General features: G+C 44.4%; 1 protein-coding gene across 5 annotated transcripts; it reads left to right on the top strand.

Moving 5' to 3' along the window:
• The first annotated feature begins 10,472 nt into the window (after positions 1 to 10,472).
• UHRF1 (ubiquitin like with PHD and ring finger domains 1) lies at positions 10,473 to 237,463 on the top strand. 5 transcript variants are annotated; one of them, XM_033957184.1, is made up of 18 exons: positions 10,553 to 10,622; positions 10,706 to 10,783; positions 13,041 to 13,202; positions 17,881 to 18,135; positions 45,389 to 45,558; positions 49,808 to 50,023; positions 84,902 to 85,011; positions 94,416 to 94,602; positions 132,727 to 132,850; positions 132,934 to 133,041; positions 143,298 to 143,402; positions 143,561 to 143,667; positions 144,990 to 145,152; positions 164,168 to 164,305; positions 179,986 to 180,091; positions 211,353 to 211,510; positions 226,404 to 226,502; positions 235,873 to 237,463. In XM_033957184.1, exons 3-18 carry the CDS (start codon positions 13,050 to 13,052, stop codon positions 236,017 to 236,019), a joined length of 2,346 nt encoding a protein of 781 aa, XP_033813075.1. In that variant the 5' UTR covers positions 10,553 to 10,622; positions 10,706 to 10,783; positions 13,041 to 13,049; the 3' UTR covers positions 236,020 to 237,463. The 5 variants fall into 5 exon arrangements, with proteins under 5 accessions (XP_033813073.1, XP_033813077.1, XP_033813075.1 ...); XM_033957182.1 differs by lacking the exon at positions 10,706 to 10,783 and having other exon boundaries at positions 10,473 to 10,622; XM_033957183.1 differs by lacking the exons at positions 10,553 to 10,622; positions 10,706 to 10,783 and adding an exon at positions 11,042 to 11,303.
• The last annotated feature ends 418 nt before the right edge of the window (positions 237,464 to 237,881 follow it).

The following is a 237,881-nucleotide window of genomic DNA, read 5'->3' as shown; positions in this document are numbered from 1 at the left end:
ACCTAAACCTAATTTCCACCATTCCTAGCCCTCCAAACCCTGAATCCAACTGGCACAACTGGATCACCCTCTCTGAGATCACCTACCACTCTCTCGCACCACTATCCACTAAAACTGTCTCCTACTCCCGCAAGGCCCCTTGGTACCTCCCATATCACAGAGAACTGAAACAGAAATGTCGAATACTGGAATGCAAATGGAAAAAAAATCTAAATCCCCCACTGACAGACAGTCCTGGAGGGTTAATATTAAGTCCTACAATACCGAACTAAAAAAAGCAAGGAAGAACTACTACGGTAACAAAATCTCCAGATCCAGTAACCAAAGTAATACACTGTTTAACATCTGGCGCTCCATATCCTCTAAACATGAATCCACCACACTCCCCTCCTATCCATTCTGCTGACGATCTAGCAAAATTCTTCAATGAGAAAGTCACTACCTTACGATGCTCGTTCCCACCAGCACCCTCTTACAACTCTCTAGTGTCTACCGACTCTAACCAATGCCAACCATATTCCAGTCGACAGATCCTGGACCGCCTTCGAGCTCGTATCCGATTCCCAGGTCGCTAAACTCTGCCTCAAGTTGAAATCCTGCAACTGTACCTTGGACCCTTTCCCCTCCTACCTATATGAGAAAATTCCCACACAAGCCATCTCATCTCTCACCAAACTTATAAATTCTGCCCTACTTTCGGGTCTATATTCTGCAGAAATGGGACACATTGCCTTATCCCCACTTCTGAAAAAAGCAGATCTAGACCCCTCCACATCAGCCAGCTATCGCCCAATAGCAAATATTCCTCTTCTGACCAAGATGCTGGAGTCCATCATATCCACCCAACTCTCATCCTATCTTGAGAGATTTTCCATCCTCCTACCCTTCCAACACGGCTTCAGACCCAACTTTAGCACCGAATCCCTACTGGCCTCATTAATCTCAAAGGTCCAACAACTTCACTCTTGCAATAAGTTTGCTGTTCTTCTTCAATTCGACCTTTCTGCGGCTTTCGATATTGTCCAACTAATTCTTCAACTTTCTGAAATTGGCATAAACTCAACAGTCCTAGATTGGTTCTCAAAATTCTTATGTTCCCACTCCTACTTCGTTAACATGAATGGCTCCTCATCCCTCCCTTGGAAACCGATTTGTGGAGTTCCCCAGGGTTCACCTCTATCTCCAATTCTTTTCAATGTTTATATGTCCTCCCTGAAACTCCTCCAACTCTCCCCCTTGGAAACACTTTACACTTATGCCGATGACATCCTTGTCCTCCTCGAGACCGATTCTAACCTCACCAATCTCTCTGAGAACATCTCTTCATGTATATCAAATCTCCAATCCTGGGCCCTCACCGTACAAATGAAACTAAACGAGACCAAAACAAAACTACTATGGCTCGGCCCAAAATTAGATCAGCTACCCACCCTCATCCCACTTTCCTCTGGCACCACTTTGCAGCTTGAACACTCAAGCAAAGTTCTGGGCATCATCATTGATTCTACACTGTCCTTTAATGACCACCTTAACTCCCTAGTAAAAAAATGCTTTTTCAATCTTCACATGTTAAGGAAAGTGAGATCCTGCTTCCATCAACAACACTTTGCTGTCCTCGTTCAATCCATCATTCTTTCCAGACTGGATTACTGTAACTCCATCTACCTAAGCCTAACAAAGAAAAGCCTTCATAGACTCCAGCGGATTCAGAACACCGCGGCGAAACTATTCTTCGCAAAAAGCAAATTCGACCACGTCTCCCCGCTTCTGTCTAAACTTCACTGGCTCCCAGTAATCCTTAGAGTTCACTACAAATGCGCCTGCCTAACCTTCAAGTCTCTACACGGCATCCTTCCTCCCCTTTTTCCATTATCTTGGAACTCCTCAAATCCCAACACCATCAGATCTACTAAAAAATTCAAACTATCCTTCCCCTCTTTAAAGGGCATATCCCATGCAGGAAAATTAGGGACATTCCTCTTCTTCAGGATCACCGAACTCTGGAACAGCTTTACTATTTCGCTTCGGAATCTGACCTCCCTCCAATTCTTCCGAAAACATATAAAAACATGGCTTTTCTCTAAAATGTAACAACCTCTCCCTCTTCGATATACTAAATCTCTCTAAACTTCTCTGTACCAAGTTCTCCTACTTTTCTTTGGAGTTCCTTTCTATATCAATTCCTGTAAATGGTGCCGAGCTCCACTTCTGTGGAGATGATGCAGTATACAAACTTAAGGTTTAGTTTAGTTTAGTCTGTCTTGTTTAGACTGTAAGCTCACTCAAGCAGGGATTGTCTCTTTTGTGACTCTGTACAGCACTACGTACATCTGGTAGCACTTTATAAATGATAGCAGTAGTAGTTCCTGTGCTTCAAGGAAAAAAAGATCCATGTTCAACCTGGAAGCTTCCCTGTACCAGTCAATGGGCTAGATTCACTAAGCAAACTGATCATGTACTGATCAGTATGTGAGCCTTTTGCAACACGATTCACTAGCCTGTGTATCGACCCGATCCTGATCCGTGCATGCAAATGAGGGGAATTGGCATGCAAAGAAGGAAGGACACGATTCACAAAACTTCTGGCACACCGACTGGCTGGCCGATCAAAAAACTAGCGACTGGTGAGGACCAGTTGCTTGTGCTAAAACCCTGCTCTCTGCCCTGATTCTCCTGCTCTTGCAGCCCTGCTCCTTGCTCCAATTCTCCTGCTCTGGCTGCCCTGCTCTCTTCTCTGCACTGATTCTTCTGCTCTGGCAGCCCTGTTCCCTGCTCAGCCCTAACTTGCCTGCCCTTCCCCACAGTGCAAGCCCAAAGTTTTAACCCACAGGCTTAAAGCATATTAAAACCAAGGGCTTGCAAAAAAAAAAAAAAAAAAGAGTTTCCTGCTGAGAGCATGCACAGACCATCTACAGGCAAGGAAGATGGTCTGCGCATGCTTAAGGATCGCTCTAGCGATCCGTGCAGTTGGTGGGGGTGTGCCAACAAATGCCCCCATTTGCATGCAGGCCTTTAGTGAATTTGTCGGTCTGCATGCAAATGGCACGGATCGGACATGGATAGAAGGTTAGTAAATCTAGCCCATTGTGTACTTGGGAGTAGAGAGTTGCATGGGGACAGAAATCCCACCCGTCCCCGCGAATTACCTCTGTCCCCACCCGTCCCCGCGAGGAATCCCCTACGTCCCCGCCCGTCCCTATAGACTTCAGAAATAGTTATTTCAGTTAATTATGCTACTGAATTAAAGGCTCTGATAGAAACTCATTTAAAAATAAGCAAAAAGACTTTATTAATTTAGAAATATTAATTGGGAAGAATACATACTTTGTAAATGGGTTTCTACCAGAGCCTCTAATGTTTATAAATTTTTATCAACACAACTAATATACTACTTTATCTTGAAGCAAAAAAAAAAAAAAAAAAGAATTTTTTTCCTACCTTTGTTGCCTGGTTTCTGCTTTCCTCATGTTCTCATTCAATTCCTTCCATCCACTGTCTCTCTTCTCTCTGCGTCTTCCATTTTCTCTGTTACTGTGCCTCTCCCGTTCTCACCCCTTCCAAATTGGTCTGGCACCCATCTTCTTCCCTCCGCTCCCTCCATAGTCTGGCATATCTGTCTTCTTCCCTGCCAGCATCTTCTCCCCACTCTCTCTTCCCCATTTCCTTTCAGTGTCCTTCTCCCCCCCATCTTCCCCATGTCCTGTCAGCATCCTTCTCCCCCCTCTGTCTTCCACATGTGCTTTCAGTGTCCTTCTCCCCCCTGTCTTCCCCATGTCCTTTCAGCGTCCTTCTCCCCCTCTGTCTTCCCCATGTCCTTTCAGCGTCCTTCTCCCCCCTCTGTCTTCCCCATGTCCTTTCAGCGTCCTTCTCCCTCCCCCCGTCTTCCCCAGGTCCTTTCAGCGTCCTTCACCCCTTTGTCTTCCCCAGTGCTTTCAGTGGCCTTCTCCTCCCTCAGTTTTACCCATTTCCCTTAAGCGTCTTTTCTTCTCCACTCCACCTTTCCTCCCTTCCTGCCCCTTACCCTTGTGGCGCTTCCCCACCCGACCGAAAACAGAACAGGCCCGGTCCGACAAACCTCCCTGCCCTGTAGTCGTGAATCTAAATTACCTTCTTACAGCAGCTGGAGTATTGAAGCTGCTGTAAGAAGGTAATTTAGATTCGCGGCTACAGGGCAGGGAGGTTTGTCGGCCAGATTCTGAAATGGAAGGAAAACTTGTCTATGAAGCTGAAACCTAAATAAACTTTTTGTTTATAATTTATTTATTTACAGGATTTGATAGCCTGGCCTTCAACATCAGAAAACTGGGGCAGTGTATGGAAACAGGAGATATACAGTCATAAGTAGTACATACAACTGTGTAATTGAGCAAACAAACAACAGAATGAAGGGGAATGCTAGCTTCTGCAGACTCCTACCCTACACAAGAATTTAGGAGGCTGTAAATAATTTGCAAAAGCTTGTGTAAAAAGCCAAACTTTGTGATGTTTATACAGCCACAGAAATCAAAAGTTAAAACATGATTAGGTTTAGTCTCCTCAAAGGGCTTTTTCCTCTTTTTTTAAAAATCTACAAATGCAGCTATGTGTGTGTGGGGGGGGGGGGGGGAGGGGGGAAAACAGAACAATCACAACTAAGCATGATCTCCAAGAAGCAGAAAGGTTTTATACCAACACAAGGTCTGATATACACAGAATGCAGTGCTGTGACTTCAATCTGCAGGCAACATGGATGAAAAATCACAAACTGAAACTGAACCCAGACAAGACAAAATTAATTCTCCTCAAAAATAATAAAATCCCCAACCATAACAAATCTAGTAATAAACTCAGTCACATACCCCATACCAGTGATTCCCAACCCTGTCCTGGAGGACCACCAGGCCAATCGGATTTTCAGGCTAGCCCTAATGAATATGCATGAGAGAGATTTGCATATGATGGAAGTGATAGGCATGCAAATTTGCTTCATGCATATTCATTAGGGCTAGCCTGAAAACCCAATTGGCCTGGTGTTCCTCCAGGACAGGGTTGGGAACCACTGCCCCATACAACCCACTCTAAAACTTCTAGGAATGACAATAGACAGATGCTGTACTATGCGACCACAAATCAACAAAATAATACAAAAATCATTCGCAGACATGAGAAACTTGAGGCAAATTTGAAAATTCTTCGACAGAACACAATTCCAGTTCTTGGTCCAGTCCCTATTCCTAGATCTTCTAGACTATTGCAACATACTCTATCTCCCCTGCCCCACAACCATGATAAAACAACTACAAACAGTTCAAAACTCAGCGCTAAGACTTATCTATTCACTGAGGAAGCACGACCACATCACGGTGGCATACTTCGACCCACACTGGCTCCCAATACAAGCAAGAGTACAATTCAAATTCTACTACCTACTATTTAAAACCATAAATGGAGACAGCCCAGCCTACCTAAAAAACCGCCTAATCCAAACTACCTCAACCAGACAGAGGAGAACCGAAAAACCGTTCACGCATGCCCCCATCAGAGACGTCAAACGAAAAAAACTGTATGATGGCCTTCTAGCCACAGAAGCAGAAAAACTGGACTATCAACGACCCCAGACTACAAATCTTTCAGAAAAGAAATAAAAAACATGCTATTCAAGAAATCCTTGAATACAAACTAACACTGTAAGACTCTTCCCAATTCTCTGAAACAACTCACTCTTCTCTTCAATTCCTCTGGAAATGGCCAGATAACTTCTTCTGTAATCCACCTCGAACTGCAAGGTATTGGCGGAATAGAAATCACTAATGTAATGTAATTTAAACTAACTCCATATGTTCTATGCTGGGGCATGTATGGCTCACAGTATTGAATATTTGGGTATGTCCACTAACCTAGAAGTTTATTGGGCATCAGCCAATATTCATGCTAGTGTCTGGTTAACTTGTCCCATAAAGTAAGGACAGCTATTTTATTTACTAATTTAATTCAGTTATTTAGTGGACTACAAATCACCGCTAACCAGCCAAGTGGACGCTTTGCCCTAATTCTGTCCCTAACCTGGCCTGGATGGATGGGTAATTAGTAAACATATTTGGCGGCACTTGCAAATGTTTATGAATATCAGATGTCAGCTCACTCAATTGGGTTTAACCAGCCTGAAACCTCTCCTGGCCAGCTAAACCCTTTGGAATATTGACCACCTAGTAAATGATGGCAAAGACTGCCCAGTGATACAGTCAAGACTGCTAAGGATACAATCCACAGAGTGAGTATCTTCAGATTTCTGCTTATCTGGGATAGTCTTTTTTTAGCTTTTGTATTTCAACCTCTTTGTTAGAAAATCATTACAAGATCTCTCAACCTAGTTTCCTCCAGTACCCACTTTTCTCAGTTACTTGTGAAAAGGGACATATACTGCCAAGGGATAAGATTGCAGAACAGTCCTCCTTGCACACACCATGAAGAGCACTGAAACCTGCCTTTCTGGTCGGCAGGACCTTTCCTGTGCACATTCTGTCTACAGGAAGTTGCATCAGAGAGACAGGACATGCACAAGAAAGGCTCCATCATCCAAACAGGCAGATCTCAGCACTTTTTCTGCCACATGTGGAGGATTGGGGTGTGGGGAGCTGGAGCGATGCAAGACCCATGCAGGCGCAGGAAGGGAGGGGGGACAGGAAGGTGAATATGCTGGACCTGAGCATGGTGGATGAACAGCGGCAATGGCTGAACTGGCCGGTGGGAATCGGGGGCAAAGATGCTGGGTTTGAGAGATAGAGTAGAGGGAAAAGACAGAGATCTAGAGCAAAGGGGAGATGGAAGAGAGTAAACTAAACTAAACCTTAAGTTTGTATACCGCATCATCTCCATAAAGATAGAGCTCGACACGGTTTACAGTTAATTTAATAAATGAGGGAAGGACATAATAAGAAATTAGAGGTTATGAAGAGGATAGCTAGCTTTACATTTACACAGAGTACACTGACTATGGGGGTGGGGGGCAGAGAGAGAAAGATGGCAGACCATGGAGGATTGGGGGTGCAGGATGAAGGGAAGAGAGATGCTGGACATGGGGAGGAACATAGAAGAGGTGTTAGCCTTGGAGAGAACATAGGGGACATGGAGGAGCAATACTGGATATAAGGAGAGGAATAGGGACACAGAGAAGAGGTACTGAACATGGATGGATGGTATGGGGAGACACAGAAAAAATAAATGCTGCACATAGAAAGAAGAAATATCAAAGGACAGGAGACCCTGAAGAAAAACTTAAGAGAGACATTAGGACAATGCTGAGATAAAGGTAGAAATTTATTTTCTGTACTTATTCATTTTAATATGTCCAGCTTTGGAAAATTTGCATCATTCCCTATTCTCTCCCCCCTCCACAGGGTTCCCACTACCTTTGGAGCATTGCTATTTTAGGGGGCCCATTAAGTCCTAGCTAGGTTGCTGCCAACCAATGTAAATTAAAAGTTTGCTCAGCTACATAAGTCGACCATCAGTACCAGAAAAGAGGAGAGGTTATATGCTGGCTTCTACTAAACTGTGGTAGAGCTTTTCTACCACGGGCCTGTGAGGTAAATGCTCCCATGCTCATAGGAATTGAATGAGCATGGGAGAATTTACTTCACCGGCCTGTGGTAAAATGCTCTACAGTGGTTTAGTAAAAGGAGCCCATATTTAGATAATGTGGTGTAAGAAAACACCATGTAAAAACAATGCACATCCTTTATTCCAGTGTTCTTCAACCTTTTTACACCTATGGACCGGCAGAAATAAAATAATTATTTTGGGGGCCAGCATCGATCCGTGGACCGGCGGTTGAAGAACACTGGGCTAAGTCGTAGGCCAGACCCTGCCCATCTCTACCCAATCTCCACCCCCGACCCTGCCCCCATAATAGTACTAATTGTAACACTATTTTTTCCATTCATTTTTCACAGATATGCAATATAATCTTATTAACAACACGTCAGAGAGAAGGCTTCTGGTTCAGGCGCAGGACACGCATATGAGCCACTGCCTGTGGCTTTGTGCACTGAATCAGTGAGGAAGAGGCAGCTGGCTCAAAGATAATACCGCATCGATCGCACTGTGGACTGGCGGTTGAAGAACACTGTTTTGGGCCTGATGCATGTGCTGGCCCTGTGGACTGGCACTGGTCCACGGACCGGTGGTTGAAGAACACTGCTTTATTCTACCCCCTTTATAACCACTAATTCTTATTATGTTCTTCCCTGTAAACCGTGCTGAGCTCTATCTTTATGGAGAAGATGCGATATATAAACTTAAGGTTTAGTTTAGTTTATTCCAAATCAGGGGTCTCCAAACTTTTTGCCACAAGGGCCACATTGGGTACTTCAGCACTTTTCAGCAGGCCCTAGTAATAAAATAAAAATATAAATAACTCTAGACATATGAGTTTTATTGAAAGCAAAAATTTTTATAAACTAATTACAGAGTATGTAAAATTAAATTATCGTATATAAATGATGACGAACACTACCAGCAAATGCTCATATTTTCATAACAAATTATAATAAAGCCATTAATGTGAATGATGGAACTGTCTTTCTTTTTCCTATCCATGTTAAAACTGTAAAAGATAATAAATTTATAAATAATTATGAAATTATTAAAATCACAAGAACTCCGTACAAGCAAATATGTGAATAAGTGAATTAGCACCTTTAAATATAAATTTATGCAATTATAAATTGAGTATTACACTGCACCACGGCAAGTATTATTATGGACAATTAACTGTAATGACTAGTAACGAACTTCCAGATTCAATTTAGAGATTAGTCACAATGCCTGAGCTATCTACAATGCCACGAATTGACACTGTTGATTGAGGACGAACAAATACTGCGAAGTATACAATTACGATTCAGTATTAAATAATGATGTGAATAATATTAATATTAACATAATATGGAATATCAATATATTTTGAACACAATTTTAATTAATGCATTTGAAATCTATCAACACCCCATATATATATACATATATATATATATATATTTTTTTTTTTTTTTGGGGGGGGGTGGGATTCTCATTGTAAAGTTAGTCCAATTGGTGCATTTCCACACAATTCTTCCGCAGGCCAGATAAAATCATATCTCAGGCCGAATGTGGCCCGCAGACCATACTTTGGAGACTCCTATTCCAAATTAATAAAAAAATATACCCTCCTCTTTTACAGAGCTGCACTAGCGGCTGCCATGTGGCAAAAGATCCGAAGCCCTTTAAACCCCTATGGGCTTCGGGGCAACTACTGTAGCAGCCGCTAGCACAGCTTTGTAAAAAAGGGGGGATAGTAAGTTATTAAAACAAAGGACTCCTTTTACAAAGGTGCACTAGGGCCTTAATGCGCGCGTTTAAATTCCCATGCGTGCTAGCCACTACTGCCTCCTTTTTAGGAGACGGTAGATTTTCGGCAGCGTGCGGTAATTTTGTGCGTGTGCTAAAAACCCTAGCGCACTTTTGTAAAAGGAGCCCAAAGTAAGAAGAAATGCAAAGGATAAACTTAAAACAAAGAATTTACAGTAACAAGTTTATGTATAAGTTCTCTAGCCTGTATTACTCTCTTGGGAAGAGAAAACCAAGGAGCAAAAGCTAGGGCTTTATTTGGGCAATTTAATTTTAATGCTATGTCTTTCTAAACTTTTGCTTCCTGGCTTCTCTAAATACAAAAATTTCACAAAGAAGTAATGACCCTATCTATACATTGTCTATCCCGTCATGCGCAAAAAATACCACAGGATTCTCTTCAACCTCCAACCTATGTTGAAAACCTACCGTGGAGACTGGTGAGGATACCAGAACCAATCGCTATTGAGAGAATATATGGAAACGAAACAACAAAATGCAAATACTGTAGCACCACAGGGTTTTGCAACAGAAATTAAACAGAAAAACAAACAAACAAAAAATTGTGGAACAGGATCGGATATACCACTTGTAGTTTAATAAGCGTCCACAAAACATAAAAGCAATCCAGAAAGAATACAAAGTCACAAAAGACCCACAGTAAAAAAAAACCCCCCACACAAAAACAACCAACCAAAATAATATATAAAATTACAAAAGTGATCCGACACAGGCCATGCTTTGACATTTCTAGTTTTGCTGAAACAGTCCACCCTTTGTGGATCGCTTTTATGTTTTTGGACACTTATTAAACTACAACTGGTACATCCGATCCTATTTCAGATTTTTTGCTGTTTTTCGGACACAAAATACAACAGTTATTAGTAAAATGGAAAATAAGCTCTCCTAATACAGCTTCACTTCCTTCGGAATCTAGGCTAAAACATATAGTCGAAGGTTATTCAGAAATAATAATATGAACACTAGAAGGTCCTAAGCAATAAATCACTGGACAGCGAAAACTTCCAACACTATTCACAAAGCTTTAGCTACAACACGGCACAACCCAGCCAAAGTAGCTATCACGTGACTGTGACAAGGCTGCGCAAATTCCGGTGGGCCACGCCACCCCCAGCCCTCCCCTTTCCCGCGAAACCTAACCAATGAGAATGCACTAGTTGGTGTTCGGCTTTTCGGCGCCAAGCTCCAAACCGCGCTTCAGAGTGCAGCGAGCGGAGTGCTGGCAGAGACCGACGGTCAGTTGGATTCTTAATTTTGTTTTAATTGCGAAACTTGTATTTTTTTAAATGTAATTTTATTTTTATTTTTTGGAAGAAAGGTTATCAAGTGTTAACTTATCTGTGGGAGGTGAATCTACACAACGTTGGGGTTATACTTTTTGTTGCGCGAACCCCCGGTAAGTAAGTGGCCTGTCAAGATGGTGGTGGGTAGGAAAGGCTGGTCAGGCTTATTGGGGTCAAGTTACCAAAGTTAATATTGTAGGAGGAGATGATATTTGAGCAGTGTATGGCGACTATTGATACTTTTCTTTTTCTGAGGTCGTGGCGGGATAATCAATTCGCGCGCGTACTCTGTAGGAGGAGGAGCTATGTAGTGTTTCAGAGGACAGGCAGTTCCAGCTATCCAATAAGAAGCCCAGCTAAGGGAGGCTAACCTCACCTCTTACCACTTATTCGCAATGGCCGGTAGAAAAGGGCGGGTGTGGTCATGAGTGCTAATGGTTTGGCTGTAATTGAAGGCGTGGGTTGTCCGCGCGCCTTGTGGTTTTTATCACTTTCACGGCTCGTTGTCGCCCTTGGGCCAAGAAAAGCTGACTGGGCGCCGTTCGTTTGCCAGACTGTAACCGACGGCTTCGGCGTCCTCATCTCGGTTTTGATCTCTGGCTGGCAACTTGTGAACTTTTTCATACAATATATGTGCGTGTCTGTATATGCTATGGTTCTATCTCCCCTTTAAAAAAAAACAACAAAAAACCTTGGCGCCACAACTGGCTCCTAATTTGGCTGGCTGGGTCGATGATGTCGATCCAGTCCTGCTTCTAACTCGTAGTCTTTTCTTGGAGTATGTAACTAGTAAATCAGAACTACAAGTTTATACATGCGGTGTGAGTAAACCTGGTACTAGATAATCTAGTTGAGTGAATGTGAAACCGGTGGCAATCAGGTACAGCCGGCCTGTTCATGTTGGATGTTGAAGTGGAGAGGTCTCTAACCCGTATCCCTACTACTACGTATCATATAACGTACGCAGCACAGTACATCTAAGCATTCAAAAGACAGCCCTCAAACAGTAAACTGAAATGCTCTTCAAATCCTGTAAATGCGTTAATTTCAATCTTGCCCTCTTGATACAGTAATTGGAAACAATCTCTTATCATTTATGGAAGTTGCTACTGTTTGACAATCCAAAATAAAGTGAGTTTAAAAATATTCTTGAAGTGTGTAGTCAGCATTGGTATTAAAATTTGTAATATTTAATACCTAGTCTGAACAAGAAGGTGAAGGTGTTTACAAAGCTTGAAAACTTTTGGTGGCCCTCGGAGCTTTCTGGTATTCACAGTGTTGCCCTTTACATTAAAAAAGGTTGGAGACTGCTGCTGTAGTATATCTAGTGGGGAGGAGTGGTGGTAGTGTGGGAGCTTGACCCTACAAGGGATATTTATTTCTGTTCAGATAATTTTATGGACAGTCTTACATGTGTTGCTGATGTACTACTATGCATAAAAGAACTTATAAAATGATAGTAAACGAACCACCCCTCCATTTTTACAAAACTGTGCAAGAGGTTTTTAGTGCTGGCCGGTGCACGCTAAATGCTCTGTGTTGCTCAGATGGCCATAGAGTTCCTATGAGCATTGGAGCAGCGCAGAGCATTGTGTGCTGGCTGGAGCTAAAAACCTCTTGTTTAAAAAAAAAAAAAAAAAAAGGGACTAAAATGGTAAAGGGGCTAGAGAAGTTGCCGTACAGTGAGAGATTAGAGAAACTGGGCCTCCCTTGAAAAGAGGAGACAGAGAGCAGACATGATAGAAACATTCAAGATACTGAAGGGAATAGACTTAGTAGATAAAGACAGGTTGTTCACCCTCTCCAAGGTAGGGAGAACGAGAGGGCACTCTAAAGTTAAAAGGGGATAGATTCCGTACAAACGTAAGGAACTTCTTCACCTAGAGAGTAGTGGAAAACTGGAACGCTCTTCTGGAGGCTGTTATAGGGGAAAACACCCTCCAGGGATTTAAGCCAACGTTGGACAGGTTCCTGTTGAACCAGAATGTATGCAAGGCACTGGTCTTTGACCTGGGAGCCACCACGGGAGTGGACTGCTGGGCACGATGGACCACTGGTCTGACCCAGCAGCGGCAAATTCTTATGTTCTTATTAAGAGTGGTTTTACATTAAATTAAGGCTGTTTACAGTCAAATAGCAGAGACTTGTATTCTGCTGTCATGAAAAGTGTATTTTGTTGCTAAAACTCATTTCTACTATTTCCACAAGTATTAGGTACAGTGTGTGTGCTTTCCTGGGAAGTATGGTATTATTATATATTTTTTCCTTTCAACTAGATATTAAATACCACAGTTTTTCCTTTCCCAGACATAAGTGAGAAGAAAAATCACTAATCACCACCCTTCTTCCCCTATCATTTTTATCTTGCAGCTAGACAATATGTGGATCCAGGTGCGCACCATGGATGGCAAAGTGACCCATCGCATTGACGACCTCTCTAAGCTCACCAAAGTGGAGGATCTGCGTGTCAAGATCCGCAAAGCCTTTGGGGTGGGATCAGACAGGCAGAGGCTATTCTACCGGGGCAAGCAGGTACTGGGGACATGGGGTAGAAATCACTGGCTATGAACTATTTTTCACGCATTTCTAAGATGCTAAGCCAACCAATAGACTATACAGTATATCTATAATACCTTGTTTAATAAGGAAATAGTCAAATCTCGGTTTACGAGTGCCGCGGTTTGCGAGTGTTTTGCAAGATGAGGAAAATATTCTCGCAAACCGAGCATTGACTTAATTTGCGAGTCCCCCGCCTGTGAACCGGCATTGCCCCCCCTCGCGAACGCTCATCCCCCCGCCCGCACTGAATGCTTACCCCCAATGTGGCACCGGCACGCAGCACTAACCCACAGGAGGTGCCAGTGCCCGAAGATCATGCTTCTCCCCCGACTGGGCCTTGAGCATCTGCGCATGCTCAAGGCCTTCTGGCTCCCGCCTCTCTCCGAGATTCTCGGAGAGAATGAGAACCAGAAGGCCTTGAGTGTCTGCAGGCCTGAATGCACATTGTGGCAGACCAGTGGGTCTTGGAATTTCTTCGGTCAGACTACAAGCTGGAATTTGCCCAACCCCTGTTAGATTGGTTTGTGGCTTCTCCTGGCAGGAGACCGGAAGCAGCGCGCATAGTCCTGGCTACTGTTCAGCACTTCCTGGATATTAGAGCAATAGAGCCAGTGCCAAACGTCCTTTCAAATTACTATTTGGCTTGGCTCCAATTTATCTCTCCTCTCGTTTTGAGTTACATCAGTCCAAGTCCACTCGATGCTCACACTTATTTGCCTATCCAACATTAAAATCTTGTCGTTATAAGAGATTTTTGGACAGAACACTTGCATATCAAGCAGACAAAATGAATACCTGGGTAAGTGAAATTATTTCATATGCCCCGTCCTATGATTCCTTTAGAAAACCGGTGAAGACCCATCTGTTTGATAAATGTGCCACTTGATATTTTTTTTTTCTATTGCCTGTATTTCTCCAACACTTGTATTTTCACTGATTGCTTAGTTCTCTTTTTTTTGTGAACCGCCTAGAACTTTGTGGTGTGGCAATATACAAGAATAAAGTTGTTATTATTATTATCTTACTAAAGTATACTACATAAGTAGATTGGAGACCTCTTCTGGATCTATTATAACTGTAGGTGGCTCTCTAGCTTCCTTAGTTCCGAATGGAGACCGTGAAATCGGTCTTTGCAGCAGTGCCTCTTGGGGAGTTTTTGGATTCCCTGGATTTTACAGAGGTATATTTACAGATTCCCATTCTTTCCAGCTCACTGCTACTTTCTGAGGTTTCATGTGCAGGATCAGCATTCAGCTCTGCCATATGGTCTTACAACAGTGCCCCGGACCTTCACCACTGTGCTGGTGGTTGGGACGGCTCTTTGGAGAAGGATGAGGTTGCAAGTTCATCCATATCTGGACGACATTTTGCTCAGAGCGCCCTCATTGGAAGTGTGGCACGCCATGGTGGAACAGTTATTCTGTGTTCTAGAGGACAAGGGCTAGATTGTCAGCTTCATCTTTAGCAAAAGCTACCTGTCGCCCACACAGTCGCTGGATTTCTGGGGGGGTGCTGTTCGATATGGTAGCGGACCCCGTGTATACCTGTCTGAGGTTTGGAGACAGCTGTGTGCAGATTTCAGAGTTTTAAAAAAACAAAACAAGCCCGCAAGTTGGTGCCTTTGGCTCATGACTACCTACAGGTTCTAGGCTCTGTGGTGGCCCGCTGGAGTTGGTTCCTTGGGTGAGGGAGCTCATGCGTCCTCTTTAGTGGGCCTGGCTCTCTCGCTGGATGCCCCATCGAGATGTATTAGCCATGAAGCTACCATGGGCTTTGGAGGCTTCACTCTTAGTCACTCTGGTGGGGCATTCCGTTGGACATTTCCTCCTGGATGGTGGTAACCAAGGATGCCAACCTTTGGGGCTGGTGGAGCTCACTGTCCCCCGTCTCCTTCAGGACAACTGGACTCCGTTGCAGAGGAAGTGGTCCATCATTTGGCTGGTGCTCCGGACCATTCATCTAGCCCTAAAAGACTTGTTGAGGTCTCTGGAGGAACTGGCAGAGTCCCACCTTCTTTTCCTTTAGACAGAATGTCATCTCCCGACACTGCCGGCAGTGCATGTGGATGGAGTGGGTTATATTCAAGCGGACTCATCAGCCGTCAGACCCTAGACATCGGAGAGTAGACCCTGTTGCCTCAGGCACTTCGGGCGATTGTGAGGTGCTGAGGTGAGCTCTGTATTGACTTCATGACCATGGGAGGGGTGAGCGCCACGCCATGCCAGCTGCAGATTCAAGCCCAGAAGTGAGGGGCTTGAAGCTCGCGTACAACCGTGGGCTATAGACGTTCTTTCTTACGTCTTTCTGCCCGGGCCAAGGTCCTTCAGTGGATTGAAAGTCATTCAGACCTCATCCTTCTAGTGGCTCCAGACTGCCTCAAATACTGTGGAGCACGGCTCTATGTTTGCATGTTTGGCACGGTTTGTATACCTGGGCCTTCTCGCTCAGGCCTGGTTGTCGTGGAAGTTCCGGGTCGCTCTGCTCTTCCAGCTTGGCTCTTGAGCACACGGCCCCTAAATATATAACTGACCTTTTTGTCTTCTCAACCAACAGACACAAGAGAAGCTCACATTCCAACTTCGTTTCCCCCCCAATGAGAGGTTGTAAACTGAAAAAACACCATGAACATCTTCTCTCGCACCAAGCAGCATCATGGGGTAAAAACCTAGAACAATTGCTTTCGCCCACTACTTATGAGGAATTTAGGAAACGTCTGAAAACACACCTGTTCCTAAAGTATCTAGACAACTGATCCTCTTTTCTCCCTCCCCTCTAGCGATTAACTTGTTCTATTGATCACTCTCCTCAAAAATGGATTTCCTGTCCTATTAACCCTCTTTCTTCCTCCCCTCTTAAAGTCAATCAATTTGTACCTTTGCTTAATCTTTGTAAACCGTATAGAACTTCACGGTATTGCGGTATATAAGCTGTTATTATTATTATTATTTTTATTATCATACAGGCTATTCGGACCTTATGTTTGATCCACTGCTCTAAGCTCAGAAGTCATCCAAGGTGTCTGTCTGCATTAAGATGTGGGAAACATTTCTCCTTTTGAGGTGACCAGGATCACAGGTCCTTCCCTTTCTCCGAGCTTATCTGGATAAAGTCCTCACAGTGGCATCTCTGTGTGCTTTGGGGATTGGTCTGTCCTGTTTTCCATCTCGGGATAGTTTATATAGTTAACGTCGCATCCGGTTATTGCTCATTTTTGAAAGGGGCTCTTCGGTCTGGTTGCCCGTTAAGCATCTGCTCCCGGTCTGGGACCTTGACATGGTGCTGTCGGGCTTGCCAGAGCTTCTTTTGAGCCTCTTCAGTGTAAATAGTGGTCAGTGATGTAAGAATTGTGGTGTTTGCCTTGTTCCCAACAGTATCGGAGAAGGAATAGGAATCTTTTCTTTTCTCTTTTTCCCAGGTAACAAGCTAGTTCAGGATTTCAGGTAATCATCTTACTATGATGAGAAAATACTGGCATATGTGGGCTGCCCAAAGCTCTTATAGGTCATATTCATCAATATCTCAGTTTCCATCTCCTGATAGGGCATAAACATAAGCATTTGGATTGATCTAGATTGGTGGTCTCAAACTCGCAGCCCGCCAGGTACTATTTTGAGGCTCTCATTGTCCACGCCATAAGTGTCTGGCGGTTGCTGTAATCTCACTCAAGCGCTTTCCTACATCTGTATGCAATTGAGGTGAAGTCCAATCGCGTGCAGATGCAGGAAAACGCTTGCGTGAGGTTACTGGAATGAGACGTTCCAGAACGTGCAGCTTGGAGCAATAGTTGGAGGTAGTGCAGCTTGGGCGTATGTCTGGTGCTGGATACTTTTTCACTTTCTGCATGTTGCACTGCTTCGGTTAATCCACATTTTGAATTTGTAGGTACTTGGAGGGCCGCAGAAAAAAATAGTTAGGGGTCCTTTTACTAATGTATGCTAGCCGATCTAGATGGACTAAAGGAAAGAAAATTAGGCGCGATCTAGGGGTCCTTTTACTAAGGTGTGCAAGCTGTTTTAGCGCATGCTAAATATTAGCGCGTCCATTATAGTCTATGGACACGTTAGCATATAGTATGTGCACCTTAGTAAAAGAGCACCAGAGCGCACCTTAATAAAAGGAACCCTAATGTTGACTTTTTAATGAGGTATAGAGAAGTGTTTCAAGAACTAGTGTAACCAATGCAAAATTCATCCATTGTAGTATGCAAGATACTAACAATGCTATATATAAAGCAGTTTAAATTTACACACTCTTCTAAACAATGAGTAATTAATATGTGTATGAGATTTAAAGGACACACACTATCAAAAAGCTAGTGAGGAGGGAAAAGCCTCTGATCCCTCCCTTTCCCCTACAGAGATTGAGCGAAAGGTTAATAGGGTAGCAAACGTCATCGGCATAAAATTTACTTATCTTATACAGAGGATCATTACACCAACAGTGGCCAGCGTTTCTTACTTCTTGCTGCCTCAGGGTGTAGAACTGCCAATCAGTCCTTTGTTGATATAAAACTTTGTTATAAACAATATTTTCACATCACATATGCTGTAATTGTATTCCTAAGGAAATGTCTTATGGATAAGATTATGGTGTGTGTAGTTGTCATAAACTAACTTGACTCTCTCTTTTTTTTTTTCTTTTTCCCACCAAGATGGAAGATGGTCACTCACTTTTTGACTACTGTGTTGGATTGAATGACATAGTTCAGCTGTTAGTGCGACAGACCCATTCCCTTTCTAGTAAAGAGAAGGATTCTGAACTGTCAGACACAGATTCTGGCTGTGGCTCAGGTCAGAGCGAGTCGGATAAGAACTCTAACAACGGAGAGGGAGTGATGGAGTTGGATGTACAGCCAAGCACTGCAGCTCAAACTGAGCTGATTGATCCAGGATTTGGACTCTATAAGGTAAGGGGGGTCTTCTAAGATTCTTTCAGGGCAGTCAAAAATTAACCATTATCCCAGGACAAGCAGGCAACATATTCTCAACAGGTGGGTGACGTTACCGGAGCCCCGCAGCGGACAGCCTCGCAAGCAGACTTGCTTGAAGATCTTTGTAAGAGCTTACGAGTGCTGCATTGCGCATGCGTGAGTGCCTTCCCGCCCGAGTTAGGGCGCGCGTCTCCTGTAAGGTACCTCAGTTCAATGTTTTCCGCGGAGCCAAGAAGTCCTGTTCACTTCAGCTCTGCAGATTTTCGTTGCCTTCTCGCACCGCAGCTTTGTTATTTTTTCTTAGTTGCTGTGCTCGTGTGTTCTTTATCTTTTCTTTCAAAAAAAAAAAAATTAAGTTTTATTGTTTCTTTTTCGGCCGGCGGCCTTTTGGCCTAGGCCTGGCCGCTGAACCTCATTCTTTCGTTGGTCTTCTTTTTTTCTATGTCCCGGCCTCTTACCGGGTTCAAAAAGTGTAGCCAGTGCGGCAGGGTAATTTCAGTCACCGACCCTCATCGTTGGTGTATTGTTTGCCTCGGTCCCGAACATTGCCCCGACACTTGTTCGTGCTATGCTACCCTTCAACCTCGAGTCCTTCGCAGACGCCGTGCTAAAATTCTTCAACTATGTGGCACTATGGAGCAGTTTGCTGAAAGGGCCTCGACTTCTAAGACCTCAACCCCGACACCTGTGGTTGCCTCGACCAAGGCCTCGACCACTGTGGCCTCGAAGGCCTCGGCTACTGTCCCTTCAAAGTCTTCATCTGTGGGTAAGTCTCCTGTTTCTCATTCAGGTACCCTTCCTAAGAAGCCTCCAGAGTCTCAGGCATCCCAGGCCGTGCCTACTGTCCTGCCAGCCACTTCGAGACCTTCAGCTAAGCGTGCCTCCAAACATAGGGAATACTCATCCTCGAGGTCGCCCTCTTTGGAGCGCACTGCTGCACCTTCGAGACCTGATCCTTTTGTCTCGGTGCCTATGTTTGAGGACATGTTGAAAGCCATTCTGACCACTCAGATTTCCTCGGTCATGGCTCAACGTCTCCAAGCCTCGACCCTGCTTCCTACGAGCCAGCCCGATCCTCCTGTTGAAGCACCTCGAGGCAAGCCTCGGAAGTCTCGTCGCTTATCATCCAATGACTCTTCGCCTCCTCCTGGGACAGACTCTCCTGAGCCTCGATCAAGGCATCGCTTGAGGCATTCGAGGCATCTTGCTTCCAAGCGAGGTCCTGAGTCTTCTCTCGAGCAAAAGACCTCTCCTCTTCTGGATACTGAGTCTTCTATGCCTCGTTTTTCAATGGCCGTCGAGACTTCTTCAAAACCTAAACATAAGTCTCAGTCTCACAAGGCTTTTCCACCGGCTGCTTCTCCTCGAAGTCCATCCAGGTCGAAGACTCCTCCATCGAGACAGCTTCCGAGGGAGCCTTCTACTCCTGCCTCGATCCACTCTGTTCCTCGGACCCCGGGGAATTCACCATTGAGGCTTCTTACGCGCAAGCACTCTTGACTCCTCCTGTCACAGGTAGTGGAGCTTCTTCGGTGACTATGCTGCTGGATTCTGAGGTTCCTTCTCAGTATTCCAGAGAGGCCTCTCCTTCCTATTATGTGGCTCCTAAGTCTCGCTCTCCTTCTCCTGAGGGTCCATCTACCTCAAAGTCTGCCTCATTTGCGAGATTTGTCTTTGACATGGGGAAAGCTCTTCAGCTGGATCTCCACTCTGATTCCAAGTACACTCCTGAGTACTTGGCCGACATGGAGTTACCTCAATCACCCAAGGAGACCTTGAGGCTTGCTATGACTCCTGTCTTAAAGCAAACTTTCCTCAGGAATATGGAAACCCCTTATTCTATTACGGCCATACCATCTAAGTTGGAATCCAGGTATCGCACCGTACCTTGTAAGGGATTTGAGAAATCCCAATTATATCACCAGTCCTTGGTTGTGGAATCTTCATTAAAGAAAGCTCAACCATCTAAGCTTTTTACTGCGGTCCCTCCAGGCAGGGAGGGCCGTACCATGGACAAGTTTGGCTGTAGGCTATATCAGAATTCCATGATGGCAAATAGAATTCTCAATTACAATTACATTTTCACTGCTTATTTTAATCACTTCCTCAAAATAATGCCTAAGTTTTATCCGGCTCTTGAAGAACAGTATCTTCAGAATTCAAACAAATTATTCAAACTCTGTCACAACTTCGACTCTTCATGCTGCAAGCTACATATGCTTTTGAGCTCGCTTCCAGAGTCTCTGCTTTTGCAGTAGCCATGCGTCGCCTCACTTGGCTCTACATTGTTGACATGGATCCCAATTTGCAGGACCATCTAGCGAACTTGCCTTGCCAGGGAAATGAACTTTTTGATGATTCCATTGAAGCTGCTACAAAGCGCCTCTCTGAACATGAGCGCTCTCTTTGCTTCCTTGATTGGGCCGAACCCTAAAACTCCTCCTGCTCGGCCATACAAACATCCACCATGTCGTTATCTTCAAAAAATGACACCGGCTTTCTCCAGGCCTCCGCCTAGATGACCGCCACAGCAACAACGACAGCAAAAAGCTCAGACTCCTGCTGCGGCTAAACCAGCTCAATCTTTTTGACATTCCCAGTCTGAGCATGCCAACCTCCCTCCATCAGACTTCTCTTCTGCCCATCGGAGGTCGTCTTCACCATTTTTATCATCAGTGGGAGATGATCGCCTCAGATCTCTGGGTTCTCACCTCCTTCGGGAGGGATACTCACTTCACTTTCTTCAAGTGCCTCCAGATCTCCCTCCAAGAGAGTGTCCTTCCAATTTGTCACAACTTGCCCTTCTTCAGGAAGCTCAGGCTCTTCTTCGCTTTCAAGCTGTCGAGGAGGTTCCCTTGAATCATCGGGACACGGGCTTTTATTCCTGTTATTTTCTAGTCCCAAAGAAGACGGGTTATTTGCGACCCATTCTGGACCTCGGCGCTCTCAACAAAATCCTAGTCAAAGAGAAGTTTCGGATGCTTTCTTTACCAACTTTGTATTCTCTGATGAATCAGGGGGATTGGCTATGCTCTCTGGATCTCAAAGAGGCTTACACTCGTATCCCAATTCATCCAGCCTCTTGCAAATATTTAAGATTTTGGGTGGGAATCTTCATCTACAATACAGAGTTCTTCCTTTCGGACTCGCCTCATCCCCCAGAGTCTTCACAAAGTGTCTGGTGGTGGTGGCTGCAGCCCTCCGTACCCAGGGTCTTCAAGTTTTTCCATTCCTGGATGACTGGCTCATCAAAGCCTCCTCTCAACAAGGGGTTATTGCAGCGACCCGACAGACTATTATGTTCCTCCAATGTCTGGGGTTCGAAGTCAACTTTCCAAAATTCAAGTTGCACCTTTCACAGTCTCTTCAGTTCATAGGGGCCATTCTGGACACTGTCAGGTTCAGAGCGTTCCTGCCTTCACCACATCAAGATGCTCTCATTAGCCTTTGCCATCAGGTGTCTCATCTCACATCAATTTCAGCGAGACAAATGATGATTCTACTTGGTCACATGGCTTCTACAGTTTACGTGACTTCTTTTGCCAGACTTCACCTCTGCATACCTCAGTGGACCCTGGCATCTCAGTGGCAACAAGCTACAGACCCGCTTTCTCAACACATTACAGTAACTCCTTTGTTGAGACAGTCTCTCCACTGGTGGATGCTCTCTTCCAATCTTTCCAGAGGTTTGCTGTTCCACACTCTCCCTCATCAAAAGGTTCTCACAACAGACTCGTCAACCTAAGCATGGGGAGCCCATCTAGACGGTCTCCTTGCCCAAGGCCATTGGTCTCCCGCAGACCGTCTTTGTCACATCAATCTGTTGGAACTCAGAGTGATTTTCAATGCTCTCAAAGCTTTTCAACACCTTCACAACAAAGTAGTCCTGGTCCAGACAGACAGACAACCAAGTCGCCATGTACTATGTCATCAAACAGGGAAGTACGGGATCTCATTCCCTTTGTCAAGAAGCTCTGAAGCTGTGGGGTTGGGCAATCCATCAAAACATCTTTCTCAGAGCTGTATACATTCAAGGTCAGCACAACTGTCTGGCGGACAAATTGAGTCCTCTTCTGCAACCTCTTCTCCCCTCAACAACAAGCTGCCTCAGTTCTGCTCCCGGATATTCTCTCCCCAGTGCCTCGAGTCAGATGCTTTCCTCTTGGACTGGACAGGTCAATTTCTCCATGCCTTCCCTCCATTCCCTCTGTTTCTCAAGACTCTTGTCAAGCTCAAGTCACAACCTGCCACCATGATTCTGATAGCTCCTCGGTGGCCTAGACAACCATGGTAATGTAATGTAATTTATTTCTTATATACCGCTAATCCGTTAGGTTCTAAGCGGTTTACAGAAAAATACATTAGGGTGCATTAAAATTATAAGTTAATAGGTACTTAGAAATTCCCTTACTGTCCCAAAGGCTCACAATCTAACTAAAAGTACCTGGAAAAATAACAATTAGTTGAGTAATAAAAGTAAGAAATAGTACTCCTTTCTACTTCAACTCAGCACCAGGGAGCCTCTGCTTCTACCTGTTTTTCCCTCTCTGCTTACTCAGAGTCAAAGGTCCTTACTTTATCCCAAACTGCAGTCTCTACACTTAACAGCTTGGTATCTTTCAACCTAACTGACTCTCTACAGCTTTCTCAATCTGTACAGGACATTTTGGTGGCTTCCAGAAATCCGTCCACTAGGCAGTGTTGCGGCCACAAATGGATTAGATTTTCTGCTTTGTGTTCTACTCACCAAAAAGAGCCAAAGTCTACCTCCTTGGCTTCTGTTTTGGATTATTTACTTCACTTATCACAATCTGGCCTCCAGTCTACATATATCTGAGTCCATCTCAGTGCGATTGCTGCTTTCCATCAGCCTCTTGATGGGAAACCCCTGTCTGCACATCCTGTGGTTTCCCGCTTCATGAATGGACTTTTCAATGTTAATCCACTGCTCAAACCGCCTCCAGTAGTTTGGGATCTCAATGTCGTCCTGGCTCAATTGATGAAACCTCCATTTGAATCAATTGATAAGACTCATCTCAAGTATCTTACTTGGAAAGTGGTGTTTCTGATTGCCCTCACGTCTGCTTGAAGAGTCAGTAAGTTACAAGCCTTAGTTGCGGATCCACCTTTCACAGTTTTCCACCATGACAAGGTGGTCCTCTGTACTCATCCAAAATTCTTGCCTAAAGTTGTCTCAAAATTTCACATTAATCAATCTATTGTTCTTCCAGTATTTTTTCCAAAACCTCATTCTCACCATGGAGAAGTGGCGCTCCATACTTTGGTCTGTAAACGTGCCTTGGCTTTCTACTTGCAACGCACTCAACCACACAGAATAGCCCCACAACTTTTCATCTCCTTCGATCCAAATAAGTTGGGGCATCCTGTCTCGAAGCGCACCATATCCAACTGAATTGCTGCTTGCATTTCTTTCTGCTACGCTCAGGCTGGTCTCCCTCTGCATGGTCGAGTCACGGGCCACAGAGTTAGAGCAATGGCGGCGTCTGTAGCTTTCCTCAGATCAACTCCTATTGAGGAAATCTGCAAGGCTGCCACTTGGTCCTCGGTTCATACATTCACCTCTTATGTCTGGATACTTTATCCAGAAGGGATGGCCATTTTGGCCAGTCTGTTTTACAACATCTTTTTTTCTTATGTTACCACCAACTCTTCCTCCATCCCATTATGCTTAGCTTGGATGTCACCCAACTGTTAAATATGCTGCCTGCGTGTCCTGGGATAAAGCACAGTTACTAATCGTAACAGTTGTTATCCAGGGACAGCAGGTAGATATTCTCACAACCCACCCTCCTCCTCTGGTTGGCTTCTTAGCTAGGTATCTGAACTGAGGTACCTCACAGGAGACATGCGCCCTAACTTGGGTGGGAAGGCACTCACGCATGCGCAATGCAGCACTCGTAAACTCTTACAAAGATCTTCAAGCAAGTCTGCTTGCGAGGCTGTTCGCTGCGGGGCTCTGTCGGTGATGTCACCCACCTGTTGGGAATATCTGCCTGCTGTCCCTGGATAACAACTGTTACGGTAAATAACTGCTATTCAGCAACAAGTAAAGTCTTGGGTCCTCCATTCATGTTTTCTTGGAAAAAAGGGATGACGAAGAGCTTGCTTCCAGATTAAATGTATTAGGTTTGCTGCTTAAAGGAGGAGCCAAAAATCAGTAAATCCAGCAAGTAGAATTGCTGTCCTTGAAATATTTATTTTAAGGCAGTGGTTCAACCCAGCTGTTGGGGCACACTCAGCCAATTTGGGTTTTCGGGAAATCCACCAAGCTTATGAGAGATTTGCATGTACTGCCTCCTTAGTATGCAAATTTATCTCATAAATATGCATGTATTCCTGAACAAGTGGGTTATGCATCCTATTTTGTGAAACTGCTGTTAGGAAGCCTCATTTACATAATTTTTCTAAACCCCCCTTTACCTCAGGACTGCTTTATGGTTTCCAAGTGTTTTCCTACAAGCGAGACAGTAGGAGCCAGTTGTGGTTTTTTTTTTCCTTTTATTAAGTTTTTATGGCATTTGTGTCATGCTGCAGAGGTTCCCCATGGGGACAACTCTGGCTGCAGGAGATTGCAGACTTTCTGGGTGAGAAAGCTTCTAGGAGGTTGGCTGCTTGGCAGTGCTCCTCTTGGACAGCCTGCACTTTCAAATCGGGGCTCGGGGACAATTCCCTTGAGAGCTGACTCGCCAAGGTTTGTCTGCTGGTGGTTTGAGCACAGGCTGTGTGGCTTCGTGAAGATGTAACTAAGATCAGAGTTGACTAAGTTCTATTGCCAGGTCGTGAGTGTGGCATGTCTGAGGGTGGTGGAGTTTTTTGGCTGTGGTGTCAGGCTGGAGAGGCAGTCAGAAGACCAGCAGTCCAAATTACAAGGCTTGTTGAGGCAGATGATCTTCCTGTAAGCTGCACGCCGAAAGCCACTCTCAACCACCGAGGGACCGCAGGAGCAAAGAGAAGGATATGGAGGCTACAGGAACCCAGCAGAGCTACCCAGTTTACTGTGTCAAGTGTCATATGTATGACTACCTCCCCTCCAGGAGGCGGGCATACATATGCGGTCGGTGTCAGGAACTGGAAAGCCTGAGGATGGAGGTCGGCAGATTGAGGGTCAAGGTCCAGGAACTGGAGGGACTGGAGGGACTGCGCGACACAGAGGAGACGAGCTGGTCAACCAAGGACACAGACGGAGCTGGCCTCATTGTGGACCAGGTGAGGGACCTCGAGAGATTCATCGAAGAGGCCTATAGGAAGGCGGGAGGACAGGACCAGCAGCTGCACAGACGGATGTCGGCAGACGAGACCCAGGATCCACAAGGCGACACCGAGGAAGGTCCTAGGGGAGGAACCACGCAAGAGGAGGAGACCGTGACTCACCGAGACCCCGAGGGTGAGACACCACACTACACCGAGGACACGGACCTGAGACAGAGGAGGTTGCTGAGGAAAGGGAAGTCTGCTATTGTGGTGGGAGACTCGATCTTGAGAGAGGTAGATAGTCACGTAGCTGGAGGAAGGGAGGACCGGCTAGTGACTTGTCTCCCAGGGGCCAAGACACGAGACGTCACTGATAGGATCGAGAGGATCCTGGACGGAGCAGAGGCAGAGGAGACTGTGGTGATAATCCACGTCGGAACAAATGATGTGAGCCGGAGGAACTTCAGCATGGCCACGCTGACTGACCAGTTCAGGGTCCTGGGACGAAAACTGAAGCGGAGTACCCGGAGGATAGCGTTCTCAGAGATCCTGCCTGTACCGAGAGCAGATGCAAAGAGGCAGGCAGACATCCAGGCTGTGAATGCATGGTTGAGGAGATGGTGCCAGGAGGAGGGCTTCCACTTTGTGAGGAACTGGACGTCCTTCTGGGGAAAGAGTAAGCTCTACCGGCGGGACGGCCTGCACCTGAGCACAGAGGGAACTAGACTACTGGCTGCCAATGTGAAGAAGGAGATCGAGAGGGCTTTAAACTGAGGAGAGGGGGAAAGCCGACAGCTGATCTGATGTTGACCCTTCGGACAACAGTATCCAGAACAGATGCTGAACGGGCTGACTGCACGGAGGAAGTAGAGAGACCAGTGGATCTTATGATCAGACAGCGAGGGAAACAACAGGTAAAGGGAGCTTGCTGGGAAGAGACTAAAGGGCATGGAGACACAGGGGGACTGGGTGGCGCGAGGGCGAAAGCTGAGGGTATCATAGGGGCTACACAAGGCGAGGGGGATCGAACAGAGGCAGGGGCCCAGGAGGGGGCAAGAAAACCCAGAGGAAAAGCGGGGAAGTGGGGTGGCGGAAATGTGGGGAAGCTGAAAGCTACGAGGGTAAAGGCTGAGGGCAAAGCAGAAGTACAGGGAACAGGAGAGGCGGCCCAGGTGAATGCAGAGGTGGAGAAAAAACAACGGGACCTGCAGTGCTTATACGCAAATGCAAGAAGCCTCATGGCCAAGATGGGTGAACTAGAGGTCGTGGCCAAGGGGGAAGACCTAGATATAATTGGAATTACAGAAACATGGTGGACAGAGCAGAATCAATGGGATGTGGCGCTACCGGGGTACAAGCTCTACAGGAGAGACAGGACCCACAAGAAGGGGGGAGGCATAGCACTATATATAAAAGACTATCTACTCGGTCGGGATGGATATGGCAACGAAGGCAGAAGGGCTGGAATCGCTATGGGTCAAATTGCCGGGAAACAAGGGTGCAGACATAAAACTGGGGCTGTATTATCGCCCACCTGGTGCGCCGGAAGGAGTCGGACACGACTTGGAAGCTGAACTGAGACAGGAGTGCAGGACTGGAAGTGTAACAGTGATGGGGGACTTCAACTACCCGGGGATAGACTGGAGTACGGGTCACTCCAACTGCACTAGGGAAACAGGATTTGTAGAAGCTGTGAGGGACTGCTTTATGGAGCAACTGATCAGGAAACCGACGCGGGGGAGTGCTACTCTTGACCTCATCCTGAACGGATTAGGAGGGCCTGCAAGAGGGGTAGAAGTGGGAGGACCACTAGGCAACAGTGACCACAATGCGATCAGATTCACTTTAGAAAGGGGGACACCCATAGTAAGGAGGACCGCAACAACTGCGCTCAACTTCAAGAAGGGGAACTATGTTGCTATGAGGGAAATGGTGGGGAGGAAGCTCAGAAACATCTTTAGGATGGAGACTGTGGAAAGCGCTTGGACCCTATTCAGGGACACCCTGCAGGAAGCACAAAAAATGTACGTCCCCAGTTTCAGGAAAGGCTGCAAGAACAAGCGGTCAAAGGACCCGATTTGGATCTCAGCAGAAGTAAAGAGGGCAATAAACGACAAAAAAGTATCCTTCCGGAGATGGAAAAAGGATCCAATGGAGGAAAATCACCAGGCGCACAGGAAATGCCAAAAAGAATGCCACCGAGAGGTTAGAAAAGCAAAAGGGAAATACGAAGAGGGGCTGGCCAGGGAGGCGAAAAACTTCAAGGCATTCTTCAGTTACGTAAAGGGGAAACGACCAGCGAGAGAGGAGGTGGGGCCGTTGGACGATGGGGATAGGAGGGGAGTGATTAAAGAGGATAAAGAGGTAGCTGAGAGGCTGAACACGTTCTTCTCGTCGGTTTTCACGAGAGAAGACACATCTAATATACCGGACTCAGAGGAGCTCATGAGTGGGGAACAGGCTGAGAAATTGGAGCACATAGAGGTAAGTAAGGAGGATGTCCTCAAACAGATAGACAGGTTAAAATGCGGCAAATCACCGGGTCCGGACGGGATCCACCCGAGGGTTCTGAAGGAGCTAAGACAAGAAATAGCGGGCACAATCCAGCATGTTTGTAACCTATTCTTGAAAACTGGAGAGGTACCAGAGGACTGGAAATTGGCGAATGTCACACCTATCTTCAAAAAGGGATCGAGGGGTGACCCCGGGAACTACAGGCCGGTGAGCCTGACTTCAATTATAGGGAAGATGGTGGAAGCTATGATAAAGGACGGCATTTGCGAGCACATTGAGAGAAATGGCCTACTGAGAACAAGCCAGCACGGATTCTGTAAGGGAAGGTCATGCTTAACGAACCTTCTGTACTTCTTTGAGGGAATAAGCAGTCGGGTGGACAATGGGGAACCCATCGACATCATTTACCTCGATTTTCAAAAGGCTTTCGACAAGGTGCCACATGAAAGGCTGCTTAGGAAGCTGTGGAACCATGGGGTGGGAGGGGATGTGCACCGATGGATAGAGCACTGGTTGTCGGGTAGACTGCAGAGGGTCGGAGTAAAGGGCCAATATTCTGACTGGCGGGGAGTCACGAGCGGTGTGCCGCAGGGATCGGTGCTGGGGCCGTTACTCTTCAACATATTTATCAATGACCTGGAAAAGGAGGCAAAGTGCGAGGTTATAAAATTTGCAGACGATACCAAACTGTGCGGCAGAATAAGCTCCAGGGAGGAGTGTGAGGACCTGCAAAGGGACCTAGACAAGCTGGAAGACTGGGCGAACAAATGGCAAATGCGCTTTAACGTGGAAAAATGCAAGGTCATGCATATAGGGGAAAAAAACCCGTTGTTCAACTACAAATTGGGGGGGGCATTGTTGGGAGAAAGCAGTCTTGAGAGAGACTTGGGAGTGCTGGTGGATGCATCACTGAAGCCATCTGCACAGTGCGCAGCGGCCTCAAAAAAAGCCAACAGGATGCTGGGCATCATAAAAAGGGGCATAACAACCAGGACGAGGGAAGTCATCTTGCCACTGTATCGAGCGATGGTGCGTCCGCATCTGGAATATTGCGTTCAATATTGGTCGCCGTACCTCAAGAAGGACATGGCGGTACTCGAGAGAGTCCAAAGGAGAGCAACGAAACTGGTAAGAGGGCTGGAACACTGCCCATATGCCGAGAGGTTGGATAGGCTGGGGCTCTTCTCTCTGGAAAAGAGGAGGCTCAGGGGTGATATGATAGAGACCTTCAAGATCATGAGGGGCATAGAGAGGGTGGATAGGGACAGATTCTTCAGGCTGAAGGGGACAACGGGTACGAGGGGGCATTCGGAGAAACTGAAGGGAGATAGGTTCAAAACGAATGCAAGGAAGTTTTTTTTCACCCAAAGGGTCGTGGACACTTGGAATGCGCTACCGGAGGACGTGATTGGGCAGAGTACGGTACAAGGATTCAAACAGAGACTGGACGGATTCCTGAGGGATAAAGGGATCGTGGGATACTGAGAAAGCTAACCAGAAAATAAGTATAGAAACCCGACCAGGTCGTGCATGTGCAAGACCGGAGGGCTAGGACTTTGATGGGAAGATAGGATTCAATAGGAAACCAAGGTGGCATGGGGGCCCCTTCTGGTGATTTGGACAGGTCGTGACCTGTTTGGGCCGCCGCGGGAGCGGACTGCTGGGCAGGATGGACCTATGGTCTGACCCGGCGGAGGCACTGCTTATGTTCTTATGTTCTTTACTGTACTCACTATGCCGTGCTGGGAGCTGCAGAACTGACAGCCTGTCCCAGCGATTTTGGTGGGGTCTCCAAAAGTAGTTTTTTGGGCATTTTGAGAGCCCTAGGTTCCCCCCTACTCTTAAAATCCAAAAATTGCTGCGTTTTGGGAGCTCTTGTGTTTTTCGCAAGCTATTTTCTCTTGAAAATTGCTCTAGCGGCAGCCATCTTCGATTTTCCTGATTTTAATTTAAAGTTAGTTATCCCAGAACAAGCAGGCAGCATATTCTCACACATGGGTGACGTCACCGATGGAGCCCCGCAGCGGACAGCTTCGAAAGCAGACTTGCTTGAAGATCTTTCTAAGAGCTTCCGAGTGCTGCACCGTGCATGCGCACGTGCCTTCCTGCCCGAACTAGGCGCATCTCCTGTGAGGATCCTCAGTTCAAAGTTTTCCGCGGAGCCGAGAAGACCTGTTCTTTTCAGCTCTGCAGCACTTAGCCTTCTCTTCATCGCGGCTGTTTCTTATTCTTTCGTAGTTCGGTCGCTATGTTATTTTCTATCTTGCTTCTTTTTTAAAAAAACAAAACAAAAAAACATTTTAATTACATTTTTTTCATCGTCTCCTTTTCGTCCAGTCGGCGGGCCTTGGGCCTAGGCCCAACCGCTCGTATCGTTTGACACGGACTTTATTTTTTCTATGTCCCGGCCTCTTACCGGATTTAAACGCCGCCGCCAGTGTTGTCTCTTTTGTCTGGGCCCGAGCCATTCGCCTGAAGATTGTCACCGTTGTTGGACTCTTCAGACTCAGGCTTTTTGTCGACGGTGTGACCAATTTCATCAACTTTTTGGTGGTATGGAGCAGTCTTCTGACAAGACCTCGGCCCCGGTCTCGAAGGTCTCGACCCCCACTTCGATGGCAGCCCCGGTCTCGAAGACCTCGACTCCGGCTTCCATTCCTGCGAAGCCTTTGACCTCGTCAGCTTCGATCTTGAAGGCTTCAACAATACCTCCTGTGAAGACAGCCTTGCTGGGTAAGTCTCCTGTCTCTCCTTCAGGTACCGTTACTAAAAAGCCTCCAGAGTCCTCACGACCTACTTCTAAGCGTGCCTCCAAGAAAAGGGAATACTCATCTTCGAGGTCGCCCTCTTTGGAGCACACTGCTACACCTACGAGACCAGATCCGTGTGTCTCGGTGCCCACGCTCGAGGACATGTTGAAGTCCATTTTGACCACTCATCGTGGCTCAACTGGTTCCGTTCTCGACTCTGCCTCGGGTAGACCAGTCTGGAAGCCAACCTGATCCTCCAGTCCTCGTGTCTCGAGGCAGGTCTCGTACTTCGAAGCGGCTCTCCTCCAGTGATTCTTCACCTGAGCCTCCAGTGTTGCCTCGCTCGAAGCATCGTTCTAAGCATTCGAGGCATCTTGCTTCCAAGCTTCGACGAGAGTCCTCTGCAGTACAATCCACTTCCATGGAGATGCGCCTAGTTCGGGCAGGAAGGCACATGCGCATGCACGGTGCAGCACTCGGAAGCTCTTAGAAAGATCTTCAAGCAAGTCTGCTTTCGAAGCTGTCCGCTGCGGGGCTCCGTCGGTGACGTCACCCATGTGTGAGAATATGCTGCCTGCTTGTTCTGGGATAACTAACTTTAAATTAAAATCAGGAAAATCAAAGATGGCTGCCGCTAGAGCAATTTTCAAGAGAAAATAGCTTGCGAAAAACACAAGAGCTCCCAAAAGCTTCTCTGCCTCGCTCTTCCAAATCCAAGCACAAGTCTCGTCTACTGACTGCCTCGACTCAAAGTTCATCCAGATCAAGGATTCCTCCTTCGAAGTCAGTTATCTGAGACTCTTCTCCGCCTGCCTTGACCCATTCTCTGCCTCGGACACCGAGAACTTCACCATTGCGGAGTCTGAAACGTAGACATTCCTTTACTCCACCTCATGTTTACAGTGCAGCTTCTTCAGTTACCATGCGTCTTGAATCTGAACCATTGTCTCAATACTCTCGGGAAGCTTCCATTTCCTATTCTGTGACTCCCCAGTTTCGTAGTCCATCTCCAGATGAGACCTCCTCATCCAAGTCTACTTCATTTGCTAAGTTCATTTTTGATATGGGAGAAGCTCTCAAACTGGATCTTCATTCGGACTCCAAATATACTCCTGAATATTTAGCGGATATGGAACTTTCTCATCCACCTAAAGAGTCTTTGAGATTGCCTCTCACTCCAGTACTTAAACAGACTTTCATTCGGAATATGGAAACTCCCTATTCTGTAACTGCTATTCCATCCAAACTGGAATCACGTTATCGTACTGTCCTCTGTAAAGGGTTTGAAAAATCTCAACTCTCTCATCAGTCCTTGGTGGTGGAGTAATCTTTGAAAAAGGCCCATCCTTCAAAGATCTATGCTGCAGTCCCTCCAGGCAGGGAGGGTCGTACCATGGACAAATTTGGTCGTCGTTTATACCAAAACTCTATGATAACCAACAGAGTTCTCAATTATAACTACACTTTCACCAACTATTTCAATCATTTTCTGAAACTGTTGCCTTCCTTTTATCCTGACATTTCCAAATCACGTCTTCCTGAGTTTAAGCAAATCCTCAAGACTCTTTCTCAATTGAGACTCTTTATGCTCCAAGCCTCCTATGATGCTTTTGAATTATCTTCTCGTGTCTCTGCTTTTGCTTTAGCAATGAGTAGATTAGCCTGATTGCGCATTGTTGACATAGACCCCAATCTTCAATATCGTTTGGCAAACTTACCTTGTCAGGGGAATGAGCTATTTGATGACTCCATTGAAGCAGCTACTAAGCGCCTCTCTGAACATGAGCGCTCTTTTGCTTCTCTGCTTCGACCAAAGCCTAAGACTACACCAGCTAGGGCATATAAACAAACTCCACGTCGTTACCTTCAGAAAACGACTCCTGTTTTTTCCAGGCCTCCACCTCGCCGTCCTCAGCAGTAGCCACGTCAACAGAAGTCACAAACTCCTGCTGCCACCAAGCCAGCTCAGTCTTTTTGACGTTCTCAGCTTGAGCATCCCAATCTCCCTATTTCAGATTGCTCCTCTGCTCATAGGGGGTCGCCTGTCCACTTTTTATCACCAGTGGGAGCTCATCACCTCAGATCTTTGGGTTCTTACCATTCTGCGAGAGAGATACTCTCTTCGCTTGCTTCAGGTACCTCCAGATCACCCTCCAAGAGAGTGTCCTTCCAATCAGTTGCAACTTCCCCTTCTTCTTCACGAAGCTCGGGCTCTCCTTCGCCTTTGAGCTGTCGAGGAGATTCCTCTGTCTCAGTGGAACTTGGGGTTCTATTCCCGTTACTTTCTAGTTCCCAAGAATTCGGGGGATTTGCGACCCATTCTGGACCTCAGAGCTCTCAACAAATTCTTGGTCAAGGAGAAGTTTTGCATGCTCTCTTTGCCGATCTTGTACTCCCTGATGTCTCAGGGAGATTGGATGTGCTCGCTGGACCTCAAGGAAGCTTATACTCGTATCCCTATTCATCCAGCCTTTCGCAAGTACCTCAGATTCAAGGTGGGGGATCTTCATCTCCAATACAGAGTCCTTCCTTTCGGCTTAGCCTCCTCCCCCAGAGTATTTACAAAATGTCTGGAGGTGGTAGCTGCAGCTCTTTGCACCCAAGGTCTTCAAGTATTTCCATACCTAGACGACTGGCTCATCAAGGCCCCCTCTCTTCCAGGGGTTATTGCAACGACCCAACAGACTATTAATTCCTTCAAAGTCTGGGGTTCCAAGTCAACTTTTCCAAGTCTCAGTTGACCCCCATCTCAGTCTCTCCAATTCTTTGGCATGACTCTGGATACTGTCAGCCTGAGAGCATATCTTCCTCTATCACGTCAAGATACCCTCATTCGGCTTTGTCAGCAGGTGTCTCGACTTCCATCCATTTCAGCAAGGCAAATGATGATTATACTTGGTCACATGGCTTCTACGGTTCATGTGACTCCTTTTGCCAGACTTCACCTTCACATTCCTCAGTGGACCCTGGCATCTCAATGGAAACAGGCCATAGATCCGCCTTCTCAGTAAATTATAATAACTCCTTTGTTGAGGAACTCTCTCCGCTGGTGAATGCTCTCTTCCAATCTTTCCAGAGGTTTGCTGTTTCACAATCTTCCTCATCAGAAAGTTCTCACAACCGATTCGTCCACTTACGCACGGGGAGCCAACGTAGATGGTCTCCGTACTCAAGGGCTGTGGACTTCAACAGATCGTCGGTGTCACATCAATCTGTTGGAACTCAGAGCGATTTTCAATGCTCTCAAAGCTTTTCAACATCTTCTTCACGACAGAGTGGTTCTTGTCCGGACGGACAACCAAGTGGCCATGTATTATGTCAACAAACAGGGAGGGACAGGTTCTTACTTCCTTTGTCAGGAAGTTCTGAGGATGTGGCATTGGGCAATTCATCACAACATCTTTCTCAGAGCTGTCTACATTCAGGGTCAACACAACTGTCTGGCGGACAAATTGAGTCGTCTTCTGCAACCTCACGAATGGACACTCAGTTCTCCCACACTTCATCAGGTGTTTGCTCGTTAGAGGACCCTCAAATAGACCTTTTTGCATCCCCCCTCAATTTCAAACTGCCTCAGTTTTGCTCCCGCATCTACTCTCCTCAACGTCTCGAGGCGAATGCTTTTCTCCTGGACTGGAGGAATCGGTTTCTTTATGCCTTCCCTCCATTTCTACTGATTCTCAGGACTTTTGTCAAGCTCAAGAGGGAATGCGCCACTATGATTCTGATAGCTCCTCGGTGGCCCAGACAACCTGGTACTCCCTTCTACTTCAACAGCACCAGGGATCCTCTACTTCTGCCAGTTTTTCCTTCTCTGCTCACTCAGAGTCAAGGGTCCTTGCTTCATCCCAATCTGCAGTCTCTACACTTGACAGCTTGGTACCTTTCTGCATAACAGACTCTCCTCAATTTTCTCAGTCTGTTCAAGATATTTTACTTGCTTCCAGAAAGCCGTCCACTCAACAGTGTTACGGCCAGAAATGGATTAGATTTTTTGCTTATGGTGTTCCATACGTCAGCTGCAGCTAATGTCTTCCTCCTTGACATCTGTGCTGGTACTATTTGTTTCACTTGTCACAATCTGGACTTCAGTCTACATATATTTGAGTCCATCTCAGTGCTATTGCTGCTTTTCATCAGCCTCTTGATGGGAAACCTCTCTCTGCACATCCCGTGGTTTCCCGCTTTATGAAAGGACTTTTTAATCTTCATCCAAGACTGCGACCCAAAAAACTTCATCTCCCACTGGAAAAAAGTGTCCACCAACATCCTTGATGATCTGGCCCCCCTACAAACCAAAACCAGAACCAGCAGGAAATCAGACCAATGGTTTGATAATGAATTGCTCCAACTCAAAAGACAGTGTAGAAGATTAGAAAGAAAATGGAGAAAAAAGAACCAAGATCAAACAAAAATCGACTGGAAAAAAATCAACAAACAATACAAAAATCTACTAAGGGATAAGAGGAAAAGCTACTATACTAATCTCATAGGCACGGAAACCCAAGATTCCAAAAAAATATTCCAAATCCTGAAAGAACTAACAGACACCAAACCATACACAACCACCACGAACACCCCTCCACCATCACCCACCCTCTTAGCAGAACACTTCAAGAACAAAATTACAAACGCCAGAGCCACTCTCATCACTAACCCATCCCATCAAAACACAATCACAATCCACCATTCAGGAAAAGAGGCAACTGCTGCAGACAGAATTTGGACTCAATTCCCCAACATACAATGGTCAGAATTCAACAAATTATACAAAAAATACAGTCATGCCTCCTGTGACCTCAACCACTGCCCCTCATATCTCCTTACCACCTCTAGTGTAAAATTCCGCACCATAATTCTACAATGGATTCAATTCACGCTCACAGAAGGCACATTCCCTGCTGACCTCAGGGAAATCATCATCACCCCAATCCAAAAAGACCCAAAAGCACCACAAAACCATCCATCTAACTTTAGACCTATAGCCTCAATTCCGCTATATGTCAAAATTATAGAAGGCCTAGTAGCCAAACTCCTCACCAATTACATTGATGACCACAACCTACTCCACCCCATGCAATCAGGATTCAGAACAAACTTCAGTACAGAGACACTACTAGGCTCCCTTATGGATACCGTCAGACAACACCTTAGTACAGGGAAAAAAATGCTGCTCATACAACTGGACCTAACTGCGGCATTCGACTTAGTGGATCACAACATCCTTCTACAGATCTTAGACGCAATAGGCATCTCAGATAAAGTATACTCTTGGTTTGAAGGATTCCTAAAACTCAGAACCTACAGTGTAAAATCTAACAAAGAAAAGTCAGAACCCTGGTCAAACCCCTGCGGCGTACCACAAGGATCTCCACTATCCCCTACCCTCTTCAACCTCTACACTGCTTCTCTAGGAACGCATCTGGACAATCTAGGCATAACCACCTATAGTTATGCCGATGACATCACCATCCTCATCCCATACGATCATTCTAAACCTACCATGACAGACAAACTTCACCAAACACGTGAAACAGTCACAACCTGGATGAAAAACCACAAACTTAAACTCAACCAAGACAAAACCAAATTCATCCTTCTCGAAAATGACAAGGTCCAAACCACAATCAACCTAGATATAAACGCAATCAAATACCCCATCCAAACCACCATAAAACTGCTTGGCATGACCATAGACAGACGCGGCACTATGCAACCGCAAATAAATAAAACAATTCAGAAATCATTCGCAATCATGAGAAATCTGAGACAAGTCCGAAAATTCTTTGAAAGAACACAATTCCAACTTATAGTGCAATCCCTAATACTAGGTATATTGGACTACTGCAACATCCTCTTCCTTCCTTGCCCTGCAACGACGATTAGACAACTCCAAACAATCCAAAATACAGCTTTGAGACTCATCTATTCATTGAGAAAACATGATCACATCACGGAAGCCTTCATCAACTCACATTGGCTTCCAATCCAAGAAAGAATCCAATTCAAATTCTACTGCATATTATTTAAAACCCTACACGGAGACAGCCCATCATACTTGAACAATCGCCTCATCCAAGCACCCACTACCAGACACAGAAAAACGCACTCCCCATTCATACCCCCCCCAATCAAGGAAGTCAAAAGAACAAAACTACACGACGGCCTCCTAGCCACTCGAGCCGCAAGACTGGACAACCAGATCTCCAACCTTCTGATGACCACCCCAGACTATAGGACGTTCAGAAAGGAAATAAAAACCATACTTTTCAAGAAATTCCTGAAGCAGCAATAACATCACGACCTCTTAGCAACTCTAAAACTGACATTAGACCTACCCATTACCGCACTAATAATAACAAAAGAACCTCCACTGCGACCACCTATTAATTCTTTTACAAACCACCTCACCCACAACAACATGTTAAATGTTTATAAGATCTACAACTTACCTCTCTAGCTAATCATTGTAACTCTACTTTTTTAATTAACCTTTTGTAATCCGCCTTGAACCACAAGGTAATGGCGGAATAGAAATCCCTAATGTAATGTAATGTAATGTAATGTAATCCACCACTTAAACCGCCTTCAGTGGTTTGTAATCTTAATGTTGTTTTGGCTCAATTGATGAAGCCTCCTTTTGAACCACTTGACAAAGCTCACCTCAAGTATCTCACTTGGAAAGCTGTATTCCTGATTACCCTCACATCTGCTCGAAGATCAGTGAGTTACAAGCTTTGGTTGCGGACCCACCTTTCACAGTTTTTCACCATGACAAGGTGGTCCTCCGTACTCATCCTAAATTCTTACCTAAAGTTGTTTCAGAATTTCACATCAATCAATCTATTGTTCTGCCAGTATTTTTTCCAAAGCCTCATTCTCATCCTGGAGAAGCGGCACTTCATACTTTGGACTGCAAACGTGCCTTGGCTTTCTACCTCCAACGCACTCAACCTCACAGAACATCTCCTCAACTTTTCATCTCATTTGATCCGAATAAGTTGGGACGTCCTATCTTGAAGCGTACCATCTCCAACTGGATGGCTGCTTGCATCTCTTTCTGCTATGCTCAGGATTGTCTTCCTCTGCAGAGTCGAGTGACGGGCCACAAAGTTCTGTAGCTTTCCTCAGATCAACTCCTATTGAGGAAATCTGCAAGGCTGCCACTTGGTCTTCGGTTCATACTTTCACTTCTCATTACTGTCTGGATACTTTATCCAGGAGGGATGGCCATTTTGGCCAATCTGTTTTGCAAAATCTTTTTTCTTAAATTGCCAACTCTCCCTCCATCCCATTTTGCTTAGCTTGGAGGTCACCCATGTGTGAGAATATGCTGCATGCGTGTCCTGGGATAAAGCACAGTTACTTACCGTAACAGTTGTTATCCAGGGACAGCAGGCAGATATTCTCACAACCAATCCACCTCCCCTGGTTGGCTTCTTAGTTAGGTATCTGAACTGAGGATCCTCACAGGAGACACACCCCCTAGTTCGGGCGGAAAGGCACGCGCGCATGCGCGGTGCAGCACTCGGAAGCTCTTAGAAAGATTTTCAAGCAAGTCTGCTTTCGAGGCTGTCCCCTGCGGGGCTCCGTTGGTGATGTCACCCATGTGTGAGAATATCTGCCTGCTGTCCCTGAATAACAACTGTTACGGTAAGTAACTGTGCTTTTCTGCCTCTACAAGCTTTGTTTTTGCAAGAAAGCTACTCGGATGGATTCCTCGGGGCAGGATGCTTCGGATTCGTGCCCCATTTGTGGTGGATGGCTGTCCGGCAAGCAGCCATGTGACACATGAGGGGAGGGGAGGGGCGAGGTTTAGTCAGCCCTGGTTCCTTCGACCCAAGGCCGGTCCAAGAAATCAGAATTGACCCCCAAGGAAGTCTTACTCACGGCCCTGGCGAAACGCAGCTGTGGTTTGGTGTCAAAGGCGAGCAAATCTTCTAAGAGTGCCAAAAAGTTCCCAGGAGGCTGCTACTCCAGATGAGGGTTCCTCCTCCCCCTCAAATTTATTAACATGCTTTTCCAGGATTATCTAGCCAAGAAAAAAAAGGCACCAAATAATGCCTCCTTTGATGTCCTTGCTGGCATCTGGGGTCCCTGAAAGTGGATTCCTTGGTGGCACAGATCACCAAGCATTCTTCTCTCCCTAGTGAAGGAGAGGTTATGCTGAAAGATGCACAGGACCATAGGATTAACTTTTGTCCTCAACGTACAGGCAGATTATCTCAGCTGTCACTCTCTGGATCTGAAGGAGTGGTCCCTGACCCAGAGAGCCTTCAGCTGCTTAATGGAGCAGTGGGGTCATCCAGTGTTTGAACTTAAGGCATCGGCTGTGAACAAGAAGGTGGATTGGTTCTTCAGCCGTTGTAGCAAGCCAGGAAGTGAAGGCTAGCATACGCTGGTGTAGCCCTGGCCATTGGAAGGGCTTCTTTATATCTTCCCTCAGTGGGCCACGATAGGCCATCTGTTGATATGGTGCAAGGTGCACAGAGGTCAGGTTATTCTCATGGAGCCCAACTGGCCAAGATGGCTGTGGTATGCCAACCTTGTTCATTTACAGTTGGATCAGGGTCTCAGTCTTCCCTGTCATTCTTGTCTCCTTACACTGGGCCAGATTGCTCTCCAGGATCTGAACTGCTTTGGTCTTACGTCGTGGCTCTTGAGCACGCAGCCTTAGTCCACTTAAGCTACTCTTCGGGAGCGAAAGCTACTCTCTTGCGCAGCAAAGAGAACTCAACTGTGGAGGCCTATGTGAAGGCTTAGAGATGTTATCAATCTTGGTGCATCAAGAAGAACAAGGATATGACCTTCCCATAGGTACCACAGATTTTTGCGTTCCTTCAAGACGGACTGGAAAAGGGTCTGGTTGTCGGCTCAAGAGTTCAAATTGCCTATCTTTCTTGTTTTGGCCCTAAGCCTCTGAGTGGCTCTTTGACCGCTCATCCGAGCGTTGTCAGGTTCCTTAGGGGCACATTGTGGCTTCATCCCTGTTGCGGCTATCATGTCCTACTTGGAATCTCAATCTGGTCCTCCGGTTGCTTGCTGGTCTGCCTTATGAGCCTCTGGAACAGGCGTCTTTAACGGATCTCACTGTTAAGATAATTTTTCTGGTGGCTATAACTCCTGCAGAGATCCTTTTCAAGATGGATCCATACGGCTATTCCATCTGCCTATATTGCTGCTGGAAAGAAGTCCTCACTTTCTGTAAGGGCTCATTCTACTAGAGGCGTTTCCTCCTTGTGGGCAGAGTTGTCGGCAATTTCTCTTGAGATTTTGCCAAGTTTCTGGTTCTGCTTGCATACTTTAGAGCAGTGTATTGTGGTACACGGGGGAAGAGGAAAAATGCCGGTGCCATCTGACTGTCTACAGGACGTGCCTTTTGCGAAGAGAGGTACATCCTATAAGCAATCTCCCGACTCTGGCACCTCTTCTCTCTGCTGGCCCTTCTCTTCAGTGCAGGTCTCTCTCTCTCAGCGCAAGGTCCGTTTGAAGGGCCTTTGCGCATGTACTGATGTAGGTAGATGCATGGAACAGTCTCCTGGGAGAGGTGGTGAAGAGACTGTGTCTGAATTCAAGAAAGCATAGGATAGGAACGTGGAATCTCTTAGAGAGAGGAAGAAATGATGGGCAGACTGGATGTGTCGTTTGGCCTTTATCTGCTATCATGTTTCTATGTTTCTATAATTGAGAAGAACTCTCCTAATATCAAACAATGCCAATATTTTGTTGTCCTTTCTCCCTTTTTTTTTTTTTTTTTTTCTAACCCATGGGGTGAAATGTGGGTAGTCAGACACTTTTGGCAGAAAGGGAAGAGGCTGTGTGGAGGGAAACCTCTGCCTCCATAAACCTAAGGAAAGTCTCTCTGCATGACAGAGCTTGTAGCTCCGAACCCTCTTCTGAAGTGATCACTACAAGAAAAAGCATATCTTAACAGTAGGATCCATCAGAGTGTCCTCTCGCAAAGGTTCGTACATAGCTTTACTGAGGGCCTGCAAAACCAAGTTAGGATTCCACATCGGGAAAGGGTTTGCAGAGAATGAAGCCACAAAGCTCCTTTGAAAAATCTGGCTACATCTAGATGAGACCAAATAAACCTCTTCTACTCAAGTCTTAAAATACGAGAGTCCTGCCACTTGTTCGAGGGAGCCAGCAGCCAAACCCTTCTCGAGACCATCCTGAAGAAACGTTAGGAGAACAGGCATTCGAGCCTTTATTGTCTCCACATTCTCCTTAACACACCAGTGCTAAAACATCTTCCAAGCCTTAGCTTAGGTCGCAACAGTTGCCAGTTTTGTAGATCTGAGGAGGGTAGCTATAACCACCTCAGAGTAGCCATTTCGTGCTAAGTCCAGATCATTCAGGGCAACTGGACCCTGCGAGAGAAGAGTCAGATGGGGTGGCAGTTTGAGATGCTTGTCTTTCTGTAGACAACAGATCACAGACAATCTGGGGCAACTAGGATTACGAACCCTGGATGGTTTGCTATTCTTCAAATGACCTGGCCCACCATGGGCAATAGGGGAAAAATGCACAACAGCCTTTTTTCTGGGCACTCTGTACTAGAGCATCCAAACTGGTGCTTCCAGGCTGAAATCTTTGGCTGAAGTCAACTGTTTTGTTGTTGACGATGCCATCAAATTGAATGTCAGATGCCACCTATTGACGCACAATGCTGTTGAAGGCCTGTTGAATGGAGCTAGCAACCATTTCTCCGTGTCGAAGGTCTGCTGACTGATATAGCTGGCCTGCACATTGTCCCCTCCTGATACATGTGCTGCTGATAGCTTGCAGATGGGCTACTGATCAGCAAAACAATAATTGGGTCTCCAGTTTCAATGGAGTGCACTTGGTGCTTCCTTGCCTGTTCATGTATGCCACCACTGTGATGACATCAAAGACAACTCTGACCACTCTGCCTCCAATGTCTGTAGAACCAGACGAATTGCGCAAAACTCCAAGCAGTTGAAAGATCACGTCCTCCTGTGAGGGTGGCTGTCAGCCCTGAAGTGGGTGACCCTTGCAATATTCTCCCCGGCCATAAAGGCCTGTCATTGGGATCACCCAAGAGGATATGCGTAGTGGCAAGCCTTTATCCAATGACTCCAACTAGAGCCACTGATGCAAACTTTGATGTGCTGCCACCTCCAATTCAGATCATCAATTTCTGCAGAGAATCTGCCTGTGAAGGCCATCTGGACAAAAGTGCATTTGGACATAGATGAGGTTTTGCCCATGGAATATCTTCTATGGTGCATGTCTGTCAGAAAAGCATGGCCTTCCACCGTGTTGAAGCAAATTCCCAAGTATTCTAAGGATTGTGTGAGCTCCAAGTGACTCTTCTGAAAGTTGATTATCCAATCTACATCCTGCTTCAGTTGGATAACTTGTGCCACTGCTGTCACTCCCAAGTGCTTTGAAGGAAGTCTGATCAGCCAGTTGTCCAATTACGGATACACCTGAATCCATGCTTTGTGCGGTTGCACTGCAAAAACGACCACCACCTTGGTAAAGGTGCAAGGCACCGTTGTCAGACCAAATTGGGAGTGCTGAGAGCTGGACTTGTCCTTCCAGTATATGAAACGTTAGGAATTTCCTGTGAGCCAGAAATATAGGAATATATAAGTAAGCCTTTGTCAAATCTAGAGGGGCCAGAAATTCTCCTGGTGCCACAGAAGATATGATAAACACCTAGTCTCCATTTGGAATCGGGGCATTTTCAGTGCTGCATTGACAGACTTCAGTTCAAAGATTGGTCTCCAGTCATCTGAGTCCTTCTGGGTATGATAAAATATATGGAGTATCTTCCCAAACCAGATTCTTCAGCTGATATGAGTTCAATGACCTGCTTATCCAGAAGACATTCCACCATTGCTTGGACTCTGATCTCTTTCTCTGGCCTGCCAGCCAGAGAGTTCACAAATAGTTCAGTAGAAGATGAAAATTTGAGCAAATCTGTGCCCAAGCCTCTCCAATCAGAGGGAGTTAGGCTATCGACCTGGTATCATTGGGATGACTTGGAGACTTCTGCGGGGTATGCACTAGAGGTCTGAGCTCTCTTGGAGCCTCCAAACTTCTTCTAAGATCCTTGAAACAATCTCTAGGCATAGGACTCTGCTGAGAAATGATAGGATCATTGGAAACGCTGAAAGGAACTACAACCTGACCTCCTAGGGGACCACAGTCTATCTGGCAAGGCCTTTGGGCGGCGATATGCCACATTAGCCATAAGATCATCTAGTCCTTTTCCAAAGAGCATTTGACCCTTGAACGGAAGCCTGCCCAAAGTAGCCTTGGACTCAATTTCCTGTCCATTGTTTGAGCCAGCTATATAATCCACTCCTGATTATTAGGAACTGGGAATTATGCCTTTTCCTCCATTAACATAGCTTGATAAAATCTGGTATGGCAGGTATGTGCAACAAAAGAAAACACAGCTGCTACCTTTGGAGCTAAGGCCAGGGCCTGAAATTGCCTTTTGAAGACTAAATCCACTGTTTGGTTTTGCGCATCTTTTTAAAATTATTCTGCCTTCACTAGGCAGCGAAGTACATTTAGACACTTGACCACCAGTGAAGCCACTTTAGGCAGGACAGACAGTTGCTGAAAATCCAGAATCATCGAGTACAGCTTTGTCATAGTCCTGGCAATCCGCAAGGGGCCTTCAGGAGTTTCTCAGTGCTCTTTCAACATCTTGGTAATATCTAGATGTGAAGATAAAAATGTGGTCTGAGCCTTGGAGTAGAGAATGACATAGGGGACAAATTTTTCCTGTCTCTGCAGAAACTCATCCCCATCCCATCCCCACGAGTTTTGTCCCTGTCCCATTCCTGTAAGCTCTGCCTTAACCACACAAGCCTCAAACACTTATGATTTTAAAGTGTGTTGTTTGTGCAGATAAGGACAGTGCTGGAAGGAATGGAGCAGGGACAGGAAAAGAACCCCCATGGTTCTCATGCATCTTCGGGGGGAGAGGAAGAAAAACACAGCTGGCACCTGCTAAATTCCTTAGGACTGACAAGGGGGCCACACAGCCTGCACTTGAGTTCTAGTAAAAACCAGGAGTGAGATGTGTTGCCTGGGGAATAGTCCCCGAGCCACCAAAGTATTAGGGTAGGCTGGCCAGGCAGGTTACCTCTGAGAGAGTTGCCCTACTGACTACAGAGTTCTGACTACAGAATCTGTCTTCTCCCAGGCAAGAATTGCCCCATTCGAACTGGGAACTTTTGGAGCATTGAAAGCTTCACAGTTTGGATGAAGACTCAAAAATAAAAAATCTAAATCAGAACAATTGGAAAGAAACCCTCCAATTTGCTTGTAGAAGGAAAAACAGAGGAGAGAGCACAGCCCAGATATGTCAGAGGTGGAGTTGAGAGAAAAAGGTAGATGATGCCTTCTACAAACTCGTGAATAAAGGAGAATAATCTACTGGTTCAAGACCAGTATGCCTTTTGCACTAGAAACACCCTTTTATCCTTGGAAAACATGTTGAAAAATTGCTTTTTTTTTTTTTTTTTTTAAAAATATCTTTATTCGTTTTTACATTATGCAAACAAGTGTACAATAATTCAAGTCATACTATACATTCTTCACTTGAAACTCTACATTCATTTTATACCATAAACTATCTCCCCTCCCTCCCTTTCCATATATTACCCCTCATAATGTCATAAAACCCACCCATCCCTCCTCCCCCCTACATATATTTAATGGGGATAAATATAATTATTTATTTATTATAATACTCAATTAATGGTCTCCACACCTCTTTAAATTTCTTATAATAACCTGTCTTGATTGCCAATGTTTTTTCCATTTCATACACCTGACAAACCGAACTCCACCAGAAACAATAATTCAATCCTCTATAGTCTTTCCAGTTATGTGTTATATGTTGGATGGCAACTCCTGTTAAAATCATTAACAGTTTGTTATTATTCGATGAAATTTGACTTTTGGCCCTCATAGACATTCCAAACAAAACTGTGTCATATGATAGGGCCACAGGATTCTCTAACATACAATTTATTTGACCCCAGATTAATTTCCAAAAATTATTAATAAAAGGACAATAAAATAATAAATGATCTAGAGTTCCAGCCTCAAGATGACAATGCCAACATCTATTAGACTTAGAGCAATCCAATTTTTGTAAGCGAACAGGGGTCCAGAGTGCTCTATGCAACAGGAAAAACCATGTTTGCCTCATAGACGCAGACATTGTACATCTTATCCTCCAAGACCAAATACGTGGCCATTGAGATGCATTAATTTGATGCTTAATCTCAATGCTCCAAATATCTCTAAGTACAGTCCTTGGTTTTTTATTTAAATATCCAGATAATGTTTTATACCACTGTGCGGCCTGGTGACCCATAAAATCTGCCTGGAAGCATAAGAATTCTAGAGTAAAATGAGTATTTAAAGACTTCCATTCAGGGAACCCTGCCTGAATAGCCTGCTTCAATTGCAACCACTTATAACTTTGTTTTTTATTAAGTCCAAATTTATGTTGCAATTGTGAAAACTCCAGCAGCTTACCATCATTAATAACATCATCTAAAGTACGTATTCCTGCTTCAATCCAATCCTTCCAGACAATCATAAAACCGCCTATTTGTATCTTGGAGTTCAGCCATATATTTTGACAAGTAGATTTTTGAATAGTAATAGGAGTTAAGTTGTTTACATACTTTAATGTTGTCCATGTGTCCATTAATATCCTATTGCTTTCTTTTTATCTGTTCTGCCTTCAGATCAATGAATGTGTGGATGCTCGGGATATGAACATGGGAGCATGGTTTGAAGCTCAGGTTGTAAATGTCACAAGGAAAGAACGGGCCAGTGATGATTCGGAGCCTGAGCAGCAGTTGGCAGCTGCTACTACTACCGAAGAGGAAATAGTATACCACGTGAAGTATGAAGAGTAAGTTGCCTAACACTAAATGTCTTTTTGATTAAATCAAGGATCATAAGAGAAGCATGCATAATGGCTACTAATTGTTGCTGTTCGGTTGAGCTTTTGCTTAGTTTGAGATTCAAATAAGACAATATTCTTAATACCCTGGGTGTGAATTTTGATAGCACAAGTGCTATATTCTTAATCTAGAAAGGAAGAGTAGATTCATCCTGTTGAGAAACTGGTACAGAACTGTAGATAAACGATGCTAGTAAATGAAGCGCTGTATATCACGTTGTGTATAGATGGATTGCTCATGTAAGCCATATAATAATATTACATTAGTGATTTTTATTCCGCCATTACCTTGCGGTAATAATAATAATTTATTCTTGTATACAGCCAAAGCCATAATAGTTCGAGGCGGTTTATAATGAGAAGTACTGGACAATCGGTGAAAAAAATACAATACAAATCATCAGAAATACATACAAGATAAAAGGATAATAAATCATTAGGTTACAAATCGATCAAACTGTTTTACTAATTTTCTAAAAATAAAATAAGATGGAGCACGCGTAATATTACCCAGCCAGTCATTCCTTTTATCTGCCTGAAATGCAAGAGTTCTATCCAGAAATCTTTAAAGCGACAAGCATTTACTGTTGGGTAAGCAAACATATGGATTCTGCGTGTAGGCCTATTAAAACGGTCTAGAAAAAAGTGAGAGACCAAGTAAGTCATAGCATATTTTATTTATCCCAGGACAAGCAGGCAGCATATTCTCACATTTGGATGATGTCATCCATGGAGCCCTGGTACAGACAGCTTTTATGAGTGCATCTTCACTTTAATTTTTTAGAAAGTTTGCGATTGCCTGCACCATGCTTGTTTGAGTGCCTTCACGCCTGACGTAGGCTTGTGGTACCTCAGTTCTTCTTTTTTCTGACTTTGCCTTCCTGTTCTCTCTCTGCTTTTTTAAGCAATTTTTTTTCTTTGAGTTTCTTTAAGTTCTTTAAAAAAAAAAGAAAAAAACCCCAATATTTCTTTTATTTTTAGTCTTTCCTCGTGTTTTGCGACAGGTTTTTTCTATTTTCAGTGATCATCTTTATTTAATCACTAGTCTTTAAGCCCGTTACATTAACGGGTGCTAGAATAGATGTCTGTCTTTGTTTCTTCATCTCTCTATCCTTGGCCGCTGTCTGTGTCCTTCTGTCTTCCCCCCGAGCAAAGCTGTCTGCGCCCAGCACACACCTCCACCCAAAGCAGCCCCCTATCCCTCTCCCTAACTATCTCTCCATGGCCCTCTTCTGTCTTCTCCAGCACACCTCCCCCCAAAGCAGCCCCCTTTCCCTCTCCCTATCCATGGCCCCTTCTGTCTCCCCCAGCACACCCCTCCCCCCCCAAAGCAGCCCCCTTTCCTTCTCCCTGTCTCTCCATGGCCCCTTCTGTTTTCTCCCCCAGAGCAAAGCTGTTTGCCCCAAGCACACCCCTCCGCCCAAAGCAGCCCCCTTTCCATCTCCCTGTCACTCCATGGCCCCTTCTGTCTTCCCCCCAGAGCAAAGCTGTCTGTCCCCAGCACACCTCCCTCCCAAAGCAGCCCCATTTCCTTCTCCCTATCTCTCCATGGCCCCTTCTGTCTCCCCTCAAAGCAGCCCCCTTTCCCTCTCCCCCTGGCCCCCTGTATTGATCCCCTTCTTACCCTCCCTCTATCCCAACGTCTTCTGGCCTGCTCCTCTTCAAAGAAGCCTGCGATTGTGGTGGCCGGCTTTAATGAACCTCGCAGGCCGCTCTCCAATTCGGTAGCATGTTCCCTCTGACGCGATCCTGTGCGTCAGAGAGAACGTGTTACTGAGGTTGGAGAGCAGCCTGCGAGGTTCTTTAAAGCCAGCCACGATCGCAGGTTGCTCTGAAGAGGAGGATCAGCGGCGGCAGCAGTGAGCAAGGGTGGGAGGTGTGTTCCCTGCCGAGGATGCGGGCAGGGAGAGAGCTTGCTTCCGGTTGGTGAGTGAGGGCGGGAGGAGGGGAGTGGCCAGAATGTTCCCTGCCGATGGGTTCTAAAATGGAACATGGCCACGGATCACACACCACAGCGGCAGGGATCACGCTGTTTTAACAGCGCATGCGCCGGTAAGCTTTTATTATATAGGATTGAGTTTAATCTAGCCAAACAAGTTTCCCCATGTCGAAGCCTATGATGAGGTTTAAGTGCTGCTGGTGTCAGACCTATTTCCATCAAGGACCCTCGCAGCTGGTGCCTTCAGTGTTTGGGGCCTGATCATCGGATTGAGTCTTGCACCAGATGTTATATTCTTCAAAAGCGCTCTCTTAAGGCCCAAGAAAAGCTGTTTGATTAGCCTATGGACCAGCTGTCTTCAGAGACGGTGCCAACAAGACCATCGACCTCGAACCTCTTCCAGTATCGGGAAAGTCAGCTACCACCTCATTTTCCCAGCATGTGTCGCTAGTTTCTACAGCATTGAGTCTCTCAAAGCAGACCTCTCAGCGACGCCATCAATCCTTGGTCCTTAGGCATCCGCGGTCAAGTCTGTACAAATGCAGATATCCCTTTCTCAAGTTCAAGTTTATTAAAAATTTGATAAAACGCTAATCCTAAATTCTAAGCGTTTTACAATAAAAAATTTAAAAGGGGTCCAGTTAACAAACTATTAATAGCTATATTCATATCACAATATTACTCAATTACATATTAAATAATTAATTTAAATAGTGCTCAAATTAATTATTAAATTATTTAATATTTAATTGAGTAATATTTTGATATGAATATAGCTATTTATTTATCACAGTTGGATATTATATAGATCCCTATATTTATTTATTTATTTAAAACAAACTATTAATTACATAACATTACTTACATGAAACAATAGGATAGTAGGGAGAAATACAATTTGAAAGAAAGAGAGAATAATTAAGGATAATAACATAGGGAAAGGGAAAAAAATAAATTTTGTATAGAAAATGAATTTATATATTCTCGACCAATGCATGATCACAGGCACCAGAGAAAGAACCGGCTCTCAGCCAATCGGGCTAGGTGCGTATGTACACTGGCCAAAGAGAGTAAGTGCCACTCCATATGCCATGAGCAGAGCATGATGTAGCCCAACTGCCCTTGCCAGGACTGCAACAAATGAAAAGTAATAATCCAGTGCCAGGGATTCCTTCTTGGCTCATAAGGAATTCTGGGATAACAAACATCAAAGGCCCAGAAATCCCCACATGTCCAGTAACATGAGAAATAAATGAGTGAAAAACCGTGAAAGTCTGAATCGGGCGTATCCATACTCACTCCGCCCGTAGAGAACTGTGCCTGTCCCAACACAGAATCGAGAAACTGCTGTGCGGCCCCCTTATCCTTAAGCAACTGCACCTTACCCTATCTCCACACTTGCAAGCTAGCCGGATAGACCAGGGCAAAGCGCATGCCTTTCTTATGTAGGGAAGTGCATATGGGTGCCATTTCCCGCTGCAGCAAAGCAGCTCGGACAGAATAATCATTGAAGAGTAGTATTCTATGTCCGTCATAGTCCAAGCGCTCCAAATTCCTATACGTTTTCAGAAGCTGTTCTTTCACCTGCCAGTTGACAAAACGGGCTATCGCTGCTTTGGGTCACACCGGGGCCCTGGTCTTTGAACCCAGTCTGTATGCCCTCTTGCAGATGAAGGCTGTAGCAGACGCCATCCAGCCCAGGTGCTCCGAAAGTCAGGTATGGAAGAATTTATAAAGATCGGTCTCCAGGACATTTTCTGGGAGGCCCACAACCCTAAGGTTGTTCCACCATTGCCGGTTTTCCTGTTCCTCCACTTTTTCCATCAGGGTCGTCACCTGGGCCTGCGAGCTCTCTACGTGGGGAGCTCTCTTCTTCCCTCTCTGAAATGCGCCGCTCAGCCTCTGATATAAGCTGAGATAGCGCCTCAAAAGTTTTCATTAATCCTGTCTACAGCTGACTGTAGTTTATTAAAGCGATCTTCCACCTCCCCTAGTTGGCTTTTTAGCTTGCTTATGGAACTGAAGCCTATGTCAGGCAGGAAAGCACTCGTGCATGCGCTGTTTGGGTATTCAAAATTTTTTTTTAAAAATTGAAGTGACAATGCATTCTTAAAGCTATCTGTACCGGGACTCTGGATGATGTCACCCACATGTGAGAATATCTACCTGTTGTCCCTGGTATAACACTTGTTACGGTAATATGTGTTGTCTACAAAGCAGTAAATCTAATGCAGTTCATTTCTCTGCTTTTTCTAAAAGCTATCCAGAGAATGGAGTTGTGTTGTTTAGCAGTAAAGATGTGCGTGCTCGTGCACGCACAGTGCTAAAGTGGGACCAGTTGGAGGTTGGACAAGTGGTAATGGTGAACTACAATCCTGATGAGCCTAAACAACGTGGCTTCTGGTATGATGCAGAAATCCTGAGGAAGAGGGAGACTAGGACCATAAAGGAAATTTATGCAAACATCCTACTTGGGTAAGCTGCTGTTAAGTTTCTTCCTACTGATAGCACATTTTAGGAAGAGACAAAATTAATTTATAACCTCTACATTTCTGACCATTTTTAGATCAGATTGTGTCTTGGTGGTATACACATGCTCATCAAATCTAATTCTAATTGATACACTGTCTCTGTTATATTGTCTTCCTTCCGCCATTGATATGCATGAGGATGTTTTTGGAATCCAGTGGATTACATGCTCTGAGGCAACATGGATTCACTAGAGGCAGGTCTTATCAGTCAAATATGATAAATCTCTTTGGCTGGATGACTAGAGAGTTGGATGAGGGACAGCACTAGATGTAGTATATTTAGATTTAGCAAAACATTTGATACTATTCCACATAGATGAGACAAATAAACTAAGTGCTCTTGGTATGAGTCCTAAAGTGACTGACTAGGTTGGGAACTGGTTGACTGGAAGGTGACAAGAGGATAGAGGTAAATGGAACTTACTCTGAGGAAAAGGATGTTACCAGTGGTGTGCTACAGGGGTTGGGTTCTTGGGTAAGCAATATTGCTGGAGGACTGTCTGGTAAAGTTTGCCTCTTTGTGGATGATAGCAAAATCTAAAATAGGGTAGATACCCCTGATGGTTTGGATAACATGAGGAAGGACCTAGTAAAGCATTAAGAATGGTCTAGAATTTGTAGCTAAGATATAATACTGAAAAAGGGTCTTTCATTTGGGCTGCAAAAACTCAAGGAAACAGTACAGTTTAGGAGTGAAGAACTCTTGTGCATAAAAGAGGAGTGGAAATATCAGAGTAAGGTTTATATGATACTTAATGAAATAAATATCTTACTCATATTATTGAAACAGATTAATTTATACCTGAATTATTTTGAGAACAACTTTAACTATATTATTGCATACTTTCTAAATTCATGATTTCATGGAATCTAAGAGAATGATGCCCAGAGAGAGCTGTTGATTGCTTAGTCTTATGAATGCTTTCAGGTATTTGTTTTATTTAAATGGGAGGGGGGAGGGAAAGGGGGGATTATTGGGAAGGGAGGGTTCTAGATTATGTATAAGTTGTAATATCAGTTTTTAAAGGATATGTTTTATGTTACTTGTAATAGATAATTTTATTTAAATTTAAGTATGTATTTTAAATTATATATATTAAACGTCAATGGACTTAACCACCCCATAAAAAGGAAAAAAAATACTCAATTTCCTCAAAAAACAAAGTTCAATTTGTACCTTTGCTTAATCTTTTGTAAACCGCATAGAACTTCACGGTATTGCGGTATATAAGCTGTTATTATTATTATTATTATATACAAGAGACCCACTTATCTGATATAGAATTGAAAAATCTAGAAGGAGATTGGGTTAAACATTGTTTTTATGCTCTTGCAGTAGGGAAGAAAGTGGAAGTGGCTATATTAGTGAATAAAAAATGTACTGCAACTTAACTTGGTCTCTGCTGATCCTATGGGTAGATGGGTACATGTAAATATGAGTTTAGGTAAAGATACTCTGTTAGTAAATATTTATGGTCCTAATTCAAATCAAATTGAATATTTCAAAACACTTCAACAGATTCTTCTACCTCTGGCTACAGCTAATTTAATTGTGGTGGGGGATTTTAATGCTGTCATGGATCCCTTATTAGATAAAAAAAAATCCTAGTAGAGTGATTAAATCATTAGGATTAGACAATTTGGCTCAAGCATGTGGATTAAAAGATACCTGGAAGATTTTACTTTTTGATGCTCAGGAATTTTTCTGTTCACATGTTCATAAGTTATACTCTAGAATTGATTATATTTTTGTTTCAGATATTATCCCAGGACAAGCAGGCAGCATATTCTTAACTGATGGGTGACGGCACCGACGGAGCCCCGGTACGGACAATTTTAGAGTGATTGCACTCTAAGAACTTAGAAAGTTCTAGCTAGGCCGCACCGCGCGTGCGCGAGTGCCTTCCCGCCTGACGGAGGTGTGCGTTCCCCAGTTTCTTAGTTTCCGCGGAGCTAAGAAGACGCGTGTTTTTCAACGGCCGTTGAAATCCCTGTGCTTGCCTTCCCGCTCGCGTTTTTTTCTTCGGAATATTTTTCTTTTTATTTCTACTTCTTTTTTATTAAAAAACAAACAAACAAAAAACATAACAAAACTTTCGTTTTTTCGGGTTCGCCCCGGTGGGGCCTGTTGTAATCATCGAGCCCTCCGCTTTCGATTTAGCGGAGGCCGTGTTCACCTTCATGCCCCCTCAGCCCGGGTTCAAGAAGTGCCAGCGGTGTGCGCGGCCCATCTCCTTGACCGACCCACACAATTGGTGTTTGCAGTGCTTGGGTCCGGATCACACGGCTTCCACCTGCACCCATTGTGCTACTTTAAAGAAGCGCACTTTAAAAAACAGGCAGCTTCAACAAAAAATCCTTTTCGGTGCCGCGATGACTGATCCATCGGCATCGGCACCGTCTTCGACACCTTCTCAGCCGGTGCCCTCTTCGTCGACACCGCGTGACACCGCTCCGGCGTCGCACCCTACAGGTAAGCAGGCTAAGAAGCCTTCCTCCCTGGAGTGTCCTCCGGTCGCTGTGGCAGAGAGTCCAGTCCTGCTGACCTCGAGGCGCCCCCGTAAACGCTCCGCCCCTATAGAGGTGAGTGCATCCTCCTCGGCATCCTCATCCTCTGGGCTTCAAGCGGCACCGCAGGTACTGCAGAAAAAGAAAGCGATACTGGTACCTTCTTTGGATGACCGCATTGCGGCTGTCCTTCAAGTCCAACTTAAAGAGCAGTTGTAGCAACTCCTTCCTGCTCTGTTGGCACCGAACCTTCCAGTCCCGGTCCGGTCTGAGCCACCGGTACCGACCGTGGAACAACCCCTATTGTCGGCTTCCACTCTGTCGGTACCGGTCCATTCGGCTTCCTCGGCTTCCATGCCAGTACTTGCCCCGGAACCGAGAGGTCTGCATAGGGCTGTCCAGACTTCTGAACCATTGCTTATGTCCGCTCAGTCCCGACATCAGCAGTCTTTAACTTCTCGTGGAGGACAAAGGGATTGAGGGGTACAGATAGGAGTAGAGGTAAGGTTATAGGGAAAGGATTAGAGGTAAATTACAAAATTAGTCAGAGACCACTGTTCAGGCAGTGGGCCTGATGGGCCGCCGCGGGAGCGGACCGCTGGGCACGATGGACCTCTGGTCTGCCCCAGCGGAGGCAACTTCTTATGTTCTTATGTTCTCCCGGTACCGCTTCCTTGTGGTCCGGGAAATCGGCACGTAAGACCTGACATGTTGACCCCTCGACACCGGACTCTCGGGGTCGAGGTTCTCAGATAAGAGATCCTGATCTCTGGGATGACTCTGAAGAGCCCTTACTTTCTGAGGATGAGGTTTCTTCGGGGGAGGAGGATCCCTCTCTACAAGATCCTTCCTCTAAACCGGACCATTCCTCCTTTACATCCTTTCTAAAGGAGATGTGCAACTCTCTTTCCATTCTTTTGGAGGCTGAATCCAAAAAATCTAAGGCATTCCTAGAGGCTTTGGACTTCGATCAGCCTCCAAAGGAATTTCTTAAATTACCCCTCCATGATATTTTGAGGGAGACCTTCTATAAAAATCTCGAAACTCCTTTGACTATCTCTGGAGCCCCTCGCAAATTGGATTCTTTATACAAAGTTATCCCAATTCCAGGATTTGACAAACCCCAACTCCCGCATGAATCTTTATTGGTTGAGTCTACTCTCAAAAAGTCTGCGGGCGCTAGTGTCTATGCCTCTGTCCCTCCTGGCAGAGAGGGGAAGGCCATGGATAAATTTGGCAAGCGATTATACCAGAACGCCATGCTTGCCAATAGATCCGGCAATTATGCCTTTCATTTCTCATTTTATTTGAAACACCTCATTCAGCAACTGACTTCCTTCGAAAAATACTTACCTGACCGAAAACTTTCTGCTTTTCGCCATTGTTCTTCCAGTCTCTTGCAGCTCAGAAAATTAATGGTTCGTTCAATATATGACACTTTTGAACTCACCTCGAGAGCTACGGCGATGGCTGAGGGTCTCTGAACTTTATATTAACCATCAGGATCGCCTCGCCAATGCTCCGTGCCTTGGAGATGAATTATTTGGTGATTCTCTCGATTCCACCACACAAAAATTTGTCAGCACACGAGACTCGCTGAGACACTCTTCTTAAAAACAAGAAGAAGCCTCCGCCTGTCCGGCCATTTCGACAACAATCTGCCTACCAGTGCCGCTATTCGGCTAGACCCTTACCGTCGGCTCCTCAACAGCCTAGGCGCCCACGTCAACAACAGCGCCAACAACCTCGTGCACAGCAGCAACAACCAGTAAAGCCTCCTGCACAACCAAAATCCACTCAACCCTTTTGACTCCATTCTCCAGGGCCTAGCCAGTCTTCTGCCATCAACCCTTCTGCCTCAACCCATAGGAGGACGTCTTACTCTTTTCATCAGACGTTGGGAGATCATCAATTCAGACTAGTGGGTTCTCAACATCATTCGCCACGGCTATTCTCTCAACTTTCAGACTCTTCCCATCCAAAGTCCTCCAAAAGAGTCTGCTTTGATCACTCCTCAGTCCTCCCTCCTCCTTCAGGAGGTCCAATCCCTTCTTCTTCTGAATGCCATAGAGGAAGTTCCTCTAGATCAGAAGGGGACATTAAGGTCCAATGAGCAAAATTTACTAACCATTCCTTCACTCAAGATCATTAATACAAGACGGCAATTCATTTTTTCAGTAACTGCTCCACAGATTTGGAACGTTCTCCCAATCTATCTACGAAATGAGCATGATCTGGGAAAATTTAAAAGTAATCTAAAAACATTTCTTTTTAAAGATGCATTTGGCATTTGATTTATTAATTTTTAAACTGTTGTTTTAAATCTTAAATTTTACTGTTACATACCTTCCCAATGTTTTTTTCCTTTGTTTGTTCTACTTTTCTATCATGAATTGTATTTCACTTCCCCTTTTTACCTTTTGTTACGAATATGTTGAACTATCTCTAATATTATGTTATTATTCAAGTTTGATTTGTATTATATGTTTAATCTTTTTTAAAGTTTGTATTGTATTGTTTCCCTCTGAATGTATTTAAAATTGTACATCGCTTTGAATTATGATTAAGCGATTAATCAAAAAATCATTAAACTTGAAACTTGAAAACTTGAATGGGCAGGGATTCTACTCCCACTATTTTCTGGTTCCCAAAAAAACCGGAGAAAAGTTCAAAATGCTTTCTCTGGCCACTCTTTATCCTCTTCTCACTCAGGGCGACTGTCTATGCTCCCTCGATCTCAAGGAGGCCTACACTCACATCCCCGTCAATCTAGCCTCCAGACAATATCTCCGCTTCATGATCAATCGCTGTCATTACCAGTACAAGGTGTTACCCTTCGGTCTTGCCTCTTCTCCAAGAGTATTCACAAAATGTCTCATTGTGGTGGCCGCTTTTCTCCGCTCCCACCACCTTCAAGTCTTTCCTTACCTAGACGACTGGTTAATCAAGGCTCCTTCCTCTCAGGCAACGTTTCTTGCCACCCACCAGACCATTCTATTTTTACAACTTCTGGGTTTCGAGATAAATCTACCCAAGTCGCATCTCATCCCCACTCAATGACTTCAGTTTATTGGAGCGATTCTGGACACTGTTCTCATGAGGGCGTTTCTTCCGCCCAACCGCCTTCACACCCTTCTTCATCTCTGTCAAAAGGTGCTTCCGCTACTTTCCATTTCTGCGAAGCAAATGATGATTCTCTTGGGTCACATGGCCTCGACAGTTCATGTCACCCCCTTCGCACGTCTTCACCTGCGTGTCCCTTAATGGACCCTAGCTACCCAATGGTCCCAAGCGACGGATCCTTGTTCGCGACACATATCTGTGACATCGTCTCTTCGACAGTCTCTGCAATGGTGGTTGACATCTTCAAATCTCTCCAGGGGTCTTCCATCTGCCTCCTCATCAACTAGTCATCACCACAGATGCATCCCCTTATGCTTGGGGTGCTCACTTGAACGAATTCCAAACTCAAGGTCTTTGGACGGTTCAGGAAAAGAAACATCACATCAATTTCCTGGAACTCAGAGCGATGTTTTATGCCCTCGAGGCTTTTCAGCCTTTCCTCAAGTTCTCTTTCCTCAAGTTCTCTTTCCTCAAGTTCTCTTTCCTCAAGTTCCTCAAGTTCTCTTTCCTCAAGTTCTACTCATTTGCACAGACAATCAAGTTGCAATATATTACATCAACAAACAAGGGGGGAACAGGCTCTCGCCTGTTGTGTCAGGAGGCCCAAAAGATTTGGTCTTGGATGACAGCTCGCCAATTATTCCTGAAAGCTGTCTATATTCAGGGAGAACAGAATTCCTTGGCAGACAATCTCAGCAGAATTCTCCAACCACATGAATGGACTCTCGATCCCCCGACTCTCCTCTCCATTTTCGCTCAATGGGGCACTCCTCAGGTGGACCTGTTTGTAGCTCCTCACAATCATCAGCTGCCCCAATTTTGCTCCAGACTCTACTCCCCTCATTGTCTGGTAGCAGATGCGTTTCTTCTAGATTGGACCAATCTATTCCTTTATGCATTTCCTCCTCTGCCTCTCATGTTACGAACCTTGTTTAAGCTCAAGAGGGAACAAGCCACCATGATTCTCATCGCTCCACGGTGGCCCAGACAACATTGGTTCTCCCTTCTGCTTCAACTCAATTCCAGGGAGCTCATTCTTCTTCCACTGTTTCCTTCTCTGCTTACTCAGCATCAACAGTCCCTTCTACATCCCAACCTGCAGTCTCTACACCTGACAGCTTGGTTTCTCTCGGGCTGACTTCGGATCTTTCACTTCTTTCTCAGCCTGTTCGTTCTATTCTTGATGCTTCCAGGAAGCCGGCCACTCTTCAATGCTATCAACAGAAGTGGACCCGGTTTTCTTCCTGGTGCCTTCTGCATCATCATAATCCCACTTCGCTAGCAGTAGAATTAGTGTTAGATTATCTCCTTTCTTTGTCTAACTCTGGTCTCAAGTCTACTTCCATCAGAGTCCACCTCAGTGCCATTACTGCTTTTCATGAGCCAATTCATGGGAAACCTCTTACTGCTCATTCTTTGGTTTCCAGATTCATGCGGGGACTTTTCAATCTGAAACCACCTCTCAAACCCCCTCATAGAAACATAGAAGATGACGGCAGAAAAGGGCTACAGCCCATCAAGTCTGCCCACTCTGCTTACCCACCCCCTGTCTATGCCCTAATGACCCAATTTCCTTATCTTGACTCTCATAGGGATCCCACATGGGTATCCCATTTATTCTTAAAGTCTGGCACGCTGTCTGCCTCGATCACCTGCACTGGAAGCTTGTTCCAATGATCAACCACTCTCTCTGTGAAGAAATACTTTCTGGTGTCGCCATGAAATTTTCCGCCCCTGAGTTTGAGCGGGTGCCCTCTTGTGGCCAAGGTTCCCTTGAGAAAGAAAATATCATCTTCCAATTCGACACGTCCTGTGAGGTACTTAAATGTTTCGATCATGTCTCCCCTCTTCCTACGTTCCTCAAGAGTGTAGAGCTGCAATTTGTTCAGTCTCTCTTCGTACGATCTGGGATCTTAATGTGGTTCTCTCCACCTTAATGAAGCCTCCTTTTGAACCTTTGGCCACAGCTCATTTCAAATTTCTCACTTGGAAAGTGGTCTTCCTTATTGCTCTCACCTCTGCCAGGAGGGTCAGTGAGTTGCATGCACTAGTTGCAGATCCACCTTTCTCAGTCTTTCACCTTGACAAGGTGGTTCTCCGTACACATCCAAAGTTTCTCCCTAAGGTTGTATCTGACTTTCATCTTAACCAATCCATTGTCCTGCCTGTATTCTTTCCGAAACCTCATTCTCATCCTGGAGAACAGGCTTTGCATACTTTGGACTGTAAGCGTGCTTTGGCTTACTATCTAGAGCGCACTAAGCCTCACAGATCGTCTCCCCAACTTTTTCTATCTTTGATCCAAATAAGTTGGGACATCCTGTTTCTAAACGTACGATATCCAGTTGGCTTGCTGCTTTTATCTCGTTCTGTTATGCTCAGACCGGACTGCCACTGGAAGGTTCCGTCACGGCCCATAAGGTTAGATCGACTCCTATTGAGGAAATCTGCAAGGCTGCTACTTGGTCCTCAGTTCATACTTTCACATCTCATTATTGTCTGGATACTTCGGCCAATCTGTTTTACAAAATTTATTTTCCTAATGACCAACTTTCCCTCCATCCCTCTTTTTGTTAGCTTGGAGGTCACCCATCAGTTAAGAATATGCTGCCTGCTTGTCCTGGGATAAAGCACAGTTACTTACCATAACAGGTGTTATCCAGGGACAGCAGGCACATATTCTTATGTCCCACCCTCCTCCCCGGGTTGGCTTCTTAGCTGGCTTATCCTAACTGGGAACCGCGTGCCTCTGTCGGGCGGGAAGGCATTCACGCACGCGCAGTGCGGCCCAGCTGGAACTTTCTAAGTTCTTAGAGTGCAATCACTCTAAAATTGTCTGTACTGGGGCTCCACCGGTGCCGTCACCCATCAGTTCAGAATATGTGCCTGCTGTCCCTGGATAACACCTGTTACGGTAAGTAACTGTGCTGTTTGGTGCAACAGGTCAGGAAAGCTACCATAGATCCATTCATTTTAACAGATCATGATGGAGTATGGATAGAATTTGAAGTGATGGAACAAAATTGTAACAGACCTGTTTGGAGATTCAATAATACATTGCTTGGAGATGCAAAATTTATTGAAGAATTTCAATTAAAAATAGATGAATATTTTCAAATTAATACATCAGAAGAAATGTCATTAGTAACTTTGTGGGACGCTTTTTTTTTTTTTTTGTAAATAATGTTTCTTTATTGAGCAAACCAGCATACACAAAACAGAACAGTGTGCAGGAACAGACAGCAATTCCAGCAAAAAGCACTCTATCGGGTACATACAGAGCAGAAGACAAAAGCTCAAGGAAGATCAGAATGTTCCAACACAGGATGTGCTCAATATAGTTTTACATGTAACACCCGCTAAAACCCCCCAAAACAGAGCAACACACCCCAATACCAATACACACATCAAGCTGCACCAGAAACTACGGGTGCAAACCCCCCCCTCCAATCCCCCCCCACCCGCCCCACTCCCGACCTGCAGTAGACATAAAGGAAGTGTACAAAATAGACAACAAATATACAAAAATTGGCAAAACAGGAACCAAAGAGAGACCTGAAGTAGATACATAAGAATGAGGAGGACTAGGTCTAGAGAGAAGAAGAAGAGAAAAAGAAAGAAAGAGAAAGGAATCCCTAAATAGAATCCCCGGAAAAAGGCGCCTGAAGAGAGAGAGCATTGAAGAGGACAGAAGACCTCAACACAAGCTAACAGTTCAATAGCAGACCGCTCACGGTGAGGAAGGGTCAACCAATAAGCCTCCCAGATGTCCTGAAAGCGAGACCACTTGCGTTCATCTCGAGTGCCCGCAGCCCGTCTTTCCAAGAGGGCTAAATCATACAGGGACCCCAGCCATCGAGAGAAAGAGGGAGCATGCGGCTCTCTCCAAAAAGTCAAAATGGCTTTCTTAGCCAACAGGAGGGCCTTAGAAATCAGCTGCCGCTGCCCAACAGTGCACCCAGGAAGCTCCGCCACTTGATAAAATAATGCTCCAGAGGGAGTACATTTTGGGATCCCAGGAACCCAGGAGGACACGTAAGTCCAGACACGCTGCCAAAAGGATCCCACAAGGGGGCACTCCCAAAACATATGCCCCAGGGAAGCAGGGGTGACAGGACATTTGGGACACCCCGCATGATCTGCAATACCAGCCCGGTGTGCTCTGTGAGGGGAAATAAAAGCTCTGTGGAGGAATTTATATTCTTGCTCCCTATGTAACATGTTACATGAGATGGTGCGTATATGGACAAAGCAGCGAGAAATCAGTTCAGACGGGACTAAGCAACCCAAGTCAGCACTCCACGCCCCTGCCAACCAATCAGCTCTTTCGGTCTGTAAAGGGGGGCCCAGAGCAGCAACATAATACCGGAGACGTGGTGCCGCTTCCTCCCCCAACGCCAAACACCTCCCAAGATCCCGTGCCACCGATCCGCTCAATCGCTCCCCAGAGAAGCTAAGAACATAGTGTCGGAGCTGGAGATATCCGAAAGCATCCACCCTATCTAGCCCATACAGCGACCCCAGTTCGGCAGAGGAAAGAAGATCGCCCCTATCGGAAAGAACATCCCCCAGTCTACGAATTCCATGTGCGTGCCAAATCCGAAATACCTTGCTATCATTGCCCGGTTTAAAATGCAAGTTACCCACCAGCGGGAGCAGAGGGGTGATATTAGAGTGGATGCCCAGATGCTTACACAGTAATTTCCAAATATGTCTCATATAAGCCCACACAATATGTCCCCTGTAGACAGAATCCAACTGGGCAGCAGGAGCATGCAGCAGAAACAACCCAGAGATAGGGTGTAAAAAATCCCTGTCCACGGGATACATTAAGAAAGAGGAGCTCTCCATACACCAGTCCCGAATCAATCTTGTCCCACATGCCAGATTATAGGTGCGAACATCCAGCAAGCCAAATCCCCCCTGTGACTCAGGCAACATCAAAATACGAAGAGAAAGCCTAGGCCGGCGCCCACGCCACAAGAAAGTCCTCAAAGCCCTGTACAACTGAGCCAAGTCCCCGGTTCGTAACCACAGCGGAAGAGTTTGAAACAGATAAAGCCACCGAGGCACTATCATCATATTGTATAAAAATATGCGCCCCGCAAGAGATACCGGCAAATCACCCCACAAACGTAGGAGCTCCACCGTGGTCCGGAGTAGGGGCTTTACATTGATCTCATAAAGTCGTGTAAAGGAAGATGGTATCAGAACCCCCAGATATTTTACCTGCTGTGGTGCTTCCCGGAGCAGGAAATCCGCCCACACATGCGAGATATCAATATGGATAGGAAGCGCCTCCGATTTGGACACATTGAGCTTGAGGCCTGAGATCACCCCGAACTGGTGAAACAGTTCTAACAGACTGTGGAGATTTGAAACAGGGTCAGTCAATATTACCATAATGTCATCGGCGAAAGCCATACAGCGCAGAGATGATTTCCCCAGCTCCACTCCAGCTATCTGGGGGTGGCTTCGAAGGGAAATCAACAAAGGCTCCAAAAACAAGATATAAAGCAGAGGGGACAAGGGGCAGCCCTGGCGAGTGCCACGCTGTGGGACGCTTTTAAAGCTACTATGAGAGGTTATATAATTTCATATTCGGCTTATATTAATAAGCAATCAAAAAAGGAATTCTCAGAACTGGAGGGAAAAATTAAAGAATTAGAATCAAAATTAACTGTAAAATGGGAACAAGAGATACTCCAGGAACTTTTGAAAGCTAAATATATTGAGATTTCTTCTAAATGGGCTAGGAAAGAATTGTTCATTCAATAGGCTTTGTATTATGGAAATCCAAATAAGGCGGGAAGATTACTAGCTAATTATTTAGAAGCAAAAAAAAGAAAGTAAAAATTGTGGCTATTACAGATGAAAATGGTATTACTCACTCTAAAATTGATAACATTAAAACAGTTTAAGAATTATTATAAGGCTTTATATTCTTCCGAGCATTATTCAAACAAAGAACTTGATAGTTTAAAATTTTTGAATTCAATAGAAGGACCTAAAATTCCCGAGCATATGAAAGGATCTCTTAATGCAATTATTATACTGAAGGAGATTCAGGCAGCATTGAAATCCCTTAGAGTTGGATCCGCTCCAGGAGGTGATGGTTATACTGTTGAGTTCTATAAATCATTTCAAAATACATTAATGCCTTACTTATTAAATTTATATCAGGCTCAATTGAGTAAAGGCAATATTTCAGGTACTAAGGCAGAAGCTTTGACTATAGTTTTGCCTAAGCCAAATAAGGATCCTTTATTGGTGTCAAATTACTGGCCAATTTCTTTAATTAATGTTGATGGAAAACTCTTGGCTAAGAGATTGGCTTTACGTTTGGCAAAGGTTCTCCCTCATATTATAGGTATGTACCAAACTGGGTTTGTTGCTCATAGATGTTCTTCACATAACACTAGGTTAGCTCTTCACATGTTGACCTTAACAAAGTCCATGGAAGAGCCGGCCTTCTCTGTATCGTCTCCCGGTACAGTGTCTGAGGTCAGGTAAGTCGGCACGCAAATCCCAACACCTGGAACCCTCCACACCGGAGTCTCGAGACCGTAGCTCCCACATTAGGGATCCTGATCTGTGGGGTGACTCCGAAGAGCCTTTTCTTTCTGAGGGTGAGTGTTCATCGGCTGATGGTGATCCTGCTGTGCCTGATCCATCCTCCAGACCAGATTCTACATCTTTCACTTCCTTTCTGAAAGATATGTGTGAATCTCTTTCTATTCCTTTGGAGGCTGAGTCTAAAAAATCCAAAGCCTTCCTTGATGCACTGGATTTTGACCAGCCTCCAAAGGAATTTCTCAAATTACCCCTCCATGATATCTTGAGGGAAATCTTTTATAAGAATCTGGAGACTCCTTTGACCATTCCAGGAGCCCCTCGTAAATTGGATTCTTTGTACAAAGTGATACCTATCCCTGGATTTGATAAGCCGCAGCTTCCACATGAATCTCTTCTAGTGGAATCTACGCTTAAAAAGTCTGCCGGAGCTAGTGTGTACGCTTCTGTCCCTCCTGGCAAAGAGGGTAAAGCCAAGGATAAGTTTGGTAAAAGGTTATACCAGAATGCCATGCTGGCTAACAGATCTGGTAATTATGCTTTCCATTTCTCCTTTTATCTCAAGCATCTTCTCATCACCATGGCTTCCTTTGAAAAGTACCTTCCTGATAGCAAACGACAGGCTTTTCACCAGTGCTCATCCTCTCTCTTCCAGCTACGCAAGTTTCTGGTTCGATCAATTTATGACACGTTCGAACTTACCACCAGAGCAACAGCCATGTCTGAGGCCTTGCTTGGCTCAGAGTGTCGGAGCTTGATGTCAACCATCAAGATCGACTGGCTAATGCTCCATGCCTAAGGGATGAACTCTTTGGTGAATCCATGGACTCTACCACCCAAAAGCTCTCCGCCCATGAGACTCGATGGGATATTCTTCTGAAAACAAAGAAGAAGACTCCACCTGCCCGGCCTTTTAGACAGCAATCGGCCTATCAACGCCGTTATGTGGCTCGCCCCTTGCCATCAGCTCCCCAGCAACCTAGGCGTCAACGTTAGCAACAACGACAAACCCCTAGACCACCACAGCAGCAACCTGCGAAGCCACCTCCACAGCAAAAATCTACTCAGCCCTTTTGACTTAGTTCTCCAGGGCATAGCCAGTTTTCTGCCATCTGCCCACCTGCCTCAACCTATAGGTGGCCGTCTTACTTTTTTCCTCAGCCGTTGGGAGATCATCACCTCGGATCAATGGGTCCTCAACATCATCCGCCACGGCTACTCTCTCAACTTTCAGACACTTCCTGCCCAAAGTCTGCCAAGAGAGTCTGCTTTGAACACTCCTCAGTCTTCCCTCCTCCTTCAGGAGGTTCAATCCCTCCTCCTTCTGAATGCCATAGAGGAAGTTCCTCTAGATCAAAAGGGGCAGGGATTCTACTCCCGTTATTTTTTGGTCCCCCAAAAAACAGGAGATCTCAGACCCATTCTAGATCTTCGCGATCTCAACCAATGCTTGGTCAAAGAAAAATTCAGAATGCTCTCTTTGGCCACTCTTTACCCTCTTCTCACTCACGGCGACTGGCTATGCTCCCTAGATCTCAAAGAGGCATACACTCACATACCGGTCAATCTGGCCTCCAGACAGTACCTCCGCTTCATGATCAATCACCATCATTACCAATACAAGGTGCTACCCTTCGGTCTTGCCTCCTCTCCAAGAGTGTTCACCAAATGTCTGATTGTGGTGGCTGCTTTTCTACGCTCTCACCACCTTCAAGTCTTTCCTTACCTGGACGACTGGTTAATCAAGGCCATTTCATCTCAGACAGTACTCCTGGCCACCAACCAGATCATCCTGTTTCTGCAGCTTCTGGGGTTCGAGATCAATCTACCCAAATCTCATCTCATCCCCACTCAGAGACTTCAATTCATTGGAGCGGTGCTGGACACAGTCCTCATGAGAGCGTTCCTGCCGTCCAACCGTCTTCAAACTCTTCAATCTCTATGTCAGCAGGTGCTTCCACAACGCTCCATCTCTGCCAAGCAAATGATGATACTCTTGGGTCACATGGCCTCGACAGTTCATGTCACCCTCTTCGCACATCTTCACCTGCGCACTCCTCAATGGACCCTTGCTACCCAGTGGTCCCAAGCGATGGATCCTTGCTCATGACACGTATTTGTGACATCATCTCTTCGTCGGTCTCTTCAATGGTGGTTGATATCCTCCAATCTCTCCAGAGGTCTTCTGTTCCATCTACCTCCTCATCAACTAGTCATCACCACCGACGCCTCCCCTTATGCCTGGGGAGCTCATTTGAACGACTTCCAAACTCAAGGCCTTTGGACAGCCTAGGAAAAGAAGCATCATATCAATTTCCTGGAACTCAGAGCGATGTTTTACGCCCTCAAGGCTTTCCAACATCTTCTCTTTCCTCAAGTTCTCTTGCTGTGCACAGACAATCAAGTTGCGATGTACTACATCAACAAACAGGGTGGGACAGGCTCTCGCCTCTTGTGCCAGGAAGCCCAGAAGATTTGGGCTTGGGCGACAGATCACCAATTGTTCCTAAAGGCTGTCTACATTCAGGGAGAGCAGAATTCCTTGGCGGACCACCTCAGCAGAATTCTCCGACCCCACGAATGGACTCTCGATCCTTTGACTCTCCAGTCCATTTTCGCTCAATGGGGCACTCCTCAGATAGACCTCTTTGCAGCTCCTCACAATCATCAGCTGCCCCACTTCTGCTCCAGACCCTACTCTCCTCACCGTCTGGCAGCAGATGCGTTTCTTCTGGATTGGTCCAATCTGTTCCTGTACGCTTTCCCCCCTCTGCCTCTCATGTTACGAACCTTGTTCAAGCTCAAGAGGGAACAAGCCACCATGATTCTCATTGCTCCACGGTGGCCCAGGCAACATTGGTTCTCCCTTCTCCTTCAACTCAGCTCCAGGGAACCTATTCTACTTCCTCTGTTTCCTTCTCTGCTTACACAGCATCAGGAGACCTTTCTGCATCCCAACCTCCAGTCTCTGCACCCGACAGCTTGGTATCTCTCAGGCTGAATTCAACTGCTCCTCTTCTGTCTCAGCCCGTTCGTTCTATTCTGGATGCTTCCAGGAAACCAGCCACTCTGCAATGTTACCATCAGAAGTGGACATGGTTTTCTTCTTGGTGTCTTCTTCATCATCTTGATCCCACTTCCCTTGCAGTGGAGACCTTGTTAGACTATCTTCTTTCTTTGTCTGACTCTGGTCTCAAGTCTACTTCCATCAGAGTCCACCTCAGTGCTATTGCTGCTTTTCATGAGCCAGTTCATGGAAAACTTCTCTCAGCTCATCCTTTGGTTTCCAGATTCATGCGGGGTCTTTTCAATGTCAAACCACCTCTTAAGGCTCCTCCTGTAGTCTGGGATCTCAATGTGGTTCTCCACCTTGATGAAGCCTCCATTTGAACCTTTGGCTACAGTTCCTTTCAAGTTCCTCACTTGGAAGGTGCTCTTCCTTATTGCTCTTACCTCTGCCAGGAGGGTCAGTGAACTACATGCACTAGTTGCGGATCCACCTTTTACAGTCTTTCATCATGACAAGGTGGTTCTGCGTACACATCCAAAGTTTCTCCCTAAGGTTGTGTCTGAATTCCATCTCAACCAATCCATTGTTTTGCCTGTCTTCTTTCCGAAACCTCACTCTCATTCTGGAGAACAGGCTCTCCATACTTTGGACTGTAAGCGGGCTTTAGCTTACTATTTAGACCGTACTAAGCCCCACAGATCATCTCCACAACTCTTTTTGTCCTTTGATCCGAATAAATTGGGACGTCCTGTTTCTAAACATACGCTGTCTAATTGGCTTGCAGCGTGCATTTCATTCTGTTATGCTCAGTCTGGACTAACACTGGAAGGTTCTGTCACGGCCCATAGAGTTAGAGCTATGGCAGCATCTGTAGCTTTCCTCCGTTCCACTCCTATTGAGGAAATCTGCAAGGCTGCTACTTGGTCCTCAGTTCATACTTTTACATCTCATTATTGTCTGGATGCTTTCTCCAGACGGGATGGACATTTTGGCCAATCTGTTTTACAAAATTTGTTTTCCTAATGGCCAACCTTCCCTCCATCCCTCTTTTTGTTAGCTTGGAGGTCACCCATCAGTCAAGAATATGCTGCCTGCTTGTCCTGGGATAAAGCACAGTTACTTACCGTAATAGGTGTTATCCAGGGACAGCAGGCAGATATTCTTGCGTCCCACCCACCTCCCCGGGTTGGCTTCTTAGCTGGCTTATCTTAACTGGGGACCGCGCGCCTCCGTCGGGCGGGAAGGCACTCGCACGTGCGCGGTGCGGCCTACTAGAACTTTCCAAGTTCTTAGAGTGCAATCACTCTAAAATTGTCCGTACCGGGGCTCCGTCGGTGCCGTCACCCATCAGTCAAGAATATCTGCCTGCTGTCCCTGGATAACACCTGTTAACGGTAAGTAACTGTGCTTTATTGCTTGATGAAATTTGACTTTTTATTCTCATTGACGTCCTGAATAGAATTCTATCATATGATAGAGCTACATGGTTCTTTAATAGACAGTTAATTTGAGACCAAATTGATTTCCAAAAGGCCATAATACAGGGACAATAGAATATTAAATGATCCAGAGTCCCTGCTTCCAGATTACAATGCCAGCATCTATTAGACTTAGAGCTATCCAACTTTTGCAATTGAACTGAGGTCCAAAATGCTCTATGTAACAAAAAAAACCCAACCAAGTTTGTCTCATAGATGCAGACATTGTACATCTCATTCTCCAAGACCAAATTCGTGGCCATTGAGATGCAGAAATTTGGTGCTTAATCTCAATGCTCCAAATGTCTCTTAAGACCCGTCTTTGGTTTTTTTATTCATAAACCCAGATATCAATTTATATCACTGTGTGGCCTGGTGTCCCAAGAAATCCGCCTGAAAGCATAAGAATTCCAGACTATACTGATTAAGATTTTTCCATTCAGGGAACCCCTCCTGAATAGCCTGCTTCAGTTGCAACCATCTGAAACTTTGTGATTTGTTAAGACCATATTTATGTTATAACTGAAAATTCAAGCAGTTTACCATTTGAAATAACATCATCTAATATCCATATACCTGCAATAATCCAATGCTTCCAGACGACTTTAAATCCACCAATTTGAATCTTGGAGTTTAACCATATAGATTGATTTGTTGATTTCAAAGAGGTCAAAGCAGATGACTCTATGCACTGTCACCTCAGTAACAACCATACAAAAATAGACAAATATACCCCCTCCTTTTTTACTAAACCACATAGCAGTTTTTAGCCCAACGCTGCTCTCGACGCTCATAAGCTCCCTGCGCTAAAAACCACTATTGCGGTTTGGTAAAAGGGGACCATAGTGTAAAATATAGACAGCAGATATAAATTCAGACACATTTTGATCACTAAATTTAAAATAAAATCATTTTTCCTACCTTGTTGTCTGGTGATTTCATGAGTCTCTGGTTGCACTTTCTTCTTCTGACTGTGCATCCAATCTTTCTTCCCTTCTTTCAGCCTGTATGCTTCCTCTCCTCCAGACCTCATTCCCTCCCCCAACTTTTTCTTCCTCTTTCCCTGCCCTTTCTTTCTTCCTCTCTTCATGCCCCCGTTCTTTTTTTCTGTTTCTCTTCTTTCCTTCTGTCTCCATGCCTGCCCTCTTTCTTTCTTCCTGCCCTCCCCCAAGCCACTGTCAATGCCGCTGCCATCGGGGAACAGGCCCCAAAGCCGCCGTCGCCGCCCCAAGCTCTCCCCGCTTCGGGCCGACCAGCATTCCTCTCCCCGACGTCAATTCTGCCATTGGCGAAGAAGGCTGATCGGCCCAAGATCGCGATCGACCTATTGGGGGAAATGCTGCCGGGTCCTGCCTTCGCAGAAACAGAAAGTAGGCAAGACCCGGCAGCAAGATGAGCAAATTGTAAGCTTCATTGACCTGTCTCCCGCCTTAGCCTGTAGCGAATGCATGCTTCGGGGCTCTAACATGTGCGTGCTGGCTTCCCTTCTCTACCCTCCCCCCCTCCCCCCCCTCGGACATAACTTCCGGTTTCAGAGGGAAGAGAAGAAGCTGACACGCACACGTTAGAGCCCCAGAGCATAAGTTCGCTACAGGCTAAGGCATGAAATCTCCAAGCCGTTTTTTTTTTTTTTTTAAATATTGAGCAGCAGCGGCAGCAGCAGAATTATCAGGCGGCCATCTAAATTACCCGGACGGACCGCCCGGCTAAAAGGCCTTAGGGAGAACACGGAAGTGTTTGTTGTGCAAACTGTTTTCACTTATTGGAAGTGTTAAAATGAATAAAGAATTACAAAAAAAAAAGAAAGAGGAGTGGAATATTTTGTATGAAATGTGATTGGATATGATATGGTGGGGGTAGGAGGGAGGGGGTTGAATTTGATTACTTTATGTGCATTAAGATAGAAAATAAAGTGATGTTTTCAAGTTCAAATGTTACTTTGTGCTACACTTGCTGTAAGTTGTAAAATGAATAAAGATTTATAAAAAAAAAAGATAAAAAAAGAAAGAGGAGTGGAACTTAGGTGTGATGATATGATGGCAGCTAGAAGGATGCTTTGATGCATAGGGAGAGAAATGGAATGTAGGAAAAGGTAGTGATGCTTCTGTATAAGATTTCTGGCGAGACCTCATTTAGAATATTGGGTCATTCCATGTCAAGTGGACCAGGAATCCACACTCAACCCCCTTGAAATCCAACCAGATTTTACAAGGGTGTTGTCTAGGGCCTCAAATGAAACTCTAAACCCCCTTGAAATCCAACCAGATTTTACAAGGGTGTTGTCTAGGGCCTCAAATGAAACTCTACAAAAATTTTTGGATCTATCTCAAATTGGTCAGGAACTAGGGGCGGTTGAACAAAAGCAATCGATCCACTCTCATGCATCGTGTGACGTAAAACGCCAACTTTGCTTAAGCACTGCGGCAGAAGGATACTACCTAGGAGACTGAAATTTTGCAGTTTGGTACAACATCTTGGGGCAAGTTTCTGTGTCAAGTTTGAAATATTTTGCGAATGTGCTTCCATTTCTACAGGTCAGCAAAATAGACAAAAAAAATTTACGAACGAAAATTTTTGGCAAAGTTTGGCTCCATACTGCTGCTGGTAGGTAAGTCAGCTGAAGGTACAACTTTACCAGCAGACATGTACCATGAGGAACTTCCAAGATTTGCAATATGAGCTTTTACAGTCAAGTGAAGCTGAAGAGATGACCATCCAAAAAATATGGCTTTGTGCATTTGTGCAAATTTTCACACTTTTTCAGATTCAAATATCTCTAATGTGTAAGAACATAAGAACATAAACGCCTTCACCGGATCAGACCGGTAGTTGTTGTTTTTTTAATATAATTTAAAAGAGCATGTTTTTTTTACTATAGAAGCTATCCTGTTTCATCTTGGACCCGACCTTTCTTTGGTGAGAATTAAAGCTTCAAAGATAAGCATTAGTTGTATATGCGCACGAATGTTTAATATTGAAAAGAGGCATGTTTAACACAAACCATGTTGTATGCAAATAAACAAGGTACATGAAGTTTCACAGTTAAGTTCAGATTGTTACTGTTTTATGATCCCCTTCCCTGTATCTATGCATTTTCATATACCCACTGCCACTGGTAGTGAAGATCATGACAATTGTATTATACACTAAGACCACATATTTATTAGTTATTGATTCATTGTCTGAAATATATTCCCAATAGTCAGATAATACCATATAAATTTTTAAGCTTTATTAAAGACAAAAAAGAAAAGTGCAAAAATCACACTTATTTAAAGTGCGTCTACATACTGACAAAGATCAGGAAATCGCATAAATTCAACTTTTAACTCAGTTTCTTGCACATGGTTTTGAAAGTCTGGTCAGTGTTTGCCAAAATAGCTTGTGGATAAGTGTACTGTGAAGTACCGTAGTCATAGGTGCATTAAGGCCTGCAATAAAATATGCTGTTCTGGCAAATTTCTCTGTTCTGTTGTGGCATATTTCTCTGCAAGGAGGCCATGCATGACCTTGTGGATGCAAAAAATTAACCAGGATGTTGCATTCTTCCATTGAAATGTCATATACGTTGCCAATCCACCAAGAATTGTCATATATGCAAGTTAAGTATTGACCAAGTTGAAAGCTGGATGCTTGAAAGGTAGGGACATGTTCAGGATCGGTATCAGACTCTAAGACATTGGCAATGAATGAGCTGGTGTCACTTGACATTTTGCTAATGCAGAGTCTAGCAGTGTCTATTGGCTTAAATTGGTGATTTTCTCTTGTTTTGGCCACTGTGTGGCCCATACTAAACCTTTGCTCCTGAGCAGGTCTTATTGCTTCAATATCTTCCTTAGCAACGAAGAAAAATTTGATTCCCAAGACAGATTTATCGCAGAATTCAAATAGATCCCTTGGTGTCAAAATTTGGTTATTGAGAGGGCATTGTAAGCTGGCATGGGGAACTAAACGCTTGGCTGTTTCCCCCAATCCTATCACATGGAGATTTGCCATGGCTGGTGCCTAAGAAGTTCCACTCAGCAGTAATTTGAAAGTCAGTATCATGGCTGCAGAGGTTAATGAAATTCTTGAAGTTTTTATATTGCACAGCAGAACCATCACTAAAGTAGTGAATATGGCTTAAGACAGGCAAGACTTCTTCAGATGCAGAATAAGCTTCCTCAAAATGCATAAACAGCAATAGTATCGTGACGCAAATAGTCACTGATCATGCATATGCATAGACTTTGAATATCAGGATTGCAAAAGTAGACAACGATGGGGTGTAATGTTGCTTGGCTGTTTTCCCAGTGAAACCCCTGTACTGCATCCTGAACAATGAAGGAATAATTTTCAGCGAAGTCCATCAAAACAATAGCAAGCCCCTCCTTTATATTTGCTTTCAGTTCTTTCAGATAAGCACTTTAGTACTTGGAAATAAAATGGTGGCTGGCCAAATTAGAAATTTTTCCAATTCGGAAATGAAGTCATCTATGAGTTTCCAGTGTATCCCGATCAGTGTGAATCTACTGCATAAATTCAATGATATCATCTGGATCATGTTCACCAAAGAACTCAGTAAAATATTCCTCCAGAGGGATCTGCCCAGGACATATTTCATACTGCTGCAACATGCAGTTGTTTGAGTTCATATCATAGACAGTTTTATTCAGAAGCACCTTGTAGTCATCTGGAACTGCAATTGCTGAAAGCAATAAGTTTCACATTCTGGTGGATTGTGCAGACAGACTGAATGAGTCCCTGATGAACTGACTGTGACACACCACTTTGGCCGAAGATCACAGAACTTTGAGAACCGAATTTCAGGCCTATGCTGACTGCAATAGGTGATGTATAGTTCCTTCAGATTGCATAATAGCACTCTCTTCTGCTTTTGCACTTTTTCATCACTGATCTGAACAGAGACATAATCTTTTTTGCCTGGGCATTTTCTAGAGATTTCATCGTCTTCATAAAAATCCAGGACTTTCTGTGTAATCTGCTGAGCAAGCACTTTTCCTCTCTTTGTTGCTGGAACAGCAAGAATGCCACCCTGCTGTTTCAGCTTCCTGGCCTTTTTAACCATTCTTGTTGAAATGCCAAATTCCAAAGCAGTTTTCTCCATATTCCAGCTGTGTGGAGCAAGAGTGATTATTTGTATTTTCTCCATATTACTAGATAGTTCCAACTTCTGCTTCAGTTCAGTCAATAGAAGGTCATAGTCAGTACACCTTTTTACATTGGCCACTTTCTGGTTCTGCTTTGATATCAGCTGGAGTTAAGTCGCTAATAACTGCAATTTGATCTGCAATTGCATTATGAGCTTCAGAGAGTTTGCGTTTAGCATAACTTAAGGAATTTTGCTTGTTAATCCGTTGAATCTTTAGAGCACGGGTCTCCAAAGCCCCTCCTCGAGAGCCGAATCCAGTCAGGTTTTTGGGATTTCCCCAATGAATATGCACGAGATCTGTGTGCATGTACTGCTTTCAATGTGTATTCATTGGGGAAATCCCAAAAACTAACTGGATTCGGCACTCGAGGAGGGGCTTTGGAGACCCCTGCTTTAGAGGATTGATTCCTAGTGGTGAAAAGCTTGCATTGAGATTTTCAGATTCATTGGTAGGGTCATGACTGTCAGAATCAGACTTAGGGCTACTTAGATCTTGTAGTTTGGCATGCAAGTCTTGCCTGCATCTTGGGCAAAACTTTTGGCCTGGTTTAAACTCATGCTTTGTGATAGCTTTTAAATGATCAGCTGCAGGAAGATCAATTGGGCGTAGACCTTTGATATTGCTGTGATTCTGCTTTCTGAACAGATTACAGCAGTTTTTTTGTAGAAATCGAACTTCGTCAGAATCAAGGCTTCATGATGAGTACAGATATTAGTTTCCACAGACAAAGTAGAAAGTCCAGAGCATCTTTTAATTAATTCTAGGTCAGGCAAAGAGAAATCAGAAATAAGCTTCAAGCAGCTTTCTCCAGAATGGAAGGTAGATGGTTTCTGGCACTCAGAACTATCATAGATTCCAATACTGCAGGGCTCTAGCTTATTATTAATCTCCATAAGATGAGTCACCTAAACGTACAGAATAAAAGTAAGGTGAAAAATATCAGTGTGAGAGCACAATGAAAATAGAGCAAAGCATGTTGTACATGTCAGCAAGTACAAGGTAAGTTTCCAAAATCCACACAGGCATAGCTTAGTTAACCAGGGAAAGAACCAGATGTTGCACAGAAAGAATAGACGGAAAGCAACACGCCAAAGGCAAGCTTTGTCAGATAATGAAGTCATATGGTGTCATAAGGTCATGATGAACCTTAAAGCCAGAATTGTTCATACAGCCACTGTGCTGTGATAGTTGCAAGTCAGAACATGTTCAGAAAAGCTGCATGTATCAGACATACTACTACAGATATACGTACATTCTTGTGAATCACATGATTATGCATTTGGGCTTGCACGCAGTAAGTAGTTTGTGCAAGCCAATGCATGTTTTGACTGTCATCTTGCAAAAGTGCACAGCAAGTTTGTCAAACGCTGAGCATAGTACGTGATGAATATTTGTGGCTGGCAAAGTTGATTATGAGTTTTCAGATCAATATAGTCACTGCACATTCACAATGAAGTGCCAATGACCCTTCAACATAACATGTTTACACAAGCAAGTAATGCTTACCTTTAAACCATCAATTCTCATCAAAGAAAGATTGGTTCCAAGATGAAACAGGATAGCTTCTGTAGCAAAAAACATGCTCTTTCAAATGATATACAAAAACAAACAAACAAAAAAACCCTACACATTAGAGATATTTGAATCAGAAAAACAGTGAAAATTTGCATAAATGCATAAAGCCATACTTTTTGGATGGTCATATCTTCAGCTTCACTTGACTGTAAAAGCTCATATTGTAAATCTTGGAAGTACCTCATGGTACATGTTTGCTGGTAAACATAGTAACATAGTAGATGACGGCAGATAAAGACCCGAATGGTCCATCCAGTCTGCCCAACCTGATTCAATTTAAATTTTTTAAATTTTTTCTTAGCTGTTTCTGGGCAAGAATCCAAAGCTCTACCTGGTACTGTGCTTGGGTTCCAACTGCCGAAATCTCCGTCAAAATCTACTCCAGCCCATCTACACCCTCCCAGCCATTGAAGCCCTCCCCAGCCCATCCTTCCCCAAACGGCCACATACAGATACAGACCGTGCAAGTCTGCCCAGTACTGGCCTTAGTTCAGTTACCTACCAGCAGCAGAGCCAAACTGTGCCAAAAATTTTCATTCATGACTCTTTTTGCCTACTTTGTTGACCTGTAGAAATGGAAGCACGTTCGCAAAATATTTCAAACTTGGCACAGAAACTTGCCCCAAGGTGTTGTACCAAACTGCAAAATTTCAGACTCCTTGGTAGTTTCCTTCTGCTGCAGTATTTAAGCAAAGTTGGTGTTTTAGGTCACACGAGGCATGGGAGCAGATCGTTTGCTATTGTTCAACCACCCATAGCTCCTGACCAAATTGAGATAGATCCAAAAATTTTTGTAGAGTTTCATTTGAGACCCTAGACAACACCCCTGTAAAATTTGGTTCAATTTCAAGGGAGTCGAGTGTGGGCGGATTTCAGTATTGGTCCACTTGACATGGAATGACCCTATTGTCTTATAATTATGGAGACTGCATCTTCAAAAAGATATAGACAGGATGGAGTTGGTCCAGAGGGTGGTTACTAAAGTGTTCAGTGGTCATCGTAAAGCATATGGGAACAGACCTAAAAACCTCAGTAAGTATGCTTTGGAAGACCCAGATTCCATATGCAGGGTGTTCAATCCCAACCTGCAGTCTGGGTGTTGCAGAAATCTACATTTTCTGAAGATATGCTTCCCACTCCCCCCTCCCCCCACTCCTAGGCTGCGAGTTGGCAAACAACCTTGGTTTCAGTTTTTGCAAGCAGTCCGAGCAGAAGTCTTTTGCTGTTGCTCTGCTTCTGCTTCTTATTTTTTTTTTGCTTCAAGTTCATTTTTGGGTGGTTTCAGTGCATTGAGACCCCCTCCTTGGTGGTCCCCTGTCGGAAAAAAGGACACAGTCATGCAGAGCCGTATTGCAGCTTCACAGAGAAACTCTGGATCTGTGGAGCTTGCTCCTTCAAGTGCCCGGGGCTCTTTCCCATGGAAGTCTGCTGGCTGGTGACTCTTGTCATGGGTTTCTAGTGCAGGCTGTGTGTGTCTAGACAGCAACACACCCGAGTTTCAAGGCGCAGGCTGCCTTTCCTGCCCCTGACCGCTTGGCAGAGGATCCGTAAGAGGTTGAGGTTGTAGTCAGTCTCTGGTTGGCAGTCTGAAGATCTTCATTCCTATGCATTTGGAGCTGTTCTCTGATGCAAAAAGTTCTTTTTCTCTATTCAGCTAATTTAAAAGCGCTGATAAAGGCACTGCAGAAACTTTGAGTATCTCCTTTATTTCCTATGGGAACTTCAGGGGTGGCTTGTGGATCAATTTAAACTTCATTTTTCACAGTTTCTGTGGGTAGGGTTAAGGAGCCCCACCTCCCTAGACCTCAAATTACTATTTTTCATTTTTTGTTTATTTTTGCCGGTTTTGGTGCGAATTCGTGACAGCGGCCATCTTGGATTTTAAAGGAAGGAGCACTACAGCTTCAAAGTATGCAGTGCCAATAGTGAACCCTTGAAAAAGCCAGTATTGCTGTCAAAACGGGTCCTGTCAGGCCATGGTTGTCTACATTTTTTTTAAAGATAAGTGATTTATTTCTTTTGCCATATTTATGATGAGCAAAATATTAAGATTGATGTAAAGAGTTTTCATGAAGAATAAAGATGAAAATGTTCAGATAAGCAAAGGAATTTAGAGAGAGGTGGGGAGGATTAGAGGATCAATGAATGAAACTTGGAACCTGTCAGTCTTGGCTTAAGGTTTGTTTATCATATCTCCAAACTGGTTTCTGAGATCCTCATCCTTTCTTTAATTACTTTCCATACTTGCGCAAGTGGGATATTTTTGTATGGTTGGATTGTTTCCTTTGATCTCACTCGCCATCTTTTGTGAAAATCATTTGACGACTGTGATGCTTTGCATCCTCCCAGTCCCTGGAGTTTCTGGGCCTTCTCTTCGTCTCCAGACTGGGTCATGTTTTTCTTCTCGGAATAAGTAGACAGAACCTTCGTCAACACAATTCTCTTGGACTGTCCAGCTCTCTCAGCCTGGTTTCATCTGGAAGTTTTGGGTCTCAGGCAGCCTCCAAGGTGGTGATCCCCTGGGTGAGAACACCTGTGCATTAGTGCTGCCCGATTCACGATTCAAATCGATTCACCGATTCACTTCGGGTGAATCGATTTGAATTGATTCATATTTTCTAAAAATCGGCCTGGCTGATTCGGTGACTGACCCTCCTCTCCATGCCTTCAGATTGCAATAGGGCTTTTCTCCTTTATTACATTTTTTTAAAACGTACCTTCCCACTGTAGTTAGGCCTCTGCCTAGACCAGGAACAGACTCTTGTTCTACGCCACCAGGCCAGAGTAACCGAAACAGGTGATTTCTGTGCGTACCCTGCAGCCATTTGTTCCGGCGTTACCATGGCCTCTCGCTCAGGCCCCTGCTGTGGCCCGTATGTGGTGAAGATTATCATTCTCACGCTCTGTCCTGCTAAGAGCCCAGATGCGTCCGGATGAAACGCCACCGGAATTTCAGCAACAGTTCAGCGCTGCCTCCTTTACTAAACCGCAGCACTGCACTAGTGGTTTTTAGTTCCAGGAGCCGCGCTGAATGCCCCACGCTGCTCCCGACACTCAAAGGAACTCTATGAGCGTTGGGAGTAACGCAGAGCATTCAGCGTGGCTCCTGGCACTAAAAACCACTAGTGCGGTGCAGCGGTTTAGTAAAGGAGGCAGCGCTGAACTGTTGCTGAAATTCCGGTGGCATTTCATCCTGATGCAGGACAGAGCGTGAGAGTTTAGTAAAAGGGGAAAGAATTTGCATCTTTTTCTTCCTATGCTAAACACAGGGGCAAGTCAAAACCCTCAGCTAATGAACAAAAGAGACCCGCAGAGGTATTCCGGAAAGACCTAAGTGCCATGAAAATTCCAAATTCTCAGCCAGTCCAGATATAATCCTGCAACCTTCTTTCTGGGTGATTGCTGAAAAAAGTTAAGGAAGTACTGTATTCTTGATCCAGAAAGTACATTCATTATTCCAGTCCAGAGCCTGCAGAATATGGCTATATCAACATTTTGGAAAGGGCAGAGAACACATGTCAGTAAGTCTTAGATGATATGGCTATGTTTGGGTTACAAGAACTCAATGATGAGCTTGTAAAAATGGGATGTGGGGCAGTGGGTGAAAATATGATGAAGACCATTGAAGTGTTGGAGCGGCAGTGCTATGAGACTATGATCCATGCTATAGAGACTGAGAAAGGGCTAGGTATAGAGTATGATGAAAATGTGATCTGTGGTGTAAGGCAGTGGTTCCCAACCCTGTCCTGGAGGATCACCAGGCCAATCAGGTTTTCAGGCTAGCCTTAATGAATATGCAAGGAGCAGATTTATATGCCTGTCACATCTATTAAATGCAAATCTCTCATGCATATTCATTAGGGTCAGCCTGAAAACCCGATTGGCCTGGTGGTCCTCCAGGACAGGGTTGGGAACCACTGGTGTAAGGAACGAAACAACATGATTTGAATAATGACCAAACAACAAAAGGAAGAAAAAATAATTTTGTTTTCTGTTTTGTGATTACAATATGTCAGATTTGAAACGTGTATCCTGCCAGAGCTGGTGTTAGACTGCAAACGTGAGCTAGGTTTTAACAGAGAGAGGAAAAGTCTTTTTTGTTTGTTTATTTTGTTTACACCACAGTGCCAGTGTGGTTAGGAGAAGGCAAAAGGGGTGAAGAGGCTATAAAATAAACCCACCAGGATGTTTGAAAAAAAAAAAAAAACCATCCATTTGGGCAGGAAAATTGAATCAAAAAATCGATTCAATAGGCTGAATCGAATCGAATTTTTTTCCCCCTGAATCGGGCAGCACTACTGTGCATCCTTGACAGGAGTCCCTTCTATTTTGGTGATCTCCGCTAAATTTTTCCCCCTTCAGAGGCCGCTCTCCTAGATGGAGCCAGCTACCAGCAATTTGAGCTGGTGGCTTCAGGAGGTGGGTCTCGGCCAGGGCTAGCTTCTTCGGATTTCAGAGTGAACATAAGAATTGCCGCTACTGGGTCAGACCAGTGGTCCATCATGCCCAGCAGTCCGCTCACACGGCGGCCCTTAGGTCAAAGACCAATGCCCTATTTCAGTATAGCCTTATCTGCATACGATCTGGTTTAGCATAAACTTATCAAACCCTTTCTTGAATCCCTAGAGGGTGCTTTCCCCTATAACAGCCTCTGGAAGAGCGTTCCAGATTTCTACCACTTTCTGGGTGAAGAACTTCCTTACGTTTGTATGGAATCTATCCCCCCCTTTTTTTCTTTATTTTTATCCATTTGCTACAGATTTTATAGCAAACTCAGGAATATCCAATTACAACTATCAACATAAGAATTACAAAAAGGAAAATGAAATCATTCAGTGATCTAGTCCACATCATCTGGTCTGCAGTACCTTCCTTTAGCTAAATAATTTAATATAGGAAGAACATTTTTTAATTTCTAAGCAGGCAGAATGTGGCATCTGTACTTCTGTATATTTCTTCAATTTACCTCCCTAGTTGGAAAATAAAATTCCCAAAGAAAAGGAAAAAAAAACCCCTAAGGACCCATGCCTCCCCAACAGCCGCAAGAGAGGGAAACTACGGCGGCTCAGAAGGGACAGGAAGGATCTTCCCTGACAGGGATAGAGGGCTTACTGACATCCCAAGTCTCCCAGGCAGAGATAATATCATTGGAGAAGGCAACGGTGGCATCAGTTGTATGAGGATAAGCACTATCGGTTCCCCCACTGGTAAGGCCAGCGGAATTCACTTTGGTACATTATAATATGAGAAGGACTGGGCCATCAGCGAAAATTGGTACAATCAGCGAATGAAGATACAATTAAAGGGAAGTAGGAACAAGTACAATATAATATAAGGGGTCATATGTAAGGAGCAGGTAACGGGGGGAGGCTAAGAGATCTTGGGAACAAGAGGACGGGCATATGGGATTTAGGTTATAAATCGGTTAAATAGGTTAGAGATGGGTTTTCCTCCCTTACTTAAGATTTACTATCTACCAGTTTCTAAGAAGGCTTCTAAAACTGAGACTTCGTTTGATTCAGTAAGTCTTATGAACGTAACAAAATTTTGGAAACCTCAGAAGACAAAGTTATTTCACATTCTACACTTCTGGTGACATTCGTCTTTCAACAAGACAAAGAGGCACTTCTTAAGCTGTTTTTTAGGCTTAAAGAAGTGACCTTTATGGGTTCTAAGATCTCCATGTTCCCAGATGTTTCAAAATTAACTCAATCCAGAAGGAAAGGGTTCCTAGAAATGAAACAATCTGTACTATCTTTGGGGGCTAAATTTCAACTTAGATACCCTTGTAAATGTTTGATCTATATTGATCAACATTCATATTTTTTACCCCCCCCCCCAGTTACGATTTTTTCTTGAGGCAAAAGGAGCAATACTCTCCAGTGCTTCCATAGTGAAATGAGGTCCAAATTTTTTCAGTGGAAGATGTAACACTACATTAATGATTTTCTTTATCTTCTGTATAAATCAGACCCTATGATTGTGAATTGCTTCTCCAAAAATGTGGGCTTTAAATGAGGGATGGTTAATATTATATTTAATGCTATTTGGCCAGATTGGTTATTTGATTTTTTTTTCCTTTTTCTTTTATTGAAATGTTAAATCTCTGCTTTATGTATACAGTGGAACCTCGGTTTGCAAATAACCTGATTTGCGAGTGTTTTGCAAGACGAGCAAAACACTTCTACAAAACAAGCAACCCCCACCCGCGAACGTCCCCCCGTGAGAACCACATCGCACCCCCATGCTGGAAGCGGCATCTGCCCGCCCACCCAATCAAGCTCCTTACCCCATCTGCATGCCGGTGCCATTTAAGGAAAGATCCCGCCTCTTGCCTGGGCTGGGCCTTGAGCATCTGCGCATGCTCAAGTCCTTGTGGGGGTGCGATGTAGTTTTCGCAGGGGAGGGGCGTTCACGGGCGGGGGTGCGATGCTGGTTTGAGCGGGGGGGGGGGGGGGTGATGGAGCAGCGCCGGTAGCCTTGGGGGAGGGAGGGAGGAGGAAAATCAATGCGAGTTTCCCTTACTTTATACTTTGAACCTGAGCATACTCCTATTTCAGTGGTTCTGGCTTTTCTTCAGTTAGGCTTGGATAAGGCTTTAGCTGTGGCTTCCCTTAAGGTTTAGGTAACATGTCTTTCATGCTTACTGCTCATCCCAGTGTGACCAGGTTTCTGAGGGGGCGCTATGCTTGCGACCTCCCTTGCGGTGTCCTTTTCCTCTGTGGAATCTTAACATCATTCTACAGGGTCTTGTGGAAGCCCTATTCAAGCCTCTGAAAGATGCATCTCTTCTAGATCTGATGATCAAGACTGGCTTTCTAGTTGCCATTGTCCAGGCACGGTGTATTTCAGAGCTTCAGGCTCTTTCATGCAGGGAACCCTTTCTATGGATCACAGAAGCAGGAGTGGTTCTCCGCACAATACCTTCTTTGCTGCCGGAAGTGGTTTCCGATTTCCATGTCAACTAGGAGGTTCATTTGCCCTTGTTTCGCTCCATGGGTTTGACGCAAAAAGATCAGATATTGCGCATGTTGGATGTCTGGGGAGTCCTGCTCCACTATTTGGAGAAGACTAGTGATCTGACCATCTCGTCTTGGCGAGGTAGGCCGGCTTCTAGGACCTTGCATGAACGTCTACGAAAAATTGCGATCCATGGAATCAAGGGTGATACGTAGATTAAAAACTGGTTGATGGATAGGAAACGAAGTGGGGGGTGAATGGACAATACTCGGACTGGAAAAGCGTCACAGGTGGAGTGCCGCAGGGTTCGGTGCTCGGGCTCGTGCTCTTCAACATATTTACAAACGACCTGGAAATTGGTACGACGAGTGAGGTGATTAAATTTGTGGACAATACAAAGTTGTTCAGAGTAGTGAAGACAAGGATTGTGAAGACCTACGAGACATAAACACACTCGAGGAATGGGCCACGAAATGGCAAATGAGGTTCAGCATGGATAAGTGCAAGGTGACAATGTCGGTAACAAAAATCATATGCACGAATACAGGATGTCTGGTGCTGTACTCAGAGAGAGCCCCCAGGAAAGACTTGGGAGTACTTGTAGACAAGTCAATGAAGCTGTCCGCACAATGTGCGGAGGCGGCGAAAAGGGCGAACAGAATGCTAGGAATGATTAAGAAGGGGATCACAAACAGATCAGAGATGGCTGTGGTGCACCCCCACCTGGAATACTGCGTCCAACAGTGGTCGCCGTACATGAAATAGTACTACTTGAAAGGGTCCAGAGAAGAGCAACAAAAATGGTTTAGGGACTGGAGGATTTGCCGTAGAATGAGAGGCTAGAGAAACTGGGCCTCTTCTCCCTTGAAAAGAGGAAACTGTGAGGGACATAATCGAAACATTCAAGATATTGAAGGGAATTGACTTAGTAGAGAAAGAGAGATTGTTCACCCTCTCTGAGGTGGAGAGAATGAGAGGGCACTCTCTAAAGTTTAAAAGGGGATAGATTCTGTACAAACGTAAGGAAGTTCTTCACCCAGAGAGTGGTAGTAATCTGGAATGCTCTTCCAGAGGCTGTTATAGGGGAAAGCACCCTCCAGGGATTCAAGAAAAGGTTACATAAGTTCCTGCTGAACCAGAATGTACGCAGGTAAGGCTAGACTCAAATAGGGCACTGGTCTTTGACCTAAGGGCCGCCGTGTGAGTGGACTGTTGGACACGATGGACCACTGATTTGACCCAGCAGCGGCAATTCTTATGTTCCTATGTTCATTGGAATTGTGTGGCAATTTCCATGACTTACATCGCCCATTGTATGCAGCTGCCGGTTTCTCTTAAGGCCCACTCGATTAGAAGTGTTGCTGCGTCATGGGCAGAATCTCCAACGAATCATCCAGATGAAATTTGCAGAATGGCTACTTTGTCCCTCTTCATACCTTTACCTGGATTTACTGAGTGGATGTGTTGGCTCCCTCTGATGCCTCTCTTTGGACCTCTGTGTTGAGGGTAGGCTCTTCTGTCCCTTCTTGGACACTTCCATTGCTTTGGTACGTTACCTAGAGTATGTAATCTGGAAGGGATGTAATAGAATGGAAGATTAGGTTTTTACCATTGATTATCTTCTTTCTGTTGGTTCCTGGTGGATTCTATATGGCCCACCCTCTCTGTATCTGCTCAGTTATTTGGAATCACCTGCTTTTGTTTCTGCCTCTGTTCTTATAGGCTTAAGGATCTTCCAGGCAATCAACGGGTCCTGTGGGGAGTTCACTCTTCTGAAAAAAAAAAAAAAAAAAAAAAAAAAAATATATATATATATATATAAATAAAATATATTATTGATGGTTGTTTCATGTGGGTGCTTGTTTCACACAGCAGTTTTTCTTGTGTTGCCTTTTGCCTGTTTAGTACTTGTTTTTATATTTTGCAGAGTAGACCATAACAGAAATTTTATTACCGGGAGGTTCCCCTGTGCCTCCTTTGTCATGGATTGGTTGCAGCATAGTTGCTTGGCTTTGGGACTGACCTGCAGGAGATCTCTCACCCTAAAGTAAGAGGAGCATATGCTCAGAAACGTGTTTGGATTGCGGGAAGGGATTGAAGATCTAGAAGTATGGAATCCTACAGGGACTAACTAGACCACAGTTCTTCAACCGCCGGTCCGCAGAAAATTCCTGCCGGTCCGCACAGGACCGGCGAGATCAACTTCTTCAATTTCCTGCCGGTCCGCGCAGGACTGGCAAGATCGAGGAGCGCAGGGCCGGAGAGATAATGGGGGGCCTCAGACTGTGCTTTCTTCCCTCCCAGCGGCTCTCCTTACAAGCGCAGCGATTGAGGAAGGAAGCCTTGGAGCTTTTGCTGAGTCGGGCCGCCTCTGATGATACAACTTCCGCTTTCCTCAGAGGCGGTGCGACCCAACAAAGGACCCGAGGCTGCCTTACTGAATCGCAGCGCTGGCAAGTAAGGAGAGTTGCTGGGAAGGGAGAAAGCTGCTGGCATGGTGAAAAAAAAAAAAGGACAGCTGCTACTGGACCTGGAGAGGGAGAAGGAGAGATGCTGCTGGGAGGGGAGGAGGGAAAGGAATCTGGGAAGCTGCTGGGTAAGGGGGAAAAAGGGACAGCTGCTACTGGACCTGGAGAGGGAGAAGGAGAGATGCTGCTAGGAGGGTAGGAGGGAAAGGAGTCTGGGAAGCTGCTGGGCAAGGGGAAAAAGGGACAGCTGCTACTGGACCTGGATAGGGAGAAGGAGAGATGCTGCTGGTAGGGGGGAGGGAAAGGAGTCTGGGAAGCTGCTGAGTAAGGGGGAAAAAAGGACAGCTGCTACTGGACCTGGAGAAGGAGAAAGAGAGATGCTGCTGGGAGGGGAGGAGGGAAAGGAGTCTGGGAATCTGCTGGGCAAGGGGAAAAAGGGACAGCTGCTACTGGACCTGGATAGGGAGAAGGAGAGATGCTGCTGGGAGGGGAGGAGGGAAAGGAGTCTTAGAAGCTCCTGGGTAAGGGGGAAAAAGGGACAGCTGCTACTGAACCTGGAGAGGGAGAAGGAGAGATGCTGCTGGTAGGGGGGAGGGAAAGGAGTCTGGGAAGCTGCTGGGTAAGGGGGAAAAAGGGACAGCTGCTACTGGACCTGGAGAGGGAGAAGGAGAGATGCTGCTGGGAGGGGGGAGGGAAAGGAGTCTGGGAAGCTGCTGGGTAAGGGGGAAAAAGGGACAGCTGCTACTGGACCTGGAGAGGAAGAAGGAGAGATGCTGCTGGGAGGGGAGGAGGGAAAGGAGTCCGGGAAGCTGCTGGGCAAGGGAGGAAAAGGGACAGCTGCTACTGGACCTGAAGGGAGGGAGGGAGAAGGAGAGATGCTGCTGGGAGGGGAGGAGGGAAAGGAAAAGGAAGAGTTACTGCTGGACAGGGGGAGGAGGGAAGGGAGAAGAAAAAAAGGAAGGAAACAGCTTGCAGGGAGATTAGAGAAGGGGAAGGGGAGAGATAGGAATGAGATGGGAAGGGGGGTCAGCAGAGAAATTGAGAGGGACAAAGATGCTAGATCTGGTGTAGGAGAGATAAAAATGAAGAGAGCAGTGAAGCTGGAGTGAATCGTGTAAGAAGGAGAGAGGGGCATAGGCTGGATGGAAAGGGGAGAGGTACATAGAAAGAAGACAAATACCATATGGAAGGAGGAGAGGTCAGACAGTAGATGGAAGGGACAGATGCTGGATTGAAGAGACAGAGAGGGCAGATGCTGGAAGGAAGAGAGTGAAAAGAAGATGAAAGCAGAAACCAGAGACAACAAAAGGTAGAAACAAATAATTTTATTTCTATTTTGTGATTAGAATATATCAGATTTGAAATATATATCCTGCTAGAGACATAACTGGGGACTGCAGTATTCTGTTAGCATGATATTTCTATGAACTTGGCTTGTTCAGTTTTCTTGATAGTAGAGGGGATATATGTGAAGGGGAGGGGAGACAGGGGTTTTGTTGGTCTGTGCTCTGTATATTTGTATTTATAAAATCACAATTATTCAGAATATTGTTTCTTTTTATACTTTAATAAAATACATTCAATATAAAATCATAATTGCGGCTTGTGCAGATGGGATCAGATGGTTTGCGGGGACCGAGCTCGTTGAGATGGAGCGTAAACGGGGTTTTTAAATTTTAGTCCTATTAGTTTGCCGGTCCACAAAATAATTATTTTATTTCTGCCGGTCCACGGGTGTAAAAAGGTTGAAGAACACTGAACTAGACCACTTGGCATGAAATGAATCATTCAGATTTTTGCTGGCTTTAATCTGGATATGCACTAGAGCTACTATAACAGTTATGGAAATTTATCTATTGTAACTTTGGTGGTGTGTTTTATTTTTTTTTTTTTTAAATACCTTTTATTAGTGGTTCCAATTATTGCTGAAATTTGGGGGAAAAGCTGCCATTAATTTATTTACATTTACCTTAGAGATGCTGGTGACTCCTTGAGTGACTGCAGAATTCATTTTGTGGATGAAGTTTACAAGATAGAAGAACCTGGTGGTGTTGCTCTTGTTGGTTCTGAAAGTCCTCAGAAAAGTGAGTAAATGGGTCCATATTCTTGCATGTAAACAGCAGTCCATGACGGTCAGTTTTCTGAAGGTTTAACCAGATTTGTATTGTAATACTTATTTTAGGACTTCTGGAATTGACTATAGAGGTGTTAATGAGATGATCTGCTGCTGAATTTTATTGCTGTCCTTATGACCATATTTCTCCTCATTTGAATGTACTTCACTGATTGCCAGTGATTTAGGATATGTATAGTACTTTTGTTTTAGATTATGCAAGGAACCTGGTTAAAACTTCCATGTCTGCTCAGACCTTGTGTTTTCAGATCTTTTACTTGCTGTCCCTTCACTAGCCAAAGCCGAATTTTTTTTGTGTGTGTATTTTTATTGAAATATGCATACAAAGGAAATTCCAGTAGCAAACAATTCACTAGTTCAAAATACTGTACACCAACAGCAAATAAATGTCCATCTAAGTAACATTAGAGGACATCCCTAATACCAGCCCTTACTAATAGTTGTAATTGAGGTACAAAAACAAAGTTCTCCCAGAACCAATTTTTGTGGTGGATTTTGTTCACCTTTGGTAGCTGTCAAAATTTGAAGACAATCTTTCCACACATATATAGCAAGAGCCCTTCAGCAGACTTCTAATATTGAGCTGCTAATCTCGTTGCTGAGAAACAATTAAGCTGGGAGACCAAATCCTGTTTCTTTAGCAACTCTCCAGACTGGCATAGGTTATCTTGGTGTCAGGTCAAAAGCACGCCGGGACAAAGGCGCGCGCAGACAATTGAGCGCAGCGTGGAGGTGTGCGCCGCAGAAAATTACTGTTTTTAGGGCTCTGGGGGGGTGTGGGGGGGAACCCCCCCACACTTTACTTAATAGAGATTGCGCCGCATTGTGGGGGTGTTGTGGGGGGCTTGGGGGATTGTAACCCCCCACATTTTACTGAAAACTTCACTTTTTCCCTGTTTTTAGGGAAAAAGTTAAGTTTACAGTAAAATGTGGAGGGTTACAACCCCCCAAACCCCCGACAACCCCCCCACAACCCCCCACAACGCCGGCGCCCACAACTGGGGGGGCTCCTCAACAAAACCCCCCGTCGGAGCCCCTAAAAACTGTAATTTTCTTCGGCGCGCGCCTCCGTCTTACGCTTGTCGGTGCGCACCTTTGTCTTTCGCGGGGTTGTCTATGAACCGGTTATCTTACAAGCGGGTTATATCTCATAATGTCCAGCAGGTGGAGACTGAAACAAAACTCTGGAATAGTACATAATAGGTGTCTCTCCTTATTCCTATCGGTCTTCTTTCAGTCTCTAGCAGGTGTGAGTGAGCTGTACCCATCTCCCTTGGTAGACCTGTTGGAATTTGTTTAAGGATCCTAGTCCCCATCTCTGTGCTGGATTGAGCTTGGGTGGGCCCTGTTTTGGGGTCCATCCGACCTCGGGGGTGTCGCATTCGGCGGGTCTCGTGCTGGGTCCCTCCCCCCTTCTCTTCCATTTCCTCAAAATTTTTGTAGAGGTGCCTCAGCAGTAAGCCTTGTTCCCCTAGTTCAGGTAAGGCATACTGCTTTGAGAATCAAGTGAAGTCTGTTCTGTGAAAAAAAAAATCCTGAGGTAGTGCTGGTCGTGAAGGGTTGCTTTCCCTTTAAATTTGCTGAAAATTACTGTATTTTTCATCTAACTGGCACTTTTCTTTAGTTAGGTCGCGTATGGAGCAATGAGCCCTTTACAAGGGAAAAAGTGCTCATTGTGGCCGGCCTGAGCAAGAGGTGTGGAGAAGCCTCTTTGGCAGCGGGTGCCGGCGTCCCCCAGTGCTAGTACCTCGTGAGTTGGCAGCTGTTAGCAGTGAAGCCTGGTCTTCCTCAGCTGCCAACGGTAAGGGTAAAAAGAATTCCCTTACTGCCGAAGCAGCTGGGGATTCCCTCATCTGATGCCGGCTTGCCTGCTTTAACGGCTGGGACAGTTCAGGCTTCCCAGCCGCTACAGGCCGTGGAGGGGTTATTTTTGTTTGGATCTTTGCCAATTTTGGCGGCAGGTTCCTCCATTTTGTCTGCAACCTCAGGAGACCTTCCCCCTGTATTAGAAAGACAGGGTCAGGTTTCTGCTGGGTCCTCTGCTGTGGCAGAGAGTCCCATGGGACCCCCAGGGTATTTCCCCTGATTTAATATTTCCTTTGTGCAGAGCCTATTTTCAGGCGGCTGGGGGGTCCCGTGTGCGCCCATGGGGTTTTGGGGGGTTCCCTCCACACCCGCTGTGGCTTTAACTCCCTTTACGCCTTTTGTGTCACCTCTTCCTCCTCCCTCGTCCAAGCGCCCGCGGGTGGTTTGGGACGAGGATTTGTGGTCGGAGGAGTGTGTCGGCCTGGATGAGGACCTGGACCCTTTTGAGGAATTCCAGGATCCTCTCGAGTGGATGGCCATTGGTGCTGGGGCGTCTGGTTTCCAGGCTTCCAGTGAGGAGGCATCTGTGGTGCGCCTTTTTCAGAGGGATGAGCTGCCAAACTTAATTCAGCAGGTCTTGGTGCTGTGTTTCGAGGAGGCGCCACCGGAGGCCCCACATGTGGGGGGACCCTCTTCTTAAGGGGATCCGTGCTGCTTCCCGCTCTTTTCCTATGTATCAGGATATTCGGGATCTTGTCCTGGCGCAGTGGAAGGCGCCAGAGGCGGCGTTTCAATTTGCGCGCTCCATGGCTCGTTTGTATCCCATCCTGGAGGGGGATAGGGCTACCTTGAAGTCGCCAGTGGTGGATGCGGTGGTCTCGGCGATTGCTAAGCAGCATACTGTGCCTGTTGAGGTCTTTTCTTCCTTAAGGACTCTAAAGAGTGTAAATTGGAGACCATTCTTAAACAGAATTTTGATGTCTCTGCCTTGGGGATCCAAGCAGCTACTTGTGGGGGGGCTGGTGGTTCGGGCTGTTTTTTGGTGGGCTGAGTGTGTCCTGGATCATGAGTGATGACTGATCCTTGGTGGATCAGGAGATGGGGAAGATTAAGATGGCTGCCTCGTTTCTCTCGGATGCCCTCTATGGCTTGGTGTGGACGTCTGCCAAGTCTATGGCTTTTGGAGTGGCTGCGCATCATACCTTGTAGCTTCACACTTGATTGGAGGATGCTGCATCCAAAACTAACTCGCTACATTTCGTTTTTAGGGGTCTTTTTTGTTTGGACAGATTTTGGATAAGTTTGTTCAGACTGACGGACTCTAAAGTGCTCCACCTGCCTGAGGACTGTGCCCACCCGATGGTTTGGGGTGGCACTGCCTGGGGGCGTCTGCGGAAGTTTTGCAGATACCGCCCTGGGCTTGGGGCTGCTCCCTTCCCGGCTTCAGGGTTTTCCCAGGGTCATTTTTATCAGCGCATGCAGTTCATTCAGCCCGTTGGGTGGGAATCCCTCCGCCGGTTCCCCTGCTGCCTGTCCTGCCCAATGACACATTGCCGACGCCCCCGAATACGCAAGTTTTTCCCAAAGTGGGCCGAGATCATGTCCGATCAGTGGGTCCTGGAGGTGGTGCGGGATGGATATGCTCTGGAGTTTGTCCGCTCCCTGCCAGATCCTTTTCTAGCTTCTCCATATCAGGCGGCATAGAAGATGCAGGCCTTTCGCCAGGCCCTTCAACACTGACTAGATCTCAGAGCGGTTGTTCCAGTACCCCCTCATGAGTGTGGCACCGGCAGGTACTCAGTTTACTTTGTGGTGCCCAAGAAGGAGGGGACCTTTTGGCCCATTTTGGAGGCCTGGCGGCGGGACTTGGGTTGGGACTTGGGGGATAATTTTATATTAACAACCCTGAAACGAACTGCGGGCTTGGTACATAGTGCTGAGTTACGTGAATGTCACTTTCGTACTGTCCTGAGGGCATATGCTTCCCAGAGTCAGGCTTATCATATGGGTTGTATTGATTCTCAGTTATGCATCCGCTGTTCGGTGGAGGTCAATTCTTACTTCCATGGTATTTGGAGTTGTGAGGGGATTCAGACCTTCTGGACGGATATGGCCTCCTTTTTACAGGGCTTGTTGCAGACCCCTGTGCCTGTCTCCGTGCAGTCTATGCTGTTTGCCCGTTTCTCATTTTTGAGTATGTACACTTCTTATGAAAAATTATTCCTTAGTAAATGTTTTATTTTGGGGAAGAAATGTATCTTGTGTTGCTGGCTTTCTTCTGAACCACCTTCCTTTTGGTATTGGAGGAATCGCCTCCATGAACTGCTGGGTTGGGAGGCCCGTTTGGCCTGTTCTTCTCGACGCCGGAGCAGAGACTTTGTTCACACTTGGACTCCGTATTTGAACATTTTGACTCCTGAGAGTCGTAGCCGTGTCTTGAATAATCTTCACCTTTGATTTTGTGTTATTCAGTGTTTTTGCTGACCCCTGCCTCTGAGTTATTGTATCTGTGGGGGGATGGGACGGGTGGGTGGGGGGTTGGGGCTTCTTTGCTGTGGGGTGGGGGTGAGGTGGGTCCGGGGAGGGCATAAGAGTCCAGCCCTCCGCGGTTGTATGATGAAAATGTATACCATTGTTATTGTTGCTGTTGTTTTCTTTTGCTTAATAAAATAGATTTGAACATAAAAAAAAAAAAAAAAAAAAAAAAAAAAAAAAAAAGGGGTCAACAGGGCTCTCAAAATCCCCTCTTTTTGCATGGAGACACTGCGGTCTGTCATTTTGGCGGTTCAGCTGGGGGAGTATTTAACTTCTCTCGATCTGACGGAGGCCTACTTGCATGTTACAATTTGGACCTCCCATCAGCATTCCTTCGCATTGTGATCTTGGGTCAGCACTATCAGTTCTGTGCGCTTCCTTTTGATCTGGCCACGGCTCCATGGACGTTCACCAAGGTTATGGTAGTCGTCGCGGTGGCTTTGTGGACAGAGGGCATTCTGGTGCATCCCTACCTGGACGACTGGTTGATTCGAGCAAAGTCATCTCAGGAGAGCACCCGGGTCATGGCTCGGGTGGTAGAGTTTCTGCAGTCACTGGAATGGGTAGTCAATCTTTCCAAAAGTCGGTTGGCACCATCTCAGCACCTGGAGTACCTTGGGGTTCTGTTCAACACCTCCTTGGGGAAGGTCTTCCTCTCAGAGGCCCGGGTAAGCAAATTTCAATCTCAAATTCGCCTGCTTATGGTGTCCCAGTGTGCTTGGGCGCAGGATTTCCTCCAAGTCTTGGGGTCGATGGCGGCTTTCCTCGATGTAGTGAGGTGGCACGGGCCCACATGAGTCCTCTTCAGTATGCTGTGCTTCAGAGGTGGTCACCCCAGAGGCACAGTCTGGATCTCCCTATTTCTCTGCAGGGCTTGGTGCACTGCAGTCTTAGTTGGTGGCTCCAGACCTCCTATCTTGTTCAAGGGATGAGTCTGGATCAGCCACAGTGGACGGTGCTTCTCGCAGATGCCAGTCTCCTCGGTTGGGGAGCACAGTGTCTAGGTCACTCAGCTTAGGTCATCTGGTCCACGGAGGAGGCGTCATGGTCAATCAATGTTCTGGAGACGCAGTGTTCCCTCTAAGCGGGCGGGTGTTGTGAGCAAACTTTTTTCACTGTGAGCTAAAAATATCGGGCGCCAGCAAGTTATGAGCCAAATAAATATGTTGTCAAAGTTGCTGATACATGAGGACGAGGTATTCAAAGGAATTTTAGGCCTACACGCTAAATTAAATAACGTTAAATAATATTTTTAAGAACACAAAACAACGCATTAATTCTTGAAAGTACAAAATTCTTTATTTTATTTTTTTTTTTTTTACCAGAAAAACTCAAATTTATTTTAAAACAGTCTACAGAAATTGTAGGGATGAAATGATATCTTAATAAATGTTTTACAACAAATGTAGTTATGTCTGTTACATCCATATGTGTAAACTGTAAATTAAAAACAGTCCAGAAGACAATACGTTTGATGCTTTCAATTTCTAGACAATCTATCAATTCCAGCTTCTACACAAAAGTATAAATACATTAAAACAAAATATTGAAAACCATTTTATTGGGCACAAAGTTTGCCTTCAGTGAGAAGAGTTCACTCAATATGTTGTAGAATAATTGTTGTGAAACTGGAATGGAATCAATTCTTCACTCAAGTTAGATATCATCAATATCTTCATCATCATCCCCAAGAAGAGGCGGTCGGAGCGTACGCGAGTCCGGCTGCCTCTCCTTGTTGGCGAGCTGAGCGGACCGTCGGGATCGACCCCCCGCACCCCCTAGGTACGCCTCTGCAAGTCTTGCCTTGCCCGGATTTGCCGCTCTCTTCCGGTGTTACTCCCCCCCCCCCACCCGACTCTCCTCTCGCCGCCCTGCCATCTGCCGTACGCCTCTTCCGATCGCCCCCCTCCCTGCTCGCACCCCCACCCCGACGTCCGATTCCTCCCCCAGCCTCCCCTTACCTTTGCGACGCGTTACATGGACTGCCAGCTCGCCTGCCTGCAAGCACGTGTGTGCGCTGTGACGAGAAACTTGTGCGCTGCGATGTAATATTTTGTGCGCCAGCGCAGCTTAGCGGGAACACTGGAGACCAGAGCCGTCTGTCTGGCGCTGTTAAGCCTTCTGCTCCTCCTTAACGGGCAAGTCAATCAGGGTTCTATCAGACAATGCCACGGCGGTGATCTATGTCAATTGTCAGGGGGGCACCAAGAGCACTCAGGTGGCGCAGGAGGGGGCTCTGCTCATAATCTGGGCAGAGCCTCATCTTCAGAACATCTCGGCCTCCCACATAGCTGGAGTGGAGAATGTTCAAGCGGACTTCCTCAATCGTCACGTGCTAGATCCCGGAGAGTGGTGTCTAAACCACGTGGCCTTTCAGTTGATAGTGCAGTCTTGGGGTCAGCCCTGATGGCCACAAGTGTCAACGCCAAAACACTGCGCTTCTTCAGTTGTCGCAGAGACGGTCAGGCCAAGGATCTAGATGCTCTGGTTCAACCATGGCCAATGGAGGGGCTGTTGTATGTGTTCCCTCAATGGCCATTAGTGGGCCTTGTGGTTCTGGTGGTTCCGGATTGGCCCCAGTGTCCATGGTATGCGGATCTGGTACGGCATCTGGTGTCGGATCCTCTTCCTCTGCCTCTTTCGCCCGATCTTCTGACTCAGGACCCCATTCCCATGTTCGATCCGGGTCCCTTTTGTCTTACGGCTTGGCTCTTGAAAGGGAACGCCTAAGTAAGAAAGGGTATTCAGATAAAGTGATCTCCATTCTCTTGGGGTCCTGGAGACTTTCCACATCTTTGGCTTATGTATGGGTTTGGCGTATATTTGAGGAGTGGTGTTGGGTGCGTGGAGTGGTCTTTTTTCACGCTTCCCTGCCTAACATCTTGGAGTTCTCGCAGGATGGCCTGGACAGGGGCCTGGCTTGATCTTCTCTCCAGGTTCAGCTGGTGGCCTTGTCAGCAGTGCTGTGGAGTCGGAGTCGGAGGAAATTTCGGGTACCTGGAGTTGGAGTTGCCAAACAATGCACCGACTCAGACTCCGACTAAATTTAGATTGGAATTTAAAAAAAAAACAAGTTTAAATGTCCCAATTCACAAAAAGTTATAATTAATGACTTCTCTACTGTAAGAATAAAGACCAATGCATGCAGTGCCTCACGTAACCGCAAAATGAACACGTGCTTCACTATATGGCACGCAAACCACAATTCGGAGCACCAGTACTTATAAATGTATTCTCCCTTGTTGTTGTTTACAACTTATTTCCAACGTTCAACAAGGTTTTCAATACCTTGTTGGTAGAAATCAGCTGGTGTAGACTCGAAAAATTCATCCAACCAAGCTCTCCCACCATACGCACAACATCTTTTTACGCGGATGAAGATCTTGTTTCACGCGCGGGATCGTTTGTTTACCGGAGTCGGGGAGTCAGAGTCAGAAGTACAAAAAACTGAGGAGTCGGAACATTTATCTACCGACTCCACAGCCCTGCTTGTCAGCTTTTCGTGGGTTGTTACGAGGTCAGCGGCTAACTGCCATTCCTGATGTTGTTCACTTCTTGTGGGCAGCCAAATTGCTCAAGCCTCCCATGCGACAGTCTGTTCCCTCTTTGGATCTGAATCTGGTGTTGTCCGGGCTGGTTCACCCCCCCTTTTGAGCCTTTTGGTGCCTGCTTGTTGAAGGACCTTACTCTTAAGGCAGTCTTCTTGGTGGCTATTACTTCTGCTAGGCGTGTTTCGGAGCTGCAGGCTCTCTTTCAGATCTCCCTTCCTGGAGTTTTCTAGGGAGCGGGTCGTGTTCCTTCCTTTCTGCCTTTTCATGTCAATCAGGCAGTGGTCCTCCCGGTGTTGGGCAGTCGGGAGGGATATTCAGATCAGAAACAGTTGCGCAAGCTAGATGTCTGTTGGGTTCTTCGCTCTTATGTGCAGAGGACTCAGGAGTTCAGGAAATCAGATCATCTCTTTGTCATTCTTGCAGGCCCTTGTAAGGAGGAGGGCGCTTCAAAGGCTACCATTGCGCACTGGATCAAGGAAACTGTATTGCTTCCGCATACCTTTTTCAGAAGAAGCCTGTCCGGTATTTCTCAAGGCTCATTCTACTTGGGGTCAGGCAGCTTCTTCGCTAGTGCCTCCAGTGGATATTTGTAAGGCTGCTGTTTGGTGTTCCTTGCATTACTTTGTCAGACACTACCGTGTCGACGTTCAGGCACGTCAGGACGCGGTGTTTGAGCGTGTTCTGGTGTCAGCCCTTCGGGGGTCCCACCCACAATGGGATCTGCTTTGGTACGTCCCGCTTGTAAGGAGAAATTAGGTTCGTTCCTGCTAATTTACTTTCTTTTAGCTTCTCCAGACAAGCAAATAGCATTGACTCCAAATAGCATTTGGGTACAGTTGGAGATGGAGATTAATTGTGGGAAGGGAATGGATCGTAGCGGGTACGAGTGGGTATGGGTTAGATTCTATTGGGGATAGATGAAATTTCTATTCCTGTGCAACTATTTTATACTGAGATTCTATGCTTTGTTTTGTAAGCTCCACTGAGCAGGGACTGTCTCTTGAATGTTTTAATGTACAACGTTGTGTATGTCTAGCAGCACTATAAAAATGATTAGTAGTAGTAATTTAAATGCTGTCTGTCTTTACAATATATGTTCATAGTAAAATCCTAAGTGAGGAATTCAGATTGGTAGAGCATAAATATAAAAAATAAAATTTGAAAAAATATTCCAAGCAGGAAAACTTGTTCAGATCGTCCATGTTCTGGTTTGATCCATGAGCATAAATGTAGTTTTTAAGGTTTAGCTTTCTCCTTAACTTATGAGGTGCCTGGCACTTTTTTAACTTGTATTTATTTTATTTTTTTATTATATATTTTGGTGCCTGGCACTTTTTTAACTTGAAAATATATAATTAAAAAAATAAAATAAATACTAGTGACCATCTCTCCTTTACTTGACATGAAGTGCCACAAGTCGTCTTGGAATAAAATACTCATTTGTAGCCTTTTCTGTGTTTAGGGCAGAATGGACCTGAGTGCAAACACTGTAAAGACAACCCAAACAAAACATGCAGAATGTGTGCATGCCATGTGTGTGGAGGTAAAGAAGATCCAGAGAAACAGTTGATGTGTGATGAGTGTGACATGGCTTTCCACATATACTGCCTGGATCCTCCTTTGGCTAGAATTCCAGAAGATGAAGATTGGTGAGTTCTGGAGGCTCCAGTCTGTGAAACCCTTATGATTAGAGGTTTTAGCCTGAGTCTTGATACTTATAAGTTTTACGTATCCTAGGACAGACATGGGCAACTCCGGTCCTCGAGGGCTGGAATCCAATCGGGGTTTCAGGATTTCCTCAATGAATATGCATTGAAAGCAGTGCATGCAAATAGATCTCATGCGTATTCATTGGGGAAATCCTGAAATCCCGATTGGATTCTGGCCCTCGAGGACAGAAGTTGCCCATGTCTGTCCTAGGACAAGCAGGCAGCATATTCTCACATGTGGGTGATGTCATCCATGGAGCCTGGAACGGACAGTGAAAAGTGCATCAGCACTTTAAGAGCTTAAAAGCTTTCAGTCTGCCTGCACCACGCAGGCATGAGTGCCTTCCTGCCCGATGGCTCACAGTACCTTAGTTCTTTGTTTTCCGCAGGGTGAAGAAGTTGTGTTTTCTAGTGCTGCGTTGCCTTCCCTCAGTGCGTGAATTTTTGGCTTTGTGTTAGAAATTTTGTCTTTTTTCTTTTCATAAAATTTTTTTTTAAAAAAAGTTTAAATTTTTTCATTTTTGTACCTCGTTAGAGGCCTTTGGTCTCAAAACTTTTCCTTTTTTGGTGTTTTTTTCCTCAGTAACAATTGATTTTGACTTTGCCGCCTAAAGCACCAAATGGATTAAAAAAATGCTGTCTGTCAGCACCATATCTCCATCACTGACCTGCACAGCTGGTGTATTGAAGAACTGATGTCCGAAGCATTTTCATTCTACATCGAGATATTGGAAGTGAGACATGGAAAATCCTCATCAAAACAGATGCTCCCATTGAGGCATTAACGATGATTATCCAAGCATTGTCGCTCATATCGACCCTCTTCAAAGTACTCTACCTCAAAGCATATTTTGTCTCATTCATCTTAGCACTGACAGTCTCCATCGTCAACTTCATCAGGTTGGTACTGGCATCATAGAGACTCCTAATTTAGAACAGGACTCTGATTTACTTTTCCACTCATACTAAAAAGTTCTGTATATTATCCCTTGTGACATTATATCCCCATCTAGATCAAATTGAATGTGCTCTCTAGACCTCAAAGAGGCTTACAAGCACATTTCTATTCATTCCGACCACAGGAAATTTCTCCATTTCCGGATAGCTCATCAGCATTGCGATACAAAGTTCTGCCTTTTGGCCTAGCTTCCTCTCCAAGAGTATTCACAAATTGCCTAGTAGTCATGGCAGCAACTCTCTGTACTTATGGTCTCCAAGTGTTTCCCTATCTTGACGATTGGCTAATAAAGGCCACATATCCTCAAGCAGTTTGCTTAGCAACAAAATGGACCATTGCTTTTCTTCAGCAACTCAGGTTGCTCATTGGTCGACATATGGGCAATAGCTGTATGAAGGGATAATAGCCTTGAGAAAACCCTCCCAGGGTGAAACATGTTGGCTGATTAGTCCCTGTGAATTTGACCACCAAAACTAAGCTAACTATTTAAAATAACTTAAACATCTTTGAAAAATGTTGGTTCACTTCATTTATTGGCAACATTGATAAACAATTGGACCTGATGAGGACCTGATGCTTAAAGCCATATACTATGAAACTATATTTGAGTATAATGGTGGCATCTCTGAGAGCCCACTTAAACTTGGGATCTAGTGAGAGTCTTAAGGGATGATTGTATAGGATCATCTTTGCACAGTCTATCTTCCTCAACAGACACACACTTTGATTCATCTTTGCAATCAAGTCTCCACTCTGCAAACCAGTCAGATGATGCAGCTTATAGGCCATATGACATCCACGGTCCATGTTACCCCGTTTGCTATTCTACATCTGAGTGCCCCATTTGTCCCTAGCATCTCAATGGTCTCAAACCTTCGACCCCTTATCCAAAAAGATCAATATCACTTCACCACTTCAGAAATCTCTTCAGTAGTGGATGAATCTCTTCAATCTTTCCAGAGGTTTCCTCTTTCAGGTTCCTCCATATCAGAAAGTTCTCACCATGTATGCGCCATGTATGCATGGGGGGCTCACCTGGATGGCCTCAAGACACAGGGTTATTGAACTTTGCAAGAAAAATAATTTCACGTCAACCTTCTCGAATTAAAGGCCATTTGCTTTCATCACTTTTTAGAATTTTCTTTTCAACCACGTTGTCCTAGTTCGAATGGACAACCAAGTTGCGATGTATTACAGCAACAAACAGGGCTCTCTTTTTGTTGAGAAGCCCAACACATTTGGAATTGGACAATTCCTCACAACATATTCCTAAAGGCTATATTTGTCCAAGAGAAACAATGTCCTTGCCGACAAACTCTGCAGATTCCTCCGGCCACACAAGTGGACTCTGAACTCCAGAATACTCTGCCACATCTTCCAGTTATGGGAAACTCCTCAGATAGACCTATTTGCATCTCCCCTCAATCACAAGCTGCTTCAATTCTTCTCCAGACAATACTCTCCGCAGCATCTTGAGGTAGATGTATTCCTTCTGGATTGGACTGACAAGTTCCTTTATGCATTTCCACCAATCCCTCTCATTTTGAAGACCTAGGTCAAACTCAAGAGAGTCGGCCACCATGATCCTAATAGTTCCTCGGTAGCCCAGACAGCCTCGGTTCCCCCGTCTACTTCTGCTGATTGTCAAGGATTCAGTTCCATTACAGATCTTTCCATCTCTACTCACTCAGTCATGGATCCATGTTATATCCCAATCTGCAATCTCTTCATTTATCAGCTTGGTGCCTTGCGGTATAACTTCAACGGATTTTCATTTCTCTGATCCTGTTCAAGCTGCTATTGCTGTGTCCAGAAAACCATTTACTCGGCAATGTTATCAACAGAAGTGAACACATTTTACTTCCTGGCGTTCTCTTCATCACCAAGAACCTTCCTCTTCTTCCTTTAGGTTTGGATTACCTTCTCCATCTTTCCACGTCTGGCGTCAAAACCACTTTGGTCAGTCTACTTCAGTGCTATTAGTGCTTTCCATTCTCCTATCAACAATAAACCTCTAGCTACTCATCCTCTAGTTTCCAGGTTTATGAAAAGACTTTTCAACTCAAAACCTGCTGAAACCGTCTGGGATCTTAATGTAATAATAATAATAATAACTTTATTCTTATATACCGCCAACAATCTTGCGACTTCTAGGCGGTTTACAATAAAAGAAACTGTAAAATACAATCAAGAGAAACTTTACGTACAGCGAATTAAAGAGTATAGCAGTGTATATCTCGTACAACGAATTAGAGAGTATAGCAGTGTACATCTGATAACATTAATAATGTTAACGTCAGTTAGTGTGTTGCAAGGCCAGGAAGTGCCAAGTTGTTTACACAGAAGTAGAAATAATCCGTAAGATCATAGAGTGTTCATATTTAGTGAATAAGGGTTGGGGTTAGCAGTTTGCACGTTCAGGTATGTGGTGATGTTACGAGGGGGGTTGATGTTCCGGTTCGTTACCTAGGTATTTCAAGAATAGGTAAGTTTTTAGGTGTTTCCTGAATTCTTCGTAGTTGTTTGTGTGCGTAATTAGTTTTTCTAGGTCTTTACCCCATATGGCTGCTTGATATGATAGCAGTTGTTGATGGTGTCTCTTATATTTGCACCCTCTAGCCGGTGGGGAGACAAATTTCATGTGTGTTTTTCTTTCATGTCTGTTGGTTGGGAATGAGAAGAGGTCTGTAATGTATTTTGGGGCTAGACCATTTAATACTTTGAAGCAGAGACATCCTAGCTTGAACTTCGTGCGCGCCTCCATTGGCAGCCAGTGTAGGAGTCGGTAGGAAGGGGTTATGTGATCGGACTTCTTCAGCCCGAAAATCATCCTGACTGCTGCATTTTGTATCAGTTGTAGTCTTTGCATTTGCTTCTGGGGGATTGTCAGATGGGTGATGTTACAATAGTCCAGGTGGTTTAGTATTAGGGATTGTACTAGAATTCTGAAAGCTGAAGTGTGGAAGTACGCCTTAATGGACTTAAGTTTCCAGAGAGTGAAAAACCCTCTTTTGATTAAGGAGTCTATGTGGTCTTTCATGGTTAGTCCTTGGTCTAGTATTACTCCTAGAATCTTCATCGTTGGTTGAATGGGGTAGTTTAGATTGTTAATGTGTAATGATATTGTCGTATTCTGTGCGTGTGGCGAGGCTATGAAGAATTCAGTTTTTTCTGAATTGAGCTTCAGTTTGAAATCTGTGGTCCATTGATCCATCGTGTTTAGCACTTCAGTTGCTGTGGGGGTGATTTCGGAGGGGGATGCTGTAAACGGGATTATGATTGTGAAGTCGTCTGCATAACTGAATACTTTTATGCCTCGCTGGGTTAGCTTCGTTCCTAGTGAAGCTATATAGACGTTGAAGAGTAGTGGGGATAGTGGGGACCCCTGTGGAACGCCTGATGGGTTTCTCCATATTTTAGAGAGATTGTAATTGAAGCGAACTTGATAGGTGCGGGTCGTAAGGAAACCTCGGAACCAGTCCAGCACTTCGCCTCCGATGCCGATTGAATCTAAACATTGTAGTAGTTTTTTGTGATCTACCAAGTCGAAGGCTGAGCTCATGTCGAATTGCATCACTAAGGCTTTGTGGCCCTTACTAAATAAGTTACGTAGGTATTCTAAGATTGCTGCTATCACCGTCTCAGTACTGAACAGAGGTCTGAAGCCTGACTGGGTTTCATGTAGCAGTGAGAACCGATCTAGGTAGTCCATCAGTTGGGTTTGTACCAAGCCTTCCATTATTTTTACGAAAAATGGGATAGATGCTACTGGTCTATAGTTGGTTGCTGAAGTTAGGGGTAGTTTATGATTTTTTGGGATTGGGGTGATTATAATGTGACCGTTTTTTGATAGGAATTTTCCGTGCTTTCATTATGTTGGGTGGACAGGGATCTAGGATGCAGTTTGATGTGGTATATTTGTTGTAGAGTTTTATGAAGTTATTCCATTCTAGGTCCTGAAAGGAGTTCCAATACATGTCCACTGGTGTTTCGTTTTCGTGTATGTTGGCTATTTGCTGTTCATCTGTGTTGTTTGTTGGGCAGTTGTTCCTTAGGTTCACAATTTTTGAGTTAAAGTGTTGTGCTAGATCGTCTGCTGATGGAAGTTTTATGTCGTGCGTTGATTGACTGTGGCGTGTGATGTCAAATAGATTTTTTACTAGATTGAACAATTCATGAGTGTTAATTCCTTTTGCACTTGTGTTGGATGTGTTTATTTTGGATGAGTAGAATTTTTTCCTTTTTTCTTTTATCAGTTGTTTATATTCCTTTATGTTTGATCTCCAATTATTCCTGTCGGATATTTCACCTGATTTGTTCCAGATCCTTTCTAATCGCCGTATTGATTGTTTCATTTTTTGTAGTTCGGAGTCGAACCAGTTGTTATATTTATTTGAGCGGTTTGTTCTGTTTTGTTTGGGAGCTATTTTGTCTAAGATAGTTGTGCTTGTTTTTGACCATTGTTCCCAGAATTCAATGTAGTCCTTGCCAAGTTGATGAAACCACCCTTGAACCACTTAACGTCTACTCATCTCAAGTTCCACACTTGGAAAGTGTTTTTCTTGATCGCTGTCGCTTCTGCTCATTGAGTTAGTGAACTTCAAGCATTGGTTTCCGACCCACTGTATACAGCAATATTTCACCATGACAAGGTGGTTCTTCATACTTGTCTTAATTTCCTTACAAAAGTTGTGTAATTTCATCTGAATCAATCCATTGTGCTTCCAGTCCTCTTTCTAAAACCTCATTCTCATCTGAGAAGCAGCTCTTCTTACATTGGACTGTAAGCGTGCCTTGGTGTACTACCTACTAGTGCTGCCCGATTTCTGATTCGAATCGATTCACCGATTCACTTTGAGTGAATCGATTCGAATCGATGTGTATTTTTAAAAAATCAGCCTTTCCGAATCAGGGCCCAACCTCCCTGTGCCCGGCTGTCATTGTGCTCACGAATCCTGCCACTCAAAACTTTTTTTTTTTTTTTTTTTAAAACCCTCTCACCGGCTTGTGGATACCCCGGCCTGACTTGGCACAGCCTGAAGTTGTGTTTGACTCCAGTAAAGAAAGTACAAAAAAAAACAAAAAAAAAAACCAGGTGATTTTTCAAACCCTCCCCGTAACACTAGCCTATATTAGCAGCTGCACCGCTCTCCTTCCGTAGCTTTAGCGAATCAATTCCCTTCTGCAGCTTCAGAGTCTCTGCTAGGCCATCCCGCCTCTGATGATGCAACTTCCTTCTTCCTCGGAGGCAGGACGACCTAGCAGAGGCTCTGAGGCTGCAGAAGGGAATTGATTCGCTAAAACTACGGAAGGAGAGAGCGGTGCAGCTGCTAATACAGGCTAGTGTTACGGGGAGGGTTTGAAAAATCACCTGTTTTTTTTTTCTTTGTACTTTCTTAACCGGAGTCATACAACTTCAGGCTGTGCCGAGTCGGGCCGGGGAATCCACAAGCCGGTGAGAGCCCATGAGAGCCTGTTAATCAGGAAGGGGGTGTGGTGCCGATGGACCTGGGAGACAAGAGGGAGGGGGGATGATAGGAGGCGAGGAGAGGAGGGAGTGACGCTGCTAGACCTAGGAGGTGAGTGGGTAAGGTACTGCTTCTAGTCAGAGGGGAGGAAAAGGGAATGGAGAGGAGCCCTGCTAGTCAGAGAGGAGAGTGCTGCTTGCCTTGGGGGTGGAAAGGAGAGGTACTGCAGATAGTTGGTGGGGGAAATGGAAGTAAAGGGAAGGAAAAGGTACTGCTGGAGCTGAGTGGAGGAGGAGGGGGGAGGTGAGAGGGAGAGGTGCTGCTGGATTGGTAACAGAGGAGAGTGCTGCTGGACTTAAAATGGAAGAGGGAAAGCTGCAGCAGGACTGAGGGGAGAGCAGTGGAGGAGGAGAGTGAGAGAGGAAGGGGGAAGAGAAATGCTGTTGCTGCACCCAATTGGGGAGAGAGGGAAGGAGGGATAAGGAAGCCCAGGAAGGGGGAGGAGAGGAAAGAAATGCCAAGACCATGGGAGGGAGGGAAAGGAAAGGCAATACTAGATCAGGGAGGGAGAGATGTCGGGGCATTTGGGGGGGGGGGAGACAGATGCCAGACCAGGGGAAAGGAATGGAAATGGAAGGGGAGGACACAGATGGAAGATGGATGGTTAGCACGGAGAAAGAAGAAAGAAGCGAGTTAGAAGACAACCAGAAGCAAAAGGTAGAAAAAATCATTTTATTTTCTGTTTTGTGATTACAATATGTCAGATTTGAAAAGTATATCCTGCCAGAGCTGGTGTTAGACCGCAAACGTGACCTAGGATTTAACAGAGAGAGGAAAAGTCCTTTTTGTTTCTTTATTTTATTTACACCACAGCGCCAGTGTGGGTAGGAGAGGGCAAAGGGGGTGTAGAAGCTATAAAATAAACCCACCAGGATGTTTTTAAAAAACACCCAATTGGGCAGGAAAATCGAATCGAAAAATCAATTCAATAGGCTGAATCGAATCAAAATTTTTTTTCCTGAATTGGGCAGCTCTACTACCTGCAAATGATTGCTACACAGGACTTCTCATCAACGGTTCATCTTCTTTAATCCCAACAAACTAGGCTGCCTGTCCCCAAGAGAACTATTTCCTGTATTTCCTTCTGTTATGCTCTGGCTGGGTTGCAACTCGTGGGACGTGTTATGGCATACAAAGTTCAAGTGATGGCAGCCTCTGGCTTTCTTACAATCCACTCCCATTGATAAATTTGCAAAGCAGCCACTTGGTCCTCAATCCAAGCATTCACATCTCACTACTGTCTAGAATCCCATTCCAGATGAGATGGTCATTTTAGCCAAGCAGTATTACAGAATTTATTTTCTTCTTAATGGCCAACTCTCCCTCCATCCCATTTCAGTAAGCTAGGGAGTCCCACATGTGAGAATATACTGCCTGCTGGTCCTAGGATAAAGCACAGTTAATTACTGTAACAGGTGTTATCTGGGGACAGCAGACAGATATTCTGATATCCCTCCCACTTCCTCTGGTTGGCTTCTTAGCTTGCTTGTGGAACTAAGGTACCACGAGCCCTCGTTGGGCGGGAAAGCACTCACCTGTGTGGTGCAGGCAGACTGAAAGCTTTTAAGCTCTTAAAGTGCTGATGCACTTTTCACTGCCCGTGTCAGGCTCTGTGGATGACGTCACCCGCATGTAAGAATATCTGTCTGCTGTCATCGGATAACCTGTTAAGGTAAGTAACTGTGCTTTATTTGTAGTACAATGTATGAATACTAGATGCTTATGTTTATGCCCAATGACTGCATGGTTCACTTAAACAAGGAATCTGCCATGTAGTGAAAGTTATTCTGATGTCTGGATGGAAATGTAGATTGGCAATCATTTCTCTATGCTCATAGTACCAAAAACAATACATTTTAGTTGAATGTCTTTTGAATTTATTTTATGTAGTGTTTTGGTATATTGCCATTCACAAGAGCATCACAGCAGTTTACAAAACCAGGAGGAAGTAATGGGACAATCACAGCAACTTGTAACTTAAAAGCAATAAAAGGGAAGGAAAAGAGAGGCGGGGGATGGGCACATTAAATTATCTGGAGTACTATACATGTAAAGATCATTCTTTAGTATTCCACAGATCAATCCAGAGACTTGTGGGTTGTCCATCTTTCAGGTGAAGAGAACGCCAGAGCTCTGCCATATATCCTCCTGTGCAGCAGCCTCACTTCAGTATACTCAATCTAGCAGGTGAATGGAACAACCTGTGGAGTTTTGGATAATTTGTGGGCTCCTGGCCTTATCAGGAAGGCATAGTTGAGCTTGGGGACTAGCTGCAGGCCTCTGGCTCAGGGTGCAAACCTGGTGGGACCAGGTTGCTCCCCTTCCCTTCTCAGTCCCTTTGGAGAGTTCGCCCTTACTCCTGCTCCTGAGATTTAAGAAGGAAAAGGATTGGGTGGGTGGGTGAGAGGAAGCTTTAGGGGGCAGTTGAAGCACACAGGCTTACCAACACTAGTACCTGGTGGAGGCTGTTTTGCAGTGCTTGCCTGGGGGACCTGAGACTTCTCTGCCAGAGGCCCATAGTCAGAAACTGTAAGTATAGCCCTTTACTCTTGTGGTGATGACTGCTCCTGCGGAGGCTTACTGAATGATGTTTGCAATGTGGGAGCAGGAGGATCACATTGGGTGGCTGTTCTACTTGTGACTGAGCTGCTTCATTGTTGTCCACACGGACAATCAGGTCGCGATATATTACATAAACAAGGAGGCACGGGGTCCCTCCATCTTTGTCAGGAGGCCCAGAAGATTTGGACCTGGGCCATTGCTTGCAATATTCCTGATAGCAATATATATTCAAGGGGAACTGAATTCTCTTGCAGACAAACTCAGCAGATTTCTTCAACCACACGAGTGGACACTCAACTCTGCAGTTCTGCGCCCCATATTTTCTCAGTAGGGGACTCCTCAGACTTGTTTGCGTTTCCCCACAACCACAAACTGCCCCAGTTTTGTTCCTGGCAGTACTCAAGTTTCAAGTTCAAGTTTATTGAGATTTTGATTTAAATGCAATATCAAGTATTTTCAATGCGTATAACAATAATAATTTGGGGGGACAAGTGAACTGCAACTTAAATTTAGAAAGTTCGTGATTAGCCCGGTAATGCGCATGCACAAGTGCCATCCTGCCCGACAGGCGCACAGTCCCTTCAGTTTTCTAGTTTCCTCGGAGCTAGAAAGATGTGTTTTTCAACAAGCGTTGAAAGATTTTTTTTTTTTTTTCTCGCTTGGCTTCCCGCTTTCGCGGATTGACTTTGTCAGGTTTTTTTTGTTTTTCCTTCAAAATATATATACCCTCTATAATAAAACCCTAAGCGCGCATACGCACTTACAACGCCATGACCCCTGACTCCATGATGTATGACTCCGTGTCAGACATATGCAGTAGAAGGAGCCAGTGGTGGTTTCCCCATCGCCCTCCCTCAGCGATGCTGGCTCCGTCTACTGCGCATGGCGGAGCCACCTTAACCACGTAGGCGGCAACCACAGCGATGACTCACCCCCTCCCGCCTTCACTCAGTCTAACACAGGTCCCCCAGGTCTGGCTGAGCCCCGCGGTCTGGCCGGCTCCCTTACTGACGTTATTCTTGAGTCCATTGCTGCTGCGGTGGCTCCTATCATGATCTGTACCTGCGTCGAAAGCCTCCCTGACGTCACGTCCGACAGCTTTCATGAAATACCTAGAGAAGTTTAACATCCTACACATCCTATCAGGATTTCGCACAAACTACAGTACGGAAATTGTCTTAGCATCGTTGACAGACCATCTCTTCCATTTGTTCTCTCTAGGAAAAAGCGCTCTGGTTCTTCAGTTTGAATTAATTAGTGCCTTTGACCTTGTCGACCATGACATCCTGATCAAATGCCTCGATTCCATTGGCATTTCGGGACAGATACCAACCTGGTTCACAGGCTTCCTAAAAATCCGCACCTACCAGGTCCACAGCGATGGATCCTTTTCCCAACCTTGGTGTAATCCCTGCGGAGTTCTGCAGGGCTCCCCTCTCTCTCCTTCCCTGTTCAATATCTACATGGCATCACTGGGACATATGCTTTCCGACTTAAAACTGAAATCATACATATATGCAGATGACATCACAATTATCCCCATAACCTCACTAACAAAAGAGACCGAACAACTCACTTCATCTGTTCTCACTAAGGTAGAACAATGGACCACACAATTCAAACTAAAATTAAACCCAGAAAAAACTAAGCTTTTCCTGGCAAGCCCTAACCACAAACTAACGAACACCTCTCTGAAATTAAATGGGCTAACTTACCCAATCAATTCCACCATCAAAATCCTTGGAGTCATCCTGGACTGATGCCTGACTTTCGAAGACCATACCAATGCACAGGTTAAAAAATGCTTTTGCACCCTCTGGAAACTCCGTACCATCAAATACTATTTTGACTTCCTCTCCTTCCGATTACTGGTTCAGTCAATAATCTTAAGCACCTTAGATTATTGCAATATCATATACTTGGGATCCTTCAAGAAAACCATCAAACCTCTGAGAATCATCCAGAATACTACCGTCAGTCTCATTTATGGTCATAAAAAAGTCAGACCATGTCAGCCCATACTACAGAAAACTTCACTGGTTACCAATGGTGGCAAGGGTCATCTTCAAATTTGCTTGCCTTTGCTTCAAAACCCTAACAGGTTCATCCCCGATCAGAAAAAGAAACAAAGATGGGATAGTACGCCTGAAGCAATCGGACGGTAACTTTGCAGAATCAGACTCTGTGAAGGCAGAATTACTAAACCAATACTTCTGTTCAGTGTTCACCCGCGAAGCGCCGGGAGTTGGTCCACAGCTGCAGTCGGGAGATAACCGGAAAGACCCGTTTCAAGATTTCGAATTTACGCCCAGTAGTGTCTACGGCGAACTTTCAAGACTCAAAGTAAACAAAGCCATGGGACCAGATAACCTACACCCCAGAATGCTCAGGGAGTTAAGGGAAGTCCTGGCAGAACCATTATCTGTTCTTTTCAATCTTTCCCTAAGCACAGGAAGGGTCCCATTAGACTGGAAAACAGCCAACGTAATCCCACTCCACAAAAAGGGCTGCAGGACAGAGACAGCAAACTACAGACCAGGGAGAAACACCAGACCGGAACAACTAGAGATCCAACATAAAGGACTACAAACAACTGATAAAAGAAAAACGAAAAACATTCTACTCATCCAAAATACACACATCCAACACGAGTTCAAAAGGAATCAACACTAAAGAACTGTTTAACCTGGTCACAAATTTATTTGATACCACACGCCACAATCAATCCATGCACGACACAAAACTCCCATCAGCAGACGATCTAGCACAACACTTTGACTCAAAAATTGTGAACCTAAGGAACACGTGCCCAACAATCAACACACAAGCACATCAAATAGCCAACACACATGGAAATGAAATACCAGTGGATATGTTTTGGAACTCATTTCAAGATCCAGAATGGAATAACTTCATAAAACTCTATAATAAATATACTAAATCACACTGCATTCTAGATCCCTGTCCCCCCAACATTATGAAAGCAGCTCCTTTAGACTTTAAACTAACACTATGGAGCTGTATGACCAATAAGTTCAAAAACGGGAAATTCCTAACAAATAACGGTCACATTATAATCACCCCAATTCCAAAAAATCGCAAACACTCCCTAACATCAGTAACCAAATACAGACCGGTAGTGTCCATTCCATTCTTCGTAAAAATAATGGAAGGTTTAGTACATACCCAATTGATGGACTACCTTGACCAGTTTTCTCTACTACACGAAACCCAGTCCGGCTTCAGACCTCTGTTTAGCACTGAGACGGTGATAGCAGCGATCCTAGAACACTTACGCAACCTATTCACCAAGGGCCATAACGCCTTAATCATGCAATTTGACATGAGCTCGGCCTTCGACTTAGTGGACCACAAAAAATTACTACAATGTTTAGACACGATCGGCATTGGAGGTGAGGTACTTGACTGGTTCCGAGGATTCCTTACGGCCCGCACCTATCAGGTACGCTTCAACTGCAACCTCTCTAAAACATGGAGAAACCCATCAGGCGTTCCACAGGGGTCCCCATTATCCCCTCTACTCTTCAACGTCTATATATCATCACTAGGCATGCAGCTGGCCCAGCGAGGTATAAAAGTATTCAGTTACGCGGATGACTTTACAATCATTATCCCGTTTACTACGTCTCCCTCCGAAATCACCCCCACAGCAACAGAAGCACTAAACCTGATGGAACAATGGACCACAGAATTCAAACTCAAGCTCAATTCAGATAAAACTAAATTCTTTATAGCCTCGCCACACCCACATAACACGACAGAATCACTACGCATTAACAAACTCAATTACCCTATTCAACCAACAATGAAGATTCTAGGGGTAATACTGGACCAAGGTCTAACTATGAAAGACCATGTAGACTCCCTAGTCAGAAAAGGATTTTTTACCCTCTGGAAACTTAGGTCCATTAGAGCATACTTCGACACCTCAGCATTCAGAATTCTGGTACAATCCCTAATACTAAGCCACCTTGATTATTGCAACATTACCCATCTGGCAATCTCTCGGAAGCAAATGCAGAGACTACAACTTATACAAAATGCAGCAGTCAGGTTGATCTTCGGGTTGAAGAAGTCCGATCACATAACCCCTTCCTACCGACTCCTGCACTGGCTGCCAATGGAGGCTCGCACGAAGTTCAAGCTAGGATGTCTCTGCTTTAAGGTATTATCAGGTCTAGCACCTAAATATATAATAGACCTCTTCTCATTCCCAACTAACAGACATGAGAGAAGCACACACCTGAAATTTGTTTCCCCACCGGCTAGAGGATGCAGATATAAGAGACATCATCAACAACTTTTATCGTACCAAGCAGCCTTATGGGGCAAAGACCTAGGAAAACTAATCACACACTCAAACAACTATAGCGAATTTAGGAGACACCTAAAAACATACCTGTTCTTGAATTACATAGGTAACGAACAAGGACAATAGCCCCCTTCGTAATTCCACCCATATCTGATCTTGCAAACTGTTAACCTCTAATCTCTAAACTATGAATGTCCCAATCAATTAATGAAACTTTTCTAACTCATTGTAAATAGCACGGAACTTCCCGGTCCGGCAGTATATAAACTGTTGTTATTATTAATGTTGTTAATATCAGATGGTCACTGTTATACTCTGTAATTCACTGACTGTACAGTTTCACCTCACTGTAAACCGCCTAGAAGTCGCAAGATGTTGGCGGTATATAAGAATAAAGTTATTATTATTATTATTATTATTATAGTGTGTAAACTCATGGAAACACTGATCAAACAGAATATTGACACAATCCTAGATGAAGAAAAACTGCGTGATCCACACCAACACGGGTTCACCTGGGGTAGATCCTGCCAATCTAATCTGATTAGCTTTTTTGACTGGGTTACCAGACAACTGGACGCCGGAGAGTCACTGGACGTGGTATACTTGGACTTCAGTAAAGCATTTGATAGCGTCCCTCATCGAAGATTACTGAACAAGCTGAAATCGATGGGATTAGGAGACATTCTAACTACATGGGTTGGGGATTGGCTGAGCGGTAGACTTCAGAAGGTGGTGGTAAACGATACCCCATCCAAAGCATCGGACGTGATCAGTGGAGTGCCGCAGGGATCGGTCCTGGGTCCGATCCTATTCAATTTATTCATAAGAGATATGACGAAAGGACTTAGAGGAAGGGTATCACTGTTCGCCGACGATGCCAAACTTTGTAACATAGTAGGCAGATGCTTATTACCTGATAATATGACACACGACCTACTGCTGCTGGAACAATGGTCAAAAACTTGGCAGCTAGGCTTCAATGCTAAAAAATGCAAGATAATGCACTTGGGCAGGAGAAACCCCCGTAGAACTTATGTACTAAATGGTGAGACCTTGGTTAGAACTACGGCGGAACGCGATCTAGGAGTGATCATTAGCGAGGATATGAAGGTTGCCAATCAAGTGGAGAAGGCTTCCTCCAGGGCAAGACAAATGATGGGGTGTATCCGTAGAGGTTTCGTCAGCAGGAGACCTGAGGTTATGATGCCGTTGTACAGAGCCATGGTGAGGCCTCACTTAGAGTACTGTGTTCAGTTTTGGAGCCCACACTACCGAAAGGACGTGCTGAGGATCGAGTCGGTTCAGCGAACGGCCACCAGGATGGTCATGGGGCTCAAGGATCTCACGTATGAAGAAAGACTAAAGAAGTTGCGGCTGTACTCACTTGAGGAAAGAAGAGAACGGGGAGATATGATTGAAACGTATAAGTACATCACGGGACGCATCGAGTCAGAAGATGATATCTTCTGGCTCATGGGACCCTCAACCACCAGAGGGCATCCGCTGAAAATCAGGGGAGGGAAGTTTCATGGCGATCCCAGGAAGTACTTCTTCACCGAAAGAGTGGTGGATCATTGGAACAGACTCCCACCCCAGGTGATAAAGGCCAGTAGCGTAACGGATTTTAAGAAAAAATGGGATACTCACGTGGGATCTTTAAGGGAGTAAATTCAGGGGGGGGATACTTGGAATGGGCAGACTTGGTGGGCTATAGCCCTTTTCTGCCGCTTTTTCTATGTTTCTATGTTACCTGTCACACCATTTGTATTTCCAGGCACCACTTGCACTCACAACACCTATCTGTTTGCCTTCCCCTCCCTGAAGGGCTGTATCTACAAGAGATTCCTTGATAGAACACTGTCATTCCAAACAGGCAAATGGAATAAATGTCTATCCACCCTCATTTCAAATACTCCCTCCTACCAATCCTTCAGGAAATCAATTAAAACCTATCTCTTTGATAAATTTCTCTAACCTCCTTCCTGCCTTGTTGTATCACTGAAATACTTGTGGTATCTCTGACATATTCCCGACTTTACTTAACCACTCTCGACTTCCAATGTAATTGAAATATTTTACAAATGTACCTGACAATATTTACTGTAACATCACTGTATATGTACAGTCTCTTCCTCTGTGAACAGCTCTGAACTGCTTGTGGTATTGCGGTATACAAATAAAGTTATTTATTATCTATATAATAAAAGGCTAACTCGCGCATGCGCACTCCTATTTATGTGCTTCCATGATCTGTAGTTCCGTGGCCGCATGAGTGCGCATGTGTGAGTCCCCAGCCTTCTTCCCAGCACCTACCTTGGCCGCAAGCAGCGGCGGCTCATCTCCTGTGGGGACCTCATCTCCTGTGCTGTGGCCGCGGCTTGAGGCTTATGCGCCAGTTAGGTGAATTGGACGACAGGAGCGGCGCAAGCGACGGATGGCGGGAGGAAGGCTCATGGTCCTGCTGCCGCTCCTGTTCACAGGGCCTGCACGTCGCCAACTCCCCCCCCCCTTCCCGCAACAACCGCTACCGCTCCTGTTCAAAGTGGCCTGCTGAGGTTCGCGGCCGGCTTTAACGAACCTCGCAGGCCGCTCTCCACATGGTAGCACGTTCCCTCTGACGCGATCGCGTCAGAGGGAACATGCTACCGAGTTGGAGAGCGGCCTGTGAGGTTCGTTACTGCTGGCCGCGAACCTCAGCAGGCCGCTTTGAACAGGAACGGTTGCGGGAAGGGGGGGGAGTTTTAACAGGATTAGAATTTTAACAGGAGGAGTCGCCGAAAAAATCCTTCAGCAGCAGCAGGCCAACACGCGGGAGGGGGAGGGGCCGAACGGAGCAGGGCAGCTCACGGTAAGAGAAGGGAATGGGGGGTGGGGGAAAATGCTTCTACTACTCAGCAGGGACCTGGAGGGGAAGGGAAATACCGCTGCTGCTTATGCAAAGGAAAGTGGTGGTGGGGGAGAGAAGGGATTGGGGGGTGGGTGGGGGAAAATGCTGCTACTACTTCTCAGGGATCTGGAGAGGAAGGGAAATATCATAGCTGCTTCTGCAAAAGAAAGTGGGGGGGGGGAGAGAAGGGAATGGGGGGTGGGGGAAAATGCTGCTACTGCTTCAGCAAGGACCTGGAGGGGAAGAGAAATACCGCTGCTGCTTCTGCAAAGGAAAGTGGTGGGGGGGGGAAGAGAAGGGAATGGGGGTGGGTGGGGGGAAATGCTGCTACTACTTCACAGGGATCTGGAGGGGAAGGAAAATATCACTGCTGCTTCTGCAAAGGAAAGTGGGGTGGGGGGGGGGGAGACACAGAAAGAAATACAGACAGACAAAGGAGGCTAGGGAGAGAGACAGACAGAAATCAAGTTTCAAGTTTATTAGGATTTTATATACCGCCTATCAAGGTTATCTAAGCGGTTTTACAATCAGGTACTCAAGCATTTTCCCTCTCTGTCCCGGTGGGCTCACAATCTAGCTAACGTACCTGGGTAAATAAAGACAGACAGGGGACCAAAGAGAGACAGAAAGAAAGACAGACAGTCAAAGGGTGCCAGGGAGAGAGAGAGAAAAATTGCAGGAGGGAGAGAGACAGAAAGAAAGGAAGAAAGAGACAGGAGCAGAGAGAGAGACATAAATAAAGAAAGACAGCCAGCCATATATTCTAGCACCCGTTAATGTAACGGGCTTAAACACTAGTTATTATTATAAATACATACCTTCACGTAAAGCCAAGAATTTTCATTCTCTTGTCTCTATCCTACAGCTTCGTAAGTACATGATGAGATCTGTTTGACACTTTTGAACTCGCATCTCAAGTGGCAGCTATGTCAGTGGCAATGAGACGTTTTATGTGGTTGCGTGTTTCAGACCTCGACGTTAACCACAAAGATCGTCTGGCCAATGCTCCATGCCTTGGCGATGAGCTCTTTGGAGCTTCTACTGCCACTGCCACCCAAAAGCTGTCGGCTCACGAAACCAGATGGGATGTGCTGGTGAAGCCCAAAAAGAAGCCTCCACCTACTCGTCCTTTTAAACCTGCTTCTTCTTACTAGCACAGATATACTGCAAAGCCTGCTGCCCCTGCTCCTCCTCTGCCTCGTAGGCAGCAGCAACAACCATGTCAACAAACTAAACAATTGGCTGCTCCCAAAAGCCTGCCCAGCCTTTTTTGACGTGCTCCTTCAGAGCATAGCCGCCATCCCTCTGCTACTGACTTTACCTCAGCCGATAGGGAGACGTCTTCAGATTTGCATCCAACGCTGGGAGCTCATTACATCAGATCTTTGGGTTCTCAACATCATTCGTCAGGGTTATGCCATTTTTTTCACACCCTTCCTCCAGACCATTCTACAAGAGTCTGCTTTAAATCCAACACAGACCTCTCTACCACTTCAGGAGGTTCAATTCCTCCTTTTTCTCAATGCCATCGAGGAAGTTCCTCCCTCTCAACAAGATCAAGGCTTTTATTCCTGCTACTTCTTGGTTCTGAAAAAGACTGGAGGACTACAACCCATTCTGGATCTCTGAGCTCACAACAAATATCTTGTCAGAGAGAAGTTTCTAATGCGCTCACTCACCCTTCTCTATCCCCTGTTAGCTCAGAATGAATGGCTATGTTCTCTGGACCTCAAGGAAGCCTACATGCATGTACCAATCCATCCAGCTTCCAGGAAGTACCGTCAATTTCAAATCAGTCATCGTCACTACCAGTACAAAGTTCTTCCGTTCGGCCTGGCATCTTCTCCCAGAGTCTTCACGAAGTGCTTAATTGTAGTGGTAGCATCTCTCAGATTCCAAGGTCTCCAGGTGTTTCCTTATCTAGACAACTGGTTGATCAAGGCTTCATCGTCTCAGGAGGTGGCTCTGGCGACGACACACACCATTTCTTTCCTTCAAACCTTGGGCTTCGAAATTAATTTCCCAAAGTCCAACCTACAACCAACTCAATGTCTCCAGTTCATCGGGGCTATTTTGGATCGCCTAACTGCTTTGCTTCATTTCTATCAACAGATGTTTCAGCTACAAGCAATCTCTGCGAGACGCATGATGGTTCTCCTAGACCACATGACCTCCATGGTTCATGTCACCCCACTTGCCAGATTGCATCTTTGCGCTCCTCAGTGGTCTCAGGTGACAGATCCGCTCTCACAGCATATTTCTGTAACCATCTCTTCTACAGTCACTCCACTGGTGGATGACCTCCTCCAATCTATCCAGAGGTCTCCTTTTTCATCTTCCTCTGCATCACCAGGTACTCACGACAGATGCTTCTACGTACGCCTGGGGGGGGGGGGAGGCGCACATAGCGGCCTTCAAACGCAAGGTCATTGGACTTCCAAAGAACATCAATTTACTAGAACTCAGAGCGATGTACTATGCACTGAAAGCTTTCCAGCATCTTCTGAGCGATCAAGTCCTCCTCCTTCGCATGAAAAATCAAGTAGCAATGTACTATATCAACAAGTAAGGAGGCATGGGCTTTCTTCCTCTTTGTCAGGAGGCTCAAAAGATTTGGCTTTGGGCGACCACCCGCAACCTTTTTCTGAGAGCAGTCTACATACAGGGCAAACAATTCCTTGGCAGACAACCTCAGCAGAATTCTCCAGCCTCAAGAATGGACACTCAGTTCGACAACTCTTCGGTCCGTATTTGCACAATGGGGCATTCCTCAGGTGGACTTATTTGCAGCTCCCCACAACCACAAATTGCCCCACTTGTGTTCTAGGCTTTACTCACCTCACTGCCTGGAAGCAGATGTGTTTCTTCTGGATTGGAGTCAAATGTTCCTCTACTGGTTTCCTCCCACTCTTCTCATCTTGAAAACTCTTTTCAAACTCGAACAGGACTCAGCCACCATGATACTCATAGCTCCTCGGTGGCCCAGACAACATTGGTACTCCCTTCTACTTCAACTCAGCACCAGGGAGCCCATATCTGTTCCAATATTTCCTACTCTGCTTGCACAGAATGAAGGAGCTCTTCTTCATCCCAACCTGCAATCGTTACACCTGACAGCTTGGTATCTCTCAGGCTGACATCATCACATCTTTCTCAGCCTGTATGCAGTATTATTGACACTTCCAGAAAGCCAGTCACTCAACAGTGTTCTCAACAAATTTCTTCCTGGTAACTCCGTCATCATCATGAGCCAGCTTCCTTGTCAGTGGAATTGGTGTTGGATTATCTCCTCCATATCTCTGATTCTGGTTTTAAATCTGCATCTATCAGAGTCCATCTCAGCGCTATTACAGCTTTTCACATACCAGTCAAGGGAAAGCCTCTCGCTGTTCATCCATTGGTCCAGATTCATGAAAGGGCTTTTCAATGTTAAACCACATCTCAAGCCTCCGCCTGTCGTCTGGGACCTTAATGTGGTTCTTTCCAGGTTGATGAAGCCACCATTTGAACCAATGGCAACAACTCATCTCAAGTTTCTCACTTGGAAAGTTGTTTTTCTCATCTCACTCACTTCTGCCAGGAGAGTCAGTGAGTTACAGGTGTTGGTTGCAGATCCACCCTTCACAATTTTTCACCATGATAAAGTGGTTCTATGCACGCATCCAAAGTTTCTATCGAAAGTTGTCACTCTCAATCAGTCAATTGTTCTTCCAGTTGTTTTCCCTAAGCCTCATTAAGAACATAAGAATTGCCGCTGCTAGCTCAGACCAATGGTCCATTGTGCCCAGCAGTCCGCTCACGCGGCGGCCCTCTGGTCAAAGACCAGCGCACTAACTGAGACTAGCCCTACCTGCGTACGTTCTGGTTCAGCAGGAACTTGTCTAACTTTGTCTTGAATCCCTGGAGGGTGTTTTCCTCTATGACAGACTCTAGAAGAGCGTTCTCATGCAGGAGAAATGGCACTACATACTCTCGACTGTAAACGCGCTTTGGCCTACTACATCGACAGGACAAAGCCTCATAGAACATCTCCCCAACTCTTCATCTCATTTGATCCTAACAATTTGGGTCATCCTGTAACCGAAAGGATAGTTTCTAAATGGTTGAGTGCCTGTATATCATTCTGCTATACTCAGACCGGACTGCTTCTGGAGAGTCATGTCACTGCTCACAAAGTCTGAGCTATGGCAGCTTCTGTTGCTGTCCTCAGATCCACTTCTATTGAGGAAATCTGCAAGGCTGCCACCTGGTCCTCAGTTCTTTTTTTTTTTTTTTTCTTTATTTATCATTTTCAAACTTCAATATCAATCATTAATAACTTGTACAGAAAGAAGTTAAACACAAGAACAATTCCATCAGAATTAACATTTCAACAATAGAGGAAAAAAAAGAAACATATATATGTTTAACTTTACTCAAGTCCTCCAAAAGGATCCAAGGTTAATAAAGAGCGAGAAATTAAGCAAATGTTCAAAGAATATCAAGGTCCTCAGGTCATACATTTATTTCACGTTATGGTCTGGAAACTTTTTCCAGACGGGATGTGCACTTCGGCCAGTCAGTTTTGCAAAATTTGTTTTCTTAAAAAAGACAACTCTCCCTCCATCCCATTCTAGTTAGCTTGGAGGTCACCCATGTGTGAGAATATGCTGCCTGTTGTCCCTGGATAACACCTGTTATGGTAAGTAACTGTGCTTTATCCAGGGACAGCAGGCAGATATTCTCGCATGTGAGTGATGTCATCCACGGAGCCCTGTTACAGACAACTTTAAAAGTGCATTACCACTTTAGGAACTTGAGAAAATTTGCGAACTGCCCACACCGTGCAAGTGCCTTCCCACCCGTCACAGCTTAGTTCGGTAAGCAAGCTTAGAAGCCAACCAGGGAAGGTGGGTGGGTTGTGAGAATATCTGCCTGCTGTCCCTGGATAACACCTGTTACAGTAAGTATCTGCTTTATCCCAGGACAAACAGGCAGCATATTCTCAAATGTGGGGTTCCCTAGCTTACTAGAATGGCCATTAGGAAAATAAATTTTGCAGTACTGCTTGGATGAAGTGACCATCCTGTCTGGAATAGGATTCCAGACAGTAGTGTGATGTGAATGTATGAACCGATGACCAAGTAGCAGCTTTACAGATAGATTTCATCAATAGGAATGGAGCGAAGGAAAGCAACTGAAGCTGCCATAGCTCAGACTCTGTGGGCTGTGACACAACTCCCCAGTTGTAGCCCAGCCTAACAGACTTTCCTGTTTCCCAAGTTATCATGCATTATGGCAAATGCAGATCTATTGCTGATATCCAATCAATTGCAACATGTTCTCTGTCGGTTTTCTGTAATCAAGGCATCTGCCCTGTCAATGTGCTCTTGTGTATGCAATCTTGATGGGTGACCAGTATGACCTTCATTGGTTACACCTGTTCCCACTCTAAACCTTTTTCCAGTGCAAAAGGTGTCATTTCAGACAAGCAGGTTTCAAGGCTTATTAAAATTTGATATCCCGCCTTATCCAATTCAAAACAGTTTAACAAAAATAAAATAGCATATTTACAGCAATATATAAAAAACCATGGCTGCGAGCCATCTGCAGAAGGAATTCACTCCGGATTTTTTCTGTGTCCGTTCTACTTCTTTAAGCTCTATTGCCACCTGCAGTTTTTCCTTTCTACACAAGATATTTAAAGGAGTGTTCTGCTTTCAGTATTTTATTTGGTGTGTTTGAACTTTATTTGATGCTTTCTATGCTTGGAGCTTCATCTTGGTTATAGCTCTGTCTTGACAAGAAGCAGACTCTGGTCTGCAGCTGACAGGCCAATCCCTTGTGGTACCTGTAAGCCAGCCTGCACAAGTATTTTTGGAGCTCTGAGCCATCACCGCATTTCTTACTTACCTACAGAATTTCAGGGGTTGGGGCGCCCTTAGAAGGCTCAGCAGTGTCTGCATTTCTCCCCCTCCCCTTTACATCAAGCACGTCTGCAGGGGTGAGGATACAGTTAGACTCCATGCCTGCCTGGCAGCATGAAGATCAGTGTTAACGAGACAGTCCGAAGACCACGCTGTAGATGTACGATTTGAAATTTACATTGTATGATCACAATGACAGAAATCCTTTGAACCAATTGTGGATGTTACCCTACAAATCTAAATCAGACAGTAGTTGAAGAAGAATATCATGGTTCACAACATCAAAGGCTGCTGAAAAATTGAATTGCAATAAAATTGCAAAATGATTCTGTGAAAGAAAACTTTGAATTTTAGAGATCAAGGATAACAGTAAAGTTTCTGTACTGTTTGAGCAAAAGCCATGTTGTAATGGAGATAGTATGAAAAACTTATGTATGTAACTTGATTTTTTTTTTTTATTTCTTTATTCATTTTAAAGCACAACAAAGAAAAATGGGGAGACCCAATGATCCACAGTGAAAACAATCCACCGATGAAAACAAAAACTGTGGATATAGATGTTCTGAAGATAATTTATTAAACACTGACATACATGAAAATTCAATTCTTAGCATTTTTTTTTTTTGCTACTTCAGCTTGTCTGCGGTGTTCTTTGCTCACATGTTTAAAGACAATAGACTATTTTCAGTCCAATTCTTTATAAGTGAGGTTGCAAACCATTGGACCCCTGAGGAAGGTGTGTTCGCCGAAACACGGACCGTGTATGGTCCGGTTGGATTTTTATCACAGTTTTTTTTATCATTGTACTTAATTGAATTTTCATGGTTTTATATGTCAGTGTTTAATAAATTATCTCCAGAACATCTGTATCCACAGTTTTTGTTTTTATTCATTTTAAAGCCATGATTAAGTGCAGGATATTATACAATCATATAACTATAAAAGCACTTAAATACATTTACAATTATAATTTATGACAAATAGATATCAGCCCCCAATTATATTAAAAAAAATACACTCAAATTGAAAAATCCATTCCAACCGCCCTCCCACCCACCCACTTTGACATGTATGACCAAAGGGCATAATCACTCTTTCCAAAATTTTGTCAGTGGCTCCCAAATCTTCAGAAACTTCTTATAATGTCCCTGATGTATAGCCATACTTCATTCCATCTTAAAAATATGACATAGACTCCCACCAAAAGGTATAGTTCAGTCTATCCCAGTTTTTCCAATTCCTTAAAATAAGCTGAATGGCAACCCCTGTCATAATAAATAGAAGTTTATTATTTTGAGATGATATTTGGCTTTTAGCTCTCATCATAGAAACATAGAAATAGACGGCAGATAAGGGCCCACGGCCTATCTAGTCTGCCCACCTTAATGTCCCTCTCCTACCTTTGCCCTGTGAATAGATCCCATGTGCCGATCCCATTTGGCCTTAAAATCAGGCACGCTGCTGGCCTCAATCACCTGTAGTGGAAGACTATTCCAGCGATCAACCACTCTTTCAGTGAAAAAGAATTTCCTGGTGTCACCTCGTAGTTTCCCGCCCCTGATTTTCAACGGATGCCCTCTTGTTGTCGTGGGACCCTTGAAAAAGAAGATATCTTCCTCCGCCTCGATGCGGCCCGTAAGATACTTGAACGTCTCGATCATGTCCCCCCTCTCTCTGCGCTCTTCGAGCGAGTATAGCTGTAATTTGTCAAGCCGTTTTTCGTATGGTAGATCCTTGAGTCCCGAGACCATCCGGGTGGCCATTCTTTGCACCGACTCCAGTCTCAGCACATCCTTGCGATAATGCGGCCTCCAGAATTGCACACAGTATTCCAGGTGGGGCCTCACCATGGATCTATACAATGGCATAATGACTTCCGCCTTACGACTGACGAAACCCCTTCGTATGCAGCCCATGATTTGTCTTGCCTTGGACAAAGCCTGCTCCACTTGATTGGCAGACTTCATGTCCTCACTGACGATTACCCCCAAGTCTCGTTCTGCTACCGTTTTTGCTAGGATCTCGCCATTACGGGTATAAGACTTGCATGCATGCATAACTTTGCATTTTTTGGCATTGAAGTTGAGTTGCCATGTCCTAGACCATCGCTCCAGTAGGAGTAGGTCGTGCATCATGTTGTCGGGACTGAATCTTCGTCTGTTGTGCATTTGCCCACTACATTACTCAGTTTGGCGTCATCGGCGAATAATGTTATTTTACCTCGAAGCCCTTCTGCCAAGTCTCTTATAAAGATGTTGAATAGGATTGGGCCCAAGACTGAGCCCTGTGGTACTCCACTAATCACCTCCGTCATTTCGGAGGGGGTGCCGTTCACCACCACCCTTTGGAGCCTACCTCCAAGCCAGCTCCCAACCCATTTCGTCAATGTGTTACCTAATCCTATAGAACTCATCTTGCTCAGTAACCTGCGGTGTGGTACGCTATCGAATGCTTTGCTAAAGTCCAGGTACACGATGTCCAGGGACTCTCCTATATCCAGCTTCCCCGTTACCCAGTCAAAGAAGCTGATCAGGTTGGATTGGCAGGATCTCCCCTTAGTAAATCCATGTTGTCGGGGATCCCGTAGATTCTCCTCATCCAGGATCTTATCTAATTGGTGTTTGATTAGAGTTTCCATTAGTTTGCTCACTATCGATGTTAGACTCACTGGTCTGTAGTTTGCTGTCTCCATCTTTGAGCCTTTCTTGTGGAGTGGAATGACGTTAGCCGTCCTCCAGTCCAACGGGACGCTGCCTGTACTAAGGGAGAGGTTGAAGAGCGCGGACAGTGGCTCCGCCAAGACATCACTCAGCTCCCTAAGCACCCTGGGGTGCAGGTTGTCCGGCCCCATTGCTTTGTTAACCTTGAACTTTGACAGCTCACCGTAGACACTGCTGGGCGTAAACTCAAAGTTACTAAACGGGTCAACTGAGCCAACCCTTGTCTGTAGCTGAGGGCCGAGCCCTGGCGCTTCTCGGGTGAAGACTGAGCAGAAGTATTCATTTAATAGTTGGGCTTTTTCCGAATCCTTTTCCACATAGTCTCCGTCTGGTTTCCTAAGACGTACAATCCCGCCTGAGTTTTTTCTTCTATCACTGATATACCTGAAGAAGGATTTATCTCCCTTCTGGATGTTCTTTGCTAGAGACTCCTCCATGAGGAATTTAGCCTCCCTGACTGCTGTTTTGACGGCTTTTGATTTGGCCAGGTAGTCTGCTCTAGAGTCCTGCTTCCCTGATTGTTTGTAAGAGATGAATGCTTTTTTCTTCTCCTTGATCAGGTCTGAGATCTCTGCAGTAAACCACTGTGGCTTATTGTTCCTTCGCCGTTTACTTACTGATTTTACATAGCCGTTTGTTGCTTCTTGTATGGTTGCTTTCAAAGTCGACCACATGTCTTCCACGTTATCGGTTTCTTCTTGGCTTTGTAGCGCCTGGTGAACGAAGTCTCCGATTTCTTTGAAATTTGTGTCCTTGAATTTGAGGACTTTGGTTAGTGTAGTAGATTTAGTGAAACCTTTCCTGATATTGAACCATATCATGTTGTGGTCACTGGAGGCCAATGTGTCGCCCACCGAGACCTCTGTGACACTTTCTCCATTGGTAAGTATCAGGTCCAGTATTGCCTGATCCCTTGTCGGTTCCAACACCAGTTGCCTGAGGCTTGCTCCTTTCATAGAGTTTAATAGCCTCCTGCTGCTGCCGGAAGCAGAGGTAAGTGTAACCCAATCCACATCAGGCATGTTGAAGTCACCTAGCAATACTGTGTCCCCACGCAAGGTGATATTTTCTATATCTTCGATTATTTCCATATCCAGGTCATCTTGTTGTCTTGGGGGTCTGTAAATTACGCCAAGATACAAGCATTTGTCCTTCCCTCTGGCCAAATTAACCCAAAGGGATTCCCCAGTATACTGGACATCTGAGATTCTCGTGACCTTAATGTCATCTTTAGTATATAATGCTACACCCCCTCCCTTCCTACCCTCTCTGTCCCGGCGAAGCAAGTTGTAACCCGGTATGACCATGTCCCACCCGTGGGAGTCTGTGAGCCAGGTTTCGGATATCGCCACCACATCCAGGTCGGCATTCCTTATTTCTATTTCCAATTCCAGGATCTTGTTTCCTAAACTGTGTGCGTTGACGTAAATAGCCCTCCATGTTATATTTTTGTTACGTCTCAGTGGGGATATTCCTGTTTGAGCTATTTGAACACCTTTAGCATTGTTTGTGTTATTTGTGCTTTCCTGAGGCTCAGAACCACAATGTGTACTCCCCATATACCCAGAACTACAGTGTGTACTCCCCCTAGACCCGGAATTACAATGTGACCCATAAATATGATGTGACCCTACTCCCGACTCAAAAGTGTGTGCACTCACCCCTGACCCAGAATTTCGGTGTCTACTTTCCTCAGCCTCATAAATGTATTGGCATTTTAGTTCGCCTGGTATGTTGTTTGTGCCTGTACCCTCCCCCAACTTACCTAGTTTAAAGCCCTGTAGAGTAGGCGGGCTAGGCGGTGTCCAAGGACATTCTTCCCTCTTCTGGTTAGGTGTAGCCCGTCGTGTCCCTGTAGTCCTTGCAATGCTTCTCCATGGTGCAGAAACCCGAAGTTCATCTCCTTGCACCATCCTCGCAGCCAGTCGTTCGCCCTTTGTATTCGATCCTCTCTGGCTCTGCCCTTGCCCCTCATTGGGAGAATCGAGGAGAAGACTACCTGCGCATCCATCCTCCTCAGCTTCTCCCCCAGGGCCCTGAAGTCTTCAGGTATTCTGTCCGGGCTGCTCCTTGCGGTGTCGTTGGTTCCGACGTGGATTAGAACCATGGGGAAGTGGTCTCGGGGCTTGATGAGTCTGTCAATGCAAGCAGTGACATCCCGGATCCTGGCCCCTGGCAAACAGCAGACCTCTCTTGATTGTAGGTCTGGTCTGCAGATTGGTCCCTCGGTGCCCCTCAGCAGCGAATCTCCGATGACCACCACTCTGCGCTTCTTAGGGGTGGGCTGTACTGTTGATTCCGGAGTTGGAACCGTCTGCTGAACAACTACTTGTAGCTCTTTCTCCGGACCTTCCTGTAGCAGCTGATATCTGTTCCTCAGGGCGATATGAGGTGTCGATGTTGAGCTGTCCTGTATGGGGGAAAAAGAGACAGAGTTAGGTCCTCTGCATTTTCTTGTGGAGGAAGTCACCAACTGCCAGGAGTCAGCGTCTCCAACCACTTCCTGCATTCCGGTAGTTTGTCTCAAGGTGGCCGTTTTGGATGCTATGGGTGTTCCCAGGGTGGTCTTGTCAGGTTCCTGTTCAGCGATCTGAGACAGCTCCTGGATGACTCCATCGATGAAGGTCTCGTCGTCTCGGATGCTCCTTAAGCGCTGAACCTCCTCTCTCAGGCTCTTTAGCTCCATCAAAAGGCTTTCGACCGGTTGAACCATTACTTCTGTCTGCGTTGAGACTGTAGACATCTTTGAGGGGATGGCCTCGGTCTGTACAGAGACCTCTGCCCTCCGTCCTGGTTCTCCTTCCATCTGTACTCGAACCATAGCCATCCCCTGGGTGCTCTCGGTGACTGAACTGCCTGTTTTGATTGAAGTCTTGCTGCTTCTAGTCCTACCTGCCATTACAAAGGTTTATTGTTATTATTTCTTAATTTAAATTTTTTTTTTTTTTTTTAGGATGTTTGTTAGGGTGGGGGCTGTTAGGTGTTGGTCAGTAAGTGTTGAGGGAGGGATAGAGGTAGTTAGTTGGTCTGAGGGATGGAGTAGTTAGTTAGTTAGTAGTAGTAGTTAGTTAGTTAACAGTTAGTTAATTGTCAGTTAAGAACGTCTGTTTGTTAGTGTGCCTGTTTAGTGAGAAAGATTTAGTAGCTTGTTGGTGAGATAGAAAGTTGTAAGATTGAGAGTTAAAGACTTGGTAGAAAGTTGTAGATTGATAGTTAAAGACTTGGTAGAACGCTAAAGAAAGACTGAAGACAATTGATTAGTTAGCTAGTCTTATAAGTTGGGAGTCCGGCTATAGTTGATAGCCCTTTCTTGATGCCCTTCTTGAGGCCCTTCGCTAAGGCGAGCGCCTTTGCCGCTCGCCGAACGGCTGCGCGCCGTTGGCTCGTCCCCTTTTATGGGGGGAGTTTGGCTGGTGATGTCAGGGATGGGCGGAGTTAGGTCTTGCCTCTTCCCCTGCTAGCACCGCCTTCTCTGCTCCTCTCTCTGCTTCTTCCTGCTAGCACACTCTCCGCTCACTGTTCTGCCATGTGCTCAGAACTCTGCTACCATGTGCTCAGGACTAGGCACAGCTCCTACAGTCTCCCTTCGGCTGGCCTTGCCAAATAGCACCATGTTATATGTAAGTGCCAGTGGATTTTCCATTACTTTGTTTATCTGATCCCAAATGGATCTCCAAAATTGAAGTATAAATGGACAATAAAATAATAAATGATCTAATGTCCCAGGTTCAAGATGACAGTGCCAACACCTATTAGACTTGGAACTATCTAATTTCTGTAACCAAATTGGGGTCCAAACTGCTCTATATAACAACAACAAAAAACAAGTTTGTCTCATAGATGCAGACACTGTACATCTCATCCTCCAAGTCCAGATTTGTGGCCATTGAGACGCAGTAATCTGATGCTTTATTTCAATGCTCCAAATGTCACGAAGACCAGTTTTTGGGTTTCTTATTCAAAAATCCAGATATTAATTTATACTGAGCGGCCTGGTGACCCAGGAAATCCGCCTGGAAGCACAGGAATGGCAAACTATACTGATTTTTTTTTTTTTTTAAGATTTTTCCAATCAGGGAACCCCTCCTGAATGGCCTGCTTCAACTGCAACCACCTATAACTTGAGATTTAGCAATACCAAATTTTTGTTGCAGTCGTGAAAACTCAAGCAGCTTTCCATCTGATACTACATCGTCTAAAGTACGTATGCCCGCCTTCATCCAGTACTTCCAGATGACCTTAAACCTGCCAGTTTGAATCTTGGGGTTCAACCAAAGGGACTTGACAAGTGGATTTATGAATTGGAATATCTGTTAAATTAGTAATAAATTTTAATGTCTTCCAAGTGTCCATTAAAATTCTATTGTCCTTATATAACCTAGGCATTTTGATACTCAAAATGTGACACAATCTCAGTGGAGATAGAAGTTGCCATTCCAACCTTAACCATGAGCTCAGGGAGGATCCAATGCATACCCTGACGCATTATATAGGCTTGATGATACCTATAAAAATTTGAAAATGTACCCCACCCTCAACAATTGGCTTTTGTAAGGATACTAAAGCAATTCTTGCTGTTTTCCCCAGCCAAATAAATTTTGTAGGAATATTATTAAATTTTTTGTAAAAAGACCCCTGAAACAACACTGGTAACATACCCATTTGGTAACAAACCACAGGCAAAATCATCATTTTCATTGTCTGGACTCTCCCTCACCAAGACAGATGCAATGGATTCCATTGTTCACACATTTCTGTAACCTTTAGCAATAAGGATTTTTCATTTACTTTCTTCGTTTCTTCCAGCATTTTGTAAATCCAGATTCCTAAATATTTTATACCCTCTTCCTTCCAAAGAAAGGGGAATAAATCAAACAATCCTTTTTGACAATGTACGTCAAGCGGAAGAATCTCTGATTTACTCCAATTTATTTTATATCCTGAAAATTTTCTAAATCTTTCAATCAAATCTAGTAAATGTGGAATGGTTGTTTCAGGATTCCTTAAATGAAGCAATATGTCATCTGCATAAGCAGAGACCTTATATTCCCGACCTGCATAAGGAATACCCTGGATCTCCTTTGCCTGTTGAATAGCCAATAACAAAGGTTTCAAAACAATATCAAACAGCAAAGGAGATAATGGACATCCATGTCTAACTCCCCTTTCCAGACAGAAATGCTCCAAAAAAGTATTATTTATATATAATCCGGCAGAAGGGGAACTATACAAGGTTTGAATCATTTGTATAAATCCTGAACCAATACCAAACCAATCCATTGCTTGATACATAAAGGTCCATTCCACTCGATCAAAGGCTGCCTCTGCATCCAGGAATACCGAGAAGGCTGGCTCATCCATGGCTTTTGTTAAATTTAACATGTGAAAAGCCAGCCTAGTGTTGTTTGAAGAATGTCTTTGAGCAACGAACCCCATTTAGTGCATACCAATAATATAAGGGAGAGCCTTGGAGAAGCACAAAGCCAATAACTTAGCCAAAAGTTTACCATCTGCATTTATTAAAGAAATAGGCCTGTAATTTGAAACCAACATAGGATCTTTATTTGGCTTCGGCAAAACAATAGTTAGGGATTCTGCCATAGTACCTGTAATGCAACCTTTAGTTAGTTGAACCTGATATAAATTTAATAGATGAGGTAATAAGGTACATTGAAATGATTTGTAAAACTCTACAGTGAAACCATCACCACCTGGAGCAGATCCAACTCTAAGGGACTTCAACGCTGTTTTTAATTCTTTCAACGATTAAGGCTCCTCAAGACTTCCTTTTATATGCTCAGGAATTTTTGGTCCCTTAATTAATTTTAAAAATTCTAAACCCTCTAGTTCTTTATTTGAATAAGGCTCTGAAGAATACAAAGCTTTATAATATTTCAAAAATTGTTTTTAAGATAATTCCTATTTGAGATCGAGTCTCCCCATTCTCATCTGTGATAGCCACAATTTTTACTTTCCTTTTTTTAGCTTTAAGGTAATTAGCTAATACTCTTCCCGCTTTATTCGAGTTTCCATAATACAGAGCTTGCTGAGAGAACAGCTCATTCCTAGCCATTTGAGAGGAAAGTTCATTGTACTTATATTTATCTTTTAATAGTTCCTGCAGAGTAGTTGGATCCCCATTTCAGTGCCAATTGTGCCTCCAAATCTTTTATATTTTGTTCAGAATTAGAAAATTCTTTAAGTTGTTTCCTAATGTGTGCTGAATATGAGATTTTGTCCTCTTATAGTAGCTTTAAAAGCATTCCATAAAGTTTCTAAAGAGACTTCATCTGAGGCATTTAGATGAAAGTATTCAGTAATTTTTGATTGAAATTCCTCAAAGTTGGAATCTGCAAGCAATGTATTATTGAATCTCCAGACAGGTCTACTATAATATTGCTCATCCATTTTCTTTTCTTTTTTTTTACAATTCTTTATTCATTTTAAAATCAAACAACAAGTGCACATAAATATATCATACATTGATTCCAATATAGCACTTTAAAATCTAACACATAAAATCTAATAGACCATTAATGATAAAAACCATTTTCAATTCAATCCAAATTCCAACATGATCTGATAAAATGATTGGATCTATGGCGGCCATTACAACCTGTTGCATTAAATGATCTGATACAAATATATGGTCTATTCTGGAAAATGATTTATGTACCTGGGAGCAGAAAGAAAATTCCCGGTCATTAAAATGAAGAATTTGCCAAATATCCTTTAAACCACAAGATTGTACCAAATTATCTAGCCCTAAAGATTTTAGTATTTTACTAGGTTTTTTATCCAATATCGGATCCATAACTGCATTGAAGTGCCCCACTACCACTAAATTAGAAGCAGCCAGCGGCAGAATTAACTACTGAAGAGTTTTAACTTGATAATTATTTAGAGATTATGGACTCAATTTGGTTAATAAAGGTATTAGCAACTGGGCGATAGTTTGTCAGAACAGATTGATCTAAGGATGGACCTTTCAATAAAGGGGTAAGAACTATATGACCCATCGATTGTAGAAAAATAGCCAGAATCTAGAAAACAATTTATCAATGAAGTTAACCAAGAAATAACCTGGCCTGGAATATTTCGAAAAATATAAGGAGGACATGGATCCAGGGAGCAATTGCTCTGACATAGTCTATTGCATAAGGTCCAAATACTTACTTCCTTCAGTTCATTCTCAACTTTCTGTCTACCTACATTAGATGAACTGCAGGCCATAACGCAGAGCCTAAATCCAAGGAATAACTCTTTGGAAAATCTGCCCCCCACCATTCTTAAAAATCATTTTAGCATCTTCGGTCCATTCCTACTTGACATGATCATCAAAAGTCTCTCTACCGGCTACATACCATCTTCTTGGAAATCTGCTCTTGTATTTCCAGAGCTTAAACAAATAAACATATCCGAAAACCAAATCAATAATTACCGTCCTATTGCTAACTTACCTTTCCTAGCAAAAATAATCGAAAAACTGGTCTTCAACCAACTGTCCAACTTCACTGAAAAAACTTATGCTTTACATCCTTACCAAACAGGTTTTTGAAAAAATTACTCTACTGAACTCTCGCTCATCGGACTAACTACCTCAATTCGTTACTTTAAAGACCACCGTAAATCCTCTATTCTAATCTCTTTAGATCTCACTTCCACTTTTGGCACAATTGATCATTCCCTACTTCTTACACGGCTAGAATCTATTAATATCTCAGGTACAGTTTTGCAATAGTTCTCTTCTTACTTTCAAGACCGAAACTATAAAGTCAGTTTCAGTGACTCCCTCTCTGCCACTATCTATCAAAATTATGAAGTCCCCCAAGGCTCAATTCTTTCTCCCCTTCTTTTTAATATATTCCTGGCCCCACTACTCACCTTGGCCCAATCTATAGGTTTCACAGTATTTACATATGCTGATGATATCCAATAACTTCACCCCATAAATCCTACTTCCCCTGACGAAATAACAGAAATTAATCAAAAACTCAACCAAATCAGCCTCGGCTTCGGCATAATAAACTATCACTGAACATTCTTAAAACTACTAGTGTCCTTTTCTCGCCTTCTCCGAATGAACATTTATGTCTACCCATCAGTATCAACTCCTCCCCAATTCAAACGGATAGCAAAGTTTAAACTCCTTGGACTCATCCTAGACAGGGATCTTACCTTTCATCAACAAGTGAGTGCAGTTATGCAGAAATGTTTCCATAAGCTTAGGCTCATCTGTTCTATTTCCTCTTTTCTTGATCACTCCTCCATTAATATCCTGATTCACTCCCTAGTAATTTCAACCATAGATTACTGTAATGCCCTTTATCAAGGCATAACCCGGAAAGAAATTGGTCGTCTACAACTCTTGCAAAACACTGCTGTTAAATTAATCTATCATGCAAAAAAATTTGACCATGTCACCCCTCTCCTCCGTAAAGCACATTGGCTACCTGTTACTCATCGTCTTTCCTATATAATACTCCTCCTCACTTTTAAAACAAAAAACTCTAACCAACCGGCGGTGTTCAAAGATAAACTTTTGATCCCTTTCTCATCATCAAGGGCCCTCTGATCAAATAATCAAAATTTACTCTATACTGTCATTACGGGAATTGTTTTACGGCACTAATAGCAAATCCATCTTTTCAGTTACTGCCCCCTCTGTGGAATGCCCTTCCATTAGATATTCGATTAGAGAATTTACTCGGAAAATTTAAAACCAAACTTAAAACTTTCCTATTTAAAGATGCTTTTACTCCTTAGCATTAGCTTCTGGCTTTTAAAACTCTAACCAACCGGCGGTGTTCAAAGATAAACTTTTGATCCCTTTCTCATCATCAAGGGCCCTCTGATCAAATAATCAAAATTTACTCTATACTGTCATTACGGGAATTGTTTTACGGCACTACTAGCAAATCCATCTTTTCAGTTACTGCCCCCTCTGTGGAATGCCCTTCCATTAGATATTCGATTAGAGAATTTACTCGGAAAATTTAAAACCAAACTTAAAACTTTCCTATTTAAAGATGCTTTTACTCCTTAGCATTAGCTTCTGGCTTTTAATTCCCTGATTCCTGTGTAGCGTTGAAACATCTAATACTAATGTCTTTACCACTCCTCACTTACTGTCCTTTTTTATTAATTTTACTTCGATGTAATTTTAAACAACCTCTCCCTCCCCTACTTTTCTTCCGTTCATGTATGTTAATCTGAATTTGTCCAGTATTTTTAATATTGATAAATTATTGTTTCTATTTACTTATTTTAACTGTTTCCTATAATTTTTTTAATAATGTACACCATCTAGACATGTATTTTGATAGACGGTATATCAAAAATAAATAAACTTGAGAACCTGGTCTTCTGTTGTATATAGTTTATAGTTTATTCAGTTTTTGATTAAACGCTTTTTCGAATCTACAAAGCGTTGTACAAAGTAAAAACATTAACATTAAAACAAAAATAACAATTGAACATACTTTCCTATAAAAATTACAGGACTACCAACCGTACATGCAAATTCTTTCCAGTAGATAGGTGTGTCATTCTAGACTCGTGCCCTGTCCTTCCTGCGCCTGTCTACTGTCTTGTTCTGTTAATGCTTCAAGTCGGTTTTGGATGTTCCTGAGCTCCTTTGATGTTTCTATTAGCTGTTGCTAATTAATTACCTGTTGGTGTTTTATCTTAGAGCAGAACTGTTCTTTTCAATAGTGTCCCATCTGTATCCTTCACATTATTGATTTGAGCTCTGCTTGGGTACTAACTTCAGGTGGCAGTAGAGCTTACAGTGGAGGGACACAGAAAAAAATAGAGTGGATTTCTTCTGCAAATGGCTTGTGGCCATTGGAAGATAACCTGCTTATCTAGAATGATACACTTATCTACTGAAAAAAATGACATCAAAGGAAGGACATAATCTTTTTACCCACTCATACCCCTTTCATTGATTCATGATACTGAGTCAGTATCCATTGGTGAATTTCCCCAGGCTTCACTCCCTCTGCCCAGAGTGCACTACTGCATGTTGTTCTTCAATAGTACAATCTTTCATTGGAGTGACCAGATTTCTGACCTTGTGGATGCCATACGACTAAAGGCTGCACTGTGTGAGGACAAACTATCCAACAGGTGATGTACGAGCACACGTTGCATTTCGCTAATTCTGTTCCTGTTATCGCGTAATTTAACAATTGCTTTTAATTTGTAATTCACCCTCATATCTAGGCAATGGCTACCTCTTGTGAGTTGGTGCTAAGAATAAAAAGTAAAGTCTAAAGCATGAATGAGAGAATCTTGTTCAATATGGGAGGAAGGGGAATTCATGTGAATATTAAAGTACCCTAACATTATGAAGGGAACAAGCAGACAAAAGGGAGTGACATGATATAGTAAAAGACATTAGGATGTGGACAGACAATTCAGTTGTACCAACATAGTCTACATAAGAGCAAGACTAGGGTGATAATTCCGTGGATTTGTAGGAGGACTGGAAATATAAGGCTACACCACCACCCCTTGGCCGAGTGAACAGAAGATAAAACAGCATAGTTTGGAAGGCAGGATTGTGTTAGAAAGCATCATCATCTTTAAGACAGATTTCTATTAAGCCAAAGAGGGAGAATTGATGTTTCAAGAAATATCAGAAAGGTGGAGATATTTTGTGAATGAATGTTAATTACTACTTGGCATCGATATTGATCAGGTGAGAAAAGAGGACTGTGTAACGTCACTCAGCATATTATGTGCCTGGGGTGGGTTCAGTCAAGCAAAACATAATGTAACAAATTTTATATATCATATCAAGCCATGTAACTCAAAGGTTTACAAAGCAATTAACAGCAATGCTAGAATACGTTACAAAAAAAGAAAAATCCATAACTAACCAAAGATGCCTATGGCAGTGATTTTCACTAATTTTTAAGATGGGGCCTTTTTGTGTCCAAAGAGCTCAAGGGGCACTGACAAATTTTCTTACTTGGGTCTGACACTAACCAATGTTTCTTGACTTCCACCCCCACTACCACCTGACTTTAGTTGCACATTCAGAAAACAGATAAACTCTCTTCAAATACAAGCTCGCAAACTAAAAAGTACTACAGTAATGTAAAAACCTTAAGATGCCACGCTCTGCACATGGTGCAACACCAGAGAAATAGAAATAGATTTCTTCCTGATCAGTGCAAAATATAAAGACAACAGATATAAATTCTCAAAACTGACACATTCAATCACTAAATTGAAAATAAAATAATTTTTCCCACCTTAGGTGATTTTATTTTTCTGATAATCTTGTTCCCAGTCTCTGGATGTACTTCCTTCTGTGCTCTTAATTGTTTCTAGAACCTCCTTATCCATTTTTTTTTCTCTTCTTCACTTTTGCCTTCATCATATTTGGCAATGGTTTTCTTTTTTCATATTCAGCTTTCTTCATTTTTCTGCCTCCATCTCAAATCTACCTCTTTTATTTTCCCATCTATCCAAGTGCACATATTACCTAATCATTTCTATAGTTCTAGATATATCAGTGATGTACACATATGCAGGTACCTGTTCCTAGTGGGCTCATAATCTGTTTTGTTCCTGGGGCAATGAAGGATTAAGCGACTTCCCCAGAATCAAAAAGAGTTGTAGTGGGAATTGAACCCAGTTTGCCATCTCCTCTCTTTGCTTCCCTTGCATCGAGCATCACTCCACTGTATCCCTGTTTGCTGTCTTTCCCTCCCTATTTCCAGGTTCTCCCCTCTTTGCTTCTTTTCATCTGCATCTCGTGTTAAGCAGTTCCTCTGGCTGTTCCTGAGTGCAGCATCTCCTCTGCTCCCTCTTTATCTGGCCCACTTTGTGAGCCCAGCATCCTTCCTTATCTGCCTAACTGCTGCTCATAAGAGTGTCTTAAATTCTTTTCCTGACATTGATTCAGCCAGGCTTTCTGGCCAACCCCAGGGGCCTTTCCTCTGCAGCAACTTCTGTTGCATGGGAGAGACAGTCGGTGGAAAGACTTCTGGGACTGGCCAGAGAGCCTGGTTGAATCACTGTTAGAAAACTATTGGATGGGCAGGGAGGGAGGGATGCCAGAGTTGTACATTGGGGAGTGAAGAAGGGGCAGGGAAAAGAGTTCAGATAGGATCAGGTATTGTTCAATCAATGCCAATGGCTTGTATGTAGCAGCAAAAAAAATTAACTGTGTGGGCCACTCAAGAGGTCCTCGAGGTTTATGATTGGCTCATGGGCCTCACATTGAAGCACACTGGTCTATTGTTTTAAGTATTTGTTAAAAACAAAAATCAAAACCAAAAAGGAAACTGCAGAGATGATGTACAGAAGCCAGGAATTCAATTAAAAGTCAACAAATATATTCCAAATAACAGTTCGTTATTGAAAAACACCGGGACCTGAAAAAACACTCCTTCCTCAGGGGTCCTAGCTGCAAATCGTATTAGGTGTAAGTGGAACCAAATGGAAATAGAAACCAAAAAACCTCCCATAGGAAACGCTGGTCAGTATAATACTGTCAGTATTAGTCTGACCAGTGTTTTCTACGGGAGGTTTTTTCACGCATCTTTGAGAATTACTTGTTTTATGGTTTCTATTTCCATTTGGTTCTACTTAACACCTAGTATGATTTGCAGCTAGGACCCTTGAGAAAGGAGTGTTTCTTTGAAACATGGACCGTTTTTCAATAAAGAACCGTTATTTAGAATACAACATTTGTTGACTTTTAATTGAATTCCTGACTTCTGCATGCAGTTTCATTTTTGTTTTTGATATTTGTTTTCTACTGCAGAACTGTTGGATCCGTTTTAAGTATTTGTTAAACATTTAAAATGTTAACTTTTTGCAGAATTAAATCCTCTTTTAATCTAAGCTCAGTTGGCAGTAAATTCTAGCATCTTAAAGCATCAAAGCTAAAATCTTACAAAAAGTGAGCTTTAAAGAAAGGGAAACGGGAACATGCTGCTCACTTACCTAGGTTTTTTTATGTCTGTGTTCGTTATGGTTTGGCAATAATTTTCAAAATTTATTTCATCAGACCTCTTCATTTGATCTATCTGTATAATCTGATCATTTTTTGTTTTCTAGTGCTAGAAATCTTCATAGCTTTTCTTATTGCTCATTAAACCAGGATTACATCTGTATTTAGTTTTGCCTGGTTTGAAATTCTGGCAGGTATTGTCCTGAATGTCGTATTGATACTAGTGAGGTGGTTTTAGCTGGAGAGAAGTTGAAAGAAAGCAAGAAGAAGGCAAAGATGGCATCTGCAAACTCTTCATCACAGCGGGACTGGGGAAAGGTATGTCACTTGTTTTCACCCTGCATTTTAATGATGGTAAATGTTTGAGGTAGCTGCTTATGGACTTTGCATCTTTTATACAGGGTATGGCATGTGTAGGCCGTACAAGAGAATGCACCATTGTTCCTTCCAACCACTATGGACCAATCCCTGGAGTTCCAGTTGGGACTATGTGGAAATTCCGAGTACAGGTACTTGTCAGCATGAATGGCCTGATCTAAGCATGTTCCTCTTAAGCACTATTATCTCTTTTCTGTTATGTCCCAGATTCAGTATGCTAGGTGTTCAATCTCCTCCCGCAATCCGGGAGTTGCAGAAATCCAAACATTTTTTTGGGAGTCCCCCACAGTTTCCATTTCTACAAGCAATCCGTGCAGAAGTCTGCTCTGCATTAGAGAATGACATGGGGACAAATTTTTCTCCATCCCCGCGGGAACTCATTTTCCTGTTCGTCCCTGCCCCATTTCTGCAAGCTTCATCCTCATTTGCACAAGCCTCAAACACTATAAAATCATAAATGTTCGAGGCTTGTGTGGTTAAGGCAGAGCTTACAGGAATGGGGCAGAGACAAAAATTACGGGGACGGGGAAAAATTTGTCCCCATGTCATTCTCTACTCTGCATCTTTTTCTTTTTCTGGTGGCTTCAGTGCAGTGTTGGAAGAATGGACGCAGTCCTGTGTAGCCAGACTGCTGCTTCAGAGAAACTTCGGTGGACCTGTGGAGCCAGCCTGCTATGTGCCACCCTTCTTGGACTCTGGGTCCATTCCCCTGGGAGGTCGCTTGCACTCCGACCTTGTCAAGGGTTTAAGCGCAGGGTTTATGCGTCCTGAGTAAACATCCATCTGGGTTTCAGGGCACAGGCTGTGTTTCCCGCCCTGAGTCATGTGGAGTGGTTTCATGGGGAAGGAGGTTTGTCAGAATCTGATTGGCAGTCTGAAGATCTTCAAGTTTGGTCATTTGGAGCAGTTTCTGAGGCAGAAAATCCTTTCCTCAATTCATCTTCAGTAGAGAATGACATCGGGACTGTTTACCGTGGTTAACTGCAGTTAGCATAGTAAATCCGCAGGAATGGGAAAATTGTGTAGGTGGTTTACCGCAGGAACAGGGCTAAGACCTTTTACTGCCCCATGGGAGTGAAAAGGTCTTGCTCTTTCAATTTAAAAAAAAAAAAATTGTGCCTGGGTTGGACTCTGCATTTCCTCCCCAATTCTTTTTGCACCTATTTTACTTTCAGGAGCCAGCCATGCCACAATGAAGACAGAAGGAAACTAGAGCCTAAGACCAAAGGGCTCCCCAAGGGTCCAGGTCCTCATCCAGGTCAACATGCTATTCAGACCACAAGTCTTCATCCCAGGCCACCCGTGGGCGCTTGGATGAGGGAGGAGGAGGAGGGGATGCTAAAGGTGTAGAGGGGGGCAGAGCCGCAGGGGGTGTGGAGGGAAAACCAGTAATATGTCTTCAGCATAGAAATAACATTTAATTTGATGTTCCTGAATTCTCAGAGCCAAAGGACTCAAAAAAAATATTAAACAATAAGGGCGAAAGTATAGAGCCTTGAGGCAAAGGATGCAGTCCCACGTAGAACTGCTGCTCCCAGAACAATCTGAATTCCTGCGGAGCCAACCTGCTCTGGGTCTGTCTTCCTGGGAGTGGCTCACCTGTTTGTTCGGTCTAAGGCTTGAGCACAAGCTGTGTGTCCTTGAGTAAGAACCCTAGGGGTAATGGGGAGCTGGCTGTGTAATTTCTCCCCCATCGCTGCTTGAGATATCCCAGGGATGGAAGTCGGTGGCCGAGGTCCATCCAGCCAGCAGCCAGAAGATTTCCTTTAACGGTTGAAGTTCTGAGCAGTTTGAGGCAGAAATCCTTTCCCTACAGCCAGGCTGATTCAGACACAGGCACCTGAAGTCACAGCGAGTACTCCCATTTTATTCCTTGTGGGGAACATTGGAGGGTGGGGGTGTGTGTCTGAAATTGAATTTGTGATTTCTGGAGTTAGTACTCGGGTCCCCCTCCTCTAAAACCCTAAAATCGCTGTTTTTGGTGCAGTTATTTTTTTTATGGCAGTTATCGTGGATTTTTAGCAATCTTGATTTTAAACTCCTTTTTTTAACTTCAAAACTGCTCATTTTGACAAGTGATTACTGTGTCGGTTGCATAGTTGTCGGTTGAATGGTGGTGTGCTGCGGGAAGGACTGGGAGCTTCTGGCTTGGCCCCCAGTCAGTCCTCCAAGGCCTCAGAACCCCCCAAATCCCATAAGGTTCAAGTGGAAGAGATACTGCTCAAATGAACCAAGTATGTGGTGGCGGATGATGCATCTCCAGTCTGGAGTTATGCAAAGAACCTCAGGTCCTTCAATACAAGGCTTCTCAGATTTTGTCAGCTTTTTATGGAAAGCCTATTTAACGGAACCGGGAAGCACTGCACTGTTTATGGACACACTTAGTCTGCCTAAGGGGGAATCCTCCTAAACGGCATCCCTGTCTCATACCACGCTGGCTCCCATTGTCTGTGACTCTTCAGAGCAGGATTGGGATGATTAGAAGTCCCTTTCCATGCTTGTGTTTTTGCTGGGTTCTTCTGTGATGGTGGATGAAATGGGAATCCCTTTCAGGGTCCAATTTTCAGGGGACAGATACATGGCGGATCACAGTGATCTCTCCATGCATTGCCTTTTCAGGTTGGCTTCAGTCTCTCTCCCCTTGTCATGTCTGACACCCTATCTGAACTGAAGCCCGATGCCCAGCAGCCTTCCACCTCACAGTGCTCTGTCATTTGTGGCAATAATGCACAGACAAACTGGTTTTTTTGACTCATTTTATCTTATCTCTTTGGTCACTGGCCAGTGGGAGAATCCTGAAGGCTCACGTAAGGTGGCCAAAGCTATGCCTTGGCTCTATCCTATGGCACTAAACTTCCATCAACTGCAAGGTAGACGCCACAGTGGCACAAGTGACCAAGAGCACCTCCCTTTCTTGTAAAGATGGAGTGATAGAAACATAGAAACATGATGACAGATGAAGGCCAAATAGCCCATCTAGTCTGCCCATCTGCAGTAACCATTCTCTTCCTCTTTCTGAGACCCAACATACCTATCCTAGGCTTTCTTGAATTCAGACAGTCTCTGTCTCCACCACCTCTTCCGGGAGTTTTTTCCACACTTTCTCTTTCTGTAAAAAAGTATCTCCTTAGATTACTCCTGAGCCTATCGCCTCTTAAAATCATCCTGTGCCCTCTCGTTCCAGAGCTTCCTTTCAAATGAGGGACTTAACTCTTGCACATATACATCACCTAGGTATTTAAACATATCTATCATATCTCCCCTCTCCCACCTTTCCTCCAAAGTATACAGATTGAGATCATAGTTGAGATCATAGTCTTTTCCCATAAACCTTATGACGAAGACCATGCACCATTTTAGTAGTCTTCCTCTGGACAGACTCCATCCTTTTTATATCTTTTTGAAGGTGCGGTCTCCAGAATTGTACACAATATTTTAAATGATGTTTGTTTATTAAAAGTTTTAACCGCACTTTGATTTGCCAACAGCACAGTGTTCAAAATATAAAAAACAAGAAATGAAAAGAATGCCATAAAAATTTGGAAAGCAAAAGAACAGTAGTAAAGAAAGAACAAAAGAAAATAAAATATAAAAAATTAATTAAATCTAAATAATCAAATCTCAAAGGAAAAAAAAAAAAGATTTGTTTAAATCTTGTTTAAATAGTTGCAATTTATAAAACATTCTCATAGAAATGCTAAACCAAAAAGATGCACCTTAACCATTGATCTAAATTTTACATAAGGCAGTTCTGAACGAATCGTAACTGGAAGAGAATTCCACAAGCGAGGAACTGCTGCAAAAAAAGCAGACCTTTGCGTCAATGCCAAACGTACCAAATGAATGGCAGGCAAAGCCAATTGATGAGCAGTCAATGAGCATAGGCTATAAGAAGGCTTATAAGGAGCTTATAATTTTCGTAAGTGATCTGGTTGACTTGATTGTAATGCTTTATATGCAAGGTTTAAGGCCTTATGCATAAGGCAAAATTTAATGGGAAGCCAATGGTACTCCTTTAAAGGAGAAATGTAATCACATCTCCATGCGTTAAGAACTCTGTTAGCAGTATTTTGAACAGTGTGAAGTTTGAGATACTGATGGTAATCCAATTTAAACAGTGTTACAATAATCTAATTTGGATGTTACTAGAGCATAAATGAGAGACTTACAACTTAGTGTATCGATGTAAGTACGAATAGAGCGAATCTTTCGTAAAGAGAAAAAACAGTATTTCACAACTGATGAAATCTGTAAATGAAATGTTAGTGCAGGGTCCAAGTGGACAGCTAAATATTTCAAATAATTTGAAAGCTTTATGGGTTGGGTACCCAAAAAAGGTGATGGAGTTTGTGATGAACTAGAAACCCGCATCCAACTGTTTTCTGTGAATTCAAAATCAATTTATTTTCAGTTAACCAATCACTAATCATATTGATACATGATTGTAAAAGTGCTAAACCTGGGTTAGCAATTGGTTGAGGGAAAACCAGTAATATGTCGACAGCATAGAAATCAATATTAACAAAACCTAAAACAGATACTATCAATTATTATAGAAAAAAATGATCACACAATGAAGTTTCTATGATGGTGTGTTGGGTGGGTGCCCTCACACGGATTGTAATATTGAACGAGTTATTGTTTCATTTGATTTCACAATCATATCATATCATATCATTTCACATGAATTATTAATTTTCCGTTTTTTCTTGTTTATTTGTTAGCTCCAATGCTGCTCCACACACTCTCTCAGTGACACTAGTCAGCATAGAAATAACATTTAATTTGATGTTTCTGAATTCTCAGAGCCAAAGGACTAAAAAAAAAAAAATTAAACAATAAGGGCGAGAGTATAGAGCCTTGAGGCACACCACAGGGAAGATTACTGATTAAGGACCAACTAGAGGAAAAAATCTTTGAAAGGTCTCTGTGAGAAATGATTTAAACCACTCCAATACTTTACCAGATATTCCAAAACCCTCCAACCGATTTATTAGAAGAGACTCATCCACTTACATCTGGGGGGCCCAACTCAAAGGTCTTTGTACACAAGGTCATTGGTCTGCCCAAGAGCAGAAGTTTCATATCAATCTCTTGGACCTCAAAGCCATCTCCAAATGCTCTCAAGAAATTTCAGCACAGATTTAAACAGTTTGCTCTAGAGTAAACTAGGCACAGTATAAATCATGAAATTGGCATTCCTGTAATTCGGACTCACCGAGAGATCAGGCATATGTTTATTAAGACAACTCATGCCTAAGTCCTGTGGTGACAGACTGAGCTCCGGTCCCCATTTACTACATAGCTCCACTCAGGATTTCCTGTCTGAGAATATATGCAAATACTGAAAGATCCCCATCTAGAAATCAATCAAAAAAATTTTGTATTAATAAAAATGAATAAAAATAATTGAACTAGAAAAAAAAAAATTCTGTAACATTTTACCCATAGTGAATCGTAAGCCTCTCACATCTAAAGAACGTACATAATGCTGTAGTTGCAGATAAGCAAAATAATCCTGGGCTGCAGAGAACTATCCGCCTGTAAATTGAAGGTTCCCCTGAAAAGGCAGCTGATCAGATTCTCCTGGGATCCCACCTAATAACTGAAACAAGACTCTTCAAATATCCTGTAAGGATCCTAGAAGCACACTGGAGTGTAGAGGAAGGGAGGACCTAAGAACCTGACAAAAAGAATTCAAATGCCAAGCATAATATGCTAATTCATAACCAAAGCAAGTATAAATATCCTGACTCAAAATCCAATCCCCAAGATACCTAAGCAAGCAGGCTTGATTATATTTCTGCATATCAGGGATACCCAACCTGCCATGCTTCCAAGACCCTAATAAAAATGTAAATGCAGCGTAAGGCTCTTCCCCCCAAAAAAAAAAAATTAAAAAAATAATTTTTCTGAGAGAAGCCTGTTCAAGGCATCCAAATCTCTTTTTCAGCAGTCTAATTGGTAAAAGTTGGAGCACATAAAACCACTTCGGAAAGAATATCATGTTGAATTGAATTCTACAATTAATAAAAATAGGAAAAAATTTCCAGCTATCAAAACGGTTGTGGGTATATTCCATCAACAATGCCTAATTAACAGCCTTAAGCTGCAAGGTGGATGACGTCAGCTGCATACCTAGAAAAGGAAAAGAAAAATCCGTCTATTTCAAGAGAAATGTACCTCTCCAGAGATCCTTAACTTCCCTGGACATAGCAAGGCCCAGAGACTTGTCGAGATTCAATTTAAACCCCCCCCCCAAAAAAAAAATCTTCCTACTCAACAAACACCTCCTCCAGTACATCTGAAGAGGACTTTGGGTCAGTTCAAATAGACGAGAAGGTCATCCACGGAAGTTTAAACTCATAGGAACCAATTCTTACCCCCTTGAATGTCTGGAGTCTGCAATATATCCTGAATCGAGGGATCCAGTGTCAGTACAAGCAAAGGTGATAATGGGCAACCCTAACGGGTAACCCTTTTGATCTCAAAGAACTTAGAGAAAACCCCATTGACACAGATAGGAGACGAATATAAAGCAAAGATAGTGTCAAGAAAGAAGCCTCCAAATCCATATTTCCGCATTGTGGTAAACACAAAGCTCCATGAAACTCAATCAAACGCCTTCTCTTCATCAAAACTGACTAACAGAGAAAGCAAGCTCTGATGCGCTACATATTCCAGAGTGGTAAGTATCTTCCGCAGATTTTTTGGTGCCTTGCGATTGTGGCCAAAGCCTACTTAAGCAGCAGCAGACGACCTAGCAAAATTCTTCAACGAAAAGGTTGCTACTATAAGAAGTTCTTTTCCATCAACAGTCACTTAAAATTCTCTGGTGCCCAGTGACACTAATCCTATCCCAGTAGACAGATCCTGGACAGTCTTTGAGCATGTATCTGAAGCCCAGGTCTCTAAATTGTGCCACAAATTAAGATCCTGCAAATGTGCCCTGGACCCGTTCTCCTACCTTTATGAGAAAGCCCTGGACCCGTTCTCCTACCTTTATGAGAAAATTCCTGTGTAGGCTATTTCATCTCTCACCAGACTTATCAACTCAGCCTTATTATCTGGCCTATTTTCCGTACAAATGGGATACATTGCCCTGACCACTCAGTATAATACGAAGATGAAAGTGAGGTTATTCAAACCTTGACAAATCCAAAACTTCACCTCACTCTATGTGAAGAGGAAATCATTATAATGCTAGTAACTCTGCACTATTAAAGAATAATAAATGAATGAATCATCAGATGCCATTTGCTTGTCTTACTTCTGAGATGACTAGAAGATGACGGAATATAGCAAGTATTAAAGACACACAACATATTGGATGTGGATATTGTGGCATATTGTGGCAGTTTGGAGATTTAGCCATATAATTATCATGATTTCCTCTTCACACATTGCCCTGACCCCACTTCTGAAAAAAGCTGATCTAGACCATTTTCCCCTTCCAGCTATCATCCTATAGCAAATATTCCTCTCCTGACCAAAATGCTCGAGGCTATTATATCCACTCAGCTCTCATCTTACTTAGAGAGATTCTCCATTCTATTACCTTGCCAATATGGCTTTAGATCCAATTTCAGCACTGAATCCCTGCTGGCTTCTTTAATCTCAAAGATCCAACAACTTCAATCTCGTAATAAGTTTGCTGTCCTACTACAATTCGATCTATCTGCGGCCTTTGATGTTGTCCACTACGATATTCTAATTTACCAACTTTCTGAGATAGGCATTGATTCCATAGTCAGAATGGTTCTCGAAATTTATATGATCCCGCTCTTACACTGTTAACATGAATGGAACCATGTCTGCTCCTTGGAGTCTGCTATGTGGTGTTCCCCAGGGATCACCTCTGTCCCCTATTCTTTTCAACATTCATATGTCTTCTTTGAAATTCTTCCATCTATCTCCCTTTGAAACTCTATTTACATATGCAGATGACATCCTTGTCCTTCTCGAGATAGATTCGAACCTCACTAACCTCACCGAAAATATAACAGCTTGCATAACGAAACTCCAATCCTGGGCCTTCTCTGTACAAATGAAGCTTAATGAGTCCAAAACAAAACTACTCTGGCTTGGCCAATATTAGATCAGTTACCCACACTCATTCCACTACCTTCTGGTCCCACACTGCAGATCGAATTCTCAAGCAAAGTTTTGGGCATCATTATTGACTCTACACTTTCCTTTAATGATCATCTCAACTCTCTGGTAAACAAATTTTTTTTAGTCTTCACATGTTGAGGAAAGTGAGATCCTGCTTCCGCCAACAACATTTTGCTGTCCTTGTACAATCAATCATTCTTTCAAGACTGGACTATTGTAATCCCATCTATCTAAGTCTAACCAAGAAAAATCTTCAAAGACTTCAGCGGATCCAGAACACTGCGGCTAGGTTGATCTTCGCAAAAAGCAAATTTGACCATGTTTCCCCGCTTCTGTCAAAACTTCACTGGCTTCCAGTGATTTCTAGGATTCACTTTAAATGTACCTGCCTAATATTCAAGATCCTACATGGCATTCTCCCTCCCCTAATTCCACTATCCTTGAATTCTTCGAGACCTGAAACTACCAGATCCGCCCACAAACTCATAACCTCTAATTTCTTATGTCCTTCCCTCATTTATTGAATTTACCTGTAAACCGTGCCAAGCTCTATCTTTATGGAGATGATACGGAATACAAACTTAAGGTTTAGTTTAGTTTAAGGTTCTGCTATTAACTGAAGGAGAACCTTGTCCATATGATTAGCTAAAACTTTTGCAAAAAATTTAGCTTCCACATTAGGAACCTAGAAGAGTAAGATCCTGTACTAGCTTCAGTAACACTATAATCTGTGCTACTTGCAACGAAGATGATAAAGACCCTGTCTGAACAAAAGCATTAACTATAAAGGTCAATATGGGGGTAATCTTGGACTGTAAAACTTTATAAAATTCTGAGCAAAACCCATCGGAGCCAGGGGCCTTCAAGAACGGACTAGTCTGAATAATCAATCCTATTGTATCCCTTCCAGATTCAGTACACTAGGTGTTTTATCCTTTCCCACATTCAGAAGCACATGCTTCTCCTACCTTAGACAGATAGAGCCCCCTATAGTTTCAATTTCTGCAAGCAATCTGTGCAGAAGTCTTTTGGATTTGCTCTGCATCTTTCTTATTTTTTTGCTTTAAATTTTGTCTTTCGGTGGCTTGAGTGCCTTCAGACCTGTTTGCAGTGGTCCTGCAGTGGTTGGAGGAAAGGACACAGTCCCACAGAGCCAGACTACTGCTTCACAGAGAAACATCAGTGGATCTGTGGAGCCAGCCCTGTTGTGCCACCCTTCCTGGACTTGGGGTCCATTCTCCTGGAAGCTTGCTTGCTTGTCCTCTGACCTTGTAAGGGGTTTAAGCACAGGCTGTATGCATCCTAGGTAAAACATCCTCTAGGTTTCAGGGTGCAGACTGCATTTCCCACCCCTGGTTGTGTGGAGAGGATCCATGGGGGCGGAGGTTACAGTCTGTCCGACTTCCAGTCCGAAGATCTTCAAGTCTGGTCATTTTGGAGCTGTTCTGAGGCAGAAAATAATTTTCTTCCATTCAACTGTCATATATAGAGCTGGCAGGCAGGCACTTCAGACACTATGAGTACACCTCCATTACTTCCTATGGGAACTTCGGGGGTGGTCTGTGAAACTCTCTCAAACTTATTTTTGAGAGTTTCTGAGGGTAGGGTTCATGTCTCCCACCTCCCCAATCCCCAAATTATTATTTTTTATCTTCAGATTTGTTATTTTGCCATTTTTGGTGTGAATTCACTGGTTGGTGGTGGCCATCTTAGATTTTTATCAGTCTTTTTTTTCAGTTTTATTTCTGCCTCAAAATCCCTGATTAGAAATAATTTGAGATGGATTTCCCAGCCCCTAATCTGTCGAATGTGTGCATTGATTGTGCCGCATTGGTGCTGAATCTGTGACCGTATACTTCGTGCTGCAGTACACTGGGGAGAGTGGGTGGGAGCTTTGGGCTTTACTTCCTCCAGGGCTGGTCTGATTTCAGATCTTAGAGTGGTTAGTTGAGAAAAGGCAAACTACCCCCCACACACACGCACTTTTTTTTTTTAACCTCACCCTGTAGATATAGAGAGAACAAAAAATGAGACGAACAGTTGTCTTTAAAAACTGGCAATGGTCTTAAAGTGAATAGTTATGTGATAAGCACTTAGAATGAAGTAGAAAGGGCTTTTCTAGTACTTTTGGGCAAACTGTTGCCTTTGGGGTAGAGTTCCTTGTTTGGTTTGGTACAGATTCTGTGTTCCATCTAAGAGTATTAGAATGTGAGTGTAATATGACAGGTGCTACAATCAGTATTGAATCTGTGTGTTTCTGCTTTCCTTATAGGTAAGTGAATCTGGTGTGCACAGGCCCCATGTGGCAGGCATACATGGCAGGAGCAATGATGGATCCTATTCTTTGGTGCTGGCAGGAGGATATGAGGATGATGTTGTAAGTCACTTAATTATCATCCATCTTTTGGTGGGAGGGCAGGAAAGTAGTAGTAAATATTTGGATTTGTGAGACTTAACAGCTGTTCCTATGCGTGGTTCAGGATGGAGGGTTGAGCTGGCTTTACATATCCAATTTTTATTTCATGTGCATTTCAGGACAATGGAAATGAATTCACATATACAGGAAGTGGAGGACGTGATCTCTCTGGCAACAAACGCACCGCTGAACAATCTTGTGACCAGAAACTTACAAACATGAACAGGTCAGCATGACCATAAGAATAATTTTGTTGGTTTAGCTTGCCCTGTTTTTGTAGCATTAGTAAAACAGTCTTTGTATTAGTTTTAACTAGGGTTGGCCAAGTAATGGTTTGAAGATGGTTCTGGTCTTGAGCATCTAGTTTATGGTCATTTGGGGGGGGGGGAGCTTTACTTTTTATTCTATGGACTTGCATGGTCACTTTTTAAGTATTCCAACTTTTCAAATGCAGTGCAATATCCTCAGCACATCCTAGTGGTGACTTTCTTATAGATGGCATAGCTTTTTAAAATATATTTCACAGCTGCACACTTCTAAATAGAGTAAATAGACAATATTTGTCTTTGAAGTTAGTCTGATTTTCATATTTGCTGTGAAGCATTCTTTAAACACAATAATACAATATGTTTTGAAAGATACAAACCTAAAAGAAAAACTCGAGGGCAATACCTATTTGTTTTTCCTATTATTAAGCCTTGTCATTACAAGAGATTCTTTGATGAATTGCTTGGTTTTCAGGCAGGTAAAATGGATTCATGGCTAAGTTCTATTTCTCAGGCCCATTCATACATGTCCTTTAGGAAACTATTGAAAACTGATTTATTCGAAAAGTCTTTAAATTGATGTTTCAGAATATTGATTGGAAATTTGCACACTGATTTTATAGTTGTACTTTTTAAGGAATATCTTATCTATTTTTGCGAATGCATTTTATTCAATTATTGTATATTTTAGTCATTTTTGGATTTCGTACTTTTATTTACTGTTTGTATATTTTTAGTACTGTATGTGAACCGCCTAGAATTATGTGGTAGGGCGGTATATAAAAATAAAATTATTATTATTAATACTAGAGTCAGAATAAGCCTCAGTGAGTAGACTTATGCCTTGATCTAAATTGTATGTATTTCTTTTCTCTATTTCATGGTCTTTGTTAGAGGGGCACTAAAGATTTTTGCATTCATATATTACAACAAGTATTGCACCACTTAAAACAAGTGCAGTTTCCTAACATTCAAGGAGGCATATAAGAGCTTGGCATACCATCATATTCATTGCTTGCATGTAATTGGAGGTAATTTTTAAGACATCAATTGTTATGCTATAAATTTAGTTCAGTGCCGTTTTCCATAATTCACAGTTCAAGAAGAAACACATTGTTATATCAAAGAATAGTATCCTAGTGCTGCTCTATATATTCCCAAACACTCTGGCACTTCTTGGAATTCACTATTTTCTTTGTAACTGCTATATGTTAACAATTTTAAAGAACATTTGGATCATCTCAGTTGGGTGTCTTGGGCTAAAAACATTGTTTCTCTGCAGAGCTCTTGCACTGAATTGTAATGCACCCATTAATGATAAAGATGGAGCTACAGCCAAAGACTGGAGAGCTGGCAAACCAGTCAGAGTAGTACGAAATGCCAAGGGAAGAAAACACAGCAAATATTCTCCTGAGGATGGAAATCGATATGATGGGATCTACAAGGTTGGCTTTTACATTTTTTTTCCAGGATGGATTGAAATAGCATGCATGATGACTAATATTTTAAGGTACTCTGCAGCTTATGTTTTAGGAGTTGCTTTCCCTTTGTGGTGTGAGAAGGAATTAGCAGTGTTCAACTGAATCGGGAGCTACAATAGTTCAGAACCACTGCTCCAGTTGGACTGCCTGTCACCATCTGCTGGTGACAAATACTATTGAGCAAAGTTGCACAGTGCTCTTTTATAAGGCAGAGCTCACAAATGTCTTTCCAGTGCAGGTTATCACCCCATGGCCGTGAGCCATATGCAGAAGGAATCCACTCTGGATTTTTTTCTGTGATCTTCTTACTTCACTGGGAGCTCTACTGCCACCTTCAGTTTTTCCCTTCTACATGTGAGCCGAAAAGAGTGTTTCTGTTCTCTCCCTTTTTCTTATTCAATGTTTTTGTCTTTTACTTGGTGCTTTCACCTTGGTTTCAGCTTTGCCTGCATAGAGAAGATGCAGACTCTGGTTTGCAGCTGATAGGCCAATCCCAGGTGGTACCTGTTAGCCAGTCTGCATTTTTGGAGCTCAAGGCTGTCCCTGCAGGCTGTTGGGCATCCATAGGAGGTCTTGTAGGGTGCTAGTTGCATTTTTCACCGCCTCCCTTCTATTGGCATGTTTGGTGGTCTGCAGGGGTCAGTCATCTTTGGCTGGCAACCCGAAGATCAGCATTGAAGAGGAATGTCCAGCATGAGGCAGTGATTCTTCTCCTTTCCAGCTATTGTAAAGAGCTGAGGCAGACTGCAGCACATTGCCAGCACAAACACAGTGACATAAGGCTGTTACAGCCTCCGAGGTGAATCAGGGGTGTCTGAAAATCAGTTTTTTGATGGTTTCTGTATGTTTCTTTGCCGCCTTCCTCATGAAAAATCCTAAATTTGCTGGGTTTTGACCTTAGTATGTTTTTTTGTTTTTTAGTGTCTTTGGTGTGAGAATCCTGACGGTGGCCATCTTGTAGTTTTAGTGAATTCCCTTTTCCCCCACCACCACACAAGCACACAAATAAAGGTTCCCTGCACTTCCAAAACTTCAAATTCTGCCTCAAAACTGGTTGGGATGAAGTCCTTGGGCTTTTCTACCCCAAATTCATGCCAGCATTGCACAAAGTCTGTGCCTTAGCATCTTTGTGCCATGTGCCAAGTAGTGTGGTCTGGAGAGGTGGGAGAGGCCAGCTTAACCTCTCCTCTGCATACTAAAATGACAAAGGGCAGCTAGCCCACTGGGCCAGCATTTTCTGTTTTCGTGGCCTGGCAATGGTGACACTTCCATGTGTCAGGATGCAGACACCCCACAGCCCAAGAAATGCAAAGTAGAATCATCAAAGAGTGACTCCATGCTCCCTGATGCCTTCTCAGTTTTCTTGGAAGCTTTTTTTGTTTAATGTTAAAACATTTTTATTGAAGCAAACTATAAAAAATTCAGCAATAGGCCTCTGCAGATGAATAGAACTCCAACACCCCTCTCCCCTTCCCTCCATCCCATCCAATGAACAGGAACCAGTATGAGGGACTACAATAGTGATGCATAACAATGATTATCCCAGGATAAGCAGGCAGGTATTCTCACATGAGTGATGTCACCGACGGAGCCCCAATGCGAATGCCTCGCAAGCAGACTTGCTTGAAGAAACTCGAAGTTTCGAGTCACCCGCACCGCGCATGCGTGAGTGCCTTCCCGCCCAGCGTAGGACGTGTCTCTAGGTGAGCAAAGCTGCAAATACTCTGTTGAGACTGAGGTAAGTAAATTTTGTATTTCTGGGTTTGGGGCTGGGATGGGGACACACATTGCCGAAACTGGGCTAGGTTCACATTGTAATTCTGGGTCAAGGGATCGTATACACATTTCCGAGCCTGGGACAAGTTCACGCTGTAACTCTGGGTCTAGTACACACATAGCAAATTGCACTAAGGAGGTCAAAGTAGATCAAGCAGGAATATCCCCACAGAATCATAGCAAACATATAACATGGAGGGCTATGTACGTCAACGCTCACAGCTTGGGAAATAAAATCCTGGAATTAGAGACGGAAATGAGGAACGCCAACCTAGATGTGATGGCGATATCCGAGACCTGGCTCACGGACTCCCATGGCTGGGACATGGTCATACCTGGTTACAACTTGCTTCGCCGAGACAGGGAGGGCAAATTGGGAGGAGGGGTAGCACTATATACCAAAGATGACATTAAAGTCACCAGAATCGCAGATGTCAGGTACACAGGGGAATCCCTTTGGGTGAATCTGGCTAGGGGGAAGGACAAATGCCTGTATCTTAGTGTAGTATATTGACCCCCAAGATGGCAGGATGACCTGGATATGAAATTAATCGAGGATATAGAGAATATCACCTTGCGTGGGGACACTGTATTGTTAGGTGACTTCAATATACCTGATGTGCACTGGACCACACTTTCCTCTGCGTCCAACAGCAGCAGAAGGCTATTAAACTTTATTCAGGGAGCACGACTCAGGCAACTGGTATTGGAGCCAACAAGGGATCGGGCAATACTGGACCTGATACTTACCAATGGAGAAAGTGTCACAAAGGTCTCGGTGGGCGACAGGTTGGCCTCCAGTGACCACAACATGGTATGGTTCAATCTCAGGAAAGGTTTCACAAAATCTAACACATTAACCAAGGTCCTCAGCTTCAAGGACGCCAACTTCGAGGGCATGGGGGATTTCATCCATCAGGCGCTGCATAACCGAGCAGAAACAGATAATGTGGAAGTATTGTGGTCAACTCTAAAAGCTACCATACTAGAAGCAACCAACTACTAGAAGCAACCAACCGCTTTATTAAATTGGTAAGTAAACGGCGAAGAAACAATAAGCCACAGTGGTTCTCTGCAGAGATCTCAGACCTCATAAAAGAAAAGAAAAGAGCGTTCATATCTTATAAACAATCAGGGAAGCAGGACTCTAGGGAAGATTATCTGGCCAAGTCAAGAGCAGTCAAAACAAAGGTCAAAGAGGCCAAATTTAGAATGGAGGAGAATCTAGCGAAGAACATCAAGAAGGGCAATAAACCCCTCTTCAGGTATATTAGTGATAGAAACAGAAACACAGGCGGGATAGTACGCCTTAAGAAACCAGACGGGAACTATGTAGAATCGGACTCTGAAAAGGCTGAACTATTAAATGAATACTTCTGCTCAGTCTTCACCCATGAGGCGCTGGGATCCGGCCCTCAGTTGCAGACAAGGGATAGCTCTGCAGACCCATTTCGAAATTTCGAGTTTACACCCAGCACTGTCCACTTTGAACTATCTAATCTCAAGGTTAACAAAGCAATGGGACCAGACAACCTACACCCCAGGGTACTCAGGGAATTAAGTGACGTCTTGGCGGAACCGCTATCCGCGCTCTTCAATCTCTCCCTTAGTACAGGTAAAGTCCCATTGGACTGGAAAACGGCTAACGTCATTCCACTCCACAAAAAAGGATGCAGGACGGAGGCTGCTAACTACAGACCAGTGAGTCTCACATCAATAGTGAGCAAGCTAATGGAAACTCTAATCAAACGCCAATTGGACACGATCTTAGATGAGGAGAATCTACGAGATACGCGTCAACATGGATTTACTAAGGGGAGGTCCTGCCAATCTAACCTAATCAGCTTCTTTGACTGGGTGACAGGGAAGCTGGATGTTGGGGAGTCCCTAGACATCGTATACTTGGATTTCAGCAAAGCATTCGATAGCGTGCCACATCGCAGGTTGTTGAACAAGATGAGCTCTATAGGATTAGGAGACACATTGACAGCATGGGTTAGGGATTGGCTTGGAGGTAGGCTGCAGAGGGTGATGGTGAACGGCACCCCCTCCGAAAAGACGGAGGTGATCAGTGGTGTGCCACAGGGCTCGGTCTTGGGCCCGATCCTATTCAACATCTTCATAAGGGACTTGGCTGAGGGACTTCAAGGTAAAATAGCGCTATTCGCCGATGACGCCAAACTATGCAATGTAGTAGGCAGGAACACGTCAGACCAAAGCACAGGGCCAGACGGAAACTCAATGCCTGACAGTATGGTGCATGACCTACTCCTACTGGAGCACTGGTCCAGGACCTGGCAACTCAGTTTCAATACCGAAAAATGTAAAGTCATGCACCTGGGCAGCCAAAATCCATGCAAGACGTACACCTTTAATGGTAAAATCCTACAAAGGAATGTAGCAGAATGTGTCTTAGGGGTGATCATCAGTGAGGACATGAAGACTGCCAAGCAAGTGGAGGAAGCTTCATCTAAGGCTAGACAAATCATAGGTTGTATACGTAGGGGTTTCGTCAGCCGGAAGCCCGAAGTCATTATGCCATTATACAGATCCATGGTGAGACCCCATCTGGAGTACTGTGTACAATTTTGGAGGCCGCATTACCGCAAAGATGTGCTGAGACTTGAGTCGGTCCAGCGTATGGCCACCCGAATGGTCTCGGGGCTCAAGGATCTCCCGTATGAGGAAAGGCTGAAAAAATTGCAGCTATACTCTCTCGAGGAACGCAGAGAGAGGGGGGACATGATCGAGACGTTCAAATATATCACGGGCCATATAGAGGTGGAGGAGGATATCTTCTTTTTCAAAGGCCCCACGGCAACAAGAGGGCATCCGTGGAAAATCAGGGGCAGAAAACTACACGGTGACACCAGGAAATACTTCTTCACCGAGAGGGTGGTTGATCACTGGAATAATCTTCCACTGCAGGTGGTCGAGGCCAGGAGCGTGCCTGATTTTAAATCAAAATGGGATCGCCACGTGGGATCTCTTCACAGAGAAAGGTAGGGGAGGGTTATTGGGGTGGGCAGACTTGGTGGGCCGTGGCTTTTATCTGCCGTCTATTTCTATGTTTCTATGTCTCCTCAGTTCTTACTTTTCCGCAGAGCCGAGAAGTCCGTTTTTGATTCTCTCCATTCGTTTTTTGCTAGAACCATGGTTTCTTTGATGTTTTTCTCACGAATCGCTGTTTTTCTTTTCTTTCTTTTAATTCTTTCATTTTCAAAATAAATAAATAAATAAATTTTCTTCCGTTCGGTTTTCGGGACAGGCTGCTCGGCCGCAGCCCAAGGCCTTCGATCTTGCGTCAGTTCTTTTTACTCCTATGTCCCGGCCTGCCACAGGTTTTCAGAAGTGTACCAAGTGCCTGCGCACGATCTCCTTAAGGACCCTCATCGTCACTATCTTCAGTGTCTTGGGTCAAAGCATCATCCGAGATCATGCCTGCCTTGTCAAACACTTCCCTTCGCGTCGTTGTATTTTGGTGGATAAACTCTTCCAGATGGAGTCTTCCCTCGCACCCTCGTCCTCGAAGGTGACCTTGGCCTCGACTCCTACCAAGGCTCCTCCTGCTTTGACAGCGTCCACCTCGAGCCTCACCAGACCTTTCTCGTTTGCAGTAGCTCTTCCTTCGACGACTTCTACTGTATCTTCCCCTGTTCCCTCAGGTCTGTTAGTTCAGCAGACACTTCCTCCAGTAGTGATTAAGGTGCCTAAGCTTTCCAAGTCCAAGCACACTAACACTACCTAGAGGGAACCCCTAGCCGAAGCAGGTGGTCCGGTTTCAGACGCGGATCCATCCTTGCCGGCTTCTTTCCAGACCACGTTGGGGAAGCAATTCATTCAGTTCCTTACTAATATGGGACCGAAGCTTCTTCCTCTTCTCCAGCCTGGGCATTTAGCAGACTCCTGCTAGGTCAAGTTCAAGTTTCAAGTTTATTAGATTTTAATATACCGACCATCAAGCAAATATCTGGACGGTTTACATTAGGTTTAAAAATGACAGATAAGAGTAGAAACAATTGAAAAAATGTTAAGTAATTTAAATAATATATAGTGAACATTAAAAACAATAACAAGACGGACTTGACAGTGAGGAGAGAGGAAATGGATGGGTAAAGTTACATTGTAGGTAGAAAAAGGAGAAAGAGGGGTTGGGAAAAAACATGTTGGATGGGGAAAAAATATATTGAATGTTTGTGGAAGAAAAAAGTTAGATAGAAGAAAATTAAGAAGAGAGAGATTAAATGGAAGAGAATGCATCACGAAATAAAAAAGTTTTTAAGTTTTTCTTAAATTTGTCAAGGTGTTGTTCTTCTTGAAGTGGTTGTCGGAGCAGTTACTGCAAAATTTATTTTGCGTGTGTAATAAAACTCTTTTATAGACGGAATCAATAAGAGGTTTTGATTTGAAGATCTCAAAGTTCGAGTAGGTCGAGCCGCTTCCTTTGCCTAAGTCTCAACCACACTCTTTGCAGGAAGCAGAGTCTCTGCGAGTGTCTGGTCTGGCATCCAAGCACGAACAGCAAGGAACAGATTCTTTGCCAGTGTTTCGGACAGAATCCTCACAATATTCAAAGAGCAGAGTCTTTGAGAGTGCATCGAGGTTCCTCCATCAAGCCTCCGGAGCTTCCACACTCTTTGCAGGGAGCAGAGTCTCTGCAAGTGTCTGCTCTGACGTCCAAGCACGCATAGCAAGGAGCAGATTCTTTGCAAGTGCCTCGACTGGAATCCTTGCACTCTTTTCACGGAGCTGAGTCTTTGGGAGTGCATCGAGGTTCCTCCTTCAAGCCTCAGGGGCTTCGTTCTCCTGCCTCCAGCCCATCCATTCTTTGGGGGCATCGGCTGCTTTTCTCTCCGAGGCGAAGTCTCCTTGTTCTTCGAGTTCAGCTTCTTAGCATCGTTCTCATCGAAGATCGAGGTTTTAATCGAGACATGCTTCCAGACGGAGCCCTTAAGAACATAAGAACATAAGCAATGCCTCCACTGGGTCAGACCTGAGGTCCATCGTGCCCAGCAGTCCGCTCACGCGGCGACCCAACAGGTCCAGGACCTGTGCAGTAATCCTCTATCTATATCCCTCTATCCCCTTTTCCAGTAGGAAATTGTCCAATCCTTTCTTGAACCCCAGTACCGTACTCTGCCCTATTATGCCCTCTGGAAGCGCATTCCAGGTGTCCACCACACGCTGGGTAAAGAAAAACTTTCTAGCATTTGTTTTGAATCTGTCCCCTTAACTTTTCCGAATGCCCCCTTTTATGCTTTGAAAGTTTGAAGAATCTGTCCCTCTCTACTCTCTCTATGCCCTTCATGATCTTGAAGGTCTCTATCATGTCTCCTCTGAGTCTCCGCTTTTTCAGGGAGAAGAGCCCCAGTTTATCCAACCTTCCTATATGCCTCGATCTACATCTTTTTTCAACGCCGACTCCTCGTTCGAGGTCTCCACTACCTTAGCTCGATGATGCAGCGGCTTTGATTGCTTCGTCCGAGTCTCCGTCCTCTTTTGACGCCCTTTTTCATGCCGAAGCATCATCTTCGACCCAGGCTGCCTCGATGTCCTCGAGTCCTTCTCGAGGTACAGCATTGGCAGATCAGCTTTTTTTCTCATCTTTCTTCGTCAGAGGGCTGTTGACTTGGATCTTCACTTCGATACTGGTTTCCAAATACTCTAAGGAGTATCTTGAGGTCATTCCTCTTCCTCTACCTCCATCCCTCCTGGACGAGAAGGGCAACCTATGGACAAATTCGGACGTTGCATCTATCAATATGCTCTGATGTCCTCCAGAGTCCTCAATTCTACTTTTCATTGAGTTTAGGGACGTCATGGCTTCGTTTTCACAACTTCGCTTGCATCTGCTTCAGTCATCCTATAATGCTTTTGAGTGGTCTGCTCGGGCAGCGGCTTGCTCTGTAGCCATACGTCACCTTGCCTGGCTTCATACCATTGCCATGGCCCCTACTCTTCTGGATCCTCTTTGATGATTCTATCGAGGCAGTGACCGCAGCATTGTCTGACCACGAACAATCCTTTCTATCTATTGTTAGACCTGAGCCGAAGTCAGCCCCTGCCAATAACTACTCGCTGTTCCTTTTCTTTCAGCGGCGTTTTTTGCTCCGAGGCTGGCTCTTTTCCATCGCCCTCCTCCACCTAAACTACAGCAGCCTCAGAAGCAATAAAACTCTCAACCTTCTGCACCTCAGGCTTCATAGCCTTTTTGCTGTCTACTCAAAACCTGGCCTGCCAGTAGATTTCGAGGACCGGAATTGGGCAGCCCTGCCCCTAAGACCCTGTCTGATAGTAGAGCCAGAACCTCTAGAGGCTCAAGGTGCTCTAATTTTCAGTTCTGCATCACAGTGATTCTCCCAAGGCTACACAGGCAGAGGTTCTCCGGAGCCAGGTGTAACCAAGTCCCCACTTCCTGTACTGCTTCATCTTCCAAGAAATTGCAAAGATGCCAAGCTGAGGAGTCCCCTTAAGAGGCAGACTCTAGGCGTTTCTGCAAGCATGGGTTCGGATTTCATCTGACCGCTGGGTTCTAGATGACATTCGTTCCAGCTACAAACTGGAATTTGCCTGGCCTCTGATAGATTGGTTTGTGGACTCCTGCGGGGCACCCAGTAAAGGTGGTAAAAAGTACAAGCCACTGTGAGGTTACTAGACATTCAGGCTATAGAGCCTGTGCTGCCTGAAGACTTGGGCTCAGGGAGATACTCTGTATATGTTATCGTGCCAAAGAGAGGCTCAAACGATTGGAGACCCATTCTGGACATGTAAATGCAGCAGTTAAAGTTCTGCACTTTCGCATGGAAATGGTTTGATCTGTCATTGCGGTGGTGTCCCTGGGAGAGTTCCTAGCCTCTCTAGATCTGACAGATACCTACTTTGCATATGCCTATTTTCTCAGACCACAGGAAGTTCCTCAGTTTTCACGTTCTGGAAACTCATAAATTTTCTCAGTTATCAGACTCTGGATCCCAGAGAGTGGTTTCTGTCTTTAAAGAGCATTCGATTGTAGAGTAGATCAGTAGGGGCATCCCATGTTCGATCTCATAGCGACTGTGGCCAACAAGAAAGAAAGCAGAGGGAAGGCCCTGGCAGGGAAGGCCATGAAGCAGCCTGTTCAGTGCTGCCGCTGTTTGGAATGGAGGTATGTCAGCCTCGCAGTGGGAGGGTCGGTAGGGTTCTGCACGGGATGGAAAGATGTTGCGCAAGGGGATGGGTGAGAGGGGATGATAGATGCTGCACATGTGGGAGGGAGGAGAAAGCATTGCCGGCAAATCGGGGTGTGTCGGGGATATTCAGTAAGGGGTTAGAGGGTCAATCCAACTAGGGCATATTTTTGGGGTAGGGCTTATATTAGGACCTACCTCAAAAATCATGGTAGGGCTTATTTTCGAGGTAGGTCTTATTTTCGGGGAAACACGGTAATAAGGCTTTAGAGCAAATGCAGTGCTAAGGAGTAGAGCTGTTTGAGTCGGGGGGGAAAAATTTTTTTGATTTGATTTTGTCAATTTAATTAATTTGATTTGATATGATTGATTTCACTTTCTATGATGGAGCTTTAAAATTAACTGGTGGTTTTATTTTTCAGCCTCTTCACCTACCCCTTTCCCTCTTTGCTCTCTGCAACCCCATGTTGGCGCTGTCAAGTGTAAACAAACACTTAGGTCTTAGCTCGTGCTTGCTGTCTTAACACCAGTTCTGGTTAGGATACACATTTCAAATCTGATGTAATCGCAAAATAGAAAATAAAATTATTTTTTCTTCTTTTTGTTTGGCCATTTTATTCAAATTTGGTTGGTCTCGAGCTATGGTTTTGGTTTTTTTTTTTATTTTAAAATTAAAATTTTTATTCATTTTATCAATATAATTACAAGCATCCACTTGTCTGGAAATACAGAGAATAAAGAATTAACAAAAAAATCTTCAATTAAAGAATAATAAATGCAATCTCTTCCTTAGACCACAATAAAATTAGGGGGGAATACAAAAGATAAAGGAGATCAATTAAAGTTATATATTGGATTAAGGCATATGCTTAACGGGTTATAACAACATCTGCAATTTAATTAATTATCCCTGCTTTAATGGAGCAGTTTCTTAGTATCCACAAAGGCTTTAAGCTGATCAGGGGCAAAAAAAAGTATATTTAGTCCCAGCATATTTTATACAACATTTGCATGGGTAACTCAGTAAAAAAGAAGCTCCCAGTGCCTTAACCTCTTGTTTCATGTTTAGGAATAATTTCCTTCATTCCTGGGTAGATTTAGTCACATCTGGATAGACCCAAATTCTCTGTCCAAGGAACAAAGCTTGAGAAAAACGGAAAAACATCTGCATCACGGAATTTAGGTCTTGTTCAAAAACAAATGAGACAAGAAGGGTAGGGTGAGATTGAATTTCTAAAGATTTTTCCAGTAGATCAGAAAGGTTAGCAATGTCCATAGATTGCGGTTTTTCAGTTTCAGGTTGATTCAAATTTCTCTTTTCAGGTAGATAATAGATACGGTTAATGGGCAGCATTGTTTCAAGTGGAAATGTTTGGGCTATGGTTTGTCTTCTGTTAACTCTCTTACTGGGGTCTCCTACGCATTTGACATTTTCTTCATGACAGAATGAACAGATGCATTAGGAAATGTTTTCTGAGATTAGGAAAGCTGGCAAATTGGGCAACAAGTATCATAATGGGTGATTTCAATTACCTACCATTGACTGGCTAAGTGTTACATCAGGGAATGCTAAGGAGGTAATTGGAACAATTGGTCCAGGAACTGACAAGAGGGATGGGGGGGAGAGCTATTTTAGATTTGGTCTTTATTGGAATGCAAGAAAGAATATATTACATTACATTACATTAGGGATTTCTATTCCGCCATTACCTTGCAGTTCAAGGTGGATTACAAAAGAATTATCTAAGATGTATTACAACAAGAACTGACAAAAAAAAAAAAATTGGTCATTTTCAAAAAGAGTAAGAAATGGGTAAGGTTATTTGTTTGGGGTAGTAGGCTTTAGTGAGAGGTGGAGTTTGAGACTTTAGGAGGTAACTGTGTTGTGTCTGCTGGGAAACTGATTACAATGTGATCAAAATTTGAGCTGATAGTTGGAGTGACGTTGCAAAAGAAATCTACTATAGTGACATTTTAATTTTCAAATGGGCAACTGTGATAAAGTGAGGAAAATGATCAGTTACAAAGGTTAGGACTGTAAACCAGGCATGGATGTTATTTAAAAATACTATCGTGGAAGTCCCCTCCCTCACTAGGACTCCCCTCCCCGTAAGCGCTTTTTCTTTCTCTCAAGAAGCTCCTCATCTATTCAGGTATCCTCTACCCATAGAACTCCAATTCATATGTAAGTTCTAAAATATTCAGGTATTCATTACCCATAGAACTCCAATTAGTATGTAAGTTTCCCATTTAGACCATTATATTGTATTTAGACTCATTGTATGGTATTGTATTTAGTCTTATTGTATTGTATTGTATTTAGACTCACTGTATTGTATTGTACTGAATTGTATTTAGACTCATTGTATTGTATTGTATGTAGACTTATTGTATTGTATTAAGACCTTTTGTTATTCGCTGAATGTCCAGCCTTCTTACAATGTAAACCGCCTAGAAATCGCCTGACTATGGCGGTATAGAAAAATAAAGTTATTATTATTATTATAGACTCAGTGTTCTCCCCAGAAATTTTTTCCAGCTGGGTGGCATGAAAAAGTAGCTGGGCGGGACAGGGAAATTTGGTGGTGGGGAAAATTAAATGTATACTATTTTTATTAGTTAATTATTATTATTTTCCAATGCTCAATATGACTTCCTTTTTTAAGGCTTGACACTTGTGCCAGAATATTTTTACTAAATTTAAGAAGTATCCAATTCTAAAAGTAAATAATTAGATATTCACCTCTCTTTCAAATGGTATGGAGGTTTAAAAAAGTGAAATGCGTTAATGAAGTCATTAGGTTCAATCTAGCCATTTATTTCTGCATGAATTTAAACAACTAAAAAAAAAAAAAAAAAAAGATAAATATAGCTCATTCAGCCATACAAGAAATGGCTGCACAACACCTCTAATGTTTTGATCACTAGGTTCCTTCCTGAGGTCTCACTGAGGATGTGAAATAGATGCTATCCCCACTTCCAGACCTCTTTCACATAATTTATGGAGAGGTGTTACTGGGCCTTGAAGGACACCTGTGTGATTGATCTTTATCTGCTTCTTTTTTATTTTGCTATAGTACAAAGTAAGAGCTAGGGCAAAACAGTATAGGTAAAGATGCAGGTAATAATTAGCAATGTATTAAAAATATTGTATTTTTATTTGCTTATAATGTCATTTGAAAGCTGCTTGATGATAATACAACTTTAATTTAATTCTTTATAATGTGTGTGTCTGTGTGTTGGGGGAACAACACCTACGTCAACAGTAAAGTTAGAATAGGGTCATTAAATCCAGTGGTGTACCTAGTATATATGACAGCCAATGCTGATCATTTTTTAACAACCCCCTCCTCTATATAAAAAAAGATATTTTTAGTAATAATCCATGAGTCACACAATAAAGGTGTATCTAGGAAAAGGCAGCATCTTAAACACTGCAGTGAGCACTAGAACACCAGCACATGCTTTGTAAAACTAAACAAACCAGATCCTACACAGTCAATTGATCCTGTAGTTGATGCTAACAGAAAGCCATATCCTTTTCATACACATAGAACACAGATACACCCTCGCCCAATATGGAATAATCACAAACTAAAAATAGAAATATGTAGACAAAAGTTAAACTGAACCAAGAAACAAGACTCTGCATACAATGCAACACCACAACACCAGTGACACATGTCCCCTAATATTGTGCAAAATATAAAGACAGTAGATGTAAATTTGAAAATTCTACATAACAATCACCACTTTACAAATTAACAAATATAAATAAAACAAATAATGACAAATAAGAAAATACAATTTTATTGGACTAATCCATTTTTCAATTAGCTTTCAGAGGCCAAATCTTTCTTCAAGACAGTACAGTATACAGCTGTTATGGTATCCTGTCCTGACCTGAGGAAAGGGGTTTAGTCCCCCCTAAACATAAGAACATAAGAAATGCCTTCACCGGATCAGACCGAGGTCCATCAAGTCCGGCGCTCCGCTCACGCGGCGGCCCATTTAGGTTCTCTATTATGAAAACCCAAAATTACCGTATGCCTTATTTCCATTTCCTATTGATAAATTTTAATCAATACAGTTACAATACTACTTGATTCTATGTAAAGCAACAAAAATATATTTTTTCTACCTTTTGTCGTTTCTGCTTTAGTCATCTTCTCTTCACTCTCTTCTTTCTATTCAGCATTTGTCCTCGCTCCCTTCCATGCAACATCTGTTCTCTCTCTTTGCCCCTTCCACCTAGCCTCTGCCCTCTCTACCCCATGCATCCACTGTCCACCCTTTCTGCCTTTTCCATCCAGTGTCCGCCCTCTCTCTGTTGCATATGGTATCTTCCCTCTTTCTATGTCCCTTCAATAAACTCTATATCCTGTGCCCTTTCTCTCCTTTGTACATGATTTATTTCAGTTTCACTCCCTCTCCATTTTTTGTCTCCACCCCTCCCCTATGCTCTGGCATCTCTCTCTTCTCCTTTCCTTCCTTCCTACTCCACCCCATGTTCTGACATCTCTATCTCCTTCCCTTCTCTCCCCCCTCTCCAGTATCTGCCTCCTGTCTTTCCCCTTTGGTCCAGGCCTCTCTCTTTCTCTCCGTCTTTCCTCTGTGAGGAGATCATGTTGATCTTGAACACTGAATAATTCTTTCACTTTCTCCATATCACTGCACTGTAGTCTGGTCCAACAGACTGCTTTGGCACTATTACATGGGTAATAGTAAATTCATTATGCATCAGCTTGCCACAAGTCTCTATTTTTTGTGCTGTGTTTTAATATTCACATCGTCTTCCCAATCCTTCTATCCTTGGAAGTATTGTCTTCTGGATTTTCCCATTCTTGTCAAGAGCCTGCTGCGAAGCACAGGATCCTGCACGCGAAAGCAGAACGGCTTTGCCTCGAGCCGTTTCTAGGCAAACTGGGACGCTTCTCCTGCTCCTGGGCCTTCCTGCCTCAGTGAAGAGAAAAAGGAAACGTGTATTTTCACAGCTGGACTTCCCTCAACACCCCTTTCCCCTTCTCGCGTTGAGGTCTATTCTTGAGAAGCAAGCGTGAGAGTGACGCTTCTAGCTGGTGGTTCCTGTTAGTGGGAGAAGCTGGCACAGTCTGAACCCCAACGAGCAGGAGAGCGGAGTGAGAGCCATATTGGGCGCGGACCACAGTGAGATCCGTTTTGGGCCGCATGTTGTGCAGGGCTGGACTAAGGCAAGTTGTAAGCTTCCTTCCATTGCTGACCTATCTTCCATAGGTCAGCGACGGAGGAAAGCTTACAACTCGCTGTTCTTGCTTGCTTCGGGCCTTCCTCATTGCTGGGTTCTGCCTTCAAGGAAACAGAAATTAGGTAGGACCCGGCAGCGAGGAAAGCCTGAAGCAAGCAAGAGCAAGTTGTAAGCTGACCTGTCTCCTGTAGCGAACCCATGCTCCGGGGCTCTAAAGTGTGCGTGCCGACTTCTCTTCTCTTCCCCCCCCCTCCCCAGGGACGTGACTTCTTGTTTCGAAGGGAAGAGAAGGGAAGCCGGCACGCACATGTTAGAGCCCCGGAATATCGGTTCAAGTCGCTTGCTGGCGTTAAAAACTTAAAAAAAAAAAAAGTCAGGCTCCTGCGATTCAGGCTGTGCCGAGTCAACCCTGTAAATCTCCAAGCCAGTGAGAAGGTTTTTTTAAAAATGTTGAGCAGCAGCAGCAGCAGCAGCAGGATTGCGATCAAGATTACAACTGGACGGTCATCTAAATTAGCTGGGTGGAGCGCCCGGCTAGGGAGAACACTGCAGACTAGATGTATTACACATATTTACAAAGGTGGAAGAAGAGGAAATGAGAGCAGTCATAGTTAAAAGGTGATGTGAAAGAGGCTATTGGAGCAAAAAAAAATAAAATTCTTTAAAGAATGGAAAAAGAATCCAAATGAAGAAAATAAGAACAGACATAAGCACTGGCAAGTTAGATGCAAAGTATTGATAAAGAAAGCTGAGATAATATGAAGAGAAACTTGCCAAAGAGGTAAAAACTCATAGTAACAATTTTTTAATCTATGGGACCGTTGGATTATCAAGGAGCAAAAGGTGTTATCGGAGGATTAGGCCATAATGGAGAGACTGAATGAATTCTTTGCTTTGGTCTTTACGGAAGATGCAAGATATCTAGCTGAAACAGAAATGGTTTTTAAGGGTGATGATGCAGAGGAGCTGAACGAAATTTCTGTGAAAAAGTGATAAATCACCTGGACCAGATAGTATACACCCCAGGGTACTAATAACTCGCATGAAATTGCTGACCTTCTGTTAGTGATCTGTAACCTGTTGTACAAATCTTCTGTAGTACCTGAAGATTGGAGGGTGGCCAATGTTAACACCAATTTTTTTTTTTTAATTCTTTATTCATTTTTGTATATAACAAGTGCATCAGATAAAATCATATGAACTTATAAATACACACTTGATTATCTTTCATGTAATACATCAAATACAACATTCCAAACCATACTTATGTTCCACAATATCTTGAATATTATGTAATACACCTAATATCTAAACAATTATTATTAGAATAAAAAACCCTCCCATCCCCTCCCCTCCCGTTACAGAAAATACCATCCCAAAATAGTAAAAATAGTGATATATTCATCTACCATATAAGATTAATAATACCTACCCACACCCCCTCTTATCCAATATCTTACTTTGGGAAAATGTTAACACTCATTACAAAAGTCTGTTAATGGTCCCCAAATCTTCTGAAAGTTACCAAAATATCCTTTCTGTGTTGCTATTGTGCGCTCCATTTTGTAAATATGACATACAGGGTTCCAGGGGAGATCTGGGAAATTACAGACCTGTATGCCTGCCTTCAGTGCCGGGCAAAATAATGGAAACGATTATAAAAAATAAAATTGTGGAACATGTAGGCAAATATGATTTAATGGGACAGAATCAGCATGGGTTTAGCTGAGGGAAGGTCTTAACCTCACCAATTTGCTTGACTTCTTTGAAGATATGAGTAAACGTGGATAAGGGTGAGCTGGTTGGTTGATAGTGTATCTAGATTTTCAGAAAGCTTTGGACAAAGTTCTGCATGAGAGGCTGTTGAGAAAATTAGAGTCATGGGATAGGAGGCAAAGTTCAGTTGTGGAGCCTTGTTCCAGTGATCATATCAAGGATCATGACAGAGGTTTGCTGGTGCCAGGTGACCACAGTCGTCATCCTCATCCAGTGTCAACTGCCGAAAATGCACAATGATGCCAGAGCAGAAACTTCCCTCCTGCTGATAAGGGGGATGGCTGTCATACTGTTTGGAGACCTGGACGCAAATAACAATGGACTGCTTTGTACTCACTATCTATCGGGGTTACAAACTCGAATTTGCCCATCATTTACTAAATTTATTTCTGACCTCTGGCAGGAAGGCCGGAAAATGAGGACAAAGTACTGGTAACAGTACAATGTTACTTAAACATTCAAGTATAGAGCTGTTCTACCCGATGAATCGGGCTTGGGCAGATACTCCATATACTTCCGTGGTCTCCCAAGATGAATGCTTTCTAGCAGCCACCATCTTGGACAACACAGTGCAGAGCAGCATGAGTTAGTTGGTTCTATCTGCAGTCGCTGTCGAGGGCATTCCTCTCCATTTGGTCTTGTGGGTGATTCTAATATATGCCGACATCTATGGCTGGGTAGGCCATTGCAATGGGTACTCTGTTCAGGGGAAATGGACTCCATCTCAAAGTGATCCATCAACAGGATGCAACTACGAGCCATACAAGTAGCATTTCAGAAGTTGGAGAGTTCCCTGCACGGCAAAGCGGTAAGTATTCTTGGATAATGCCATAGCGGTGGCTTATATCAATTAGCAAGGAGGTACCAAGAGTGCTCTGCCACAATCAGATGAGATGGATTTGCATGCACTGCCTCCTTGAGATGCAAATCTATTTCATGCATATTTATTGTGGATATCCTGAAAACCTAACCTACCTGTGACTTTCGAGGACTGGAATTACCTACCCCTGTTCTAGATGATCCTGATCGCTTTGTAGTCTTACAGCATGGCTCTTGAGCGCAAGGCATTAGCGCGCAGAGGATATTCAGAAGTAGTTATTGCCAAAAAACCATTGATGATCTCGACATAAATAAGGCCTGGCAGATGTATCAGCTCTGATGTGCTAAACAAGATAATGTAGATCCTGTGAGGACTTAGATTTCAGTGGTCCTAGCTTTTCTCTAAGCTGGGCTGAAAGGGGCTGGTGGTCAGCTCCCTCAGTGTTGAAGTAGCAGGGGTCTCTTGCATCAGGGCCTGTGCGAACAAGGTATCCCTGGCTTATCTAGATATAGCCCAGTTTTTGAAGCGTGCTTTTCAACTACGCCCACTGATACTACCCTTTCCATCTGGAACCTGAACATTGTCTTACAGGGTTTGACTAAGGCTTCGTATGAGCCTTTGAAGGAGAAGTCATTGTTGGATCTCTGTTAAGACAACTTTTTTAGATGCTATTGCATCCTCACAAGTGTCAGAGTTGCAGGTGCTTTCCTGCAGAGTACCAGTCCTTAGATTCATGGAAGGAGTTTCCCTACACACAGTCCCATCCTTTTTGCTGAAGGTAGTTTTGTTTTTTCATGTGAATTGAGGATTAGAAAAAAGAGACAATGTCCTGTGATTGCTGGATGTCCGAAGAGTGATCCTACAGTATCTCAAGGTCACCAATGAATTTCGGGTCTCAGATATTCTATTTGTGCTGGCCAGATGGGGCAGGCCAGCGTCTAAGGAGATTATCTCTAGATGGATTTGCATGGCAATTTCTTCTACTTACATTGCCTGTGGAAAGCAACTGTCAATATGATTGAAGGTTCATTCACTGATAAACGTTGCTTCACAGGCAGAAGCCTGGGCAATTCTGCCTGAGATTTGTAGGGCAGCTACCTGGTCTACTCTTCATATTTTCACTAAGTTCTACAGAGTGGAGGAATTCTGCTTTTGGGTCCACAATACTGCAAGCAGGCTCATCTGTTTCACCATAGAGTTGAAGGACTGCTTTGGCATGTTCCATCCATCCTAAATGACACCTATTGCATTAGAAAGAAAGATTAGGTTTTGCCTCAATAATCTTCTTGTAAATAGGTATGACACCTATTTACAAGAAGATTATTGAGGCAAAAACCTAATCTTTCTTTCTAATGCAATAGGTGTAATTCAGGATGGATGGAACATGCCAAAGCAGTGGAATTCTGCCCTGTCAGTCTTATAGTGCACTTGCTTACTGTCTCGAACAAGAATGTCCTTAGACGGATGGTTTTTCATGTTAGTTTGACCTATAGGAGGATGAAGACATGTATAAGGACATATAATGCACTGGGGTATGTAGAGCTTCATAAATGTGTTGCTTGTTATTTTTCCTCTCATACATTCTAGGTGGTTTGGTTATTAAGAGCTTATAGACTTGTTACAGAGAGAAAACACAACTGTGTTTTCAGGGAACTTCCCTGTGCCCTTTGTTCTTATGGTTTGTTTATAGTGGCTATTGCCAACTTTGGTACAAACTGAAGGGGGAAGCGCAGTACACTGGATAAGGAGGAGTTGAAAACTATGATTGATACTTCCGCACAGAATATGGGTTCAGATTGAATACCCATCTGTCCACAATGACACCTATTTACAAGAATGAAGATTATCGAAGTAAGAACCTAATTTTATTTTTTTTTTGGGGGGGGGGAGTGTTGGTCACAAGACTTTTCTTGTAGTATTTGCTGTGATAGGTGGACACAAGTGAATAAACACACAACTTATCTTTTGGGCATTCATATATTTTGTATAAGAATTGCTAAAAAGGTAGAAACTGTCATAGTACTTCTCAAATTTCCTTTTCAGGGAATATGGTGCCTTCACATACTATGGGCTTTAAAAATGACTGTACACATGAAGTTTTAAGATCTCTCTGGCTTGTAGCACGCCAACCTGTTTGCTCTATTGCCTTTGGTTGACTGTTCAAAGATGATGGTATTGAAAAGTAATGTGCTCTTTTTAACCTTCTATGTGCTTTAGGTTGTAAAATATTGGCCAGAAAAGGGGAAATCTGGCTTCTTAGTTTGGCGCTACTTGTTGAAACGAGATGATGAGGAACCTGCCCCATGGACTAAGGATGGAAAAGAAAGGATGAAGAAGTTGGGGCTCACTTTGCAGGTTTGGAGTTTTTCTTAAGGCTTTGCTAATTTGCCCTGCTGATGGAGAGGAGGACACTTATAATGCCATTTTCCAGTGCAATAAGGATGGTATGCTGAGCCAAGGGTCTTGCATTTGCTCCTCTGAGTCCATTGCAGAAGAATACTGATCACTGTTTTCAGTATCTCCTCCTTCCTGCTTTCAGCTGCCCTTAAGTCAGTTATTTCTTCTGTAAGCGAGCCTGCAGGAGCAACTTTGATCTGCTCGGTCTTATTTTTTGTTTTTCATGTATTTTTTTTGCGGTTTTCCGTGGGATTTTGTGTTGCTGTTCAGCTTCAATGACTTCCTAGCCTTCATCCCCCCAGAGGCCTGCCTGCCTGTCCTCCCCATTTGAAGGCCTGCATCCCCCCCAAGGCCTGCCTGCCTGTCCTCCCTTTGAAGGCCTGTACCCCCCTCCCCAAAGGACTACACCCCTCCCTCCGGAAGGCCTGCTGTTCCCCCCGGCCTCCAGAATCAATCTCCCTAACTTCAGCAGCCTGCAATAAGATTGCTGGTGCTAGCGATCTTTTCAAGCTGCTGAACAGCTTCGGAGCGTCTTCTCTCTGCCAGCTATCATAAATTGGAAAACATTGTATATTGTCTGTATATAGTTACTTTGGGTTTCCCCAGAGTTCTGCAGTTTCTTATGGCCTTTTGCTAATAAAGATTATTTGTTCCTTTCCTCTCCATGGCATGTTAATGAGCTATGTGTTTATATTTATGAGCAGATCAGTCTTGTTGGGGAGGAGGGGTCCTCCCCTTCTCCTTATGTTCTCTTTTGTAGAGCTGTTGCCGGCTTTGAAACTAACTGATTGGCCAATGGGGCGTCCTGGCTAGACTCCCAACTGAAACTCTTGGGATTTTTTTTCCTTCTTGAGATGCGTTCTTACAAAAAAAAAAAAAAAATGCCGAAAAGAAGGGGCCGAAGTGCCGCTGTAGCCTCGCGGCGCCCCAACCCTGTTTGGAGAGTCCTGTTTGGCTGAGGGCGTAAACAGCATGAGGGAGCACAGCTTCCAGGGGAACAGTTTCCAGGAGGACAGATCAGTTGTATTAAATCCTCCAACCTTGCTTGAAAAATCCATCACAATAGAGAAACCCTGAGAAATAACTCTTGAGGCGATATGGGATCTAGTGGCGGACCTGGCAAAATCTATTAAACCTCAAATTTGTCAAGTTGAACAAAAATTAAACACCTATGAAACATATATTAAAAGTTTACAAACTGATATGCAGAACCTCAAAGACTCAAATGATGCCACTAAACAACTTACTGAAACATTAATGAGAGATAATATAAATATGAGAAGAAAATTGGAAGCTTTGGAAAATCTCTCTCGTAATAACAATCTTAGATTAATCAATTTTCCTAGAGTGGCAACAATACCTCCGAGAGACATGATAAAAAGGTATATGATTGAAATACTGGGTATATCAGAAGATTTGCTCCCACCATTTACTCAGGTCTATTATTTGCCCATACGAAGGGACGAAGGACAACATCAAAACCCACAGACACCACAAGAGATTCAACAGAACTTAAATGTTTCGTTGATGTTGGAACAGTCGGATAAGGAAACAGTGACACCTGCAACTTTACTTCTTACTGTTGCCTTGGGCACCAGATAAAAACTGGTTGCTGAGACTTTACTTCAAAAATAAGTTAAAAGAATTCTTGGGATTTAGAATACAAATGTTCCCAGATCTGGCACGAGATACCCAGAAATGTCGACGTGAAGTTTTGATTTTGAAGCCGGGAGTTATTGCCCTTGGAGTTTCCTTCTTTTTACGACACCCATGTAAATGTGTGATATTGCATCAAAAGCAAAAATATGTTTTCTTTGACCCTATACAACTGACATCCTTTTTGTCAGCTGCACACCTGAAAGCTGGGATAACAACATGAGTGCTCAATGTTTAATTTGGTCACTTCCTTCAGTTGATTGTATCCCTGTTTTCCTTTCTTTATATTTCTGTTTTATTTCAGTAGGCTCGCTGCTTTACTTCTTGGATCTATGATTGAGGACTTGAGGTGGAGTTTAAGACTATTTTGTCTTGATTGTGGTTAATGTTAATTGGGAAACTTTATTTTCTTTAATTAGCTCCGCCTTTCTGTACAAGTGTATACTTGATAAGTTCATGAAAAATGACAAACAAAACAAAAAAACAAACAAAAAACTACTGACTGAGGAATAGTAGGGAGGAGGAGGTGGTAGTGCTGTCCGATTCAGGAAAGTGTTTCGATTTGATTTGGTCTATTGAAATGATTCAATTTGCTTTTCCCGTTCAATCGGACGGTTTTTCTTTTGTTCCAAAAACGTCCTGGCAGGTTTATTTTGTAGCCTTTTCACCCACCCCACTTCCTTTTGCCCTGTCCAACCCCATGCCGGGCTCTCCTCCATCCCAAGTCCTCAAATTCTTCCTCTTCTTTCTTCCCCCTTCATGTGCAGCACCTCTTGACCAACCCCCCCCCCCACCACCATCACCATGAGATCTGACATACTTAGGGCCTCCTAAAACAGTGGCAGCCAGCCAATAGAAGCAGCGCTGTGAACAGGCTGCCTGCAGCCTGCTCGTCAGGGCTTTCCTTTGCTGCATCATTAGTGACATCATCAATGACACGGAAGAGGGAAGGCAGGCCACAGCAGCCTATTGAAAGCGCTGCTTTCAACGGTTGGCCACCGCTCCAGAGGTATGTCGGGTCTCACCGGGGTGGGTGTTGGTCATTGAATTGGTGAGCCTGATTTTTTGGGGGAGAACTAATTGATTCATTGAAGTGAATCGGTGAGTCGATTTAAATCGGTGAATTGGGCAGCAGTAGGAGGAGGTACTGAAAACAGTGATCAGTATTTCCTGCAATGGGCTCACGGGAATGGATGCAAGACTCTTAGTTCAGCATACCATCCCTATCTACTGGAAAAGATATTATCAAGGTAGGAACCTAATCTCTCTTCCACCACCCCCTTTTGCAGATTCATTAGAAATGATGGTGAATTGTAGTATTGTCTGTGGCATGTGAATATCTTCTGAGGCTGTGATTTCTTAAATTGTCAGTGTATTGATGGAAAAAGAATTGTGTTTCTTGTACAACCCCACTCTATATTTGAACAATCAGGTAGTCAATCCCATCTCACGAGATCTCTTGTTGGAAGCTTCATTTGTGTAGTTTTGCTCCTCATCTCTAGACTGCCCTCCAACTTCTAGTTGTCTACCTGCAAGATAACTGGACAGCTAGTCTTTTCTGCTCATGTTTATTTTTATTTACTTAGGGGTTTTTTTCAGCTACTTTGCATATTTCTTATACTGCAGAGGATCCCTTGAAGGTACAGCTCTTGCTGTAGGAGATCGCAGGCTCTGGGGGACATAGCCTGCTTCCAAGGGGTTGGCTGCTTTGCAGTGCACTCATCTGGATAGTCTGCATTCACAGTTCAGGGCTCGGGGACCATTCCCTTGGGAGCATATTTCACCCCAGGTTTGTCCGCTACTGGGTTCAAGCGCAAGCTGCGTGGCTCTGTGGCAGTTTATCTAGGTTCGGGGCTGACTGCGTTCCTCTATCCATTAGCATGCACGGGTTCTGGGAAGGGTGGACATCTCTGGTTGGTTCGGTGGGCCCAAGAGGCAGTTTAGGTTCCAGGCTTCTTGAGGCAGAGATCTCCCTGTAAGCTGCTACAGCTTCCATCTTGCAGCTCCCAGCATAAGGCGTGCCACAGTGACTAACAGGCTGACACAGGGGTCTTCAAATTCAGGTTTTGGGTGGTTTAGAGCAGTGATTCCCAACCCTGTCCTGGAGGAACACCAGGCCAATCGGGTTTTCAGGCTAGCCCTAATGAATATGCATGAGAGAGATTTGCATATGATGGAAGTGATAGGCATGCAAATTTGCTTCATGCATATTCATTAGGGCTAGCCTGAAAACCCAATTGGCCTGGTGTTCCTCCAGGACAGGGTTGGGAACCACTGGTTTAGAGGTTAATCCTAGGTCCCCTCTCCACAAAAATATGGAGAGAAACGCCGCCAAGCTTGACACCTCCACTCAATCTTGAAAACAGAGGATTCTCATACTGCAGCTTGCTGCCCCGTCTTAATGCCTGCAGAATATCCATTTTATGGTGATAATTAAGAAGGTGGCAGATCACCACATGTGGTTTTCCCTGGAGCTCTCACCTTTGGCTTAATGTATGCACACATGAATGCAGAGAGGTCCCATCGCTGTAGACAAGTGCAAAGATTCGGTTAGCCAGTGCTCCAAAAAGTTACCTAGAGACTTATCGTCCATGGCCTCAGAGAGTCCCACAAAGCACAGGTTATTGCGGCGGGACCTATTTTCCAAATCCTCAATCTTTGTTTTCAGGTCAGCTAGCATGGAGGAGTAGGTCGCCTGCTCCTGAGTAATCCGCTGTATCGCATCCTCCGCATTACTAATGTGTTGAGCCTCACGCACTTGAGATGTTAAGAAGACAAAACGCTGGTCTAGATTGTCAGATTTGTCCAGTATGCATTGCAGTTTCTCCAAGTGTAGCCTCCAAGGCAGCCTGCACCTCCACAGTCACTTCAGCCACCCATACCGAGCTAGGGGGTCATCGGGGTAGGCTAGCCCACGTGATTCGCCATCTTGGATTCAGCTAGCCCGGGCTCTGCATGGTCTTTTCTTGTTAATTTAGCGGCTATGTACTCAGTAGATCTTATGCCTGGTTTGCCTGTAGTATATACTCTCACAAATAGTACATAGATAGCAAGGGAACGGGGGAAAAGATTGCTGAATATTTGCAGATCTGCTTCGGGTGTTGCGGAGCTGCAAGTGCTTGCTGCTTACAGCTGTATGCTTCTGCCGGAAGTTTTCCGGATGCTGTGTTTTATACCTTTACTTTTTCTGGCAGGTACTTCCACAATGGGTGATGACGGTGTGCTCACAGACCTAAACTAAACCTTAAGTTTGTATACCGCATCATCTCCATGAAGATAGAGCTCAGTACGGTTTACAGGTAATTCAATAAATGAGGGAAGGACATAATAAGAAATTAGAGGATAGCTAGCTTTACATTTTAAATAGATAGCTTTATGTTTTGGAGAAAAGCCAGGTTTTCAGATGCTTTCGGAATAATTGGAATGAGCCTAGGTTCCGCAGCGGGGCAGGGAGGTTATTCCAAAGCTCAGTGAATTTGAAGAAAAGGGATTTCCCTAATTTACCTGCTTACATGACGCCTTTTAACGAAGTGAAAGATAGTTTGAATATGTGGGCGGATCTGGTAGTGTCGGGTCTCGAATTCCAGGATAGTGGAATTAGGGGAGGAAGAAATGCCATGTAGGATCTTGAAAATTAGGCAGGTACATTTAAAGTGAATCCTAGAAATCACCGGAAGCCAGTGAAGTTTTGACAGAAGTGAGGAAACATGATCAAATTTGCTTTTAGCGAAGATCAACCTAGCTGCAGTGTTCTGGATCCGCTGAAGTCTTTGAAGATTTTTCTTGGTTAGACTTAGATGGAATTATAATAGTCCAGTCTGGAAAGAATGATTGATTGTACAAGGACACCAAAATGTTGTTGGCAGAAGCAGGATCTCACTTTCCTTAACATGTGAAGACTAAAAATAATTTTTTTACCAGAGAGTTGAGATGATCATTAAAGGAAAGTGTAGAGTCAATAATGATGCCCAAAACTTTGCTTGAGAATTCGATCTGCAGTGTGGGACCAGAAGGTAGTGGAATGAGCATGGGTAATTTTGGGCCAAGCAGAGTAGTTTTGTTTTGGACTCATTAAGCTTCATTTGTACAGAGAGGGCCTAGGATTGGAGTTTCGTTATGCAAGCTGTTATATTTTCGGTGGGGTTAGTGAGGTTCGAATCTGTCTCGAGAAGGACAAGGATGTCATCTTCATATGTAAATAGAATTTCAAAGGGAGATAGATGGAAGAATTTCAAAGAAGACATATAAATGCTGAAAAGAATATGGGACAGGGGTGATCCCTGGGGAACACCACATAGCGGTCTCCAAGGAGAAGACATGGTTCCATTCATGTTAACAGTGTAAGAGCGGGATCGTAAAAATTTCGAGAACCAGTCTGACTGTGGAATCAATGCCTATCCCAGAAAGTTGGTAAATTAGGATATCGTGCAGGACACAGATCTGAAGGATACTATGGATCAAGGGGACCCCACTGTCCGCAGACTATTCAAACAGCACTGAGGTTTTTAAAAATTTAATTTAATTTAATTCTTATATACCGCTAATAACCGTGAGGTTTCTAAAGATACAATAAATAAAAACTAAATAAATAAGATAGGTACTTGGAAATTCCCTAACTGTCCCAAAGGCTCACAATCTAACTAAAATACCTGAAGAAACAGTATGAAAAATAAAATAAAAAGACAGAGGTAGAGATAGAGATAGAAATGAAATATTCCAACAAGTAATGAATAAATAATTTAAAGATAGAATTAAAATAATAATTAAAGTAAACAAAATAGAGATAAAAATAAGCATAGAGAGAAACAGAAACACACTCCAAAAAAGCATCAAGATCTTTGACTTGTAATTATTATGATCATTTAACACCAGATCTTAAATGCCTTTCCGGAATACATCATATCCTTATCCCTCTCCATATCCACCTCCATCTCCACCCTAATTCATTTCAACCACCATTCCCATTCTATTCTTTAACTGCCGTCAACCCCAGTTCCGATGGCTATCATCTGGGTCCCGAGCTTCCTCCAAGAACAGGCGACATCTCTGGCAAGGTAATCACATTTATATACCATTTATATCCTAAGTGCTACTGGTCTCCTTCCCAGAGGAAGTGCTCAATCAGTTGCTTGGAGCTTTGAGTGATTTGTCTGGATCTCTTTCAATTTGAGTGTACGCTTCATAACTAGGCGGTTCGGGTCTTCTTGGACAATGTCAAGGCAGTAGCCTATGTCAGCTGCCAAGGGGCCCCAGGAGTGTACCCCCTAAAGATTAGGTTCTTACCTTTGCTAATTTTTCTTGTAAACCCACACTCTTCTCTGAAGCCCACCCTGGGAGATACAGATTTGCTGGTTTTTATGCATCAATAAGCACCGGTAAGTTGTGTGCTTCAAACGTTTTTAGCTCTGGCACACTAAATGGAACAAATGTATTTCACGGCACATTATAATTGAAATTATAGAATTGCAAAACCAACAAAACTAAATTTGAGTTATTTATTTAAAGTTCTTTAAGCTATGTATGGGTAATTTTAACAACACTGAAACTAAAGTAGATAGAATAGAATTGCCAATCAATGCGATGGATGTGCTTCTTTTTTTTATATGGAAATGAACTCAAAAGGTGGCTTGATACTCAACAAGAAAGCACACATTTCATCATCCACCACCTGCAGTCATTCTCTTTTTTTCGATTTAATTTGTCAGAGCTGAAAATTCAAGTTAGCAAAGATAAGATCCAAATGATAACAAAGCCTTGATTACTGTTGCTCAAGTTAGGATTACTGCATAAAAAATAAAACTAAAATTACTTGCCATTAGTTTTCTTTTTTTTTTTTAAATTCTTTATTCATTTTCATATTTTACATGAAGTGTGCAAAATATTAAGTTACAACTAATGAATACACAATATCACTTTTATATCTACTACATAAAATTCTAAGCATATTTTTATCCCCTCCCCCACCCCCCACCCTTCAAGTATTTTCCAATCATCTTATACATATTATATACCATTTTATAACATTTTATGTAAAATTATTTTCACTACCCCCCCTCCATATGTGCCATAAAGAAGAAGACAAAAAAAAGAAAAGAAGAAGAGACATCTTACTATTCATTCACTACAATATTTTGTCAATGGCCCCCATATTTTTATAAATTTAGGATATGTCCCTCTTTGTATTGCTATTGCTATTGCTCTTTCCATTTTGAAAATATGACAAATTGTATTCCACCAAAATGTATAATTAAGGTTACTATGATTCTTCCAGTTATTGGTTATATGCTGAATGGCAACCCCTGTCATGACTAATAAAAGCTTGTTATTTTCTGGTGAAATTTGACTTTTTTTTCTCATCATCATTCCAAATAACACTGTATCATATGATATTGCTACATGGTTTTCCATCAATTTATTAATTTGTGGCCAAATTGCATTCCAAAAACTTTTAATGTAGGGACAATGATACAGTAAATGATCCAATGTCCCAGGTTCCAGATTACAGTGCCAGCATTTATTGGACTTAGAACTATCTAATTTTTGCAAACGTGTAGGGGTCCAAAAAGCTCTATGTAATAAAAAGAACCAAGTTTGTCTCATAGATGCTGACACTGTACATTTCATTCTCCAAGACCAAATTAGTGGCCATTGAGATGCAGTAATTTGGTGTTTAATCTCAATGCTCCAAATATCTCTTAGACCATTTTTTGGTTTTTTATTCAAATATCCAGATATTAATTTATACCACAATGCGGCTTGATGCCCTAGGAAGTCTGCTTGGAAACATAAGAACTCTAAACTATATTGATTATTCAATGTTTTCCATTCAGGGAACCCAACCTGAATGGCCTGCTTCAATTGCAACCATTTAAAACTTTGTGTTTTACTAAGACCAAATCTATGTTGCAATTGTGAAAATTCCAGCAGTTTACCTTCTGAAATAACATCATTTAGAGACCTAATGCCTGCAATAATCCAGTTCTTCCAAAGGATTTGAGCTCCGCCAATTTTGATCTTGGAGTTTATTCATAAAGACTGATTAGTTGACTTGTTTATTGGGATAGGTGTTAATTTACTAATAAACCTTAACGTTTTCCAAGTATCCATTAATATCTTATTTTCTCTGTATCTTCTAGGCATGTTGATACTTGGAAGATGAACTAAATTTAGTGGAAACATAAGGCGCCATTCCAAATACAACCAATCCGGTGCATTATCTATAAGTTCTGGGAGGATCCAATACATACCCTGACGTAAAATATAGGCTTGATGGTACCTATAAAAATTTGGAAAATTTACCCCTCCCTCCTTAATTGATTTTTGCAAAGTTACTAAAGCTATTCTAGGTATTTTACCAAGCCAAAGAAATTTCGTTAAAATGCTATTAAGCTTTTTATAAAAGGACCCCTGAAAATAAATCGGTATCATACTCATTTGGTAGCAAACTACAGGCAACATCATCATTTTAATAGTTTGAACTCTCCCCCACCAAGAGATATGTAAAGGGTTCCATTGCTCACACAATTCCGTAACTCTTTTTAATACAAATTTTTCATTTTCTTTTACGATATCTTCAATTGTATTTTTAACTTGAATGCCAAGATATTTAAATCCTTCTTCCTTCCATATGAACGGAAAAGCGTCAAATAATCCTTTTACACAATGAACATTTAAAGGTATAATTTCCGACTTACTCCAGTTAATTTTATATCCTGAAAATTTACCAAACATATCAATTAATTCTAATAGACAAGATAAGGTAGACTCTGGATTTCTCAAATAAAGTAAAATATCATCCGCATATGCTGAAATTTTATATTCCATATCAGAATATGGAATACCCTGTATCCCTCTTGCTTGCTGTATTGCTAACAATAAGGGTTCTAATACAACATCAAATAACAAAGGAGATAAAGGACAACCTTGTCTAACTCCCCTCTGCAATTTAAAACCTTCAGATAACATATTGTTAATATTTAATCTTGCAATCGGGAAGCTATACAATGTTTTTACCATTTGTATAAATCCAGAACCTATACCAAACCATTCTAAAGCTTGATACATAAAATTCCATTCTACCCTATCAAACGCTTTTTCTGCATCCAATGAAACTGTAAAAGCCGGTTCACCCATTTTTTAAAATAAATTTAACGAAACAATAATCTAGAGTTATTAGAGGAATGCCTTTTAGCAACAAAACCAGTCTGATGCGTGTCTATAATATGTGGGAGAGCTTTGGCTAATCTCAAAGCCAAAATTTTCGCCAAAATTTTATTATCCACATTTATTAAAGATATAGGCCTGTAGTTCGAAACCAAAGTAGGATCTTTATTTGGTTTAGGCAAAACAATTACTACTGATTCAGCCATAGTACCTTTAATATCACCTTTTATAAGTTGTGTCTGATATAAATTTAGTAAATATGGGGAAAGGACATTTTGAAATGTTTTATAAAATTCTACTGTATAATCATCACCACCTGGAGCGGATCCAACTCTAAGAGATCTCAATGCTGTTTCTAATTCTTTTAATGATATAGGTTCATCTAAACTCCGTTTTATATGATCAGGAACCTTGGGTCCATTAATTAAATCTAAAAATTTTTTACCATCTTTTTGCCTCTCCAAATAAGGCTCAGAAGAATACAGGTTTTTATAAAATTTTAAAAATTGTTTTAAAATTATATCCGTTTGATTTGTTATTATACCATTATCATCTTTTATCCCATTAATATTAGTTCTTCTTTTTTTTGCTTTAAGATAATTCGCTAATAATCTTCCCGCCTTATTAGAATTTCCATAATACATTGTCTGTTTGGAAAACAAATCTCTTCTTATCATTTTTGAAGCTAATTCATTATATTTACCTTTTGCTTTCAAAAGAGCTTGCAATACCTCATGTTCCCATTTGCTTACCAATTTAGTTTCTAATACTTTAATTTCTTTTTCTAACTCTATATACTGCATTTTAATCTGTTTCCTAACAAAAGCCGAATAAGATATAATATGACCTCTCATAGTCGCTTTAAATGCGTCCCATACATTTTCAATAGATGTGTCCTCCACTAAATTTATTTGAAAGAAATCACTAATTTGTGTTTTAAAATTTTTCAAAAATTTGTCATCCACAAGCAATGCATTATCAAATCTCCAAAGAGGTCTTCTATTCTCTAATTGATCCAGTTGTAATTCTATCCATACTTCCGCATGATCCGAAATAATAATAGGATCAATGGAAGCCTTAATCACTTGTTGCACCTTATGTGATGAAATAAAAATATAATCTATTCTTGAAAATGATTTATGAACCTGTGAACAAAATGAAAATTCCTGATCATTAAAATGAAGAATACGCCATATATCCTTCAAATCACATGATTGAACCAAATTATCTAAACCTAAAGATTTTATACTTTTACCTGGTTTTTTATCCAATAATGGATCCATTACAGCATTAAAATCTCCAGCCACCACTAAATTAGAAGCAGCCAGTGGTAACAACATACTCTGCATCTTTTTAAAAAATTCTGATTGATTTGAATTAGGGGCATATATATTGAACAACGTCAGGGTATTATTTCCCATACTCATATCAATATGTATCCATCTTCCATGTGGATCTGAATTTACTACCTTAAAATTGGCCATACACTTTTTATTTATAAGAACTGCTACCCCTGCTTTTTTGCCTGCTGCTGGAGCAAAAAAACATTCCTTCACCCACCCACCCATTAGTTTCTGTGATTCCTTTATATTCAGATGAGTCTCTTGCAAACAATAAACATCCGCATTTTGCTTTTTTAAAAATGATAATACCTTTTTCCTTTTGATTACATGATTCAGGCCATTAACATTAATAGAAAATATCTTAAAAGACATAATATATTTTAAACTTCTCATCATAATCTTCTTCCTTCCTTCTTTCATATTTAATATCTAAAGAACTTCTCTCAATGACACACATTTTTACCCCTAAAGTACCCAATCCCTTATTAATCTTTTCCTTAATCATTCTAGTAATACCTTTAAACCCCATCTTTCCCCCCCCCCCCCAATATAATGACTGCTTAAGGACACACATTGGAACAGCAATCCCAACTTTCCCCCTCTCCCCCAGGCAACCAATATTTATTAATAACCCCTTTATCATTTCTTAAGACAAACTCACTAACCTTCCACAATGTATCTAAGTATATCTCACTTCTAATCATAAAATCTTTTTTTTTTTTTTTTTCCATTTTAAAATAATTACTATTCTCTATCTGTTGTTTAACCTTTGGTCCCATAACCATATTTAATTTATAACATTCCATTAATGTATCTTTATATTCTCACCAATTTTTAAATTCATTTCTCCAATATTTTACTTCATACAACAAAATTCTATCCGACGCTGGCCTCAAGTCTACCTCAATCAGAGTCCACCTCAGTGCCATCACTGCGTTTCATGAGCCTATCCTCGGAAAACCTCTCACGGTTCACCCCCTGGTTTCCCGGTTCATGAGGGGCCTCTTCAATGTCAAACCACCTCTGAAGCCTCCTCCAGTCGTCTGGGACCTGAATGTGGTTTTATCTGCCCTCATGAAACCTCCTTTTGAGCCTCTTGCCACAACTTCGCTCAAATTTCTTACCTGGAAGGTGCTTTTCCTCATTGCCATCACCTCTGCCAGGAGGGTTAGTGAGCTGCATGCACTGGTTGCCGACCCACCTTTCACTGTTTTTCACCATGACAAGGTGGTTCTGCGTACCCATCCTAAATTCCTTCCCAAGGTGGTCTCGGAATTTCACCTCAACCAGTCCATTGTGTTGCCTGTCTTTTTCCCTAAGCCCCATTCTCATCCTGGGGAACAGGCGTTACACACGCTGGAATGTAAGCGTGCCCTTGCATACTACCTTGACCGTACCAGGGCCCACCGCTCGTTCCCTCAGCTCTTTTTGTCCTTCGACCCTAACCGCCTAGGTCGTCCTGTCTCTAAACGGACGCTTTCCAACTGGCTTGCTGCCTGCATTGCGTTCTGTTATGCTCGGGCCGGTCTCTCACTGGAAGGTGCTGTCACGGCCCACAGGGTCAGAGCTATGGCTGCTTCTGTGGCTTTCCTCCGTTCCATGCCCATCGAGAAAATTCTATCAAACATATATTTAATAAAGTAGTATCATTTTTCCTATATCCCATACAATCCAATCCATCAACCCCTAACATCCTTTTAATACCTAAAAACAAATATCCATATCTTCATATACTTCTTTAAAAATTGTTTACAATTTTATAAGTTTTTATCTTCTATTTATATATAAACATTTTTATTTCATTCTGAAAAATAAATTTTTCATTTTATAATTTTTTTTTTAATATTTCCTATTTTCCAATTAAAGTCCAATCCTTTTAAAACTATAATATTACAAAATCAATCTTTACATTTGATCTTTTAGTCATCTCCTTCAATTACCAATAAATTCTTATTATGTATCTTTCTTGTATATTATTCATTTTCCTTTCCTTTACTTGCATCTAAATGTCATATAACTTTTCTGTCTATAATTAGTCCATTCTACATTCTTCTTCTTGTCCTTTCATTCATTACTATTCATTTACTGACTTATTATTAAATTAACTAAACTTTCATATTTATTTCTTAGCTAAATCCATCCTCTCTTAATTCTCTAGACTGCCAATTGTCATTTTATTTAATATCCTTTTAGTCTATCCATTCTGCTTTCTTCTTCTTCCCATCTATTTATTGTCTTGTCCATTCTTCACTTTTCTCCTTTTGTTAATTAGTCAAGTCCTTTATTCCTTTCTGTTCACTCTTTACTCCAGCCATCCATCCCTCAATCTCCTAAAGTTCAGTCTCATGACTTTCCAGTCCATCCTTCCTGCTTTTCCTTCTTTATATTCTTTTATTGTCTTTTTCCCTTGTCCATTTTATTTTCTGTTCTTTATTTCATATTCTTCTTTCTTCAACACTCCAAAGTCTCATAGTTCTTTATATTAAACTTTTTGTTCAATATCCACCCAACCAGTCTTAATATTTTTCTTTTCATTTCAACACCCATTGTGCTAAAATGACATAGGTTCTGATTTTGAAAGAAAAGTCTTTAGCTTTTCCGGGTCTACAAAATACAAAGATTTATCCCCACAAGATACCCTCATTTTTGCTGGGTAATATAACCCATATTTATATCCTTTTTCCTTTAATTGAGGTCTCAGATCAAGGAATTTCTTCCTAATGTTTGCTGTATTTTTAGCAAAATCAGACAAAAACCATATTTTGGACCCTTTATAATTTAAATTTTTATCTTTCTTGGCAGCATTTAAAATTTCTATTGCTTGCTGGTATCTTAACATCTTGAATATCAGTGGCCTTGGTCTCCCTTGGTTCTCCACACGCTTTGTTGGAATCCTGTGTGCACGTTCTATTTCTAAAGGCTGTTTGAAATCCAACTGCAGTATTTTAGGTATTAAATTTTCTAAAAACTGTATGGCATTTCCTCCTTCCAAATTTTCTTATATTCCAAAAAGTTTTACATTTTTCCTTCTGCCACGGTTTTCATAATCTTCCAGCTGATTTTTCAGTTGAGAAATTTCCAAACTGTCATTTTTACATCTGATTCTGCACATTCCAAAACCTCCATTAGTTTTCAAGGACCAATCACATCAAAGAATGATGCTTGTCTGGGCGGTTATATCCTTACGCACACAGGCGCTCATAACATTGACATACTCTCATGTCATGTCATCTATTCTAGTGTATACTTATAAAGGGAATTTTTTAAATTAAAGTAAAATTCTGGAATCTTTCATGGCACACCTGGAATTTCTTTGGGGCACACAGTTTGAGAGGCACTAGCACAACTGGAACTCTTCAGGGCACACAGTTTGAGACACACTGGGTAAGTTGGATTTCTTGGTTTTAACTAGCCCGATTAGGAATACAATCTGCAAATGTCTGGCGCTTTGCCCCAAGGGGCGTCTCATGTTAATGTGCCCCCACTTTGTGAATGCAGGAAGTCTCCTTGTTGCATTGTTTCATAGTTGTTCTGTTCCAAATTTATGGCTGTTTATTTAATGTTTATTGATATGAGCAGATTAGACTTGCTTTTCCCGTACCCCTCCCTTTTCTATGTCCTACAGGAATGGCTGACTGCTTTGTCACACACTGGAAGTTGGAGGGCAGTCTAGAGGTAAGAGGAGTAGCAAAACTATGCAAATTAAGCTTCATACAAGAGATCTTGTGAGATGGGATTGACTACCCATTTGTTCAGGAATAGTGTGGTTTACTAGAGATTAGCAAAGATAAGGCCTAATCTTTCCTTCTTATAGCATCTTATAGCATCTTATAGGATCACTCAATTTGCCCCAGAATGAGTGGATTCTTGTCCATGGATATCTCAATGATTTAACATGTTACATTTTAGTGCACTCACTGTAAATCGGCTTCACCCCCACCCAACCTTTTTTTTTTGTGGGGGGAAAGATACAAAGAGAAATCCAAGGCACTGAAACAGGGTATCTTAAATAGGAGGGGGGTGGGAATAACCAAACGCGCTGAATCAGAGTTGATTCCCTTCCTGCCTACTTTATGCTTTATAGGTTTGGTTCATGATTTTTTAATAGTGTGATCTTAATCCAGACTGTGATTCCATGTCCCATTAATGCATGTAGTGAAGGAGACTCTAGACTTGACTCGCAAATTTAGTGTGTGGTTCCCCTCCTGCAACACACGTACATGGCTATATTGAAAGGCAGATTTGTTTGTCTAATAGTGTTCTTTACATGGTAATCCAAAGAGGCAGTAACACTACATCAGTATCCTAGTTTGCAGCAGCAAAATTTTTTCCTTTCCGCTACCTTCCATATCCTTAGGCCTATAATCATATCTCTGATATAGAGTAGGTTGGTGTCTCTTGCATTTTGTTAGTGATTTGAAGCTTAATTTTACACCAAGATTGTGATAATGACCCTGTCTTTCATGATCTTTCCAGTATCCGGAGGGTTACATGGAGTCTATTGCAAATAAAGAGAGAGAAAAAGAAAATGAGAGTGAGGATGAAGAGTTGGAAACGCCAAGGAAGAGGAAGTCTGCAGGAGGTCAGTATGTCCAAGCTTGGAGGAGATAAGATGCTAGAAATCTGTTTTCAGGAGTTGGCCTTTAATGAAGAGACTACAGAGCCTAAATTTAGCTGCTTTGGGGTGCACTCTAGGCATGTGTAATTTGTAATACTGGTTTCCAGTGCAATTGATGTATCAACCTGGACAGTAGGGTATTCTCCCCATGCTTGTGAGCCATGCAGAAGGAATCCACTCCAGGTTTTCATCTCCTCCTCATTAGAGAATGATACGGTGGATGTTCCCCGCTGCTAGCCACGGGTAACCTACCAAAACGGTGGAGGGGGAAAAGGTGCTCACTGCAGGTGCGGGGACAAGGCCATCCACTGCCCCATGGATCAATGAATGGCCTTGTCCCCAAAGTTAAGGGAGGGAACACGCATGGCCCCCTCCCTCCTTCCTACGAATCTATCTCCCTCCCCCCTTACCTTCTTGGCACGTTTTAAGGTTTTTTCAGAATACTTGTTGAAAGCCGCTGGAGCCTACGTGTATCGCGTGTGTGTGTGGGCAGAAGGTTTCTCTGATGCAACAGTGCCAGGGAGGATCGCATCCAGAGGGCAAACGACTGGCTGCAGGGATGGTGCAAGGAGATGAACTTTGGGTTCTTGCACCATGGAGAGGCATTGCAAGGATTACAGGGACCAGACGGGTTACACCTGACCAGAAGAGGGAAGAACGTCCTTGGACACTGTCTAGCCCGCCTACTACACAGGGCTTTAAACTAGGTAAGTTGGGGGAGGGTACAGGCACAAACAACCTACCTGGCGAGCTAAGCTGCCAATACTTTTTTGAGACTAAGGTAAGTAAACACCGATCTGGGTCAGGGGAGAGTATACACACTTTCGAGTCTGGGGTTAGCTCACATTATAATTCTGGGTCACATTGTAATTCTGGATCTAAGGGGAGTACACATTGTAATTCAGGGTCTAGGGGGAGTACACATTGTAATTCTGGGTCTAGGGGGAGTACACATTGTAATTCTGGGTCTAGGGGGAGTACACATTGTAATTCTGGGTCTAGGGGGAGTACACATTGTAATTCTGGGTCTAGGGGGAGTACACATTGTAATTCTGGGTCCAGTGAGAGAACACACATTGCAAATTGTACTAAAGGAGTTCAAGTAGCCCAAGCGGGAATACCCCCACAGGGTACACACATTTCTGGTCTGGGATAGAAACACACTGTAGTTCTGGGTCTGGGGAGTCCGGGATAGGTGCACGTTGTAACTCTGGGTCTAGGGAAAGTACAAAACATGCGAATAATGCTAAAGGTGTCCAAGTAGCTCAAGCGGGAACATCCCCACTGAGACGTAACAAACATACAACCTGGAGGTACGTGGTACCTGGGAAACAAGATCTTGGAATTCAAAATGGGAGGAGGTGTAGCATTATATACTAAAGATGACATTAAGGTCACCAGAATCACAGATGTCCACTACACTGGGGAATCCCTTTGGGTAAATTTAGCCAGAGGGAAGGACAAATGCCTGTATCTTGGCGTAATATAGAGACCCCCAAGACAAAAGGATGACCTAGATATGGAATTATATAGAGAATATCACCTTGCGTGGGGACACAGTATTGTTAGGTGATTTCAACATGCTTGATGTGGATTGGGACACATTTTCCTCTGCTTCCGGCAGCAGCAGGAGGCTATTAAACTCTATGAAGGGAGCAAGACTCAGGCAACTGGTGTTGGAACCAACAAGGGATCAGGCAATACTGGACCTGATACTTACCAATGGAGAAAGTGTCACAGAGGTCTCGGTGGGCGACACATTGGCCTCCAGTGACCACAACATGGTATGGTTCAATCTCAGGAAAGGTTTCACTAAATCTACCACACTGACCAAGGTCCTCAAATTCAAGGACACAAACTTCAAAGAAATGGGAGACTTCGTTCACCAGGCGCTACAAAGCCAAGCAGAAACCGATAACGTGGAAGAAATGTGGTCGACTTTGAAAGCCACCATACAAGAAGCAACAAACCGCTATGTTAAATCAGTAAGTAAACGGCGAAGGAACAATAAGCCACAGTGGTTCTCTGCGGAGTTTTCGGACCTCATCAAGGAGAAGAAAAAAGCATTCATCTCTTACAAACAATCAGGGAAACAGGACTCTAGGGAAGTCTATCTGGCCAAGTCAAAAGACATCAAAACAGCAGTTAGGGAGGCCAAATTCCACATGGAGGAGTCTCTAGCGAAGAACATCCAGAAAGGAGATAAATCCTTCTTCAGGTATATCAGTGACAGAAATAAGAACTCAGGCGGGATAGTACGTCTTAGGAAACCAGATGGAGACTATGTAGAAGCGGACTCGGAAAAAGCCCAACTGTTAAATGAATACTTCTGCTCAGTCTTCACCCGCGAGGCGCCAGGACTCGGCCCTCAGCTACAGACAAGGGTTGACGCAGATGACCCATTTAGTAATTTCGAATTTACTCCCAGCGGTGTTTACTGCGAGCTGTCAAAGCTTAAGGTTAACAAGGCAATGGGGCCTGTCAACCTACACCCCAGGGTGCTCAGGGAGTTGTGTGATGTCTTGGCGGAACCGCTATCCGCGCTCTTCAATCTCTTCCTTAGTACAGGTAAAGTCCCATTGGACTGGAAAACGGCTAACGTCATTCCACTCCACAAAAAAGGATGCAGGACGGAGGCTGCTAACTACAGACCAGTGAGTCTCACATCAATAGTGAGCAAGCTAATGGAAACTCTAATCAAACGCCAATTGGACACGATCCTGAACGAGGAGAATCTACGGGATCCCCGTCAACATGGATTTACTAAGGGGAGATCCTGCCAATCCAACCTGATCAGCTTCTTTGACTGGGTGACGAGGAAGCTGGATGTTGGGGAGTCCCTGGACATCGTATACCTGGACTTCAGTAAAGCATTCGATAGCGTACCACACCTCAGGTTGCTGAGCAAGATGAGTTCTATAGGATCGGGTGACACATTGACAAAATGGGTTGGGAACTGGCTTGGAGGTAGGCTTCAGAGGGTAGTGGTGAACGGCACCCCCTCCGAAATGACGGAGGTAATCAGTGGAGTGCCGCAGGGCTCGGTCCTGGGCCCGATCCTATTCAACATCTTTATAAGAGATTTGGCAGAAGGGCTGCGAGGTAAAATAACATTATTCGCCGATGATGCCAAACTAAGCAATGTAGTGGGCAAAAGCACAACAGACATAAATTCAATGTCCGACAACATGATGCACGACCTACTCCTACTGGAGCGCTTGTCTAGGTCCTGGCAACTCGGCTTCAATGCCAAAAAATGCAATGTCATGCACCTGGGCAGCCAAAATCCATGCAAGACTTACACCCTTAATGGCGAGATCCTAATAAGAACTGAAGCAGAACGATACTTAGGGGTGATCGTCAGTGAGAACATGAAGACTGCCAATCAAGTGGAGCAAGCTTCATCCAAAGCAAGGCAAATCATAGGTTGCATACGCAGGAGTTTCGTCAGCCGTAAGCCTGAAGTCATTATGCCATTGTATAGATCCATGGTGAGGCCCCACTTGGAATACTGTGTACAATTCTGGAGGCCGCATTACCGTAAGGATGTGCTGAGACTGAAGTCGGTCCAGAGAATGACCACCCGGATGTTCTCGGGACTCAAGGATCTCCCGTACGAGGAACGGCTGGATAAGTTGTAGCTGTATTCACTCGAGGAACGCAGAGAGAGGGGTGACATGATCGAAACATTCAAGTATCTCACGGGCCGCATCGAGGTGGAAGAAGATATCTTCTTTTTCAAGGGTCCCGCGGCAGCAAGGGGGCATCCGTGGAAAATCAGGGGTGCGAAACTGCACGGGGACACCAGGAAATTCTTTTTCACTGAAAGGGTGGTTGATTGCTGGAATAGTCTTCCACTTCAGGTTATTGAGGCCAGCAGCGTGCCTGATTTTAAGGCCAAATGGGATAGACATGTGGGATCTATTCACAGAGAAAGGTAGGGGAGGGTCATTGGGGTGGGCAGACTAGATGGGCCCTGGCCCTTATCTGCCGTCTATTTCTATGTTTCTATGAACTTCGCCATTTTCTCAGTCTGGCCCCTCCATTTTGTCTGCAACCTCAGGTGACCTTCCCAATGTATTGGAAAAACAGGGGCAGGTTTCTGCTGAGTTCCTTGGGACCCCCGGGGTTTTTTTCTCCTGATTTAATTTTTTTCTTTATGCAGAGCCTATTTTCAGGCGACTGGGGTCCCATATGCACCCAGGGGGTTTCGGGGAGTGGGGTTTCCTCCGCACCCCCTGTGGCTTTGATTCCCTCTTCTTTTTTGGCGTCCCCTCCTCCTTCTCCCTCGTCCAAGCGCCCACGGGTGTCTTGGGATGAGGATTTGTGGTCTGAGGAGCATGTCGCCCTGGATGAGGATCTTGACCCTTTTGAGGATTTTCAGGACCTTCTTGAGGGGACGGCCGCTGGTGGCGGGTTGTCAGGATTCCTGTCCCCCGGCGAAGAGGCGTCTGTAGTGTGCCTTTTTCAGAGGGATGAGCTACCGGACTTGATTCATCAGGTTTCCTCGTTGTTGCATTTTGAAGATTCGCCATCAGAGACTCCGTGTGTGGGGGACCCTCTACTTAGGGGGATCTGTATGGTTTCCCGCTCTTTTCCTGTGCATCAGGATATTCGGGATATTGTACTGGCACAGTTGAAATCGCCAGAGGCACCGTTTGGTTGGCGCGCGCCATGGCTCGTTTGTATCCCATCCCGAGGGGGATCGGGCTACATTAAAGTGGCATACCGTGCCTGTTGAGGGCAGTTCTGCCTTATGGGACTCTAAGGAGCGTAAGTTGGAGACCATTCTTAAGCAGAATTTTCAGGCCTCTGCTTTTGGGGTCCAGGTGGTTATTGGTGGGGGGCTGGTGGCTTGCACCGTGTTTCGGTGGGCTGAGCGTGTCCTGGATCGAGAGTCTGATGACTGGTCCTTGGTAGTGAAGATTGAGATGGCTGCCTCGTTCCTCTCAGATGCTCTTTATGACTTGGTGCGGATCTCGGCTAAGTCTATGGCCTTTGGCGTGTCTGCGCGGTGTATTTTGTGGCTTCGCGCTTGGTCGGCGGATGCCGCGTCTAAAGCTAAGCTTACTAAATTTCCCTTTCGGGGTTTTTTTTTGTTTGGAGAGGACTTGGATAAGTTGCTTCAGATTCTGATGGACTCTAAGGTGCCCCGCCTGCCTGAGAACTGTGCCTGTCCGGCGTCTCGGGGTGGCACTGCCCGGGGGCTTCTGCGGGAGTTCCACAAGTATCGCTCTGGGCATGGGACTGCTTCTTTCCAGGCTTTGGGGTTTTCCCTGGGTCGGTTTTATCAGCCGGTTCCCCCGCTGCCCGTCCTGCACATTGACGCCTTGCCGGCGCCCCCTTTGGTTCCGGTGGGTGCCCGGCTGCGTAACTTTTTTCCCAAGTGGGCCAAGATCACGTCCGATCAGTGGGTCCTGGAGGTGGTGCGAGACGGTTATGCCCTGGAGTTTGCCCGATCTCTGTCGGATCTTTTCCTAGCCTCTCCATGTCAGGCAACATGGAAGATGCAGGCCATTTGCCAGACCCTTCAGCGCTTGCTAGATCTCGAAGCAGTTGTTCCAGTGCCCCCTCAGGATTGCGGCACCGGTAAGTACTCGATTTATTTTGGGGTGCCCAAGAAGGAGGGGACCTTTCGGCCCATCCTGGATTTGAAGGGGGTCAAAAGGGCTCTCAAGATTCCCTCTTTTCGTATGGAGATATTGTGGTCTGTTATTCTGGCGGTTCAGCCGGGGAAGTTTCTCACTTCTCTCGATCTGACGGAGGCCTACTTGCATGTTCCCATTTGGGCCTCTCATCAGTGCTTCCTTTGCTTTGCGATCTTGGGTTGGGACTCTAAGTTCTGTGCACTTCCCTTTGGCCTAGCCACGGCTCCCTGGACGTTCACCGATGTGATGGTGGTCGTCGTGGCAGCCTTGCGGTCGAAGGGCATTCTGGTGCACCCCTACTTGGACGACTGGTTCATTCGGGCGAAGTCGTTGCAGGAGAACACCCAGGTTATAGCTCGGGTGGTGGAGTTTCTCCGGTCGTTGGGCTGGGTGGTCAACCTTTCCAAGAGTCGGAGTACCTTGGGGTTCTGTTCAACATCTTCTTGGGGAAGGTCTTCCTTCTAGAAGCCCGGGTAAGCAAATTGCAATCTCAGATTCTCCTTCTTATGGCATCCCGGTGTCCTCGGGCGCAGGATTTTCTCCAAGTTTTGGGGTCGATGGCGGCATCCCTGGACATGGTGAGGTGGGCGCAGGCCCACGTGCGTCCTCTTCAGTATGCTCTGCTCCTGAGGTGGTTGCCCCAGAGGCACAGTTTGGATGTCCCTGTCCCTCTGCAAGGCTTGGCACGCTGCAGTCTTCATTGGTGGCTCCAGACCTCTCATCTGGTTCAGGGAGTGATTCTGGATCTACCGCAGTGGGTGGTGCTTCTCAAGGATGCCAGTCTCCTCAGTTGGGGGGGCTCAGTGTCTAGGTCACTCAGCTCAGGGCACCTGGTCCACGGAGGAGGCATCCTGGTTGATCAACGTGTTGGAGACCAGAGCCGTCCATATGGCGCTGTTAGCCTTCCGCTCCCTTTTAATGGGCAAGTCGGTCAGAGTCCTGTTGGACAATGCCACGGCAGTGGCTTATGTCAATCGTTAGGGAGGCACCAAGAGCGCTCAGGTGGTGCAGGAGGCGGCTCAGCTCATGCTTTGGGCGGAGTCGCACCTTCTGGACCTCTCGACCTCTGACATAGCCGGGATGGAGAATGTTCAGGGGGACTTCCTCAGTCGTCACTTCTTAGATCCCGGAGAGTGGTGTCTCAGCCCCGTGGCCTTTCAGTTGATAGTGCAGGATTGGGGTCAGCCCCTGATGGACCTGATGGCCATGAATAGCAACACCAAAGTGCTCTGCTTCTTCAGTCATCGCAGGGACGGACTGGCCAAGGGTCTGGATGCTCTGGTTCAACCATGGCCAACAGAGGTTGTACGTGTTCCCTCCTTGGCCATTAGTGGGCAGAGTTCTTCTCCGCATTGTTCACCATCTGGGTGTGGTGGTTCTGGTGGCTCTGTATTGGCCTCGATGTCCATGGTACACGGATCTGGTGAGGCATCTGGTGGCGGATCCTCTTCCTCTGCCTCTCTTGGACGACCTTCTGACGCAGGGTACCATTCCCATGTTTGACCCGTCTCCCTTCTGTCTTACGGCTTGGGTCTTGAAAGGGGTCGCCTTGGTAAGAAGGGATATTCAGAGAAGGTGATCTCTTGGGGTTCCGGAAGCTTTCTACCTCTCGGGCTTTTGTGCGGGTTTGGTGTCTTTTTGAGGGGTGGTGCCAGGTGCGGGGAGTGGTCCCTTTTCGCGCTTCCCTGCCTACCATCCTTGAGTTCTTGCAGGATGGCCTGGATAGGGGACTGGCTTGGTCTTCTTTCCGGGCTCAGCTTGCAGCCTTGGCAGCCTTTCGTGGGTTAGTGAAAGGTCAGCGTTTGACAGCCATTCCTGATGTGATTTGTTTTTTGCGGGCAGCCAAGTTGCTCAGGCCTCCCGTGCGGCCTTCTGTTCTTTCTTGGAATCTCAATCTGGTTCTGTCTGTTCTGGTGCGCCCGCCTTTTGAACCGTTGGGCGGCTGCTCTTTGAAGGACCTTACTCTTAAGACGGTCTTCTTGGTGGCCATTACTTCAGCTAGACGTGTTTCTGAGCTGCAGGCTTTTTCTTGTAGGGCTCCCTTCTTGGAATTTTCTAGGGAGCGGGTTGTCTTGAGGCCTGTTTCTTTTTTTCTGCCAAAAGTAGTTTCTCCTTTTCATGTCAATCAATCTGTAGTTCTCCCGGTGTTGGGTAGTCGGGAGGGCTCTTCTGAGCAAAGACAGCTGCGCAAGTTGGATGTCGGTCGGGTCCTTCACTCTTATGTGCAGCGGACCTAGGAGATCAGGAAATCAGATCATCTCTTTGTCCTTCTGGCGGGTCCTCGTAGGGGGGTTGGTGCTTCTAAGGCTACTATTATGCGCTGGATCAAGGAGACTATTGCTTCCGCTTATCTTCTGAGGCAGAAGCCTGTTCCGGAGTTTCTCAAGGCTCATTCCACTCGGGGTCAGGCGGCTTCTTGGGCTGAGTCTTCGCTCGTGCCTTCAGTGGATATTTGTAAAGCTGCGGTTTGGTCTTCCTTGCATTCCTTTGTCAGACACTACCGGGTAGATGTTCAGGCACATCGGGACTCGGTGTTCGGTGAGCGTGTTCTGGTGTCGGCCCTTCGGTGGTCCCTCTCGTTATGGGAACTGCTTTGGTACGTCCCATTCGTAAAGATTAACCTCTACTGGTCTGGAGAGTGCTAAAGAAGAAGAAATTAGGTTTTTACCTGCTAATTTACTTTCTTTTAGCTTCTCCAGACCAGTAAACTAAACTAAACTAAACCTTAGGTTTGTATACCGCGCCATCTCCACAAGCGTAGAGTTCGGCACGATTTACAGGGTTAGGTTGAAAAGGAACTACAATGAAGGGTTATAGGAAAGGAGCTAGGAAGATAAAGAGGGACAGGGAACCAAAAAGCGGGAAGTGTTAGATTTTTGAAAAGAGCCAAGTTTTCAGGTGTTTGCGGAAGGATTGGAGGGAACTTGAAACTCTGAGCGGGGATGTGAGGTTATTCCAGAGTTCTGTGGTTCTAAAGGGGAGGGATGTTCCTAGTTTTCCTACGCTTGATATACCTTTTGTAGAGGGGAATTATAGTTTCAGTTTTTGGGAGGATCTAGTGGAATTAAGGTTAGAGGAATTCCAGAAGAGTGGGATAACGGGAGGGAGGATGCCATGTAGGATCTTGAAGGCTAAACAGGCACATTTAAAGAGGACTCTGGAGTGAACTGGGAGCCAGTGAAGTTTGGACAGGAATGGGGAGAGGTCCCCACCCTGTATGTTGTTGTTGTGTTGGGGCTCCTGCATGGGCATTTTTGTTTTTTGCTGCGGGTTCTAGTATTTTGAATAGCGGCTGTGGCTCGGCTGGCTTAGCTGATGAGCTGTGGGGACGTTTTCCTTCTGGTATCTCTCCTCTGCATTTTCCAACAGCATTTCGGTATGTTAGTTGTTACTCCTGTTCGGAGTGTTATTTCTTTCTATTTTCAGTTCTTAGTTCTGCTTGACTATTTGGCAGACTGATGAGAATAGAGAAGGGAATATCTTATATACTATTCCACAGTTTTGTTTTCAGTCTCCACCTGCTGGTCATGATTGGATATATACCCATTCGTAAAAATTAACCTCTACTGGTCTGGAGAAGCTAAAATAAAGTAAATTAGCAGGTAAGAACCTAATTTCTCCTTTTGCTTCCTTTTGCCTTTTGCATCCACTGGCAGGGATGGTGTCTTCAGGCTTTTTTACACTTAATTCATGCCAGCGAACTAAACTACACAGGACATAATCTCAACTGTTCATCTCCTTTGATCCTAACAGATTGGGTAAGCCTGTTACCAAAAGAACTATTTCCGCATGGCTAGCGGCTTGTATTTCTTCTGCTATGCTCAGGCTGGGCTGCAGCTCGAAGGATGTGTTAACATCACACAAAGTCTGAGCTATGGCAGCTTCAGTAGTTTTTTTTTTTTTAACTTTCTTCTATTGATGAAATCTGCCAAGCAGCTACTTGGTCCTCAATTCACACATTCACATCTCACTTCTAGAATCCTATTCCAGACGAGATGGTCGTTTCAGCCAAGCAGTATTACAGAATTTGTTTTCTTTCTAATGGCTAACTCTCCCTCCATTCCATTTCTTTTTTTTTGTTTGTTGTTGTTTTAATTCTTTATTTGCATTTCATCCATTTGACAGAACATAGTCAAAAACAAAGAAATAATACATTACCAGTTTTGACATCTTTGAAAATGGAAATGAATACATCAAATAAGCAAATATATCAGGAAACATCCTTCCATAAATTCAAAGATACAGAAAAACCTCAGGAATCAAGTATTCCGGCTTGTATAGTTAGTCCTTAATAATAAGGAAGGACAGCTGTGACTTAACTGAAACTTTACTAGTTAATGTGTACAAAGGAAAATAAAGGTGTAGCTGATTGGGCTCTCAAACTTAACTTCACTGAACAACGTCAGAGGAAATGCTTCTGGATGAGGTGTGGAACGCACAAGGAGCCGCTACACACGGCTCCATACACACTATGGCTGTGAGGAGGAGAGAGCTGGCCACAAGGTAACATTGGGGGTATTGGACCGCGGGCCGCTTAAAATGACTAGGTGGGCCAGATTTACCCCACGGGCCTTGAGTTTCACACCTTTGCTCTAAACCAGGGGTGTCAAAGTCCCTCCTCAAGGGCCGGAATCCAGTCGGGTTTTCTGGATTTCCCCAATGAAAGCAGTGCATGCAAATAGATCTCATGCAGATTCATTGGGGAAATCCTGAAAACCCGACTGGATTCTGGCCCTCGAGGACCGACTTTGACACCTGTGCTCTAAACCAAGACCCTCTGATGGAAATAAAGTACCTGTAGCCTCAACAGGAGATGAATTCAGCTTAAGAAAATCCTGAGGAATTTGCTGCTTCAACTCCTCCAAGTGCTCTGATGGATGAATAAGCTTTTCTACTGCTCCTGCTGAGTCGACCACCGCACTCAGCTGATTGGGAAAGAGAACACTCTGGGACGTTCTCTCCTCCTCCTCCTTTTCCGACGCCCCAGGGTGACTCGGAGGACTCCGCTCTTCCAGAGATAGAGATGCTTCTTCGAGAGAGGGTGCCAACGCTTCAGCTTGCATGCCTCTCGCAGCCGAAGAAAACTCCGACTCGCATGTTTGAGCACCACGCTGGAAAAAAGCATCCATCAGGCCTGCTGCCACCGAAGATTCCTCCGGGAGAACCCGAGGTTTGGATTTCCCTTTAACCATGAAAAATGGTAAGAAATATGCTCCCCAGCAAATCAATGGCGTCTCAGCTCCAGTAACCAGCCACCATCTTAGTTGAGCCACCTCCCTCCTCCATCCCATTTCAATAAGCTAGGAAGTCCCACATGTGAGAATATACTGCCTGCTTGTCCTAGGATAAAGTACAGTTACTTACCATAACAGGTGTTATCCAGGGACAGCAGGCAGATATTCTCACATCCTTACCACTTCCCCAGGTTGTCTTCTTAGCTTGCTTCCTGAACTGAGGTACCGCGAGCTTACAACGGGCGGGAAGGCACTTGTGAAGTTTCTTAAAACTTATTGACATTTCACTTTTCATACTGTCTGTACTGGGCTCTGTGGATGACGCCACCCACATGTGAGAATATCTACCTGCTGTCCCCATATAACCCCATTATGGTAAGCGAGGGAGGGCACCAAAATTAAAATAAGGTAACCGGGAAAGGGGGGGGGGTGTTGGGTATTCGCTCCATAGGACACACCCTTTTTTCCACCCACTTTTTTGGGTGGAAAAGTGCGTCTTATGGAGCAAAAAATACGGTAACTGGAAAAAAGAACTAATGGAACACATTAAGTTCAATGATTTTGTAGATATGGATCCTGTAACTTTATGGGGGAAACTTATAGCACTGTGAGCACATCTTAGGGTGACCCATATAGCCAGGGAAGCACAATTCATCAGCAAATTAGTAGTCTAGAAGCCTTGCATGAAAGGGGGAATATACTTGCTTGGCTCGAAGAGTGCCTGCACATTTGTTTTGAGCTTAATGACCTGCAGCTGGCTGAGATCTTAGAAAATTTACAAAAAGTATACCAAGAACTCTTTGAATTTGGAAACCATGTGTTTTGTTTTTTTTTTAATTTTTATTTATAAAATTTTCATTCTTACAATAAATGAATAGCATAATATTTAGTTTATAATAATTATAGTTGTATGTACAATATCATATCATATATATTGAATCCCTTTCCCCTGTTATTTGTTTTTTCATTTTTCCTCATATTAATTTCTATATTTCCCTCCCTAACCCTATATTATTATTATCAATGTGTTAAGATATCTGATCTTTAGAATATTTTGTCAATGGATCCCATATTTTCTTAAAATTTTTTATATTTCCTTGTTGTAATGCCAATATTTTCTCCATTTTGTAAATGTGACACACCGAGTTCCACCAGAATGTATAATTTAGCTTGGTATAATCCTTCCAATTTTGTGTGATTTGCTGCATGGCAACTCCTGTCAATATTAAAAGCAATTTGTTATTGTTTGCTGATATTGGACTTTGTGTTCTCATTGCAGTACCAAATAATATGGTATCATATGAGAGACCAATATGATTTTCTAGTAATATGTTAATTTGGGGCCAAATTAAATTCCAAAAGGCTTTTATGCAAAGACAAAAAAAAATTAAATGATCTAATGTCCCTACTTCTATTTTACAATGCCAGCATCTATTAGATCTAGTATTATCTATTTTTTGCAAGCGCGTCGGGGTCCATAACACTCTATGTAATAAAAATATCCATGTTTGACTCATAGATGCTGACTTTGTTAATCTTAATCTCCAGGACCAGAATCTTGGCCATTGAGATGCAGAAATTGTCTGTCCAATCTCAATGCTCCAAATATCCCTAAGTCCAGTTTTCTTTTTTTTATTTAGAAATCCATATATTAATTTATACCATTTTGCGGCTTGGTGTCCCAAGAAATCCGCCTGGAAACATAAAACTTGCAAACTATATTGGGTATTAAGATCTTTCCATTCAGGGAACCCTACCTGAATGGCTTGCTTCAATTGCATCCATTTAAAATATTGTGTTAACTAGTTAACCATGTTAACTAGAGTCCAAAAGCTGAAAAAGCAAGTACAACACAAAGGTATTACAACCAGAACGAAAGGAGTAATCCTGCCGTTGTAACGGGCGATGGTGCATCTGGAATACTGCGTCCAATATTGGTCGCCGTACCTTAAGAAGGATATGGCGATACTCGAGAGGGTACAGAAAAGAGCGACACGATTGATAAAAGGTATGGAAAACCTTTCATATGCTGAAAGATTAGAGAAACTGGGGCTCTTCTCCCTGGAAAAGCGGAGGCTTAGAGGGAACATGATAGAGACTTACACGATCATGAAGGGCATAGAGAAAGTGGAGAGGGACAGGTTCTTCAAACTTTCGAAAACTACAAGAACGAGAGGGCATTCGGAAAAATTAAGAGGGGACAGATTCAGAACCAATGCTAGGAAGTTCTTCACCCAAAGGGTGATGGACACCTGGAATGCGCTTCCAGAGGGTGTGATAGGACAGAGGACAGTAGAGATTAGATGATTCCTGAAGGAAAAAGGGATAGAAGGGTATATATAGAGGATTACTATACAGGTCCTGGACCTGATGGGCCGCCGCGTGAGTGGACTGCTGGGCATGATAGACCTCTGGTCTGATCCAGCAAAGGCACTGCTTATATTCTTACGTTCAATCGCTGATGAAAAGCAGGCCCTTCAGTCCACTACCAAATATATACTGGACATATTTGTATGCTTCTTTAAAGCCTTATTTAAACCAGGGGAAGTACCTCAGCAGAAAGAAATCAATATTTAGAGGCTGTTGGGCTGCCTCAATTAACGACGGCAAAGGCCAACCAGTTTCTATGCCCACCGAGTTAGATGAGATCTTGTGGGCCACTAAAAATCTCCCTCATGGTAAAACCCCTGGGATTAGATGGATTCACTGATAAATGTTATAAAAGCTTTGAGGATCTTGGCATCTCTGCTGCTCAGGGTCTTGTAATCATTAGATGGCTCAACAGCTTTACCCCATTCTTGGTGATTAGTAGTGGTGATGGTCTTCCCAAAGCTGGAGAAAGATCCAGTTGCTTGTGGTTCATACAGACCATTCTCGTTGTAGGGAAAGGTCTACAAGATATTCACCAAAATCTTTGTACACTGCAGTTAATTCATGAAGACCAGGCAGACTTTATAGTTGGAAGGCAAACATAATGCAGTAGGGATATTGTTGAACATTTAATATAACAGGTTAGAAATGAAAACACATCTATACTAATGCTTTCGGTAGATGCTAAAAAGGCATTTAATAAGGTGCAATGTCCATTCATGTACACAGTGCTTGAGAAAATGGGTTTTCAGGGCAAATATCTAAACTGGTACGTCTATTATACAAGAAACAGCTAGTGTGGTTAGATACTACTAATTTGTTTAGTAGTTCTAAATGCTAGGGTTTTTTATCTGAACCCGCAGGTTGCTTACAGAATACTGTCAACCATCTTTGAACTCCACCTCCTTCACAGGAAGCTGCTCCTGCCCCCTCGGTTTTGTTGGGGGGGGGGGGGGGTTCCAAGCAAGTTGCTCAAAAGTGTCTCTGTTCTGCTCTGTGGTTCCAGAGCTTAACTATTCTCTGAGTGAAAAAAGTTTCCTCCTATTGGTTTTAAAAGTATTTCCCTGTAACTTCGAGTGTCCCCTAGTCTTTGTAATTTTTGACAGAGTGAAAAATCGATCCACTTGTACCCATTTCTACTCCACTCAGGATTTTGTAGACTTCAATCATATCTCCCCTCAGCCATCTCTTTTCCAAGCTGAAGAGCCCTAACCATTTTAGTCTTTCCTCATATGAGAAGAGTTCCATCCCCTTTACCATCTTGATCGCTCTTCTTTTAACATTTTCTAGCGGCACTATATCTTTCTTGAGATAAGGAGACCAGAATTGAACGCAATACTCCACATGAGGTCACACCATGGAGCGATGCAGGGGCATTATAACATTCTTAGTCTTGTTAACCATCCCTTATTTAATAATTCCTAGCATCCTGTTTGCTTTTTTGGCCACTGCCTCACATTGGGCGTAAGGTTTCATCATATTGTCTACGATGATACCCAGATCCTTTTCTTGGGCGCTAATCCCCAAGGTGGACCCTAGCATCCGGTAACTGTGGTTCAGGTTATTCTTCCCAAAGTGCATCACTTTGCATTTGTCTACATTAAATTTCATCTGCCATTTGAATGCCCAGTCTTCCAATATCCTAAGGTCCGCCTGCAATTTTTCATAATCCGCATGCGTTTTAACAACTTTGAACAGTTTAGTGTCATCTGTAAATTTAGTCACCTCACTTGTTGTTCCAATTTCCAGATCATTTATAAATAAGTTAAATAGCACCGGTCCTAGTACAGACCCCTGCAGCACTCCACTATTCACTCTCCTCCATTGAGAAAAATTACCATTTAATCCTACCCTCTGATTTTTATCCTATAACCAATTCCTAATCCTCAACTGAACTTTGCCACCTATCCCATGGCACTTTAATTTTCTCAGGAGCCTCTTGTGAGGAACTTTATTAAAAGCTTTCTGAAAATCTAGATACACATTTTGGATTTGTAGGTACTTGGAGGGTCTCTGAAAAAATAGTTAATGTCTTATTAAAGAAACTAGTGTTTAAGCCCGTTAGATTAATGGGTGCTAGAATAGATGTGTAGACTTAACAGATCACAAAATTTAATGAAAATTTACTGTGTGAGCTGTCTCTTTTTTTCTTTCTCTCTCTCTCCTTGGCTGCTGGCTGCCTGTCCAGTTTTTTTCTTCTTTGTCTCTCTCTCCTAAGCTTCTGTCTCCCTGTCTGTCATTCTTTCTTTCTTGCTTTCTGTCTCTCTCCCTGCCCGCTGTCTTTCTGTGTGCGTCTGTCTTTCGTTCTTGTGCACTGGCTGCCTGTCACTCTCTGTGGTGCCATGACTGCCTGCCTGCCTGCCTTTCTTTCTGTCTCTCTCTGTGGCCCCCTTCTGTCTCCCCCTCCAGAGCAAACCAAGATTGCTCCCTGGCCCCCTTTCTCTCTCCCCCCCACTTCCCTGTGCAGCAGCAGCACCCCTTGCCTGCTCCCCCTGTCCTGCAGTAGCCCTTCTCTCTTCCTTTTACCTCCCCCCTGTCCAGCAGCACCCATTCCGTTCTCCCTGTCCAGCAATAGCCCTTTTCCCTTCCCCCTGTCCAGCAGCACCCCTTCCCTGCTCCCACTGTCCTGTAGTAGGCCAGCCATCAGTAGCGTTTCTCATCCCCCCCTCTCTTCCTGGGTCTCACACAGCGGTCGGCAGCAGTAGGTCGCTGCTCCTGCTTGCTTCGGTCCTACTTTCTTTTTGGGCGAAGGCAGGAGCAGGACCCGGCAGCGAGGAAGGCCCTAGGCTGGAATCGACGTCGGCAAATCAAGCCACCAGACTCCACCCACATGCACCAGAAATCGAATAGGGTATGGAGTCAGATCTCACGGATGCAGGGATCACAGATTTTCTACTGCGCATGTGCGGTAAGGGTTTTATTATTAAGAATGACAATTTTGCATGAGGTACACTTTATAGTTTATAAATCTTTCCTTTTGCTAAGTCTTAATATTGTAATTTATAACTAAAGAGACATATGATCAAGAAACTGTTTTATTTTACTTTTGTGATTATAATAAACATACCGAGGGCCTCAAAATAGTACCTGGCAGGCTGTAAATTTGAGACCACTGCACTAGAGGAAAATGGGTCAGATTGCCTGGATGTAACTTTCCCTTCAGGCCTCTATCCCAAAATTGGAAAGATGGGATAGGAAATTTCAACCCACATTGTTCCCCTCCTTACCAAACTGCTTTGCCTTCTCAATCCCTCACTATCATTGATAAATAAGATTTGCTCAGCTAACAGCATAACATTATAAACTGCCTTAAAACGTGTGTGAAAGGTGGAATATCAAATCATCAAATCAAATATTCTTGCAGAGATATTTTAAAAATGCTGTTGGTAATAATTCTTGTTACAGTATGTCATCAAGTGCATATCAGAATGCTGTGAATCTACACCAATAAATTTTTCTAGAAGCACAATTTAACTTACCAAGGAACACCAGGGAATTGTGCATTTGTATATTAGCTTTATTAATATGAAAAAAGGAGCAACAGGAAAAGATTCTTCCCTGGGCTAACCTGGAATTGTCCACAAGGCATAAAGATTTCAAGTTTATTTGATATACTACAAAGGAAAACTCTGTGTAAGTGGTTTGTAAAGTAAAATGCGAAAAGTGGGGGTTAAGAAACAAAGCACAAGGAAAAGAACAAAAAGCAAAATTGCAATTTAAACAAAACAGGAGCCTAGGGGGAAGGAAGAGGATGTAAAACATGCTGCCACCAGCAAACAAGGATGTGAATCCCTTGTTCATTCTTTCCAAAAATATTAGGACTAGGAGGCATGCGCTGAAGCTACTAAGTAGTGATTTAAAACAAACCAGAGAAAATATTTCTTCACTCAGTGTGTAATTAAACTCTGGAATTTGTTGCCAGAGTATGTGGTGAAAGCAGTTGGGGTTTAAAAAAGGTTTGGATAATTTCCTAAAAGAAAAGTCAATAAGATGGGAAATCCACTACTTATTCCTAGGACAAGCAGTTGCGCTTTGGGATCTTGCCAGATTCTTGTGACCTGGGTAGGCCACTGCTGGAAACAGGATACTGGGCTTGATGGACCTTCAGTCTGTCCAAGTATGGCAACTCTTATGTTCTTATGTAGCTAGAGAAACCACCATTACTAAATGACACAAACAGCCGAAAAACATTCAAGATAATTTCTTTGACTGGGTGACGAAAAAATTAAGGTCATGTACTAGCTGTAATCTACTTGAATTTCAGCAAAGCTTTTGATTTAGCTTCTCACAAAAGACTTGAATAAGCTGAGAGGATTGAATTTAGGACCCAAAGTGGTGAATTGGATTAGAAACTGGTTGAGTGACAGGTGACAGAGGGTGGTGGTAAATGGAATTTGCTCAGAGCAGTGGTCTCAAACTCAAACCCTTTGCAGGGCCACATTTTGGATTTGTAGGTACTTTGAGAGCCTCAGAAAAAATAGTTAATGTCTTATTAAAGAAACTAGTCTTTAAGCCCGTTACATTAACGGGTGCTAGAATAGATGTGTCTGTCTGTCTTTCTTTACCTCTCTCTCCTTGGCTGCTGTCTGTATCCTTCTGTCTTCCCCTCCCCCCCGAGCAAAGCTGTCTGCCCTCAGCACCCACCTCCCCCCCAAATATCTCTCCATGGCCCTCTTTTGTCTTCCCCCCCAGAGCAAAGCTGTCTGTCCCCAGCACACCTCCCCCCAAAGCAGCCCCCTTTCCCTATCTCTCCATGGCCCCTTCTGTCTCCCCCCCAGCACACCCCTCCCCCCCAAAGCAGCCCCCTTTCCCTCTCCCTGTCTCTCCATGGCCCCTTCTGTCTTCCCCCCAGAGCAAAGCTGTTTGCCCCAAGCACACCACTCCCCCCAAAGCAGCCCCCTTTCCCTCTCCCACTGACTCTCTCTCTGGCCCCCTTTCTCTGTCTGTCTTTCTGTCCCTCTCCCTGCCCCTGTGTCTTTCTTTCTTTCTGTCTCCCTCCCTCCCGCTGTCTGTCTGTCATTTTTCCCCATTTCCCTGTGCAGCAGCATTTCCATCCTACTTCCCTATACAGCAGCAACAGCATTTCCCTCCTATCCCCCCTTTCCTGTGCAGAAGCAGTAGCAACATTTTCCCCCACCCCCCTTTCCCTTTTCTTCCCTTCTCTTCCCTGCTCCGTTTGGCCCCTGCCCCTTCTTTTACTGCCGTTGTCCTGCTCGATCTGGCCTGCTCCTGACCCTCCCACCGCCGACAAACCTTGGGGCTCCAGCTGCGTAGGCAGCACTTTAAACACGCTGCTTCGCGGCCTTCTACTGCCGATTTCCTCTGCTGCGTCTGTCTCCGATGATGTCATCAGAGACGCAGCAGAGGAACTCGGCAGAGAAGGGCGCGAAGTAGCGTGTTTATAGTGCTGCCTACGCCGCTGGAGCCGGGAGGTTTGTGGAGGGTCAACGGCCGGAGCGGGGCTGCTATCCACCACTCGTTTGCTGCCACTGGTGCTGCCTACTCCGCTGGAGCCGGGAGGTTTATAGAGAGCACAGTCGCGCGCATGCGCCTCCAGCCCCTGCAAGCGCCATGAGGTGTCAATTAGAATGTTGCCACAGAAGCACACCTCACAGCGCCAGGACACACGAATTTTTGAGAGCGCATGCGCTCTCTAGTGTTTTATTATTATTGATGACAATTTTGCATGAGGTAAAACTTTTTATCCCAGGACAAGCAGGCAGGTATTCTCACTAATGGGTGACGTGATTCAACGGAGCCCTGATGCGGACGCTTCTTTGAAGAAAAACTCGAAGTTTCAAGTCGCCCGCACCGCGAATGCGCGAGTGCCTTCCCACCCAGACCAGGACGCGTCTCCTCAGTTCTTACTTTTCTGCGGAGCCGAGAAGTCCGTCTTCGACTCTCTGCGCAAAGTTTTCTTCACTTGTGCCTTCTAAGTCCGCGGTTTTGGTTTTAATTGATCCTAATCGCTGATTTTCGTCGTGTTTTATTGTTTTTAAAAAAAAAAAAAAAATTTCATTGTTCCGTTCGACCGGGCAGGCCATGTGGCCGCAGCCCCGCGGCTTCACTCTTGCGGCGGAGCTTTTTCGGCCTATGTCCCGGCCTATCACCGGTTTTAAAAAGAGTGACAAGTGCCAGCGCGCGATTTCGCTAACGGACCCTCATCGATGCTGTGTTCGGTGCCTCGGGCCTGAACATCTTCCGAAATCGTGCCGGTCTTGCTTCACACTCACCGCACGTGCTTTCAAGCGCCGTTGCGTCTTGTGGGAATCGCTGTTCATGGAGTCCTCAACGGAGCCATTGACCATGAAGGGACCTTCGCCTTCGACATCATGCGCAACTCCAAAGCCTATTACCTCTGCGGCGCCGAGTCTCATCAAGCCCGCCTTATTTGTCCCGGCTCAGACTCCGGCACCTGCTGCAATGCCTTCCTCAGGTCAGGTAGCCCAGCAGCCCATTCCCCCAGTAGTGTTAAAAGTGCCCAAGGCCAAGTCCAAGCACTCACACACTGCTCCGAGGGAACGCGTGGCCCACGCAGATGCGGAACTGTCCTTGCCGGTCTCGTTCCAGACCATGCTACAGAAGCAATTCATCGAGCTCTTTACCACGATGGGGCCTCAGCTTCTTTCCCAAATCCAGCCTGGGCACGTGGAGGCCTCCCGCGGGGTCGAGCCCCCTCCAGTGCTTCAGCGGGGAACACACTCTCAACAGGGAGCAGAGTCTCTGCGAGTGTCTGGTCTGGCAACAACGCATGCATCGCAAGGAGCAGAGTCTTTGCCCATGCCTCCATTGGAACCGATACACTCGATGCAAGGAGCAGAGTCTTTGTGAGTGCCTCCGTTGGAACCGATTCACTTGATGCAAGGAGCAGAGTCTTTGCAAGTGCCTCCATTGGAGCCGATTCAATCGATGCAAGGAGCAGAGTCTTTGCGAGTGCCTCCATTGGAGCCGATCACCCCAACGGGGTTCGAGCCTCTACAGCTCCCACTCCTGCTTCGATCGAGTGCTTCCAGCCCCATCCACTACCTGGGGGCCTCAGCGAAGACCTACTCGCCTCGCCCATCGAGGCCAACCTCTCGACACAGTCCGCATCACCGATCGAGGCATTCCTCGAGGCACTCGTCCAGGCAGGCCTCGCCTCATCGGAAGCAAGCATACCTGGAGTATTCGCCACCGACTACTACTCCCCCCCACCGATGCCAGAGCTGGAGGACACGATGGGATCTCTCTCACTTTCTCGATCCCTGTCCCCAATGGAACTGGAGGCCTCGACCTCATCGAGCCCGCTCCGGGGCCCTGCAACAGCCGACCAATTGTTCTTCTCGTCCTTCGACAGATGGCTGATGACATGGACATCCCCCTGGATACGGGGTCCAAATTCTCAAAAGAATACCTCGAGACTATGCGCCTCCCTCAACCACCTGCGGAGTCCCTCAAGCTTCCCTTACACAAGCTGCTGGACCATACCTTCGCACGGTGCCTCGAGACACCTTATTCGATCACTGCAGTGCCGAGTAAATTGGACACCAGATACCGCACTGTCCATCGTAAGGGGTTTGACGGCTCGTGGCTCTCCCATCAATCCCTTTTGGTGGAGTCCTCACTGAAGCGGTCCCATCCCTCCCAGGTCTACGCCTCCGTCCCACCTGATAGAGAGGGAAAGACCATGGACCGGTTCGGCAGGAGAGTTTACCAGAACTCCATGATGGCCTCGAGAGTTCTGAATTACAACTTCCACTTCACAACATATTTGGAGTTTCTTTTGTCCGTACTCCAGAAGTTTATGCCCTACGTGGATCCTAGGGTGCATTTCGAGTACCAGGGGGCGCTGGCCTCGTTATCCCAACTTCGGGTACAGCTTATGCAATCCTCCTACGATGCCTTCGAGCTGGCAGCTCGGGCCGCAGCATGTTCGGTGGCTATGCGCCGGCTGGCGTGGCTGCGGACCATCGACATGGACCCCAACCTCCAGGACAGGCTTGCCAATGTTCCATGCGCCGGCTCTGACCTCTTTGATGAGTCCATCGAGGCAGTAACCAAGAAGCTCTCGGACCATGAGAAGTCCTTCCAGTCCATACTGCATCCGAAACCCAGGCCTGCTCCTCGTCAATCTCGCCCACTGTTGATCTACCAGCGGCGTTACCCCCTGAAACAGGCTCCCCCCATCCGACAGCCTGTGAGAGGCAGCACCCGCAGAAACATCAGCAAAAGCCTCAACCATCTGCTGTCCCTAAGGCTCCTCAGCCCTTTTGACTGTCTCAAAGAGGGCACAACCTCTGTCGCTCTGCCATGTTCAGTGATTCTACCTATCGGAGGTCGCATCCATCATTTTTTCCACCAATGGATGTCTATCACCACCGACCTCTGGGTCCTCACCATCGTCAAGGAGGGATACTCCCTTCAATTCCACCAGGTTCCTCCAGAACACCCTCCAAGAGAGTATCCTTCCAACTTGACACAGACCGATCTTCTTCTTGAGGAAGCCCAGGCCTTGCTGCAGCTTGGGGCTGTCGAGCCGATCCCTCGGGATCAACAGAAAAGGGGGTTTTACTCCCGGTACTTCCTTGTTCCGAAGAAGATGGGCGATCTGCGACCCGTCTTGGACCTCAGGGTGCTCAACAAATTTCTGGTCAAAGAAAAGTTTCGTATGTTGACCCTGGCATCCCTGTACCCCCTCATCGAGCAGAACGACTGGTTATGCTCTATGGATCTGAAGGAGGCCTAAACTCACATCCCCATCCATCCGGCCTCCCGCCAATTTCTCAGATTTCGGGTGGGAAATCTTCATCTGCAATACCGAGTGTTCCCCTTCAGCCTGGCCTCATCCCCCAGAGTCTTCAAGTGCCTAGTAGTGATGGCCGCTGCTCTCAGGAACCACGGCCTCCAGGTGTTCCCTTACCTGGACGACTGGCTCATCAAGGAGTCACTCTCGCGACTCAGAAGACAATTTGGTTACTACAACATCTGGGTTTTGAGATAAACTTCTCAAAATCCCATCTACAGCCTTCCCAGACTCTCCCCCTTCATCGGGGAGATTCTGGATACTTCCAAGCTCCGAGCATTCCTCCCTCCCCCACGCATGGAGGCTCTGCTTCATCTCTGCCACTCAGTGTCCTCTCGCCCTTCCATCCCGGCGAGACAGATGATGGTCCTGCTAGGCCACATGGCCTCTACAGTACATGTGATTCCGTTTGCCAGACTTCACCTCAGGACTCCTCAGTGGACCTTGGCGTCTCAGTGGCCCCAGACGTCCGACCCTCTGACTCAACGTATCCAGGTCACTCCTGTTCTGCAACAGTCTCTTCGCTGGTGGATGCTATCCTCCAATCTCTCCAGAGGTTTGTTGTTCCAAACCCCCGCCATCAGAAAGTCCTCACGACCGACTCATCAACTTATGCCTGGGGGGCTCATCTGGACGGCCTACGCACCCAGGGTTACTGGACCAGCGCGGACCGCCAGTGCCACATCAATCTCCTGGAACTCAGGGCGATCTTCAACGTTCTCCAGACCTTTCAACATCTCCTTCGCAATCAGGTTGTCCTCATTGCACAGACAACCGGGTCACCATGTACTATGTGAACAAGCAGGGAGGCACAGGATCGGCCTCCCTCTGCCAGAAAGCTCTGAAGGTGTGGGATTGGGCGACTAGCAACAACACCTTCCTCAGAGCGGTCTACATTCAGGGAGCGGACAATGCCTTAGCAGACAGCTTGAGCCGTCTCCTGCAACCTCACGAGTGGACTCTCAACTTCATGGCCCTTCGTCACATCTTCTCCCTGTGGGGAACGCCTCAGATAGACCTCTTTGCAGCCCCCCACAACTTCAAACTGCCTCACTTCTGCTCCAGGATCTACACCCCTCAGCGCCTCGAGGCAGATGCATTCCTCCTGGACTGGACGAATCGCTTTCTATATGCATTTCCTCCATTTCCTCTCATTCAAAAGACTCTGGTCAAGCTGAAGTCAGATCATGCCACTATGATCCTGATTGCCCCACGGTGGCCCAGCCAACCTTGGTACTCCCTTCTACTCCAACTCAGCAGCAGGGAGCCATACCTCCTACCAGTTTTTCCATCTCTGCTTACACAGCATCAGGGATCTCTGCTTCACCCCAACCTGCAGTCTCTACACCTGACAGCTTGGTTCCTCTCAACGTGACCCCTCTACAGTTTTCCCAACAAGTGAGGGACGTCCTAGAAGCTTCACGGAAGCCCGCTACTAGACAATGCTACCACCAGAAATTGGCTAGATTCTCTGGTGTGTGTCTCAGCGCCAGGAGCCTCAACACTCCTCCTTGTCTTCAGTTTTGGACTATCTTTTGCATCTGTCTCATTCTGGCTTCAAGTCTTCCTCGATACGAGTCCATCTCAGTGCAATCACTGCTTTCCATCAGCCTCTTCAAGGGAAACCTCTATCTGCTCATCCTGCGGTTTCCAGATTCATGAAAGGACTGTTCCATGTCAATCCTCCCCTCAAACCGCCTTCAGTGGATTGGGACCTCAATGTTGTTCTTTCACAACTTATGAAGCCTCCATTTGAGCCTCTTCACAAGGCTCACCTGAAGTATCTCACTTGGAAAGTGGTGTTTCTCATTGGCCTCACTTCTGCCCGAAGAGTCAGTGAGCTACAAGCCTTGGTTGCGGACCCACCTTTTACAGTATTCCATCATGACAAGGTGGTTCTCCGCACGCACCCGAAATTCCTTCCTAAAGTTGTCTCAGAATTTCATTTCAACCAATCCATTGTGCTTCCAGTGTTCTTTCCGAAGCCACATTCTCACCCTGGAGAATCTGCCCTGCATACTCTGGACTGTAAGCGTGCTTTAGCCTTCTACCTAGAACACACCAAGCCTCATAGAACTGCTCCTCAACTTTTCATCTCCTTTGATCCAAACAAGTTGGGACGCCCTGTTTCCAAGCGCACCATCTCTAACTGGATGGCGGCTTGCATCTCATTCTGCTATGCCCAGGCTGGATTACCCCTTGACAGAAAAATCACAGCCCATAAGGTCAGAGCGATGGCAGCTTCTGTAGCCTTCCTCAGATCAGCGCCGATTGAGGAGATTTGTAAAGCTGCCACTTGGTCCTCGGTTCATACCTTCACTTCACACTACTGTCTGGATACCTTCTCCAGACGGGATGGACAGTTTGGCCAAACTATATTGCTAAATTTATTCTCTTAAGTTGCCAACTCTCCCATCATCCCATTCTGGTTAGCTTGGAGGTCACCCATTAGTGATAATACCTGCCTGCTTGTCCTGGGATAAAGCAATGTTACTTACCGTAACAGTTGTTATCCAGGGACAGCAGGCAGCTATTCTCACGTCCCACTCACCTCCCCTGGGTTGGCTTCTCTGCTAGCTATCTGAACTGAGGAGATGCGCCCTGGTCTGGGCAGGAAGGCACTCGCGCATGCGCGGTGCGGGCGACTCGAAACTTCGAGTTTTCCTTTAAAGAAGCGTCCGCATCGGGGCTCCGTTGGATCACGTCACCCATTAGTGAGAATAGCTGCCTGATGTCCCTGGATAACAACTGTTACGGTAAGTAACATTGCTTTATAGTTTATAAACCTTTCCTTTTGGCTACATCTTAAACTAAACTAAACTAAACCTTAGGTTTGTATACCGCATCATCTCCGCAAGCGCAGAGCTCGGCACGGTTTACAGAGGTTGAGAGGAAAGGAACTACAAAGATGGATATAGGAGAGGGAAAAAAGAAGATGGGGAGGGAACAGGGTACTAGAGAACGGGGGGTGATTAGATTTTTGAAAAGAGCCAAGTTTTCAGGTGTTTAAGGAAGGGTTGGAAGGAACTAACATTTCTGAGCGGGGATGAGAGGTTGTTCCAGAGTTCTGTGGTTCTAAAAGGGAGGGATGTTCCAAGTTTTCCTGCGCGGGATATACCTTTTGTAGATGGGAAAGATAGTTTCAGTTTTTGGGAGGATCTAGAGGAGAGTGGGTTAGAGGAATTCCAAAGGAGTGGGATAACGGGCGGTAGGATGCCGTGTAGAATCTTGAAGGCTAAGCAGGCACATTTATAGAGGACTCTGGAGTGAACTGGGAGCCAGTGAAGCTTAGAGAGGAGAGGGGAGACGTGATCAAACTTGCCTTTTGCGAAAATAAGCTTGGCCGCGGCGTTTTGAATTAGCTGAAGTCTGTGGAGGTTTTTCTTAGTTAGGCATATATAGATGGAGTTGCAGTAGTCCAGTCTGGAGAGGATGGTGGATTGAACGAGGATGGCGAAATGAGAATGGTGAAAGCAGGATCTTACTTTCCTCAACATATGGAGGCTAAAGAAGCATTTTTTTACCAGGGAGTTGAGGTGATCACTGAAGGAGAGGGAGGAGTCTAAGACGAAGCCTAGGACTTTGCTTGAAAACTCAAGCTGGAGAGTGGGGCCGGAAGGTAGTGGAATGGAGGAGGGTAAATGGTCTGAAATAGGGCCAAGCCAAAGTAGTTTTGTTTTAGACTCGTTTAGTTTCATTTGTACAGATTGGGCCCAGGATTGGAGGTTCGTAATACATGAGGATATGTTTTCAGTGAGGTTAGAGAGGTTCGAGTTGGTCTCGAGGAGGATGAGGATGTCGTCAGCGTAGGAGTAGAGAGTTTCTAGGGGGGATAGATGAAGTAGTTTCAGAGAGGACATGTAGATGTTGAAAAGGATAGGGGAGAGGGGTGAGCCTTGCGGGACTCCGCATTTCGGCTTCCAGGGGGGGGATGAGGTACCGTTTGTATTAACGGTGTAGGAGCGGAAGCGTAGGAATTTCGAGAACCAGTCTAGGACAGTGGAGCTTATGCCTATTTCAGAGAGTTGGAAGATTAGGATGTCGTGGTGAACGACATCGAAGGCTGCGGAGAGGTCGAATTGAAGAAGAACAGCAGATTTGTTACGCGACTGGAGTTGTTGCACCTTAGAGATTAGTGAGGCCAAGAGGGATTCGGTGCTGAAGTTGGGTCTGAAGCCGAATTGGTGGGGTAGGAGGATAGAGAATCTTTCTAGGTAGGAATTTGCAATTTATAACTAAAGAGACATATGATTAACAAACTGTTTTATTTTACTTTTGTGATTATATAAAAAAACATACCGAGGGCCTCTAAATAGAACCTGGCGGGCCGCATGTGGCCCCTGGACTATGAGTTTGAGACCACTGCACTATATAAACCGGCTCACCTTTATCCACGTTTATTCACACCTTCAAAGAAGTCAAGCAAATTTGTGAGGCACAATCTCGCTCAGCTGAACCCATGCTGACTCTGTCTCATTAAATCATGTTTGTCTACGTGTTCCACAATTTAATTTTTTTCATTGTTTCTACCATTTTGCCTGGCACTGAAGTGAGGCTTACCGGTCTGTAGTTTCCCAGATCTGCCTAACATTGGCCACCCTCCAATCTTCAGGTACTAAAGACAATTTTAGCGACAGGTTACCGATCACTAACAGCAGGTCAATAATTTCATGTTTGAGTTCTTTTAGTACCCTGGAATGTATACCATCCGGTCATGGCAATTCATCACTTTTTAACTTGTCGATTTGGCTTAGTACATCTTCCAGATTCACTGAGATTTCTTTCAGTTCCTCCACATCATTACCCTTGAAAACCATTTCCAGTTCAGGTAGATCTCTTACATTTTTTTCCATAAAGACCGAAGCAAAGAATTCATTCAGTCTTTCCGCTATGGCCTTATCCTCCCTCAGCGCCTCTTTCGCTCCTTGATCATCCAATGGTCCCATAGATTCCTTCACAGGTTTTCTGCTTCTGATGTACCTAAAAAAATTGCTATGAGTTTTTGCCTCTGTTGCAAGTTTCTCTTCATATTCTTTCTTAGCTGTCTTTATCAATGCTTTTCATCTAACTTGCTGGTGCTTGTGTTTCTTCTTATTTTCTTCATTTGGATCCTTTTTCCATTCTTATACATGGACCATGAAAAGCAAATAGATGCTGTGGTGCAAAAGGGTTATCACACATTGTGGAAGTTGCGTACTAGAGAATGCCACAGGGAAAAAAATCTGTCCCCATCCCCGACTCACCGTCCCGTCACCGCCATCACCTTCACCGCCCCGTCACCGTCACTGCCATCCCATTCACCGCCCTGTCACCATCCCCGCAGCATCCATATAAGCCTCAGTACTGCGAAACACCACGAAGACAGAAGAGAGTCCTGTCACTATTACTACTGCACTGAGAATCTGTTCAGTGCCTCTGTCCTGTAGTAAAAACAGAACATAAAATAAATCAATTGACTTGTCCTCCCTTGCAATGACGTGTCCCCCATGTTCACCTATAGCTCGAATCAGGTCAATTGTGCACACTAAAAATGCCCACCTGAGCACATAATCATGCAGATGCTGCAGTACAATGAGCAACAGGAGGATCTGGAAAGTGAGCACAGGCAGGCAGTGATAACAAAAACAGCAGACACCCGACCGATTGCAGCGTTCCGCCATCTCCCTCCCTCCACCTCACCTTAGATGTAGAGTATGCCGGATTTCTTTATCGCCCAGCCGCACGCGCGGCTGCTCATTTGTTCAATATTCTCCTCTGACGCAACCGGAAACAGGAAGTTGCAGGAGAGGAGAAGATTAATCAATTCGAGCAGCTGCATGCGGCTGGGTGAAAAAGAAAGCCGTCATACTCTACATCAGTGTTTTTCAACCTTTTTACACCCATGGACCGGCAGAAATAAAAGAATTATTTTGTGGACTGGCAAACTACTAGTACTAAAATTTAAAACCCCCTTTCCGCCCCATCTCCCCATTGGTCACCTCAGTAACTATAGAAAAATAGACAAATATAGTGCAAAATATAGACAGCAGATATAAATTCTCAAAACTGACACGTTTTGATCACTAAATTGAAAATAAAATCAATTTTCCTACCTTTGCTGTCTGGTGATTGATTTCATGAGTTTCTGGTTGCGTTTCCTTCTGTCTGTGTATCCTTTCTTTCTTTCTGCACTCAGGCCCAATAATTGTCCCTTTCTATTCCCTCCCTCTTTCCTTCCTATGTCCTTAGTGCCCCCGCTGCCTCCTTCCCATGTCCTTAGTGCCCCTTCCTGTCTTTAGTGCCCCCAGTGCCTCCTTCCCATGTCCTTAGTGCCCCTTCTTGTATTTAGTGCCTCCAGTGCCTCCTTCGCATGTCTTTAGTGCCCTCAGTTCCTCCTTCCCATGTCTTTAGTGCCCCCAGTGCCTCCTTCCCATGTCTTTAGTGCCCCCAGTGCCTCTTTCCCATGTCTTTAGTGCCCCCAGTGCCTCCTTCCCATGTCTTTAGTGCTCCTAGTGCCTCCTTCCCATGTCTTTAGTGCCTCCTTCCTATGTCCCTCTCACTGCCTTCCACACTTTGTCCCACCCCCACCCCCGAAGCCTGCATGTCTACCTCTCTCCCTCCCTCGCCATATCCAGCCTGCTGCCTCCCTGCCGCTCAAAAAAAAAAGCCTCCCTCCTTCCTTTCCCCTGCTCTTACCGCCATGCTGCAGCTGCTAAAGCCAACAGGAAGTCTTTCCGACGTCAATTCTGAAGCGGAGAGGACGTTCTGGGCCAGCCAGGCAGCGATTGGCTGGCCCAGAACGTCCTCTCCAACGTCAGAATTGACGTCGGAAAGACTTCCTGTCGGCTTTAGCAACTGCAGCAGGGCGGTAAGAGCAGGGGAAAAGGAGGGAGGCTTTTTTTTTTTTTTTGCGTCTGTCCCTTAATCTTGCCGGCTCTGCGTGAACTGGCAGAAATTTCCTGCAGACCAGCGGTTGAAGAACAGTGCTCTACATCTAAGGTGAAGTGGAGGGAGGGAGATGGCGGAACGCTGCGATTGGGCGGGTGGGGACCACGCGATCCTTGATTGCCTCACTGCGGAGACAAGTCCAATCACCGCTCCACGGGGCGGTGAATGGCCTTGTCCCCGTCCCCACCGAGGACACTATTTTTCTTCCTCGTTTCGGCGGGTTACACGCGGCTGCTCGCAGCTAGCCGTGAGTAACAACCACCGTGTCATTCTCTACTGCGTACCATAAAATCATATTTGAGTTTCCGGCCTTTAAACTTTTATTTCAGTCGTTACATCTAAGTCTTCTTGATTATTGTAACAGTGTCTATTTGACATGTACCAAGAAAGAGATAGCTAGGCTTAGACTGATTAAAAATACGGGGGTCAAATTAATTTATGGTCTAAAGAAATATGATCATGTGACTCCTTTCTACCGAGAGTTGCATTGGCTTCCAGTGGAGGCACATGTTTTGTTTAAGCTGGGTTGTCCTTGTTACAACGTTGCGTATTGTATTGCTCCAAACTATATGACTGATATATTTCTCATAGCATTCCATAAACATAGGAGAGAATCACATGCATTATTTAATTTTCCGTCTGCTCAAGGTTGTAAGAGCAAGAAATCCTTGGAACATACACTAGCATTTCAGGCGGCTTTCTATGACAGGGAATTTAGGCCACTGTTACGTAGTGCTTGCTCTTACAAGCACTTTAGAACTCAATTGAAAACTCATCTTTTTTCAAAATATTTAGCAAACTAATTTAAATCATCCTTAGGTTATGTTATTTTTAATCTTTTGTTCACCGCATTGAACTTATGGTTATGCGGTTTATAAGTACGATGTTCTGTTACTTCGGCTCCTCTGGAAAGCATATTCTTCAGACCCCACACATTTGACGTAGCCGGTGGGCGTGTCGGGGCTTTCTCTTCCTGTGGTACTAGTGGGGGAGCTTCCTGTTCTGGAGCCCTCTTGTTCTGCTGTGGCAGACCTCAATTACAGTAGATGCCATTCAGATATTATGCCTCTTCTGTCTCCTGACACTGCTTCTATATTGGATCCGGCTGATTCCCTTGCCGGGATTAGTCAACTCGGCCGCCTTGAGAGTCCAGATTTGGGTGATGACCCTTCTGTATGTAGACTTTTAAAGCATGGTTTGGCCCATCTTTTTATTGCTGATGTTCTGAAAGAGCTCAAATTGGATCCTCCACCTTACACTTCTCAGGCTTTCTCTTTCTCTCTTTTTCATTTGTGATTGATGCTGTCATTCGACATCCAGTGGAAGTTATTTCATATCAGCCAGGTTTCTGGGAGATGATTAAGTTTGCCTGGATTCAGGTTGTCAGCATTCTACTCGTTTTCCTCCGGGTGTTTGAAAGAATAAAAATCTTTGTTTCAAAAGCTTTCTGGAAACAATATATGACTGAGGCTAGAGAATGACATTGTATTTTCCCTAAAACCACAATGACAGAACCCCTTATTAAAATCTAAACACATAGTCAAGAAGGCATCTTCTTTATTGTCACTACTAAAAATCTTTGTAAGTTTGTTTAACACTGGTGCTGTTTGTACAAAGGCACTAGTGGAACTGGTGATACTGGCGTTGTTGATAACTGATTTCTCCCTCCCTGCCCCTCATTCTTTCTTTCTCCTTGCCCCCCCAAACCACCGCTGCCATACCCCCTAAGTTTCTTCCTTTCTGTCTCGCCTTTCTTCCTTTTTCTCTCTCTCTCTCTTTCTCTCTCTCTCTCTCTTTCTCTCTCTCTTCTCCCCCCACACCACGCCGCCAATTTCTCCCTGCTTCCCTGCCTCCTCCATAGCGAGTCGAGTGCAGCGACTGCACAACAGCCGGCCCAGAAGCCTTCCCCGACATCAATTCTGACATCAGAGAGGAAGTTCCGGGCCAGCCAATCGCTGGCTGGCCTGGAACTTCCTCTCCGACATCAGAATTGACGTTGGGGGGAAGGCTTCTGGGCCGGCCATTGTGCAGACACTACACTCGCCTGGCCTGGCCCTGTTGCTGCGTCGGCGGCGGGGAAGCAGGGAGAGAGCCAAGGCTCTGCTATCGCCTGCCCCATTGTCCCCACACATAGCTGCTCTTTCTGGCATTTCTATTTTATATTTGACATCAGTTAAGTTAATGGCTTCAAGTGTGAGATGTCAAGTAGTTTTCTGTAAATTCCCCCCTGCAATTTTGTATAATTGTTGTTCTTTGATTTCTAGGGAAAGAGGACAAAATCAATATCTCTCCCAGACGGACCCCAAAGAAACCCAAAGTGGAACCGTACAAATTAACTGCTCAGCTGAAAGCCCTTATTAGAGAGGATGAATCCAATGAGAAGCTGTGGAATGATGCATTGAGTGCTCTTAAGGATGGTCCTGTATGTGCATTTTAGTTACCTGTACCATATTTTATAACATGGAGGAGAAGGGGGTAAAACAGGGCATTTAGAGGTACATAAGTACTGATGGTAAACAACTTGCCTTCTCTAACTTCTACCCCTTGCTAAAGGATTTGAGTAGAGGAATGGCCTAGTGGTTAGAGCTGCTGCTTCAGCACCCTAAGATTGAAGATTCAATCCCAGTATTGCTCCTTGTGATCCTGGGCAAGTCACTTGAACTAGAGAATGACACGGGAACAAATTTTTCCCTGTTCTCACGAGTTCTTTTCCTGTACCTGTCCCAGTCCTGCAAGCTCTGTCCTCAACTGCACAAGCATCAAACACTTTTAAAATTATAAGTGTTATTCTTTAGCAACTCTCTAGACCGGCATAGATTAATCTTACAAATGGGTTATATCTCATCATGACCAGCAGGTGGAGACAGACAAAACTTTGGAATAGTACATATTATGTGACTCCTCCCTAATTACCTCAGTATTCTCTCAGTCTCGAGCAGGTGTGGTGAGCTGTACCCATCTCCCTTGGTAGGACTGTTGGAATTTGTTTAGGACTTTTGTCCCCTTTTTAGTGCCAGATTAAGCTTGGGTGGACCCTGTTTGGGGGTCTGTCCGACCTCAGGGGGGTATTTTTAGAGGTGCCTCAATGGTAAGCATTACCCCCCCTGGTTGGTAAGGCATACTGTTTGGAGAGCCAAATGGAGTCTGTTCTGTAAAAAAAAAAAAATCCTGAGGTAGTGCCGGTGTGAAGAGTTGCTTTCCCTTTAAATATTCTGTAAATTACTGTATTTTTCAACTAACTGCACTTTTCTTTTAGCTACAGTAGGTCGCGTATGGAGCAATTGAGCACTTCTCAAGGGAAGAGGTGCTCAATTTGGTCCAGACGCGAGGCACTTGGGGCTGGACTGAAAAAGACTGTTCGGGCCGGTGCAATGGAGGAGCCTCGTCGGCAGCTAGTGCCGGCATTCAGGGCTTCCCGCTGCTAGTGCCTCGTGAGCCTGCAGCGGTTTGCAGGGAACCCCAGTCTTCCCCTGCCACCCACAGAGGGATTTCCTATCAGCTGTTTTTTTCACAGCTGTTGCCAGCTTTTGCCTGCTTTAGTGGCTGGGACAGTTCAGGCTTCCCAGCTGCTACAGGCCCTGGATGGGTTGTTTTTGGCGGGAATTTCACCATTTTTGACGGCAGGCCCCTTCATTTTGTCCACAACCTCAGGTGACCTTCCCCCTGTATTGGAAAAACAGGGGAAGATTTCTGCTGGGTCCCCTGCTGTGCCAGGGAGTCCCATAGGACCCCCGGGGGTTCTTTCTCCTGATTTAATTTTTGCTTTGTGCAGAACTAATTTCAGGTGGCTGGGGGTCCCGCGTGTGCCCAGGGAGTTTCGGGGGGGGAAGAGTGGGTGTTCCCCCCTGCACCCCCTGTGGCTTTGCCTCCCTCTACGCCTTTGGGTCCCCTCTTCCTCCTCCCTCATCCAAGCGCCCGAGGGCGGCTTGGGATATGGAATTGTGATCGGAGGAGCGTGTCGACTTGGATAAGGACCTGGACCCTTTTGAGGAATTCCAGGATCCTCTCGAGGTGGATGGGCGCTGGTGGTGGAGCGTCTGGTTTCCCGCTTTCCGTCGAGGAGGCTTCCTTGGTGCACCTTTTTCAGAGGAATGAGCTGCCAGACCTGATTCAGCAGGTCTCCTCGGTGATGCGTTTTGAAGAGGCGCCACCGGAGGCCCCGCATGTAAGGGACCTGCACTGCTTCCTGCTCTTTTCTATACATCAGGATATTTGGGATCTCGCCCTGGTGCAGTAGAACACACTGGAGAGGCCGTTTTCGGTTTGTGCACTCCATGGCTCATTTGTATCCCATCTCGGAGGGGGATAGGGCTACCTTGAAGTTGCCAGTGGTGGATGCAGTGGTCTCAGCGATTGCTAAGCGGCATACCATGCCTATAGAGGGCGGTTCTGCCTTAGGAGCGTAGGAGACCATTCTTACACAGAATTTTGATGTCTCCACCTTGGGGGTCCAGGCAACTATTTGTGGGGGGCTGGTGGCTTGCACCATGTTTCGGTGGGTCAAACGTGTCCTGGATTGCGAGTCTTATGACTGGTCCTTGGTGGATCAGGAGGTGGCAAAGATTGAGATGGCTGCCTCATTCCTCTCGGATGCCCTTTATGACTTGGTGCAGACGTCTGCCAAGTCTATGGCTTTTGGAGTGGCTGTGCTTCGTATCTTGTGGTTTCGTGCTTGGTCGGCGTATGCAGCATCCAAAACTAAACTCACTACATTTCCCTTTCGAGGGTCTTTTTTATTTGGAGAGGATTTGGATAAGTTGGTTCAGACTCTTGTCGCACTCTAAAGTGCCCCGCTGCCTGAGGACCATGCCCGCCCGGCGGCTCGGGGTGGCACTGCCCAGGGATGTCTGTGGGAGTTCCATAGATACTGGCGTGGGGCTGCTCCCTTCCCAGTTTCAGGGTAGTTTTTATCAGCACATGCAGTCCTTTCGGGGGGGTCTGGGGGGCTGGGAATACCTCCTCCAGTTCTCCCGTTGCCCGTCCTGCCCAATGACTCCTTGCTGGCTCCCACTCTGGTTCCGATAGGTGCCCAGCTGTGCGAGATTTTTCCAAAATGGGCCGAGATCACGTCCAATCAGTGGGTCCTGTAGGTGGTGTGGGAATGATGTGCTCTGGAGTTTGCCCGCTCCCTACCAGATCCTTTTCTAGCTTCTCCATGTCAGGCGGCATGGAAGATGCAGGCTAGATCTCAGAGCAGTTGTTCCAGTACCTCCTCGGGAGTGTAACACCGGCAGGTACTCAATCTACTTTGTGGTGCCCAAGAAGGAGGGGACCTTTCGGCCTATCTAAGATTTAAAAGGGGTCAACAGTGCTCTCAAAATCCCCTCTTTCTATGTTGCCTGATAGACTGGTATAGTCCCTATGAATGGTTATATGCCTCACTGCTACCAGCAGGTGGAGACTCGAGCACAAACTTGTATATCAGGCTAGATTCCCCCCTAGCAACCCAGTCAGTTTCAGTCTCCATAGAAGGTGGTAAGACTAGATCGGCTCCCCTCTTAGTACTGTTGGAACTTTGTTTCTGGACTCGTGGTTACCCTTTTGTGCTGGATAGAGCTTGGACGGGTCCTGTTTGGGGATCCGTCTGACCTCGGGGGTGTTAAAGCCGGTGAGTCTCGTGCTGGGTCCTTCCCCCACCTCCCCATATTTTTCTAGATGTGCCTCAGCCGGCGGCCTGGCCCCCTGGTTGGTCAGCCCTCTAGCTTTGAGAGTCGTGGAGTCTGTTCTGTAAACAAACCAACCAACCAAAAATCCTGAGGTGTTCCAATCTAAAGGGCTAATTTTTCTTTAAAACTACCTTTTTACTGTATTTTCTCATCTAACCGGCACTTTTTCTTTCAGCTAGGGTGGTTTTCAGCACAATGAGCACTTTTAAAGGAAAAAAATGCTCATTGTGCTCCAGATGCGAGGTACTCGCGGCCGGCCTGTGCAAGTGTTGTGCAGGCCGGAGCGGTGAGGTAGCCTTGTCGGCAGTGGATGCCGGCGGCCAGGGCACCCTGCCGTATGTATCTCACTAATCAGCTTCGGATCGCGGGGAAGCCCATGCTTCCCCAGCTGCCAACAGGCAGGGAGAAAAGGATTCCTTTGCTGCTGGAATGGCTGGGGATTCCTTTTTCGCGTTAGTCGTTTCATTGGCCTCAGCGTCAGGAAAGTCCCAGGCTTTTCAGACGCGGCAGGCCACAGGAGCTCCAATTTTGGCGGTTTCAGGTCCAATTTCAGCGGGAACCTACTCTTTCATCTCAGTTACCTCAGGTGATCTTCCCTCTGTTCTGGAAATATAGGGGCAAGGTATGTCAGGGTCCCCTGATGGGCAGGGAGTCCCTTGGGGCCACCGGGGGGGTCTTTCCCCTGAATTTATGTTAGCACTTTGTAAAGCTTATGTGCTGGCGGCTGGAGATTCCACTTTGGGGGTCTCGTGTGTGTGTGGGGGGGGGTGTTTGCCCTCGATGTTTTTCCCGGTGCGGCCCCACACAGTGGCGGTATTGCCTCCCTCTACTCCTGAAGAGATTCTGCCGGTACCCAGGGCTGACGAGAAGAGGCAGATAGAGCTGCAAGCAGTCAACGCGTGGTTGCAGCGCTGGTGTGAGGAAGAAGGCTTCCACTTCGTGCGCAACTGGATGATGTTCTGGGGGAAGTGCAAGCTATTCAGGAAGGACGGACTCCACCTCAGCAGAGACGGAACGAGGCTACTTGCAAGCAACATCGAGAGAGAATTTGAGAAGTCTTTAAACTAGGAAGAAGGGGAAAGCCAACAGTCGACCAAGAGAGAGAGTCGATGGTTCAGGAACCAGTATACCCGGAGGATACCATGCAGGAAGATAAGAGGGGAAGACTCGCTGGATCATAGGCAAGACAGATCGAAAGGGACTCAGGAGGGAAGGAAATGCAAGAAAGGAACAGGCCACAAACTCAAGTGTATGTACACGAACGCAAGGAGCCTAGGGAATAAGATGGGTGAATTAGAAGCTATGGCACAAAGAGATAACGTGGACATCATCGGCATCACGGAGACATGGTGGACTGAGGAAAACGTCTGGGACACTGCTACCGGGATGCAAACTACTGCAGAGACAGAGTGGCTCAAAAAGGTGGGGGCATTGCCATATACGTCAGAGGGAATTGAATCTACTGGAGAAAACACACCACAACAGATGGATAAGTTAGAGTCTCTATATGTCAAAATTCCGGGAACAAATGGACTGGAAACGAAAATCGGCATATACTACCGACCCCCAGGGCAATCCAAAGAAATTGATGGAGAAATGACAGACGAGATTAAACGCAACTGCAAGAGAGGCAACGCAATTATCATGGGTGACATCAACTATCCGGGGATAGACTGGAACCTAGGCACCTCCGGCTGCGCTAGGGAGACCAAGTTCTTGGTTGCTGTAGGCGACTGCTTCCTAGAACAATTTGTCAAGGAAATACAAGAGGAAATGCAATTCTGGACTTAATTTTAAATGGACTATGAGGACCGGCACAAGGTGTAGAAGTAGAAGGGACGCTGAGAAACAGCGATCACAACATGATCTGCTTCGACCTGGACGCAGGGGTGAAACATCAGTCCAGAATGACGGCCATGGCACTGAACTTCCAAATAGGGGATTACGAAGGGATGAGACTCATGGTGGGGAAGAAGATTAAGAAGAGTATAAGCACTGTAAAAACGCTAGAGCAAGCTTGGTCCCTTTTTAAGGACAGTCACCGAGGCGCAAAATCTATATATACCGTGTATCAACAAGGGATCCAAGAAGAAAAAGAACAAGGAACCGTCGTGGGTCACTGCAGAGGTGAAGGAAGCGATCAGAGACAAGAAAACTTCTTTAAGGAATGGAAAAGGTCAAGAACGGACGAAAACTGGAATAAGCACAAACAACATCAACGCAGGTGCCATAAGGCGGTAAAAGGGGCCAAGAGACTACGAGGAAAAAATAGCCAAGGAGGCGATAAACTTCAAGCCGTCCTTTCGATATATTAAGGGGAAACGACTTGCAAAGGAAGCGGTGGGACCGTTGGATGACCATGGAATAAAGGGAGTGCTAAAGGAGAACAAAGCAATCGCCGACAAAGTGAACACATTTTTTGCGTCTGTATTTACCGAAGAGGATATATATACACAGCATACCGGAACCCATCAGGCTATATGCTGGAAATGAACATAAGAACATAAGAACTGCCATCTCCGGATCAGACCCATGGTCCATCGAGTCCGGCGATCCGCACACGCGGAGGCCCAGTCAGGTATACACCTGATGTAGTTTTACCACCCATATCCCTCTATGCCTCTCATAAGGAGATGTGCATCTAATTTGCCTTTGAATCCTAGCACAGTGGATTCCTTAATAACCTCCTGTGGAAGAGCATTCCAGGCGTTCACCACTCGCTGCGTAAAGCAGAACCTCCTGACATTTGTCCTGGACTTGTCCCCCCTTAGCTTTAAACCATGTCCTCTTGTCCGTGTCACGTTGGACAGTGTAAATAATTTGTTTTTCTGCTCTATTTTATCGATGTCTTTCAGTATTTTGAACGTCTCTATCATGTCCCCTCGCAGCCTCCTCTTCTCAAGGGAGAACAGTCCTAGTTTCTTGAGTCGTTCCTCATATTCCAAGTTCTCCATACCTCTTATTAGCTTCGTTGCTCGTCTCTGCACCCTCTCCAGCAGTTTTATATCCCTCTTTAGTTTGGGAGACCAATGTTGGACACAGTATTCCAAGTGTGGTCTGACCATTGCTCTATAAAGCGGCATTATGACTTTCTCCGATCTGCTCATGATTCCTTTCTTTATCATTCCTAACATTCTGTTCGCTTTCTTTGCCGCTGCCGCGCATTGTGCCGACGGCTTCAGGGTCCTATCTATCAGTACACCCAGGTCCCTTTCTTGTTCGCTCTTACCAAGAGTTGCTCCTGACATTCTATACTCGTGTTCCTTATTCTTACTGCCTAAATGCATTACTTTGCATTTCTCCACGTTGAACTTCATCTGCCATTGCTCTGCTCATTTCTCTGAAGATGGGAAACTGACGGGGTTGACGTTCAGTCTAGAAGAGGTATGCAGGCAGATCAATAGACTTAAGAGCGATAAATCCCCGGGAGTGGATGGCATCCAACCGAGGGTCATTAAGGAATTGAAAGGGACTATAGCTGAACTGCTTCAACTAATAGCCAATCTGTCGATCAAATCGGGAAAGATTCCGGAAGACTGGAAGGTGGCGAATGTTACGCCGATCTTCAAAAAAAGGTTTGAGGGGAGATCTGGGAAACTACAGACCAGTGAGTCTGACCTTGGTTCCGGGAAAGATGGTAGAGGCACTGATAAAGGACAGCATCATTGATCACCTTGATGGACATGGTCTGATGATGACCAGCCAGCACGGTTTCAGCAAAGGCAGATTTTATTTGACAAACTTGCTGCACTTCTTCGAGGGAGTAAACAGGCAGGCAGACAAGGGTGATCCAGTCGACATTGTATATCTGGATTTTCAGAAGGCGTTCGACAAGGTCCCGCATGGACACCTACTTTGGAAAATTGCGAGCCATGGAATCGAGGATGAAATATTCCCGTGGATTAAAAACTGGCTGGAGCATAGGAAATAGAGTGGGGGGTAAATAGACAATACTCAGACTGGAAGAGCGTCACCAGTGGTGTGCCACAGGGCTCGGTGCTTGGACCCGTGCTCTTCAACATCTTTATAAACAATCTGGACATTGGTATGATGAGTGAGGTGATTAAATTTGCAGACGATACGAAGTTATTCAGAGTAGTGAAGACATGGGGGGATTGCGAAGATCTGCAACTTGACATAATCAAGCTGGGGAAATGGGCATCGACATGGCAAATGAGATTCAACGTGGATAATGTAAAGTGATGCATGTCGGTACCAAAAATCTCATGCACGAATACAGAATGTCTGGGGCAGTACTTGAAAAGACTTCCCAGGAAAGAGTCTTGGGAGTTCTGATCGACAAGTCGATGAAGCCGTCCGCGCAATGCGAGGCGAAAAGGGCGAACAGAATGCTAGGAATGATAAAGAAGGGGGATCACAAACGATCGGAGAAGGTTATCATGGTGCGCCCTCACCTGGAGTACTGCGTCCAGCACTGGTCGCCATACATGAAGGACACAGTACTACTTGAAAGGGTTCAGAGAAGAGCGACTAAAATGGTTAAGGGGCTGGAGGAGTTGCCATATAGTGAAAGATTAGAGAAACTGGGCCTTTACTCCCTCAAACAGAGGAGATTGAGAGGGGACATGATTGAAACATTCAAGGTACTGAAGGGAATAGACTTAGTAGATAAGGACAGGTTGTTCATCCTCTCCAAGGTAGGGAGAACGAGAGGGCACTCTCTAAAATTGAAAGGGGATAGATTCCGTACGAACGTAAGGAAGTTCTTCTTCACCCAAGAGTGGTAGAAAACTGGTACTCTCTTCTGGAGTCTGTCATAGGGGAAAACACCCTCCACGGATTCATGACTAAGTTAGACAAGTTCCTGCTGAACCAGAACGTACGCAGGTAGGGCTAGTCTCAGTTAGGACACTGGTCTTTGAGCAGAGGGCCGCTGCGTGAGCGGACTGGTGGGCACTATGGACCACTGGTCTGACCCAGCAGCAGCAATTCTTATGTTCTCTCTCATCCAAACGCCTGAGAGTCTCTTGGGATGAGGATTTTTGCCCAGAGGAACAAGATGTTATTGATGAGGACCTTGGCCCTCGGAGAGGTTTCCAGGATCCTCTTGGGGGTCAGATTCCACCAGTGAGGGGTTCGAGCATCCCCCAACTGGTGAAGATGTGTCTGTGGTGTGCATTTTTCATGGGGAAGAGCTTCATGAATTAATTCTTCAGGTCTTCTCGGTTTTGCATTTTGAGGACACCGTGTTGGAGCCCCACGTACGGTGGATCCGCTCTGCTTCCCACTTTTCCCCTATGCATCAGGATATTCGGCACGGAAGCTCTCTTTCGTTTTGCGCACTTCATGGCCCGCCTGTATCCCATTCTTGAAGGGGATAGGGAAACTCTAAAGTCGCCTGTAGTGGACACGGTGGTCTCGGCCTTCTCTAAGAGGCATAATGTGCCTGTTGAGGGCAGTGCGGCCTTGAAGGACCTGGAGGAGCATAAGTTGGAGTCCCTCTTTAATCAGAGTTTTGATGTGACAGTTCTGGCGGTCAAAGCGGCGATGTGTTGCGGGCTGGTGGCTCAGGTGTGTTTTTGCTGGGCCGAGCATGTCCTTGACTGTAAAACTGAGGATTGGGAATTGTTCAAGTGAAAGGTGGCAAAGATTGAATTGGGTGCTGCTTATCTTTCGGATGCCATGTATGACCTATTGCGAGCTTCTGCCAAGGCGTAGGCGTTTACAGTGGCAGCTTTCTGTACTTTGTGGCTTCAAGCCTGGTCTGCAGATTCGGCATCCAAAGCTAGGTTGACAAAGTTTCCTTTTTAAAGGATCTTTCTTGTTTGGTGAGGACCTGGACAGGTTGGTTCAGACTCTCACTGATTCTAAAGTGCCTCGTTTGCATGAGGATAGGCCTAGGTCGCTGGCTTGAGGTGGTGCTTGTCATGGGCGTGATTTTTGCTGTTTCCACCCTGGTCGAGGTGCTGCCTCTTTTCAGTCTCCTGGGCTCTCTAGTTGCAGGTTCTTCCAGTGCATGCTGTCCTTTCTTGGGGCCCACTGGGGAGCGGGGAGCGCACCCCGCTGGGTTCCCTGCCGCCCATCCTGCCCAATGACTCCTTGCCAGCACCCGTCTTGGTTCCGGTGGGTGGCCGGCTAAGGGATTTTTATCCAAAGTGGGCAGATGTCACCCCGATCAGTGGGTTCTAGAGGTGATTCGGGACATCTATGCTCTGGCATTCGCCCGGTCCTTGCCAGACCGTTTTCTCGCTTCTCCCTTGCAGGTGGCGTGGAAGCAGCAGGCCTTTCGCCAGACCCTTCAAAGATAGATCTCCACGCAGTGGTTCCAGTTCCCCCATAGGAGTGGGGCACAGGTTGGTACTTGATTTACTTTGTGGTGCCAAAGAAAGGGACCTTTCGGCCCATCCTGGATTTGATGGGGGTCAACAGGGCTCTTCACGTGCCTTCTTTCCACATGGAAACTCTGGTCTGTGATTCTGGCGGTTCATCTGGGGGATTTTCTAACCTCTAGATCTGACCGAGGCCTACTTACACATTCTTATTCGGGCCTCCCATCATCGCTTCCTGTGCTTTGCGATTTTGGGGCAACATTATCAGTTCTGTGCATTTCCCTTTGGTCTGGTCACAGCTGCGCGGACGTTCACCAAGGTGATGGTAGTCGTCATGGCGGTGTTGCGAAAAGAGGGCATTCTAGTTCATCCCTACCTGGACGACTGGTTGATTTGAGCAAAGTTGTTACAGGAGAGCACCCAGGTCACGGCTCGGTGGAGTTTCTGCAGTCACTGGGATGGGTAGTCAACCATGCCAAGAGCCGGCTGTCTCCCTCTCAGCGCCTGGAATATCTAAGAGTGCTGTGCGACACCTCCTTGGGTAAGGTCTTCCTTCCAGAGGCCCAGGTAAGCAAATTGCAATCTCGGATTTGCCTGCTTATGGCGTCCTGGTGTCCTCGGGTGCAGGATTTCCTCCAAGTCTTGGGGTTGATGGCGGCCTCCTTCGATGTTGTGAGGTGGTCATGGGCCCACATGCTCCTGTTCAGTATGCTCTTCTTCAGAGGTGGTCGCTGCATAGGCACAATCTGGATCACCCTGTTATGCATCCGGGCTTAGCTTGGGGCAGTCTTCGTTGGTGGCCCCATCTTGTACAAGGGGCGAGTCTGGATCTGCTGCAGTGGATGGTGCTGCTCACGGATGCCAGTCTCGGTTGGGGAGCTCAGTGTCTAGGTCACTCAGCTCAGGGCACCTGATCCACATAGATGGCTTCTTGGTCGATCAATGGCTTGGAGACCAGAGCCATCCGTCTGGCGTTGCTAGCCTTCCAGTACTTTCTGATGGGCAAGTCAGTCAGGGTTCTGTCGGACAATGCCACAGCGGTGGCCTATGTCAATCATCGGGGGGGGGGGGGGTACCAGGAGCACTTTAGTGGCACAGGAGGTGACTCTGCTCATGGTCTGGGCGGAGTCGCATCTTCACAAAATATCAGCATCCCACATAGCCGGAGTGGAGAATGTTCAAGCGGATTTACTAAGTTGTCACGTGCTAGATCCCGGAGAGTAGTGTCTCAGCCCAGTGGCTTTTCAGTTGATAGTGCAGTCTTGGGGTCAGCCCCTTGTGGACCTGATGCCCACAAGTGTCAACGCCAAAATACCCCGCTTCTTCAGTCGTCAAAGAGATGGTCAGGCCGAGGGCCTGGATGCTCTGGTTCAACCTTGGCCAACGGAGGGTCTGTTGTATGTGTTCCTTCCATGGCCATTAATGGGCAGAGTTCTTCTCCACATAATTTGCTATCCGGGCCTTGTGGTTCTGGTGGCTCTGGATTGGCCTCGACGACCGTGGTACGCGGATCTGGTGAGGCATCTAGTGGCGGATCCTCTTCCTCTGCCTCTTGGACGACCTTCTGACTCAGGGTCCTATTCCAATGTTCGATCCGAATCCCTTCTGTCTTACGGCTTGGCTCTTGAAAGGGGTCGCCTAGGTAAGAAGAGGTATTCAGATAAAGTGATATCAACTCTCTTGGTTTCCCAGAGGCTTTCCACCTCTCAGGCTTATGTGAGGGTTTGGCGTCTATTTGATCTGCGTGGAATGGTCTGTCTTCACGCTTCTCTGCGTAATATTTTAGAGTTCTTGCAGGATGGCATGGATAAGGGACTGGCTTAGTCTTCTCTCTGGGTTCAGCTTGAGGCCTTGTCAGCCTTTCGTGGGTTGTTGAAATGTCAGCGTTTGACTGCCATTCCTGATGTGATTTGCTTCTTGCGGACGGCCAAATTGCTCAAGCCTCCCGTGCGACCATCTGTTCCCTCTTGGGATTTGAATCTGGTCCTGTCCGGGCTGGTGTACCCTCTATTGAGCCTTTGGGTGCCTGCTCATTGAAGGGCCTTACTCTTAAGGCGGTCTTCTTGATGGCTATTACTTCTGCTAGAAGTGTTTCGGAGCCGCAGGCTCTCTTGTACATCTTCCTTCCTGGAGTTTTCTCATGAGCGGGTTGTGTTGCGGCCTGTTCCTTCCTTTCTGCCAAAGGTAGTTTCTCCATTTCATGTCAGTCAGGCAGTGGTCCTCCCGGTGTTGGGTAGTCAGGAGGGATCTTCAGAGCAGAAACAGTTGCACAAGCTAGATGTCTCTTGGGTTCTTCGCTCTTATGTGCAGAGGACCCAGGAGTTCAGGAAATCAGATCATTTTTGTCCTTCTTGCGGATCCTTGTAAGGGGGATGGCGCTTCCAAGGCTGCCATTGTGTGCTGGATCAAGGAGACTATGCTTCTGCATACCTTCTTCAGAAGAAGCCTGTTCCGGTATTTCTCAAGGCTCAATCCACTTGGGGTCAGGCGGCTTCTTAGGCTGAGCCTTTGCTAGTGCCTCCAGTGAATATTTATAAGGTTGCTGTTTGGTCTTCCTTGCATTCCTTTGTCAGACACTACCGTGTGGACATTCAGGCACATCAGGACGTGGTGTTTGGTGAGCGTGTTCTGGTGTCCGCCCTTTGGGGGTCCCACCCATGATGGGGACTGCTTTGGTACATCCCGCTTGTAAGATTAACCTATGCCAATCTGGAGAGTTGCTAAAGAAGGTGAAATTAGGTCCTTACCTGCTAATTTACTTTCTTTTAGCCTCTCCAGACCGGCATATTGTCGTGGTGTTCTTGTGTGCAGATTTTGCTTTTCAGTGGGTTCTAGTATTTTTCTAGGGCCGGGGAGAATTGAAGAACAGCGGGTGTGGCTCAGCTGGCGAGCTGTGTGGGGACCTTTGCTTTTTGCATTTGTTCCTTTGCATTTTCCAACAGCGTTCCTGCTTTTATTAGTTGTTACTCCTGTTAGGAGTCCTGTTTGTTTTCTGTTTATATTTCTTAGTTCTGCTTGGTTATTTGGCAGACTGAGGTAATTAGGGAGGAGTCGCATGATATGTACTATTCCAAAGTTTTGTCTCAGTCTCCACCTGCTCATCATGATGAGAGATAACCAGCTTGTAAGATTAACCTATGTCGATCTGGAGAGGCTAAAAGAAAGTAAATTAGCAGGTAAGAACCTAATTTCTCCTTTGTGTGGTTAAGGCTGAGTTTACAAGAATGGGACAGGGACAGTGACAAAGCTCGTGAGATGGGATGGGGAAATTGAGTTCCTTCGGGGACGGGCATTAATTTTTTCCCATGTCATTCTCTTAAGTTGAACCCTCCATTGTCCCAGGTACTATAGCTAGATTCTGAACCCTCTGTGACAGAGGGGAAATTTACATAGAGGACCTGATTATGAGTATAAACCACTTAGGATATATAGTAGATTCTCGGCTATCCAGCACGCATGGGGATTGGTGGGATGCTGGATAACTGTTCTGTTTGCTTGAGCGTTAACTGAAAAAAAAAAAAAAAAAAAACCTGTAGCAGCATATCACCATTTTAGGAGACAATTGAAAACATATTTGTTTACAAGATTCTTAGGAAATTAAATGTATTAGATTCAACTGTACAGTATATGTGCAGTTTTTTAATTCTATTTTGTAAACCGCATAGAACTTAATGGTATTGTGGTATAGAAATTTGTATGTTTTATGTTATGTTCTGACAACACTCCTCCCTCTGGCCCCCTAAGCAGAAGATCCAGTCCTGACAGCACCTCTCCCTCCAGGCCTGAGGCAGCAGCATCGGTCAATCCTGAGCCATCCCCCCTCGGCCCTGAAGCATCAACTGATCCTGACCCCCCCCCCCCCCCCCACCCTTTACTGAGGCATTAATGGCAGCCGGTGAACAGAAGAAGTGCCATAAACAGGCTGATTCCCGCCAGCTCCAGCAGGGCCTTGCTTCTGCCATCTTACTGCTGGGGGGGGGGGGGGTTGTCAGGACAGCTGCCATTGCTGCTTCGAGAACTGGAGGGATGGAGATTTGTGGCTACCTGCTGCTTCGGGTGCCTCCAACAAATATTCCACCAGAAATCTTTCACTTAAACAATATAAAGTCTACCTGGCAAATTACCTTATCCATCCAATATCAAGTAGCAAAATGCTGGAACCAACTACCAATTAACACTACAATCTTGTGACCACTATCTTAGTTCAGAAAACATATAAAAGCATTTCTGTACCAAGACAGGGAGCCAACCCTGAAGTAACTGAAATAATTGTAAAAGCCCATTTCTAAACTAACTCCTGGGACATAACGATGAGCCAACAATGACCTACTTGAACATGTAACTCTGTATTTATTATGACCTAACTGTATTAATAACTGTACTGATCTACCTTTACTAGCAACTCTATTGAATGTCCATGTCAAACCTGTCCATTGTAATTTCTTGAGTAACTGACACAACCTCTTGTAATGTAATCCGACTTTGAACTGAATAGGTAAAGGTGGAATAGAAAACCTGATTAACAAAGCATAAAAAGTATAAATAAATAATAAAAAAGAAAATTAGAAATCTTTTAACCAGCAAAGCAAGGTTAATCAGGCTTGTTTCTCACCAAAATTGACAAGGTTTTTATCATGAAAACCATTGAAAAAAAATTATATACAAAGGGAAATTTTTATATGAAAATGAATTGATACAATAAATAATACATTATACTTCTCCCTCCGAATCCGTGGTTTCAGCATCCGCGGATTCGGTTATTCATGATTTTTTTTTTGGGGGGGGGGGGCAATTTTAATTTTTTTGCTTATTTTTAAGCCTTATCTGATGGTCTAGTGGGTTTTCAGGGCAGGAGTGATCTTTCTACGCTCGAGAGACAAAGGAAGCTCATGGCAGCCATTTCCTATGAGCTATCTGCACGGGCCAGGAGCGTAGGAAGATCGCTGCTGCCCTGAAAGCCCGCTAGACCACCAGGTAAGGTCCGGGAAGGCAGGAGGGAGGCGGGGGTGGGTCAAAGCCGGCTGAGAAATTATTTGCGGTTTTTCACATTTTGCAGTCCAGCTCTGCACCTAAACCCCGTGGATACAGAAGGAGAAGTGTATAGTGCATTCCCTTGCTCATTCTTCATATTCTTGGAGCTAAGCTGTTGTCCTCTGATATTTTGTAAACTACTAGTTGGCTATTTACTGTTAGAAAGGGGTAGACGACCACTAGATCAGTTCATGTTGGAACAAAGGTATGGTGGGGGCATTTTTCAGTACTGATGCTTGAAAAGTTCTAGAACCAATATGGGAATTGATGCTGTGTAGATAGAGATCATCCTTAGTATAACTTATTGGGAATTGTTAATCTTTTCCAGAAATTCCTCAATAAAGTAGAAGAAACATTTTTGTGTATCTGCTGTCAGGAGGTAGTATACCAGCCAGTAACAACAGTTTGTCAACATAATGTATGCAAGGTAAGTAACTCCAGCAGGAATGGGGCACACTGGCTGACGAGAATTGCTGATTTATACAGTGCATCCTATACTATCCTCCCCATTTTGAACTAAAATTGAAATAAAATTTGTCTTAACCTAACTTCCTTATGATAGATTTAGGGAACCCTAGGAACTTAGCACTCTTTGGTTGTCACAATTGAAAAATGGAAGGTGAGAGCTTTGTAATAGCATTTTGATTTTCATTATATCCCTAGTCAGCACCCTTATTCTAAAGGGCTGACATTTTCTTTCTTCTCAGAGGACAAGCATGACACCATATACTCGCATATGGGTAATGTCATCTGACAACCCATCATGGAATATTTCCCAGTAAACTTTCTAAAAGTCTTCGTAAGACTGTACTGCACATGCTTTCCCCCCTTCCCCCACCATTACAAGCAGGGACCAGACAATCTTTCCTTCATCCACAAAGCAAAGGCTGCTTTTTGTTTGTCTCCCTCAGCTTGTCTCTGTTCAGCTTTCTAGCCTTGTTTTTTGTTACTGTTTCTTCACTGTGTAAATGCTGCTTGGGACTGGTTCTCCCCTTTTTTTCTTTTAGTTTTTTTGGCACTTTTAAGTAAAACCCAACCGGAAAGCTCAAGCCTAAGAGCGCAAAGTGAACTGTGGAAAAAAAAGAAAACTTAAGTGCCAATAAAACTAAAAGAAAAAAGGCAAGAACTGGTCCCACGTAGCATTTACACAGTGAAGAAAATTCCTGATCAAAGTCTGTCTTTACACCCAAAGTCTTTCTTACCCAAAGTCTGTTTGTAGATTAATATCCTTTAAGTATTTAAATGTCTGTATCATATAATTATCCCTTCTTTTCTCTAGGGCACAGGTGTCAAACTGAAGGCCTGTGGGGCAAATCCGGCCCGCCTAGTCGTTTTATGCGGCCCGTAGTCCGATGCCCCCAATTTTACCTTGTGGCCAGCTCCCTCCTCCTCACAGCTGTATTGTGCACGGAGTGGCTCCTCATGCATCCCACATCTCATTCAGAAGCATTCCTTTTGACGTTGTGACATCATAGAAAAGGCTTCCGGTGCAGGACACACGCAGCTCCGTGCACACTATGGCTGTGAGGAGCAGGGAGACGGCCACAAGATGACACCGGGAGGCATTGGATTACGGGCCGCATAAAACGGCCAGGTTGGAGCCGGCCAGAAGGTAAGACACCCGCCAGAGGGAGGGAGACAACAAAGGTAGGGGGAATGGTTTTATTTTCAAGTTTTGAATTGTGTCAGTTTCAATCTCCTGTCTATCTCATGCACTGTTCAGGAAGAAATACATCTGTTTCTTTTTCTCTGGGGTTGTACTGCATGCAGAATCTTGAATCTTAACGGTGTTTTAAAAAAATATTAGTACTTTTAGTGTTTGGTCCCGTATTTGCATTTGGGTTATCTGTGTTCTGGTAGGAATGAATGTTGAAAAGTGTTTTGTGTAGTTTAATTTTGTAGTTAACCATTACCATTATGTGTTAATAAGATTATATTGTGTGTATATATGAAAAATGAATGGAAAAAATGGTGTTATAATTAGTATTATTATGGGGGCGGGGGCTGGGGGCAGAGATTGGGCAGGATCTGGCCCGCGATTTAGCCTGTGTTTTGGATTTCGGCCCCTTAATGTGATTGAGTTTGACAACCCTGCTCTAGGGCATACATACTCGAGTATTCAAGCCTCTTATGCATTTCTCGGTGCAATCCAGTTATCATTTTTGTTGCCTTCCTCTATACAGCTTCAAGTTTGCTTACATCCTTAGCAAAATATGGTCTTCAGAATTGAGCACTATTCCAGGTAGAGCCTCACCAACATCTTGTACAGGGGCATTAACAGCTCCTTCTGCTGGCGATTCATCTCTATGCAGCTCAGCATCCTTCTAGCTATGGCCGTTACATTGTTTTGCAGCCTTGAAATCTCAGACACTTGTGCTAAGGTTCCTCTCCTAGTTCGTGCTTATCAGCTTCTCACCCCCTAGCATATACAGCTCCTTTGGATTTTTATTCCCAAAATGCATCACTCTGCACTTGCATTAAATTTTACCTGCCAAACATCAAACCATTCTTCTAACATTCGCAGATCTCTTATGTTTCCACTCTATTGCTAATCTTGGTGTTATCTGCAAAAAGTCACTTTTACTTTTAAATCTTCAGAAATATTACTCACAAATATATTAAAACAGAATAAGCCCCAGTACCGATCCCTGAGGCACTCCACTACTCACCTTTCTTTCCTCTGAGCAAATTCATTTACCACCACTCTGATGTCTGAACTTGTAGCCCATTCAATTCCAGGTAGTTCACTATTTTTTTCTTCAGCAGAGCTTCCGTTATCTCTCCAACCACTGTAGAGGGACCACATTTGCTCAATTCCAAGGAATGTCTCCAAGGATTTGTTGAACAAATCCGCATGAGGTCCTGCAAGAATGTCTTAATTCCCTCAATACCCTAGGGTGGATTTTGTCCAGTCCCTTTGTCTACTGAGTTGAATTTGTGTAGATTGTGCCAGATTACCAACGGAGGAGCGTCCATGTACTGCATGTCATGGCACATGAGAGGAGTATGCTGGAGCTTCAGACCTCATATCTAGGTCCTACAGGGCTGGGGAGCCTGTTTGGATCTGGGAAGTGGGCAGGAAATACCGCCATGTGCCAGTTGTTGGTGGAGACTCAAAGCACAAGCATGCAGTGTCTTGAGGACATCTCACAGACTTTGTTTTGGGCTCATAGGGAGCAGATGTCGGCCCCCGTGTGTGACTCTTCCCCGGATTTTGTTCAGCTCATGTGGAGAACGTACCTGATGGACCCTGCTCACACAGTGGAGACGATGGGTGTGCCGCAGTCTTATGTGCCAGGGCCGCCTTTTGCAGAGGTCATGGCTCAGGTTCCTGGTGCTCCTGTCCTTACAGACCCAGACTTGCCTTACCTGGCATGCTGATTCTATGGATACTGCATCCAGCCTGGATGACTTGCTCCAGGCACATTAGATATTGAGCCCACCGGGACAGACAGGGAGAAACGCTTGAGTACCTGAATAGATTCATGTAAACTGCTCTGAGCTCCCCTGAGAAGAATGGTATTAGAAAATTGAATAAATAAATGACGCTGATATCCTTTGCAGCACCATCATCTATGATGTTTCAGAGAGCACGGATGTGATGACCCCTCTGTCCACTGGTTGTTTAAATTGGCCTCTGTTCACCATCTGATAGTGGTCATTACAAGGAAACTGAAACTAGAGGTTCAGCCCTCCAAATCTCAGTGTACTTCTAATACTCTGACATCCTGTTTAGGACTGTCTTGCAGAGTGTGATATTATCATGCTTGGACTATTGCAATTTGATGCTTCTTGGTATATCATCAGCATTGAGTGTGCTGCAGGTAGCCCAGAATGTGATTGTTCAGCATTGAGTTCGCTGCAGGTAGCCCAGAACGTGATTGTTCGAACTCTGTTTTGATTAAGAAAGAGTGATCATGTGACAGAATGCTATATATCTTTGTATTGGTTAAAATTAGAACATCATAGCATTCTGCCGTATGAACCAGCGCATGTTGTGCTCAGTGACTCACGATGACCTGCATATTCCGGCAGTGAAATAGCTGTGTCTAGAGCTAGCATATTTTCATGTTTGGGAGTGGAATAAGCTTCTGGGATATTTACGACAGCAAACAAGTTTGAGTAGTTTTAAGAAAATGTTGAAGAAATGGGTCTATTAGACCCAAATAATAAAAGACCTACTCGATGAATCCGATCCGGGTTTCGTGTGCATCACAGAATCATGGATCGGAAAAGACGATACTTTCACACAAAACGAACTCTGCCCCCCTGGCTACCACGGCCTCTTCTCACCCAGAATCAACCGGAAAGGAGGAGGCCTGGCTCTGCTTTACAAATCATTCTTCAATGTTCAGCTCCTTGAAAAGGGCAGCCATACCTCTCTAGAATTCTTACTAGCTTCAGTTAAAGATGAACTCCAACCCCACCCACTAGGCATCTTGCTTCTCTACCGCCCTCCTATCCCCTGGAATAAATCCTCTGAACTTGTCCTAGAGACTATAACAAGAGTCTTCCTAAAATTCCAGAGACTACTGATCATAGGAGATATTAACCTCCACCTTGACGATAACACCAGCATGGACACAACTGAATTCAAAGACTTCCTCACCTCCCTTGGCTTCACCACTCCTTCACACACACCTACTCATGATAAAGGACATACACTAGACATCATCAGCTTCCTCGACCTGACTGAGCACAAAACTTCTGCCGAAGAGGCCCGCTGGGACCTTGTCCCGTGTGGTCTGACCACCTTCTAGGCTCTTTCTGCCTCCCCATCTTCATGTCTCATCTAGGTACTCCACCCCGGCCCACAAAATCTATCACCTACCGCAAAAAAATCACGAGCGAATTGTTCTGGACCCAATTTCTTAACCAACTTCTCCCTTCTCCTAAACACACAGACCCAGAGTCCAACTGGCATAATTGGGTTACCCTTTCCGGGACTACCTACCACGCTCTGGCCCCTTTATCTACAAAATCTATCTCCCACTCCCACAAAGCCCCCTGGTACCTTCCATATCACAGGGAACTAAAACAGAATTGTCGAGCCCTGGAACGGAAATGAAAAAAATCGAAATCCCCCTCAGACAAACAATCCTGGCGAGACAACATCAAGTGCTATAACACAATACTAAAAAAAGCAAGAAAGAATTTCTATGGAGATAAAATCACCAGATCAAAAAATCAAAATAGTACTCTGTTCTACATCTGGCGAAATTTAACCTCAAAAAACGACTCCACCTCTCCCTTCTCCCCTCCTTCCGCAAACGACTTAGCCAAATTTTTCAATGAAAAGATTTCCACCATAAGGAGCTCTTTCCCCTCAGCAGTCTCTTACAATTCTCTTCCTCCCAATGACTCAAACCCTATCCCAGCGGATAGATCCTGGATGACTTTTGAACCCATATCTGAACCCCGGATCTCTAAACTCTGCCTCAGACTGAAATCCTGCAAATGCATCTTAGATCCTTTCCCATCCCACCTTTATGAAAACATTCCTGCACAGGCCATCTCCTCCCTTACGAGACTCATTAACTCTGCTCTACTATCAGGCTTGTTCTCCACAAAAATGGGCCACATTGCCTTGTCACCTATTCTGAAAAAAGCCGATCTCGACCCCTCCCTACCATCAAACTACCGTTCCATAGCAAATATCCCTCTACTTACCAAACTTCTAGAAACCATAGTTGCTACCCAGCTCTCCTCCTATCTCGAGAGATTCTCCATTCTTCTCCCCTACCAACATGGCTTCAGACCCTGCTTTAGCACTGAATCCCTCCTAGTTTCCCTAATTTCAAAGGTACAACTACACTCACATAACAAATTCGCTGTCCTACTACAATTCGATCTTTCCGCTGCTTTTGATGTCGTCCATCACGACATACTACTTTACCAACTTTCCGAGATTGAAATCGACTCCACCGTCCTAATGTGGTTCTCAAACTTCTTACGCTCCCGTTCCTACACCGTCAACACAAATGGCACCATGTCCACTCCTTGGACTCCATCTTGCGGTGTCCCTCAAGAATCACCCCTTTCCCCTATTCTCTTTAACATCTACATGTCCTCCCTGAAACTCTTTCAACTATCCCCCTTGGAAACAATCTACACTTATGCAGATGACATCCTTGTCCTCCTTGAGACTGACCAGAACCTCACCAACCTCCACAAAAACATTATAGCTTGCATAATGAGACTCCGTGCCTGGTCCCTCTCGGTACAGATGAAACTAAACGAATCTAAAACAAAACTACTCTGGCTCGGCCCAAAATTCGAACACCTGCCCACACTTTTCGCACTACCCACAGGCGATACACTACAGCTCGAGTTCTCATGCAAGGTCCTTGGTATCACTATCGATTCCTCTCTCTCCCTCAATGACCACCTCAACTCCTTGGCAAAATCATGCTTTTTCAGCCTTCACATGCTGAGGAAAGCTAGATCCTACTTCAGCCAACAACACTTTGTCATCCTTGTCCAATCCATCATCCTCTCCAAACTAGATTACTGCAACGCCATCTACTTAAATCTATCAAAAAAAAGTATTCTAAGACTCCAGCTAATCCAGAATACTGCAGCCAAACTGATCTTCTCAAAACGCAAGTCTGACCATGCCTCCCCACTCCTTGCCAAACTTCACTGGCTCCCAATAATCCCCAGAATCCATTTCAAATGTTCCTGCCAGGCTTTCAAGATCATTCATGGAATCCTGCCTCCTCTTATCCCACTGTCTTTCAACTTCTCCAGCACTGCCCAAAGGCTTAAACTAGCCTTCCCCTCTCCATGCGGCATCCACTATTCAGGCAAACTGGGAAAATCCCTTCTCTTCAAAATCACAGGTCTTTGGAACGACCTCACCACCCCGTTGCGGAACCTGAGCTCCCTTCAGTTATTCCGCAAACAACTGAAAACCAAATTGTAGCTCTATCCTTCCCCCCTTTCTCTCCCCCCTTCTACACATAAGTTCATGTAATCCTTTTTCTTCTTCTCTACCCACTATTTTAAGTTCTTGTAAACCGTGTCGAGCTCCATTCTCATGGAGATGATGCGGTATATAAACTTAAGGTTTAGATTAGATTAGATTAGATGAAATATGGGATTTGATTTATAGTTTTTTGATGCTAGTCACTGGTAGCCTCTTTGTAATTTTAGGAGGCTTTACATTATTACTATTGTTTTATTGTTCGATTTGTTGTACTGTATGTGATTCTGTTTGTGTATGTACTCTATTGTGACCCACCTTGGGAAAGGCGGGGTATAAATAAATACAAATACATGCAGGAATCCCTTAAGGAACCAAGACTACAACTGAAGAAGCAGGAGCACTTTGTTTTTCTAGTTCTTACAAAAATTTATCTCAATTATATTATGGGTTGAGAGGAGGACACGCAGTAGAAGAATAAAAAAAAAAAAACTTATGAAAAGCAATGAGGTGCAAACTGGGCAGAACATTTGTTGGAGGAGTGAGGTAGGTATACTTAGTTGTCCAAGAGCATGTATATATTAGGTATAAGCAGATATAGTACAATATGGTCAGTCAACTGGGAGTTCTACTGTTTCATAAGTGGAAGACGTTCATCGATACATGTTGATGGGGTTGTGGAATAAAAGGTTCATTAAGTCATGTTGTTGACCTGTGTAGTGGTAAAGCAGTTAGGTTTGTTTGGTTTGGGGTAGTTGGGGATGCTGGATAAGAGACAGAAGGAATTCTTAATATGCTCCTGCTGGTGAGATTGACAGTGACTGGACAATAAGAAGCTTATGGTTCTACAGTAAATAGGTGGAACATGAACTGGGGGATATGATGATATAGAAGCCTAGATACTATGGGGAAAAAGAGTGGAAATTTTGCAGAAATCTGGGAATGGCTGCAGGAGACAGGGAAGAGGAGATAGAGCTGGTAAGTTTTTGCAGTGGGGTTGGGGCAAAGAGGTTTAACAGGAGAAAGTCATGTGACAACCCTGAAGCCATCTTCTCTTATTGCCGCCATCTTGATACACTCAGAAATAGTCTCTGGTGCAGTCCTCTGTCAATTAAACCTCAGTTTCTAATAGGCTGTTTTGGGTGCATCAGTATGGTGACAAGCTCCGCCTTCTGGCTTCATGCCAATTAATGGGCCAAGCCTGCTCCCACCATCTTCTGTTATTTGTTGGGGGAAGAAGGTTCTCTCAAGGTTTGTTTATTAGGATTTATTAATTTCTTTTATGAAGAGATTTACCCAAGGTTACAGTAGTGGAGGATACAGACCATTGTGCTCTTGGTTCAGTAGGAGTCTGTTCCTTTTTCACCTGGCAATTGGTTACAAGTGGGTTCGTATGGGTTATGGAGGACGAGAGGCTTGATTCTATTTTCTCCTTTTTCTTTTCTCTATGGGATTGGATGCCATATTTTATTTTTATATTTACTATGGAGATTGAGTGTTATGAATTCTAGTAAAAAAAAAAAAAAAAGTATATGCAAGTTTGAAAGTTGTATGACTGCAGTAAGTTAAAGAACCACTGATTGTTTTTCTTTCTTGCCTTCGGTTGGTAATAAGTAATGCATTTTTGGGGGGAGGGTGGCTGTTATGAGGTGTTTGCCAATTTGTTGGGCTTTTTTTTTTCCTTTTATCTCAATAAAAAAATTGATTGTATTTAAAAAAAGAAAAAAAAAGTGGTGTGGTCAAACACTCTCCCCATGGAAGGCTGTTCTGGCAATTATTTCCTTCAACCAAGGATTGGCTGTGAATTCTCTCAATGTTCAGATGGTAGCTCTGGCCTGCTTTTGGGTTTTCTGGGGGACAGGGACAAATCCTTGGCAGCTTTACTGAACATTATCTGTTTTTTTGCAAAGGGTTTAACAAATTCACCCTCCTCTTAGACTAGTCATGCGTCAATGGAACTTTACTCTAGGGCTGAGGGATCTAGCGGAAGTGCCCCAATGACTTTTTTAGGTTGCTGTGGATCTGGACTATGGCTGCCTTGGAGCTCCTTTTAACTGCAGTCTTATAAGGTTATGTTTATTTTTATAGAGGTTTTGGAGAACCCTTTGGGATTTTTTTTAATGGGCTTTGTTAGTTTGTACGACTAACAGAGGTTGCAACTATTGCTAAACTGATGTCACTGAAAACAGACTGTTTATCTATCTCTATCTGCTGGTTGGAGAATATTACCCACTGGTGTTGACTTGTCTAGCTAGACTTAGGAAAGGAAATTAACTGGTAAGAAAAAATTTTACTCTGATATTAGTCATAAGTTGTGTTCATGTACTGTGGGAGTCCTTAGCATGTGGTACGAACATACTGCAGTTTAGTGAAACACAGAGTAAGAAAGGTTAAATAAAATGCCAACTTGTACCACACCTTAGTAACTAAACACCCTGTTTAACACAAAGGTAAGCCATGGTATGATTATAACAGCTTCATAAACTAACATTATTTCCAAAATGTTCAGAAAATAGTTCATAAAACAAGCAACTAAAACACCAGGACTCCTTAAAAGAGAGCATACAGAGGGCTTAAGCTTGAATGTCCATCCTTAATTGTACATTTTGTTTTATTAATGTTAGACATATCACTTATTGAGAATATTCACAAAATCTATACCTGTTTACTAAACATCTTGTGATTTTTCTTCAATGAAATGGCAAATATTGACCCTTTTTATTGAAGGCAGCAATTGATCAAAAGGTTCTTAGCACAAATAAAGCATTACTATGATCCTGAGGTTTGCATATGAATGTAGTATGTTTAAATGTAATTCAATAATTTTTATGGTTTTACTATTCATTGAGTTTCAACTGTCTCCTTTCTCCAGGACTGCTTGGACAGATCATTTAAAGCTAAAGTACACAGCTGCCCAGCCTGTCGCTATGATTTAGGCAAAAACTATTCTCTGCAGGTGAATGAGACGCTGCAAACTGTACTTATCCAGCTGTTCCCTGGTTATGGCAATGGACGGTGATTTTCTGCAACTCACTGCATTTGCTATGTTTGGATGTTTGCATTTCGTTTAACAGTTCTTTTCCCAGGAAAACTGTCTTCCATGTTTAAAAATAGAGGGAAAAAAGGCAGGTGAAAATTCAACGTTCATAAGGCCCCAGTATCAATCACACACGCGTGCACACACACAATATATTTTTATTGGCTTCGCATATTTCTTAAATCTGGCATTTTATAACTTTCTATTGTGTGGACCTGTGCTTTGTTTTTTTGCCAGCAATAATGTGGATGGCCTAGTTTGTAAATGCTTCCTTTTACTTCATAGAAAATGACTTGGCTGCTAAAGCAATATTTGCATATTTTGTATTCCCCTTAAATGCAGTGTGCTCCTACATGGCTGGTGTTGACATGAAAGGGCCCATAACAGAAACTGGTGAGGGGCTCCAAAAGCCTATATTCAGGCTATCCCTATTTCAGATTGAGGCAGGCTTGGGGCTTCCTGTGGCACGGAAGTCTAGGGCAACTGCCCTGGTTGCCACCCTGTAACACTAGCCCTCTGATGTCCAGGCTGCTTTTTAGTCTAGATCTTACAGTTGCTTATATAAAATGTCCTTTTGAAAAGCTGACACTCTTGGCTTGCTTAAAAAAAAAAAAAATACTGTGCATAGACAGCTAAGTAGTTGCAAGTACTACCTCTGATAGGTTAATCAAAAGCAACAAAACCTGAGGCACTGGTTACTCAAGTTAGTATTACCTGCTATTAATCTCTCCAATGCTGAAAAGCCATTTATAAGTGCCTTCAAACGTTGTCACTCTGCTCAAAACGATGATTACAGCACTGAAAATTGTGAATTGCCAAGAGCATTCTATTTTCTGAAATATAATTCTGTACAGGGACGAAACTGCACTCAGAAGAACTATCAAAATAGTCTTGTGCACAGAATGCAAGAAGGAAAGGAAATGCTAGGCCCTCTATAAAATGTCGATTATCTGTGTATAAATACCAATATATTGGTCTCATTTTAAGACCTGTTTAATAAGCTCCTGGTGGTGATATACACTAAACTTAACATTTTCTAGTGCTTTTGTATTTCTTCCTGGTGATAGGTTTGATTTAACTTGCTTTCTTATCAAATGTGTATATTTTTTCATACCTATAAAACATAACCGTGAAAATCAGTTTTGAACAATTTTCTACAGGCTTTTGTAATTTTGTAAATGTAAGGACCACAATAGATTTAGTTTTGTATGAGTTGTCATTTTATTTAACAGAACCAAAGTTGCACAGTTAATACCTCAGCTGGAATGTTTATTTTCACACTTCACATCAGACAGACAGGAGTGAATGTTCATTATGTCCTAGATACTAAATGTTAGAAGGGAATCGATTTTGTAACTTGCATATTTGTATCAACTTTTCATAAACTTGCAATTCATGTTCTCTAATAAATTTTTTTTGAGATATGCTTCAGTGTATTTATAAACCATTCACACTAAGGGACAGTCATACTTAGCCTGTAGTTTTCACTTGAACTTTTGGAGGATTCCTACATCTTATTCAAAACAAGTACATGCTTTTAATTGGCATGAGTCAATATACCACTGTGATCATGAATCCAGTCTGGGAATATTTATTTCTTTGTCACTCTCTAGACCAGTGCAGTTCTTAACTGATGAGTAATAGTGGAGACTGTGACCAAAAACTTTGGTTGTAGTGTATTAGCTGAGGCTCCCCCTCCTAAACCAGTCTTGCTTAGTCTCCAAGCAGGTGGTAAGCTGGAAAAAAATTTAAGAACATAAGAATTGCCGCTGCTGGGTCAGACCAATGGTCCATCCTGCCCAGCAGTCCGCTCAAGCGGCAGCACCAAGGTCAAGACCAGTGCT

This window comes from Geotrypetes seraphini, chromosome 8 (assembly GCF_902459505.1).
Source record: "Geotrypetes seraphini chromosome 8, aGeoSer1.1, whole genome shotgun sequence".
Taxonomy (NCBI): domain Eukaryota; kingdom Metazoa; phylum Chordata; class Amphibia; order Gymnophiona; family Dermophiidae; genus Geotrypetes; species Geotrypetes seraphini.
This window is presented reverse-complemented; position numbering and strand designations above follow the sequence as displayed.

Coding starts and splice junctions, on each gene's coding strand:
- UHRF1 (XM_033957182.1), top strand. CDS start 13,050: ATGTGGATCCAGGTGCGCACCATGGATGGCAAAGTGACCCATCGCATT. Junction 85,012..94,415: donor TTCTGAAAGTCCTCAGAAAA/GTGAGTAAATGG, acceptor TTCTGTGTTTAG/GGCAGAATGGACCTGAGTGC. Junction 143,668..144,989: donor AAACTTACAAACATGAACAG/GTCAGCATGACC, acceptor GTTTCTCTGCAG/AGCTCTTGCACTGAATTGTA.